This window comes from Megascapheus bottae, unplaced genomic scaffold (assembly GCF_031878675.1).
Source record: "Megascapheus bottae isolate mThoBot1 unplaced genomic scaffold, mThoBot2.hap1 HAP1_SCAFFOLD_41, whole genome shotgun sequence".
Classification (NCBI taxonomy): Eukaryota; Metazoa; Chordata; class Mammalia; order Rodentia; family Geomyidae; genus Megascapheus; species Megascapheus bottae.
This window is the reverse complement of record NW_028327585.1, coordinates 3,528,525-3,816,882: the sequence shown is the minus strand read 5'-3', so window position 1 is coordinate 3,816,882 and position 288,358 is coordinate 3,528,525.

Here is a 288,358-nt window from a genome sequence, read left to right as displayed (position 1 = left end):
CACTCAGTTGAAGATCCAGTGCCAACACAGAAAAGAAATTATGCACTTTATACATATTTTCTAATTTCTTAATGAATTTTTCAGTCTGTATAAATATAGGGTACAATCTTAGAGTTGTTTTGATTTGCATTTCTTTTATGACCAGAGATGTTGAGCATTTCTTCATGTGTCTATAGGCCATTTTTGTTTCTTCTTCAGAGAAGACTCTCTTTAAGTCTTTGCCCCATTTTTTAATGGGATGGTTGTTACTTTGGAGGTTAGTTTTGGAGTGATTCAATTGTGCGAGTTGTTGATATATTTTAGATAGCAGGCCTTTGTCCGTTGTTTGGCTGGTGAAGATCTTCTCCCACTCTGTAGGCTTCCTGATTAGTTTACTAGCTATATCCGTTGCCATACAAAAGCTCTGCAGTTTACTGCAGTCCCACTTATCCAGCCTTTCTCTGATTTGTTGTGATTCTTGGTCCTTATTAAGAAAGTTTCGACCTGTGCCAAGGAGGCCTATTGTATCTCCTATTCCTTCCTGTGGAGTTTTCAATGTGTCAGCTTTTACCTCCACGTCTTTGATTCATTTGGAGTTAATTCTAGTGCAAGGTGACAAAGAAGGATCCAGCTTTAGTTTTCTGCAGGTGCTTAACCAGTTCTGCCAGCAAAACTTGTTGAAGAGGCTGTCTTTCTTCCATTCTATTTTTTGGCTCCCTTGTCAAAGATTAAGTGGCCATAGGTCTGTGGTTTAACATCTGGGTCCTCAGTTCTATTCCATTGGTCTTCAGGCCTGTTCTTGTGCCAGTACCAAGCTGTTTTGAGAATTATAGCTCTGTAATAGAGTCTAAAGTTTGGAATTGAAATTCCTCCAGCGCTGTTCTTTCTGCTAAGAAGTGTTTTTGCTATACGGGGTCTTTTATTATTCCATATGAAATTTTGGATTGCTTCAGCTACAATGGCCAGGATCAGGAAAATGAATGACAACAGATGCTGGAGGGGATGTGGCCAGGAGGGATCACTACTACACTGTTGGTGGGAGTGCAAACTCGTTCAACCACTGTGGAAAGCAGTGTGGCAGTGCCTCAAAAGGCTAAACATAGAACTCCCCTATGACCCAGCAATTCCACTACTTGGCATTTGCCCAACACCCAGAAGCAAGTACATACAAAACCCACTAGCACAACCATATTCATTGCTGCACTATTCACCATAGCAAAGATATGGAACCAACCTAGATGTCCCTGAGTTGATGAGTGGATCAACAAATTGTGGTATTTGTACACAATGGAATTCTATGGTGCTGTCAGAAAGAATGACATCGCCCCATTTGTTAGGAAATGGAAAGACTTAGAAAAAATCATATTAAGTGAAGTAAGCCAGACTCAAAGGAACTTAGGCACAATGGTTTCCCTCATTCGTCATAATCAGTAGAAACCTTGGGCTCTACTAGCAGAGACTTGCATTGAGCAAAATCTAGCTACATAAGGACATATAATGTGAAACTACTTGAAAGGACCTCCAGGATAGTGAAACAAAAGCCATATAATGAATGATTGTTGTACTTAATGTACTATGTTGTCTCTCATCTCCTTTGCTGTCCCTTGGTTTTCTCATATTGGTATAGTATCTCACTTTGTTATCTGATATATTGAATTTATTTGTATTTGGATATTTGAAATTTGATAGGGAAGGGGGGAAAATCAAGACGGGTGGGGGGTGTGGGCGGGGGAGGGAAACGGGTACCAAGACATGTGAAAGGCTATCAATGTATGTGAATTAATGCACCTTCTGTTGGCAAATATCATGTAACGCTTGTGCTAATTACAATAAAAAAATGCAAAAAAAAAAGGAAAGCAGAAAATGGTTCTGTCACTCGTGGTATAGCACAAGCCTTGAGAAAGCCCAAGGACAGTGCTCAGGCTCTGATTGCCTAGAGCTGTATATATATGTATATATAATGCCTATGTAAATATTCACACATATGTATACCACAATTTTGTCAATGAAAAATGTATGAAAAGTAAACTAAAATGAATTTTTTGTTTTTAGGATTGAATGATTCATCTCATATAAATAAATTTTAGTGTTTAAACAAATAAATGAATAAATAAATAAATAAATAAATATGGGGTACATTCCTTGTTACTTAAGTAAGATTGCTCTTTTTTTCTTTTTGCCAGTCCTAGGGCTTGGACTCAGGGCCTAGACATTTTCATTGGACTCACTTGCCCAAGGTGAGTGCTCTGCCTCTTGAGGCACAGAGCCACATCTAGCTTTTTTCTGAGTATGCGGTACCGGTGAATAGAACCTAGGTCTTCATGCATTCTAGGTGAGCACTCTACCATTAGGCTACATTCCCAGGCAGTGAGATTCCTCTTACAGTCATTGTATGTTCACAGAGTTTGATCTCACACACTGTAGGGACCTGGTTGGCTTTGACCTGTGATCCTAAGCCCTGAGCCTCCTAAGTAGCTGAAATTAACTTGTGAGCCAGCATGATGGCTTCCATTCTTTTTTCTACAAAAATATATGTAGTTATCTAAAATACATCTGTAGCTGAAAAAAATGAATCTCTCCCAAACAAATCTTCAAAGAAACAACCATCCTATTAAAAGGTGGGCTAAAGACTTAAAAGAGTATTCTCTGAAGAAAAAATTAAAATGGGCTTTAGACACATGAAGAAATGCTCCATATCTCTAGCAATAAGGGAAATGAAAATCAAAACAACTTTGAGATTCCACCTGACTCTAGTCAGAATGGCCATTATCAAAAAATCTAATAAGAGATACTGGTGGGGAAATGACCAGGGGGGATCACACCTACACTGTGGGTGTGAGTGTAAACTCGTTCAACCACTAGGGAAAGCAGTGTGGTGGTTCCTCAAAAGACTGAACATAGAGCTCCCCTATGATCCAGCAAATCCACTACTTGGCATCTACCCAATTGTCCAGAAAAAAGGGCATACTAAAGCCACTAGCACAATGATGCTCATTGCAGCACTATTTACCATAGCAAAGATATGAAACCAACCCAGATGCCACTCAGTAGATGACTGAATCAAGAAGATGTGGTACTTATACACAATGGAATGCTATGCTGCCATCAGAAGGAATGACATCGCCCCATTTGTAAGGAAATGGAAAGACCTGGAAAAATTCATATTAAGTGAAGCAAGCCAGACCCAAAGAAACATAAGCTCAATGGTTTCCCTCATTTGTAATAGTTAGTTCACATCTAGGACTCTCCTAGCAGAGGATTACAATAACTGAAAAACCTAGGTATATAAGGTCATATAGGATGAGACTAAATGAAAGGATCTCTAGGATATGGGAACAAGAGCTATATCTTGTGTCATCGTTGCTCTTAATCTTGTGTGATTTTTGTCCTTAATCTACTATGTTATTTCTCATCTCTTATTTTGCCCTTTGGTTAATGTCAGATTGTTACTGTATCTGATTTTTTCCCTGGCATATTGTATATATGTTTATTTGTTTATGTCAAATAGGAAAGGGAAGCGGGGAAACAAGATGATTGGGAAGGGGAGGGGAGAGGGAACTGGGGACAAAAACATGTGGAGTGGAATAAATGTGTGAGAAGTAATGCAGTCCACTACCTGTAAATGTAATCGTAACCCCTCTATACATTACCCTGAAAATAAAAAAGAGACTATAAAAATATCTGTAGAAAATGAGGCTGGATGATGGAAACAACCAGATGCCCTAATTCAAAAAATGTGATACACACACACACACACACACACACACACACACACACACACACAATGGAATGATACATAGCCAACCGACAAGATAAAATAATGGCATTCTCGGGGAAGTGGAGGAAAAGGAAAAAAATCATATTAAGTGAAGTAAGCCAAACTGAAAGGAACATAGGCCCAAGAGTCTCCCTCATTTGTCAAATTCAGTAGAAACCTTGGGCTCTGCTACCAGAGATTTACAATAGAACAAAATCTAGAGACATCGTGACAAATAGTATGACACTAAATGTAAGGACCTCCAAGATGAAGAAACAAAACTCATATAATGAGTGATTGTTGTCCTTAATGAACTATGTGATCTCTTATCTCTTTTGCTATCCCTTGGTTATATCATATTGTTACAATATTTCACCTTGTTTTCTGATATATTTCATATGTGCCTAATTGGTTATTTGAAATTGGATAGGGAAGGGGGGAAATGAACATGAGTGGGGGTAGGGGTATCAAACTTAGAGAAGTATTGCACCTTCTATCTGGTGAATATAATGTAACCCTTCTATAAATTACAATAAAAATAAATACATAAAAAAGATCTGCACAGAAAAAAATAATAATGGCATTTTTGGGGTAGTGGATGAAATTAGAGTGAATCCTGTTGAGTGAGATAAGTCAAGACCAAGGAACAAAAGGTACATGGTATCCTTAATATATGGATATTAGTTTCAAACAGTAGTAGAGTGATGATTGAATAGTTGATACCCAAAGTTCTGGACATAATTTTGGAGATATAAACATAACTACATAGACATAAAAATCTAGGATAGACTATACACTCTATAGACATGTGTTTTATTATAGATTAATCTGTATCTATGACATACAAAGACTCAGCTTAATTTTTACTATATTCTAAAATTTATGTGCCAGTGATTGTATAGCGATTCCCTTCTTGAATACTTGTTGGTTAAACAAAAACATTTGAAATATGATGTAAAATTCAATGTTAATAAATTTTTTTAAAAAAAGAGGCCAGATGTAAATACCACTAATTTACTTGCTCTAAGTGGTACAGAAATTTTCTTAACGAATCAAGGAGTTTTATTACATCTTTATGGAATTATTTTAGTTCTGAGTGTTCTACACTCAATGATACTTCTGGAAAGATGATATAGCTGACTGTGTAGATGGTATGAAGACATACTGGCCTAAACGTAGAATAAAGCATTGGTAAGTGGCTGTTAGCTGTCCAGATTCTACTGGAATATGTGGAATGAATTTATTAAGCACAATGCAGGTTCTTAGTCAGATCAGAATCAAGATTATGTGGTTCCATGAGATGAATGAGGAAAGATCAGAAAAATCTACTAAGATATCCAGATATACTTTTGAAACTAAGGTATCTGGACTCCTTTTTTTTTCTTTCTTGGTGGGGAGCTTGAACTTTGGACCTGGGCAAGGTCCTTAGTACTTTTTCCTCAAGGCTAATGCTGTACCAGTTTTAGCCACAACTCCACTTAGTTTTTGGGTGGATAAGTGGAGAGAAGAATCTTACAGTTTTTTTTTGTTTTCGTTTTTTTGCTTGCAAAGGCTTTGAATCACCTTCTCCCTGGCTAGTAGAATGACAATTATGACCCTTCAGCGCCTGGCTAGTGATTTTTTGAAAACTGGACTTTCTTCCAAATCACGTAACTGGTTCCTAGCAAAGTTTTGTAGCCTGACTTAAATGTGACAGATTTTTGTCTCTTGGAGACACTCTGTGCTGAACGTTAGAAATCTACCAGCTGAGTCACAGTGGCACTTCCAGTTTTTGTTTATGTGGTGCTGAGGAATGGAATCCAGGGTTTCATACATGCTAGGCAAGCTACATTTTCAGCCCAAGGTTTATGTTTTGTTTTTTCAGTGTTGTTGCTTCTAAGGTACTGTATGATGTTCTTTCATTTTCTTTGCTTTGTACCTCTTTTCTTCTTTTTCCCTTTTTTTTTATTCTCTGTAGTCACTGTGTTGAATTCGGGTACCCTGTGTCTTGTACATAGGTTTATGTGATTTGGGGAATGGGGAGGGTATAATAAAATGGTAAAAAAAATACAAAGGAAAAAGGGTGAACCAATTGAACAGTGATACTTGGAAGACACTAAACGGAAATGAACTGAACAATCTGGGTGGAGAGGGGGCTGAGGGTAGGAAACAGAGAAAAATGAGGGAGGGGATAACAATTTTCTTAAGAAATGTGTTCATTACTTATGTAACCGTATGCCAACTACATATTGACTTAAAAAAATTAACTTAAAAAATAATTTAGCCGGGTATGGTTTCTCACACTTGTAAATGTAGCTACTCAAGAGGCTGGGATCCAAGGATAGCAGTTCAAAGTCAGCCTGGGCAATGAAGTCCATGTGACTCTAATCTCCAATTAACCACCAGAAACCCAGAAGTGGCCCTATGGCTCAAGGGATAGGGCAGTAGTCTTGAGCTGAAAAGCTCAGTGACAAGACCCAGGTGCAGAATTGCAGTCCCATGACTTGAATGATGAATGATACTAGCCAGGCTCTGTGTGCTCACACTTGGAATCCTATCTACACAGAATCAGGTTTGAATCCAGCCCAAACAAATTGCATGATATTCTGATTTACAGTTCATTACCAAAAATCTGGAAGTGGAGCTGTGGATCAAGTGGTAGAACACTAGCCTGAAGCAAAAAAAAAAAAAAACATTTAAGGACAGTTCCCAGGCCCTGGGTTCAAGTCCCAGGACTTGCATAAAACAAACAAAATGTGACGCTGAGTCCTCCATCATTTGGTGTTATAGTTCAATATTCTTGATATGCGTCTTAGAAATTAAGTCCCTAGCAAATACTCTCCCCTGAAATTCTGCTTCATAGCTGATTCATAGAATTTCAGCATCATTACTATCACCTTCCATTTAGCATAGCAGTCTACTACTGAAAATTTGAAGAAAAATTTGAGTAATCCTAATAAATCTGTGTATCATCTGCACACACATCAAATCAGCAGCAGCTATGTTCTACTATTATCTAAATGTATTTAATCCCTTCTTGAGTTAATGAGCCTTAAAGAGTAAAACATATGTAGTAGTTATGAAACTAACAGTCACCATTCTTCTACCAAATATTGTAATATAAGTTTATAAATGCAAGGACTATTCTGAAGTGTGCAGAAGATAGCTTCTAATTATAATATTCTCATGAAGTATAGTATTTAAGAAACATGTTGCTTGCTTTGGGAAAGCAAAGGCAAGGAAAAATGATATAAGTAAGTTCCCTATTTATCAGAAGGAAAATACTATTGGGTTTAGACCAACTTCATTCATTCCGAGCTGATGAAACAAATATTTGCAATTCCTGAGGCCAATCACTTCATTGTGATGCACAATCAACCAGCTTAGCTCAATCTTCCAAAAAAGGAAAGGAACAAATGAGAAGCAATTAAGGTTTCCAAAATGAACCAGGTGGTGGTGGAAGCTCACACTTGTAATTCTATCTACTCAAGGCCTGAAATCCAAGGATGTGGATTAAGTCTGTCTGGGATGAAAATATTCCTGTCTGAAACATCATCTCTGTTATCACAGCCCAGCTGATATACTCTGCCCAACAGGTTCCAAACACCAAAGTCCATTTCCTATCTGAAATACTAGCAAACAGAAACATTTCCCTGGCTTCAGAGTGGAAGAGGAAATATATACTCACTACTAGCCCATCTAGTAAATTACAGTCAATCGACTTTCCTCACATCTTGTTAGTTAAATTGAACAATGAGTGTTTGGATCAGAAGCGATGTGTATGAGCATACAGGTTGTAAAAGTACTGTAATCCTAGCTACTCAAGATAAGCTGAGACCTGAGGATTCCAGTTCAAAATCAGCCATACAATAAATTCCATAAGATTTTTACCTCTAATTAACCAGCAAAAAACGGAGCGTTGTTTTGTGCTTAAAATGCCACAGGCCTAAGCTTTGCATAAAAGTGCTAAGGGGTAGCATTCAGGATGCCACTCGCTCCACTTCTTTTTAACATAATACTAGAATTCCTAGGCAGTGCAATAAGGCAAGATGCCTACATTTCTCAACGTAATGAAGGCTGTGTATGAGAAACCCACTGCTAGTATTATATTTAATAGTGAAAATCTAAAGCCATTCCCTCTAAAATCAGGAACGAGACAAGGATGCCCACTCTCTCCACTCCTTTCTAACATAGTACTAAATTTCCTAGGCAGTGCAATAAGGCAAGAAGCAAGCATAAAGAGGATCCAAGTAGGGAAAGAGGAAATAAATCTATCCCTCTTTGCAGATGACATGATTCTGTATTTAAAGAAAACTATAGACTCTACTCCCAAGCTTCTTGAGCTGATTCAAAGCTTTGGAAGGGTAGCAGGCCATAAAATCAACCCTCACAAATCAACTGCCTTCCTTTACGCCAACCGTAAAGGAACGAGGCAACAATCACGAAAGAAACTGCTTTCACAATAGCCTCAAAGAAAATAAAGTACCTAGGAATTAGCTTAACTAAGAATGTAAAGGACTGTTTAGATGAAAACTTTAAAACCCTAAAAAAGGAAATTAAAGCAGAACTAAGGAAATGGAAAAAACTCCCATGCTCCTGGATTGGAAGAATCAACATTTTGAAAATGGCAATCTTGCCAAGGGCTATCTACAAATTCAATGCAATACCCATCAACATCCCTATGTCATTCTTTAAAAAAATAGAAGAGGCAATTCAAAATTTCGTATGGAATAATAAAAGACCCCGTATAGCAAAAACACTTCTTAGCAGAAAGAACAGCGCTGGAGGAATTTCAATTCCAAACTTTAGACTCTATTACAGAGCTATAATTCTCAAAAAAGCTTGGTACTGGCACAAGAACAGGCCTGAAGTTCAATGGAATAGAACTGCGGACCCAGATATTAAACCACAGACCTATGGCCACCTAATCTTTGACAAGGGAGCCAAAAAATAGAATGGAAGAAAGATAGCCTCTTCAACAAGTTGTGCTGGCAGAACTGGTTAAGCCTCAGCTGAAAACTAAAGTTGGATCCTTCTTTGTCACCTTGCACTAGAATTAACTCCAAATGGATCAAAGACCTGGAGGTAAAACTGACACAGTGAAAAGTTTACAAGAAGGAATAGGAGATACACTAGGCCTCCTTGGCACAGGTCGAAACTTTCTTAATAAGGACCAAGAATCACAACAAATCAGAGAAAGGCTGGATAAGTGGGACTGCTTTAAACTGCAGAGCTTTTGTATGGCAACGGATATAGCTAGTAAACTAATCAGGAAGCCTACAGAGTGGGAGAAGATCTTCACCAACCAAACAACGGACAAAGGCCTCGTATCTAAAATATATCAAGAACTCAAAAAATTGAATCACTCCAAAAATAACCTCCAAAGGAACACCCATCCCATTAAAAAATGGGCCAAAGACTTAAAGAGAGTCTTCTCTGAAGAAGAAACAAAAATGGCCTATAGACACACGAAGAAATGCTCCACATCTCTGGTCATAAAAGAATTGCATATCAAAAGAACTCTAAGATTCCACCTCACTCCACTTAGAATGGCCAGGATCAGGAAAACGAATGACAACAGATGCTGGAGGGGATGTGGCCAGGAGGGATCACTACTACACTGTCAGTGGGATGCAAACTCGTTCAACCATTATGGAAAGCAGTGTAGCAGTGCCTGAAAAGGCTAAACATAGAACTCCCCTATGACCCAGCAATTCCACTACTTGGCATTTACCCAACAATCCAGAAACAAGGGCATACTAAACCCACTAGCACAACCATGTTCATTGCAGCACTATTCACCATAGCAAAGATATGGAACCATCCTAGATGTCCCTCAGTTGATGAGTGGATCAACAAGTTGTGGTATTTGTACACAATGGAATTCTATGCTGCTGTCAGAAAGAATGACAACACCCCATTTGTTAGGATATGGAAAGACTTAGAACAAATCAAATTAAGTGAAGTAAGCCAGACTCAAAGGAACTTAGGCTCAGTGGTTTCCCTCATTCTTCATAATTAGTAGAAACCTTGGGCTCTACTAGCAGAGATTTGCAATAGAGCAAAAGGCCATATATAAGGCCATATAATGTGAAGCTAATTGAAAGGACCCCCAGAATATTGAAACAAAAGCCACATAATGAATGATTGCTGTCCTTAATGTACTATGTTGTCTCTCATCTCCTTTGCTGTCCCTTGGTTATCCCATATTGGTATAGTATCTCACTTTGTTATCTGATATATTGAATTTATTTGTATTTGGATATTTGAAATTTGATAGGGAAGGGGGAAAAACCAAGACGGGTGGGGGGGTGTGGGGTTGGAGGGAAATGGGTAATAACACATGTGAAAGGGTATCAATGTATGTAAATTAATGCACCTTCTCCCTGGCAAATATCATGTAACACTTTTACTAATTACAATAAAAAAAATTAAAAAAAAGAAAGTGGTAGTGTGTGGGGAGGATGATGGGGTCAAATACATTTCTTCTTAGAAATTTACCTCATCTGGTTGCCCTGGATTTTCCTGGCCTTCTTCTTAGAGAAAGGCCTGTTATACTGGATTTGTGGCTTGGCAAAGATCTAGCATGTACATCTTCGAGTAAGACATCCACAACTTCCATGCCTGAGACTCGACTATCCTGACCTTTGGCAACAGCACAGCAACATCTTTCTTCCTCCTGAGCCACAGGCCAAGTGAGCTGGCTTGAGCTGGTTGTTAGTTACAGTGGCTTGGTTACCAGCGTTCCATATTGTGTTCCATTGTGAGGGAGGCAGGGTCACCTTTCAGGGCCCAATGACCAAAGATCCTTGCTCACAGAAGACCTCACCAAAGACATACTGGAGGCTGAATCTCTCCTCCAATCTCACAATATACATGTGGATGTAGTAAACAGCACACCTTATTTGTCCATTCCCAATGTCTTCCACTAGGCCCAACTACCAGTCTGGTCTCAGGCTCAAGGAGCCTTTCTTAGGTAAGATCCAAACTTAAGGGTCAATATTGCCCTCATCCTTTACAAAACATTTGCTTCACAGTGCCTTCTCTGCCTGCATTTTGCCCCTTGTCGAATTTTTTTTTGTTTTTGCTAGTCTTGGGAATTGACCTCAGAGTGTGAACATTGTTCTTGGGATTTCTTTAGGCTTTAGCAGTCCCACAGACCCACAGCACCACTTGCAGCGTTTTCTATGTATGTGGTAATGAGGAATCAAACCTGAGTCTTTTTGCGTGGTAGCCAAGGACTCTACCACTAGGTCAAACACACAGGGCATCTTGCACATATTTTTGACGTCAATCTACTAGGATATTATTAGGTTTCTGTATCCTAATCAATTTTTTCCTGATGATTAGCTTTGCTGTCATGTGTAAAAAATGCAAGAGGGAAAGACGCAGAAGAATTAGTGAAATTTAAAAAAAAGCATTACCCACATAGATAAGTGTTCATTCTTTGTAGGAGAAAGGATATTTTGATATGACGATGATGACTTTATAATTAGTATGTAAGGGTTGAGAGTGTGGCATAGTGGTAGAGTGCTTGCCTAGCATCCATGAAGATCTGGGTTTGATTGCTCAGTATCACATAGATAGAAAATCTAGATGTGGCACTGTGGCTCAAGTGGCAGAGGGCTAGACTTGAGAAAACCCGAGGACAGTGCTCAGGCCCTGAATCCCAGCCTAAGACTGGCAGAAGGATAAAAGAAAAAAAAAGGCTTTTTACGAGCTAATTCACTCACAGCATTTGCTTCTGAAATCTTTGCTTCTGCATCTTGTGAAAAACCCCTTTCCCTCAACGTAGACAAGAAAAACAGATCCATCCCATGGTCCACTGTGAGGCCACTGGTTGGGCTAAGAGCTAGTCGTGCAGCAACACATAAGTTTTATTCTAATACTTTCCAAACTTCGTACTCAATATGCTACCTACTTACCATCTTAGGTCAGTTATCCTTATGCTATACCTTTTCTTCATGACTACAATATTCTTACACTCCTACGTTAATCCTCTTGTACCTCCCCTGACCTCTCTCATTCTTTTTTTCTATCTCTGGAACTCTGCTCGTCTTTCAACCCTTATACTGCACGGATCTACACTTGATGGCTGTTGAGCAATATTGTATATGTAGGTGGTTATTTATTCTCTAGGCTCAGAGGGACTTAAAGACATTAGAGATTGGATTGAGAGGCTTATTGTTTTGGGTATAAATCGCTTATCAGTTGTTGTATTAGACTGGTCTGTAAGTGCACAAAAAGAAAGAGTGATAATGCCAATCAAAACTTGTGAGCATCTAGTGTCTGCCAGCTACAGAGGTCTAGGTTGTTTATATCTGAAAAACTATAATCGTATTTAGTAGTAATCTTGCTCCCATTTTCAAATGGGCAGAACAAGAAACTCAAGAAAAAGGTCAAATCAAGAAACAACATCCCCCACCCAATGTAAACAGACAATGGAACAGTCACTGGCAAACCTAGAGGAGAGTCTTCCAAGTGCTACACAAATGCAATTGATAAACATCATTAATGGAAAATGTGAAAATATAAAGAAAGAGATAATGGAGGAAGTCATAGCTGAACAAGAGGGAATCATAAACAAGGTGATAAGGGAAAAGAAGAAGCCATAAAGGAGGCCATAATAAAGGATTTTCAAAGAAAGATGGATGAATTCATAGAATCCACAAATAAAAACGTGACCAAACTGCAGCAAATGTCCAAAGAAAGTAAAGCTACTGAGCTAACCACTGAAAAGAAAATCAAGGAGATAAAGAAATCCATACATGATCTAAAACAAGAGATGCAAGGCATCAAAAATGAGCAATTAGAAGCAAGGGAGATGAAAAATAAAGTAGATAGTTTGATAGCAGGTTAGACAATGCAGAGGAGAGAATTTCTGGGGCTGAAGATAATTTAGTTATTATAGAGAAAGAACAGAAAATGAGTCATACAAATCTAGGAAATATGAGAGAGCGCTTCAGGAGGTCCAAGATGCAATTAGGAAGCCTAATTTAAGGCTAGTTGGTATTGAGGAGGGCGTGGAGAAAGAGGTCAATGGTATTGGAAATATACTTCAGGGAATCATCTCAGAGAATTTAGCAAATATCCAGAAGGGCAGGCCCATCCAGATACGAGAAGCTTTTAGAACCCCAAACAGACCTGACCGGAAAAGAACATCCCACCGCCACATTGTGATCCGAACTGGATCAATAGAAACGAAAGAAAAGATCCTAAAGGCAGCCAGGGAAAAGGGATCAGTAACCTATAAAGGCAAACCAATCAGAATAACCCCATATTTCTCAGCAGAGACCATGCAAGCACGAAGTGACTGGAAGCATATATGTCATGCCCTTAAATCAAACCAAGAATACTGTAGCCAGCTAAGCTCTCATTCATAACTGAGGGAACAATAAAACCATTCCATTCCAGGAAAAAGCTGCAACAATATGTCGAAACAAAACCAACACTACAGAGAATTCTCAAAGATGCTCTATACATAGAAAACCAAAATAAATGCAATATAGGGAAAGAAATGGCACCTAAACAGCATACCATCTAAGGACCACAATAACTGTCAAGACACAGGCCCTACTAAAAGCTTTTAAAAATGGTAGGAAATAATAAATATCTCTCAATCCTAACTCTCAATATCAATGGACTTAATTCTCCAATTAAACGGCATAGGCTGTCTAGTTGGATCAAAATGCAAGAGCCATCGTTCTGCTGTCTTCAAGAGACACATCTTACCCAAAAACAATCATCTTTTGAAAGTGAGATGTTGGAATAAACTCTATCAAGCTAACTGCCCCCATAAACAGGCTGGAGTTGCCATCCTCATATCAGATACAATAGACTTCAAACTAAAATTAGTAAGAAAAGACAAAGAAGGTGACTACATACTACTAAAGGGATCTTTCCTCCAGGAAGACATAACGATCCTAAATATTTACACACCCCTTTGAAGATTCTCAAAAGATTAAAGATTCTGCCAGTGTAAGTTAGATTCCGGCATTGATATTAAATCATGCAACGAGTAGGGATTTATATTTGAAATATCACTGTTGACAAAATCTAACACACATTTGCTTAGTATTTGCTTTTGATTTCCCAACAAGTTCAGTACAAGCTAACATGTGTGGCATATATCGACTGGGAGAAATGATTCAGAATATGTGACTCATTGGAACAGGAGTCAGTGAAAAGATACAGAAGCAGGATACCCATATTGTGATAATTTGTATCTTTTTCATATTTTGTGTTTGTTATTAATTCCATTTGTAGTGTACATTTCTAGGTAAAAACTTTCAAAATGTTTCCAAACAATTTCTTATTTCAACAGCAAAAAAAGACATTTATATGCCTGATAAAATCCACAGAATCCAAATTTTTCCATATTATTATTTTTTTTTGTGGGTCATAGATCTTGAACTCAGCCTGGGCACTATCCCTGAGCTCTTCAGCTCCAGGCTACCACCTTACCCTGGAGCCAAGCCCCACTTCCCATTTTCTAAAGGTAAATTCGAGATAAGAGTCTCAGGTCTTTTTGTGCCAGGATGGCTTTAAACCTTGATCCTCAGATCTCAGCCTCCTGAGTAGCTAGGATTATAGAAGTGAGCCACCACCCCATCGTGCTCAGCTTTCTGGTTTTCTTTTAAACAAGCCCTTTGGCTGGAACTCGGTCTGAGCACTGTCCTTCAGTTTTCCTCTAGACTAGTGATCTTCTACTTGAGCCACAGCACTACTTCTGGTTTTTTCTGTGTATGTGGTACTGCGGAATTGAACCTTCGTACAAGTACTCTACAACTATGCCAAACTCCCAGCCCCTCCACATTAGCTTTTATGATAGATCTTTCCATGCATCTAGGATGGCTAGAAATCCTTCTTGAGTTTCCCAAGATCAGGGAGTATAGGTGTGTCCCATCCTGTGTGGCTACATAACCATTGTTTAGGGTACAGTTCTCCCTTCATTCTACCCATCTAGAGCAATTTTCATCTTCCATGTATAATCATTAAACATTCAGCTCCTGTTCCTCTCTACTCCATTCTCTGGAACCATCGTGCTTTTTGGCTCTAAGGGTTTGTTGATCCTTGGAAGCTCTGGAAGGGAAAACATACCCTAGCTCTTCCTTTATGACTGCTGTATTTTTAGTTTACTGTAATCAAGATTCATCTGTAAAATATAGTAAAATGTTCTTCCTTTTCAATGCATTGTTTTGCATATTTCTATTTTTGATTATTATTAATAATTGTGAATGGATTCTCCACATATTTGTTCTAGTCTCTGCTTTCTCTTCCGTTAGGTACAAATCTAGAAATAGAAGTGTTCGACCATATTTCTATGTAATTCTATATTTAGTACTTTTTTAGCACTCTCCACGCAATTTTTGATTGTTTTATATTCCTTGCACAACTATTCGAAAGTTCTAATTCTTCTCACTACCTTCCCAGTAATAGTGAGACTTTGAAAGTTGTTTTTTTGTATGCGCGTGTGTGTGTGTTTGTGTGTGTGTATGTGGATCTTTTTGTTTAAAACTGTATTTATATTAATATATTTAAAGTAATGATTGCATTGTAATTTTAATTTTTCTCATGACTGTAAATATTGAACTTCTTTCTACATTTTGAACTAATATTTCTATATATTCTTTTTAGAAAATCCTCTCCAGTCTCCAAATTTTTCCCTTTTTTTTGTGGGGTAGTGGGGAAAGTCATGGGGCTTGGACCTTGGGCCGTGAGCTCTTTAGTTTAAGGCTATTGTCCTACCCTGAGTATTGCCCCTCAGTTCTTCTGCTCACAGCTCCCTACCCCTCTTCCCATTATATACAGAACAAAGGTCATCCTCAGTCCTTTTGAAAAAGTAAGACATACAGTAAATTTGTAGTATAAAACATCAAGAAATAAATTTCTTGCCAGGTGCAGTGACTTCTACCTGTAATCCTAGCTACTCAGATATCAGGCTGATATCTAAAGATTGGGTTCAAAGCCAGCCTGGGCATTAGAAAGTCTATGAGACTCTCATCTACAGTTAACCACTAGAATATGGGAAATGGCACTGTGGCTTCATAGGTCGGGTGATAGCCTTGAGTTGAAGAGCTCAGGAACAGTGCCCAGGCCCAGAGTTCAAGCCTTACAAATCCCCCAGCCAAAAAAAGAAAAGAAACTTTCTTCCCCAAGTGACTATTATGCCAGACATAGAACATTAACATTCTGGGTGTACTTCACAGTATTTTTACTTGATACCCTAAGATTTTGCAATATTCTCACAGTACCAGCATATGTCCTCATATAACGTAGTTCCTTTTCAATGGAATAATTCCATTTATAACCTAAATCTACTCCCCCGACTTATTTTTGTCGATACCACAATTGCTCTACCATGATATGCCACAAGCCATTAAACATTTTATGGTGGGTAATTGGAAAGGAGTCTCATGGAATTTTGTGCCATTCTGGCTTTGAACCATGGTCCTCAGATTTCAGTCTCCTGAGTAGCTAGGATGACAGGCGTGAGCCACCAAAACCTGGCTTGCCTTTTTATTTTTTTGTGGGTCTTGGGACTTGAACTCTGGGCCTAGGCACCATCCCTAAGCTTTTCAGGTCAATATTTGATGTAAGTCTAAACATTTAAGTAAAGGAATAAAATTCCAACAAAAAAAAGAATAAAATTCCAGACATGGTGTGTTTATAACTCGGTGTTAATTACTTGATGAAAATGTGCCATTCCAGAAGCTGGTGTCATTTGATGATGTAGCTGTGGATTTCAGCTGGGAGGAGTGGCAGCATCTGGACAATGCTCAGAGGACCCTGTACAGAGATGTAATGCTGGAGACCTACAGCAACCTGGTGTCCTTAGGTGAGAAAAAGTCAAATTCACTTGCAAGGCCAAGTGCCTTGTTATTTTGCAGATACGTGAATGTTTATCAAACTTTCAATACTATTTAAATGAAAGATTCCAGGCCCTGAGAAGTATCATTACTTTCTAAAGAAAACCTAAGGTAATTTTGTACTCATTCTTCAGGATACCTTCAGGATACTTTGAAAAAAGTTCTAAATTATGTTTCCTCTAATGGAGACGACATTCCAAACTTACACAGTAATTGTAAGTGGATAAACAATCCAGAATAGAATATATATCATTATTGGAAATAGGATCTACAAATCACTAAACAGTGAGTTTATAATGGAAACCTGGCACTAGGTGCAATGTTTCATGCCTGTAATCTTAAAATATTCAGGAGGAAGAAATCTAAGAATTCTAATTTGAAGCCAGCAAGGGCATAAAAATTGCCATGAAACTCTATAACTCCAAGTAACCCCTCAAAAATGTTAGTGGAGTGTCAAGAGTTTGACTTTGTGGTTGAGTGCTTGCCTAGCATGCATGAAGACCTATGCATGTAAGTGGAGCTGGGACTCAAACTGGTATTTTTCTAGCCTTGAGCAAGACAGCTAAGTTTATGCCATACAAAATGAATCCAGAGCTGGGGAAAAGTCAACCATGGAGCCAGTGAGAAATGAGAAAAAAGATTTAATAGATAACTTGTGAGTAGGATGTCTGCGAACTTAAAGCAATGATGACACAGCATAAGCAATAATTCTCTACTGTTTCTAATTTACAGGGCCCTGTGTTCCCAAACCTGGATTAATTGACAAGCTAGAGCACTGTGCAGAACTCTGGATAGGAAATTCCTCTGACAAGAATATCACAGGTGAGTGAATGCATCTTCATATTGATGTTGGAGCCTGAGCCCCATTGGTAAGTTCATGTTGTGATGTACTGAGCAATAATATTCTTAGTTACCCTAAATCCTGTGTGGAACCTATGGAATTCTTTGTGAATGAATCAAGAATCATTTTCTTTTCCCAATCCTATGCTTGTTCTCAGGGCCTGAGCATGGTCCTTGGGTTTTCTCAAGGCTAGATTTCTATTTCTTGAGTCATAGCACCACTTCTGGCTTTTTCTTTGTATGTAGTACCAAGGAACTGAACCAGGTCTTTGTGCATGCTAGCCCAAACCCCCGGCACCAAGAATCATAGGGTGATATAATGAATTCTATGTGGCAGTAGAGTTAAAGTTAGATTTCTCTGTAGAAATCACTGTGAAACAAAATAAAATGAGAAAGCCATGAGCCCGTGGCTCATGCCTGTAGTCCTAGCTACTTAGGAGGCTGAGATCTGAGGATCAAGGTTCAAAGGCAGACCTATCACAAAACACCTTAGACTCTTCTCTCCAATGAACCAATAGAAAATGAGAAGTGGGGTTGAGGCTAAAGACATAGGGCAGTAGCCTTGAGCTGAAGAGCTCAGGAAGAACAGCCAGGTCTAGAATTCAAGTCCCATGACTGCAAAACAAGAAAGAAAGAAAGAAAGAAAGAAAGAAAGAAAGAAAGAAAGAAAGAAAGAAAGAAAGAAAGAAAGAAAGAACAAAGAGGGAAGAAAGAGGGAAGAAAGAGGGAAGGAAGGAAAGAAGGAAGGAAGGAAGGAAGGAAGAAAGAAAGAAAGAAAGAAAGAAAGAAATAATGATATTTCATTTCTTTAAAACTAAGACTATAAATGATTGAGCAAACAAGGAATAAGTCAGGGCATTATTCTCTGATAAGGATAATATCTTTTTGCTGGTAGGAAGAGACTGGTATTCAGAACCAGACCTTTCCACCAGAAATTGAGCCTAGTGATAGAGTGCTTGCCTAGCATGCACAAAGACACAGGTTTGATTCCTTATTACCACATACATAGAAAAAGCCAGAAGTAATGACTTCATTGGTAGGGTTCTAGTCTTGAGAAAACCCAAGGACTGTAGTTAGGTCCTAAGTTCAAACCCAGGAATGGAAGGAAAAAAACAACAACAAAGTTTCAATCAACATAAGAAAATTAACTAGACAATGAGCTGGAGATTTTCTGGTCTTCCATGGTTCTGAGGGACAAGAGTGTTAGAAAAGGAATTTTTATAAGACTTCAAATGGAAAGAAACAAGTTTCAAAATTCCCACAAATACCTAAATTGAGACTTTAGTGAGAAGTTGTAACTGAAGGGATATAGGTGTAAGTCCTTACTCTCAAGAATCGTTCTTGCTTGGATCAAAGGCAAACAGACATATAAACCAAACTTGTGGCCGCTGAATCTAGAAAAAATTCGTGTTCCTCACTTAATGGTTAATAAGCAAACAGCATTGAAACTGGGTAAGGTAATAATATCTGCTACTCAGGACCTGAGCCTCTTATCTGCAGTTAACTCTAGAAAACAGGAAGTGGGGCTATAGCTCAAGGTTAGGGGTTATAGTCTTCTGCTGAAATGTTCAGGGACAGGGCCGAGGCCTATGAACTACAAAAAAATAAAGAAAAGAAAAGAAAATAAAGTTTTAAAAAGATGCAAAACAGCACAATATTTAGATTATTTCTCAAAAATAAAAGAAAGGCAGCTATTCCACAATGTATAAACAAAACAGTATTTAAAAAAAAACAGCTGCAGGTATATTATAGGTAGTACTCAGCTTAAAACTGTAGCAATACATATTGGGTAATTTCAATAAATATTTCCTTTGATATAAAAAGAGAATAAAACACAGAAAAACATTATTAGTCATTATAAAATATCATTTTCTTAATATGTTAGGGAGAAAAGCATATATTTCTCATAAATCAATTTCCACTTTTATATTTTAAAATATCTAACACTTAGGATGGGAAAGTAAAGTCATTACCTTTACAGTAAGGAATATTTGTATCTCATGTATGTTTGTGTCTTTTATTCTATGACTCATTTTAGATGTCCAGGTAATGGAAAATGTGTTCAAGACCTGCCAGGAAAGTCCACATGAATGTCTTTGTGAAGTAGCAGTTGCAAGTAGTATCGAAGTGGAGGAAAACGTGAGATTAGCAACAACTTTAAATTTGAGCTCTATACATAATCCAGAGCCGATTAGTAATAACGGTAACAACTTAGGGGTGAGGACTGAGGAGTTCATTAAGTGTCAGAACATGCTTCTGTCTCCTAAGCCTGATGAGATGCATGCTGCTTATAGATCTCGTATGTCTCCTGTTCTTAAAAAATCCATCGGATATTCAGAGCATTTTATTCATGATTGTGACAGTCCAAAAGATCTGCAGTATCATAATTCTGTTCTCCCTGCCCAAGAAATTCTTCAGGGAGGGAGGAAAACTGCTAAATGTACTGTGTGATGAAAAATATTGTACTTAACACCGACCATCACTACACATCCGAAAATGTACACAGGAGAGACTCCTCATACATGTAGTGAATGTGAGAAATCTTCAGTAATGAAATACGCATTACAATACCTCAGAGCAAATATCCTGAGATATATGATGTGTACATCAAGTGTGAAAATTAATTTCTGAGAAGTCAGACCTGACGCTCCAACCTCGATCTCCAAGAGAAGACAAACCTTATGAATATGAGGAACGTACTAAAATTTCTGCCCAGAATTCAGCTCTCAGCACACATCAGAGATCTCACTCAGAAGAGAAACCTTATGAATGGGATAAATGTGGGAAGACTTTTAGACTGAAATCATACCTCACTTTGCACCAGAGAAGACACACAGAAGAGAAACCTTATGAATGTAACAAATGTGAAAAGTCTTTCACCCAGAAGATACACCTTCGAGTTCATCAAATAACACACACAGGAGAGAAATCTTATAAGTGTAATGAATGTGGAAAGTCTTTCCAAGGGAAGGGAAAACTTCGTGTTCATCAGAGAATACACACAGGAGTGAAACCTTATGAATGTAACTAATGTGTAAAGTCTTTCAGACAGAAATCTTCCCTCAAATTGCATCAAAGAACACACACAGGAGAGAAACCTTATGTGTGCAACAAATGTGGAAAGACCTTCAAGAGGAAGTCATATCTTGATGGGCATAATAGAACACACATAGGAGAGAAAACTTATGCATGTAGTGAAAGCGGAAAGTCTTTCAAATGGAAGGTAAAACTCCATGTTCATCAGAGAATATACTCAGGAGAAACACTTTATGAGTGTAACATATGTGGAAAGTCCTTCACACAGAAGCCAAACCTCAACATGCATAAGACAATTCAAACAGGAGAAAAACCTTATGAATGTAACCGATGTGGAATGTCTTTCAAATGGAAGTCTTCCCTCAAATTGCATCAGAGAACACACACAGGAGAGAAACTGTACGAGTGCATCAAATGTGGTAAGACCTTCAGATGGAAGTCACATTACAGGAGGCATAACAGAATTCACACATATTAGAAACCTTAGGAATGTAACCAAAGTTGAAAGTCTTTCGTGCAGTATTTACCCTTCAGGAAGTGTAAGAGAGTTCACACATATGAGAAGCCTTAGCAATGTAATAAATAGGAAAGACTTTTTAGTCTGTGGAAGAAAACTCAGCTTGTGTCACAGAACCAACACAAGATCAAACCCTTAATGAATGTAGCAAATGTTCAGTCTTTTCCCCAGAAGGCACAAGTCAAGATTTATCACTAAACACCCACAGGATAGAATCCTATGAATAAAATGAAAGGGAAATTTTTTTGAAGAACTCATAGTTGAGTTTGCATGATACCACACAGACACAGGATAAAAATCGTATGAATATAAGAATATGAAAAATCCATCATGAACGCATGACTAAGTATAAAATGCACATAGGAGAGAAAAACCTTATGAATACTACAAATGTGGAAAGTGTTTGACCTGGAAGGCATACTTCTGTGTTCATCACAAACCTGATTCCCATAGAAGAAAAGAAAACTAATCAATAGAACAAATGTGCAATGACTTTTAATCAGAAGTCAGTCTTCAGTACATTTCAGAACATACACAATAGAGAAATTCTGAGTAATGAAAAACATTTAGGTATATATAGAATCTCTGTATATGGGAGCATTAGGGTAAATCTTCTAAACAAAGTCAACCTTCAGCAAGCATTAAGAGCACTCACAGAAGAAATAATAGCATGTAGGAAAACCTTTGTCAGAAACCTCTAAAAGCTGCCTGTGTCGCTTAGTGGTAGAGTGCTAACCTATCAAGGATGAAGGCCTGGGTTAGATTCCCCAATACTACATGAAAAGAGCAAGCCAGAAGCAGCACTGTGGTTCAAATGGTAGAGGGCTAACCTTGAGCAAAAGTAGAGCAGGCCCTGAGTTCAAGCCTAGGGATTGGAGAGAGAGAGAGAGAGAGAGAGAGAGAGAGAGAGAGAGAGAGAGAGAGAGAGAGAGAGAGAGAGAGAGAGAGAGAGGAGAGAGAAAGAGAGAGAAAGAGAGGGAAACAGGAACTTCTAAATTTTCAGAGATAGAGAAGGAGAGAGAGAAGGAGACAGAAACTAACTTCTAAACTTTACCGTCTTTCTATTTCCTTAGAAATTCGTCTATGTCATTCTTTCTGACAGAAGCACAGAATTCCATTGTGTAAAAATACCATATTTGATCTACTCATCAACTGACGGGCATCTGGGTTGGTTCCATACCTTTGCTATAGTAAATAGTGCAGTGATAATGGTTATTGTTCTAGTGAATTCAGTATGTCCTTTCTGGACGATTGGCAAGTAGTGAAATTGCTGGATCACGTGGGAGCTCTATGTTTAGTCTTTTTGGGATACTGCCATAGTACTTTCCATAGTGGGTGAACGAGTTTGCAATCCCACCAGCAGTGTAGTAGTGATCCCTCCTGGCCACATCCCCTCCAGCATACGTTATTAGATTTCTGGATCTTGGCCATTCTAACTGGAGTGAGGAGGAAAAGGGAAAGAGGAACTGAAACTTTCTCTCCTTACAGATGACATGATTCTGTATTTAAAGAACCCTATAGACTCTACTCCGAAGCTGCTTCAGCTGATATAAAACTTTGGTAAGGTAGCAGGGTACAAAATTAAGCCTCAATGTCAACTGCCTTCCTATATGCCAACAAATGAGAGGAATGAGGCAAGAATCAGGATAGCAACTCATTTTGCTATCAAAGAAAATAAAATACCTAGGAATTAACTTAGAATGTAAAGCACGTTTTTGATGGAACAATAAACCCTGGAGAAGGAAATTAACGCAGAACTGAGGAAATGCAAAAACCTATGCTCCTGCTTTGGAAGAAGAAATATTGTAAAAATGGCAATCTTGATAAGGACTATCTTCAAATTCAGTGCAATATTCATCAATATCCCAATGTCATTCTTTAAAGAAACAGAAGAGGAAATCCAAAATTTCACTTGGAATAATAAAAGACCCCTTATAGTCTGTCTTCTTGCATGATACATAATGTTTAATCTCACCTTCTCCACCAAAATCTCACCTTTCTCATTGAGACATAGGTGGCCCTGTTTACTAGCAGCAAAGGCTCAAACGCGCAGTTTCAGGTGTCACCACTGCCTCTGTTACTGGGTAGATCCAACTCTGTCATCGATTCTGAGGTCTGCTCTGGGAGTCTTGGTCACAAGTTTTTCTGTGGCATCTGCTGCCAGCCTGTGCCTATTTGCTTCCTTTTCCTCCAGCAGCCTACAACCGGGAATGAAGTTCAGGCGCTGATGCTCTCCTTCATATGCAGGGCAGGATGAGCCCAACCCTCCCTCATCTTCCTCTTCCAATTTTTGGGAAAAAATGTGCTGGCAGAAGTCCTCAGGTGTGGGGCATGGCTGATCCACACTTTTAATCCAGGCTGGTCAGGAGGCTGAGATCTGAGTATGGAAGTTCCAAGTCACCTAGAACAGGAAAGTCTGATAGATTCTTACTACCAAAAATAAAAACAGCTGGGAATGGAGTTTGGGCTCAAGTGGTAAAGGGCTAGTCTTGAGTACAAATGCTTAGTGCCCAGGCCCTGAGTTCAGGCTCCAGCACTGCCAACAACCTCACTTTAGTGAGATTTTAGCTTTATCCATGTAGGCACATCTCACTGGAATCTTTGCTGGTAGAGATAGTCTTCATAATTTTGTCTCAAGGTAAAGGTCCTCCTGGGGTAGTACACAAAAGGTGTCATGGAGAGAGGAGCCCCACTTGCTCCAGGTTTGAAGATGGCATAGGTCAAGCCAGCATGGAGTTGGCACATCAGTCTTTTTCCTAGCACCACCTACAAGTGAATGTCAAATGACATTGATTGTTGTGGGATTGTGTGATTGAAGTGCCCCATTAAGGGCAGTGTTAGCACATCCAAACTTGGATACCAGGAATGCTGAAATCTCAAAACTAAGATTTTTGTTGGCTACAGAAATGCTGGTGTGTCTGTTATTCACTAAAAGTTCAGGTGCAAAGATTCTGAAGCTTGATGCCATGTGTTTATTCCATTTAGTAAAATTATTTTAATGCACTGTATAAGTTAAAACATTTGATAAGATTCAGGGGTAGTGAAAACATTGTTCTTGAATTCAGGTGTCTGGCAGGGTAATGGGGGGGTGTTGGTGGCTGGGACTATGAAGCTGGAGCTGCTATGAAACCATGGATCATGTTCCTCTTTGTCTGGGAGAAATGACTCCAAAGATGAAATTCGAATGGTGAGGAAAAGATGATGATGTACTCAGGAAATTTCTCCTAAACAAATGCTCATGTGGAAGTGGGATGGGGGCTGGGCATATCTGAGGCAGAGCTTAAGGGGGCTTCTCGTGGCGTTGAGAACGTTCCTTGCGACTTCAGGCATGCAGCAGGGTGTTTTAGATGGCCATTGTGAGATGGATGGAATAAGACTGGAGACAAGATGAATGCTGGGATCCAGCAATGCTCTTGCATGAGTGGCTGGTGGCTCACCTGAAAGAACTAATTATGTCTAAAAAAGAAATCAGGAATTTGTTTTGATTAGATAATACCTGTAATACGAGGCATATTCAGGATCCTGATCTTAGTATTGTGGTTTAAAACCAACCCAGCAAAGGGAAAAATGCATGAGACTCTTACTCCCAGTTTAGAGCAAGAACAAAGATTGAAGTAGAGCTGTGGCTCAAGAGCTAGAGTGCTACCTTGAGCAAAGAAAAGCTAAGAAAAACTCCAGGTCTTGAGTTCAAGGCCAGGAATGAAAGAAGGAAGGTAAAAAAAGGGAAGTATGTGAGGAAGGGAAATATATAAATGAAAGAGAGAACGAACTAGAAATTTAAAACTAGAGAATATTTAAAAGTCATCAGTCCTTCTAAGAAAAGTGTTGGAGTATGGGTTCTATATGTGGTGAACTGGAAGCCCAGCAGTGACTTGTTAACCAAAGAGTCACCATGATGAGCAAAGGATAGGAAACTGCATGAGCCTCTTAGCGGATGGAGTCACAGAAGAGAACCTCAGCTCCCATCCCATAGTTAGAAGTATATAGAGATGGGGAAGTTGGCATCACCTTGATGTCATTGTGTCCATGGAGACTGGAAGCCATGGCTCTGTGAAAGCACAATGTTCTGGTTACTGAGCTGAGAGGCTGAGGAGAGCCAAGTCCTGGCCATGAAGAGATCAGGGTGGCAGCAGAGCAACTCTGCTGCAGTGTGTGCCTCCTTGTCTGTTCTTATTCTGTGGTGGATCAGGCCGGAGCGGGTGATAGTAACAGTTTTGTGGTCACAAGCCCTTCACCAAGAGCTTCCTCTGGGATCCTCATAAGCTACAGGGTGGCTGGTGGTGGGATGTGTGTGGGGTGGAAGTGACAGAGGGATGGACGCATGGCAAGGTGGTTGAAGAGATAAGAGGAATGATGAGAGCTCAGTTCATTGGTTTCCAAGGTTAATGGGTGGGAGGTAGAGAGGCATGATGGAAGAAAGATGGAAGCAGGGGAAGGTGGTGACAGAGTGAGGCCATCTGTAGTGCCAGCCTGGCCATCATCTGAAGCCCATAGGCATCGTCCTGATCCCTCACTTTGTCCTGCTCCTTGTTGAGGGAATGTCACGTGCACCCAGAGCTAGGGGTGGGGCAATGTTAGTAGCACCTGCAGAACCATTGGCCTCTACCTGGGTGAGGGGTGGTTATGGCTCCCATGCTGGGTGGCCTGATAGCTATGGAACAGATCTCTCCTTAACTACCACAGTCACTGGCTGCTCTCCATCTAGGGTTAGGGCACCTGCTCAGCCATCAGGACACCCCATGCCAGGACAGAGGCCTACAATTCAGATGGCAGCACAGGGGTGAAGATGATCTCACCGTAGCCCTAGTTACATGGCTGTCCCTGCATGCAGGTCAGGATGAGCTGGGGGAAGATGTTCTCTGTGTTTTTGCACAGCCTATCCCGGCCTCTTCTTGTGTCTGATTAGACCCAGAGAGTACCAGGTTCCCTCTCATAGTCCTGGTTCTTTTTCTTTTATAGTCATGAGGCTTGAACTCAGGTCCTGGGTACTGTCCCTGAGCTCTTTTGCTCAAAGTTGATGCTCTACCATTTGAACCATAGTGCCATTTCCAGGTTTTCCTTTTCATGTGGATCTCTGATATCTCCAGTGCTGTGCCTGCAGGGAGGCACTCACCCCACAGACAGAGCCACCTCTGCCGTGACTGTGACTGCCCACAACCCTCACACCCACTCCTTGCACACCCCTCGACTCCAGTTTTAGCTCCTCTTGGACTGGGTGTCCAGCCTACCCCTTCCTACACTCACAAAGGGTCTACAATTGTCTTCCCAGGGTCCTTTCTTCTGCCAGCCAGAGTACAGACTGTGCACATCTTGACGATTACAGAGCTCAAAGCCAAAGGCTGAGATGCAGAAGGGGGTGACCCAGTAGCTGCACAGGGCCCATGGATCTTCCTGTGCATCCCCCAGCCTGTGACTTACCACACCCCCTGGCAGGAAACTCCATGCCCACATCCTGATCCCTGGTCCCCTCCAATTCCATTCTCCCTTGGATTTTGCAGACTGTCTACCATCAGGATCTAAAATTCTATTCATCACTTTATGTGCTTATAACTGATTTGCTACTTTGGCAGAATCTCCCAGTGCCTGGAGAGTGGGCATGTCATGTACTCTCTGTGGAGAAGTTGCCCCAGGAGAAGAAATATGCACTTCATGTGAGTGTTGGACAGGGCAGGAGGGCTCCCTAGGATCAGAAGCCACAGGAGGGGTGCAGATGGGGGAATGCTAGGGGCCCCAGGGGACAATGGGAGTTAGGGCACAGTTGATTCCTTCTGCAGGGTTGACACCGCTTCACAAACCCAACAGAATGAGGTTCACATTACAGACGTCAGAGACAGTGCAGATTGCCAATGGGCGCAGGGGTCACTGTCACCCCCAGATGCTGGCTGCATGCTGGGATGCACGCAGAGATGTTTTCAAGATCAGATAATGAGGATGTTGCATTGTGTAACCATTCTTTTCAGATGGCTCTCTACCTCTCTTGAGCTTCATCTCTATCTTTGGAATTTTCTTGGCAGTTAACTGGAAATGAGAGTTTCATGGACTTTCCTTTCTGGACTGGCTTCAAACAGAAGCTATGCACAGTTTTCAAACCATACCCTACTGAAGAAGGGAAGCTTGATCTGGTGCTTAACTGGGTTGCACTTTGGCTCCGTTTGCTATGCCTCACGGGAGGGGGCTCATCATTTGTAGACTAAGATCTCATGACCTTCAAAGCCAAATGCTACCTGAAAGTTCAGGGTCCCAGCCTATGTGTTGGGCCTGGGTGAATACATTCTCTGTTATGCTGGGTCATCAACCCATGTTTTAAGCTGGAAGTAGGCAGTGCCACATTTGATAAGAACATGTGCCAGAGATTGACACCTCATGAAAGCAGATTCTAAATTTGTATTCCATTTCCTGTGGTGGAGAAATCCCCTCCAAGTTAGACAGGCTCACATCCACCTGCAGGTCACACTCCTAATGCACTCTTGAGTGTCCTCATGGTATTGGGATCTAAGTTTGTAGGGAATGCTGGTTTAGTCCATGAATTAGCTGGACAAGTGATGACAAACGTGTTGTGGATTAATATGAGAACAATTTAAGAAGCTCTGGAGGAGTATCAACCTGACCCTCTGTGGTGCTATAAATCTGATAGGATGTTCCAGACTGAGAAACAATCACATGGCTTTGTGTTTGGCATCCAGACAAGTGAGTGCATGTCTTAGCTGTCAGCCAATACAGAGGAGGACATGAATAAGTGGGTGGAAAGCATCTGTCAGACCCCTGTCTGGGGGCAGGTGGAGAGAACATAGGAAGGTAGATACCATGGCTGTGGTGGGGCCAAAAGAAAGGGTAAAAGAGGCAAAGGAACCAGGTACTGGTAGCTCAAGACTGTCATCCCAGCTACTCAGGAGTTTGAGATCTGAGGATCACAATTCAAAGCCAGCCCAGGACAGAAACTCCATGAGACTCTTATCTGCAATAAACTACTGAATGCAAGAAGCTCAAGCTCAGTGACAGCATCCAGGCCTAGCGTTCAAAACCCAGGTCCGGCAGAAAAAAGTATCAAAGGACAAGATGCTGGCCAAAAGTGGGAGGGACTCTATCTTGACAAACAATACAATGGTAAGTTGCACTCAGAAGACTTGCACAAAATCTGGAAATGCCTGAGACCTATCTATGTATGTTTCCTGTTTGTCTAAATACATATGTTTATGCATTTATATATTAGCATAGAGAGACAGATCAATACATATGACTATACATATATACATAGCCAGACACTTATGGGTGGGTGGTATACTGTGTGAGAGTTTGTGTTTGTGTTTTGTGGATGGCTATCTCTGTTTAGGAAAGGTAGAAAATATGTAAATATCTTTAAAAAAACTTGATAAAATATAGAGAGACATAAGCTCTTGAGGGAATCTGAAATGACAAGATTATTCACAGGCACGTTTATCCTTATGGATTCCTCAGCAAGTTTTAATTTTTTTCATTATTTTCTTTCTTTTTTTGAACCAGTGCTAAGGATTTCTCTCAGGGACCAGGTGCTGCCAATTACTAATTTTCTCATGGCTGGTACAAGAGGAACTGAGCCACAGTTCCACTTTTGCCTTATTTATTCGTGCTTAACTGAAGATAAAGATTTCTATCAGTGACTTTCTTTCAGGGGCTGGATTCTAACGAGGATCCCCAGACCTCAGCCTTCTCTATAGCTACAATTAACAATATGAGAACCCAGCACTGGGTTCCAATGCACAGGGCAAGAAATTGAGTGAATCTCTCAACTCCAATTAGCTATAATAAGCTAGAAGTGAAAGACCAATACCTTTGAGGAAAAGATGCTGAGGGTTATCACACAGGCCCTATGAGTAAGCCCTAAACCCTGTACATATGTGTGCATGCACACATTGACAGATACACACACACATGCACACACACAATATGTCAGGCAATATTGTATTTTGAATTAATATCCAAAGATTGGACAACAGGATAGCAAGTAATAAAATCTGTTTTTCTTGTGTACATTGAGGGAAAGGGATAAGTCACAAGATGCAGAAGCGAAGAATTCAGAGGCAAATGCTGTGAGTGAATAACTTGTAAAAAGCACATTTCTTTTCTTTTCTTTTCTTTTGTTCTTTCTGCCATTCCTGGGGCTTGAACTCAGGGCCTGAGCACTGCTCTTGGCTTTTCCCAAGTCTAGCCCTCTGCCACTTGAGCCACATTGCCATATGGATTTTTATATCTGTGTGATATTAAGGACTCAAACCTAGATCTTCATGGATGCTAGGCAAGCACTCTACCACTGGGCCAAACTCTAAACCCTGATAAAGTATTTATAAATAGTCATCATCATATCAAAATATCCTTTCTCCTACAAAGAATGAACACTTCTCTATGTCTGTAAGACTTTTTTATGTCACCAATGCTTCTGTGATTTTCCCACTTGCATTTTTACAGATGACAGCACAGATATTCATCAGGAAGAAAAATAGATTAGGATACAGAAACCTAACAACGTCCTAGTAGATTCAAGTGAAAAATATGTGCAAGATGGCCTGGGTGTTTCATCTATTTGTAGAGTGCTTGGCTACCACACAAAAAGACTCCGGTTTGATTCTGCAGTACCGTATACATAGAAAATGCTGGAAGTGGTGCTGTGGCTTGGTGGGATAGCTATAGCCTAAAGAAAGCCTAAGAACAATGGTCTGGCTCTGAGGTCCAGTCCCAGGGCTAGGAAAAAAAATGTGCAAGAGGCAAAATGCTAGCTGAGAAGGCACTGTGAAGCAAAATGTCTTGTGAAGGGTAAGGGGAATAGTGACAGTTAAGTTTGGATCTTACCTAAGAAAGGCTCCTTGAGCCTGAGTCCAGGCTAGCACTTATGCCTAGTTAGTGACTTGGGATTTGAACAAAAAGGTGTGCTGTTTACTACATCCATATGTGAGGTGGGAAGGGAGATTCAGCCTCCAGTATGTCTTTGGGGAGGTCTTCTGTGAGCAAGGAGCTTTGGTCATTGGGCCTTGAAAGGTGACCCTACCTCCCCCACAATGGAACAGAATATGGAACCCTGGTAACCAAGCCACTGTATGTGACAACCAGCTCAAGCCAGCTCCCTTGGCCTGTGGCTCAGGAACCAGAAAGATGTTGCTGTGCTGTTGCCAAAGGTCAGGAGGCTCGCATCTCAGGCATGAGAGATATGGATGTCTCACTTGAAGAAGTAGATGCTGGATCAGTGCCAAGCCAAAATTCCAGTATATCAGGCATTTCTCTAGGAAGAAAGCCAGGAAACTCCAGGGCAACTCAGATGAGGTACATTGAGAAGAAACCTATTTGAACCCATCATCCTGCCCACACACTACAACCTTCTTGTGTGCTTTCAAGTGACTATACTGAGATTAGAGTGTGTCATTTCCAATCTACTCTATTCCAGTTCCTCAGTGTGAAGTGTGGTCCCATTCCTACGTTTGAAATATCCACTGTTTTGCCAACATAGTGTGATGGTAAGTCAGCTCAGACTCTGAATGAGCCTTGTAACCTATGGATCCTGGAGGAAGGCCTGTTGGAGATGCTGCTGACAAAGCTGATCCCTGCCTACCAGAAAGGTGATCTCTTTTATGTGGGAAACTTCCTGCACAATTTCAAATAGTGGAGGACAATGTAGTAGTTGCTGGAAATTCTCTTGAAAAAGTGAGTGTTCCCCCTACAAACCTAGGTTTGCTCAGCCCTCCTGGCCAAGTCTTGGAATACTTGGCTCCTCTCTGAGCCTGTTTGGTTCACTGGGGTGTTCACAGGGGAGCTAAGCATGATACAAGTGCACAAACTACTTTATTATGACTGGGACACCATGACATTTCATTTCCCTCACAAGCTACTGGAGTCTCAACAGTGTGCTAACTGAGAAGTTGGATTTCAGGCATGGGTAAGTGGCTCCCAACTGCAGCCCTCACCTAGGTGACATCCTAGGAAATCCCATTTACCAGTAAGAAATGAGGTGTCAGTACTAATGGCGGAGGCCTGTGAAATACTGGAGTCAGAGGAAAAGCTGGGGGCTGAATCACTTTTGAGCCATCAGGGAGGGATTGTGATAGCTTTGCCTGTTAGAACCTGAAAGCATTTACATTTTGGTGTGTGGTCCAGTGCTGCCACTGGAACCTGAACCCAGGTCTAAATGCCATCCATTTGGTGTTCAAAAATTAGCACTGTACCATTTGAGTCATAGGTCAAGTTCTGGCTTTTTGCTGCCTAATTGAAGACAAGTGCCTTTAGACTTTTACTGACTAGACTGGCTTTCCACTGTGATCTTCAGAGCTCAGCCTGCAGGGTGGCTAAGATTAGAGGAATGAGCATTTAGTTCTTTATTTAGAGCATTCACTTATTGATTTATTTAGAGCATTTACTTAGTTAATTTAAGGTGCGTTTACTTTGGACAGATGCATAGAGGCCTCTCTCAGAAGCTTCTGGAAGTGGGGTGTAAAAGTCATCCTGTTCTAGAGTGTCTCTTACACCCTCCGAGCACAGAAGTGCACATCTCTGCAGGACAGCCACAGCATTAGAGTCCTGCAAGAATGGGGCTTTGGTAGAAGGCTCAGGATGGAGAGAGAAGGCTCTCACTTTCCTTGTACCGAATGTGCCCACAGCATCATTTGTTTCTTCTATATGATGTGAATGGACTTCTACCCCAGTGATTTCTACGAGTTCAAGAACTGCCACACCCTGACACAACTCAAGCTCTATATGAGGCTCCAAACGCCGGCTTTGGACCTGCTCTTCTAAACACATACGTTTTGACCAGCTGGAGGAATGTGCGACCAGTAAGACCAAGAAAAAGTAGAAGTCCTGGTGTGGGTGCCTCAGAGCCTGTGAGTAGGAAGCCCATGTGGTCTAGATATTGGTTGGCCCTTACTTCTACAGAGCTTGGCAAAATGCCCTTTATGGGTGGTGTCAGCCAGGTAATGTCTGTCCTCTGAAAGGACTCGGGAATAAGCACTCATTAGAAAGACCCTACACCTCCTCAGAGTTCAGTCCAAACTCCAGTTCTACAGGTTCCTCCATTAGATCCTCATGGAAGTTGAGAGACACTTCAACTTGCATTGTCCACTCTGTCCACTCTGTACCTATTTCCATTTTTAGGTTTGGGTCATCGTGGAAGAGCTTATCCTGAACTCCGGATGAATAACCCACCAATGGAGCTGGTGACTGATGGAGACAGTGAATCATCACTGCACTCCAGAAAGCATGGGCCTTCTGTAGAAATTACCAAACAGGTTTAGAGTCCTGTGGATATACCTTTTGCTCTGAACCCCATGTGTGACACAGTTGAACCTGCAGATACTATGGAGGAAGAAAAAGAGCAGCCAGATTTCCTTCCGTTTCCTTTCACATTCCACCCAGAGTCAGTCCAACTGTGTCAGAGTAACACTCCACTTATTGTGCAAGCTGAAGGGGCACACGCTGGGCTCATGGAAAATGTTCCCATGGGAAGCAGCAAGTGTACTCTCAATACTGGATTCATTGGAGGAAAATGAATCCATCCTCACAGAATATCCAGACCCATCCATCTCACTAAAAGAGACTCAATCTCCATTCGACAAACCAGAATCCATCCCCCTCTTAACTCAGGAAGGACATTCTGTTTCTCATGAGGAAGGAGACCTTTCTGAGGACTCTGAAGTAGAATTACTGTCTGAAGGCAACTTGGAGGCCAGTCTGGATTTAGAGCTTCCCTGTCCCCTTCCTAAAAAGACATCTCTTTATCTTGCTCTCATGATTCTTGTCAAATATTCATTGTATTTACTTTGCTAACTATTAAACTCTCATTGTTAATATTATGGTGTGCAGTTCTTCAGTCATTATACTGTGTTTTATTTTCCACTTATAATGTGAGACCTCAGACACATAGGTCCTGGGTGGGCCAAAAACCAGACAGGTCTGGTCCCATACAAGACAACCTTACTGCATATACAGGGAACTATGGAATGCATGGAATCACCAGGAATCCAGGCCAGGCCTCCATGCACAGACAAGTCAGCTACCAAAGCTTAAGGACAGAGCAGATGCCTGGAAATGTGTTTTGTCAATCGGGAGAAGTGCCAGAGTAACTGTAATATTATGTGGGATTCTGTTCTGTGAGTTCAAGTCTCTTTATATATCCATTGTGCTTTGTACAAATATTTAAGAAAATTAAAACTCCACAATAGCATCAAAAATCTACTTTGGCTTTGAATGTGGCCTAGTTGTATAGTGCTCGCCTAGTATACAAAAAGACCTTGATTCAATTCCTCGGTATTGCATACAGAGAAAAAGTAGATGGGGCACTGTGGCTCAGGTGTCAGAGTGCCACCCTTGAACAAATGTGGCCAAGGACAGTTCCTGGTCCCTCAGTTCAAGCCCCAGGACTAGCCAAACAAGAAATCATACCATTTTCCACACATTTGGAAATAAATCTATTTTATCTAACCCTACTTCTTTTTTGACAGTCCAGGGTGTGTGCCACCAAGCCAAACTACTGGCCCCCAACCTTACTATTTTTAATCATTTAATTTTTTTACATAATCATATTTCATGCTGTCTGTATTAATACCATAAACAGTATGCTTAGTGTAATAATGTTAAAGGTAAAACATAAGAAATTAATAACTAAAATTCCTTTTTTATTAGTTTTATAGCATTACTACAATTTTAGGAGAAAAATTACCTAGAATGTTTATTTTAGAGTTCAAGTAATCCATTTTGATAAATATATCAACCTACATCATTTATTTGAACACATTTTAAACTATTTTTTTCAGGAATGAAAATACATATATATTTGTTGTAAATGAAATTTATGACATGGGGGGAAGGGAAAGAGAAAAGGGGGGAGGGGGTAACAGTGTTTACAAGAAATGTACTCATTACATATGTAACAGCAATCTCTTTGTATATCACCTTGACAACAAATTTTTTGAAAAGTACAATAAGTTTAAATGTCAACTTTGGGCAGAATTTTTTTTTGCCAGTACTGGCCTTAGACTCAGGACCTGAGCAGGGTCCTTGTTTTTGTTTTTGTTTATTCTTAAGGCGCAAGTTCTATCACATGTGCCACAGCACCACTTGTATCTTTTTTATCTATATTGTGCTGAGGAATTGAACTTGGGTCTTCATTCATGCTCAGCAAGAACTCTTCCACTAGGCTTAACTTATGGCCCCAGTGGGAAGGAAGTTTTCCATAAAATATGTAGGAAATATGTCCACTAAGGAAAAGACATCAAAAATAGAAGAAAAATTATATACTTAGATAACGACATGCCAGTATTATGGCAGATCTCTGTAATTCTAGCTTCAAGAGTGGCCTATTTGGACCGGGAGTTGGCTGGCTGAAGTAAAGTGCTATCCTTGAGCAAACCCTAGGACAGTGCTCTGGCCATGAGTTGAAGCCATAGGACATGCAAAAAATAATAATTTAATGCCCGTGACTGGTGGCTCACCCTGGTAACCCTAGCTACCCTGGAGGATCGAGGTTCAAGGCGGCCCAGGCATAAAAATCTGTGAGAATCTTATTTCCAAATAATCCAGAAAATTCAAAATGACAATGTGCCTCAAGTGGTAGAGCTCTTGCCTTGAGCTGAAGAGCTTAAGGTAAACATCCAGGCCCAGAGTTCAAGCCCCATGAGTGAAAAACAGAAAAAGAAAAAGAAAGCCCTTATCTAAGGCTGGAGTGCACACTAGTGGTAGTTTGCTTGCCTAGTATGCACAAAGCCCTGTGTTCAATTACTCTGTACCACTTACACCAAAAAAAAAAAGCTGGAAATGATCTCAGAAGGTTGGGTTCTGAGGATCACAGTTCAAAGCCAGGCCAGACACTAAAGTCCATGAAACTGTTACTTCCACTTAAGCACCAGAAAACCAGAAGTGACACTCTGGCTCAAGGTGTTTAAGGTTGTAGCCTTGAGCTGAAGAGCCCAGGGACACTGCCCAGGTGCACAATTAAAGTCTTACAACCAAAAGACAGAGAGAGAGAGAGAGAGAGAGAGAGAGAGAGAGAGAGAGAGAGAGAGAGAGAGAGAGACAGAGAGAGAGAGAGAGACAGAGAGACAGAGAGAGAGACAGAGAGAGAAAGAGAGAGACAGAGAGACAGAGACAGAGAGAGACAGAGAGACAGAGACAGAGAGAGAGAGACAGAGAGAGAGATACAGACAGACAGGCAGACAGATAGAGACAGAGAGACAGAGACAGAGACATCAAACAGTCAGGCACTGCTGGCTGAAGCGTGTAATTCTAGCTACTGTGGAGGCTGAGATAGGAGGATCTTGGTTCAAAGCCCAAAGCCAGCCTGGACATAAAAGTTTGTGAGACTTACATCACCAATTAACTACCAGAAACCAAAAATGGAGCTGTAGAGGAAGAGCGCTAGCCTTGAGCTGAAGAGCTCAGGGACAGTGTCCAGGCCCAAAGTCCAAGCACCATGACGAATCAATAATAAAAAAAAGAAGATAGCTAATAGTAATTGTCGGGAGCAAGAGTGGAATCAAACTGTATTTTGATTTGCATCAGATAATTGCTTGATTGTCTTATTGTTTTTTGGCCTTCTCCTGTTCAATTGATCTGAGATTTACCATATGAATGTAACCCCCAACAGTTCCCTGATTAACCATCTGGATGTAACATCTGGCAGTGTCCTGGTCTCAAGGAGGGATAAAAACTTTGATTTGAGAATAAACGGGCGCTGCAGTTTTTGCTTGGGCTGCAGACCTCCCGGACCCGATGTGTTTGTCTCTCTTCTAATTTTTCCAGTCCCTGCTCACTATTTCAGGAACCCCAATTTGTTGCCGGTAGGCCCCGGCAAGTAATGATGAATAATTTTGTGCTGGGAGTTTGGCCTAGTGGTAGAGTGCTTGCCTAGCATGCACGAAGACCTGGGTTCAATTCCTCAATACCACATACATAGAAAAATGCTGGAAGTGGTGCTGAGGCTGAAGTGGTAGAGCCCTAGCCTTGAGAAAATATAAGGACAGTGCTCAGTCCCTGAGTTCAAGCCCAGGACTGGCCAAATCAAAAGTAGTAGAGCACTGGCATTGAACTGAAGATCTGAGGAACAGCCCAGGCACAGAGTTCAAGCACCGCAAACAACAACAACAAAATCTATGAAATGGCAGTGGTGGTTTTAAGCTAAGCAAAAATAGAGGAGAAACTGGTAAAATACATATTTGTGTGTAAGCAAAATAGCCAGACTTATGCATTAGAACAGGATAGCAACTTGAAAAAAATTTTGTTTTCCATCTCACTAGGTCCTGTCTCTTAATTTATTCAAGTAAGTAAAATGCTGGGTTTTATAATCATTGCTCTGAATATTAGAAAATCATAATATCTCTCATTAACCAACAAAGACCAGGAACTGGGGCTTCGTTCAAATGGCCGAGTATCAGGCAACAGAAGAAATAATTGAAGTAAGAACTTGAAGTTCTTGATCCAGAACCTGCATAGTAACAGAGCAGCAGCCTTGTGATGGTACCTCACACCTATAATCTTAGCTACTCAGGAGGCTAAGATCTGAGAATCAAAGTTTAAAGCCAGCCAAAGTACCCAGTTAACTGCCAGAAGAACCAGAAGTGGCACTGTGGCTCACAGATTAAAGCACTAGCCTTGAGCTGAAGAGCTCAGGGACAATGCCCAGGCCCAGAGTTCAAGCCCCACAATTGACAACAACAAACAAGCAAACAAAACTCACAAAGAAGCCTGCAGACCACAGTGGTTCTGCTGAGTCTCTTCTCTATGGGGATCGGGAAACATTTCACTTTTTCTGTCTCTTCCCATCTCAACATTCATACTAAAATAAGACAGTGTTGAAAGTTTCAATTTATAAAAATGTTTTTCATGAAGCACCCTGAAATATTCATCGCTTATATCTCAATTGAAGATAGTTGATTTGGGGCGCATTGGTAGAGTGATAGCCTTGAGCAGAAAAGGTCAGGGATAGAGCTGAAGCACTCAGTTGAAGACCCAGTGCCAACACACAAAAGAAATTATGCACTTTATACATATTTTCTAATTTCTTAATGAATTTTTCAGTCTGTATAAATATAGGGTACATTCCTTGTTACTTAAGTTAGATTGTTCTTTTTTTTTTCTTTTTGCCAGTCCTAGGGCTTGGACTCAGGACCTAGACATTTTCTTTGGACTCGCTTGCCCAAGGTGAGTGCTCTGCCTCTTGAGACACAGCCCCACTTCTAGCTTTTTTCTGAGTATGCGGTACCGGTGAATATAACCTAGGTCTTCATGCATTCTAGGTGAGCACTCTACCATTAGGCTACATTCCCAGGCAGTGAGATTCCTCTTACAGTCATTGTATGTTCACAGAGTTTGATCTCACACACTGTAGGGCCCTGGTTGGCTTTGACCTGTGATCCTAAGCCCTGAGCCTCCTAAGCAGCTGAAATTAAGTTGTGAGCCAGCATGATGGCTTCCATTCTTTTTTCTACAAAAATATATGTAGTTATCTAAAATATATCTATAGCTGAAAAAAATGAATCTCTCCCAAACAAATCTTCAAAGAAACAACCATCCTATTAAAAGGTGGGCTAAAGACTTAAAAGAGTATTCTCTGAAGAAAAAATTAAAATGGGCTTTAGACACATGAAGAAATGCTCCATATCTCTAGCAATAAGGGAAATGAAAATCAAAACAACTTTGAGATTCCACGTGCCTCCAGTAAGAATGGCCATTATCAAAAAATCTAATAAGAGATACTGGTGGGGAAGTGACCAGGGGGGATCACACATACACTGTTGGTGTGACTGTAAACTCGTTCAACCACTAGGGAAAGCAGTGTGGTGGTTCCTCAAAAGACTGAACATAGAGCTCCCCTATGATCCAGCAAATCCACTACTTGGCATCTACCCAATTGTCCAGAAAAAAGGGCATACTAAAGCCACTAGCACAATGATGCTCATTGCAGCACTATTTACCTAGCAAAGATATGAAACCAACCCAGATGCCACTCAGTAGATGACTGAATCAAGAAGATGTGGTATTTATACACAATGGAATGCTATGCTGCCATCAGAAGGAATGACATCGCCCCATTTGTAAGGAAATGGAAAGACTTGGAAAAATTCATATTAAGTGAAGCAAGCCAGACCCAAAGAAACATAAGCTCAATGGTTTCCCTCCTTTGTAATAGTTAGTTCACATCTAGGACTCTCCTAGCAGAGGATTACAATAACTCAAAAACCTAGGTATATAAGGTCATATAGGATGAGACTAAATGAAAGGATCTCTAGGATATGGGAACAAGAGCTATATCTTGTGTCATCGTTGCTCTTAATCTTGTGTGATTTTTGTCCTTAATCTACTATGTTATTTCTCATCTCTTATTTTGCCCTTTGGTTAATGTCAGATTGTTACTGTATCTGATTTTTTCCTTGGCATATTGTATATATGTTTATTTGTTTATGTCAAATAGGAAAGGGAAGGGGGAAACAAGATGATTGGGAAGGGGAGGGGAGAGGGAACTGGGGACAAAAACATGTGGAATGGAATAAATGTGTGAGAAGTAATGCAGTCCACTACCTGTAAATGTAATCGTAACCCCTCTATACATTACCCTGAAAATAAAAAAGAGACTATAAAAATATCTGTAGAAAATGAGGCTGGATGATGGAAACAACCAGATGCCCTACTACAAAAAATGTGATACACGCGCACACACACACACACATACACACACACACACACACACACACACACACACACACACACACACACACACACAATGGAATGATACATAGCCACCGACAAGATAAAATGATGGCATTCTCGGGGAAGTGGATGAAAAGGAAAAAAAATCATATTAAGTGAAGTAAGCCAAACTCAAAGGAACATAGGCCCAAGAGTCTCCCTCATTTGTCAAATTAAGTAGAAACCTTGGGCTCTGCTACCAGAGATTTACAATAGAACAAAATCAAGAGATATCGTGACAAATAGTATGACACTAAATGTAAGGACCTCCAAGATAAAGAAACAAAACTCATATAATGAGTGATTGTTGTCCTTAATGAACTATGTGATCTCTTATCTCTTTTGCTATCCCTTGGTTATATCATATGGTTACAACATTTCACCTTGTTTTCTGATATATTTCATATGTGCCTAATTGGTTATTTGAAATTGGATAGGGAAGGGGGGAAATGAACATGAGTGGGGGTAGGGGAAGGGAAATGGGGACCATATCATTACATGGGGTATCAAAGTTTGAGAAGTAATGCACCTTCTATCTGGTGAATATAATGTAACCCTTCTATAAATTACAATAAAAATAAATACATAAAAAGAAGATCTGCACAGAAAAAAATGATAATGGCATTTTTGGGGTAGTGGATGAAATTAGAGTGAATCCTGTTGAGTGAGATAAGTCAAGACCAAGGAACAAAAGGTACATGGTATCCTTAATATATGGATATTAGTTTCAAACAGTAGTAGAGCGATGATTGAATAGTTGATACCCAAAGTTCTGGACATAATTTTGGAGATATAAACATAACTACATAGACATAAAAATCTGGGATAGACTATACACTCTATAGACATGTGTTTTATTATAGATTAATCTGTATCTATGACATACAAAGACTCAGCTTAATTTTTACTATATTCTAAAATTTATGTGCCAGTGATTGTATAGCGATTTCCTTCTTGAATACTTGTTGGTTAAACATGACATTTGAAATATGATGTAAAATTCAATGTTAGAAATTTTTTTAAAAAAAGAGGCTAGAGCTAAATACCACTAATGTACTTGCTCTAAGTGGTACAGAAATTTTCGTAATGAATCAAGGGGTTTTATTACATCTTTATGCAATTATTTTAGTTCTGAGTGTTCTACACTCAATGATACTTCTGGAAAGATGATATAGCTGACTGTGTAGATGGTATGAAGACATACTGGCCTAAACGTAGAATAAAGCATTGGTAAGTGGCTGTTAGCTGTCCGGATTCTACGGGAATATGTGGAATGAATTTATTAAGCACAATGCAGGCTCTTAGTCAGATCAGGATCAAGATTATGTGGTTCCATGAGATGAATGAGGAAAGATCAGAAAAATCTACTAAGATATCCAGATATACTTTTGAAACTAAGGTATCTGGACTCCTTTTTTTTTCTTTCTTGGTGGGGAGCTTGAACTTTGGACCTGGGCAAGGTCTCTTAGTTCATTTTCCTCAAGGCTAATGCTGTACCAGTTTTAGCCACAACTCCACTTAGATTTTGGGTGGATAAGTAGAGAGAAGAATCTTAGTTTTTTTTTGTTTTCGTTTTTTTGCTTGCAAAGGCTTTGAATCACCTTCTCCCTGGCTAGTAGAATGACAATTATGACCCTCCAGCACCTGGCTAGTGATTTTTTGAAAATTGGACTTTCTTCCAAATCACGTAACTGGTTCCTAGCAAAATTTTGAAGCCTGACTTAAATGTGACAGATTTTTGTCACTTGGAGATACTCTGTGCTGAACTTTAGAATTCTACCAGCTGAGTCACAGTGGCACTTCCATTTTTTGTTTATGTGGTGCTGAGGAATGGAATCCAGGGTTTCATACATGCTAGGCAAGCTACATTTTCAGCCCAAGGTTTTATGTTTTGTTTTTTCAGTGTTGTTGCTTCTAAGCTACTGTATGATATTCTTTCATTTTCTTTGCTTTATAGCGCTTTTCTTCTTTTTCCCTTTAGTTTTATTCTCTGTAGTCACTGTGTTGAATTCGGGTACCCTGTGTCTTGTACATAGGTTTATGTGATTTGGGAAAGGGAAAGGGTATATTAAAATGGTAAAAAAAAAATACAAAGGAAAAAGGGTGAACCAATTGAACAGTGATACTTGGAAGACACTAAAAGGAAATGAACTGAACAATCTGGGTGGAGAGGGGGCTGAGGGTAGGAAAACAGAGAAAAATGAGGGAGGGGATAACAATTTTCTTAAGAAATGTGTTCATTACTTATGTAACCGTATGCCAACTATATATTGACTTAACAAAAAAAATTAACTTAAAAAATAATTTAGCCGGGTATGGTGGCTCACACTTGTAAATGTTGCTACTCAAGAGGCTGGGATCCAAGGATAGCAGTTCAAAGTCAGCCTGGGCACTGAAGTCCATGTGACTCTTATCTCCAATTAACCACCACAAACCCAGAAGTGGCCCTATGGCTCAAGGGATAGGGCAGTAGTCTTGAGCTGAAAAGCTCAGTGACAAGACCCAGGTGCAGAATTGCAGTCCCATGACTTGAATGATGAATGATACTAGCCAGGATCTGTGTGCTCACACTTGGAATCCTATCTACACAGAATCAGGTTTGAATCCAGCCCAAACAAATTGCATGATATTCTGATTTACAGTTCATTACCAAAAATCTGGAAGTGGAGCTGTGGATCAAGTGGGAGAACACTAGCCTGAAGCAAGAAAGAAACATTTAAGGACAGTTCCCAGGCCCTGGGTTCAAGTCCCAGGACTTGCATAAGACAAACAAAATGTGACGCTGAGTCCTCCATCATTTGGTGTTATAGTTCAATATTCTTGATATGCGTCTTAGAAATTAAGTCCCTAGCAAATACTCTCCTCTGAAATTCTGCTTCATAGCTGATTCATAGAATTTCAGCATCATTACTACCACCTTCCAGTTAGCATAGCAGTCGACTACTGAAAATTTGAAGAAAACTTTTGAGTAATCCTAATAAATCTGTGTATCATCTGCACACACATCAAATCAGCAGCAGCTATGTTCTACTATTATCTAAATGTATTTAATCCCTTCTTGAGTTAATGAGCCTTAAATAGTAAAACATATGAAATAGTTATGAATCTAACAGTCACCATTCTTCTACCTAATATTGTAATATAAGTTTATAAATGCAAGGACTATTCTGAAGTGTGCAGAAAATAGCTTCTAATTGTAATATTCTCATGAAGTATAGTTTTTAAGAAACATGTTGCTTGCTTTGGGAAAGCAAAGGAAAGGAAAATGATATAGGTAAGTTCCCTATTTATCAGAAGGAAAATACTATTGGGTTTAGATCAACTTCATTCATTCCGTGCTGATGAGACAAATATTTGCAATTCCTGAGGCCAATCAGATCATTGTGATGCACAATCAGCCAGCTTAGATCAATCTTCCAAAAAAGGAAAGGAACAAATTAGAAGCAATTAACGTTTCCAAAATGAACCAGGTGGTGGTGGCAGCTCACACTTGTAATTCTATCTACTCAAGTCCTGAAATCCAAGGATCTGGATTAAGTTTGTCTCATAGGACAATATTCCTGCCTGAAACATCATCTCTTTTATCACAGCCCAGCTGATACACTCTGCCCAACAGGTTCCAAACACCAAAGTCCATCTCCTATCTGAAATACTAGCAAACGTACTCACACATTATTTCCTCTTTGGGAGATAGTTGAAACATGTACCAGAAACATTTCCCTGGCTTCAGAGTGGAAGTGGAAATATATACTCACTAGAAGCCCATCTAGTAAATTACCGTCAATGATCTTTCCTCACATCTTGTTAGTTAAATTGAACAATGAGTGTTTGGATCAGAAGCGATGTGTATGAGCATACAGGTTGTAAAATACTGTAATCCTAGCTACGCAAGATAAGCTGAGACCTGAGGATTCCAGTTCAAAATCAGCCATGCAATAAATTCCATAAGATTTTTACCTCTAATTAACCAGCAAAAAACAGAGCGTTGAATCGTGCTTAAAATGCCACAGTCCTAAGCTTTGCATAAAAGGGCTAAGGGGTAGCATTCTGGATCCCACTCTCTCCACTCCTTTTTAATATAGTACTAGAATTCCTAGGCAGTGCAATAAGGCAAGAAGAAAGCATAAAGGGGATCCAAGTAGGGAAAGAGGAAATAAAACTATCCCTCTTTGCAGATGACATCAATCTGTATTTAAAGAATCCTATAGACTCTACTCCCAAGCTCCTTGAGCTGATTCAAAGCTTTGGGAGAGTAGCAGGCCATAAAATCAACCCTCACAAATCAACTGCCTTCCTTACACCAACAGTGAGAGGAACGAGGCAAAAATCAGGAAAGAAACTCCTTTCACAATAGCCTCAAACAAAATAAAGTACCTAGGAATTAGCTCAACTAAGAATGAAAAGTACTGTTTAGATGAAAACTTTAAAACCCTAAAAAAGGAAATTAAAGCAGAACTAAGGAAATGGAAAAAGCTCCCATGCTCCTGGATTGGAAGAATCAACATTGTGAAAATGACAATCTTGCCAAGATCTATCTACAAATTCAATGCAATACCCATCAACATCCCAATGTCATTCTTTAAAGAAATAGAAGAGGCAATTCAAAATTTCATATGGAATAATAAAAGACTCCGTATAGCAAAAACACTTCTTAGCAGAAAGAACAGCGCTGGAGGAATTTCAATTCCAAACTTTAGACTCTATTACAGAGGTATAATTCTCAGAACAGCTTGGTATGGGCACAAGAACAGGCCAGAAGTACAATGGAATAGAACTGCGGACCCAGATATTAAACCACAGACCTATGGCCAACTAATCTTTGACAAGGGAGCCAAAAAAATAGAATGGAAGAAAGATAGCCTCTTCAACAAGTTGTGCTGGCATAACTGGTTAAGCACCTGCAGAAAACTAAAGTTGGATCCTTCATTTTCACCTTGCACTAGAATTAACTCCAAATGGATCAAAGACCTGGAGGTAAAAGCTGACACACTGAAAAGTTTACAGGAAGGAATAGGAGATACACTAGGCCTCCTTGGCACAGGTCGAAACTTTCTTAATAAGGACCAAGAATCACAACAAATCAGAGAAAGGCTGGATAAGTGGGACTGCTTTAAACTGCAGAGCTTTTGTATGGCAACGGATATAGCTAGTAAACTAATCAGGAAGCCTACAGAGTGGGAGAAGATCTTCACCAACCAAACAACGGACAAAGGCCTCATATCTAAAATATATCAACAACTCAAAAAATTGAATCACTCCAAAACTAACCTCCAAAGTAACACCCATCCCAATAAAAATGGGCCAAAGACTTAAAGAGAGTCTTCTCTGAAGAAGAAACAAAAATGGCCTATAGACACATGAAGAAATGCTCCACATTTCTGGTCATAAAAGAAATGCAAATCAAAACAACTCTAAGATTCCACCTCACTCCAGTTAGAATGGCCAGGATCAGGAAAACGAATGACAACAGATGCTGGAGGGGATGTGGCCAGGAGGGATCAATACTACACTGTTGGTGGGACTGCAAACTCGTTCAACCACTATGGAAAGCAGTGTGGCAGTGCCTCAAAAGGCTAAACATAGAACTCCCTATGACCCAGCAATTCCACCACTTGGCATTTACCGAACAATCCAGAAACAAGGGCATACTAAACCCACTAGCACAACAATGTTCACTGTAGCACTATTCACCATAGCAAAGATATGGAACCAACCCAGATGTCCCTCAGTTGATGAGTGGATCAACAAGTTGTGGTATTTGTACACAATGGACACCTTATTTGTCCAATCCCAATGTCTTCCACTAGGCCCAACTGCCAGTCTGGTCTTAGGCTCAAGGAGCCTTTCTTAGGTAAGATCCAAACTTAAGGGTCAATATTGCCCTCATCCTTTACAAAACATTTGCTTCACAGTGCCTTCTCTGCCTGCATTTTGCCCCTTGTCGAATTTTTTTGTTTTTGCTAGTCTTGGGACTTGACCTCAGAGTGTGAACATTGTTCTTGGGCTTTCTTTGGGCTTTAGCCCACCCACCGAGCCACAGCACCACTTGCAGCGTTTTCTATGTATGTGGTAATGAGGAATCAAACCTGAGTCTTTTTGCTTGGTAGCCAAGGACTCTACCACTAGGTCAAACACACAGGGCATCTTGCACATATTTTTGACGTCAATCTACTAGGATATTATTAGGTTTCTCTATCCTAATCAATTTTTTCCTGATGATTACCTTTGCTGTCATGTGTAAAAAATGAAAGAGGGAAAAACACAGAAAAATGAGTGAAATTTAAAAAAAAGCATTACACACATAGATAAGTGTTCATTCTTTGTAGGAGAAAGGATATTTTGATATGATGATGAGGACTTTATAATTACTATGTCAGGGTTGAGAGTTTGGCATAGTGGTAGAGTGCTTGCCTAGCATCCATGAAGATCTGGGATTGATTGCTCAGTATCACATAGATAGAAAATCTAGATGTGGCACTGTGGCTCAAGTGGCAGAGGGCTAGACTTGAGAAAACCCGAGGACAGTACTCAGGCCCTGAATTCAAGCCCCAAGACTGGCAGAAAGATAAAAGAAAATAAAAATGCTTTTTACGAGCCAATTCTCTCACAGCATTTGCTTCTGAAATCTTCGCTTCTGCATCTTGTGTAATACCCCATTCCCTCAACGTAGACAAGAAAAACAGATCCATCCCATGGTGCACTGTGAGGCCACTGGTTGGGCTAAGAGATAGTCGTGCAGCAACACATAGGTTTTATTCTAATACTTTCCAAACTTTGTACTCAAATATGCTACCTACTTACCAACTTAGGTCAGTTATCCTCATGCTATACCTTTTCTTCATTACTACAGTATTCTTACACTCCTACGTTAATCCTCTAGTACCTCCCCTGACGTCTCTCATTCTTTTTTTCTATCTCTGGAACTCTGCTCGTCTTTCAACCTTTATACTGCACGGATCTACACTTGATGGCTGTTGAGCAATACTGTATATGTAGGTGGTTAATTATTCTCTAGGCTCAGAGGGACTTAAAGACAATAGAGATTGGATTGAGAGGCTTATTGTTTTGGGTATAAATCCCTTATCAGTGGTTGTATTATACTGGTCTGTAAGTGCACAAAAAGAAAGAGTGATAATACCAATCAAAACTTATGCGCATCTAGTGTCTGCCAGCTACAGATGTCTAGGTTGGTTATATCTGAAAAACTATAATCGTATTTAGTAGTAATCTTGCTCCCATTTTCAAATGGGCAGAACCAGAAACTCAAGAAAAATGTCAAATCAAGAAACAATATCCCCCACCCAATGTAAACAGACAATGGAACAGTCAGTGGCAAACTTAGAGGAGACTCTTCCAAGTGCTACACAAATGCAATTGATAAACATCATTAATGGAAAATGTGAAAATATAAAGAAAGAGATAATGGAGGAAGCCGTAGCTGAACAAGAGGAAATCATAAACAAGGTGATAAGTGAAAAAGAAGAAGCCATAATGGAGGCCATAATAAAGGTTTTTCAAAGAAAGATGGATGAATTCATAGAATCCACAAATAAAAACGTGACCAAACTCCAGCAATTTCCAAAGAAAATAAAGCTACTGAGCTACCCACTCAAAAGGAAATCAAGGAGATAAAGAAATCCATACATGATCTAAAACAAGAGATACAAGGCATCAAAAATGAGCAATTAGAAGTAAGGGAGATGAAAAATAAAGTAGATAGCTTTGATAGCAGGGTAGGCAATGCAGATGAGAGAATTTCCGGGGCTGAAGATAATTTAGTTATTATAGAGAAAGAACAGAAAATGAGTCAATCCAAATCTAGGAAATATGACAGAGCGCTTCAGGAGGTCCAAGATACAATTAGGAAGCCTAATTAAGGCTAGTTGGTATTGAGGAGGGCGTGGAGAAAGAGGTCAATGGTATTGGAAATATACTTCAGGGAATCATCTCAGAGAATTTCCCAAATATCCAGAAGGGCAGGCCCATCCAGATACGAGAAGCTTTTAGAACCCCAAACAGACCTGACCAGAAAAGAACATCCCACCGCCACATTGTGATCCGAACTGGATCAATAGAAATGAAAGAAAAGATCCTAAAGGCAGCCAGGGAAAAGGGATCAGTAACCTATAAAGGCAAACCAATCAGAATAACCCCAGATTTCTCAGCAGAGACCATGCAAGCACGAAGTGACTGGAAGCATATATGTCATGCCCTTAAATCAAATAACTACCAACCAAGAATACTGTAGCCAGCTAAGCTCTCATTCATAAATGAGGGAACAATAAAAACATTCCATTCCAGGTAAAAGCTGCAACAATATGTCGAAACAAAACCAACACTACAGAGAATTCTCAAAGATGCTCCATACATAGAAAACCAAAATAAATGCAATATAGGGAAAGAAATGGCACCTAAACAGCATACCATCTAAGGACCACAAGAACTGTCAAGACACAGGCCCTACTAAAAGCTTTTAAAAAATGGTAGGAACTAATAAACATCTCTCAATCCTAACTCTCAATATCAATGGACTTAACTCTCCAATTAAACGACATAGGCTGTCTAGTTGGATCAAAAAGCAAGAGCCATCGTTCTGCTGTCTTCAAGAGACACATCTTACCCAAAAACAATCATCTTTTGAAAGTGAGAGGTTTGAATAAACTCTATCAAGCTAACTGCCCCCATAAACAGGCTGGAGTTGCCATCCTCATATCAGATACAATAGACTTCAAACTAAAATTAGTAAGAAAAGACAAAGAAGGTGACTACATACTACTAAAGGGATCTTTCCTCCAGGAAGACATAACGATCCTAAATATTTACACACCCAATCCCGGAGCTCCAAACTTCATCAAGCAAACTTTACTTACACTGAAACCATACATAGATCGAAATACAGTGTTTGTTGGTGAGTTTAACACACCTCTCTCACCAATGGACAGATCAACAAGGCAAAAACTCAACAGAGAAACCTTAAAACTGAACAACTATATAGATCAACTAGAACTAACAGACATCTGCAGAATATTCCACCCAGTAACAACACAATATACGTTTTTCTCAGCAGCACTTGGAACGTTTTCCAAAATACACCACATCTTAGGCCATAAAACAAACCCGGACAGATTCAGAAACACTGAAAGTATTCCATGCACACTCTCAGACCATAAAGGCATCAAATTGGAACTGAACATACATCTCCATCAACGAAGACCCTATAACTCCTGGAGACTGAACAACACATTGTTGAATCAAAAACAATGGGTAATCGAAGAGATCAGAACAGATATCCAACTGTTTATGAAATTTAACAATAAGGAGCACACAAATATCAACTCCTTAGGGACACAACAAAGGCAGTACTCAGAGGAAAATTTATAGCGCTGAGTGCCTACAACAGCTAGTTGGAAAATTGGCAAACCAACTAGTTAATGTCTCACCTTAACCTCCTGGAAAAAGAGCAACAAACCAACCCTAAACCCATTAGGAGAAAGCAAATTATTAAAATCAAAGCAGAATTAAATGATTTGGAATTAAAAAAACTATAGAAAGAATCACCCAGAAGAGCTAACCCAACTCAACAATCCTATTTCAAGCTCTGAAATAGAAATGGAAATTAGACAACTTCCACTTAAAAAGAGCCCAGGGCCAGATGGATTCACAGCTGAATTCTATAAGGTCTTCAAAGCAGAGCTCACACCGATAATCCCCAAGCTCTTCAACGCAATTGAAAATGAAGGTTGTTTACCAAACTCATTCTGTGAAACCAGTATATCCCTCATCCCAAAACCAGACAGAGACTCATCAAAGAAAGAGAACTATAGACCCATTTCTTCGATGAACATCGATGGAAAACTTCTCCAAAAAATCCTGGCCAACCGTCTATAACAACTCATCAAAAAATTTTACACTCTGATCAAACTGGATTCATCACATGGAGGCAAAGCTGGTTCAACATACACAAATCAATTCATATAATTCAACACATCAACAGGAGCAAGGACAAAAACCACATGATTGTCTCAATAGATGCGGAAAAGGCATTTGACAAGATCCAAAACCCCTTTATGTTAAAAGATGTGGAGAAACTAGGAATCCATGGAACATTTCTCACTGTAATAAAGGCTGTGTATGAGAAACCCACTGCCAGTATTATACTTAATGGTGAAAATCTAAAGCCATTCCGTCTAAAAACAGGAACGAGAGATGGATGCCCACTCTCTCCACTCTTTTTTAAGATAGTACCAGAATTCCTAGGCAGTGCAATAAGGCAAGAAGAAAGCATAAAGGGGATCCAAGTAGGGAAAGAGGAAATAAAATTATCCCTCTTTGCAGATGACATGATTCTGTATTTAAAGAATCCTATAGACTCTACTCCCAAGCTCCTTGAGCTGATTCAAAGCTTTGGAAGGGTAGCAGACCATAAAATCAACCCTCACAAATCAACTGCCTTCCTTTATGCCAACAGTGAGAGGAACGAGGCAATATTCAGGAAAGAAACTCCTTTCACAATAGCCTCAAAGAAAATAAAGTACCTAGGAATTAGCTTAACTAAGAATGTAAAGGACCGTTTAGATGAAAACTTTAAAACCCTAAAAAAGGAAATTAAAGCAGAACTAAGGAAATGGAAAAAGCTCCCATGCTCCTGGATTGGAAGAATCAACATTGTGAAAATGACAATCTTGCCAAGGGCTATCTACAAATTCAATGCAATACCCATCAACATCCCAATGTCATTCTTTAAAGAAATAGAAGAGGCAATTCAAAAATTACATATGGAATAATAAAAGACACCGTATAGCCAAAACACTTCTTAGCAGGAAGAACATAGATCTATAATTCTCAAAACAGCTTGGTACTGGCACAAGAACAGGCCTGAAGTCCAATGGAATAGAACTGCGGACCCAGATATTAAACCACACACCTATGGCCAACTAATCTTTGACAAGGGAGCCAAAAAATAGAATGGAGGAAAGATAGCCTCTTCAACAAGTTGTGCTGGCATAACTGGTTAAGCACCTGCAGAAAACTAAAGTTGGATCCTTCTTTGTCACCTTGCACTAGAATTAACTCCAAATGGATCAAAGACCTGGAGGTAAAACTGACACACTGAAAAGTTTACAGGAAGGAATTGGAGATACACTAGGCCTCTTTGGCACAGGTCGAAACTTTCTTAATAAGGACCAAGAATCACAACAAATCAGAGAAAGACTGGATAAGTGGGACTGCTTTAAACTGCAGAGCTTTTGTATGGCATCGGATATAGCTAGTAAACTAATCAGGAAGCCTACAGAGTGGGAGAAGATCTTCACCAACCAAACAACGGACAAAAGCCTCATATCTAAAATATATCAACAACTCAAAAAATTGAATCACTCCAAAACTAACTTCCAAAGTAACACCCATCCCATTAAAAAATGGGCCAAAGACTTAAAGAGAGTCTTCTCTGAAGAAGAAACAAAAATGGCCTATAGACACATGAAGAAATGCTCCACATCTCTGGTCATAAAATAATTGCATATCAAAAGAACTCTAAGATTCCACCTCACTCCAGTTAGAATGGCCAGGATCAGGAAAACGAATGACAACAGATGCTGGAGGGGATGTGGCCAGGAGGGATCACTACTACACTGTTGGTGGGAGTGCAAACTCGTTCAACCACTATGGAAAGCAGTGTGGCAGTGACTCAAAAGGCTAAACATATAACTCCCCTATGACCCAGCAATTCTACTACTTGGCATTTACCCAACAATCCAGAAACAAGGGCATACAAAACCCACTAGCACAACCATGTTCATTGCAGCACTATTCACCATAGCAAAGATATGGAACCAACCCAGATGTCCCTCAGTTGATGAGTGGATCAACAAGTTGTGGTATTTGTACACAATGGAATTCTATGCTGCTGTCAGAAAGAATGACATCGCCCCATTTGTTAGGAAATGGAAAGACTTAGAACAAATCATATTAAGCGAAGTAAGCTAGACTCAAAGGAACTTAGGCTCAGTGGTTTCCCTCATTCGTCATAATCAGTAGAAACCTTGGGCTCTACTAGCAGAGATTTGCAATAGAGCAAAAGGCCATATATAAGGCCATATAATGTGAAGCTAATTGAAAGGATCTCCAGGATATTGAAACAAAAGCCATATAATGAATGATTGTTGTCCTTAATGTACTATGTTGTCTCTCATCTCCTTTGCTGTCCCTTGGTTATCCCATATTGGTATAGTATCTCACTTTGTTATCTGATATATTGAATTTATTTGTATTTGGATATTTGAAATTTGATAGGGAAGGGGGGAAAACCAAGACAGGTGGGGGGTGTGGGGTTGGAGGGAAATGGGTATCAACACATGTGAAAGGGTATCAATGTATGTGAATTAATGCACCTTCTACCTGGCAAATATCATGTAACCCTTTTACTAATTACAATAAAAAAATGAAAAAAAAGAAAGTTGTAGTGTGTGGGGAGGATGATGGGGTCAAATACATTTCTTCTTAGAAATTTACCTCATCTGGTTGCCCTGGATTTTCCTCCCTTCTTCTTAGAGAAAGGCCTGTTATACTGGATTTGTGGCTTGGCAATGATCTAGCATGTACATCTTCGAGTAAGACATCCACAACTTCCATGCCTGAGACTCGAGTTTCCTGACCTTTGGCAACAGCACAGCAACATCTTTCTTCCTCCTGAGCCACAGGCCAAGTGAGCTGGCTTGAGCTGGTTGTTAGTTACAGTGGCTTGGTTACCATGGTTCCATATTCTGTTCCATTGTGAGGGAGGAAGGGTCACCTTTCAGGGCCCAATGACCAACGATCCTTGCTCACAGAAGACCTCACCAAAGACATACTGGAGGCTGAATCTCTCCTCCAATCTCACAATATACATGTGGATGTAGAAAACAGCACACCTTATTTGTCCATTCCCAATGTCTTCCACTAGGCCCAACTACCAGTCTGCTCTCAGGCTCAAGGAGCCTTTCTTAGGTAAGATCCAAACTTAAGGGTCCATATTGCCCTCATCCTTTACAAAACATTTGCTTCACAGTGCCTTCTCTGCCTGCATTTTGCCCCTTGTCGAATTTTTTTTGTTTTTGCTAGTCTTGGGACTTGACCTCAGAGTGTGAACATTGTTCTTGGGCTTTCTTTAGGCCTTAGCTGTCCCACTGAGCCACAGCACCAGTTTCAGGGTTTTCTATGTATGTGGTAATGAGGAATCAAACCTGAGTCTTTTTGCGTTGTAGCCAAGAACTCTACCACTAGGTCAAACACACAGGGCATCTTGCACATATTTTTGACGTCAATCTACTAGGATATTATTAGGTTTCTGTATCCTAATCAATTTTTTCCTGATGATTAGCTTTGCTGTCATGTGTAAAAAATGCAAAAGTGAAAAACACAGAAGAATTATTGAAATTTAAAAAAAAAGCATTACACACATAGATAAGTGTTCATTCTTTGTAGGAGAAAGGATATTTTGATATGATGATGAGGACTTTATAATTACTCTGTCAGGGTTGAGAGTTTGGCATAGTGGTAGAGTGCTTGCCTAGCATCCATGAAGATCTGGGTTTGATTGCTCAGTATCACATAGATAGAAAATCTAGATGTGGCACTGTGGCTCAAGTGGTAGAGGGCTAGATTTGAGCAAACCCGAGGACAGTGCTCAGGCCCTGAATTCAAGCCCCAAGACTGGCAGAAAGATAAAAGAAAATAAAAATGCTGTTTACGAGCTAATTCATTCACAGCATTTGCTTCTGAAATCTTCGCTTCTGCATCTTGTGAAATACCCCTTTCCCTCAACGTAGACAAGAAAAACAGATCCATCCCATGGTCTACTGTGAGGCCAATGGTTGGCCTAAGAGCTAGTCTTGCAGCAACACATAAGTTTTATTCTAATACTTTCCAAACTTTGTACTCAAATATGCTACCTACTTACCAACTTAGGTCAGTTATCCTTATGCTATACCTTTTCTTCATTACTACAATATTCTTACACTCCTACATTAATCCTCTTGTACCTCCACTGACCACTCTCATTCTTTTTTTCTATCTCTGGACCTCTGCTCGTCTTTCAACCCTTATACTGTATGCTCACCTTTCTGTTTTTTCTTTAAACAAGCCCTTTGGCTGGAACTCGGTCTGAGCACTGTCCTTCAGCTTTCCTCAAGCCTAGTGATCTTCTCCTTGAGCCACAACACTACTGGTTTTTTCTGTGTATGTGGTACTGCGGAATTGAACCTTCGTCTTCATACAAGCACTCTACAACTATGCCAATCTCCCAGCTTCTCCACATTAGTTTTTATGATAGATCTTTCCATGCATCTAGGATGGCTAGAAATCCTTCTTGAGTTTCCCAAGATCAGGGAATATAGGTGTGTCCCATCCTGTGTGGCTACATAACCATTGTTTAGGGTACAGTTCTCTCTTCATTCTACCCATCTAGAGCAATTTTCATCTTCCATGTATAATCATTAAACATTCAGCTCCTGTTCCTCTCTACTCCATTCTCTGGAACCATCGTGCTTTTTGGCTCTAAGGGTTTGTTGATCCTTGGAAGCTCTGGAAGGGAAAACATACCCTAGCTCTTCCTTTATGACTGCTGTATTTTTAGTTTACTTTAATCAAGATTCATCTGTAAAATGTTCTTCCCTTTCAATGCATTGTTTTGCATATTTCTATCTTTTGATTATTATTAATAGTTGTGAAAAAATTCTCCACATATTTGTTCTAGTCTGCTTTCTCTTCCGTTAGGTACAAATCTAGAAATAGAAGTGTTGGACCATATTTCTATGTAATTCTATATTTAGTACTTTTTTAGCACTCTCCACGCAATTTTTGATTGTTTTATATTCCTTGCAAAACTATTCCAAAGTTCTATTTCTTCTCACTACCTTGCCAGTAATAGTTAGACTTTGAAAGTTGTTTTTTTGTATGCGTGTGTGTGTGTGTGTGTGTTTGTGTGTGTGTATGTGGATCTTTTTGTTTAAAGCTATATTTATATTAACATATTTAAAGTAATGATTTCATTGTAATTATAATTTTTCTCATGACTGTTAATATTGAACTTCTTTCTACATTTTGAACTACTATTTCTATATATTCTTTTTAGAAAATCCTCTCCAATCTCCAATTTTTTCCCTTTTTTTGTGGGGTAGTGGGGAAAGTCATGGGGCTTGGACCTTGGGCCGTGAGCTCTTTAGTTTAAGGCTATTGTCCTACCCTGAGTATTGCCCCTCAGTTCTTCTGCTCACAGCTCCTACCCCTCTTCCCATTATATACAGAACAAAGGACATCCTCAGTCTTTTTGAAAAAGTAAAATATACAGTAAATTTGTAGTATAAAACAGCAAGAAATAAATTTCTTGCCAGGTGCAGTGACTTCTACCTGTAATCCTAGCTACTCAGATATAAGGCTGATATCTAAAGATTTGGTTCAAAGCCAGCCTGGGCATGAGAAAGTCTATGAGACTCTCATCTACAGTTAACCACTAGAATATGGGAAATGGCACTGTGGCTTCTTAGGTAGGGTGATAGCCTTGAGTTGAAGAGCTCAGGAACAGTGCCCAGGCCCAGGGTTCAAGCCTTACAAATCCCCCAGCCAAAAAAAAGAAAAAAAAGTTTCTTCCCCAAGTGATTATTATGCCAGACATAGAACATTAACATTCTGGGTGCACTTCACAGTATTATTACTTGATACCCTAAGATTTTGCAATATTCTCACAGTACCAGCATATGTCATCATATAATGTAGTTCCTTTTCAATGGAATAATTCCATTTATAACCTAAATCTACTCCCCCGACTTATTTTTGTCGATACCACAATTGCTCTACCATGATATGCCACAAGCCATTAAACATTTTATGGTGGGTAATTGGAAAGGAGTCTCATGGAATTTTGTGCCAGGCTGGCTTTGAACCATGGTCCTCAGATCTCAGTCTCCTGAGTAGCTAGGATGACAGGCTTGAGCCACCAACACCTGGCTTGCCTTTTTATTTTTTTTGTGGGTCTTGGTACTTGAACTCTGGGCCTAGGCACCATCCCTAAGCTTTTCAGGTCAATATTTCATGTAAGTCTAAACATTTAAGTAAAGGAATAAAATTCCAACAAAAAAAGAATACAACTCCAGACATGGTGTGTTTATAACTCGGTGCTAATTCTTGATGAAAATGTGCCATTCCAGAAGCTGGTGTCTTTTGATGATGTAGCTGTGAATTTCAGCTGGGAGGAGTGGCAGCAACTGGACAATGCTCAGAGGACCCTGTACAGAGATGTAATGCTGGAGACCTACAGCAACCTGGTGTCCTTAGGTGAGCAAAAGTCAAATTCACTTGCAAGACCAAGTGCCTTGTTATTTTGCAGATACGTGAATGTTTATCAAACTTTCAATACTATTTAAATGAAAGATTCCAGGCCCTGAGAAGTATCATTATTTTCTAAAGAAAACCTAAGGTAATTTTGTACTCATTCTTCAGGATACCTTCAGGATACTTTGACAACAGTTCTAAATTATGTTTCCTCTAATGGAGATGACATTCCAAACTTACACAGTAATTGTAAGTGGATAAACAATCCAGAATAGAATATATATCATTATTGGAAATAGGATCTACAAATCACTAAACAGTGAGTTTATAATGGAAACCTGGCACTAGTTGCAATGTTTCATGCCTGTAATCTTAAAATATTCAGGAGGAAGAAATCTAAGAATTCTAATTTGAAGCCAGCAATGGCATAAAAATTGCCATGAAACTCTATAACTCCAAGTAACCCCTCAAAAATGTTAGTGGAGTGTCAAGAGTTTGACTTTGTGGTTGAGTGCTTGCCTAGCATGCGTGCAGACCTATGCATGTAAGTGGAGCTGGGACTCAAACTGGTATTTTTCTAGCATTGAGCAAGACAGCTAAGTTTATGCCATACAAAATGAATCCAGAGCTGGGGAAAAGTCAACCATGGAGCCAGTGAGAAATGAGAAAAAGATTTAATAGATAACTTGTGAGTAGGATGTCTGCGAACTTAAAGCAATGATGACACAGCATAAGCAATAATTCTCTACTGTTTCTAATTTAAAGGGCCCTGTGTTCCCAAACCTGTATTAATTGACAAGCTAGAGCACTGTGCAGAACTCTGGATAGGAAATTCCTCTGACAAGAATATCACAGGTGAGTGAATGCATCTTCATATTGATGTTGGAGCCTGAGCCCCATTGGTAAGTTCATGTTGTGATATACTGAGCAATAATATTCTTAGTTACCCTAAATCCTGTGCGGAACCTATGGAATTCTTTGTGGATGAATCAAGAATCATTTTCTTTTCCCAATCCTATGCTTGGTCTCAGGGCCTGAGCATGGTCCTTGGGTTTTCTCAAGGCAAGCTCTCTACTTCTTGAGTCATAGCACCACTTCTGGCTTTTTCTTTGTATGTAGTACCAAGGAACTGAACCAGGTCTTTGTGCATGCTCGCCCAAACCCCCGGCACAAAGAATCATAGGGTGATATAATGAATTCTATGTGGCAGTAGAATTAAAGTTAGATTTCTCTGTAGAAATCACTGTGAAACAAAATAAAATGAGAAAGCCATGAGCCCGTGGCTCATGCCTGTAATCCTAGCTACTTAGGAGGCTGAGATCTGAGGATCAAGGTTCAAAGACTGACCTATCACAAAAACACCTTAGACTCTTCTCTCCAATGAACTAATAGAAAATGAGAAGTGGGGTTGAGGTTAAAGACATAGGGCAGTAGCCTTGAGCTGAAGAGCTCAGGAAGAACAGCCAGGTCTAGAATTCAAGTCCCATGACTGCAAAACAAGAAAGGAAGAAAGAAAGAAAGAAAGAAAGAAAGAAAGAAAGAAAGAAAGAAAGAAAGAAAGAAAGAAAGATAGAAAGAAAGATAGAAAGAAAGAAAGAAAGAAAGAAAGAAAGAAAGAAAGAAAGAAGAAAGAGGGAAGAAAGAGGGAAGGAAGGAAAGGAAGAAAGAAAGAAAGAAAGAAAGAAAGAAAGAAAAGAAAGAAAGAAAGAAACAATGATATTTCATTTCTTTAAAACTAAGACTGTAAATTATTGAGCAAACAAGGAATAAGTCAGGGCATTATTCTCTGATAAGGATAATATCTTTTTGCTGGTAGGAAGAGACTGGTATTCAGAACCAGACCTTTCCACCAGAAATTGAGCCTAGTGGTAGAGTGCTTGCCTAGCATGCACAAAGACACAGGTTTGATTCCTTATTACCACATACATAGAAAAAGCCAGAAGTAATGGCTTCATTCGTAGGGTTCTAGTCTTGAGAAAACCCAAGGACAGAGGTTAGGTCCTAAGTTCAAACCCAGGAATGGAAGGAAAAAAAAACAACAAAGTTTCAATCAACATAAGAAAATTAACTAGACAATGAGCTGGAGATTTTCTGGTCTTCCATGGTTCTGAGGGACAGGAGTGTTAGAAAAGGAATTTTTATAAGACTTCAAATGGAAAGAAACAAATTTCAAAATTCCCACAAATACCTATATTGAGACTTTAGTGAGAAGTTGTAACTGAAGGGATTTAGGTGTAAGTCCTTACTCTCAAGAATCGTTCTTGCTTGGATCAAAGGCAAACAGACATATAAACCAAACTTGTGGCCGCTGAATCTAGAAAAAATTCGTGTTCCTCACTTAATGGTTAAAAAGCAAACAGCATTGAAACTGGGTAAGGTAATCCTATCTGCTACTCAGGACCTGAGACTCTTATCTGTAGTTAACTCTAGAAAACAGGAAGTGGGACTGTAGCTCAAGGATAGGGGTTATAGTCTTCTGCTGAAGTGTTCAGGGACAGGGCCGAGGCCTATGAACTACAAAAAAAAAAAAAGAAAAGAAAAGAAAAGAAAGTTTTAAAAAGTTGCAAAACAGCACAATATTTAGATTATTTCTCAAAAATAAAAGAAAGGCAGCTATTCCTCAATGTATAAACAAAACGGTATTTGAAAAAAAACAGCTGCAGGTATACTATAGGTAGTACTCAGCTTAAAACTGTAGCAATACATAGATGGGTAATTTCAATAAATATTTCCTGTGATATAAAAAGAGAACTAAAACACAGAAAAACCTTATTGGACATTGTAAAATATCATTTTCTTAATATGTTAGGGAGAAAAGCATATATTTCTCACAAATCAATTTCCACTTTTATATATTTTTTAATCGAAAAGCATATTTTATTAATTATTAGCAATCAGGCTTTTATGCACTTATAGCAAATCACTAATAAAGCATGTCACATCAAACACACACATAGGTTATATGTGTATATATAATAAATATATATGTTATGTGAAATTTCAGTATTCACCATTGTGTAGAAAATGATTAAATGAGTAATGGCTTGCCTGACAAAAAATATTCTAGTAAGTAGGTGTATAACACAAATATTCAGCAAAATATTAAGCAAGGGCTGGGAGTTTGGCTTACTGGCAGAATGCTTGCCTAACACACACAAAGACCAGGGTTCGATTCATAGGTACCACATATATAGAAAAGGTGGAAGTGGTGCTGTGGCTCAAGTGGTAGAGCTAGCCTTGAGAAAACCCAAGGACAGTTCCCAGGCCCTGAGTTCTAGCCCCAGGACTGGCAAAAGCATTATTAAACAAAATTCAATAATATTTATACAGTCAAATTTATAAGGAATGTATTATTATGAATATTTTTTCACCTCCTGGTAAATTATTGGAAAATAGGGAAAGTGCTATTTATTCAGATATATAAGCTTATTTCACTTAGCACAGTGTTTTATTGAAGTTATACATATTAGTGGAGTCATAAATTCTTCTAGAAGTGAGTAAAGTTATCCAGGTGTATGAAATCTATCACCAGAAGGATGACAATTGTATATAATTTTATGGCATATTTGAGAGAGTTTGGTGTAAGTGTTGAGGCAATGGCCTCTTAAGTGGTAGTAAGAAACAAAGAAACAGCATCTGATCTACTACCTGACATTTAGTAGCATGGAAAAAGGGGTTAAGGATATACCTACAGATGTATGTTATACCGATATTGCCACAGTTTAACAAATTATAATGAATTTTGGCAAATAATACTAATATTACCACCCATTAATAAAGTAATAAAAATCAGTCTATGAATATTTCACCTATAGTCTGCCCTTGGTTTACTGAATGGCATTCTTCCAAAATAGGACTTAGTGTCTTCCTTTTTAAACGAATGTTTAATTGATTCCTATTCCCATTAGTGTATTGGTGGTGTTTAATGTTGATCATTAGACAAAATAGTGGTTTCTTTGCAACCCTCAAATATCTGACTGGTTTCCTGTGGTAAGGGTATCTCATTTTTTTTTCGGGTCCGGGAGGTCTGCAGCCTAGGTAAAAACTGCAGCCTCGTCTATTGTCAACTCCAGGCTTATATCCCTTCTTGAAACCGGGGAACTTCCAGGTGTTACATTCATATGGTAAATCTCAGGTCATTTAATAAGGCCAGAAAACACTAAGACAATAAAGCCATTGTCTGATGCAAATCAAGGTACAGTTTGATTCCACTCTGGCTCCTAACACCATGGTTTGACCCATTGATCACCCTTCCTGAGGGAATCTTCCTAAACTTCTTAACATAAATATGAAAGCCGATACCCCAGCCCTCTCAGATGATAGATGCCTGAAAGGGTTACTCGAACAATAGGCTTGGAGAGCCAGACTAGTACCATAAACTCAGAAAACGCTTTGAACCTTCCAGCTAGCTGAGGCCCTGGCCTCTACCCATTACTGCTACATAAGTCCCCCACTCCTGCCCTTATTAAACTAAGCTTTATGACTCGACTCATCTCAAGTCGCTATTGTATCCCTCTTCAACTCTCCGTGAAAGTTGATCCGATCTGTTGAGGTTATTTTATGCTCTCATGACTCAGTTTCTTTTTTTTTTCTTTTTCCAGTCTTTGGGCTTGAACTTAGAGTCTGGGCACTGTCCTTGGACACTTTTGTGCTCAAGGCTAGCGCCATGTCACTTGAACCGCAACACTACTTCTGTTTGTGGTACCAAGGAATAGAACTCAGGGCTTCGTGCATGCTAGGCCTGCACTCTACCACTGGGCTACACTGCTGGCTCCTCAACTTAGTTTCTTAATACACCATACCTCAATTTCTGACAGTTTTGGAGGTTAGTAGATGATATGAGTGTCATCATTTTTTTGTCTAGGCTGCCTTTGAGCCATGATCCTTAAATTTCAAACTCAGCCATCATAGGTGGGTACACAGTTTCTTGGCCATGTACATCTGGTTTCCCTTACCTTTTCCACTCATGACCAGCACACCTAACACTTGAGCCATACCTCCATCTCTGGCTTTTTTTTTGCATTTTTTTATTGTAATTAGCAAAAGGGTTACATGATATTTGCAGATAGAAGGTACATTAATTCACATACATTGAAAGCCTTTCACATGTCTTGGTACCCTTTTCCCTCCCCCCCACATCCCCCACCCGTCTTGATTTTCCCCCCTTCCCTATCAAATTTCAAATATCCAAATACAAATAAATTCAATATATCAGATAACAAGTGAGATACTATACCAATATGAGATAACCAAGGGACAGCAAAGGAGATGAGAGACAACATAGTACATTAAGGACAACAATCATTCATTATGTGGCTTTTGTTTCAATATCCTGGAGGTCCTTTCAATTAGTTTCACATTATATGTCCTTATGTATCAAGATTTTGCTCTATTGCAAGTCTCTGCTAGTAGATCCCAAGGTTTCTACTGATTATGACGAATGAGGGAAACCATTGAGCCTAAGTTCCTTAGAGTCTGGCTTACTTCACTTAATATGATTTTTTCTAAGTCTTTCCATTTCCTAACAAATGGGGCGATGTCATTCTTTCTGACAGCAGCATAGAATTCCATTGTGTACAAATACCACAACTTGTTGATCCACTCATCAACTGAGGGACATCTGGGTTGGTTCCATATCTTTGCTATGGTAAATAGTGCTGCAATGAACATGGTTGTGCTAGTGGGTTTAGTATGTCCTTGTTTCTGGGTGGTTGGGTAAATGCCAAGTAGTGGAATTGCTGGGTCATAGGGGAGTTCTATGTTTAGCCTTTTGAGTCACTGCCACACTGCTTTCCATAGTGTTTGAACGAGTTTGCACTCCCACCAACGGTGTAGTAGTGATCCCTCCTGGCCACATCCCCTCCAGCATCTGTTGTCATTCGTTTTCCTGATCCTGGCCATTCTAACTGGAGTGAGGTGGAATCTTAGAGTTGTTTTGTTTTGCATTTCTTTTATGACCAGAGATGTTGAGCATTTTTTCATGTGTCTATAGGCCATTTTTTTTTCTTCTTCAGAGAAGACTCTCTTTAAGTCTTTGGCCCATTTTTTAATGGGATGTTTGTTACTTTGGAGGTTAGTTTTGGAGTGATTCAATTTTTTGAGTTGTTGATATATTTTAGATATGAGGCTTTTGTCCGTTGTTTGGTTGGTGAAGATCTTCTCCCACTCTGTAGGCTTCCTGATTAGTTTACTAGCTATATCCGATGCCATACAAAAGCTCTGCAGTTTAAAGCAGTCCCACTTATCCAGTCTTTCTCTGATTTGTTGTGATTCTTGGTCCTTATTAAGAAAGTTTCGACCTGTGCCAAGGAGGCCTAGTGTATCTCCAATTCCTTCCTGTAAACTTTTCGTATGTCAGTTTTACCTCCAGGTCTTTGATCCATTTGGAGTTAATTGTAGTGCAAGGTGACAAAGAAGGATCCAGCTTTATTTTTCTGCAGGTGCTTAACCAGTTCTGCCAGCACAACTTGTTGAAGAGGCTGTCTTTCTTACATTCTATTTTTTTCGGCTCCCTTGTCAAAGATTAGGTGGCCATAGGTCTGTGGTTTAATATCTGGGTACTCAGTTCTATTCCATTGGTCTTCAGGCCTGTTCTTGTGCCAGTACCAAGATGTTTTGAGAATTATAGCTCTGTAATAGAGTCTAAAGTTTGGAATTGAATTTCCCCCAGTGCTGTTCTTTCTGCTAAGAAGTGTTTTTGCTATCCGGGGTCTTTTATTATTCCATATGAAATTTTGGAATGCCTCTTCTATTTCTTTAAAGAATGACATTGGGATATTGATGGGTATTGCATTAAATTTGTAGATAGCTCTTGGCAGGATTGTCATTTTCACAATGTTGATTCTTCCAGTCTAGTAGCATGGGAGGTTTTTCCATTTCCTTAGTTCTGCTTTAATTTCCTTTTTTAGGGTTTTAAAGTTTTCGTCAAAAACGTCCTTTACATTCTTAGTTAAGCTACTTCCTAGGTACTTTATTTTCTTTGAGGCTATTGTGAAAGAAGTTTCTTTCCTGATTATTGCCTCGTTCCTCTCACTGTTGGCATAAAGGAAGGCAGTTGATTTTTGAGGGTTGATGTCATAGCCTGCTACTCCTCCAAAGCTTTGAATCACCTCAAGGAGCTTGAGAGTAGAGTCTATAGGATACTTTAAATACAGAATCATGTCATCTGCAAAGAGGGATAGTTTTATTTCCTCTTTCCCTACTTGGATCCCCTTTATGCTTGCTTCTTGCCTTATTGCACTGGCTAGGAATTCTAGTACTATGTTAAAGAGTAGTGGAGAGAGTGGGCATCCTTGTCTCGTTCCTGATTTTAGAGGGAATGGCTTTAGATTTTCACCAGTAAGTGTAATACTAGCAGTAGGTTTCTCATACACAGCCTTTATTACATTGAGGAATGTTCCATGGATTCCTAGTTTCTCCAGAGCTTTTAACATAAAGGGGTGTTTGATCTTGTAAAATGCCTTTTCCGCATCTATTGAGACAATCATGTGATTTTTGTCCTTGCTCCTGTTGATGTGTTGAATTATATTAATTGATTTGCGTATGTTGAACCAGCTTTGCCTCCCTGTGATGAATCCTGTTTGATCATAGTGTATAATTTTTTTGATGAGTTGTTTAGACGGTTGGCCTTTATTTTGTTGAGCAGTTTTGCATCGATATTCATCAAAGATATAGGTCTATAGTTCTCTTTCTTTGATGAATCTCTGTCTGGTGTGGGGATGTGGGTTATACTGGCTTCATAGAATGAGTTTGGTAAGGAACCTTCATTTTCAATTTCGTTGAAGAGCTTGAGGAATATTGGTGTGAGCTCTGCTTTGAAGACCTTATAGAATTCAGCTGTGAATCCATCTGGCCCTGGGCTTTTCTTAGGTGGAAGTTCTCTAATTGCTATTTCTATTTCAGAGATTGAAATAGGCCTGTTGAGTTGGCTTAGTTCTTCTTGGTTCAGCGTGGGTATGTTAATATTGGCTAGGAATTCATCCATTTCTTCTAGATTCTCAAATTTTTTGGCATAAAAGTTTGAGAAGTATTCCCTCATGATATTCTGGATCTTGGTATTTTCTGTCGTGATATTACCAATTTCATCTGCGATTTTGTTTATTTCGATATGCTCTCTTCTTTTTTCGGTAAGATTTGCTAAGGGCCTGTCAATTTTGTTAATTCTTTCAAAGAACCAACTCCTTGTTTTGTTGATTCCTTCTATAGTTTTTTTGGATTCCAAATCATTTAATTCTGCTTTGATTTTAATAATTTGCTTTCTCCTAATGGGTTTAGGGTTGGTTTGTTGCTCTTTTTCCAGGAGCTTAAGGTGAGACATTAACTTGTTGGTTTGCAATTTTTCCAACTTGTTGTTGTAGGCACTCAGCGCTATAAATTTTCCTCTCAGTACTGCCTTTGCAGTGTCCCAAAGGAGTTGGTATTTTGTGTGCTCCTTACTGTTAAATTTCATAAACTGTTGGATATCTGTTCTAATCTCTTCGATGACCCATTGGTGATTCAAGAAAATGTTGTTCAGTCTCCATGAGTTACAGGGTTTTCGTTGGTGGAGATGTGTGTTCAGTTCCAGTTTGATGCCTTTGTGGTCTGAGAGTGTGCATGGAATAATTTCTGTGTTTCTGTATCTGTCCAGGTTTTTTTTATGGCCTAAGATGTGATCTATTTTGGAAAATGTTCCATGTGCTGCTGAGAAAAACGTATATTGTGTTGTTGCTGGGTGGAATATTCTGCAGATGTCTGTTAGATCTAGTTGGTCTATATAGTTGTTCAGTTCTAAGGTTTCTCTGTTGAGTTTTTGCCTTGTTGATCTGTCCATAGGTGAAAGTGGTGTGTTAACGTCCCCGACAATCACTGTATTTCGATCTATGAATGGTTTCAGTGTAAGTAAAGTTTGCTTGATGAAGTTTGGAGCTCCGGGATTGGGTGTGTAAATATTTAAGATCGTTATGTCTTCCTGGAGGAAAGATCCCTTTAGTAGTATGTAGTAACCTTCTTTGTCTTTTCTTACTAATTTTGGTTTGAAGTCTATTTTTTCTGATATGAGGATGGCAACTCCAGCCTTTTTATGGGGGCCGTTAGCTTGATAGAGTTTATTCCAACCTCTCACTTTCAAAAGATGCTTGTGTTTTTGGGTAAGATGTGTCTCTTGAAGACAGCAGAACGATGGCTCTTGCTTTTTGATCCAACTAGCCAGCCTATGCCGTTTAATTGGAGAGTTGAGACCATTGATATTCAGAGTTAGGATTGAGAGATATTTATTAGGTCCTACCATTTTTAAAAGCTTTTTTTTGGGCCTGTGTCTTGACAGTTCTTGTGGTCCTTACGTGGTATGCTGTGTAGGTGCCGTTTCTTTCCCTATATTGCATTTATTTTGGTTTTCTATGTATAGAACATCTTTCAGAATTCTGTGTAGTGTTGGTTTTGTTGCAACATATTGTTGCAGCTTTTCCCTGGAATGGAATGTTTTTATTGTTCCCTCAGTTATGAATGAGAGCTTAGCTGGGTACAGTATTCTTTGTTGGTAGTTATTTGACTTAAGGCATGACATATATGCTTCCAGTCACTTCTTGCTTGCATGGTCTCTGCTGAGTAATCTGGGGTGATTCTGATTGGTTTTCCTTTATAGGTTACTGAACTCTTTTCCCTGGCTGCCTTTAGGATCCTTTTTTTGGTTTCTACTGATCCAGTTCGGATAACGATGTGGCGGTGAGATGTTCTTTTCTGATCAGGTCTGTTTGGGGTTCTAAAAGCTTCTCGTATCTGGATGGGCCTGCCTTTCTGGATATTTGGGAAATTCTCTGAGATGATTCCCTGAAGTATATTTCCAATACCATTGACCTCTTTCTCCAGACCCTCCTCAATACCAATTAGCCTTAAATTTGGCTTCCTAATTGTATCTTGGACCTCCTGAAGCGCTCTCTCATTTTTCCTAGATTTGGGTTGACTCATTTTCTGTTCTTTCTCTATAATAACTAAATTATCTTCAGCCCCGGAAATTCTCTCCTCTGCATTGTCTAACCTGCTATCAAAGCTACCTACTTTATTTTTCATCTCCCTTGCTACTAATTGCTCATTTTTGATGCCTTGCACCTCTTCTTTTAGATAAAGTATGGATTTCTTTATCTCCTTGATTTCCATTTGAGCTGTTAGCTCAGTAGCTTTATTTTCTTTGGACACTTGCTGGAGTTCCGTCACCTTTTTATTTGTTGATTCTATGAATTCATCCATCTTTCTTTGAACAGCCTTTATTATGGCCTCCTTTATGGCTTCTTCTTTTTCACTTATCACCTTGTTTATGGTTTCCTCTTGTTCAGCTATGGCTTCCTCCCTTACCTCTTTCTTTATATTTTCACATTTTTCATTAATGATGTTTATCAATTGCATTTGTACAGCACTTGGAAGACTCTCCTCTAGGTTTGCCAGTGACTGTTCCAGTGGCTGTTTATGTTGGGTGGGGGAGGTGGGAGATGTTGTTTCTTGATTTGACATTTTTCTTGAGTTTCTTGTTCTGCCCATTTGAAAATGGGAGCAAGATTAATACTAGACACTATTATAGTTTTTCAGATGTAACCAACCTAGACCTCTGTAGCTGGCAGACTCTAGATGTTCATAAGTTTTGATTGGTGTTATCACTCTTTCTTTTTGTGCAGTTACCGAGTAGTCTAATTATTCATTGATAAGCGATTTATATCTAAAACAATAAGCCTCTCAATCCAATCTCTATTGTCTTTAAGTCCCTCTGAGCCTAGAGAATAATTAAACACATAGATATTCAATGTTGCTCATCAGCCATCAAGTGTAGATCCATGCAGTATAAGGGTTCAAAGAGGAGCAGAGGTCCAGAGATAGAAAAATAGAATGAGAGAGGTCAGGGGGTAAGTAGGTAGAGTATTTGAGTACAAAGTTTGGAAAGTATTAGAATAAAACTTATGTGTTGTTGTGCGACTAGCTCTTAGCCCAACCAGTGGCCTCACAGTGGACCAGGGAGGGATCTGCGAGCTTTCGTCTGAGCGCGGTTGGCGGACGTTTTCCTGTGCTGCTTCCAGGGGCGGCCCCAAGCCAAGGGTCTGGGGATTGAGAGTTTCAGGAGCTCTAGGCAGGACCAGCAGGAGGCCCCTCTGTTTCCAGGGGCGGGGCCCAGCTGGGGACTTGGGCTCCAAGTGCGGAGACTTTTTGTTTCTCAGAAAGGGAGCTTGGCTGCTGGTCGGCCCTTCAGATCCCTGCTGTGTTTCCGCTGCTTTGTCAGAGTCTATAACTGTGGTGTCTTGCTCAGGATTCCCAGCTGGAAGATGCCCCGCTTGAGAATTGAGGGGGGGCAGATGCTGGCTCCTATATACCCGCATCCCCTACCCACTGTTGTAGGGCAGGGTCTCAGAGCCCTCCACTCTCCAGAACCAGTGCCCTGGGTGAGGAGCCTGGTGGGCGAGTGGCAGCTGGGACATCTCCGCCTCCCCTGGTGGGGTGCTGAGTCTTAGGGTCCGCTCGCTTGTCAGTCTCCAGTCAGAGGGCTGGGGGTTGAGCCCGTTGGGCGGGTGGGAGTTGGGACAGCCCCGCCTCCCTTGGTGGGGTGCTGGGTCTTATGGGTAGCCTGCCTGTCAATCTCCAGTCAATGGCCTGAGGGAGGGGGCTGTTGAGGGAAGGGACAGGCTTCTAAATTCCTTGCCCCCCTGCTCCCACCAGTGTTTCTCGGGCGGGGTGTTGGGGTCTGAGTTAAGTTCTATTGCTTGGCACCCGCTCTGCTTTCCCAATGTGTTTGGGGATGCGCTGTATTACTCACGCCTCTGCGTCCGACTGGTGGTGCTCCACAGTGGTGGGGAGTCTTTCACTCCCCTTGGGTCTCCGCCGCCGCCGCCTGTGTTCTGTGTCTGGGCTCCGCTGCTTGCTGTTCTGGTTCCGCATCCGGGTTCCGCTGCTTCCGCCATTCGCTGGCGCGGTTCTGTGCTGGTTTCTGCAGCCGTTGGGCTCCCAGCCTGGCGCCCTCCAGTGCCACCGCTTTTTCGTGGATTAGAACCGGTGCCCGCCCCCCGATTTCCCCGCGTGGAGCCGGTGCCCGCTCAAGCCACTTTTCGTGGCTTGGTCGGGCACCAGCTGCCGCTTGTCGTGGCTTTCCACGGGTTTGGACGAGAGGTGGGGGAGGGGTCCTCGAGTTCCGAATTCTTTGAGAAAGTTGGATGTGAGCTTTATCTGGATTTCTTTTCCGGTTTGAGTCCTTCTCCGTTGCTTTTTGAGTTTCTTGTTGTGGATTTCTTTAGGTAGTTGGCTCGTGGGACTCCCTTGTTCTCTCTTTTTGTCAGAGAAAGGTAGGCAGCATCCCTATTGTCTCGGCGCCATCTTCCTTTGTTCCCACTTTTATATTTTAAAATATGTAACACTTAGGATGGGAAAGTAAAGTCATTACCTTTACAATAAGGAATATTTGTATCTCATGTATGTTTGTGTCTTTTTTTCTATGACTCAAACAGCATTGAAACTGGGTAAGGTAATCCTATCTGCTATTCAGGACCTGAGACTCTTATCTGTAGTTAACTCTAGAAAACAGGAAGTGGGGCTGTAGCTCAAGGATAGGGGTAATAGTCTTCTGCTGAAGTGTTCAGGGACAAGGCCGAGGCCTATGAACTACAAAAAAAAAGAAAAGAAAAGAAAAGAAAGTTTTAAAAAGATGCAAAACAGCACAATATTTAGATTATTTCTCAAAAATAAAAGAAAGGCAGCTATTCCTCAATGTATAAACAAAACAGTATTTGAAAAAAAACAGCTGCAGGTACATTACAGGTAGTACTCAGCTTAAAACTGTAGCAATACTTAGTTGGGTAATTTCAATAAATATTTCCTGTGATATAAAAAGAGAACTAAAACACAGAAAAACATTATTGGTCATTGTAAAATATCATTTTCTTAATATGTTAGGGAGAAAAGCATATATTTCTCATAAATCAATTTCCATTTTATATATTAAAATATCTAACACTTAGGATGGGAAAGTAAAGTCATTACCTTTACAGTAAGGAATATTTGTATCTCATGTATGTTTGTGTCTTTTTTTCTATGACTCATTTTAGATGTCCAGGTAATGGAAAATGTGTTCAAGACCTGCCAGGAAAGTCCACATGATTGTCTTTGTGAAGTAGCAGTTGCAAGTAGTATCGAAGTGGAGGAAAACGTGAGATTAGCAACAACTTTAAATTTGAGCTCTACACATAATCCAGAGCTGATTAGTAATAACGGTAACAACTTAGGGGTGAGGACTGAGGAGTTCATTAAGTGTCAGGACATGCTTCTGTCTCCTAAGCCTGATGAGATGCATGCTGCTTATAGATCTCGTATGTCTCCTGTTCTTAAAATATCCATCGGATATTCAGAGCATTTTATTCATGATTGTGACAGTCCAAAAGATCTGCAGTATCATAATTCTGTTCTCCCTGCCCAAGAAATTCTTCAGGGAGGGAGGAAAACTGCTAAATGTACTGTGTGATGAAAAATATTGTACTTAACACCGACCATCACTACAAATCCGAAAATGAACACAGGAGAGACTCCTCATACATGTAGTGAATGTGAGAAATCTTTCAGTAATGAAATACGCCTTACAATACCTCAGAGCAAATATCCTGAGATATGTGATGCGTACATCAAGTGTGAAAATTAATTTCTGAGAAGTCAGACCTGATGCTCCAACCTTGATCTCCAAGAGAAGACAAACCTTATGAATATGATGAACGTAATAAAATTTCTGCCCAGCTCTCAGCACACATCAGAGATCTCACACAGAAGAGAAATCTTATGAATGGGATAAATGTGGGAAGACTTTTAGACTGAAATCATACCTCACTTTGCACCAGAGAAGACACACAGAAGAGAAACCTTATGAATGTAACAAATGTGAAAAGTCTTTCACCCAGAAGATACACCTTTGAGTTCATCAAATAACACACACAGGAGAGAAATCTTATAAGTGTAATGAATGTGGAAAGTCTTTCCAAGGGAAGGGAAAACTTCGTGTTCATCAGAGAATACACACAGGAGTGAAACCTTATGAATGTAACCAATGTGTAAAGTCTTTCAGACAGAAATCTCCCTCAAATTGCATCAAAGAACACACACAGGAGAGAAACCTTATGTGTGCAACAAATGTGGAAAGACCTTCAAGTGGAAGTCATATCTTGATGGGCATAATAGAACACACACAGGAGAGAAAACTTATGCATGTAGTGAATGCGGAAAGTCTTTCAAATGGAAGGTAAAACTCCATGTTCATCAGAGCATATACTCAGGAGAAACACCATATGAGTGTAACATATGTGGAAAGTCCTTCACACAGAAGCCAAACCTCAACATGCATAAGACAATTCAAACAGGAGAAAAACCTTATGAATGTAACCGATGTGGAATGTCTTTCAAATGGAAGTCTTCCCTCAAATTGCATCAGAGAACACACACAGGAGAGAAACTGTACGAGTGCATCAAATGTGGTAAGACAACAGAATTCACACATATTAGAAACCTTAGGGATATAACCAAAGTTGAAAGTCTTTCATGCAGTATTCACCCTTCAGGAAGCGTAAGAGAGTTCACACATATGAGAAGCCTTAGCAATGTAATATATAGGAAAGACTTTTTAGTCTGTGGAAGAAAACTCAGCTTGTGTCACAGAACCAACACAAGATAAAACCCTTAATGAATGTAGCAAATGTTCAGTCTTTTCCCCAGAAGGCACAAGTCAATATTTATCACTAAACACCCACAGGATAGAATGCTATGAATAAAATGAAAGGGAAATTTTTTTGAAGAACTCATAGTTGAGTTTGCATGATACCACACAGACACAGGATAAATATCGTATGAATATAAGAATATGAAAAGTCCATCATGAACGCATGACTAAGTATAAAATGCACAAAGGAGAGAAAAACCTTATGAATATTACAAATGTGGAAAGTGTTTGACATGGAAGGCATACTTCTGTGTTCATCACAAACCTGATTCCCATAGAAGAAAGAAAACTAATGAATAGAACAAATGTGCAATGACTTTTAATCACAAGTCAGTCTTCAGTACATTTCAGAACATACACAATAGAGAAATAGAGAAATTCTGAGTAATGAAAAACATTTAGCTATATATAGAATCTCTGTATATGGGAGCATTAGGGTAAGTCTTCTAAACAAAGTCAACCTTCAGCAAGCATTAAGAGCACTCACAGAAGAAATAATAGCATGTAGGAAAACCTTTGTCAGAAACCTCTAAAAGCTGACTGTGTGGCTTAGTGGTAGAGTGCTAACCTATCAAGGATGAAGGCCTGGGTTAGATTCCTCAATACTACGTGAAAAGAGCAAGCCAGAAGCAGCACTGTGGTTCAAATGGTAGAGTGCTAACCTTGAGCAAACATAGCTGACGCCCTGAGTTCAAGCCAAAGATTGGAGGGAGAGAGAGAGAGAGACAAAGAGAGAGAGAGAGAGAGAGAGAGAGAGAGAGAGAGAGAGAGAGAGAGAGAGAGAGAGAGAGACAGAGAGAGAGAGAGAGACAGAGACAGAGAGAGACAGAGAGAGACAGAGAGAGAGAGGAAGAAAAAAGAGAGAGAAAAAGAGAGAAACAGGAACTTCTAAATTTTACAGAGATAGAGAAGGGGAGAGACAAGGAGACAGAAACTAATTTCTAAACTTTACAGTCTTTCTATTTCCTTAGAAATTCGTCTATGTCATTCTTTCTGACAGAAGCATAGAATTCCACTGTGTAAAAATACCATATTTGATCTACTCATCAACTGACGGGCATCTGGGTTGGTTCCATACCTTTCCTGTAGTAAATAGTGCTGTGATAAATGTTATTGTTCTAGTGAATTTAGTATGTCCTATCTGGACGATTGGCAAGTAGTGAAATTGCTGGATCACAGGGGAGTTCTACGTTTAGTCTTTTTGGGATACTGCCATAGTGCTTTCCATAGTGGTTGAACGAGTTTGCAATCCCACCAGCAGTGTGGTAGTGATCCCTCCTGGCCACATCCCCTCCAGCATACGTTATTAGATTTCTGGATCTTGGCCATTCAAACTGGAGTGAGGAGGAAAGGGATAGAGGAACTGAAACTTTCTCTCCTTACAGATGACATGATTCTGTATTTAAAGAACCCTATAGACTCTACTCCGAAGCTGCTTGAGCTGATATAAAACTTTGGTAAGGTAGCAGGGTATAAAATTAACCCTCAATGTCAACTGCCTTCCTATATGCCAACAAATGAGAGGAATGAGGCAAGAATCAGGATAGCAACTCATTTTCCTATCGAAGAAAATAAAATACTTAGGAATTAACTTGGAATGTAAAGCACCTTTTTGATGGAAGTATAAACACTGGAGAAGGAAATTAACACAGAACTGAGGAAATGCAAAAACCTATGCTCCTGGTTTGGAAGAAGTAATATTGTGAAAATGGCAATCTTGGTAAGGACTATCTACAAATTCAGTGCAATATTCATCAATATCCCAATGTCATTCTTTAAAGAAACAGAAGAGGAAATCCAAAATTTCACTTGGAATAATAAAAGACCCCTTATATTCTGTCTTCTTGCATGATACATAATGTTTAATCTCACCTTCTCCACCAAAATCTCACCTTTCTCATTGAGACATAGGTGGCCCTGTTTACTAGCAGCAAAGGCTCAAACGCGCAGTTTCAGGTGTCACCACTACCTCTGTTACTGGGTAGATCCAACTCTGTCATCGATTCTGAGGTCTGCTCTGGGAGTCTTGGTCACAAGTTGTTCTGTGGCATCTGCTGCCAGCCTGTGCCTATTTGCTTTCTTTCCTCCAGCAGCCTACAACAGGGAATGAAGTTCAGGCGCTGATGCTCTCCTTCATATGCAGGGCAGGATGAGCCCAATCCTCCCTCATCTTCCTCTTCCAATTTTTGGGAAAAAATGTGCTGGCAGAAGTCCTCAGGTGTGGGGCATGGCTGATCCACACTTTTAATCCAGGCTGGTCAGGAGGCTGAGATCTGAGTATGGAAGTTCCAAGTCACCTAGAACAGGAAAGTCTGATAGATTCTTACTACCAAAAATAAAAACAGCTGGGAATGGAGTTTGGGCTCAAGTGGTAAAGGGCTAGTCTTGAGTACAAATGCTTAGTGCCCAGGCCCTGAGTTCAGGCTCCAGCACTGCCAACAACCTCACTTTAGTGAGATTTTAGCTTTATCCATGTAGGCACATCTCACTGGAATATTTGCTGGTAGAGATAGTCTTCATAATTTTGTCTCAAGGTAAAGGTCCTCCTGGGGTAGTACACAAAAGGTGTCATGGAGAGAGGAGCCCCACTTGGTCCAGGTTTGAAGATGGCATAGGTCAAGCCAGCATGGAGTTGGCACATCAGTCTTTTTCCTAGCACCACCTACCAGTGAATGTCAAATGACATTGATTGTTGTGGGATTGTGTGATTGAAGTGCCCCATTAAGGGCAGTGTTAGCACATCCAAACTTGGATACCAGGAATGCTGAAATCTCAAAGCTAAGATTTCTGTTGGCTACAGAAATGCTGGTGTGTCTGTTATTCACTAAAAGTTCAGGTGCAAAGATTCTGAGGCTTGATGCCATGTGTTTATTCCATTTAGTAAAATTAGTTTAATGCACTGTATAAGTTAAAACATTTGATAAGAGTCAGGGGTAGTGAAAACATTGTTCTTGAATTCAGGTGTTTGGCAGGGTAATGGGGGGGTGTTGGTGGCTGGGACTATGAAGCTGGAGCTGCTATCAAACCATGGATCATGTTCGTCTTTGTCTGGGAGAAATGACTCCAAAGATGAAATTTGAATGGTGAGGAAAAGATGATGATGTACTCAGGAAATTTCTCCTAAACAAATGCTCATGTGGAAGTGGGATGGGGTCTGGGCATATCTGAGGGAGAGCTTAAGGGGGATTCTCATGGCGTTGAGAACGTTCCTTGCGACTTCAGGCATGCAGCAGGGTGTTTTAGATGGCCATTGTGAGATGGATGGAATAAGACTGGAGACAAGATGAATGCTGGGATCCTGCAATGCTCTTGCATGAGTGGCTGGTGGCTCAACTGAAAGAACTAATTATGTCTAAAAAAGAAATCAGGAATTTGTTTTGATTAGATAATACCTGTAATCCGAGGCATATTCAGGATCCTGATCTTAGTATTGTGGTTTAAAACCAACCCAGCAAAGGGAAAAATGCATGAGACTCTTACTCCCAGTTTAGAGCAAGAACAAAGATTGAAGTAGAGCTGTGGCTCAAGAGCTAGAGTGCTACCTTGAGCAAAGAAAAGCTAAGAAAAAGCTCCAGGTCTTGAGTTCAAGGCCAGGAATGAAAGAAGGAAGGTAAAGAAAGGGAAGTATGTGAGGAAGGGAAATATATAAATGAAAGAGAGAAGGAACTAGAAATTTAAAACTAGAGAATATTTAAAAGTCATCAGTCCTTCTAAGAAAAGTGTTGGAGTATGGGTTCTATATGTGGTGAACTGGAAGCCCAGCAGTGACTTGTTAACCAAAGAGTCACCATGATGAGCAAAGGATAGAAATCTGCATGAGCCTCTTAGACGATGGAGTCACCGAAGAGAACCTCAGCTCCCATCCCATAGTTAGAAGTATATAGAGATGGGGAAGTTGGCATCACCTTGATGTCATTGTGTCCATGGAGACTGGAAGCCATGGCTCTGTGAAGGCACAATGTTCTGGTTACTGAGTTGAGAGGCTGAGGAGAGCCAAGTCCTGGCCATGAAGAAATCAGGGTGGCAGCAGAGCAACTCTGCTGCAGTGTGTGCCTGCTTGGCTGTTCTTATTCTGTGGTGGATCAGGCCGGAACGGGTGATAGTAACTGTTTTGTGCTCACAAGCCCTTCACCAAGAGCTTCCTCTGGGATCCGCATAAGCTACAGGGTGGCTGGTGGTGGGATGTGTGTGTGGTGGAAGTGACAGAGGGATGGATGCATGGCAAGGTGGGTGAAGAGATGAGAGAAATGATGAGAGCCCAGTTCATTGGTTTCCAAGGTTAATGGGTGGGAGGTAGAGAGGCATGATGGAGGAAAGATGGAGGCAGGGGAAGGTGGTGACAGAGTGAGGCCATCTGTAGTGCCAGCCTGGCCATCATCTGAAGCCCATAGGCAGCTTCCTTATCCCTCACTTTGTCCTGCTCCTTGGGGAGGGAATGTCACGTGTACCCAGAACTAGGGGTGGGGCAATGTTAGTAGCACCTGGAGAACCATTGGCCTCTACCTGGGTGAAGGGTGGTTCTGGCTCCCATGCTGGGTGGCCTGAAAGCTATGGATCAGATCTCCCCTTAGCTACCACAGTCAGTGGCTGCTCTCCATCTAGGGTTAGGGCACCTGCTCAGCCATCAGGACACCCCATGCCAGGACAGAGGCCTACAATTCAGATGGCAGCACAGCGGTGAAGATGATCTCACCGTAGCCCTAGTTACATGGCTGTCCCTGCATGCAGGACAGGATGAGCTGGGGGAAGATGTTCTCTGTGTTTTTCCACAGCCTATCCCGGCCTCTTCTTGTGTCTGATTAGACCCAGAGAGTACCAGGTTTCCTCTCATAGTCCTGGATCTTTTTCTTTTAAAGTCATGAGGCTTGAACTCACGTCCTGGGTACTGTCCCTGAGCTCTTTTGCTCAAGGTTGATGCTCTACCATTTGAACCATAATGCCATTTCCAGCTTTTCCTTTTCATGTGGATCTCTGATATCTCCAGTGCTGTGCCTGCAGGGAGGCACTCACCCTACAGACAGAGCCACCTCTGCCGTGACTGTGACAGCCCACAACCCTCACACCCACTCCTTGCACACCCCTCAACTCCAGGTTTAGCTCCTCTTGGACTGGGTGTCCAGCCTACCCCTTCCTACACTCACAACAATTGTCTTCCCACGGTCCTTTCTTCTGCCAGCCAGAGTACAGACTGTGCACGTCTTGGCGATCACAGAGCTCAAAGCCAAAGGCTGAGATGCAGAAGGGGGTGACCCAGTAGCTGCACAGGGCCTATGGATCATCCTGTGCATCCCCCAGCCTGTGACTTCCCCTACCCCCTTGGCAGGGAAGCTCCATGCCCACATCCTGATCCCTGGTCCCCTCCAATTCCATTCTCCCTTGGATTTTGCAGACTGTCTACCATCAGGATCTAAAATTCTATTCATCACTTTATGTCCTTATCACTGATTTGCTACTTTGGCAGGATTTCCCCGTGCCTGGAGAATGGGCATGTCATGTACTCTCTGTGGAGAAGTTTCCCCAGGAGAAGATATATGCACTTCATGTGAGTGTTGGACAGGGCAGGAGGGCTCCCTAGGATCAGAAGCCACAGGAGGGGTGCAGATGGGGGAATGCTAGGGGCCCAGGGGACAGTGGGAGTTCGGGCACAGTTGGTTCCTTCTTCAGGGTTGACACCACTTCACAAACCCAACAGAATGAGGTTCACATTACAGATGTCAGAGACAGTGCTGATTGCCAATGGTCGCAGGGGTCACTGTCACCCCCAGATGCTGGCTGCATGCTGGGATGCACGCAGAGATATTTTCAAGATCAGATAATGAGGATGTTGCAGGGTATAACCATTCTTTTCAGATGGTTCTCTACCTCTCTTGAGCTTCATCTCTATCTTTGGCTTTTTCTTGGCAGTTAACTGGAAATTAGGGTTTCAGGGACTTCCCTTTCTGGACTGGCTTCAAACAGAAGCTATGCACAGTTTTCAAACCATACCCTACTGAAGAAGGGAAGCTTGATCTGGTGCTTAACTGGGTTGCATTTTGGCTCCGTTTGCTATGCCTCACGGGAGGGGGCTCATCATTTGTAGACTAAGATCTCATGACCTTCAAAGCCCAGCCTATGTGTTGGGCCTGGGGGAATACATTCTCTGTTATACTGGGTCATCAACCCATGTTTAAAGCTGGAAGTAGGCAGTGCCACATTTGATAAGAACATCTGCCAGAGATTGTCACCTCAAGAAAGCAGATTCTAAATTTGCATTCCATTTCCTGTGGTGGAGAAATCCCCTCCAAGTTAGACAGGCTCACATCCACCTGCAGGTCACACTCCTAATGCACCCTTGAGTGTCCTCATGGTATTGGAATCTAAGTTTGTAGGGAATGCTGGTTTAGTCCATGAATTAGCTGGACAAGTGATGACAAACGTGTTGTGGATTAATATGAGAACAATTTAAGAAGCCCTGGAGGAGCATCAACCTGACCCTCTGTGGTGCTATAAATCTGATAGGATGTTCCAGACGGAGAAAAAATCACATGGCTTTGTGTTTGGCATCCAGACAAGTGAGTGCACGTCTTAGCTGTCAGCCAATACAGAGGAGGACATGATTAAGTGGGTGGAAAGCAAAAGCATCTGTCAGACCCCTGTCTGGAGGCAGGTGAAGAGAACATAGGAAGGTAGATACCATGGCTGTGGTGGGGCCAAAAAAAGGGTAAAAGAGGCAAAGGAACAAGGTACTGGTAGCTCAAGACTGTCATCCTAGCTACTCAGGAGTTTGAGATCTGAGGATCACAATTCAAAGCCATCCCAGGACAGAAACTCCATGAGACTCTTATCTGCAATAAACTACTGAATGCAAGAAGCTCAAGCTCAGTGACAGCATCCAGGCCTAGCGTTCAAAACACAGGACTGGCAGAAAAAAGTATCAAAGGACAAGAAGCTGTCCAAAAGTTAGAGGGACTCTGTCTTGACAAACAATACAATGGTAAGTTGCACTCAGAAGACTTGCACAAAATCTAGAAATGCCTGAGACCTATCTATGTATGTTTCCTGTTTGTCTAATTACATATGTTTATGTATTTATATATTAGTATAGAGAGACAGATCAATACATATGACTATACATATATACATATCCAGACACTTATGGGTGGGTGGTATACTGTGTGAGAGTTTGTGTTTGTGTTTTGTGGATGGCTATCTCTGTTTAAGAAAGATAGAAAATATGTAAATATCTTTAAAAAAACTTGATAAAATATAGAGAGACATAAGCTCTTGAGGGAATCTGAAATGACAAGATTATTCACAGGCACGTTTATCCTTATGGATTCCTCAGCAAGTTTTAATTTTTTCATTATTTTCTTTCTTTTTTTGAACCAGTGCTAAGGATTTCTCTCAGGGACCAGGTGCTGTCAATTACTAATTTTCTCATGGCTGGTACAAGAGGAACTGAGCCACAGTTCCACTTTTGCCTTATTTATTCGTGCTTAACTGAAGATAAAGATTTCTATCAGTGACTTTCTCTCAGGGGCTGGATTCTAACGAGGATCCCCAGACCTCAGGCTTCTCTATAGCTACAATTAACAATATGAGAACCCAGCACTGGGTTCCAATGCACAGGGCAAGAAATTGTGTGGATCTCTCAACTCCAATTAGCTTTAATAAGCTAGAAGTGAAAGACCAATACCTTTGAGGAAAAGATGCTGAGGGTTATCACACAGGCCCTATGAGTAAGCCCTAAACCCTGTACACATGTGTGCATGCACACATTGGCAGATACACACACACATGCACACACACAATATCTCAGGCAATATTGTATTTTGAATTAATATCCAAAGATTGGACAACAGGATAGCAAGTAATAAAATCTATTTTTCTTGTCTACATTGAGGGAAAGGGATAAGTCACAAGATGCAGAAGCGAAGAATTCAGAGGCAAATGCTGTGAGTGAATAACTTGTAAAAAGCACATTTCTTTTCTTTTCTTTTCTTTTGTTTTTTCTGCCATTCCTGGGGCTTGAACTCAGGGCCTGAGCACTGCTCTTGGCTTTTCCCAAGTCTAGCCCTCTGCCACTTGAGCCACATTGCCATATGGATTTTTATATCTGTGTGATATTAAGGACTCAAACCTAGATCTTCATGGATGCTAGGCAAGCACTCTACCACTGGGCCAAACTCTAAACCCCGATAAAGTATTTATACATAGTCATCATCATATCAAAATATCCTTTCTCCTACAAAGAATGAACACTTATCTATGTCTGTAAGACTTTTTTTATGTCACCAATGCTTCTGTGATTTTCCCACTTGCATTTTTACAGATGACAGCACAGATATTCATCAGGAAGAAAAATAGATTAGGATACAGAAACCTAACAACGTCCTAGTAGATTGAAGTGAAAAATATGTGCAAGATGGCCTGGGTGTTTCATCTATTTGTAGAGTGCTTGGCTACCACAAAAAAAGGCTCCGGTTTGATTCTGCAGTACCATATACATATAAAACACTGGAAGTGGTGCTGTGGCTTGGTGGGACAGCTATAGCCTAAAGAAAGCCTAAGAACAATGGTCAGGCTCTGAGGTCAAGTCCCAGGACTAGCAAAAAAAATGTGCAAGAGGCAAAATGCAAGCTGAGAAGGCACTGTGAAGCAAAATGTCTTGTGAAGTTTAAGGGGAATAGTGACAGTTAAGTTTGGATCTTACCTAAGAAAGGCTCCTTGAGCCTGAGACCAGGCTAGCACTTATGCATACTTAATTACTTGGGATTTGAACAAAAAGGTGTGCTGTTTAATACATCCATATGTGAGGTGGGAAGGGTGATTCAGCCTCCAGTATGTCTTTGGGGAGGTCTTCTGTGAGCAAGGAGCTTTGGTCATTGGTCCTTGAAAGGTGACCCTACCTCCCTCACAATGGAACAGAATATGGAACCCTGGTAACCAAGCCACTGTATGTGACAACCAGCTCAAGCCAGCTCCCTTGGCCTGTGGCTCAGGAACCAGAAAGATGTTGCTGTGCTGTTGCCAAAGGTCAGGAGGCTCGCATCTCAGGCATGAGAGATATGGATGTCTCACTTGAAGAAGTAGATGCTGGATCAGTGCCAAGCCAAAATTCCAGTATAACAGGCATTTCTCTAGGAAGAAAGCCAGGAAACTCCAGGGCAACTCAGATGAGGTATATTGAGAGGAAACCTATTTGAACCCATCATCCTGCCCACACACTACAACCTTCTTGTGTGCTTTCAAGTGACTATACTGAGATTAGAGTGTGTCATTTCCAATCTACTCTATTCCAATTCCTCAGTGTGAAGTGTGGTCCCATTCCTACGTTTGAAATATCCACTGTTTTGCCAACATAGTGTGATGGTAAGTCAGCTCACACTCTGAATGAGCCTTGTAACCCATGGATCCTGGAGGAAGGCCTGTTGGAGATGCTGCTGACAAAGCTGATCCCTGACTACCAGAAATGTGATCTCTTTTATGTGGGAAACTTCCTGCACAATTTCAAATAGTGGAGGACAATGTAGTAGTTGCTGGAAATTCTCTTGAAAAAGTGAGTGTTCCCCTTCCAAACCCAGGTTGATCACCCCTCCTGGCCAAGTCTTGGAATACTTGGCTCCTCTCTGAGCCTGTTTGATTCACTGCGGTGTTCACAGGGGAGCTAAGCATGATACAAGTGCACAAACTACTGTATTATGACTGGGACACCATGCCATTTCATTTCCCTCACAAGCTACTGGAGTCTCAACAGTGTGCTAACTGAGAAGTTGGATTTCAGGCATGAGTAAGTGGCTCCCAACTGCAGCCCTCACCTAGGTGACATCCTAGCAAATCCCATTTCCCAGTAAGAAATGAGGTGTCAGTACTAATGGCGGAGGCCTGTGAAATACTGGAGTCAGAGGAAAAGCTGGGGGCTGAATCACTTTTGAGCCATCAGGGAGGGATTGTGATAGCTTTGCCTGTTAGAATCTGAAAGCATTTACATCTTGGTCTGTGGTCCAGTGCTGCCACTTGTACCTGAACAACGGTCTAAATGCCATCCCTTTTGTGTTCAAAAATTAGCACTGTACCATTTGAGTCATAGGTCAAGTTCTGGCTTTTTGCTGCCTAATTGAAGACAAGTGCCTTTAGACTTTTACTGACTAGACTGGCTTTCCACTGTGATCTTCAGAGCTCAGCCTGCTGGGTGGCTAAGATTAGAGGAATGAGCATTTAGTTCTTTATTTAGAGCATTCACTTATTGATTTATTTAGAGCATTTCCTTAGTTAATTTAAGGTGCGTTTACTTTGGACAGATGCATAGAGGCCTCTCTCAGAAGCTTCTGGAAGTGGGGTGTAAAAGTCATCCTGTTCTAGAGTGTCTCTTACCCCCCCTCACAGCACAGAAGTGCACATCTCTGCAGGACAGCCACAGCATTAGAGTCCAGCAAGAAAGGGGCTTTGGTAGAAGGCTCAGGATGGAGAGAGAAGGCTCTCACTTTCCTTGTACCGAATGTGCCCACAACATCATGTGTTCCATCTATACGATGTGAATGAACTTGTACCCCAGTGATTTCTACGAGTTCAAGAACTGCCACACCCTGACACAACTCAAGCTCTATATGAGGCTCCTCATGCCGGCTTTGGACCTGCTCTTCTAAACACATACGTTTTGACCAGCTGGAGGAATGTGCGACCAGTAAGACCAAGAAAAAGTAGAAGTCCTGGTGTGGGTGCCTCAGAGCCTGTGAGTAGGAAGCCCATGTGTTCTAGATATTGGTTGGCCCTTCCTTCTACAGAGCTTGGCAAAATGCCCTTTATGGGTGGTGTCAGCCAGGTAATGTCTGTCCTCTGAAAGGACTCGGGAATAAGCACTCATTAGAAAGACCCTACACCTCCTCAGTGTTCAGTCCAAACTCCAGTTCTACAGGTTCCTCCATTAGATCCTCATGGAAGTTGAGTGAAACTTCAACTTGCAGAGTCCACTCTGTACTATTTCCATTCTAAGTTTTGGTCATCGTGGAAGAGCTTATCCTGAACTCCGGATGAAAATCCCACCAATGGAGCTGGTGACTGATGGAGACAGAGAATCATCACTGCACTCCAGAAAGCATGGGCCTTCTGTAGAAATTACCAAACAGGTTTAGAGTCCTGTGGATATACCTTTTGCTCTGAACCCCATGTGTGACACAGTTGAACCTGCAGATACTATGGAGGAAGAAAAAGAGCAGCCAGATTTCCTTCCGTTTCCTTTCACACTCCACCCAGAGTCAGTCCATCTGAGTCAGAGTAACACTCCACTTATTGTGCAAGCTGAAGGGGCACACGCTGGGCTCATGGAAAATGTCCCCATGGGAAGCAGCAAGTGTACTCTCAATACTGGATTCATTGGAGGAAAATGAATCCATCCTCACAGAATATCCAGACCCATCCCTCTCACTAAAAGAGACTCAATCTCCATTCGACAAACCAGAATCCATCCCCCTCTTAACTCAGGAAGGACATTCTGTTTCTCATGAGGAAGGAGACCCTTCTGAGGACTCTGAAGTAGAATTACTGTCTGAAGGCAACTTGGAGGCCAGTCTGGATTTAGAGCTTCCCTGTCCCCTTCCTAAAAAGACATCTCTTTATCATGCTCTCATGATTCTTGTCAAATATTCATTGTATTTACTTTGCTAACTAATAAACTCTCATTGTTAATATTATGGTGTGCAGTTCTTCAGTCCTTATTATACTGTGTTTTATTTTCCACTTATAATGTGAGACCTCAGACACATAGGTCCTGGGTGGGCCAAAAACCAGACAGGTCTGGTCCCATAGAAGACAACCTTACTGGATATACAGGGAACTAAGGAATGCATGGAATCACCAGGAATCCAGGCCAGGCCTCCATGGAAAGACAAGTCAGCTACCAAAGCTTAAGGACAGAGCAGATGCCTGGAAATGTGTTTTGTCAATCGGGAGAAGTGCCAGAGTAACTGTAATATTATGTGGGACCCTGTTCTGTGAGTTCAAGTCTGTTTATACATCCATTGTGCTTTGTACAAATATTTAAGAAAATTAAAACTCCACAATAGCATCAAAAATCTACTTTGGCTTTGAATGTGGCCTAGTTGTAGAGTGCTCGCCTAGTATACAAGAAGACCTTGATTCAGTTCCTCGGCACTGCATACACAGAAAAAGCAGATGGGGCACTGTGGCTCAGGTGTCACAGTGCCACCCTTGAACAAATGTGGCCAAGGACAGTTCCTGGTCCCTCAGTTCAAGCCCCAGGACTAGCAAAACAAGAAATCATACCATTTTCCACACATTTGGAAATAAATCTGTTTTATCTAACCCTACTTCTTCTTTGCCAGTCCAGGGTGTGTGCCACCAAGCCAAACTACTGGCCCCCAACCATACTATTTTGAATCATTTAATTTTTTTACATAATCATATTTCATACTGTCTGTATTAATACCATAAACAGTATGCTTAGTGTAATAATGTTAAAGGTAAAACATAAGAAATTAATAACTAAAATACCTTTTTTATTAGTTTTATAGCATTACTACAATTTTAGGAGAAAAATTACGTAGAATGATTATTTTAGAGTTCAAGCAGTCCATTTTGATAAATATATCAACCTACATCATTTATTTGAACACATTTTAAACTATTTTTTTCAGGAATGAAAATACATATATATTTGTTGTAAATGAAATTTATGACTTGGGGGGAAGGGAAAGAGAAAAGGGGGGAGGGGGTAACAGTGTTTACAAGAAATGTACTCATTACATATGTAACAGCAATCTCTGTGTATATCACTTTGACAACAAATTTTTTGAAAAGTACAATAAGTTTTAATGTCTACTTTGGGCAGAATTTTTTTTTTGCCAGTACTGTGCTTAGACTCAGGACCTGAGCACGATCCTTGTTTTTGTTTTTGTTTATTCTTAAGGCACAAGTTCTATCACATGTGCCACAGCACGACTTTTACCTTTTTTTATCTATGATGTACTGAGGAATTGAACTTGGGTCTTCATTCATGCTCGGCAAGAACTCTTCCACTAGGCTTAACTTATGGCCCCAGTGGGAAGGAAGTTTTCCATAAAATATGTAGGAAATATGTCCACTAAGGAAAAGACATCAAAAATAGAAGAAAAATTATATACTTAGATAACGACATGCCAGTATTATGGCAGATCTCTGTAATTCTAGCTTCAAGAGTGGCCTATTTGGACCGGGAGTTGGGTGGCTGAAGTAAAGTGCTACCCTTGAGCAAGCCCAAGGACAGTGCTCTGGCCATGAGTTGAAGCCATAGGACATGCAAAAAATAATAATTTAATGCCCGTGACTGGTGGCTCATCCTGGTAATCCTAGCTACCCTGGAGGATCGAGGTTCAAAGACGGCCCAGGCATAAAAATCCGTGAGAATCTTATTTCCAAATAATCCAGAAAATTCAAAATGACAATGTGCCTCAATTGGTAGAGCTCTTGCCTTGAGCTGAAGAGCTTAAGGTAAACATCCAGGCCCAGAGTTCAAGCCCCATGAGTGAAAATGGAAAAAGAAAAAGAAAGCCCTTATCAAAAGCTGGAGTGCACACTAGTTGTAGTTTGCTTGCCTAGTATGCACAAAGCCCTGTGTTCAATTACTCTGTACCACTTACAACAAAAAAAAAGCTGGAAATGATCTCAGAAGGTTGGGTTCTGAGGATCACAGTTCAAAGCCAGGCCAGACACTAAAGTCCATGAAACTGTTACTTCCACTTAAGCACCAGAAAACCAGAAGTGACACTGTGGCTCAAGGTGTTTAAGGTTGTAGCCTTGAGCTGAAGAGCCCAGGGACACTGCCCAGGTGCACAATTAAAGTCTTACAACCAAAAGAGAGAGAGGGAGAGAGAGAGAGACAGAGAGAGAGAGAGAGAGAGAGAGAGAGAGAGAGAGAGAGAGAGAGACAGAGACAGAGACAGAGACAGAGACAGAGACAGAGACAGAGACACAGAGAGACAGAGAGAGACAGAGAGAGACAGACAGACTGGCAGACAGGCAGACAGACAGAGACAGACAGAGACAGAGAGACAGAGACAGAGACATCAAACAGTCAGGCACTGCTGGCTGAAGCGGGTAATTCTAGCTACTATGGAGGCTGAGATTGGAGGATCTTGGTTCAAAGCCCAAAGCCAGCCTGGACACATATGTTTGTGAGACTTACATCACCAATTAACTACCAGAAACCAAAAATGGAGCTGTAGAGGAAGAGTGCTAGCCTTGAGCTGAAGAGATCAGGGACATTGTCCAGGAGCAAAGTCCAAGCACCATGACGAATCAATAATAAAAAAAGAAGATAGCTAATAGTAATGATGAATAATTTTGGGCTGGGAGTTTGGCCTAGTGGTAGAGTGCTTGCCTAGCATGCACGAAGTCCTGGGTTCAATTCCTCAATACCACATACATAGAAAAATGCTGGAAGTGGTGCTGAGGCTGAAGTGGTAGAGCCCTAGCCTTGAGAAAATATAAGGACAGTGCTCAGTCCCTGAGTTCAAGCCCAGGACTGGCCAAATCAAAAGTAGTAGAGCACTGGCATTGAACTGAAGATCTGAGGAACAGCCCAGGCACAGAGTCCAAGCACCGCAAACAACAACAAAATCTATGAAATGGCAGTGTTGGTTTTAAGCTAAGCAAAAATAGAGTAGAAACTGGTAAAATACATATTTGTGTGTAAGCAAAATAGCCAGACTTATGCATTAGAACAGGATAGCAACTTGAAAAAAATTTTGTTTTCCATCTCACTAGGTCCTGTCTCTTAATTTATTCAAGTAAGTAAAATGCTGGGTTTTATAATCATTGCTCTGAATATTAGAAAATCATAATATCTCTCATTAACCAACAAAGACCAGGAACTGGGGCTTCGTTCAAATGGCCGAGTATCAGGCAACAGAAGAAATAATTGAAGTAAGAACTTGAAGTTCTTGATCCAGAACCTGCATAGTAACAGAGCAGCAGCCTTGTGATGGTACCTCACACCTATAATCTTAGCTACTCAGGAGGCTAAGATCTGAGAATCAAAGTTTAAAGCCAGCCAAAGTACCCAGTTAAATGCCAGAAAAACCAGAAGTGGCAGTGTGGCTCACAGATTAAAGCACTAGCCTTGAGCTGAAGAGCTCAGTGACAGTGCCCAGGCCCAGAGTTCAAGCTCCAAAATTGACAAAAATCAAAGATGCAAACAAAACTCACAAAGAAGCCTGCAGACCACAGTGGTTCTGCTGAGTCTCTTCTCTATGGGGATCAGGAAACATTTCACTTTTTCTGTCTCTTCCCATCTCAACATTCATACTAAAATAAGACTGTGTCTTACGTTTCAATTTATAAAAATGTTTTTCATGAAGCACCCTGAAATATTCATCGCTTATATCTCAATTGAAGATAGTTGATTTGGGGCTGCATTGGTAGAGTGGTAGCCTTGAGCAGAAAAGGTCAAGGATAGAGCTGAAGCACTCATTTGAAGACCCAGTGCCAACACACAAAAGAAATTATGCACTTTATACATATTTTCTAATTTCTTAATGAATTTTTCAGTCTGTATAAATATAGGGTACATTCTTTGTTACTGAAGTAAGATTGCTCTTTTTTTTTCTTTTTGCCAATCCTAGGGCTTGAACTCAGGGCCTAGACATTTTTGTTGGACTCGCTTGCCCAAGGTGAGTGCTCTGCCTCTTGAGACACAGCGCCACTTCTAGCTTTTTTCTGAGTATGCGGTACCGGTGAATAGAACCTAGGTCTTCATGCATTCTAGGTGAACACTCTACCATTAGGCTACATTCCCAGGCAGTGAGATTCCTCTTACAGTCATTGTATGTTCACAGAGTTTGATCTCACACACTGTAGGGACCTGGTTGGCTTTGACCTGTGATCCTAAGCCCTGAGCCTCCTAAGTAGCTGAAATTAAGTTGTGAGCCAGCATGATGGCTTCCATTCTTTTTTCTACAAAAATATATGTAGTTATCTAAAATATATCTATAGCTGAAAAAATGAATCTCTCCCAAACAAATCTTCAAAGAAACAACCATCCTATTAAAAGGTGGGCTAAAGACTTAAAAGAGTATTCTCTGAAGAAAAAATTAAAATGGGCTTTAGACACATGAAGAAATGCTCCATATCTCTAGCAATAAGGGAAATGAAAATCAAAACAACTTTGAGATTCCACCTGACTCCAGTCAGAATGGCCATTATCAAAAAATCTAATAAGAGATACTGGTGGGGAAGTGACCAGGGGGGATCACACCTACACTGTTGGTGTGAGTGTAAACTAGTTCAACCACTAGGGAAAGCAGTGTGGTGGTTCCTCAAAAGACTGAACATAGAGCTCCCCTATGATCCAGCAAATCCACTACTTGGCATCTACCCAATTGTCCAGAAAAAAGGGCATACTAAAGCCACTAGCACAATGATGCTCATTGCAGCACTATTTACCATAGCAAAGATATGAAACCAACCCAGATGCCACTCAGTAGATGACTGAATCAAGAAGATGTGGTACTTATACACAATGGAATGCTATGCTGCCATCAGAAGGAATGACATCGCCCCATTTGTAAGGAAATGGAAAGACTTGGAAAAATTCATATTAAGTGAGAGCAAGCCAGACCCAAAGAAACATAAGCTCAATGGTTTCCCTCATTTGTAATAATTAGTTCACATCTAGGACTCTCCTAGAAGAGGATTACAATAACTCAAAAACCTAGGTATATAAGGTCATATAGGATGAGACTAAATGAAAGGATCTCTAGGATATGGGAACAAGAGCTATATCTTGTGTCATCGTTGCTCTTAATCTTGTGTGACTTTTGTCCTTAATCTACTATGTTATTTCTCATCTCTTATTTTGCCCTTTGGTTAATGTCAGATTGTTACTGTATCTGATTTTTTCCCTGGCATATTGTATATATGTTTATTTGTTTATGTCAAATAGGAAAGGGAAGGGGGGAAACAAGATGATTGGGAAGGGGAGGGGAGAGGGAACTGGGGACAAAAACATGTGGAGTGGAATAAATGTGTGAGAAGTAATGCAGTCCACTACCTGTAAATGTAATCGTAACCCCTCTATACATTACCCTGAAAATAAAAAAGAGACTATAAAAATATCTGTAGAAAATGAGGCTGGATGATGGAAACAACCAGATGAACTACTACAAAAAATGTGATACACACACACACACACACACACACACACACACACACACACAATGGAATGATACATAGCCAATCGACAAGATAAAATAATGGCATTCTTGGGGAACTGGAGGAAAAGGAAAAAAATCATATTAAGTGAAGTAAGCCAAACTCAAAGGAACATAGGCCCAAGAGTCTCCCTCATTTGTCAAATTCAGTAGAAACCTTGGGCTCTGCTACCAGAGATTTACAATAGAACAAAATCTAGAGACATCGTGACAAATCGTATGACACTAAATGTAAGGACCTCCAAGATAAAGAAACAAAACTCATATAATGAGTGATTGTTGTCCGTAATGAACTATGTGATCTCTTATCTCTTTTGCTATCCCTTGGTTATATCATATTGTTACAATATTTTACCTTGTTTTCTGATATATTTCATATGTGCCTAATTGGTTATTTGAAATTGGATATTGAAGGGGGGAAATGAACATGAGTGGGGGTAGGGGAAGGGAAATGGGGACCATACCATTACATGGGGTATCAAAGTTTGAGAAGTAATGTACCTTCTATCTGGTGAATATAATGTAACCCTTGTATAAATTACAATAAAAATAAATACATAAAAAGAAGATCTGCACAGAAAAAAATAATAATGGCATTTTTGGGGTAGTGGATGAAATTAGAGTGAATCCTGCTGAGTGAGATAAGTCAAGACCAAGGAACAAAAGGTACATGGTATCCTTAATATATGGATACTAGTTTCAAACAGTAGTAGAGCGATGATTGAATAGTTGATACCCAAAGTTCTGGACATAATTTTGGAGATATAAACATAACTACATAGACATAAAAACCTATGATACACTATACACTCTATAGACATGTGTTTTATTATAGATTAATCTGTATCTATGACATACCAAGACTCAGCTTAATTTTTACTATATTCTAAAATTTAAGTGCCAGTGATTGTATAGCGATTCCCTTCTTGAATACTTGTTGGTTAAACATGACATTTGAAATATGATGTAAAATTCAATGTTAATAAATTTTTTAAAACAAAGCGGCTAGAGGTAAATACCACTAATGTACTTGCTCTAAGTGGTACAGAAATTTTCTTAATGAATCAAGGGGTTTTATTACATCTTTATGCAATTATTTTAGTTCTGAGTGTTCTACACTCAATGCTACTTCTGGAAAGATGATATAGCTGACTGTGTAGATGGTATGAAGACATACTGGCCTAAACGTAGAATAAAGCATTGGTAAGTGGCTGTTAGCTGTCCAGATTCTACTGGAATATGTGGAATGAATTTATTAAGCACAATGCAGGCTCTTAGATCAGGATCAAGATTATGTGGTTCCATGAGATTAATGAGGAAAGATCAGAAAAATCTACTAAGATATCCAGATATACTTTTGAAACTAAGGTATCTGGACACCTTTTTTTTTCTTTCTTGGTGGGGAGCTTGAACTTTGGACCTGGGCAAGGTCTCTTAGTTCTTTTTCCTCAAGGCTAATGCTGTACCAGTTTTAGCCACAACTCCACTTAGGTTTTGGGTGGATAAGTGGAGAGAAGAATCTTACAGTTTTTTTTGTTTTCGTTTTTTTGCTTGCAAAGGCTTTGAATCACCTTCTCCCTGGCTAGTAGAATGACAATTATGAACCTCCAGCGCCTGACTATTGATTTTTTGAAAATTGGACTTTCTTCCAAATCACGTAACTGGTTCCTAGCAAAGTTTTGAAGCCTGACTTAAATGTGACAGATTTTTGTCACTTGGAGACACTCTGTGCTGAACGTTAGAAATCTACCAGCTGAGTCACAGTGGCAATTCCAGTTTTTGTTTATGTGGTGCTGAGGAATGGAATCCAGGGTTTCATACATGCTACGCAAGCTTCATTTTCAGCCCAAGGTTTTATGTTTTGTTTTTTCAGTGTTGTTGCTTCTAAGCTACTGTATGATGTTCTTTCATTTTCTTTGCTTTTTACCTCTTTTCTTCTTTTTCCCTTTAGTTTTATTCTCTGTAGTCACTGTGTTGAATTCGGGTACCCTCTGTCTTGTACATAGGTTTATGTGATTTGGGGAATGGAGAGGGTATAATAAAATGGTAAAAAAAAAACAAGGAAAAAGGGTGAACCAATTGAACAGTGATACTTGGAAGACACTAAACGGAAATGAACTGAACAATCTGGGTGGAGAGGAGGCTGAGGGTAGGAAAACAGAGAAAAATGAGGGAGGGGATAACAATTTTCTTAAGAAATGTCTTCATTACTTATGTAACCGTATACCAACTATATATTGACTTAACAAAAAAATTAACTTAAAAAATAATTTAGCCGGGTATAGTTTCTCACACTTGTAAATGTAGCTACTCAAGAGGCTGGGATCCAAGGATAGCAGTTCAAAGTCAGCCTGGGCACTGAAGTCCATGTGACTCTTATCTCCAATTAACCACCAGAAACCCAGAAGTGGCCCTATGGCTCAAGGGATAGGGCAGTAGCCTTGAGCTGAAAAGCTCAGTGACAAGACCCAGGTGCAGAATTGCAGTCCCATGACTTGAATGATGAATGATACTAGCCAGGCTCTGTGTGCTCACACTTGGAATCCTATCTACACAGAATCAGGTTTGAATCCAGCCCAAACAAATTGCATGATATTCTGATTTACAGTTCATTACCAAAAATTTGGAAGTGGAGCTGTGGATCAAGTGGCAGAACACTAGCCTGAAGCAAAAAAAAAACATTTAAGGACAGTTCCCAGGCCCTGGGTTCAAGTCCCAGGACTTGCATAAAACAAACAAAATGTGACGCTGAGTCCTCCATCATTTGGTGTTATAGTTCAATATTCTTATTATGCGTCTTAGAAATTAAGTCAATAGCAAATACTCTCCCCTGAAATTCTGCTTCATAGCTGATTCATAGAATTTCAGCATCATTACTACCACCTTCCAGTTAGCATAGCAGTCGACTACTGAAAATTTGAAGAAAACTTTTGAGTAATCCTAATAAATCTGTGTATCACCTGCACACACATCAAATCAGCAGCAGCTATGTTCTACCATTATCCAAATGTATTTAATCCCTTCTTGAGTTAATGAGCCTTAAAGAGTAAAACATATGAAATAGTTATGAAACTAACAGTCACCATTCTTCTACCTTATATTGTAATATAAGTTTATAAATGCAAGGACTATTCTGAAGTATGCAGAAGATAGCTTTTAATTATAATATTCTCATGAAGTATAGTTTTTAAGAAACATGTTGCTTGATTTGGGAAAGCAAAGGCAAGGAAAAATGATATAGGTAAGTTCCCTATTTATCAGAAGGAAAATCCTATTGGGTTTAGATCAACTTCATTCATTCCGTGCTGATGAAACAAATATTTGCAATTTCTGAGGCCAATCACTTCATTGTGATGCACAATCAGCCAGCTTAGATCAATCTTCCAAAAAAGGAAAGGACCAAATGAGAAGCAATTAAGGTTTCCAAAATGAACCAGGTGGTGGTGGCAGCTCACACTTGTAATTCTATCTACTCAAGGCCTGAAATCCAAGGATCTGGATTAAGTCTGTCTGGGATGAAAATATTCCTGTCTGAAACATCATCTCTGTTATCACAGCCCAGCTGATTCACTCTGTCCAACAGGTTCCAAACACCAAAGTCCATCTCCTATCTGAAATACTAGCAAATGTACTCACACATAATTTCCTCTTTGGGAGATAGTTGAAACATGTACCAGAAACATTTCCCTGGCTTCAGAGTGGAAGTGGAAATATATACTCACTAGAAGCCCATCTAGTAAATTACAGTCAATCGTCTTTCCTAACATCTTGTTAGTTAAATTGAACAATGAGTGTTTGCATCAGAAGCGATGAGTATGAGCATACAGGTTGTAAAAGTACTGTAATCCTTGCTACTCAAGATAAGCTGAGACCTGAGGATTCCAGTTCAAAATCAGCCATACAATAAATTCTATAAGATTTTTACCTCTAATTAACCAGCAAAAAACATAGCGTTGAATTGTGCTTAAAATGCCACAGGCCTAAGCTTTGCATAAAAGTGCTAAGGGGTAGCATTCAGGATGCCCACCCTCTCCACTCCTTTTTAACATACTACTAGAATTCCTAGGCAGTGCAATAAGGCAAGAAGCAAGCATAAAGGGGATCCAAGTAGGGAAAGAGGAAATAAAACTATCCCTCTTTGCAGATGACATGATTCTGTATTTAAAGAATCCTATAGACTCTACTCGCAAGCTCCTTGAGCTGATTCAAAGCTTTGGAAGGGTAGCAGGCCATAAAATCAACCCTCACAAATCAACTGCCTTCCTTTACGCCAACAGTGAGAGGAACGAGGCAATAATCAGGAAAGAAACTCCTTTCACAATAGCCTCAAACAAAATAAAGTACCTAGGAATTAGCTTAACTAAGAATGTAAAGGACCGTTTAGATGAAAATTTTAAAACCCCAAAAAAGGAAATTAAAGCAGAGCTAAGGAAATGGAAAAAGCTCCCATGCTCCTAGACTGGAAGAATCAACATTGTGAAAATGACAATTTTGCCAAGGGCTATCTACAAATTCAATGCAATACCCATCAACATCCCAATGTCATTCTTTAAAGAAATAGAAGAGGCAATTCAAAATTTCATATGGAATAATAAAAGACCCCGTGAGCAAAAACACTTCTTAGCAGAAAGAACAGCGCTGGAGGAATTTCAATTCCAAACTTTAGACTGTATTACAGAGCTTTAATTCTCAGAACAGCTTGGTACTGACACAAGAACAGGCCTGACGTCCAATGGAATAGAACTGCGGACCCAGATATTAAACCACAGACCTATGGCCAACTAATCTTTGACAAGGGAGCCAAAAAAATAGAATGGAAGAAAGATAGCCTCTTCAACAAGTTGTGCTGGCAGAACTGGTTAAGCACCTGCAGAAAACTAAAGTTGGATCCTTCTTTGTCACCTTGCACTAGAATTAACTCCAAATGGATCAAAGACCTGGAGGTAAAAGCTGACACACTGAAAAGTTTACAGGAAGGAATAGGAGATACACTAGGCCTCCTTGGCATAGGTCGAAACTTTCTTAATAAGGACCAAGAATCACAACAAATCAGAGAAAGGATGGATAAGTGGGACTGCATTAAACTGCAGAGGTTTTGTATGGCAACGGATATAGCTAGTAAACTAATCAGGAAGCCAACAGAGTGGGAGAAGATCTTCATCAACCAAACAACGGAAAAGGCCTCATATCTAAAATATATCAACAACTCAAAAAATTGAATCACTCCAAAACTAACCTTCAAAGTAACACCCATCACATTGAAAAAAGGGCCAAAGACTTAAAGAGAGTATTCTCTGAAGAAGAAACTAAAATGGCCTATAGACACATGAAAAAATGCTCAACATCTCTGGTCATAAAAGAATTGCATAACAAAAGAACTCTAAGATTCCACATCACTCCAGTTAGAATGGCCAGGATCAGGAAAACGAATGACAACAGATGCTGGAGGGGATGTGGCCAGGAGGGATCACTACTACACTGTTGGTGGGAGTGCAAACTCGTTCAACCACTATGGAAAGCAGTGTGGCAGTGCCTCAAAAGGCTAAACATAGAACTCCCCTATGACCCAGCAATTCCACTACTTGGCATTTACCCAACAATCCAGAAACAAGGGCATACTAAACCTACTAGCACAATAATGTTCATTGCAGCGCTATTCACCATAGCAAAGATATGGAACCAACCCAGATGTCCCTCAGTTGATGAGTGGATCAACAAGTTGTGGTATTTGTACACAATGGAATTCTATGCTGCTGTCAGAAATAATTACATCGCCCCATTTGTTAGGAAATGGAAAGACTTAGAACAAATCATATTAAGTGAAGTAAGCCAGACTCAAAGGAACTTAGGCTCAGTGGTTTCCCTCATTCGTCATAATCAGTAGAAACCTTGGGCTCTACTAGCAGAGATTTGCAATAGAGCAAAAGGCCATATATAAGGCCATATAATGTGAAGCTAATTGAAAGGACCTCCAGGATATTGAAACAAAAGCCATATAATGAATGATTGTTGTCCTTAATGTACTATGTTGTCTCTCATCTTCATTGCTATCCCTTGGTTATCCCATATTGGTATTCTATCTCACTTTGTTATCTGATATATTGAATTTATTTGTATTTGGATATTTGAAATTTGATAGGGAAGGGGGGAAAACCAAGATGGGTGGAGGGTGTGGGTTTGGAGGGAAATGGGTACCAAGACATGTGAAAGGGTATCAATGTATGTGAATTAATGCACCTTCTATCTGGCAAATATCATGTAACCCTTTTACTAATTACAATAAAAAAATGAAAGAAAAAAGTTGTAGTGTGTTTGGAGGATGATGGGGTCAAATACATTTCTTCTTAGAAATTTACCTCATCTGGTTGCCCTAGATTTTCCTGGCCTTCTTCTTAGAGAAAGGCCTGTTATACTGGATTTGTGGCTTGGCAAAGATCTAGCATGTACATCTTCGAGTAAGACATCCACAATTTCCTTGCCTGAGACTCGAGTTTCCAGACCTTTGGCAACAGCACAGCAACATTTTTCTTCCTCCTGAGCCACAGGCCAAGTGAGCTGGCTTGAGCTGGTTGTTAGTTACAGTGGCTTGGTTACCAGGGTTCCATATTCTGTTCCATTGTGAGGGAGGCAGGGTCACCTTTCAGGGCCCAATGACCAAAGATCCTTGCTCACAGAAGACCTCACCAAAGACATACTGGAGGCTGAGTCTCTCCTCTAATCTCACAATATACATATGGATGTAGTAAACAGCACACCTTATTTGTCCATTCCCAATGTCTTCCACTAGGCCCAACTACCAGTCTGGTCTCAGGCTCAAGGAGTCTTTCTTAGGTAAGATCCAAACTTAAGGGTCCATATTGCCCTCATCCTTTACAAAACATTTGCTTCACAGTGCCTTCTCTGCCTGCATTTTGCCCCTTGTCGAATTTTTTTTGCTACTCTTGGGACTTGACCTCAGAGTGTGAACATTGTTCTTGGGCTTTCTTTAGGCTTTAGCTGTCCCACTGAGCCACAGCACCACTTGCAGCGTTTTCTATGTATGTGGTAATGAGGAATCAAACCTGAGTCTTTATGCGTGGTAGCCAAGGACTCTACCACTAGGTCAAACACACAGGGCATCTTGCACATATTTTTGACGTCAATGTACTAGGATATTATTAGGTTTCTCTATCCTAATCAATTTTTTCCTGATGATTAGCTTTGCTGTCATCTGTAAAAAATGCAAGAGGGAAAAACACAGAAGAATTAGTGAAATTTAAAAAAAAGCATTACACACATACATAAGTGTTCATTCTTTGTAGGAGAAAGGATATTTTGATATGATGATGTTTACTTTATAATTACTATGTCAGGGTTGAGAGTTTGGCATAGTGGTAGAGTGCTTGCCTAGCATCCATGAAGATCTGGGTTTGATTGCTCAGTATCACATAGATAGAAAATCTAGATGTGGCACTGTGGCTCAAGTGGCAGAGGGCTAGACTTGAGAAAACCCGAGGACAGTGCTCAGGCCCTGAATCCCAGCCCCAAGACTGGCAGAAAGATAAAAGAAAATGAAAATGCTTTTTACGAGCTAATTCTCTCACAGCATTTGCTTCTGAAATCTTCGCTTCTGCATCTTGTGAAATACCCCTTTCCCTCAATGTAGACAAGAAAAACAGGTCCATCCCATGGTCCACTGTGAGGCCACTGGTTGGGCTAAGAGCTAGTCGTGCAGCAACACATAAGTTTTATTCTAATACTTTCCAAACATTGTACTCAAATATGCTACCTACTTACCAACTTAGGTCAGTTATCCTTATGCTATACCTTTTCTTCAGGATTACAATATTCTTACACTCCTACGTTAATCCTCTTGTACCTCCCCTGACGTCTCTCATTCTTTTTTTCTATCTTTGGCCCTCTGCTCGTCTTTCAACCCTTATACTGCACGGATCTACACTTGATGGCTGTTGAGCAATATTGTATATGTAGGTGGTTACTTATTCTCTAGGCTCAGAGGGACTTAAAGACAATAGAGATTGAATTGAGAGGCTTATTGTTTTGGGTATAAATCGCTTAGCAGTGGTTGTATTAGACTGGTCTGTAAGTGTACAAAAAGAAAGAGTGATAATACCAATCAAAACTTGTAAACATCTAGTGTCTGCCAACTACAGAGGTTTAGGTTGGTTATATCTGAAAAACTATAATCGTATTTAGTAGTAATCTTGCTCCCATTTTCAAATGGGCAGAACAAGAAACTCAAGAAAAATGTCACATCAAGAAACAACATCCCCCACCCAATGTAAACAGACAATGGAACAGTCACTGGCAAACCTAGAGGAGAGTCTTCCAAGTGCTACACAAATGCAATTGATAAACATCATTAATGAAAAATGTGAAAATATAAAGAAAGAGATAATGGAGGAAGCCATAGCTGAACAAGAGGAAAGCATAAACAAGGTGATAAGTGAAAAAGAAGAAGCCATAAGGAGGCCATAATAAAGGTTTTTCAAAGAAAGATGGATGAATTCATAGAATCCACAAATAAAAACGTGACCAAACTCCAGCAAATGTCCAAAGAAAATAAAGCTACTGAGCTAACCACTCAAAAGGAAATCAAGGAGATAAAGAAATCCATGCATGATCTAAAACAAGAGATGCAAGGCATCAAAAGTGAGCAATTAGAAGCAAGGGCGATGAAAAATAAAGTAGATAACTTTGATAGCAGGATAGACAATGCAGAGGAGAGAATTTCCGGGGCTGAAGATAATTTAGTTATTATAGAGAAAGAACAGAAAACGAGTCAATCTAAATCTAGGAAAATTGAGAGAGCGCTTCAGGAGGTCCAAGATACAATTACGAAGCCTAATTAAAGGCTAGTTGGTATTGAGGAGGGCGTGGAGAAAGAGGTCAATGGTATTGGAAATATACTTCAGGGAATCATCTCAGAGAATTTAGCAAATATCCAGAAGGGCAGGCCCATCCAGATACGAGAAGCTTTTAGAACCCCAAACAGACCTGACCAGAAAAGAACATCCCACCGCCACATTGTGATCCGAACTGGATCAATAGAAACGAAAGGAAAGATCCTAAAGGCAGCCTGGGAAAAGGGATCAGTAACCTATAAAGGCAAACCAATCAGAATAACCCCAGATTTCTCAGCAGAGACCATGCAAGCACGAAGTGACTGGAAGCATATATGTCATGCCCTTAAATCAAATAACTACCAACCAAGAATATTGTAGCCAGCTAAGCTCTCATTCATAACTGAGGGAACAATAAAAACATTCCATTCCAGGGAAAAGCTGCAACAATATGTCGAAACAAAACCAACACTACAGAGAATTCTCAAAGATGCTCTATACATAGAAAACCAAAATAAATGCAATATAGGGAAAGAAATGGCACCTAAACAGCATACCATCTAAGGACCACAAGAACTGTCAAGACACAGGCCCTACTAAAAGCTTTTAAAAATGGTAGGAACTAATAAATATCTCTCAATCCTAACTCTCAATATCAATGGACGTAACTCTCCAATTAAACAGCATAGGCTGTCTAGTTGGATCAAAAAGCAAGAGCCATCGTTCTGCTGACTTCAAGAGACACATCTTCCCCAAAAACAATCATCTTTTGAAAGTGAGAGGTTGGAATAAACTCTATCAAGCTAACTGCCCCCATAAACAGGCTGGAGTTGCCATCCTCATATCAGATACAATAGACTTCAAACTAAAATTAGTAAGAAAAGACAAAGAAGGTGACTACATACTACTAAAGGGATCTTTCCTCCAGGAAGACATAACGATCCTAAATATTTACACACCCAATCCCGGAGCTCCAAACTTCATCAAGCAAACTTTACTTACACTGAAACCATACATAGATCGAAATACACTGATTGTTGGTGAGTTTAACACACCACTCTCACCTATGGACAGATCAACAAGGCAAAACTCAACAGAGAAACCTGGGAACTGAACAACTATATAGACCAACTAGATCTAACAGACATCTGCAGAATATTCCACCCAGTAACAACACAATATACGTTTTTCTCAGCAGCACATGGAACATTTTCCATAATAGACCACATCGTAGGCCATAAAACAAACCTGGACAGATTCAGAAACACTGAAATTATTCCATGCACACTCTCAGACCATAAAGGCATCAAATTGGAGCTGAACACATATCTCCACCAACGAAAACCCTGTAACTCATGGAGACTGAACAACACATTGTTGAATCAAAAACAATGGGTAATCGAAGAGATCAGAACAGATATCCAACTGTTTATGAAATTTAACAATATGGAGCACACAAATATCAACTCCTTAGGGACACAACAAAGGCAGTACTCAGAGGAAAATTTATAGTGCTGAGTGCCTACAACAGCAAGTTGGAAAATTGGCAAACCAACTAGTTAATATCTCACTTAAACCTCCTGGAAAAAGAGCAACAAACTAACCCTAAACCCATTAGGAGAAAGCAAATTATTAAAATCAAAGCAGAATTAAATGATTTGGAATAAAATAACCTATAGAAAGAATCAACAAAACAAGGAGCTGGTTCTTTGAAAGAATTAACAAAATTGACAAGCCCTTAGCAAATCTTACCAAAAAAACAAGAGAGCATGTCGAAATAAACAAAATCGCAGATGAAAATGGTAATATCACGACAGAAATTACCAAGATCCAGAATATCATGAGGGAATACTTCTCAAACCTTTACGCCAACAAATTTGAGAATCTAGAAGAAATGGATGAATTCCTAGACAATATTAACATACACACACTGAACCAAGAAGAACTAACCCAAATCAACAGGCCTATTTCAAGCTCTGAAATAGAAATGGAAATTAGACAACTTCCACTTAAAAAGAGCCCAGGGCCAGATGGATTCACAGCTGAATTCTATAAGGTCTTCAAAGCAGAGCTCACACCAATACTCCTCAAGCTCTTCAACGAAATTGAAAATGAAGGTTGTTTACCAAACTCATTCTGTGAAGCCAGTATATCCCTCATCCCCAAACCAGACAGAGATTCATCAAAGAAAGAGAACTATAGACCCATTTCTTTGATGAACATCGATGCAAAACTTCTCAACAAAATACTGGCCAACCGTCTACAACAACTCATCAAAAAATTATACACTCTGATCAAACTGGATTCATCACAGGGAGGCAAAGCTGGTTCAACATACACAAATCAATTAATATAATTCAACACATCAACAGGAGCAAGGACAAAAATCACATGATTGTCTCAATAGATGCGGAAAAGGCATTTGACAAGATCCAAAACCCCTTTATGTTAAAAGATGTGGAGAAACTAGGACTCCATGGAACATTTCTCAATGTAATAAAGGCTGTGTATGAGAAACCCACTGCTAGTATTATACTTAATGGTGAAAATCTAAAGCCATTCCCTCTAAAATCAGGAAGGAGACAAGGATGCCCACTCTCTCCACTCCTTTCTAACATAGTACTAAATTTCCTAGGCAGTGCAATAAGGCAAGAAGCAAGCATAAAGGGGGTCCAATAAGGAAAGAGGAAATAAAAGTATCCCTCTTTGCAGATGACATGATTCTGTATTTAAAGAATCCTATAGACTCTAGTCCCAAGCTCCTTGAGCTGATTCAAAGCTTTGGAAGGGTAGCAGGCCATAAAATCAACCCTCACAAATCAACTGACTTCCTTTACGCCAACAGTGAGAGGAACGAGGCAATAATCAGTAAAGAAACTCCTTTCACAATAGCCTCAAAGAAAATAATGTACCTAGGAATTAGCTTAACTAAGAATGTAAAGGACCGTTTAGATGAAAACTTTAAAACCCTAAAAAAGGAAAGTAAAGCAGAACTAAGGAAATGGAAAAACCTCCCATGCTCCTGGATTGGAAGAATCAACATTGTGAAAATGACAACCTTGCCAAGGGCTATCTACAAATTCAATGCAATACCCATCAACATCCCAATGTCATTCTTTAAAGAAATAGAAGAGGCAATTCACAATTTCATATGGAATAATAAAAGACCCCGTAAGCAAAAACACTTCTTAGCAGAAAGAACAGCGCTGGAGGAATTTCATTTCCAAACTTTAGACTCTATTACAGAGCTATAATTCTCAAAACAGCTTGGTACTGGCACAAGAACAGGCCTGAAGTCCAATGGAATAGAACTGCGGACCCAGATATTAAACCACAGACCTATGGCCACCTAATCTTTGACAAGGGAGCCAAAAAAAATAGAATGGAAGAAAGATAGCCTCTTCAACAAGTTGTGCTGGCAGAACTGGTTAAGCACCAGCAGAAAATTAAGTTGGATCCTTCTTTGTCACCTTGCACTAGAATTAACTTCAAATGGATCAAAGACCTGGAGGTAAAAGCTGACACACTGAAAAGTTTACAGGAAGGAATAGGAGATACACTAGGCCTCCATGGCACAGGTCGAAACTTTCTTAATAAGGACCAAGAATCACAACAAATCAGAGAAAGGCTGGATAAGTGGGACTGCATTAAACTGCAGAGCTTTTGTATGGCAACGGATTTAGCTAGTAAACTAATCAGGAAGCCTACAGAGTGGGAGAAGATCTTCACCAACCAAACAACGGAAAAGGCCTCATATCTAAAATATATCAACAACTCAAAAAATTGAATCACTCCAAAACTAACCTCCAAAGTAACACCCATCCCATTAAAAAATGGGCCAAAGACTTAAAGAGAGTCTTCTCTGAAGAAGAAACAAAAATGGCCTATTGACACATGAAAAAATGCTCAACATCTCTGGTCATAAAAGAGTTGCATATCAAAAGAACTCTAAGATTTCACCTCACTCCAGTTAGAATGGCCAGGATCAGGAAAACGAATGACAACAGATTCTGGAGGGGATGTGGCCAGGAGGGATCATTACTACACTGTTGGTGGGAGTGCAAACTCGTTCAACCACTATGGAAAGCAGTGTGGCAGTGCCTCAAAATGCTAAACATAGAACTCCCCTATGACTCAGGAATTCCACTACTTGGCATTTACCCAACAATCCAGAAACAAGGGCATACTAAACCCACTAGCACAATAATGTTCATTGCAGCGCTATTCACCATAGCAAAGATATGGAACCAACCCAGATGTCCATCAGTTGATGAGTGGATCAACAAGTTGTGGTATTTGTACACAATGGAATTCTATGCTGCAGTCAGAAAGAATGACATCACCCCATTTGTTAGGATATGGAAAGACTTAAAACAAATCATATTAAGTGAAGTAAGCCAGACTCAAAGGAACTTAGGCTCAGTGGTTTCCCTCATTCGTCATAATCAGTAGAAACCTTGGGCTCAACTAGCATAGATTTGCAATAGAGCAAAAGGCAATATATAAGGCCATATAATGTGAAGCTAATTGAAAGGACCTCCAGGATATTGAAACAAAAGCCATATAATGAATGATTGTTGTCCTTAATGTACTATGTTGTCTCTCATCTCCTTTGCTGTCTCTTGGTTATCCCATATTGGTATTGTATCTCACTTTGTTTTCCGATATATTGAATTTATTTGTATTTGGATATTTGAAATTTGATAGGGAATGGGGGAAAACCAAGATGGGTGGAGGGTGTGGGGTTGGAGGGAAATGGGTACTAAGACATTTGAAAGGGTATCAATGTATGTGAATTAATGCACCTTCTATCTGGCAAATATCATGTAACCCTTTTACTAATAACAATAAAAGAATGAAAAAAAAAGTTGTAGTGTGTGAGGAGGATGATGGGGTCAAATACATTTCTTCTTAGAAATTTACTTCATCTGGTTGCCCTGGATTTTCCTGGCCTTCTTCTTAGAGAAAGGCCTCCTTTACTGGATTTGTGGCTTGGCAAAGATCTAGCATGTACATCTTCGAGTAAGACATCCACAACTTCCATGCCTGAGACTCGAGTTTCCAGACCGTTGGCAACAGCACAGCAACATTTTTCTTCCTCCTGAGCCACAGGCCAAGTGAGCTGGCTTGAGCTGATTGTTAGTTACAGTGGCTTGGTTACCAGGGTTCCATATTCTGTTCCAGTGTGAGGGAGGCAGGGTCACCTTTCAGGGCCCAATGACCAAAGATCCTTGCTCACAGAAGACCTCACCAAAGACATACTGGAGGCTGAATCTCTCCTCCAATCTCACAATATACATGTGGATGTAGTAAACAGTATACCTTATTTGTCCATTCCCAATATCTTTCACTAGGCCCAACTACCAGTCTGGTCTCAGGCTCAAGGAGTCTTTCTTAGGTAAGATCAAAACTTAAGGGTCAATATTGCCCTCATCCTTTACAAAACATTTGCTTCACAGTGCCTTCTCTGCCTGCATTTTGCCCCTTGTCGAATTGTTTTTCTGCTAGTCTTGGGAGTTGAACTCAGAGTGTGAATATTGTTCTTGGGCTTTCTTTAGGCTTTAGCTGTCCCACCGAGCCACAGCACCACTTGCAGCGTTTTCTATGTATGTGGTAATGAGGAATCAAACCTGAGTCTTTTTGCGTGGTAGCCAAGGACTCTACCACTAGGTCAAACACACAGGGCATCTTGCACATATTTTTGACGTCAATGCACTAGGATATTATTAGGTTTCTGTATCCTAATCAATTTTTTCCTGATGATTAGCTTTGCTGTCATGTGTAAAAAATGCAAGAGGGAAAAACACAGAAGAATTAGTGAAATTTAAAAAAAAGCATTACACACATAGACAAGTGTTCATTCTTTGTAGGAGAAAGGATATTTTGATATGATGATGATGACTTTATAATTACTATGTCAGGGTTGAGAGTTTGGCATAGTGGTAGAGTGCTTGCCTAGCATCCATGAAGATCTGGGTTTGATTGCTCAGTATCACATAGATAGAAAATCTAGATGTGGCACTGTGGCTCAAGTGGCAGAGGGCTAGACTTGAGAAAACCCGAGGACAGTGCTCAGGCCCTGAATCCCAGCCCCAAGACTGGCAGAAAGATAAAAGAAAATGAAAATGCTTTTTACGAGCTAATTCTCTCACAGCATTTGCTTCTGAAATCTTCGCTTCTGCATCTTGTGAAATACCCCTTTCCCTCAACGTAGACAAGAAAAACAGATCCATCCCATGGTCCACTGTGAGGCCACTGGTTGGGCTAAGAGCTAGTCGTGCAGCAACACATAAGTTTTATTCTAATATTTTCCAAACTTTGTACTCAAATATGCTACCTACTTACCAACTTAGGTCAGTTATCCTTATGCTATACCTTTTCTTCATTACTACAATATTCTTACACTCCTACGTTAATCCTCTTGTACCTCCCCTGACCTCTCTCATTCTTTTTTTCTATCTCTGGACCTCTGCTCGTCTTTCAACCCTTATACTGCACGGATCTACACTTGATGGCTGTTGAGCAATATTGTATATGTAGGTGGTTAATTATTCTCTAGGCTCAGAGGGACTTAAAGACATTAGAGATTGGATTGAGAGGCTTATTGTTTTGGGTATAAATCGCTTAGCAGTGGTTGTATTAGACTGGTCTGTAAGTGCACAAAAAGAAAGAGTGATAATACCAATCAAAACTTGTGAACATCTAGTGTATGCCAACTACAGAGTTCTAGGTTGGTTATATCTGAAAAACTATAATCGTATTTAGTAGTAATGTTGCTCCCATTTTCAAATGGGCAGAACAAGAAACTCAAGAAAAATGTCAAATCAAGGAACAATATCCCCCACCCAATGTAAACAGACAATGGAACAGTCACTGGCAAACTTAGAGGAGAGTCTTCCAAGTGCTACACAAATGCAATTGATAAACATCATTAATGAAAAATGTGAAAATATAAAGAAAGAGATAATGGAGGAAGCCATAGCTGAACAAGAGGAAAGCATAAACAAGGTGATAAGTGAAAAAGAAGAAGCCATAAGGAGGCCATAATAAAGGTTTTTCAAAGAAACATGGATGAATTCATAGAATCCACAAATAAAATCGTGACCAAACTCCAGCAAATGTCCAAAGAAAATAAAGCTACTGAGCTAACCACTCAAAAGGAAATCAAGGAGATAAAGAAATCCATACATGATCTAAAACAAGAGATGCAAGGCATCAAAAGTGAGCAATTAGAAGCAAGGGCGATGAAAAATGAAGTAGATAGCTTTGATAGCAGGTTAGGCAATGCAGAGGAGAGAATTTCCGGGGCTGAAGATAATTTAGTTATTATAGAGAAAGAACAGAAAATGAGTCAATCCAAATCTAGGAAAATTGAGAGAGCGCTTCAGGAGGTCCAAGATACAATTACGAAGCCTAATTTAAGGCTAGTTGGTATTGAGGAGGGCGTGGAGAAAGAGGTCAATGGTATTGGAAATATACTTCAGTGAATCATCTCAGAGAATTTCCCAAATATACAGAAGGGCAGGCCCATCCAGATACGAGAAGCTTTTAGAACCCCAAACAGACCTGACCAGAAAAGAACATCCCACCGCCACATTGTGATCCGAACTGGATCAATAGAAACGAAAGAAAAGATCCTAAAGGCAGCCAGGGAAAAGGGATCAGTAACCTATAAAGGCAAACCAATCAGAATAACCCCAGATTTCTCAGCAGAGACCATGCAAGCACGAAGTGACTGGAAGCATATATGCCATGCCCTTAAATCAAATAACTACCAACCAAGAATATTGTAGCCAGCTAAGCTCTCATTCTTAACTGAGGGAACAATAAAAACATTCCATTCCAGGGAAAAGCTGCAACAATATGTCGAAACAAAACCAAAACTACAGAGAATTCTCAAAGATGCTCTATACATAGAAAACCAAAATAAATGCAATATAGGGAAAGAAATGGCACCTAAACAGCATACCATCTAAGGACCACAAGAACTGTCAAGACACAGGCCCTACTAAAAGCTTTTAAAAATGGTAGGAACTAATAAATATCTCTCAATCCTAAGTCTCAATATCAATGGACTTAACTCTCCAATTAAACGGCATAGGCTGTCTAGTTGGATCAAAAAGCAAGAGTCATCGTTCTGCTGTCTTCAAGAGACACATCTTACCCAAAAACAATCATCTTTTGAAAGTGAGAGGTTGGAATAAACTCTATCAAGCTAACTGCCCCCATAAACAGGCTGGAGTTGCCATCCATCCTCATATCAGATACAATAGACTTCAAACTAAAATTAGTAAGAAAAGACAAAGAAGGTGACTACATACTACTAAAGGGATCTTCCCTCCAGGAAGACATAACGATCCTAAATATTTACACACCCAATCCCGGAGCTCCAAACTTCGTCAAGCAAACTTTACTTACACTGAAACCATACATAGATCGAAATACAGTGATTGTTGGTGAGTTTAACACACCACTCTCACCTATGGACAGATCAACAAGGCAAAACTCAACAGAGAAACCTTAGAACTGAACAACTATATAGACCAACTAGATCTAACAGATATCTGCAGAATATTCCACCCAGTAACAACCCAATATACGGTATTCTCAGCAGCACATGGAACATTTTCCATAATAGACCACATCTTAGGCCATAAAACAAACCTGGACAGATTCAGAAACACTGAAATTATTCCATGCACACTCTCAGACCATAAAGGCATCAAATTGGAGCAGAACACGTATCTCCACCAACGAACTCCCTGTAACTCATGGGGACTGAACAACACATTGTTGAATCAAAAACAATGGGTAATCGAAGAGATCAGAACAGATATCCAACTGTTTATGAAATTTAACCATAAGGAACACACAAATATCAACTCCTTAGAGATACAACAAAGGCAGTACTCAGAGGAAAATTTATAGTGCTGAGTGCCTACAACAGCAAGTTGGAAAAATGGCAAATCAACTAGTTAATGTCTCACTTTAACCTCCTGGAAAAAGAGCAACAAACCAACAATAAACCCATTAGGAGAAAGCAAATTATTAAAATCAAAGCAGAATTTAATGATTTGGAATAAAAAAAAAACCTATAAAATCAACAAAACAAGGAGCTGGTTCTTTGAAAGAATTAACAAAATTGACAAGCCCTTAGCAAATCTTACCAAAAAAACAAGAGAGCATATCGAAATAAACAAAATCACAGATGAAAATGGTAATATCACGACAGAAATTACCAAGATCCAGAATACCATGGGGGAATACTTCTGAAAACTTTACGCCAAGAAATTTGAGAACCTAGAAGAAATGGATGAATTCTTAGACAATATTAACATACCCATACTGAACCAAGAAGAGCTAAGCCACTCAACATGCCTATTTCAAGCTCTGAAATAGAAATGGAAATTAGACAACTTCCACTTAAAAAGAGCCCCGGGCCAGATGGATTCACAGCTGAATTCTATAAGGTCTTCAAAGCAGAGCTCACACCAATACTCCTCAAGTTCTTCAACGAAATTGAAAATGAAGGTTGTTTACCAAACTGATTCTGTGAAGCCAGTATATCCCTCATCCCCAAACCAGATAGAGATTCATCAAAGAAAGAGAACTATAGACCCATTTCTTTGATGAACATCGATGCAAAACTTCTCAACAAAATACTGGCCAACCGTCTACAACAACTCATCAAAAAATTATACACTATGATCAAACTGGATTCATCACAGGGAGGCAAAGCTGGTTCAACATACACAAATCAATTCATATAATTCAACACATCAACAGGAGCAAGGACAAAAATCCCATGATTGTCTCAATAGATGCGGAAAAGGCATTTGACAAGATCCAAAACCCCTTTATGTTAAAAGATGTGGAGAAACTAGGACTCCATGGAACATTTCTCAATGTAATAAAGGCTGTGTATGAGAAACCCACTGCTAGTATTATACTTAATGGTGAAAATCTAAAGCCATTCCCTCTAAAATCAGGAACGAGACAAGGATGCCCACTCTCTCCACTCCTTTCTAACATAGTACTAAATTTCCTAGGCAGTGCAATAAGGCAAGAAGCAAGCATAAAGGGGATCCAAGTAGGGAAAGAGGAAATAAAACTATCCCTCTTTGCAGATGACATGATTCTGTATTTAAAGGATCCTATAGACTCTACTCGCAAGCTCCTTGAGCTGATTCAAAGCTTTGGAAGGGTAGCAGGCCATAAAATCAACCCTCACAAATCAACTGCTTTCCTTTACGCCAATAGTGAGAGGAATGAGGCAATAATTAGGAAAGAAACTCCTTTCACAATAGCCTCAAAGAAAATAAAGTACCTAGGAATTAGCTTAACTAAGAATGTAAAGGACCGTTTAGATGAAAACTTTAAAACCCTAAAAAAGGAAATTAAAGCAGAACTAAGGAAATGGAAAAACCTCCCATGCTCCTGGATTGGAAGAATCAACATTGTAAAAATGACAATCTTGCCAAGGGCTATCTACAAATTCAATGCAATACCCATCAACATCCCAATGTCATTCTTTAAAGAAATACAAGAGGCAATTCAAAATTTCATATAGAATAATAAAAGACCCCGCAAGCAAAAACACTCCGTAGTAGAAAGAACAGCGCTGGAGGAATTTCAATTCCAAACTTTAGACTCTATTACAGAGCTATAATTCTCAAAACATCTTGGTAATGGCACAAGAACAGGCCTGAAGTCCAATGGAATAGAACTGCGGACCCAGATATTAAACCACAGACCTATGGCCACCTAATCTTTGACAAGGGAGCCAAAAAATAGAATGGAAGAAAGATAGCCTCTTCAACAAGTTGTGCTGGCAGAACTGGTTAAGCACCAGCAGAAAACTAAAGTTGGATCCTTCTTTGTCACCTTGCACTAGAATTAACTCCAAATGGATCAAAGACCTGGAGGTAAAAGCTGACAACACTGAAAAGTTTACAGGAAGGAATTGGAGATACACTAGGCCTCATTGGCACAGGTCGAAACTTTCTTAATAAGGACGAAGAATCACAACAAATCAGAGAAAGGCTGGATAAGTGGGACTGCATTAAACTGCAGAGCTTTTGTATGGCAACGGATATAGCTACTAAACTAATCAGGAAGCTTACAGAGTGGGAGAAGATCTTCACCAACCAAACAACAGAAAAGTCCTCATATCTAAAATATATCAACAACTCAAAAAATTGAATCACTCCAAAACTAACCTCCAAAGTAACACCCATCCCATTAAAAAATGGGCCAAAGACTTAAAGAGAGTCTTCTCTGAAGAAGAAACAAAAATGGCCTATAGACACATGAAAAAATGCTCAACATCTCTGGTCATAAAAGAATTGCATATCAAAAGAACTCTAAGATTCCACCTCACTCCAGTTAGAATGGCCAGGATCAGGAAAACGAATGACAACAGATGCTGGAGGGGATGTGGCCAGGAGGGATCACTACTACACTGTTGGTGGGAGTGCAAACTCGTTCAACCACTATGGAAAGCAGTGTGGCAGTGCCTCAAAAGGCTAAACATAGAACTCCCCTATGACCCAGCAATTCCACTACTTGGCATTTACCCAACAATCCAGAAACAAGGGCATACTAAACCCACTAGCACAACAATGTTCATTGCAGCGCTATTCACCATAGCAAAGATATGGAACCAACCCAGATGTCCCTCAGTTGATGAGTGGATCAACAAGTTGTGGTATTTGTACACAATGGAATTCTATGCTACTGTAGAAAGAATGACATCACCCCTTTGTTAGGATATGGAAAGACTTAGAAAAAATCATATTAAGTGAAGTAAGCCAGACTCAAAGGAACTTAGGCTCAGTGGTTTCCCTCATTCGTCATAATCAGTAGAAACCTTGGGCTCTACTAGCAGAGATATGCAATAGAGCAAAAGGCCATATATAAGGCCATGTAATGTGAAGCTAATTGAAAGGACCTCCAGGATATTGAAACAAAAGCCATATAATGAATGATTGTTGTCCTTAATGTATTATGTTGTCTCTCATCTCCTTTGCTGTCCTTTGGTTATCCCATATTGGTATAGTATCTCACTTTGTTATCTGATATATTGAATTTATTTGTATTTCGATATTTGAAATTTGATAGGGAAGGGGGGAAAACCAAGACGGGTGGGGGGTGTGGGGTTGGAGGGAAATGGGTACCAAGACATGTGAAAGGGTATCAATGTATGTGAATTAATGCACCTTCTACCTGGAAAAAATAATGTAACCCTTTTACTAATTAGAATAAAAAAAGAAAAAAAAAGAAAGTTGTAGTGTATGGGGAGGATGATGGGATCAAATACATTTCTTCTTAGAAATTTACCTCATCTGGTTGCCCTGGATTTTCCTGGCCTTCTTCTTAGAGAAAGGCCTGTTATACTGGATTTGTGGCTTGGCAAAGATGTAGCATGTACATCTTCGAGGAAGACATCCACAACTTCCATGCCTGAGACTTGAGTTTCCTGACCTTTGGCAACAGCACAGCAACATCTTTCTTCCTCCTGAGCCACATGCCAAGTGAGCTGGCTTGAGCTGGTTGTTAGTTACAGGGGCTTGGTTACCAGGGTTCCATATTCTGTTCCATTGTGAGGGAGGCAGGGTCACCTTTCTGGGCCCAATGACCAAGGATCCTTGCTCACAGAAGACCTCACCAAAGACATACTGGAGGCTGAATCTCTCCTCCAATCTCACAATATACATGTGGATGTAGTAAACAGCACACCTTATTTGTCCATTCCCAATGTCTTCCACTAGGCCCAACAACCAGTCTGGTCTCAGGCTCAAGGAGCCTTTCTTATGTAAGATCCAAACTTAAGGGTCAATATTGCCCTCATCCTTTACAAAACATTTGCTTCACAGTGCCTTCTCTGCCTGCATTATGCCCCTTGTTGAATTTTTTTTTCCTAGTCTTGGGACTTGACCTCAGAGCGTGAACATTGTTCTTGGGCTTTCTTTAGGCTTTATCTGTCCCACCGAGCCACAGCACCACTTGCAGCTTTTTATATGGATGTGGTAATGAGGAATCAAACCTGAGTCTTTTTGCTTGGTAGCCAAGGACTCTACCACCAGGTCAAACACACAGGGCATCTTGCACATATTTTTGACGTCAATCTACTAGAATATTATAAGGTTTCTGTATCCTAATCAATTTTTTCCTGATGATTAGCTTTGCTGTCATGTGTAAAAAATGCAAGAGGGAAAAACACAGAAGAATTAGTGAAATTTAAAAAAAGCATTACACACATAGAAAAGTGTTCATTCTTTGTAGGAGAAAGGATATTTTGATATGATGATGATGACTTTATAATTACTATGTCAGGGTTGAGAGTTTGGCATAGTGGTAGAGTGCTTGCCTAGCATCCATGAAGATCTGGGTTTGATTGCTCAGTATCATATAGATAGAAAATCTAGATGTGGCACTGTGGCTCAAGTGGCAGAGGGCTAGACTTGAGAAAACCCGAGGACAGTGCTCAGGCCCTGAATTCCAGCCCCAAGACTGGCAGAAAGATAAAAGAAAATGAAAATGCTTTTTACGAGCTAATTCACTCACAGCATTGGCTTCTGAAATCTCTGCTTCTGCATCTTGTGAAATACCCCTTTCCCTCAACGTAGACAAGAAAAACAGATCCATCCCATGGTCCACTCTGCAGCCCCTGGTTGGGCTAAGAGCTAGTCGTGCAGCAACACGTAAGTTTTATTCTAATACTTTCCAAACTTTGTACTCAAATATGCTACCTACTTACCAACTTAGGTCAGTTATCCTTATGCTATACCTTTTCTTCATGACTACAATATTCTTACACTCCTACGTTAATCCTCTTGTACCTCACCTGACCTCTCTCATTCTTTTTTTCTATCTCTGGACTTCTGCTCGTCTTTCAACCCTTATACTGCACGGATCTACACTTGATGGCTGTTGAGCAATATTGTATATGTACGTGGTTAATTATTCTCTAGGCTCAGAGGGACTTAAAGACATTAGAGATTGGATTGAGAGGCTTATTGTTTTCGGTATAAATCGCTTATCAGTGGTTGTATTAGACTGGTCTGTAAGTGCACAAAAAGAAAGAGTGATAATACCAATCAAAACTTGTGAACATCTAGTGTCTGCCAGCTACAGAGGTCTAGGTTGGTTATATCTGAAAAACTATAATCGTATTTAGTAGTAATCTTGCTCCCATTTTCAAATGGGCAGAACAAGAAACTCAAGAAAAATGTCAAATCAAGAAACAACATCCCCCACCCAATGTAAACAGACAATGGAACAGTCACTGGCACACCTAGAGGAGAGTCTTCCAAGTGCTACACAAATGCAATTGATAAACATCATTAATGAAAAATGTGAAAATATAAAGAAAGAGATAATGGAGGAAGCCATAGCTGAACAAGAGGAAAGCAAAAAGAAGGTGATAATGAAAGAGAAGAAGCCATAAAGGAGGCAATAACAAAGGTTTTTCAAAGAAAGATGGATGAACTCATAGAATTCACAAGTAAAAACGTGACCAAACTCCAGCAAATGTCCAAAGAAAATAAAGCTACTGAGCTAACCACTCAAAAGGAAATCAAGGAGATAAAGAAATCCATACATGATCTAAAACAAGAGATGCAAGGCATCAAAAGTGAGCAATTAGAAGCAAGGGAGATGAAAAATAAAGTAGATAGCTTTGATAGCAGGTTAGACAATGCAGTGGAGAGGATTTCCGGGGCTGAAGATAATTTAGTTATTATACAGAAAGAAGAGAAAATGAGTCAATCCAAATCTAGGAAATATGACAGATCTCTTCAGGAGGTCCAAGATACAATTAGGAAGCCTAAATTAAGGCTAGTTGGTATTGAGGAGGGCGTGGAGAAAGAGGTCAATGGTATTGGAAATATACTTCAGGGAATCATCTCAGAGAATTTCCCAAATATCCAGAAGGGCAGGCCCATCCAGATACAAAAAGCTTTTAGAACCCCAAACAGACCTGACCAGAAAAGAACATCCCACCACCACATTGTGATCCGAACTATATCAATAGAAACGAAAGGAAAGATCCTAAAGGCAGCCAGGGAAAAGGGATCAGTAACCTATAAAGGCAAACCAATCAGAATAACCCCAGATTTCTCAGCAGAGACCATGGAAGCACGAAGTGACTGGAAGCATATATGTCATGCCCTTAAATCAAATAACTACCAACCAAGAATATTCTAGCCAGCTAAGCTCTCATTCATAACTGAGGGAACAATAAAAACATTCCATTCCAGGGAAAAGCTGCAACAATATGTCGAAATAAAACCAACACTACAGAGAATTCTCAAAGATGCTCTATACACAGAAAACCAAAATAAATGCAATATAGGGAAAGAAATGGCACCTAAACAGCATACCATCTAAGGACCACAAGAACTGTCAAGACACAGGCCCTACTAAAAGCTTTTAAAAATGGTAGGAACTAATAAATATCTCTCAATCCTAACTCTCAATATCAATGGACTTAACTCTCCAATTAAACGGCATAGGCTGTCTAGTTGGATCAAAAAGCAAGAGCCATCGTTCTGCTGTCTTCAAGAGACACATCTTACCCAAAAACAATCATCTTTTGAAAGTGAGAGGTTGGAATAAACTCTATCAAGCTAACTGCCCCCATAAACCGGCTGGAGTTGCCATCCTCATATCAGATAAAATAGACTTCAAACTAAAATTAGTAAGAAAAGACAAAGAAGGTGACTACATACTACTAAAGGGATCTTTCCTCCAGGAAGACATAACGATCCTAAATATTTACACACCCAATCCCGGAGCTCCAAACTTCATCAAGCAAACTTTACTTACACTGAAACCATACATAGATCGAAATACAGTGATTGTTGGTGAGTTTAACACACCACTCTCACCTATGGACAGATCAACAAGGCAAAACTCAACAGAGAAACCTTAGAACTAAACAACTATATAGACCAACTAGATCTAACAGACATCTGCAGAATATTCCACCCAGTAACAACACAATATACGTTTTTCTCAGCAGCACATGGAATATTTTCCATAATAGACCACATCTTAGGCCATAAAACAAACCTGGACAGATTCAGAAACACTGAAATTATTCCATGCAGACTCTCAGACAACACAGGCATCAAATTGGAGCAGAAAACGTATCTCCACCAACGAAATCCCTGTAACTCATGGAGACTGAACAACACATTGTTGAATCAAAAACAATGGGTAATCGAAGAGATCAGAACAGATATCCAACTGTTTATGAAATTTAACAATAAGGAGCACACAAATATCAACTCCTTAGAGACACAACAAAGGCAGTACTCAGAGGAAAATTTATAGTGCTGAGTGCCTACAACAGCAAGTTGGAAAAATGGCAAATCAACTAGTTAATGTCTCACTTTAACCTCCTGGAAAAAGAGCAACAAACCAACAATAAACCCATTAGGAGAAAGCAAATTATTAAAATCAAAGCAGAATTAAATGATTTGGAATAAAAAAAACCTATAGAATCAACAAAACAAGGAGATGGTTCTTTGAAAGAATTAACAAAATTGACAAGCCCTTAGCAAATCTTACCAAAAAAAACAAGAGAGCATATCGAAATAAACAAAATCGCAGATGAAAATGGTAATATCACGACAGCAATTTCCAAGATCCAGAATACCATGGGGGAATACTTCTGAAAACTTTACGCCAAGAAATTTGAGAACCTAGAAGAAATGGATGAATTCCTAGACAATATTAACATACCCACACTGAACCAAGAAGAGCTAAGCCACTCAACAGGCCTATTTCAAGCTCTGAAATAGAAATGGAAATTAGACAACTTCCACTTAAAAAGAGCCCAGGGCCAGATGGATTCACAGCTGAATTCTATAAGGTCTTCAAAGCAGAGCTCACACCAATACTCCTCAAGCTCTTCAACGAAATTGAAAATGAAGGTTGTTTACAAAACTCATTCTTTGAAGCCAGTATATCCCTCATCCCCAAACCAGATAGAGATTCATCAAACAAGCAAACAAAACTCACAAAGAAGCCTGCAGACCACAGTGGTTCTGCTGAATCTCTCCTCTATGGGGATCAGGAAACATTTCACTTTTTCTGTCTCCTCCCATCTCAACATTCATACTAAAATAAGACTGTGTTGAAAGTTTCAATTTATAAAAATGTTTTTCATGAAGCACCCTGAAATATTCATCGCTTATATCTCAAATGAAGATAGTTGATTTGGGGCTGCATTGGTAGAGTGCTAGCCTTGAGCAGAAAAGGTCAGGGATAGAGCTGAAGCACTCAGTTGAAGACCCAGTGCAAACACACAAAAGAAATTATGCACTTTATACATATTTTCTAATTTCTTAATGAATTTTTCAGTCTGTATAAATATAGGGTACATTCCTTGTTACTTAAGTAAGATTGCTCTTTTTTTTCTTTTTGCCAGTCTTAGGGCTTGGACTCAGGGCCTAGACATTTTCATTGGACTGGCTTGCCGAAGGTGAGTGCTCTGCCTCTTGAGACACAGCGCCACTTCTAGCTTTTTTCTGAGTATGCGGTACCGGTGAATAGAACCTAGGTCTTCATGCATTCTAGGTGAGCACTCTACCATTAGGCTACATTCCCAGGCAGTGAGATTCCTCTTACAGTCATTGTATGTTCACAGAGTTTGATCTCACACACTGTAGGGCCCTGGTTGGCTTTGACCTGTGATCCTAAGCCCTGAGCCTCCTAGGTAGCTGAAATTAAGTTGTGAGCCAGCATGATGGCTTCCATTCTTTTTTCTACAAAAATATATGTAGTTATCTAAAATATATCTATAGCTGAAAAAAATGAATCTCTCCCAAACAAATCTTCAAAGAAACAACCATCCTATTAAAAGGGGGCTAAAGACTTAAAAGAGTATTCTCTGAAGAAAAAATTAAAATGGGCTTTAGACACATGAAGAAATGCTCCATATCTCTAGCAATAAGGGAAATGAAAATCAAAACAACTTTGAGATTCCACCTGACTCCAGTCAGAATGGCCATTATCAAAAAAATCTAATAAGAGATACTGGTGGGGAAGTGACCAGGGGGGATCACACCTACACTGTTGGTGTGAGTGTAAACTCATTCAACCACTAGGGAAAGCAGTGTGGTGGTTCCTCAAAAGACTGAACATAGAGCTCCCCTATGATCCAGCAAATCCACTACTTGGCATCTACCCAATTGTCCAGAAAAAAGGGCATACTAAAGCCACTAGCACAATGATGCTCATTGCAGCACTATTTACCATAGCAAAGATATGAAACCAACCCAGATGCCACTCAGTAGATGACTGAATCAAGAAGATGTGGTACTTATACACAATGGAATGCTATGCTGCCATCAGAAGGAATGACATCGCCCCATTTGTAAGGAAATGGAAAGACTTGGAAAAATTCATATTAAGTGAAGCAAGCCAGACCCAAAGTAACATAAGCTCAATGGTTTCCCTCATTTGTAATAATTAGTTCACATCTAGGACTCTCCTAGCTGAGGATTACAATAACTCAAAAACCTAGGTATATAAGGTCATATAGGATGAGACTAAATGAAAGGATCTCTAGGATATGGGAACAAGAGCTATATCTTGTGTCATCGTTGCTCTTAATCTTGTGTGATTTTTGTCCTTAATCTACTATGTTATTTCTCATCTCTTATTTTGCCCTTTGGTTAATGTCAGATCGTTACTGTATCTGATTTTTTCCTTGGCATATTGTATATATGTTTATTTGTTTATGTCAAATAGGAAAGGGAAAGGGGGAAACAAGATGATTGGGAAGGGGAAGGGAGAGGGAACTGGGGACAAAAACATGTGGAGTGGAATAAATGTGTGAGAAGTAATGCAGTCCACTACCTGTAAATGTAATCGTAACCCCTCTATACATTACCCTGAAAATAAAAAAGAGACTATAAAAATATCTGTAGAAAATGAGGCTGGATGACGGAAACACCAGATGCCCTACTACAAAAAATGTGATACACGCGCACACACACACACACACACACACACACACACACACACACACACACAATGGAATGATACATAGCCAACCGACAAGATAAAATAATGGCATTCTCGGGGAACTGGAGGAAAAGGAAAAAAATCATATTAAGTGAAGTAAGCCAAACTCAAAGGAACATAGGCCCAAGAGTCTCCCTCATTTGTCAAATTCAGTAGAAACCTTGGGCTCTGCTACCAGAGATTTACAATAGAACAGAATCTAGAGACATCGTGACAAATAGTATGACACTAAATGTAAGGACCTTCAAGAGAAAGAAACAAAACTCATATAATGAGTGATTGTTGTCCTTAATGAACTATGTGATCTCTTATCTCTTTTGCTATCCCTTGGATATATCATATTGTTACAATATTTCACCTTGTTTTCTGATATATTTCATATGTGCCTAATTGGTTATTTGAAATTGGATAGGGAAGGGGGGAAATGAACATGAGTGGGGGTAGGGGAAGGGAAATGGGGACCATATCATTACATGGGGTATCAAAGTTTGAGATGTAATGCACCTTCTGTCTGGTGAATATAATGTAACCCTTCTATAAATTACAATAAAAATAAATACATAAAAAGAAGATCTGCACAGAAATAAATAATAATGGCATTTTTGGGGTAGTGGATGAAATTAGAGTGAATCCTGTTGAGTGAGATAAGTCAAGACCAAGGAACAAAAGGTACATGGTATCCTTAATATATGGATATTAGTTTCAAACAGTAGTAGAGCGATGATTGAATAGTTGATACCCAAATTTCTGGACATAATTTTGGAGATATAAACATAACTACATAGACATAAAAACCTATGATACACTATACACTCTATAGACATGTGTTTTATTATAGATTAATCTGTATCTATGACATACAAACACTCAGCTTAACTTTTACTATATTCTAAAATTTATGTGCCAGTGATTGTATAGCGATTCCCTTCTTGAATACTTGTTGGTTAAACATGACATTTGAAATATGATGTAAAATTTAATGTTAATAAATTTTTTTAAAAAAGTGGCTAGAGGTAAATACCACTAATGTACTTGCTCTAAGTGGTACAGAAATTTTCTTAATGAATCAAGGGGTTTTATTACATCTTTATGGAATTATTTTAGTTCTGAGTGTTCTACACTCAATGCTACTTCTGGAAAGATGATATAGCTGACTGTGTAGATGGTATGAAGACATACTGGCCTAAACGTAGAATAAAGCATTGGTAAGTGGCTGTTAGCTGTCCAGATTCTACTGGAATATGTGGAATGAATTTATTAAGCACAATGCAGGCTCTTAGATCAGGATCAAGATTATGTGGTTCCATGAGATTAATGAGGAAAGATCAGAAAAATCTACTAAGATATCCAGATATACTTTTGAAACTAAGGTATCTGGACTCCTTTTTTTTTCTTTCTTGGTGGGGAGCTTGAACTTTGGACCTGTGCAAGGTGTCTTAGTTCTTTTCCCTCAAGGCCAATGCTGTACCAGTTTTAGCCACAACTCCACTTAGTTTTTGGGTGGATAAGTGGAGAGAAGAATCTTACAGTTTTTTTTGTTTTCGTTTTTTTGCTTGCAAAGGCTTTGAATCACCTTCTCCCTGGCTAGTAGAATGATAATTATGACCCTCCAGCGCCTGGCTAGTAATTTTTTGAAAATTGGACTTTCTTCCAAATCATGTAACTGGTTCCTAGCAAAGTTCTGACGCCTGACTTAAATGTGACAGATTTTTGTCACTTGCAGACACTCTGTGCTGAACGTTAGAAATCTACCAGCTGAGTCACAGTGGCACTTCCAGTTTTTGTTTATGTGGTGCTGAGGAATGGAATCCAGGGTTTCATACATGCTAGGCAAGCTACATTTTCAGCCCAAAGTTTTATGTTTTGTTTTTTCAGTGTTGTTGCTTCTAAGGTACTGTATGATGTCCTTTCATTTTCTTTGCTTTGTACCTCTTTTCTTCTTTTTCCCTTTAGTTTTATTCTCTGTAGTCACTGTGTTGAATTCGGGTACCCTGTGTCTTGTACATAGGTTTATGTGATTTGGGGAATGGAGAGGGTATAATAAAATGGTAAAAAAAAAAAACAAGGAAAAAGGGTGAACCAATTGAACAGTGATACTTGGAAGACACTAAACGGAAATGAACTGAACAATCTGGGTGGAGAGGAGGCTGAGGGTAGGAAAACAGAGAAAAATGAGGGAGGGGATAACAATTTTCTTAAGAAATGTGTTCATTACTTATGTAACCATATGCCAACTATATATTGACTTAACAAAAAATTAACTTAAAAAATAATTTAGCCGGGTATAGTTTCTCACACTTGTAAATGTAGCTACTCAAGATGCTGGGATCCAAGGATAGCAGTTCAAAGTCAGCCTGGGCACTGAAGTCCATGTGACTCTTATCTCCAATTAACCACCAGAAACCCAGAAGTGGCCCTATGGCTCAAGGGAAAGGGCAGTAGTCTTGAGCTGAAAAGCTCAGTGACAAGACCCAGGTGCAGCATTACAGTCCCATGACTTGAATGATGAATGATACTAGCCAGGCTCTGTGCGCTCACACTTGGAATGCTATCTGCACAGAATCAGGTTTGAATCCAGCCCAAACAAATTGCATGATATTCTGATTTACAGTTCATTACCAAAAATCTGGAAGTGGAGCTGTGGATCAAGTGGTAGAACACTAGCCTGAAGTAAAAAAAAAACATTTAAGGACAGTTCCCAGGCCCTGGGTTCAAGTCCCAGGACTTGCATAAAACAAACAAAATGTGACGCTGAGTCCTCCATCATTTGGTGTTATAGTTCAATATTCTTGATATGCGTCTTAGAAATTAAGTCCCTAGCAAATATTCTCCCCTGAAATTCTGCTTCATAGCTGATTCATAGAATTTCAGCATCATTACTATCACCTTCCAGTTAGCATAGCAGTCTACTATTGAAAATTTGAAGAAAACTTTTGAGTAATCCTAATAAATCTGTGTATCATCTGCACACACATCAAATCAGCAGCAGCTATGTTCTACTATTATCTAAATGTATTTAATCCCTTCTTGAGTTAATGAGCCTTAAAGAGTAAAACATATGAAATAGTTATGAAACTAACAATCACCATTCTTCTACCTAATATTGTAATATAAGTTTATAAATGCAAGGACTATTCTGAAGTGTGCAGAAGATAGCTTCTAATTATAATATTCTCATGAAGTATTGTTTTTAGGAAACATGCTGCTTGCTTTGGGAAAGCAAAGGCAAGGAAAAATGATAAAGGTAAGTTCCCTATTTATCAGAAGGAAAATACTATTGGGTTTAGATCAACTTCATTCATTCCGTGCTGATGAAACAAATATTTGCAATTCCTGAGGCCAAGTACTTCATTGTGATGCACAATCAGCCAGCTTAGCTCAATCTTCCAAAAAAGGAAAGGAACAAATGAGAAGCAATTAAGGTTTCCAAAATGAACCAGGTGGTGGTGGCAGCTCACACTTGTAATTCTATCTACTCAAGGCCTGAAATCCAAGGATCTGGATTAAGTCTGTCTGGGATGAAAATATTCCTGTCTGAAACATCATCTCTCTTATCACAGCCCAGCTGATATACTCTGCCCAACAGGTTCCAAACACCAAAGTCCATTTCCTATCTGAAATACTAGCAAACGTACTCACACATTATTTCCTCTTTAGGAGATAGTTGAAACATGTACCAAAAACATTTCCCTGGCTTCAGAGTGGAAGTGGAAATATATACTCACTAGAAGCCCATCTAGTAAATTACAGTCAATCATCTTTCCTCACATCTTGTTAGTTAAATTGAACAATGAGTGTTTGGATCAGAAGCGATGTGTATGAGCATACAGGTTGTAAAAGTACTGTAATCCTAGCTACTCAAGATAAGCTGAGACCTGAGGATTCCAGTTCAAAATCAGCCATGCAATAAGTTCCATAAGATTTTTACCTCTAATTAACCAGCAAAAAACAGAGCGTTGAATTGTGCTTAAAATGCCACAGGCCTAAGCTTTGCATAAAAGTGCTAAGGGGTAGCATTCAGGATGCCCACTCTCTCCACTCCTTTTTAACATAGTTCTAGAATTCCTAGGCAGTGCAATAAGGCAAGAAGCAAGCATAAAGGGGATCCAAGTAGGGAAAGAGGAAATAAAACTATCCCTCTTTGCAGATGACATGATTCTGTATTTAAAGGATCCTATAGACTCTACTCGCAAGCTCCTTGAGCTGATTCAAAGCTTTGGAAGGGTAGCAGGCCATAAAATCAACCCTCACAAATCAACTGCCTTCCTTTACGCCCACAGTGAGAGGAACGAGGCAATAATCAGGAAAGAAACTCCTTTCACAATAGCCTCAAAGAAAATAAAGTACCTAGGAATTAGCTTAACTAAGAATGTAAAGGACCGTTTACATGAAAACTTTAAAACCCTTAAAAAGGAAATTAAAGCAGAACTAAGGAAATGGAAAAAGCTCCCATGCTCCTGGATTGGAAGAATCAACATTGTGAAAATGACAATCTTGCCAAGGGCTATCTACAAATTCAATGCAATACCCATCAACATCCCAATGTCATTCTTTAAAGAAATAGAAGAGGCAATTCAAAATTTCATATGGAATAATAAAAGACTCCGTATAGCAAAAACACTTCTTAGCAGAAAGAACAGCGCTGGAGGAATTTCAATTCCAAACTTTAGACTCTATTACAGAGCTATAATTCTCAAAACAGCTTGGTACTGGCACAAGAACAGGTCTGAGGTCCAATGGAATAGAACTGCGGACCCAGATATTAAACCACAGACCTATGGCCACCTAATCTTTGACAAGGGAGCCAAAAAAATAGAATGGAAGAAAGATAGCCTCTTCAACAAGTTGTGCTGGCAGAACTGGTTAAGCACCTGAAGAAAACTAAATTTGTATCCTTCTTTGTCACCTTGCACTAGTATTAACTCGAAATGGATCAAAGACCTGGAGGTAAAACCTGACACACTGAAAAGTTTACAGGAAGGAATAGGAGATACACTAGGCCTCCTTGGCACAGGTCGAAACTTTCTTAATAAGGACCAAGAATCACAACAATTCAGAGGAAGGCTGGATAAGTGGGACTGCATTAAACTGCAGAGCTTTTGTATGGCAACGGATATAGCTAGTAAATTAATCAGGAAGCCTACCGAGTGGGAGAAGATCTTCACCAACCAAACAACGGACAAAGGCCTCATATCTAAAATATATCAACAACTCAAAAAATTGAATCACTCCAAAACTAACCTCCAAAGTAACACCCATCCCATTAAAAAATGGGTCAAAGACTTAAAGAGAGTCTTCTCTGAAGAAGAAACAAAAATGGCCTATAGACACATGAAGAAATGCTCCACATCTCTGGTCATAAAAGAAATGCAAATCAAAACAACTCTAAGATTCCACCTCAATCCAGTTAGAATGGCCAGGATCAGAAAAACGAATGACAACAGATGCTGGAGGGGATGTGGCCAGGAGGGATCACTACTACACTGTTGGTGGGAGTGCAAACTCGTTCAACCACTATGGAAAGCAGTGTGGCAGTGCCTCAAAAGGCTAAACATAGAACTCCCCTATGACCCAGCAATTCCACCACTTGGCATTTACCCAACAATCCAGAAACAAGGGCATACTAAACCCACTAGCACAACAATGTTCACTGCAGCACTATTCACCATAGCAAAGATATGGAACCAACCCAGATGTCCCTCAGTTGATGAGTGGATCAACAAGTTGTGGTATTTGTACACAATGGAATTCTATGCTGCTGTCAGAAAGAATGACATCGCCCCATTTGTTAGGAAATGGCAAGAATAGAACAAATCATATTAAGTGAAGTAAGCCAGACTCAAAGGAACTTAGGCTCAGTGGTTTCCCTCATTCTTCATAATCAGTAGAAACCTTGGGCTCTACTAGCAGAGATTTGCCATAGAGTAAAAGGCCATGTATAAGGCCATATAATGTGAAGCTAATTGAAAGGACCTCCAGGGTATTGCAACAAAAGCCACATAATGAATGATTGTTGTCCTTAATGTACTATGTTGTCTCTCATCTCCTTTGCTGTCCCTTGGTTATTCCATATTGGTAGAGTATCTCACTTCGTTATCTGATATATTGGCTTTATTTGTATTTGGAAATTTGAAATTTGATACGGAAGGGGGGAAAACCAAGATGGGTTGGGGGTGTGGGGTTGGAGGGAAATGGGTACCAAGACATGTGAAAGGGTATCAATGTATGTGAATTAATGCACCTTCTATCTGGCAAATATTATGTAACCCTTTTACTAATTACAATAAAAAATGAAAAAAAAGAAAGTTGTAGTGTGTGGGGAGGATGATGGGGTCAAATACATTTCTTCTTAGAAATATACCTCATCTGGTTGCCCTGGATTTTCCTGGCCTTCTTAGAGAAAGGCCTGTTATACTGGATTTATGGCTTGGCAATGATATAGCATGTACATCTTCCAGTAAGACATCCACAACGAAAGAAAAGATCCTAAAGGCAGCCAGGGAAAAGGGATCAGTAACCTATAAAGGCAAACCAATCAGAATAACCCCAGATTTCTCATCAGAGACCATGCAAGCACGAAGTGACTGAAAGCATATATGTCATGCCCTTAAATCAAACCAAGAATACTGTAGCCAGGTAAGCTCTCATTCATAACTGAGGGAACAATAAAAACATTCCATTCCAGGGAAAAGCTGCAACAATATGTCGAAACAAAACCAACACTACAGAGAATTCTCAAAGATGCTCTATACATAGAAAACCAAAATAAATGCAATATAGGGAAAGAAATGCCACCTAAATAGCATACCATCTAAGGACCACAAGAACTGTCAAGACACAGGCCCTACTAAAAGCTTTTAAAAATAGTAGGAACTAATAAATATCTCTCAATCCTAACTCTCAATATCAATGGACTTAACTCTCCAATTAAACGGCACAGGCTGTCTAGTTGGATCAAAAAGCAAGAGCCATTGTTCTGCTGTCTTCAAGAGACACATCTTACCCAAAACAATCATCTTTTGAAAGTGAGAGGTTGGAATAAACTCTATCAAGCTAACTGCCCCCATAAACAGGCTCGAGTTGCCATCCTCACATCAGATACAATAGACTTCAAACTAAAATTAGTAAGAAAAGACAAAGAAGGTGACTACATACTACTAAAGGGATCTTTCCTCCAGGAAGACATAACGATCCTAAATATTTACACACCCCTTTGAAGATTCTCAAAAGATTGAAGATTCTGCCAGTGTAAGTTAGATTCCGGCATTGATATTAAATAATGCAACGAGTAGGGATTTATATTTGAAATATCACTCTTGACAAAATCTAACACACATTTGCTTAGTATTTGCTTTTGATTTCCCAAGAAGTTCAGTACAAGCTAACATGTGTGGCATATATCGACTGGGAAAAATGATTCAGAATTGTGACTCATTTGAACAGGAGTCAGTGAAAAGATACAGAAGCAGGATACCCATATTGTGATAATTTGTATCTTTTGCATATTTTGTGTTTGTTATTAATTCCATTTGTAGTGTACATTTCTAGGTAAAAACTTTTAAAATGTTTCCAAACAATTTGTTATTTCAACAGCAAAAAAAGACATTTATATGCCTGATAAAATTCACAGAATCCAAATTTTTCCATATTATTTTTTGTTTTTTGTTTTTTTTTTTTGGTGGGTCATAGATCTTGAACTCAGCCTGGGCACTATCCCTGAGCTCTTCAGCTCCAGGCTACCACCTTACCCTGGAGCCAAGCCCCACTTCCCATTTTCTAAAGGTAAATTGGAGATAAGAGTCTCACGTCTTTTTGTGCCAGGATGGCTTTAAACCTTGATCCTCAGATCTCAGCCTCCTGAGTAGCTAGGATTATAGAAGTGAGACACCACCCCATCGTGCTCAGCTTTCTGTTTTTTTTTAAACAAGCCCTTTGGCTGGAACTCGGTCTGAGCACTGTCCTTCAGCTTTCCTCAAGCCTAGTGATCTACTTGAGCCACAGCACTACTTCTGGTTTTTTCTGTGTATGTGGTACTGCGGAATTGAACCTTCATCTTCATACAAGCACTCTACAACTATGCCAAACTCCCAGCCCCTCCACATTAGTTTTTATGATAGATCTTTCCATGCATCTAGGATGGCTAGAAATCCTTCTTGAGTTTCCCAAGATCAGGGAGTATAGGTGTGTCCCATCCTGTGTGGCTACATAACCATTGTTTAGGGTACAGTTCTCTCTTCATTCTACCCATCTAGAGCAATTTTCATCTTCCATGTATAATCATTAAACATTCAGCTCCTGTTGCTCTCTACTCCATTCTCTGGAACCATCGTGCTTTTTGGCTCTAAGGGTTTGTTGATCCTTGGAAGCTCTGGAAGGGAAAACATACCCTAGCTCTTCCTTTATGACTGCTGTATTTTTAGTTTACTGTAATCAAGATTCATCTGTAAAATATAGTAAAATGTTCTTCCTTTTCAATGCATTGTTTTGCATATTTCTATCTTTTGATTATTATTAATAGTTGTGAATGTATTCTCCACATATTTGTTCTAGTCTCTGCTTTCTCTTCCGTTAGGTACAAATCTAGAAATAGAAGTGTTGGACCATATTTCTATGTAATTCTATATTTAGTACTTTTTTAGCACTCTCCACGCAATTTTTGATTGTTTTATATTCCTTGCAGAACTATTCCAAAGTTCTACTTCTTCTCACTACCTTCCCAGTAATAGTTAGACTTTGAAAGTTGTTTTTTCGTATGCGTGTGTGTGTGGGTGTGTGTTTGTGTGTGTGTATGTGGATCTTTTTGTTTAAAACTATATTTATATTAACATTTTTAAAGTAATGATTTCATTGTAATTTTAATTTTTCTCATGACTGTTAATATTGAACTTCTTTCTACATTTTGAACTACTATTTCTATATATTCTTTTTACAAAATCCTCTCCAATCTCCAATATTTTTCCCTTTTTTTGTGGGGTAGTGGGGAAAGTCATGGGGCTTGGACCTTGGGCCGTGAGCTCTTTAGTTTAAGGCTATTGTCCTACCCTGAGTATTGCCCCTCAGTTCTGCTCACAGCTCCCTACCCCTCTTCCCATTATATACAGAACAAAGGTCATCCTCAGTCCTTTTGAAAAAGTAAGACATACAGTAAATTTGTAGTATAAAACAGCAAGAAATAAATTTCTTGCCAGGTGCAGTGACTTCTACCTGTAATCCTAGCTACTCAGATATCAGGCTGATATCTAAAATTGGGTTCAAAGCCAGCCTGGGCATTAGAAAGTCTATGAGACTCTCATCTACAGTTAAGCACTAGAATATGGGAAATGGCACTGTGGCTTCATAGGTAGGGTGATAGCCTTGAGTTGAAGAGCTCAGGAACAGTGCCCAGGCCCAGAGTTCAAGCCTTACAAATCCCCCAGCCAAAAAAAGAAAAAAAACTTTCTTCCCCAAGTGACTATTATGCCAGACATAGAACATTAACATTCTGGGTGTACTTCACAGTATTATTACTTGATACCCTAAGATTTTGCAATATTCTCACAGTACCAGCATATGTCATCATATAATGTAGTTCTTTTTCAATGGAATAATTCCATTTATAACCTAAATCTACTCCCCCGACTTATTTTTTCGATACCACAATTGCTCTACCATGATATGCCGCAAGCCATTAAACATTTTATGGTGGGTAATTGGAAAGGAGTCTCATGGAATTTTGTCCCAGGCTGGCTTTGAACCATGGTCCTCAGATCTCAGTCTCCTGAGTAGCTAGGATGACAGGCGTGAGCCACCAACACCTGGCTTGCCTTTTTATTTTTTTGTGGGTCTTGGGACTTGAACTCTGGGCCTAGGCACCATCCCTAAGCTTTTCAGGTCAATATTTCATTTAAGTCTAAACATTTAAGTAAAGGAATATAATTCCAACAAAAAAAGAATACATTCCAGACATGGTGTGTTTATAACTCAGTGCTAATTACTTGATGAAAATGTGCCATTCCAGAAGCTGGTGTCATTTGATGATGTAGCTGTGGATTTCAGCTGGGAGGAGTGGCAGCATCTGGACAATGCTCAGAGGACCCTGTACAGAGATGTAATGCTGGAGACCTACAGCAACCTGGTGTCCTTAGGTGAGAAAAAGTCAAATTCACTTGCAAGGCCAAGTGCCTTGTTATTTTGCAGATACATGAATGTTTATCAAACTTTCAATACTATTTAAATGAAAGATTCCAGACCCTGAGAAGTATCATTATTTTCTAAAGAAAACCTAAGGTAATTTTTAACTCATTCTTCAGGATACCTTCAGGATACTTTGACAACAGTTCTAAATTAGGTTTCCTCTAATGGAGACGACATTCCAAACTTACACAGTAATTGTAAGTGGATAAACAATCCAGAATAGAATATATATCATTATTGGAAATAGGATCTACAAATCACTAAACAGTGAGTTTATAATGGAAACCTGGCACTAGGTGCAATGTTTCATGCCTGTAATCTTAAAATATTCATGAGGAATAAATCTAAGAATTCTAATTTGAAGCCAGCAAGGGCATAAAAATTGCCATGAAACTCTATAACTCCAAGTAACCCCTCAAAAATGTTAGTGGAGTGTCAAGAGTTTGACTTTGTGGTTGAGTTCTTGCCTAGCATGCATGAAGACCTATGCATGTAAGTGGAGCTGGGACTCAAACTGGTATTTTTCTAGCCTTGAGCAAGACAGCTAAGTTTTTGCCATACAAAATGAATCCAGAGCTGGGTAAAAGTCAACCATGGAGCCAGTGAGAAATGAGAAAATAGGTTTAATAGATAACTTGTGAGTAGGATGTCTGCGAACTTAAAGCAATGATGACACAGCATAAGCAATAATTCTCTACTGTTTCTAATTTACAGGGCCCTGTGTTCCCAAACCTGTATTAATTGACAAGCTAGAGCACTGTGCAGAACTCTGGATAGGAAATTCCTCTGACAAGAATATCACAGGTGAGTGAATGCATCTTCATATTGATGTTGGAGCCTGAGCCCCATTGGTAAGTTCATGTTGTGATGTCCTGAGCAATAATATTCTTAGTTACCCTAAATCCTGTGTGGAACCTATGGAATTCTTTGTGAATGAATCAAGAATCATTTTCTTTTCCCAATCCTATGCTTGTTCTCAGGGCCTGAGCATGGTCCTTGGGTTTTCTCAAGTCTAGATCTCTATTTCTTGAGTCATAGCACCACTTCTGGCTTTTTCTTTGTATGTAGTACCAAGGAACTGAACCAGGTCTTTGTGCATGCTAGCCCAAACCCCCGGCACCAAGAATCATAGGGTGATATAATGAATTCTATGTGGCAGTAGAGTTAAAGTTAGATTTCTCTGTAGAAATCACTGAGAAACAAAATAAAATGAGAAAGCCATGAGCCCATGGCTCATGCCTGTAATCCTAGCTACTTAGGAGGCTGAGATCTGAGGATCAAGGTTCAAAGACTGACCTATCACAAAACACCTTAGACTCTTCTCTCCAATGAACCAATAGAAAATGAGAAGTGGGGTTGAGGCTAAAGACATAGGGCAGTAGCCTTGAGCTGAAGAGCTCAGGAAGAACAGCCAGGTCTAGAATTCAAGTCCCATGACTGCAAAACAAGAAAGAAAGAAAGAAAGAAAGAAAGAAAGAAAGAAAGAAAGAAAGAAAGAAGAAAGAGGGAAGAAAGAGGGAAGGAAGGAAAGTAAGAAAGAAAGAAAGAAAGAAAGAAAGAAAGAAAGAAAGAAAGAAAGATATAAAACTAAGACTATAAATGATTGATCAAACAAGGAATAAGTCAGGGCATTATTCTCTGATAAGGATAATATCTTTTTGCTGGTAGGAAGAGACTGGTATTCAGAACCAGACCTTTCCACCAGAAATCGAGCCTAGTGATAGAGTGCTTGCCTAGCATGCACAAAGACACAGGTTTGATTCCTTATTACCACATACATAGAAAAAGCCAGAAGTAATGACTTCATTGGTAGGGTTCTAGTCTTGAGAAAACCCAAGGACAGTAGTTAGGTCCTAAGTTCAAACCCAGGAATGGAAGGAAAAAAACAACAACAAAGTTTCAATCAACATAAGAAAATTAACTAGACAATGAGCTGGAGATTTTCTGGTCTTCCATGGTTCTGAGGGACAGGAGTGTTAGAAAAGGAATTTTTATAAGACTTCAAATGGAAAGAAACAAATTTCAAAATTCCCACAAATACCTAAATTGAGACTTTAGTGAGAAGTTGTAACTGAAGGGATGTAGGTGTAAGTCCTTACTCTCAAGAATCGTTCTTGCTTGGATCAAAGGCAAAGAGATATATAAACCAAACTTGTGGCCGCTGAATCTAGAAAAAATTCGTGTTCCTCACTTAATGGTTAAAAAGCAAACAGCATTGAAACTGAGTAAGGTAATCCTATCTGCTACTCAGGACCTGAGCCCCTTATCTGTAGTTAACTCTAGAAAACAGGAAGTGAGGCTGTAGCTCAAGGTTAGGGGTTATAGTCTTCTGCTGAAGTGTTCAGGGACAGAGCCGAGGCCTATGAACTACAAAAAAAAGAAAAGAAAAGAAAAGAAAGTTTTGAAAAGATGCAAAACAGCACAATATTTAGATTATTTCACAAAAATAAAAGAAAGGCAGCTATTCCTCAATGTATAAACAAAACAGTATTTGAAAAAAAAACAGCTGCAGGTATATTATAGGTAGTACTCAGCTTAAAACTGTAGCAATACATAGTTGGGTAATTTCAATAAATATTTCCTGTGATATAAAAAGAGAATAAAACACAGAAAAACATTATTGGTCATTATAAAATATCATTGTCTTAATATGTTAGGGAGAAAAGCATATATTTCTCATAAATCAATTTCCACTTTTATATTTTAAAATATCTAACACTTAGGATGGGAAAGTAAAGTCATTACCTTTACAGTAAGGAATATTTGTATCTCATGTATGTTTGTGTCTTTTTTTCTATGACTCATTTTAGATGTCCAGGTAATGGAAAATGTGTTCAAGACCTGCCAGGAAAGTCCACATGAATGTCTTTGTGAAGTAGCAGTTGCAAGTAGTATCGAAGTGGAGGAAAACGTGAGATTAGCAACAACTTTAAATTTGAGCTCTACACATAATCCAGAGCTCATTAGTAATTACGGTAACAACTTAGGGGTGAGGACTGAGGAGTTCATTAAGTGTCAGAACATGCTTCTGTCTCCTAAGCCTGATGAGATGCATGCTGCTTATAGATCTCGTATGTCTCCTGTTCTTAAAAAATCCATCGGATATTCAGAGCATTTTATTCATGATTGTGACAGTCCAAAAGATCTGCAGTATCATAATTCTGTTCTCCCTGCCCAAGAAATTCTTCAGGGAGGGAGGAAAACTGCTAAATGTACTGTGTGATGAAAAATATTGTACTTAACACCGACCATCACTACACATCCGAAAATGTACACAGGAGAGACTCCTCATACATGTAGTGAATGTGAGAAATCTTCAGTAATGAAATACGCCTTAAAATACCTCAGAGCAAATATCCTGAGATATGTGATGCGTACATCAAGTGTGAAAATTAATTTCTGAGAAGTCAGACCTGACGCTCCAACCTCGATCTCCAAGAGAAGACAAACCTTATGAATATGAGGAACGTAATAAAATTTCTGCAAAGAATTCAGCTCTCAGCATCCATCAGAGATCTCACACAGAAGAGAAACCTTATGAATGGGATAAATGTGGGAAGACTTTTAGACTGAAATCATACCTCACTTTGCACCAGAGAAGACACACAGAAGAGAAACCTTATGAATGTAACAAATGTGAAAAGTCTTTCACCCAGAAGATACACCTTCGAGTTCATCAAATAACAGACACAGGAGAAAAATCTTATAAGTGTAATGAATGTGGAAAGTCTTTCCAAGGGAAGGGAAAACTTCGTGTTCATCAGAGAATACACACAGGAGTGAAACCTTATGAATGTAACCAATGTGTAAAGTCTTTCAGACAGAAATCTTCCCTCAAATTGCATCAAAGAACACACACAGGAGAGAAACCTTATGTGTGCAACAAATGTGGAAAGACCTTCAAGTGGAAGTCATATCTTGATGGGCATAATAGAACACACATAGGAGAGAAAACTTATGCATGTAGTGAATGCGGAAAGTCTTTCAAATGGAAGGTAAAACTCCATGTTCATCAGAGAATATACTCAGGAGAAACACTTTATGAGTGTAACATATGTGGAAAGTCCTTCACACAGAAGCCAAACCTCAACATGCATAAGACAATTCAAACAGGAGAAAAACCTTATGAATGTAACCGATGTGGAATGTCTTTCAAATGGAAGTCTTCCCTCAAATTGCATCAGAGAACACACACAGGAGAGAAACTGTACGAGTGCATCAAATGTGGTAAGACCTTCAGATGGAAGTCACATTACAGGAGGCATAACAGAATTCACACATATTAGAAACCTTAGGAATGTAACCAAAGTTGAAAGTCTTTCGTGCAGAATTCACCCTTCAGGAAGTGTAAGAGAGTTTACACATATGAGAAGCCTTAGCAATGTAATAAATAGGAAAGACTTTTTAGTCTGTGGAAGAAAACTCAGCTTGTGTCACAGAACCAACACAAGATAAAACCCTTAATGAATGTAGCAAATGTTCAGTCTTTTCCCCAGAAGGCACAAGTCAAGATTTATCACTAAACACCCACAGGATACAATCCGATGAATAAAATGAAAGGGAAATTTTTTTGAAGAACTCAAAGTTGAGTTCTTCCATGCCTGAGACTCGAGTTTCCTGAACTTTGGAAACAGCACAGCAACACCTTTCTTCCTCCTGAGCCACAGGCGAAGTGAGCTGGCTTGAGTTGGTTGTTAGTTACAGTTGCTTGGGTACCAGGGTTCCATATTCTGTTCCATTGTGAGGGAGGCAGGGTCACCTTTCTGGGCCCAATGACCAAAGATCCTTGCTCACAGAAGACCTCACCAAAGACATACAAGAGGCTGAATCTCTCCTCCAATCTCACAATATACAGGTGGATGTAGTAAACAGCACATCTTATTTGTCCAATCCCAATGTCTTCCACTAGGCCCAACTACCAGTCTGGTCTCAGGCTCAAGGAGCCTTTCTTAGGGCCAATATTGCCCTCATCCTATACAAAACATTTGCTTCACAGTGCCTTCTCTGCCTGCATTTTGCCCCTTGTCGAATTTTTTTTGTTTTTGCTAGTCTTGGGATTTGACCTCAGAGTGTGAACATTGTTCTTGGGCTTTCTTTAAGCTTTAGCTGTCCCACCGAGCCACAGCACCACTTGCAGCGTTTTCTATGTATGTGGTAATGAGGAATCAAACCTGAGTCTTTTTGCGTGGTAGCCAAGGACTCTACCACTAGGTCAAACACACAGGGCATCTTGCACATATTTTTGACGTCAATCTACTAGGATATTATTAGGTTTCTGTATCATAATCAATTTTTTCCTGATGATTAGCTTTGCTGTCATGCGTAAAAAATGCAGGAGGGAAAAACACAGAAGAATTAGTGAAATTTAAAAAAAAGCATTACACACATAGATAAGTGTTCATTCTTTGTAGGAGAAAGGATATTTTGATATGATGATGACTTTATAATTACTATGTCAGGGTTGAGAGTTTGGCATAGTGGTAGAGTGCTTGCCTATCATCCATGAAGTTCTGGGTTTGATTGCTCAGTATCATATAGATAGAAAATCTAGATGTGGCACTGTGGCTCAAGTGGCAGAGGGCTAGACTTGAGAAAACCCGAGGACAGTGCTCAGGCCCTGAATTCAAGCCCCAAGACTGGCAGAAAGATAAAAGAAAATAAAAATGCTTTTTAAGAGCTAATTCACTCACAGCATTTGCTTCTGAAATCTTCGCTTCTGCATCTTGTGAAATACCCCTTCCTCTCAACGTAGACAAGACAAACAGATCCATCCCATAGTCCACTGTGAGGTCACTGGTTGGGGTAAGAGCTAGTCGTGCAGCAACACATAAGTTTTATTCTAATACTTTCCAAACTTTGTACTCAAATATGCTACCTACTTACCAACTTAGGTCAGTTATCCTTATGCTATACCTTTTCTTCATGACTACAATATTCTTACACTCTTCGTTAATCCCCTTGTACCTCTCCTGACCTCTCTCATTATTTTTTTTCTATCTCTGGATTTCTGCTCTTCTTTCAACCCTTATACTGCACGGATCTACACTTGATGGCTGTTGAGCAATATTGTATATGTAGGTGGTTAATTATTCTCTAGGCTCAGAGGGACTTAAAGACAATAGAGATTGGATTGAGAGTCGTATTGTTTTGGGTATAAATCGTTTATCAGTGGTTGTATTAGACTGGTCTGTAAGTGCAAAAAAAGAAAGAGTGATAATTCCAATCAAAACTTGTGAACATCTAGTGTCTGCCAGCTACAGAGGTCTAGGTTGGTTATATCTGAAAAACTATAATCGTATTTAGTAGTAATCTTACTCCCATTTTCAAATGGGCAGAACAAGAAACTCAAGAAAAATGTCAAATCAAGAAACAACATCCCCCACCCAATGTAAAAGACAATGGAACAGTCACTGGCAAACCTAGAGGAGAGTCTTCCAAGTGCTACACAAATGCAATTGATACACATCATTAATGGAAAATGTGAAAATATAAAGAAAGAGATAATGGAGGAAGCCATAGCTGAACAAGAGGAAAGCATAAACAAGGTGATAAGTGAAAAAGAAGAAGCCATAAAGGAGGCCATAATAAAGGTTTTTCAAAGAAAGATGGATGAATTCATAGAATCCACAAATAAAAACCTGACCAAACTCCAGCAAATGTACAAAGAAAATAAAGCTACTGAGCTAAACACTCAAAAGGAAATCAAGGAGATAAAGAAATCCATACATGTTCTAAAACAAGATATGCAAGGCATCAAAAATGAGCAATTAGAAGCAAGGGAGATGAAAAGTAAAGTAGATAGTTTTGATAGCATGTTAGACAATGCAGAGGAGAGAATTTCCGGGGCTGAAGATAATTTAGTTATTATAGAGAAAGAACAGAAAATGAGTCAATCCAAATGTAGGAAATATGAGAGAGCGATTCAGGAGGTCCAAAATGCAATTAGGAAGCCTAATTTAAGGCTAGTTGATATTGAGGAGGGCGTGGAGAAAGAGGTCAATGGTATTGGAAATATACTTCACGGAATCATCTCAGAGAATTTCCCAAATATCCAGAAGGGCAGGCCCATGCAGATACGAGAAGCTTTTAGAACCCCAAACAGACCTGACCAGAAAAGAACATCCCACCGCCACACTGTGATCCGAAGTGGATCAATAGAAACGAAAGGAAAGATCCTAAAGGCAGCCAGGGCAAAGGGATCAGTAACCTATAAAGGCAAACCAATCAGAATAACCCCAGATTTCTCAGCAGAGACCATGCAAGCACGAAGTGCCTGGAAGCATATATGTCATGCCCTTAAATCAAATAACTACCAACCAAGAATATTGTAGCCAGCTAAGCTCTCATTCATAACTGAGGGAACAATAAAAACATTCCATTCCAGGGAAAAGCTGCAACAATATGTCGAAACAAAACCAACACTACAGAGAATTCTCAAAGATGCTGTATACATAGAACTGTCAAGATACAGGCCCTACTAAAAGCTTTTAAAAATGGTAAGAACTAATAAATATCTCTCAATCCTAACTCTCAATATCAATGGACTTAACTCTCCAATAAAATGGCATAGGCTGTCTAGTTAGATCAAACAGCAAGAGCCATCGTTCTGCTGTCTTCAAGAGACACATCTTACCCAAAAACAATCATCTTTTGAAAGTGAGAGGTTGGAATAAACTCTATCAAGCTAACTGCCCCCATAAACCGGCTGGAGTTGCCATCCTCATATCAGAGACAATAGACTTCAAACTAAAATTAGTAAGAAAAGACAAAGAAGGTTACTACATACTACTAAAGGGATCTTTCCTCCAGGAAGACATAACGATCCTAAATATTTACACACCCAATCCCGGAGCTCCAAACTTCATCAAGCAAACTTTACTTACACTGAAACCATATATAGATCGAAATACAGTGATTGTTGGTGAGTTTAACACACCACTCTCTCCCATGGACAGATCAACAAGGCAAAACTCAACAGAGAAACCTTAGAACTGAACAACTATATAGACCAACTAGATCTAACAGACATCTGCAGAATATTCCAACCAGTAACAACAAAATATACGTTTTTCTCAGCAGCACATGGAACATTTTCCATAATAGACCACATCTTAGGCAATAAAACAAACCTGGACAGATTCAGAAACACTGAAATTATTCCATGAACACTCTCAGACCATAAAGGCATCAAATTGGAGCTGAACACATATCTGCACCAACGAAAACCCTGTAACTCATGGAGACTGAACAACACATTGTTGAATCAAAAACAATGGGTAATCGAAGAGATCAGAACAGATATCCAACTGTTTATGAAATTTAACAATAAGGAGCACACAAATATCAAATCCTTAGGGACACAACAAAGGCAGTACTCAGAGGAAAATTTATAGTGCTGAGTGCCTACAACAGCAAGTTGGAAAAATGGCAAATCAACTAGTTAATGTCTCACTTTAACCTCCTGGAAAAAGAGCAACAAACCAACCCTAAACCCATTAGGAGAAAGCAAATTATTAAAATCATAGCAGAATTAAATGATTTGGAATAAAAAAACTATAGAAAGAATCAACAAAACAAGGAGTTGGTTCTTTGAAAGAATTAACAAAATTGACAAGCCCTTAGCAAATCTTACCAAAAAAAACAAGAGAGCATATCGAAATAAACAAAATCGCAGATGAAAATGGTAATATCACGACAGAAATTACCAAGATCCAGGATACCATGGGGGAATACCTCTGAAAACTTTACGCCAAGAAATTTGAGAACCTAGAAGAAATGGATGAATTCCTAGACAATATTAACATACCCACACTGAACCAAGAACAGCTAACCCAACTCAACAGGCCTATTTCAAGCTCTGAAATAGAAATGGAAAATAGACAACTTCCACTTAAAAAGAGCCCAGGGCCAGATGGATTCACAGCTGAATTCTATAAGGTCTTCAAAGCAGAGCTCACACCAATACTCCTCAAGCTCTTCAACGAAATTGAAAATGAAGGTTGTTTACCAAACTCATTCTGTGAAGCCAGTATATCCCTCATCCCCAAACCAGACAGAGATTCATCAAAGGAAGAGAACTATAGACCCATTTCTTTGATGAACATCGATGCAAAACTTCTCAACAAAATACTGGCCAACCGTCTACAACAACTCATCAAAAAATTATACACTATGATCAAACTGGATTCATCACAGGGAGGCAAAGCTGGTTCAACATACACAAATCAATTAATATAATTCAACACATCAACAGGAGCAAGGACAAAAATCCCATGATTGTCTCAATAGATGCGGAAAAGGCATTTGACAAGATCCAAAACCCCTTTATGTTAAAAGATGTGGAGAAACTAGGACTCCATGGAACATTTCTCAATGTAATAAAGGCTGTGTATGAGAAACCCACTGCTAGTATTATACTTAATGGTGAAAATCTAAAGCCATTCCCTCTAAAATCAGGAATGAGACAAGGATGCCCATTCTCTCCACTCCTTTCTAACACAGTACTAAATTTCCTAGACAGTGCAATAAGGCAAGAAGCAAGCATAAAGGGGATCCAAGTAGGGAAAGAGGAAATAAAACTACCCCTCTTTGCAGATGACATGATTCTGTATTTAAAGAATCCTATAGACTCTACTCTCAAGCTCCTTGAGCTGATTCAAAGCTTTGGAAGGGTAGCAGGCCATAAAATCAACCCTCCCAAATCAACTGCCTTCCTTTACGCCAATAGTGAGAGGAACGAGGCAATAATCAGGAAAGAAACTCCTTTCACAATAGCCTCAAAGAAAATAAAGTACCTAGGAATTAGCTTAACTAAGAATGTAAAGGACCATTTAGATGAAAACTTTAAAACCCTAAAACAGGAAATTAAAGCAGAACTAAGGAAATGGAAAAACCTCCCATGCTCCTGGATTGGAAGAATCAACATTGTGAAAATGACAATCTTGCCAGGGGCTATCTACAAATTCAGTGCAATACCCATCAACATCCCAATGTCATTCTTTAAAGAAATAGAAGAGGCAATTCAAAATTTCATATGGAATAATAAAAGACCCCGTAAGCAAAAACACTTCTTAGCAGAAAGAACAGCGCTGGAGGAATTTCAATTCCAAACTTTAGACTCTATTACAGAGCTATAATTCTCAAAACAGCTTGGTACGGGCACAAGAACAGGCCTGAAGTCCAATGGAATAGAACTGCGGACCCAGATATTAAACCACAGACCTATGGCCACCTAATCTTTGACAAGGGAGCCAAAAAATAGAATGGAAGAAAGATAGCCTCTTCAACAAGTTGTGCTGGCAGAAGTGGTTGAGCACCAGCAGAAAACTAAAGTTGGATCCTTCTTTGTCACCTTGCACTAGAATTAACTCCAAATGGATGAAAGACCTGGAGGTAAAACTGACACACTGAAAAGTTTACAGGAAGGAACAGGAGATACACTAGGCCTCCTTGGCACAGTTCGAAACTTTCTTAATAAGGACCAAGAATCACAACAAATCAGAGAAAGGCTGGATAAGTGGAACTGCATTAAACTGCAGAGCTTTTGCATGGCAGCGGATATAGCTAGTAACCTAATCAGGAAGCCTACAGAGTGGAAGAAGATCTTCACCAACCAAACAACGGACAAAGGCCTCATATCTAAAATATATCAACAACTCAAAAAATTGAATCACTCCAAAACTAACCTCCAAAGTAACACCCATCCCATGAAAAAATGGTCCAAAGACTTAAAGAGAGTCTTCTCTGAAGAAGAAACAAAAATGGCCTATAGACACATGAAGAAATGCTCAACATCTCTGGTCATAAAAGAATTGCATATCAAAAGAACTCTAAGATTCCACCTCACTCCAGTTAGAATGGCCAGGATCAGGAAAACGAATGACAACAGATGCTGGAGGGGATGTGGCCAGGAGGGATCACTACTACACTGTTGGTGGGAGTGCAAACTCGTTCAACCACAATGGAAAGCAGTGTGGCAGTGCCTCAAAAGGCTAAACATAGAATTCCCCTATGACCCAGCAATACCACTACTTGGCGTTTACCCAACAATCCAGAAACAAGGGCATACTAAACCCACTAGTACAACAATGTTCATTGCAGAGCTATTCACCATAGCAAAGATATGGAACCAACCCAGATGTCCCTCAGTTGATGAGTGGATCAACAAGTTGTGGTATGTGTACACAATGGAATTCTATGCTGCTGTCAGAAAGAATGACATCGCCCCATTTGTTAGGATATGGCAAGACTTAGAAAAAATCATATTAAGTGAAATAAGCCAGACTCAAAGGAACTTAGGCTCAGTGGTTTCCCTCATTCGTCATAATCAGTAGAAACCTTGGGCTCTACTAGCAGAAATTTGCAATAGAGCAAAAGGCCATATATAAGGCCATATAATGTGAAGCTAATTGAAAGGACCTCCAGGATATTGAAACAAAAGCCATATAATGAATGATTGTTGTCCTTAATGTACTATGTTGTCTCTCATCTCCTTTGCTGTCCCTTGGTTATCCCATATTGGTATAGTATCTCACTTTGTTATCTGATATATTGAATTTATTTGTATTTGGATATTTGAAATTTGATAGGGAAGGTGGGAAAACCGAGACGGGTGGGGGGTGTGGGGTTGAAGGGAATGGGTACCAAGACATGTGAAAGGGTATCAATGTATGTGAATTAATGCACCTTCTATCTGGCAAATATCATGTAACCCTTTTACTAATTACAATAAAAAAATGAAAAAAAAAGAAAGTTGTAGTGTGTGGGGAGGATGATGGGGTCAAATGCATTTCTTCTTAGAAATTTACCTCATCTGGTTGCCCTGGATTTCCTGGCGTTCTTCTTAGAGAAAGGCCTGTTATACTGGATTTGTGGCTTGGCAAAGATCTAGCATGTACATCTTCGAGTAAGACATCCACAACTTCCATGTCAGAGACTCTAGTTTCCTGAACTTTGGCAACAGCACAGCAACAGCTTTCTTCCTCCTGAGCCACAGGCCAAGTGAGCTGGCTTGAGCTGGTTGTTAGTTACAGTGGCTTGGTTACCAGGGTTCCATATTCTGTTCCATTGTGAGGGAGGCAGCGTCACCTTTCAGGGCCCAATGACCAAAGATCCTTGCTCACAGAAGACTTCACCAAAGACATACTGGAGGCTGAATCTCTCCTCCAATCTCACAATATACATGTGGATGTAGTAAACAGCACACCTTATTTGTCCATTCCCAATGTCTTCCACTATGCCCAACTACCAGTCTGGTCTCAGGCTGAAGGAGCCTTTCTTAGGTAAGATCCAGTCTTAAGGGTCAATATTGCGCTCATCCTTTACAAAATATTTGCTTCACAGTGCCTTCTCTGCCTGCATTTTGCCTCTTGTCGAATTTTTTTTTTGCTAGTCTGGGGACTTGACCTCAGAGTGTGAACATTGTTCTTGGGCTTTCTTTAGGCTTTAGCTGTCCCACCGAGCCACAGCACCACTTGCAGCATTTTCTATGTATGTGGTAATGAGGAATCAAACCTGAGTCTTTTTGCGTGGTAAGCAAGGACTCTACCACTAGGTCAAACACACAGGGCATCTTGCACATATTTTTGACGTCAATCTACGAGGATATTATTAGGTTTCTGTATCCTAATCAATTTTTTCCTGATGATTAGCTTTGCTGTCATGTGTAAAAAATGCAAGAGGGAAAAACACAGAAGAATTAGTGAAATTTAAAAAAAAGCATTACACACATACATAAGTGTTCATTCTTTGTAGGAGAAAGGATATTTTGATATGATGATGATGACTTTATAATGACTGTGCCAGGGTTGAGAGTTTGGCATAGTGGTAGAGTGCTTGCCTAGCATCCATGAAGATCTGGGTTTGATTGCTCAGTATCATATAGATAGAAAATCTAGATGTGGCACTGTGGCTCAAGTGGCAGAGGGCTAGACTTGAGAAAACCCGAGGACAGTGCTCAGGCCCTGAATTCCAGCCCCAAGACTGGCAGAAAGATAAAAGAAAATAAAAATGGTTTTTATGAGCTAATTCACTCACAGCATTTGCTTCTGAAATCTTCATTTCTGCATCTTGTGAAATACCCCTTTCCCTCTATGTAGACAAGAAAAACAGATCCATCCCATGGTCCACTGTGAGGCCACTGGTTGGGCTAAGAGCTAGTCGTGCAGCAACACATTAAGTTTTATTCTAATACTTTCCAAACTTTGTACTCAAATATGCTACCTACTTACCAACTTAGGTAAGTTATCCTTATGCTATACTTTTTCTTCATGACTACAATATTCTTACACTCCTACGTTAATCCTCTTCTGCATCCCCTGACCTCTCTCATTCTTTTTTTCTATCTGTGGACCTCTGCTCATCTTACAACCCTTATACTACATGATGGCTCTACACATGGATCTACACATGATGGCTGTTGAGCAATATTGTATATGTAGGTGGTTAATTATTCTCTAGGCTCAGAGGGACTTAAAGACAATAGAGATTGGATTGAGAGGCTTATTGTTTTGGGTATAAATCGCTTATCAGTGGTTGTATTAGACTGGTCTGTAAGTGCACAAAAAGAAAGAGTGATAATACCAATCAAAACTTGTGAACATCTAGTGTCTGCCAGCTACAGAGGTCTAGGTTGGTTATATCTGAAAAACTATAATCGTATTTAGTAGTAATCTTGCTCCCATTTTCAAATGGGCAGAACCAGAAACTCAAGAAAAATGTCAAATCAAGAAACAACATCCCCCACCCAATGTAAATAGACAATGGAACAGTCACTGGCAAACCTAGAGGAGAGTTTTCCAAGTGCTACACAAATGCAATTGATAAACATCATTAATGGAAAATGTGAAAATATAAAGAAAGAGATAATGGAGGAAGCCATAGCTGAACAAGAGGAAAGCATAAATAAGGTGATAAGTGAAAAAGAAGAAGCCATAATAAAGGTTTTTCAAACAAAGATGGATGAATTCATAGAATCCACAAATAAAAACGTGACCAAACTCCAGCAAATGTCCAAAGAAAATAAAGCTACTGAGCTAACCACTCAAAAGGAAATCAAGGAGATTACGAAATACATACATAATCTAAAACAAGACATGAAAGGCATCAAAAGTGAGCAATTAGAAGCAAGGGAGATGAAAAATAAAGTAGATAGTTTTGATAGCAGGTTAGACAATGCAGAGGAGAGAATTTCCGGGGCTGAAGATAATTTAGGTATTATAGAGAAAGAACAGAAAATGAGTCAATCCAAATCTAGGAAATATGAGAGAGCGCTTTAGGAAGTCCAAAATGCAATTAGGAAGCCTAATTTAAGGCTAGTTGGTATTGAGGAGGGCGTGGAGAAAGAGGTCAATGGTATTGGAAATATACTTCAGGGAATCATCTCAGAGAATTTCCCAAATACCCAGAAGGGCAGGCCCATTCAGATACGAGAAGCTTTTAGAACCCCAAACAGACCTGACCAGAAAAGAACATCCCACCGCCACATTGTAATCCGAACTGGATCAATAGAAACGAAAGGAAAGATCCTAAAGGCAGCCAGGGAAAAGGGATCAGTAACCTATAAAGGTAAACCAATCAGAATAACCCCAGATTTCTCAGCAGAGACCATGCAAGCACGAAGTGACTGGAAGCATATATGTCATGCCCTTAAATCAAATAACTACCAACCAAGAATACTATAGCCAGCTAAGCTCTCATTCATAACTGAGGGAACAATAAAAACATTCCATTCCAGGGAAAAGCTGCAACAATATGTCGAAACAAAACCAACACTACAGAGAATTCTCAAAGATGCTCTATACATAAAAAACCAAAATAAATGCAATATAGGGAAAGAAATGGCACCTAAACAGCATACCATCTAAGGACCACAAGAACTGTCAAGACACAGGCCCTACTAAAAGCTTTTAAACATGGTAGGAACTAATAAATATCTCTCAATTCTAACTCTCAATATCAATGGACTTAACTCTCCAATTAAACGGCATAGGCTGTCTAGTTGGATCAAAAAGCAAGAGCCATCGTTCTGCTGTCTTCAAGAGACACATCTTACCCAAAAACAATCATCTTTTGAAAGGGAGAGGTTGGAATAAACTCTATCAAGCTAACTGCCCCCATAAACAGGCTGGAGTTGCCATCCTCATATCAGAGACAATAGACTTCAAACTACAATTAGTAAGAAAAGACAAAGATTACTACATACTACTGAAGGGATCTTTCCTCCAGGAAGACATAACGATCCTAAATATTTACACACCCAATCCCGGAGCTCCAAACTTCATCAAGCAAACTTTACTTACATTGAAACCATACATAGATTGAAATACAGTGATTGTTGGTGAGTTTAACACACCTCTTTCACCTATGGACAGATCAACAAGGCAAAAACTCAACAGAGAAACCTTAGAACTGAACAACTATATAGACCAACTAGATCTAACAGACATCTGTAGAATATTCCACCCAGTAACAACAGAATATACGATTTTCTCAGCAGCACATGGAACATTTTCCAAAATAGACCACATCTTAGGTCATAAACCAAACCTGCACAGATTCAGAAACACTGAAATTATTCCATGCATACTCTCAGACCATAAAGGCATCAAATTGGAACTGAACACACATCCCCACCAACGAAAACCCTGTAACTCATGGAGACTGAACAACACATTTTTGAATCAAAAACAATGGGTAATCGAAGACATCAGAACAGATATCCAACTGTTTATGAAATTTAACAATAAGGAGTGTGGGGAGCCGGAGCAGCCAAGACGGCGCCTGTCCCCTGCCTCGCTCATTGTATACAAATTTCTTAGTTCCCATTATCTGGTGTGTGGGTGCAGAGCCTTTGCTCGCTCCGCTGCGTCTGCGCGTATGACGTCAGAGGCCTGACCAATCCCGAGTTTTAAAAAGACCTTAGCAGCACAGCAGCCAATGGAAAAAGTCCCGCGTTCCTTGATTGTTTATAAGCAGCTGCATTTCCCTGCCCCGCGCCCCTCCGCTTCAGCCTTCCCTTCAAATAAGTTGCTCTTCCATAAAGCGTGATCGAGAAGGATCCTCGTGTGGTGTCCGTTCTTCCCTCCTGGTCAGGGGTGCCGGGCGCCGCAACTGGTGCCGAAAACCCGGGACCTGCGGAGGGGCCGAAGAGGATCCAGAACTTGACACGTGAAGAGGACTCCTTCTAGGTATGTTGTTCTGAGAAGTTCCTGTCTGGGTGCTTGTTATCGTTCTTCCTCTGTGGTTTGCGTTAACTCGGTCTTTCAACATCAGTATGGGTAACTCTTCAGGAAGTGTGTGCCGTATAAGGGACTTCTGTGCCCCTTTACAGGCCCTTCTTAAACAGCGTGGGCTGAGAATTTCCCGCGGCACAATACATAGAGTGTTAACAGATATTGAGATACACGCCCCATGGTTTGCGGAGTCTGGAGATCTCTCACTGGCCTGTTGGGATATATTAGGCGAGGACCTGAATAGAGCTCTAGAAAAGGGAGGGGTCTCCCACACCACGTTGCCCATATGGAGAATGGTGCGCGCTTGTTTGGAGGAGGGCAGAAATACTGAGATTATTAAAGAAGGGAGGAAGGTATTAATTAAGCACCAGGATAGTCTCTCGGAGTCATCCTACAAGGAAGGAGGGACCACCAAGAGTGGGGTAAAATGTAAGAGAAAACAAAAGAATGGAATTGAGGGACTGCAGCCCTCACAAAGTACAGTGCAGGAGGAGGAGAGAAGAGAAAAGAAAAAACAGGAGGGACCAAGGAGCTCCCTCTATCAGGATGCAGGAGAGTCAGATCAAAGCACAGAAAATGAGGGGGATGGGCTCCCGGAGGAGCTAAGTTCAAAGGAAGAGGAGGAGTTAGAGGAACAGGCTGCCGTGTACAGCCCCAGGGGAGGATTTGGTGCAGACAATGGCCAGGCCCGACCTGCCCCCTCTGCCCCACCCCCCTATGTCCCAAAGGGAAGTTCCTTTATCAAAGCTCGTACCTGGTCTCGGCTGAAAACTTTAAAAGATCTTATGGCCTCCGCTCAACAGTATGGCCCTTCAGCCAATTATACCACTGCACTAGTGCGTAGGCTTAAAGCCATGGCCATGACTCCCACAGTTGTTACACCTCAAAAGGCGGTATTAAAGACAGAGCATTTGCATACCCTTCATGATTTTCAAAAATTAATGGGGGACGTAAATTGGGTCCGAAATTTTCTTAATGTCCCTCGCTCTGAATTGTTGCCCCTCTTTTCCTTATTGGAGGGAGATCCGGATGTTACTTCACCTAGAAAATTGACTGTTCAGGCTAAGAGTTCCATTCAGCGTCTTGAACAGGCCATAGAAAATGCACAACTCTTGCGTGTAAATCCATCAGCGCCAATCTTACTGTGCATATTTAAAACAAAAAATTATCCTACAGGAGTATTATGGCAAGAAGGCCCATTGTTATGGTTGCACGGAAATTCTTATGGCTTAAAAACTATTCAGTATTTTCCAGAATTAGTTGCTTTGCTAGCTCTTACAGGTTGCAAGGCGTGTTTGACTCACTTTGCAAAATTTCCTGACAAATTAATTATTCCTTATACCCGGCAACAAGTACAAATATTGGCTGCCTCTGTTGACTGGTGGGCAGTTTTGGTGTGCTCCTTTCCAAATATAATTGACAATCATTATCCCAAACATCCACTGCTGAATTTTGTGCGTGAAGATTGGGTGTATTTCCCCAAAGTTACGAAAAAACTGCCTCTGAGTAATGCCCTAATTATATTTACAGATGGGTCAAAAACAGGCCGAGGTGCCTATGTAGTTCAAGGAAAAGAGCCAGTAACTTTAAATTTTCAACCAGAAACTCCACAAGTAGTTGAATGTCTAACAGTTTTAGAAGTATTCAGGAAATTTCCTGAGCCTTTTAACCTATATTCTGATTCACAATATGTAGTTAATGCAGTGGCATCCCTGGAAGTCGCAGCCTCCATAAAAGGTAGCAGTACAGTTTCAAATATATTATCCCAACTTCAGAGTTTAATTTTACAAAGGAAAAATCCTTTTTTCATTGGTCATATTCGGGCACATACTGGCTTGCCTGGTCCCATGTCAGAGGCCAATGCCTTAGTGGATTTGACTGCCAGAGCCCTGGTGGGCCTTTCCCATAATTCTGTTCAATTAGCACGAGATTTTCATCAACTTTATCATGTTTCTGCAAAAACCCTTCGTTATAAGTTTTCCATTTCACGCCAACAGGCTAGAGAAATTGTTAAAGCTTGTCAATCCTGTGTAGTATATCATCCCTCTTTCATAATTGGAGTTAATCCTAGAGGCCTTTGCTCTAATGCCTTATGGCAAATGGATGTTACTCATGTGCCTGAGTTTGGCAGGACAAAATATGTTCATGTTTCTGTGGATACTTTCTCTGGCATAATGCATGCCACGGCCCTTACAGGGGAAAGGGTGTCCAATGTTAAAGTTCATTGCTTGGAAGCCTGGGGAGCATGGGGAAAACCATTAAAATTAAAAACAGACAATGGCCCTGCTTATGCCTCTGCCGGATTTCACTCTTTTTGCACTCAAATGCAGGTAGTTCATTCTACTGGCCTCCCTTACAATCCCCAGGGTCAGGGAATTGTGGAACGCGCCAATAGAACACTTAAACAACTTTTATTTAAACAAAAGGAGGGAATAGGCCGAGATGCCTCCCCCAGAGAAAGGCTGGCCATTGCACTGTTTACCTTAAATTATGTAACAGTGGATGACAATGGACAATCAGCTGCTGATCGGCATGCTGGAAAAATGGCAATACCACCCACACAAAAAGTAATGTGGAAAAATGTTATCGATAACAAATGGTATGGACCGGATCCTGTAATTCAGAGATCCAGGGGAGCTGTTTGTGTTTTTCCACAGGGACAGGAATCCCCCCATTGGGTGCCGCAGCGCCTCGTAAGGATATTGGAGGAAAATCAAACGCCTAAAGAGGATGATGCGAAACAAAATCCTGGGAATAATCCTGTTAATAATTCTTCGGCTGCCACGACTTTGGATGAAGAGACAGAAGGGAAAAAGCAACAAAGAAAGGATGATGTGGGCAGTGATGAAGACCTTTCCATTACCAATGCCTGTGACTAATGCTTCTTCCATTTTCCCCTTTGTGCCACCAATTCTTCCTTGCAACTTCCCTAGGACTGCAAGGTTCCCTATGCCTTACCCTGTCAAAAAATCTGTCCTTCTGTGGTAGGCTGGTTTCTCAAAAATTGGGTCGCTCTGATTATTTTAAATTGTTCTGCCATAGAGTGTAAATTGAGTCAATGCTGGAGCCGTTGCCTACATTTGTTCCAGTTCCTGTGAATGTTTGTTGCAGTTTGTTTTGGGTTTTGTGTCTTTAGCCTTTGGTTGCTCTGCTGAATGAGGTCTCGCAATAAGAGAGAGAGAGCAATGCTTGTTCATGCACTCACTGCCTTGGAGCAGGGACACTCCCCCAAAATTTGGCTTGCAGCTTTAAAGGCCAACTAAAACTGCCCTGTACTGCCTTTGCACCCTCAAGACCTTAGTCTATTGCACGAGGAATAGGAGTATAGGCAGCCAAGAGTTGTGAAATGATGGACAAAGTACCACTCCTGACCTTAACAGGTCAGGGCGAGCATGTGCGTCAGCATATGGGTCTGCGCCCCTAGCCCATCTCCACAAAGGGAAAGAGGACCTGGAGGGGAGGGATCCAGGGTTGGCCGCCTGGGTCACTCCTCTAGAGTAGGACCTCAAGTTTTACTTTGGAGACAGCACCTCTACTCTCTTCACAACAGGTATGTTGGCCTGCTGCGTTAAAACAGAAAGGGGGAGATGTGGGGAGCCGGAGCAGCCAAGACGGCGCCTGTCCCCTGCCTCGCTCATTGTATACAAATTTCTTAGTTCCCATTATCTGGTGTGTGGGTGCAGAGCCTTTGCTCGCTCCGCTGCGTCTGCGCGTATGACGTCAGAGGCCTGACCAATCCCGAGTTTTAAAAAGACCTTAGCAGCACAGCAGCCAATGGAAAAAGTCCCGCGTTCCTTGATTGTTTATAAGCAGCTGCATTTCCCTGCCCCGCGCCCCTCCGCTTCAGCCTTCCCTTCAAATAAGTTGCTCTTCCATAAAGCGTGATCGAGAAGGATCCTCGTGTGGTGTCCATTCTTCCCTGCTGGTCAGGGGTGCCGGGCACCGCAAAGGAGCACACAAATATCAACTCCTTAGAGACACAACAAAGGCAGTACTCAGAGGAAAATTTATAGCGCTGAGTGAATACAACAGCAAGTTGGAAAAATGTCAAACCAACTAGTTAATGCCTCACCTTAACCTCTTGGAAAAAGAGCAACAAACCAACCTTAAACCCATTAGGAGAAAGCAAATTATTAAAATAAAAGCAGAATTAAATGATTTGGAATAAAAAATAACTATAGAAAGAATCAACAAAACAAGGAGTTGGTTCTTTGAAAGAATTTATAAAATTGACAAGCTCTTAGCAAATCTTACCAAAAAAAGAAGAGAGCATATCGAAATAAACAAAATCGCAGATGAAAATGGTAATAACACGACAGAAATTACCAAGATCCAGAATATCATGAGGGAATACTTCTCAAAACTTTACGCCAACAAATTTGAGAATCTAGAAGAAATGGATGAATTCCTAGACAATATTAACATACCCACACTGAACCAAGAAGAGCTAACCCAACTCAACAGGCCTATTTCAAGCTCTGAAATAGAAATGGAAATTAGACAACTTCCACTTAAAAAGAGCCCAGGGCCAGATGGATTCACAGCTGAATTCTATAAGGTCTTCAAAGCAGAGCTCACACCAATACTCCTCAAGCTCTTCAACGAAATTGAAAATGAAGGTTGTTTACCAAACTCATTCTGTGAAGCCAGTATATCCCTCATCCCCAAACCAGACAGAGATTCATCAAAGAAAGAGAACTACAGACCCATTTCTTGGATGAACATCGATGCAAAACTTCTCAACAAAATAATGGCCAACCGTCTACAACAACTCATCAAAAAAATTATACACTATGATCAAACTGGATTCATCACAGGGAGGCAAAGCTGGTTCAACATACACAAAACAATTAATATAATTCGACACATCAACAGGAGCAAGGACAAAAATCACATGATTGTCTCAATAGATGCGGAAAAGACATTTCACAAGATCCAAAATCCCTTTATGTTAAAAGATGTGGAGAAACTAGGACTCCATGGAACATTTCTCAATGTAATAAAGGCTGTGTATGAGAAACCCACTGCTAGTATTATACTTAATGGTAAAAATCTAAAGCCATTCCTCTAAAATCAGGACCGAGACAAGGATGCCCACTCTCTAAACTCCTTTTTAACATAGTACTAGAATTCCTAGGCAGTGCAATAAGGCAAGAAGCAAGCATAAAGGGGATCCAAGTAGGGAAAGAGGAAATAAAACTATCCCTCTTTGCAGATGACATGATTCTGTATTTAAAGGATCCTATAGACTCTACTCGCAAGCTCCTTGAGCTGATTCAAAGCTTTGGAAGGGTAGCAGGCCATAAAATCAACCCTCACAAATCAACTGCCTTCCTTTACGCCCACAGTGAGAGGAACGAGGCAATAATCAGGAAAGAAACTCCTTTCACAATAAAGTACCTAGGAATTAGCTTAACTATGAACGTAAAGGACCGTTTAGATGAAAACTTTAAAACCCTAAAAAAGGAAATTAAAGCAGAACTAAGGAAATGGAAAAACCTCCCATGCTCCTGGATTGGAAGAATCAACATTGTGAAAATGACAATCTTGCCAAGGGCTATCTACAAATTCAATGCAATACCCATCAACATCCCAAAGCCATTCTTTAAAGAAATAGAAGAGGCAATTCAAAATGTCATATGGAATAATAAAAGACCCCGTATAGCAAAAACACTTCTTAGCAGAAAGAACAGCGCTGGAGGAATTTCAATTCCAAACTTTAGACTCTATTACAGAGCTATAATTCTCAAAACAGCTTGGTACGGGCACAAGAACAGGCCTGAAGACCAATGGAATAGAACTGCGGTCCCAGATATTAAACCACAGACCTATGGCCACCTAATCTTTGACAAGGGACCCAAAAAAATAGAATGGAAGAAAGATAGCCTCTTCAACAAGTTGTGCTGGCAGAACTGGTTAAGCACCTGCAGAAAACTAAAGTTGGATCCTTCTTTGTCACCTTGCACTAGAATTAACTCCAAATGGATCAAAGACTTGGAGGTAAAAGGTGACACACTGAAAAGTTTACAGGAAGGAATAGGAGATACACTAGGCCTCCTTGGCACAGGTCGAAACTTTCTTAATAAGGACCAAGAATCACAACAAATCAGAGGAAGGCTGGATAAGTGGGACTGCATTAAACTGCAGAGCTTTTGTATGGCAACGGATTTAGCTAGTAAACTAATCAGGAAGCCTACATAGTTAGAGAAGATCTTCACCAACCAAACAACGGACAAAGGCCTCATATCTAAAATATATCAACAACTCAAAAAATTGAATCACTCCAAAACTAACCTCCAAAGTAACACCCATCCCATGAAAAAATGGGCCAAAGACTTAAAGAGAGTCTTCTCTGAAGAAGAAACAAAAATGGCCTATAGACACATGAAGAAATGCTCAACATCTCTGGTCATAAAAGAAATGCAAATCAAAACAACTCTAAGATTCCACCTCACTCCAGTTAGAATGGCCAGGATCAGGAAAACGAATGACACCAGATGCTGGAGGGGATGTGGCCAGGAGGGATCACTACTACACTGTTGGTGGGAGTGCAAACTCGTTCAACCACTATGGAAAGCAGTGTGGCAGTGCCTCAAAAGGCTAAACATAGAACTCCTCTATGAACCAGCAATTCCACTACTTGGCATTTACCCAACAATCCAGAAACAAGGGCATACTAAACCCACTAGCACAACAATGTTCATTGCAGAGCTATTCACCATAGCAAAGATATGGAATCAACCCAGATGTCCCTCAGTTGATGAGTGGATCAACAAGTTGTGGTATTTGTACACAATGGAATTCTATGCTGCTGTCAGAAAGAATGACATCGCCCCATTTGTTAGGAAATGGAAAGACTTAGAACAAATCATATTAAGTGAAGTAAGCCAGACTCAAAGGAACTTGGCTCAGTGGTTTCCCTTATTCATCACAATCAGTAGAAACCTTGGGCTCCACTGGCAGAGATTTGCAATAGAGCAAAAGGCCATATATACGGCCATATAATGTGAAGCTAACTGAAAGGACCTCCAGGATATTGAAACAAAAGCCACATAATGAATGATTGTTGTCCTTAATGTACTATGTTGTCTCTCATCTCCTTTGCTGTCCCTTGGTTATCCCATATTGGTATAGTATCTCACTTTGTTATCTGATATATTGAATTTGTTTGTATTTGGATATTTGAAATTTGATAGGGAAGGGGGGAAAACCAAGGCGGGTGGGGGGTGTGGGGTTGGAGGGAAATGGGTACCAAGATATGTGAAAGGGTATCAATGTATGTGAATTAATGCACCTTGTATCTGGCCAATATCATGTAACCCTTTTACTAATTACAATAAATAATGAAAAAAAAGAAAGTTGTAGTGTGTGGGGAGGATGATGGGGTCAAATACATTTCTTCTTAGAAATTTACCTCATCTGGTTGCCCTGGATTTTCCTGGCCTTCTTCTTAGAGAAAGGCCTGTTATACTGGATTTGTGGCTTGGCAAAGATCTAGCATGTACATCTTCGAGTAAGACATCCACAACTTCCATGCCTGAGACTCGAGTTTCCTGACCTTAGGCAACAGCACAGCAACATCTTTCTTCCTCCTGAGCCCAGGCCAAGTGAGCTGGCTTGAGCTGGTGTTAGTTACAGTGTCTTGGTTACCAGGGTTCCATATTCTGTTCTGTTGTGAGGGAGGCAGGGTCACCTTTCAGGGCCCAATGACCAAAGATCCTTGCTCACAGAAGACCTCACCAAAGACATACTGGAGGCTGAATCTCTCCTCCAATCTCACAATATACATGTGGATGTAGTAAACAGCAAACCTTATTTGTTCATTCCCAATGTCTTCCCCTAGGCCCAACTACCAGTCTGGTCTCAGGCTCAAGGAGCCTTTCTTAGGTAAGATCCAAACTTAAGGGTCAATATTGCCCTCATCCTTTACAAAACATTTGCTTCACAGTGCCTTCTCTGCCTGCATTTTGCCCCTTGTCTAATTTTTTTTTTGTTTTTGCTAGTCTGGGGACTTGACGTCAGAGTGTGAACATTGTTCTTGGGCTATCTTTAGGCTTTAGCTGTCCCACCGAGCCACAGCACCACTTGCAGAGTTTTCTATGGATGTGGTAATGAGGAATCAAACCTGAGTCTTTTTGCGTGGTAAGCAAGGACTCTACCACTAGGTCAAACACACAGGGCATCTTGCACAACTTTTTGACCTCAATCTACTAGGATATTATTAGGTTTCTGTATCCTAATCAATTTTTTCCTGATGATTAGCTTTGCTGTCATGTGTAAAAAATGAAACAGGGAAAAACACAGAAGAATTAGTGAAATTGAAAAAAAGCATTACACATATAGATAAGTGTTCATTCTTTATAGGAGAAAGGATATTTTGATATGACGATGATGACTTTATAATTACTATGTCAGGGTTGAGAGTTTGGCATAGTGGTAGAGTGCTTGCCTAGCATCCATGAAGATCTGGGTTTGATTGCTCAGTATCACATAGATAGAAAATCTAGATGTGGCACTGTGCCTCAAGTGGCAGAAGGCTAGACTTGAGAAAACCCCAGGACAGTGCTCAGGCCCTGAATCCCAGCCTAAGACTGGCAGGAAGATAAAAGAAAATAAAAAGGCTTTTTACGAGCTAATTCACTCACAGCATTTGCTTCTGAAATCTTTGCTTCTGCATCTTGTGAAAAATCCCTTTCCCTCAACGTAGACAAGAAAAACAGATCCATCCCATGGTCCACTGTGAGGCCACTGGTTGGGCTAAGAGCTAGTCGTGCAGCAACACATAAGTTTTATTCTAATACTTTCCAAACTTTGTACTCAATATGCTACCTACTTACCATCTTAGGTCAGTTATCCTTATGCTATACCTTTTCTTCAGGACTACAATATTCTTACACTCCTACGTTAATCCTCTTCTACCTCCCCTGACCTCTCTCATTCTTTTTTTCTATCTCTGGACCTCTGCTCGTCTTTCAACCCTTATACTGCACGGATCTACACTTGATGGCTGTTGAGCAATATTGTATATGTAGGTGGTTAATTATTCTCTAGGCTCAGAGGGACTTAAAGACAATAGAGATTGGATTGAGAGGCTTATTGTTTTGGGTATTAATCGTTTATCAGTGGTTGTATTAGACTGGTCTGTAAGTGCACAAAAAGATAGAGTGATAATGCCAATCAATACTTGTGAGCATCTAGTGTCTGCCAGCTACAGAGGTCTAGGTTGGTTATATCTGAAAAACTATAATCGTATTTAGTAGTAATCTTGCTCAGATTTTCAAATGGGCAGAACCAGAAACTGAAGAAAAATGTCAAATCAAGAAACAACATCCCCCACCAAATGTAAACAGACAATGGAACAGTCACTCGCAAACCTAGAGGAGAGTCTTCCAAGTGCTACACAAATGCAATTGATAAACATCATTAATGGAAAATGTGAAAATATAAAGAAAGAGATAATGGAGGAAGTCATAGCTGAACAAGAGGGAATCATAAACAAGGTGATAAGGGAAAAGAAGAAGCCATAAAGGAGGCCATAATAATGGATTTTCAAGAAAAATGGATGAATTCATAGAATCCACAAATAAAAACGTGACCAAACTCCAGGAAATGTCCAAAGAAAATAAAGCTACTGAGCTAACCACTCAAAAGAAAATCAAGGAGATAAAGAAATCCATACATGATCTAAAACAAGAGATGTAAGGCATCAAAAATGAGCAATTAGAAGCAAGGAAGATGAAAAATAAAGTAGATAGTTTGATAGCAGGTTAGACAATGCAGAGGCAAGAATTTCTGGGGCTGAAGATAATTTAGTTATTATAGAGAAAGAATAGAAAATGAGTCATACACATCTAGGAAATATGAGAGAGCGCTTCAGGAGGTCCAAGATGCAATTAGGAAGCCTAAGTTAAGGCTAGTTGGTATTGAGGAGGGCGTGGAGAAAGAGGTCAATGGTATTGGAAATATACTTCAGGGAATCATCTCAGAGAATTTCCCAAATATCCAGAAGGGCAGGCCCATCCAGATACGAGAAGCTTTTAGAACCCCAAACAGACCAGACCAGAAAAGAACATCCCACCGCCACATTGTGATCCGAACTGGATCAATAGAAACGAAAGGAAAGATCCTAAAGGAAGCCAGGGAAAAGGGATCAGTAACCTATAAAGGCAAACCAATCAGAATAACCCCAGATTTCTCAGCAGAGACCATGCAAGCACGAAGTGACTGGAAGCATATATGTCATGCACTTAAATCAAATAACTACCAACCAAGAATATTGTAGCCAGGTAAGCTCTCATTCATAACTGAGGGAACAATAAAAACATTCCATTCCAGGGAAAAGCTGCAACAATATGTCACAACAAAACCAACACTGCAGAGAATTCTCAAAGATGTTCTATACATAGAAAACCAAAATAAATGCAATATAGGGAAAGAAATGGCACCTAAACAGCATACCATCTAAGGACCACAAGAACTGTCAAGACACAGGCCCAAATAAAAGCTTTTAAAAATGGTAGGACCTAATAAATATCTCTCAATCCTAACTCTCAATATCAATGGACGTAACTCTCCAATTAAACGGCATAGGCTGTCTAGTTGGATCAAAAAGCAAGAGCCATCGTTCTGCTGTCTTCAAGAGACACATCTTACCCCAAAACAATCATCTTTTGAAAGTGAGAGGTTGGAATAAACTCTATCAAGCTAACTGCCCCCATACACAGGCTGGAGTTGCCATCCTCATATCTGATACAATAGACTTCAAACTAAAATTAGTAAGAAAAGACAAAGAAGGTGACTACATACTACTAAAGGGATCTTTCCTCCAGGAAGACATAACAATCCTAAATATTTACACACCCCTTTGAAGATTCTCAAAAGTTTGAAGATTCTGCCAGTGTAAGTTAGAGTCCGGCATTGATATTAAATAATGCAACGAGTAGGAATTTATATTTGAAATATTACTGTTGACAAAATCTAACACACATTTGCTTAGTATTTGCTTTTGATTTCCCAAGAAGTTCAGTACAAGCTAACATGTGTGGCATATATCGACTGGGAGAAATGATTCAGAATATGTGACTCATTTGAACAGGAGTCAGTGAAAAGATACAGAAGCAGGATACCCATATTGTGATAATTTGTATCTTTTGCATATTTTGTGTTTGTTATTAATTCCATTTGTAGTGTACATTTCTAGGTAAAAACTTTTAAAATGTTTCCAAACAATTTGTTATTTCAACAGCAAAAAAAGACATTTATATGCCTGATAAAATTCACAGAATCCAAATTTTTCCATATTATTTTTTGTTTTTTGTTTTTTTTTTTGGTGGGTCATAGATCTTGAACTCAGCCTGGGCACTATCCCTGAGCTCTTCAGCTCCAGGCTACCACCTTACCCTGGAGCCAAGCCCCACTTCCCATTTTCTAAAGGTAAATTGGAGATAAGAGTCTCATGTCTTTTTGTGCCAGGATGTCTTTAAACCTTGATCCTCAGATCTCAGCCTCCTGAGTAGCAAGGATTATAGAAGTGCGCACCACCCCATCGTGCTCAGCTTTCTGTTTTTTTTTAAACAAGCCCTTTGGCTGGAACTCGGTCTGAGCACTGTCCTTCAGCTTTCCTCAAGCCTAGTGATCTTCTACTTGAGCCACAGCACTACTTCTGGTTTTTTCTGTGTATGTGGTACTGCGGAATTGAACCTTCGTCTTCATACAAGCACTCTACAACTATGCCAAACTCCCGGCCCCTCCACATTAGTTTTTATGATAGATCTTTCCATGCATCTAGGATGGCTAGAAATCCTTCTTGAGTTTCCCAAGATCAGGGAGTATAGGTGTGTCCCATCCTGTGTGGCTACATAACCATTGTTTAGGGTACAGTTCTCTCTTCATTCTACCCATCTAGAGCAATTTTCATCTTCCATTAAACATTCAGCTCCTGTTCCTCTCTACTCCATTCTCTGGAACCATCGTGCTATTTGGCTCTTAGGGTTTGTTGATCCTTGGAAGCTCTGGAAGGGAAAACATACCCTAGCTCTTCCTTTATGACTGCTGTATTTTTAGTTTACTGTAATCAAGATTCATCTGTAAAATATAGTAAAATGTTCTTCCTTTTCAATGCATTGTTTTACATATTTCTATCTTTTGATTATTATTAATAGTTGTGAATGGATTCTCCACATATTTGTTCTAGTCTCTGCTTTCTCTTCCGTTAGGTACAAATCTAGAAATAGAAGTGTTGGAGCATATTTCTCTGTAATTCTATATTTAGTACTTTTTTAGCACTCTCCACGCAATTTTTGATTGTTTTATATTCCTTGCAGATCTATTCCAAAGTTCTACTTCTTCTCACTACCTTCCCAGTAATAGTTAGACTTTGAAAATTGTTTTTTTGTATGCGTGTGTGTGTGTGTGTTTGTGTGTGTGTATGTGGATCTTTTTGTTTAAAACTATATTTATATTAACATTTTTAAAGTAATGATTTCATTGTAATTTTAATTTTTCTCATGACTGTTAATATTGAACTTCTTTCTACATTTTGAAACACTGTTTCTATATATTCTTTTTAGAAAATCCTCTCCAATCTCCAATTTTCTTCCCTTTTTTTTGTGGGGTAGTGGGGAAAGTTATGGGGCTTGGACCTTGGGCCGTGAGCTTTTAGTTTAAGGCTATTGTCCTACCCTGAGTATTGCCCCTCAGTTCTTCTGCTCACAGCTCCCTACCCCTCTTCCCATTATATACAGAACAAAGGTCATCCTCAGTCTAAACATTTAATAAACGAATAAAATTCCAACAAAAAAAGAATAAAATTCCAGACATGGTGTGTTTATAACTCGGTGTTAATTACTTGATGAAAATGTGCCATTCCAGAAGCTGGTGTCATGTGATGATGTAGCTGTGGATTTCAGCTGGGAGGAGTGGCAGCATCTGGACAATGCTCAGAGGACCCTGTACAGAGATGTAATGCTGGAGACCTACAGCAACCTGGTGTCCTTAGGTGAGCAAAAGTCAAATTCACTTGCAAGGCCAAGTGCCTTGTTATTTTGCAGATATGTGAATGTTTATCAAACTTTCAATACTATTTAAATGAAAGATTCCAGGCCCTGAGAAGTATCATTACTTTCTAAAGAAAACCTAAGTTAATTTTGTACTCATTCTTCAGGATACCTTCAGGATACTTTGACAACAGTTCTAAATTATGTTTCCTCTAACGGAGACGACATTCCAAACTTACACAGTAATTGTAAGTGGATAAACAATCCAGAATAGAATATATATCATTATTGGAAATAGGATCTACAAATCACTAAACAGTGAGTTCATAATGGAAACCTGGCACTAGGTGCAATGTTTCATGCGTGTAATCTTAAAATATTCAGGAGGAAGAAATCTAAGAATTATAATTTGAAGCCAGCAATGGCATAAAAATTGCCATGAAACTCTATAACTCCAAGAAACCCCTCAAAAATGTTAGTGGAGTGTCAAGAGTTTGACTTTGTGGTTGAGTGCTTGCCTAGCATGCATGAAGACCTATGCATGTAAGTGGAGCTGGGACTCAAACTGGTATTTTTCTAGCCTTGAGCAAGACAGCTAAGTTTATGCCATACAAAATGAATCCAGAGCTGGGGAAAAGTCAACCATGGAGCCAGTGAGAAATGAGAAAAAAGATTTAATAGATAACTTGTGAGTAGGATGTCTGCGAACTTAAAGCAATGATGACACAGCATAAGCAATAATTCTCTACTGTTTCTAATTTACAGGGCCCTGTGTTCCCAAACCTGTATTAATTGACAAGCTAGAGCACTGTGCAGAACTCTGGATAGGAAATTCCTCTGACAAGAATATCACAGGTGAGTGAATGCATCTTCATATTGATGTTGGAGCCTGAGCCCCATTGGTAAGTTCATGTTGTGATGTACTGAGCAATAATATTCTTAGTTACCCTAAATCCTGTGTGGAACCTATGGAATTCTTTGTGAATGAATCAAGAATCATTTTCTTTTCCCAATCCTATGCTTGTTCTCAGGGCCTGAGCATGGTCCTTGGGTTTTCTCAAGTCTAGATCTCTATTTCTTGAGTCATAGCACCACTTCTGGCTTTTTCTTTGTATGTAGTACCAAGGAACTGAACCAGGTCTTTGTGCATGCTAGCCCAAACCCCCGGCACCAAGAATCATAGGGTGATATAATGAGTTCTATGTGGCAGTAGAGTTAAAGTTAGATTTCTCTGTAGAAATCACTGTGAAACAAAATAAAATGAGAAAGCCATGAGCCCGTGGCTCATGCCTGTAATCCTAGCTACTTAGGAGGCTGAGATCTGAGGATCAAGGTTCAAAGACTGACCTATCACAAAACACCTTAGACTCTTCTCTCCAATGAACCAATAGAAAATGAGAAGTGGGGTTGAGGCTAAAGACATAGGGCAGTAGCCTTGAGCTGAAGAGCTCAGGAAGAATAGCCAGGTCTAGAATTCAAGTCCCATGACTGCAAAACAAGAAAGAAAGAAAGAAAGAAAGAAAGAAAGAAAGAAAGAAAGAAAGAAAGAAAGAAAGAAAGAAAGAAAGAGGGAAGAAAGAGGGAAGAAAGAGGGAAGGAAGGAAAGGAAGAAAGAAAGAAAGAAAGAAAGAAAGAAAGTAAAAAAGAAAGAAAGAAAGAAAGATATTTAATTTTTTTAAAACTAAGTCTATAAATGATTGAGCAAAGAAGGAATAAGTCAGGGCATTATTCTCTGACAAGCATAATATCTTTTTGCTGGTAAGAAGAGACTGGTATTCAGAACCAGACCTTTCCACCAGAAATTGAGCCTAGTGATAGAGTACTTGCCTAGCATGTACAAAGACACAGGTTTGATTCCTTATTACCACATACATAGAAAAAGCCAGAAGTAATGACTTCATTGGTAGGGTTCTAGTCTTGAGAAAACCCAAGGACAGTAGTTAGGTCCTAAGTTCAAACCCAGGAATGGAAGGAAAAAAACAACAACAAAGTTTCAATCAACATAACAAAATTAACTAGACAATGAGCTGGAGATTTTCTGGTCTTCCATGGTTCTGAGGGACAGGAGTGTTAGAAAAGGAATTGAAATGGAAAGAAACAAATTTCAAAATTCCCACAAATACCTAAATTGAGACTTTAGTGAGAAGTTGTAACTGAAGGGATGTAGGTGTAAGTCCTTACTCTCAAGAATCTTTCTTGCTTGGATCAAAGGCAAACAGACATATAAACCAAACTTGTGGCCGCTGAATCTAGAAAAAATTCGTGTTCCTCACTTAATGGTTAAAAAGCAAACAGCATTGAAACTGGGTAAGGTAATCCTATCTGCTACTCAGGACCTGAGCCTCTTATCTGTAGTTAACTCTAGAAAACAGGAAGTGGGGCTGTAGCTCAAGGTTAGGGGTTATAGTCTTCTGCTGAAGTGTTCAGGGACAGAGCCGAGGCCTATGAACTACAAAAAAAAAAGAAAAGAAAAGAAAATAAAGTTTTAAAAAGATGCAAAACAGCACAATATTTAGATTATTTCTCAAAAATAAAAGAAAGGCAGCTATTCCTCAATGTATACACAAAACAGTATTTAAAAAAAAACAGCTGCAGGTATATTATAGGTAGTACTCAGCTTAAAACTGTAGCAATACATAGTTGGGTAATTTCAATAAATATTTCCTGTGATATAAAAAGAGAATAAAACACAGAAAAACATTATTGGTCATTATAAAATATCATTTTCTTAATATGTTAGGGAGAAAAGCATATATTTCTCACTAATCAATTTCCACTTTTATATTTTAAAATATCTAACACTTAGGATGGAAAAGTAAAGTCATTACCTTTACAGTAAGGAATATTTGTATCTCATGTATGTTTGTGTCTTTTATTCTATGACTCATTTTAGATGTCCAGGTAATGGAAAATGTGTTCAAGACCTGCCAGGAAATTCCACATGAATGTCTTTGTGAAGTAGCAGTTGCAAGTAGTATCGAAGTGGAGGAAAACGTGAGATTAGCAACAACTTTAAATTTGAGCTCTATACATAATCCAGAGCTGATTAGTAATAACCGTAACAACTTAGGGGTGAGGACTGAGGAGTTCATTAAGTGTCAGAACATGCTTCTGTCTCCTAAGCCTGATGAGATGCATGCTGCTTATAGATCTCGTATGTCTCCTGTTCTTAAAAAATCCATCGGATATTCAGAGCATTTTATTCATGATTGTGACAGTCCAAAAGATCTGCAGTATCATAATTCTGTTCTCCCTGCCCAAGAAATTCTTCAGGGAGGGAGGAAAACTGCTAAATGTACTGTGTGATGAAAAATATTGTACTTAACACCGACCATCATTACACATCCGAAAATGTACACAGGAGAGACTCCTCATACATGTAGTGAATGTGAGAAATCTTCAGTAATGAAATACGCCTTACAATACCTCAGAGCAAATATCCTTAGATATGTGATGCGTACATCAAGTGTGAAAATTAATTTCTGAGAAGCCAGACCTGACGCTCCAACCTCGATCTCCAAGAGAAGACAAACCTTATGAATATGAGGAACGTAATAAAATTTCTGCCCAGAATTCAGCTCTCAGCACACATCAGAGATCTCACTCAGAAGAGAAACCTTATGAATGTAACAAATGTGAAAAGTCTTTCACCCAGAAGATACACCTTCTTCATCAAATCACACACACAGGAGAGAAATCTTATAAGTGTAATGAATGTGGAAAGTCTTTCCAAGTGAAGGGAAAACTTCGTGTTCATCAGAGAATACACACAGGAGTGAAACCTTATGAATGTAACCAATGTGTAAAGTCTTTCAGACAGAAATCTTCCCTCAAATTGCATCAAAGAACACACACAGGAGAGAAAACTTTTGTGTGCAACAAATGTGGAAAGACCTTCAAGTGGAAGTCATATCTTGATGGGCATAATAGAACACACATAGGAGAGAAAACTTATGCATGTAGTGAATGCGGAAAGTCTTTCAAATGGAAGGTAAAACTCCATGTTTATCAGAGAATATACTCAGGAGAAACACTTTATGAGTGTAACATATGTGGAAAGTCCTTCACACAGAAGCCAAACCTCAACATGCATAAGACAATTCAAACAGGAGAAAAACCTTATGAATGTAACCGATGTGGAATGTCTTTCAAATGGAAGTCTTCCCTCAAATTGCATCAGAGAACACACACAGGAGAGAAACTGTACGAGTACATCAAATGTGGTAAGACCTTCAGATGGAAGTCACATTACAGGAGGCATAACAGAATTCACACATATTAGAAACCTTAGGAATGTAACCAAAGTTGAAAGTCTTTCGTGCAGTATTCACCCTTCAGGAAGTGTAAGAGAGTTCACACATATGAGAAGCCTTAGCAATGTAATAAATAGGAAAGACTTTTTAGTCTGTGGAAGAAAACTCAGCTGGTGTCACAGAACCAACACAAGATAAAACCCTTAATGAATGTAGCAAATGTTCAGTCTATTCCCCAGAAGGCACAAGACAAGATTTATCACTAAACACCCACAGGATAGAATCCTATGAATAAAATGAAAGGGAAATTTTTTGAAGAACTCATAGTTGAGTTTGCATGATACCACACAGACACAGGATAAAAATCGTATCAATATAAGAATATGAAAAATCCATCACGAACGCATGACTAATTATAAAATGCACATAGGAGAGAAAAACCTTATGAATATTACAAATGTGGAAAGTGTTTGACCTGGAAGGCATACTTCTGTGTTCATCACAAACCTGATTCCCATAGAAGAAAAGAAAACTAATCAATAGAACAAATGTGCAATGACTTTTAATCAGAAGTCAGTCTTCAGTACATTTCAGAACATACACAATAGAGAAATTCTGAGTAATGAAAAACATTTAGCTATATATAGAATCTCTGTATATGGGAGCATTAGGGTATGTCTTCTAAACAAAGTCAACCTTCAGCAAGCATTAAGAGCACTCACAGAAGAAATAATAGCATGTAGGAAAACCTTTGTCAGAAACCTCTAAAAGCTGCCTGTGTGGCTTAGTGGTAGAGTGCTAACCTATCAAGGATGAAGGCCTGGGGTAGATTCCCCAATACTACGTGAAAAGAGCAAGCCAGAAGCAGCACTGTGGTTCAAATGGTAGAGTGCTAACCTTGAGCAAAAGTAGCTCAGGCCCTGAGGTCAAGCCTAAGGATTGGAGAGAGAGAGAGAGAGAGAGAGAGAGAGAGAGAGAGAGAGAGAGAGAGAGAGAGAGAGAGAGAGAGAGAGAGAGAGAGAGAGAGAGAAAAAGAGAGAGAAAGAGAGGGAAACAGGAACTTCTAAATTTTACAGAGATAGAGAAGGAGAGAGAGAAGGAGACAGAAACTAATTTCTAAACTTTACAGTCTTTTATGTCCTTAGAAATTCGTCTATGTCATTCTTTCTGACAGAAGCACAGAATTCCATTGTTTAAAAATACCATATTTGATCTACTCATCAACTGACGGGCATCTGGGTTGGTTCCATACCTTTGCTATAGTAAATAGTGCTGTGATAAAGGTTATTGTTCTAGTGAATTCAGTATGTCCTATCTGGACGATTGGCAAGTAGTGAAATTGCTGGATCACAGGGGAGCTCTATGTTTAGTCTTTTTGGGATACTGCCATAGTGCTTTCCATAGTGGTTGAACGAGTTTGCAATCCCACCAGCAGTGTAGTAGTGATCCCTCCTGGCCACATCCCCTCCAGCATACGTTATTAGATTTCTGGATCTTGGCCATTCTAACTGGAGTGAGGAGGAAAAGGGAAAGAGGAACTGAAACTTTCTCTCCTTACAGATGACATGATTCTGTATTTAAAGAACCCTATAGACTCTACTCTGAAGATGCTTCAGGTGATATAAAACTTTGGTAAGGTAGCAGGGTACAAAATTAAGCCTCAATGTCAACTGCCTTCCTATACGTCAACAATTGAGAGGAATGAGGCAAGAATCAGGATAGCAACTCATTTTTCTATCAAAGAAAATAAAATACCTAGGAATTAACTTAGAATGTAAAGCACCTTTTTGATGGAACTATAAACCCTGGAGAAGGAAATTAACACAGAACTGAGGAAATGCAAAAACCTATGCTCCTGCTTTGGAAGAAGTAATATTGTAAAAATGGCAATCTTGATAAGGACTATTTACAAATTCAGTGCAATATTCATCAATATCCCAATGTCATTCTTTAAAGAAACAGAAGAGGAAATCCAAAATTTCACTTGGAATAATAAAAGACCCCTTATATTCTGTCTTCTTGCATGATACATAATGTTTAATCTCACCTTCTCCACCAAAATCTCACCTTTCTCATTGAGACATAGGTGGCCCTGTTTACTAGCAGCAAAGGCTCAAACGCACAGTTTCAGGTGTCACCACTGCCTCTGTTACTGGGTAGATCCAACTCTGTCATCGATTCTGAGGTCTGCTCTGGGAGTCTTGGTCACAAGTTGTTCTGTGGCATCTGCTGCCAGCCTGTGCCTATTTGCTTCCTTTCCTCCAGCAGCCTACAACAGGGAATGAAGTTCTGGCGCTGATGCTCTCCTTCATATGCAGGGCAGGATGAGCCCAACCCTCCCTCATCTTCCTCTTCCAATTTTTGGGAAAAAATGTGCTGGCAGAAGTCCTCAGGTGTGGGGCATGGCTGATCCACACTTTTAATCCAGGCTGGTCAGGAGGCTGAGATCTGAGTATGGAAGTTCCAAGTCACCTAGAACAGGAAAGTCTGATAGATTCTTACTACCAAAAATAAAAACAGCTGGGAATGGAGTTTGGGCTCAAGTGGTAAAGGGCTAGTCTTGAGTACAAATGCTTAGTGCCCAGGCCCTGAGTTCAGGCTCCAGCACTGCCAACAACCTCACCTTAGTGAGATTTTAGCTTTATCCATGTAGGCACATCTCACTGGAATCTTGCTGGTAGAGATAGTCTTCATAATTTTGTCTCAAGGTAAAGGTCCTCCTGGGGTAGTACACAAAAGGTGTCATGGAGAGAGGAGCCCCACTTGCTCCAGGTTTGAATATGGCATATGTCAAGCTAGCATGGAGTTGGCACATCAGTCTTTTTCCTAGCACCACCTACCAGTGAATGTCAAATGACATTGATTGTTGTGGGATTGTGTGATTGAAGTGCCCCATTAAGGGCAGTGTTAGCACATCCCAACTTGGATACCAGGAATGCTGAAATCTCAAAGCTAAGATTTCTGTTGGCTACAGAAATGCTGGTGTGTCTGTTATTCACTAAAAGTTCAGGTGCAAAGATTCTGAAGCTTGATGCCATGTGTTTATTCCATTTAGTAAAATTATTTTAATGCACTGTATAAGTTAAAACATTTGATAAGAGTCAGGGGTAGTGAAAACATTGTTCTTGAATTCAGGTGTCTGGCAGGGTAATGGGGGGTGTTGGTGGCTGGGACTATGAAGCTGGAGCTGCTATCAAACCATGGATCATGTTCCTCTTTGTCTGGGAGAAATGACTCTAAAGATGAAATTCGAATGGTGAGGAAAAGATGATGATGTACTCAGGAAATTTCTCCTAAACAAATGCTCATGTGGAAGTGGGATGGGGGCTGGGCATATCTGAGGCAGAGCTTAAGGGGGCTTCTCGTGGCGTTGAGAACGTTCCTTGCGACTTCAGGCATGCAGCAGGGTGTTTTAGATGGCCATTGTGAGATGGATGGAATAAGACTGGAGACAAGATGAATGCTGGGATCCTGCAATGCTCTTGCATGAGTGGCTGGTGGCTCACCTGAAAGAACTAATTATGTCTAAAAAAGAAATCAGGAATTTGTTTCGATTAGATAATACCTGTAATCCGAGGCATATTCAGGATCCTGATCTTAGTATTGTGGTTTAAAACCAATCCAGCAAAGGGAAAAATGCATGAGACTCTTACTCCCAGTTTAGAGCAAGAACAAAGATTGAAGTAGAGCTGTGGCTCAAGAGCTAGAGTGCTACCTTGAGCAAAGAAAAGCTAAGAAAAAGCTCCAGGTCTTGAGTTCAAGGCCAGGAATGAAAGAAGGAAGGTAAAAAAAGGGAAGTATGTGAGGAAGGGAAATATATAAATGAAAGAGAGAAGGAACTAGAAATTTAAAACTAGAGAATATTTAAAAGTCATCAGTCCTTCTAAGAAAAGTGTTGGAGTATGGGTTCTATATGTGGTGAACTGGAAGCCCAGCAGTGACTTGTTAACCAAAGAGTCACCATGATGAGCAAAGGATAGAAATCTGCATGAGCCTCTTAGCGGATGGAGTCACAGAAGAGAACATCAGCTCCCATCCCATAGTTAGAAGTATATAGAGATGGGGAAGTTGGCATCACCTTGATGTCATTGTGTCCATGGAGACTGGAAGCCATGGCTCTGTGAAAGCACAATGTTCTGGTTACTGAGCTGAGAGGCTGAGGAGAGCCAAGTCCTGGCCATGAAGAAATCAGGGTGGCAGCAGAGCAACTCTGCTGCAGTGTGTGCCTGCTTGGCTGTTCTTATTCTGTGGTGGATCAGGCCGGAGCGGGTGATAGTAACTGTTTTGTGGTCACAAGCCCTTCACCAAGAGCTTCCTCTGGGATCCTCATAAGCTACAGGGTGGCTGGTGGTGGGATGTGTGTGGGGTGGAAGTGACAGAGGGATGGACGCATGGCAAGGTGGGTGAAGAGATGAGAGGAATGATGAGAGCCCAGTTCATTGATTACCAAGGTTAATGGGTGGGAGGTAGAGAGGCATGATGGAGGAAAGATGGAGGCAGGGGAAGGTGGTGACAGAGTGAGGCCATCTGTAGTGCCAGCCTGGCCATCATCTGAAGCCCATAGGCAGCTTCCTGATCCCTCACTTTTTCCTGCTCCTTGTGGAGGGAATGTCATGTGTCCCCAGAGTTAGGGGTGGGGCAATGTTAGTAGCACCTGGAGAACCATTGGCCTCTACCTGGGTGAGGGGTGGTTCTGGCTCCCATGCTGGGTGGCCTGATAGCTATGGAACAGATCTCTCCTTAGCTACCACAGTCAGAGGATGCTCTCCATCTAGGGTTAGGGCACCTGCTCAGCCATCAGGACACCCCATGCCAGGACAGAGGCCTACAATTCAGATGGCAGCACAGGGGTGAAGAAGATCTCACCGTAGCCCTAGTTACATGGCTGTCCCTGCATGCAGGTCAGGATGAGCTGGGGGAAGATATTCTCTGTGTTTTTCCACAGCCTATCCCGGCCTCTTCTTGTGTCTGATTAGACCCAGAGAGTACCAGGTTCCCTCTCATAGTCCTGGTTCTTTTTCTTTTACAGGCATGAGGCTTGAAATCAGGTCCTGGGTACTGTCCCTGAGCTCTTTTGCTCAAGGTTGATGCTCTAACATTTGAACCATAGTGCCATTTCCAGGTTTTCCTTTTCATGTGGATCTCTGATATCTCCAGTGCTGTGCCTGCAGGGAGGCACTCACCCCACAGACAGAGCCACCTCTGCCGTGACTGTGACTGCCCACAACCCTCACACCCACTCCTTGCACACCCCTCGACTCCAGTTTTAGCTCCTCTTGGACTGGGTGTCCAGCCTACCCCTTCCTACACTCACAAAGGGTCTACAATTGTCTTCCCATGGTCCTTTCTTCTGCCAGCCAGAGTACAGAAGACTGTGCACATCTTGACGATCACAGAGCTCAAAGCCAAAGGCTGAGATGCAGAAGGGGGTGACCCAGTAGCTGCACAGGGCCCATGGATCATCCTGTGCACCCCCAGAATGTGACTTCCCCCACCCCCTTTTCAGGGAAGCTACATGCCCACATCCTGATCCCTGGTCCCCTCCAATTCCATTCTCCCTTGGATTTTGCAGACTGTCTACCATCAGGATCTAAAATTCTATTCATCACTTTATGTCCTTATCACTGATTTGCTACTTTGGCAGGATCTCCCCGTGCCTGGAGAGTGGGCATGTCATGTACTCTCTGTGGAGAAGTTGCCCCAGGAGAAGAAATATGCACTTCATGTGAGTGTTGGACAGGGCAGGAGGGCTCCCTAGGATCAGAAGCCACAGGAGGGGTGCAGATGGGGGAATGCTAGGGGCCCCAGGGGACAGTGGGAGTTAGGGCACAGTTGATTCCTTCTGCAGGGTTGACACCGCTTCACAAACCCAACAGAATGAGGTTCACATTACAGATGTCAGAGACACTGCAGATTGCCAATGGGCGCAGGGGTCACTGTCACCCCCAGATGCTGGCTGCATGCTGGGATGCACGCAGAGATGTTTTCAAGATCAGATAATGAGGATGTTGCAGGGTGTAACCATTCTTTTCAGATGGCTCTCTACCTCTCTTGAGCTTCATCTCTATCTTTGGCTTTTTCTTGGCAGTTAACTGGAAATGAGAGTTTCATGGACTTTCCTTTCTGGACTGGCTTCAAACAGAAGTTATGCAGTTTTCAAACCATACCCTACTGAAGAAGGGAAGCTTGATCTGGTGCTTAACTGGGTTGCACTTTGGCTCCGTTTGCTATGCCTCACGGGAGGGGGCTCATCATTTGTAGACTAAGATCTCATGACCTTCAAAGCCAAATGCTACCTGAAAGTTCAGGGTCCCAGCCTATGTGTTGTGCCTGGGTGAATACATTCTCTGTTATGCTGGGTCATCAACCCATGTTTTAAGCTGGAAGTAGGCAGTGCCACATTTGATAAGAACATCTGCCAGAGATTGTCACCTCATGAAAGCAGATTCTAAATTTGTATTCCATTTCCTGTGGTGGAGAAATCCCCTCCAAGTTAGACAGGCTCACATCCCCCTGCAGGTCACACTCCTAATGCACCCTTGAGTGTCCTCATGGTATTGGGATCTAAGTTTGTAGGGAATGCTGGTTTAGTCCATGAATTAGCTGGACAAGTGATGACAAACGTGTTGTGGATTAATATGAGAACAATTTAAGAAGCCCTGGAGGAGCATCAACCTGACCCTCTGTGGTGCTATAAATCTGATAGGATGTTCCAGACTGAGAAACAATCACATGGCTTTGTGTTTGGTCTTCCAGACAAGTGAGTGCATGTCTTAGCTGTCAGCCAATACAGAGGAGGACATGAATAAGTGGGTGGAAAGCATCTGTCAGACCCCGTCTGGGGGCAGTTGGAGAGAACATAGGAAGGTAGATACCATGGCTGTGGTGGGGCCAAAAAAATGGTAAAAGAGGCAAAGGAACCAGGTACTGGTAGCTCAAGACTGTCATCCTAGCTACTCAGGAGTTTGAGATCTGAGGATCACAATTCAAAGCCAGCCCAGGACAGAAACTCCATGAGACTCTTATCTGCAATAAACTACTGAATGCAAGAAGCTCAAGCTCAGTGACAGCATCCAGGCCTAGCGTTCAAAACCCAGGACCGGCAGAAAAAAGTATCAAAGGAAAAGAAGCTGGCCAAAAGTAGGAGGGACTCTATCTTGACAAACAATACAATGGTAAGTTGCATTCAGAAGACTTCCACAAAATCTGGAAATGCCTGAGACTTATCTATGTATGTTTCCTGTTTGTCTAAATACATATGTTTATGCATTTATATATTAGCATAGAGAGATAGATCAATACATATGCCTATACATATATACATAGCCAGACACTTATGGGTGGGTGGTATACTGTGTGAGAGTTTGTGTTTGTGTTTTGTGGATGGCTATCTCTGTTTAGGAAAGGTAGAAAATATGTAAATATCTTTAAAAAAACTTGATAAAATATAGAGAGACATAAGCTCTTGAGGGAATCTGAAATGACAAGATTATTCACAGGCACGTTTATCCTTACGGATTCCTCAGCAAGTTTTAATTTTTTTCATTATTTTCTTTCTTTTTTTGAACCAGTGCTAAGGATTTCTCTCAGGGACCAGGTGCTGCCAATTACTAATTTTCTCATGGCTGGTACAAGAGGAACTGAGCCACAGTTCCACTTTTGCCTTATTTATTCGTGCTTAACTGAAGATAAAGATTTCTATCAGTGACTTTCTTTCAGGGGCTAGATTCTAACGAGGATCCCCAGACCTCAGCCTTCTCTATAGCTACAATTAACAATATGAGAACCCAGCACTGGGTTCCAATGCACAGGGCAAGAAATTGAGTGAATCTCTCAACTCCAATTAGCTATAATAAGCTAGAAGTGAAAGACCAATACCTTTGAGGAAAAGATGCTGAGGGTTATCACACAGGCCCTATGAGTAAGCCCTAAACCCTGTACACATGTGTGCATGCACACATTGGCATATACACACTCACATGCACACACAGAATATCTCAGGCAATATTGTATTTTGAATTAATATCCAAAGATTGGACAACAGGATAGCAAGTAATAAAATATGTTTTTCTTGTCTACATTGAGGGAAAGGGATAAGTCACAAGATGCAGAAGCGAAGAATTCAGAGGCAAATGCTGTGAGTGAATAACTTGTAAAAAGCACATTTCTTTTCTTTTCTTTTCTTTTGTTTTCTCTGCCATTCCTGGGGCTTGAACTCAGGGCCTGAGCACTGCTCTTGGCTTTTCCCAAGTCTAGCCCTCTGCCACTTGAGCCACATTGCCATATGGATTTTTATATCTGTGTGATATTAAGGACTCAAACCTAGATCTTCATGGATGCTAGGCAAGCACTCTACCACTGGGCCAAACTCTAAACCCCGATAAAGTATTTATGAATAGTCATCATCATCATATGAAAATATCCTTTCTCCTACAAAAAATGAACACTTATCTATGTCTGTAAGACTTTTTTTATGTCACCAATGCTTCTGTGATTTTCCCACTTGCATTTTTACAGATGACAGCACAGATATTCATCAGGAAGAAAAATAGATTAGGATACAGAAACCTAACAACGTCCTAGTAGATTGAAGTGAAAAATATGTGCAAGATGGCCTGGGTGTTTCATCTATTTGTAGAGTTCTTGGCTACCACACAAAAAGACTCCGGTTTGATTCTGCAGTACCATATACATAGAAAACGCTGGAAGTGGTGCTGTGGCTTGGTGGGACAGCTATAGCCTAAAGAAAGCCTAAGAACAATGGTCAGGCTCTGAGGTCAAGTCCCAGGTCTAGCAAAATAAAATGTGCAAGAGGCAAAATGCAAGCTGAGAAGGCACTGTGAAGCAAAATGTCTTGTGAAGGGTAAGGGGAGTAGTGACAGTTAAGATTGGATCTTACCTAAGAAAGGCTCCTTGAGCCTGAGACCAGGCTAGCACTTATGCCTAGGGATTATGACTTGGGATTTGAAAAAAAAGGTGTGCTGTTTACTACATCCATATGTGAGGTGGGAAGGGAGATTCAGCCTCCAGTATGTCTTTGGGGAGGTCTTCTGTGAGCAAGGAGCTTTGGTCATTGGGCCTTGAAAGGTGACCCTACCTCCCTCACAATGGAACAGAATATGGAACCCTGGTAACCAAGCCACTGTATGTGACAACCAGCTCAAGCCAGCTCCCTTGGCCTGTGGCTCAGGAACCAGAAAGATGTTGCTGTGCTGTTGCCAAAGGTCAGGAGGCTCGCATCTCAGGCATGAGAGATATGGATGTCTCACTTGAAGAAGTAGATGCTGGATCAGTGCCAAGCCAAAATTCCAGTATAACAGGCATTTCTCTAGGAAGAAAGCCAGGAAACTCCAGGGCAACTCAGATGAGGTATATTGAGAGGAAACCTATTTGAACCCATCATCCTGCCCACACACTACAACCTTCTTGTGTGCTTTCAAGTGACTATACTGAGATTAGAGTGTGTCATTTCCAATCTACTCTATTCCAATTCCTCAGTGTGAAGTGTGGTCCCATTCCTACGTTTGAAATATCCACTGTTTTGCCAACATAGTGTGATGGTAAGTCAGCTCAGACTCTGAATGAGCCTTGTAACCTATGGATCCTGGAGGAAGGCCTGTTGGAGATGCTGCTGACAAAGCTGATCCCTGCCTACCAGAAAGGTGATCTCTTTTATGTGGGAAACTTCCTGCACAATTTCAAATAGTGGAGGACAATGTAGTAGTTGCTGGAAATTCTCTTGAAAAAGTGAGTGTTCCCCCTCCAAACCCAGGTTTGATCACCCCTCCTGGCCAAGTCTTGGAATACTTGGCTCCTCTCGGAGCCTGTTTGGTTCACTGCGGTGTTCACAGTGGAGCTAAGCATGATACAAGTGCACAAACTACTTTATTATGACTGGGACACCATGCCATTTCATTTCTCTCACAAGCTACTGGAGTCTCAACAGTGTGCTTACTGAGAAGTTGGATTTCAGGCATGAGTAAGTGGCTCTCAACTGCAGCCCTCACCTAGGTGACATCCTAGGAAATCCCATTTCCCAGTAAGAAATGAGGTGTCAGAACTAATGGCGGAGGCCTGTGAAATACTGGAGTCAGAGGAAAAGCTGGGGGCTGAATCACTTTTGAGCCATCAGGGAGGGATTGTGATAGCTTTGCCTGTTAGAACCTGAAAGCATTTACATCTTGGTCTCTGGTCCAGTGCTGCCACTTGAACCTGAACCCAGGTCTAAATGCCATCCCTTTGGTGTTCAAAAATTAGCACTGTACCATTTGAGTCATAGGTCAAGTTCTGGCTTTTTGCTGCCTAATTGAAGACAAGTGCCTTTAGACTTTTACTGACTAGACTGGCTTTCCACTGTGATCTTCAGAGCTCAGCCTGCTGTGTGGCTAAGATTAGAGGAATGAGCATTTAGTTCTTTTTTTGGAGCATTCACTTATTGATTTATTTAGAGCATTTACTTAGTTAATTTAAGGTGCGTTTACTTTGGACAGATGTATAGAGGCCTCCCTCAGAAGCTTCTGGAAGTGGGGTGTAAAAGTCATCCTGTTCTCGAGTGTCTCTTACCCCCCTCCCAGCACATAAGTGCACATCTCTACAGGCCAGCCACAGCATTAGAGTCCTGCAAGAAAGGGGCTTTGGTAGAAGGCTCAGGATGGAGAGAGAAGGCTCTCACTTTCTTTGAACCGAATGTGCCCACAGCATCATGTGTTCCATCTATACGATGTGAATGGACTTCTACTCAAGTGATTTCAACGAGTTCAAGAACTGCCACACCCTGACACAACTCAAGCTCTATATGAGGCTCCACATGCCGGCTTTGGACCTGCTCTTCTAAACACATACTTTTTGACCAGCTGGAGGAATGTGCGACCAGTAAGACCAAGAAAAAGTAGAAGTCCTGGTGTGGGTGCCTCAGAGCCTGTGAGTAGGAAGCCCATGTGGTCTAGATATTGGTTGGCCCTTACTTCTACAGAGCTTGGCAAAATGCCCTTTATGGGTGGTGTCAGCCACGTAATGTCTGTCCTCTGAAAGGACTCGGGAATAAGCACTCATTAGAAAGACCCTACACCTTTTCAGATTTAAGTCCAAACTCCAGTTCTACAGGTTCCTCCATTAGATCCTCATGGAAGTTGAGTGACACTTCAACTTGCAGAGTCCACTCTGTCCACTCTGTACCTATTTCCATTCTTAGGTTTGGGTCATCGTGGAAGAGCTTATCCTGAACTCCGGATGAAAAACCCACCAATGGAGCTGGTGACTGATGGAGACTGAGAATCATCACTGCACTCCAGAAAGCATGGGCCTTCTGTAGAAATTACCAAACAGGTTTAGAGTCCTGTGGATATACCTTTTGCTCTGAACCCCATGTGTGACACAGTTGAACCTGCAGATACTGGAGGAAGAAAAAGAGCAGCCAGATTTCCTTCCGTTTCCTTTCACACTCCACCCAGAGTCAGTCCATCTGAGTCAGAGTAACACTCCACTTATTGTGCAAGCTGAAGGGGCACACGCTGGGTACATGGAAAATGTCCCAATGGGAAGCAGCAAGTGTACTCTCAATACTGGATTCATTGGAGGAAAATGAATCCATCCTCACAGAATATCCAGACCCATCCATCTCACTAAAAGAGACTCAATCTCCATTCGACAAACCAGAATCCATCCCCCTCTTAACTCAGGAAGGACATTCTGTTTCTCACGAGGAAGGAGACCCTTCTGAGGACTCTGAAGTAGAATTACTGTCTGAAGGCAACTTGGAGGCCAGTCTGGATTTAGAGCTTCCCTGTCCTCTTCCCAAAAAGACATCTCTTTATCTTGCTCTCATGATTCTTGTCAAGTATTCATTGTATTTACTTTGGTAACTATTAAACTCTCATTGTTAATATTATGGTGTGCAGTTCTTCAGTCCTTATTATACTGTGTTTTATTTTCCACTTAGAAAGTGAGACCTCAGATACATAGGTCCTGGGTGGGCCAAAAACCAGACAGGTCTGGTCCCATAGAAGACAATCTTACTGGATATACAGGGAACTATGAAATGCATGGAATCACCAGGAATCCAGGCCAGGCCTCCATGGAAAGACAAGTCAGCTACCAAAGCTTAAGGACAGAGCAGATGCCTATAAATGTGTTTTGTCAATCGGGAGAAGTGCCAAAGTAACTGTAATATTGTGTGGGACTCTGTACTGTGAGTTCAAGTCTGTTTATATATCCATTGTGCTTTGTACAAATATTTAAGAAAATTAAAACTCCACAATAGCATCAAAAATCTACTTTGGCTTTGAATGTGGCCTAGTTGTAGAGTGCTCGCCTTGTATACAAGAAGACCTTGATTCAATTCCTCGGCACTGCATACACAGAAAAAGCAGATGGGGCACTGTGGCTCAGGTGTCAGAGTGCCACCCTTGAACCAATGTGGCCAAGGACAGTTCCTGGTCCCTCAGTTCAAGCCCCAGGACTAGCCAAACAAGAAATCATACCATTTTCCACACATTTGGAAATAAATCTGTTTTATCTAACCCTACTTCTTCTTTGCCAGTCCAGGGTGTGTGCCACCAAGCCAAACTACTGGCCCCCAACCTTACTATTTTGAATCATTTAATTTTTTTACATAATCATATTTCATGATGTTTGTATTAATACCATAAACAGTATGCTTAGTGTAATAATGTTAAAGGTAAAACATAAGAAATTAATAACTAAAATTTCTTTTTCATTAGTTTTATAGCATTACTACAATTTCATGAGAAAAATTACCTAGAATGTTTATTTTAGAGTTCAAGTAATCCATTTTGATAAATATATCAACCTACATCATTTATTTGAACACATTTTAAACTATTTTTTTCAGGAATGAAAATACATATATATTTGTTGTAAATGAAATTTATGACTTGGGGGGAAGGAAAAGAGAAAAGGGGGGAGGGGGTAACAGTGTTTACAAGAAATGTACTCATTACATATGTAACAGCAATCTGTTTGTATATCACCTTGACAACAAATTTTTTGAAAAGTACAATAAGTTTTAATGTCTACTTTGGGCAGAATATTTTTTTGCCAGTACTGTGCTTAGACTCAGGACCTGAGCACGATCCTTGTTTTTGTTTTTGTTTATTTTAAGGCTCAAGTTCTATCACATGTGCTACAGCACCAACTGTATCTTTTTTTATCTATGTTGTGCTGAGGAATTGAACTTGGGTCTTCATGCATGCTCAGCAAGAACTCTTCCACTAGGCTTAACTTATGGCCCCAGTGGGAAGGAAGTTTTCCATAAACTATGTAGGAAATATGTACACTAAGGAAAAGCCATCAAAAATAGAAGAAAAATTATATACTTAGATAACGACATGCCAGTATTTTGGCAGATTTCTGTAATTCTAGCTTCAAGAGTGGCCTATTTGGACCGGGAGTTGGCTGGCTGAAGTAAAGTGCTATCCTTGAGCAAGCCCTAGGACAGTGCTCTGGCCATGAGTTGAAGCCATACGACATGCAAAAAATAATAATTTAATGCCCGTGACTGGTGGCTCACCCTGGTAACCCTAGCTACCCTGGAGGATCGAGGTACAAAGACGGCCCAAGCATAAAAATCTGTGAGAATCTTATTTCCAAATAATCCAGAAAATTCAAAATGACAATGTGCCTCAAGTGGTAGAGCTCTTGCCTTGAGCTGAAGAGCTTAAGGTAAACATCCAGGCCCAGAGTTCAAGGCCCATGAGTGAAAAAAAGAAAATGAAAAAGAAAGCCCTTATCTAAGGCTGGAGTGCACACTAGTGGTAGTTTGCTTGCCTAGTATGCACAAAGCCCTGTGTTCAATTACTCTGTACCACTTACACCAAAAAAAAAGCTGGAAATGATCTCAGAAGGTTGGGTTCTGAGGATCACAGTTCAAAGCCAGGCCAGACACTAAAGTCCATGAAACTGTTACTTCCACTTAAGCACCAGAAAACCAGAAGTGACATTGTGGCTCAAGGTGTTTAAGGTTGTAGCCTTGAGCTGAAGGGCCCAGGGACACTGCCCAGGTGCACAATTAAAGTCTCACAACCAAAAGAGACAGAGAGAGAGAGCGAGAGACAGAGAGAGAGAGACAGAGAGAGAGAGAGAGACGGACAGACAGGCAGACAGACAGAGAGAGACAGAGACAGAGAGACAGAGACAGAGACATCAAACAGTCAGGCACTGCTGGCTGAAGCATGTAATACTAGCTACTATGGAGGCTGAGATTGGAGGATCTTGGTTCAAAGCCCAAAGCCAGCCTGAACACGTATGTTTGTGAGACTTACATCACCAATTAACTACCAGAAACCAAAAATGGAGCTGTAGAGGAAGAGCGCTAGCGTTCAGCTGAAGAGCTCAGGGACAGTGTCCAGGCCCAAAGTGCAAGCACCATGACAAATCAATAATAAAAAAAGAAGATAGCTAACAGTAATGATGAATAATTTTGGCTGGGAGTTTAGCCTAGTGGTAGAGTGCTTGCCTAGCATGCACGAAGACCGGGGTTCAATTCCTCAATGCCACATACATAGAAAAATGCTGGAAGTGGTGCTGAGGCTGAAGTGGTAGAGCCCTAGCCTTGAGAAAATATAAGGACAGTGCTCAGGCCCTGAGTTCAAGCCCAGGACTAGCCAAATCAAAAGTAGTAGAGCACTGGCATTGAACTGAAGATCTGAGGAACAGCCCAGGCACAGAGTTCAAGCACCGCAAACAACAACAACAAAATCTATGAAATGGCAGTGGTGGTTTTAAGCTAAGCAAAAATAGAGTAGAAACTGGTAAAATACATATTTGTGTGTAAGCAAAATAGCCAGACTTATGCATTAGAACAGGATAGCAACTTGAAAAAAAATTTTGTTTTCCATCTCACTAGGTCCTGTCTCTTAATTTATTCAAGTAAGTAAAATGCTGGGTTTTATAATCATTGCTCTGAATATTAGAAAATCAGAATATCTCTCATTAACCAACAAAGACCAGGAACTGGGGCTTCGTTCAAATGGCCGAGTATCAGGCAAGAGAAGAAAAAATTGAAGTAAGACCTTGAAGTTCTTGATCCAGAACCTGCATAGTAACAGAGCAGCAGCCTGGTGATGGTACCTCACACCTATAATCTTAGCTACTCAGGAGGCTAAGATCTGAGAATCAAAGTTTACAGCCAGCCAAAGTACCCAGTTAACTGCCAGAAAAACCAGAAGTGGCACTGTGGCTCACAGATTAAAGCACTAGCCTTGAGCTGAAGAGCTCAGGGACAGTGCCCAGGCCCAGAGTTCAAGCCGCACAATTGACAAAAATCAAACAAGCAAACAAAACTCACAAAGAAGCCTGCAGACTACAGTGGTTCTGCTGAGTCTCTTCTCTATGGGGATCAGGAAACATTTCACTTTTTCTCTCTCTGTGGATTTGGGGCTGCATTGGTAGAGTGCTAGCCTTGAGCAGAAAAGGTCAGGGATAGAGCTGAAGCACTCAGTTGAAGACCCAGTGCCAACACAAAAAAGAAATAATGCACGTTATAAATATTTTCTAATTTCTTAATGAATTTTTCAGTCTGTATAAATATAGGGTACAATCTTAGAGTTGTTTTGATTTGCATTTCTTTTATGACCAGAGATGTTGAGCATTTCTTCATGTGTCTATAGGCCATTTTTGTTTCTTCTTCAGAGAAGACTCTCTTTAAGTCTTTGGCCCATTTTTTAATGGGATGGTTGTTACTTTGGAGGTTAGTTTTGGAGTGATTCAATTTTTTGAGTTGTTGATATATTTTAGATATGAGGCCTTTGTCCGTTGTTTGGTTGGTGAAGATCTTCTCCCATTCTGTAGGCTTCCTGCTTAGTTTACTAGCTATGTCCTTTGCCATACAAAAGCTCTGCAGTTTACTGCAGTCCCACTTATCCAACCTTTCTCTGATTTGTTGTGATTCTTGGTCGTTATTAAGAAAGTTTCGACCTGTGCCAAGGAGGCCTAGTGTATCTCCTATTCCTTCCTGTAAACTTTTCAGTGTGTCAGTTTTACCTCCAGATCTTTGATCCATTTGGAGTTAATTCTAGTGCAAGGTGACAAAAAAGGATCCAACTTTAGTTTTCTGCAGGTGCTTAACCAGTTCTGCCAGCACAACGTGTTGAAGAGGCTGTCTTTCTTCCATTCTATTTTTTTGGCTCCCTTGTCAAAGATTAGGAGGCCATAGGTTTAACATCTGGGTCCGCAGTTCTATTCCATTGGTCTTCAGGCCTGTTCTTGTGCCAGTACCAAGCTGTTTTGAGAATTATAGCTCTGTAATAGAGTCTAAAGTTTGGAATTGAAATTCCTCCAGCGCTGTTCTTTCTGCTAAGAAGTGTTTTTGCTATACGGGGTCTTTTATTACTCCATAAGAAATTTTGGATTGCCTCAGCTAGAATGGCCAGGATCAGATAAACGAATGACAACAGATGCTGGAGGGGATGAGGCCAGGAGGGATCACTACTACACTGTTGGTGGGAGTGCAAACTCTTTCAACCCTTGTGGAAAGCAGTGTGGCAGTGCCTCAAAAGGCTAAACATAGAACTCCCCCATGACCCACCAATTCCACTGCTTGGCATTTACCCAACCACCCCAAAACAAGGACATACTAAACCCACTAGCGCAACCATGTTCATTGCAGCACTATTCACCATAGCAAAGATATGGAACCAACCCATATGTCCCTCAGTTGATGAGTGGATCAACAAGTTGTGGTATTTGTACACAATGGAATTCTATGCTGCTGTCAGAAAGAATGACATCGCCCCATTTGTTAGGAAATGGAAAGACTTACAACAAATCATATTAAGTGAAGTAAGATAGACTCAAAGGAACTTAGGCTCAATGGTTTCCTTCATTCGTCATAATCAGTAGAAACCTTGGGCTGTACTAGCAGAGACTTGCAATAGAGCAAAATCTTGATACATAAGGACATATAATGTGAAACTAATTGAAAGGACCTCCAGGATAGTGAAACAAAAGCCATATAATGAATGATTGTTGTCCTTAATGTACTATGTTGTCTCTCATCTCCTTTGCTGTCCCTTGGTTATCTCATATTGGTATAGTATCTCACTTTGTTATCTGATATATTGAATTTATTTGTATTTGGATATTTGAAATTTGATAGGGAAGGGGGGAAAATCAAGACGGGTGGGGGGTGTGGGGGGGGATTGAAACGGGTACCAAGACATGTGAAAGGCTATCAATGTATGTGAGTTAATGCACCTTCTATCTGGCAAATATCATGTAACCATTTTGCTAATTACAATAAAAAAATTGCAAAAAAAAGAAAAACAGAAAATGGTTCTGTCACTCTAGTGGTATAGCACAAGCCTTGAGAAAGCCCAAGGACAGTGCTCAGGCTCTGTGCTCAGGCTCTGAGTTCAAACCCTAGGACTGGCACACAATAAAAAGGGATGAGTAAATGGAGTAAGTCTAGTGTAAATTTGTTATGTATAATTTTCTCTTAAAATTTCTAAAAGATTTTTATTATTGTCACTGAAAAAGTACCCAGATATTTTGATTGCCTAGAGCTGTATATATATGTATATATAATGTACATATATGCACATGTAAATATTCACTCACATGTATACCACAATTTTGTCAATGAAAAATGTATGAAAAGTAAACTAAAATGAAGATTTTGTTTTTAGGTGGAATGATTCATCTCATATAAATACATTTTCGTGTTTAAACAAAAAAAATAAAAATAGGGTACATTCCTTGTTACTTAAGTAAGATTGCTCGTTTTTTTTCTTTTTGCCAGTCCTAGGGCTTGGACTCAGGGCCTAGACATTTTCATTGGACTCGCTTGCCCAAGGTGAGTGCTCTGCCTCTTGAGACACAGTGCCACTTCTAGCTTTTTTCTGAGTATGCGGTACCGGTGAATAGAACCTATATCTTCATGCATTCTAGGTGAGCACTCTACCATTAGGCTACATTCCCAGGCAGTGAGATTCCTCTTACAGTCATTGTATGTTCACAGAGTTTGATCTCACACACTGTAGGGCCCTGGTTGGCTTTGACCTGTGATCCTAAGCCCTGAGCCTCCTAAGTAGCTGAAATTATGTTGTGAGCCAGCATGATGGCTTCCATTCTTTTTTCTACAAAAATATATGTAGTTATCTAACATATATCTATAGCTGAAAAAAATGAATCTCTCCCAAACAAATCTTCAAAGAAACAACCATCCTATTAAAAGGTGGGCTAAAGACTTAAAAGAGTATTCTCTGAAGAAAAAATTAAAATGGGCTTTAGACACATGAAGAAATGCTCCATATCTCTAGCAATAAGGGAAATGAAAATCAAAACAACTTTGAGATTCCACGTGCCTCCAGTCAGAATGGCCATTATCAAAAAATCTAATAAGAGATACTGGTGGGGAAGTGACCAGGGGGGATCACACCTACACTGTTGGTGTGAGTGTAAACTCGTTCAACCACTAGGGAAAGCAGTGTGGTGGTTCCTCAAAAGACTGAACATAGAGCTCCCCTATGATCCAGCAAATCCACTACTTGGCATCTACCCAATTGTCCAGAAAAAAGGACATACTAAAGCCACTAGCACAATGATGCTCATTGCAGCACTATTTACCATAGCAAAGATATGAAACCAACCCAGATGCCACTCAGTAGATGACTGAATCAAGAAGATGTCGTACTTATACACAATGGAATGCTATGCTGCCATCAGAAGGAATGACATCGCCCCATTTGTAAGGAAATGGAAAGACTTGGAAAAATTCATATTAAGTGAAGCAAGCCAGACCCAAAGAAACATAAGCTCAATGGTTTCCCTCATTTGTAATAATTAGTTCACATCTAGGATTCTCCTAGAAGAGGATTACAGTAACTCAAAAACTTAGGTATATAAGGTCATATAGGATGAGACTAAATGAAAGGATCTCTAGGATATGGGAACAAGAGCTATATCTTGTGTCATCGTTGCTCTTAATCTTGTGTGATTTTTGTCCTTAATCTACTATGTTATTTCTCATCTCTTATTTTGCCCTTTGGTTAATGTCAGATTGTTACTGTATCTGATTTTTTCCCTGGCATATTGTATATATGTTTATTTGTTTATGTCAAAAGGAAAGGGAAGGGGGGAAACAAGATGATTGGGAAGGGGAGGGGAGAGGGAACTAGGGACAAAAACATGTGGAGTGGAATAAATGTGTGAGAAGTAATGCAGTCCACTACCTGTAAATGTAATCCTAACCCCTCTATACATTACCCTGAAAATAAAAAAGAGACTATAAAAATATCTGTAGAAAATGAGGCTGGATGATGGAAACAACCAGATGCCCTACTACAAAAAATGTGATACACGCACGCACGCACACACACACACACACATACACACACACACACACACACACACACACACACACACAATGGAATGATACATAGCCAACCGACAAGATAAAATAATGGCATTCTCAGGGAAGTGGATGAAAAGGGAAAAAATCATATTAAGTGAAGTAAGCCAAACTCAAAGGAACATAGGCCCAAGAGTCTCCCTCATTTGTCAAATTCAGTAGAAACCTAGGGGTCTGCTACCAGAGATTTACAATACAACAAAATCTAGAGACATCGTCACAAACAGTATGACACTAAATGTAAGGACCTCCAAGGTAAAGAAACAAAACTCATATAATGAGTGATTGTTGTCCTTAATGAACTATGTGATCTCTTATCTCTTTCGCTATCCTTTGGTTATATCATATTGTTACAATATTATACCTTGTTTTCTGATATATTTCATATGTGCCTAATTGGTTATTTGAAATTGGAGAGGCAAGGGGGGAAATGAACATGAGTGGGGGTAGGGGAAGGGAAATGGGGACCATATCATTACATGTGGTATCAAAGTTTGAGAAGTATTGCACCTTCTATCTGGTGAATATAATGTAATCTTTCTATAAATTACAATAAAAATAAATACATAAAAAAAGATCTGCACAGAAAAAACTAATAATGGCATTTTTGGGGTGGTGGATGAAATTAAAGTGAATCCTGTTGAGTGAGATAAGTCAAGACCAAGGAATAAAAGGTACATGGTATCCTTAATATATGGATATTAGTTTCAAACATTAGTAGAGCAATGATTGAATAGTTGATACCCAAAGTTCTGGACATAATTTTGGAGATATAAACATAACTACATAGACATAAAAATCTGGGATAGACTATACACTCTCTAGACATGTGTTTTATTATAGATTAATCTGTATCTATGACATACAAAGACTCAGCTTAATTTTTACTATATTCTAAAATTTATGTGCCAGTGATTGTATAGCGATGGCCTTCTTGAATACTTGTTGGTTAAACATGACATTTGAAATACGATGTAAAATTCAATGTTAATAAATTTTTTTAAAAAAAGAGGCTAGAGGTTAATACCACTAATGTACTTGCTCTAAGAGGTACAGAAATTTTCTTAATGAATCAAGGGGTTTTATTACATCTTTATGCAATTATGTTAGCACTGAGTGTTCTACACTCAATGATACTTCTGGAAAGATGATATAGCTGACTGTGTAGATGGTATGAAGACATACTTGCCTAAACGTAGAATAAAGCATTGGTAAGTGGCTGGTAGCTGTCCAGATTCTACTGGAATATGTGGAATGAATTTATTAAGCGCAATGCAGGCTCTTAGTCAGATCAGGATAAAGATTATGTGGTTCCATGAGATGAATGAGGAAAGATCAGAAAAATCTACTAAGATATCCAGATATACTTTTGAAACTAAGGTATCTGGACTCCTTTTTTTTTCTTTCTTGGTGGGGATCTTGACCTTTGGACCTGGGAAAGGTCTCTTAGTTCTTTTTCCTCAAGGCTAATGCTGTACCAGTTTTAGCCACAACTCCACTTAGTTTTTGGGTGGATAAGTGGAGAGAAGAATCTTACAGTTTTTTTTTGTTTTCGTTTTTTTGCTTGCAAAGGCTTTGAATCACCTTCTCCCTGGCTAGTAGAATGACAATTATGACCCCCCAACCCCTGGCTAGTGATTTTTTGAAAATTGGACTTTCTTCCAAATCACGTAACTGGTTCCTAGCAAAGTTTTGAAGCCTGACTTAAATGTGACTGATTTTTGTCACTTGGAGACACTCTGTGCTGAACGTTAGAAATCTACCAGCTGGGTCAGAGTGGCACTTCCAGTTTTTGTTTATGTGGTGCTGAGGAATGGAATCCAGGGTTTCATACATGCTAGGCAAGCTACATTTTCAGCCCAAGGTTTTATGTTTTGTTTTTTCAGTGTTGTTGCTTCTAAGGTACTGTATGATGTTCTTTCATTTTCTTTGCTTTTTACCTCTTTTCTTCTTTTCCCTCTAGTTTTATTCTCCGTAGTCACTGTGTTGAATTCGGGTACCCTGTGTCTTGTACATAGGTTTATGTGATTTGGGGAATGGAGAGTGTATAATTAAATGGTAAAAAAAACAAAGGAAAAAGGGTGAACCAATTGAACAGTGATATTTGGAAGACACTAAACGGAAATGAACTGAACAATCTGGGTGGAGAGGGGGCTGAGGGTAGGAAAACAGAGAAAAATGAGGGAGGGGATAACAATTTTCTTAATAAATGTGTTCATTACTTATGTAACCATATGCCAACTATATATTGACTTAACAAAAAAAATTAACTTAAAAATAATTTAGCCCGGTATGGTGACTCACACTTGTAAATGTAGCTACTCAAGAGGCTGGTATCCAAGGATAGCAGTTCAAAGTCAGCCTGGGCACTGAAGTCCATGTGACTCTTATCTCCAATTAACCACCAGAAACCCAGAAGTGGCCCTATGGCTCAAGGGATAGGGCAGTAGTCTTGAGCTGAAAAGCTCAGTGACAAGACCCAGGTGCAGAATTGCAGTCCCATGACTTGAATGATGAATGATACTAGCCAGGCTCTGTGCGCTCACACTTGGAATCCTATCTACACAGAATCAGGTTTGAATCCAGCACAAACAAATTGCATGATATTTTGATTTACAGTTCATTACCAAAAATCTGGAAGTGGAGCTGTGGATCAAGTGGTACAACACTAGCCTGAAGTAAAAAAAAAAACATTTAAGGACAGTTCCCAGGCCCTGGGTTCAAGTCCCAGGACTTGCATAAAACAAACAAAATGTGACGCTGAGTCCTCCATCATTTGGTGTTATAGTTCAATATTCTTGATATGCATCTTAGAAATTAAGTCCCTAGCAAATACTCTCTCCTGAATTTCTGCTTCATAGCTGATTCATAGAATTTCAGCATCATTACTATCACCTTCCAGTTAGCATACCAGTCGACTACTGAAAATTTGAAGAAAACTTTTGAGTAATCCTAATAAATCTGTGTATCATCTGCACACACATCAAATCAGCAGCAGCTATGTTCTACTATTATCTAAATGTATTTAATCCCTTCTTGAGTTAATGAGCCTTAAAGAGTAAAACATATGAAATAGTTATGAAACTAACAGTCACCATTCTTCTACCTAATATTGTAATATAAGTTTATAAATGCAAGGACTATTCTGAAGTGTGTAGAAGATAGCTTTTAATTATAATATTCTCATGAAGTATAGTTTTTAAGAAACATGTTGCTTGCTTTGGGAAAGCAAAGGCAAGGAAAAATGATATAGGTAAGTTCCCTATTTATCACAAGGAAAATTCTGTTGGGTTTAGATCAACTTCATTCATTCCGTGCTGTTGAAACAAACATTTGCAATTCCTGAGGCCAATCACTTCATTGTGATGCACAATCAGCCAGCTTAGATCAATCTTCCAAAAAAGGAAAGGAACAAATGAGAAGCAATTAATGTTTCCAAAATGAACCAGGTGGTGGTGGAAGCTCACACTTGTAATTCTATCTACTCAAGGCCTGAAATCCAAGGATCTGGATTAAGTCTGTCTCGGATGAAAATATTCCTGTCTGAGACATCATCTCTGTTATCACAGCCCAGCTGATACACTCTGCCCAAAAGGTTCCAAACACCAAAGTCCATCTCCTATCTGAAATACTAGCAAACGTACTCACACATTATTTCCTCTTTGGGAGATAGTTGAAACATGTACCAGAAACATTTCCCTGGCTTCAGAGTAGAAGTGGAATTATATACTGACTAGAAGCCCATCTAGTAAATTAGAGTCAATCATCTTTCCTCACATCTTGTTAGTTAAATTGAACAATGAGTGTTTGGATCAGAAGCGATGTGTATGAGCATGCAGGTTGTAAAAGTACTGTAATCCTAGCTAGTCAAGATAAGGTGAGACCTGAGGATTCCAGTTCAAAATCAGTCATGCAATAAATTCCATAAGATTTTTACCTCTAATTAACCAGCAAAAAACAGAGCGTTGAATTGTGCTTAAAATGCCACTGGCCTAAGCTTTGCATAAAAGTGCTAAGGGGTAGTATTCAGGATGCCCACTCTCTCCACTCCTTTTTAACACAGTACTAGAATTCCTAGGCAGTGCAATAAGGCAAGAAGCAAGCATAAAGGGGATCCAAGTAGGGAAAGAGGAAATAAAACTATCCCTCTTTGCAGATGACATGATTCTGTATTTAAAGAAACCTATAGAGTCTACTCCCAAGGTCCTTGAGCTGATTCAAAGCTTTGGAAGGGCAGCAGGCCATAAAATCAACCCTCACAAATCAACTGCCTTCCTTTACGCCCACAGTGAGAGGAACGAGGCAATAATCAGGAAAGAAACTCCTTTCACAATAGCCTCAAAGAAAATAAAGTACCTAGGAATTAGCTTAAATAAGAATGTAAAGGACCATTTAGATGAAAACTTTAAAACCCTAAAAAAGGAAATTAAAGCAGAACTAAGGAAATGGAAAAACCTCCCATGCTCCTGGATTGGAAGAATCAACATTGTGAAAATGACAATCTTGCCAAGGGCTATCTACCAATTCAATGCAATACCCATCAACATCCCAATGGCATTCTTTAAAGAAATAGAAGAGGCAAATCAAAATTTCATATGGAATAATAAAAGACCCCGTATACCAAAAAAACTTCTTATCAGAAAGAACAGCGCTGGAGGAATTTCAATTCCAAACTTTAGACTCTATTACAGAGCTATAATTCTCAAAACAGCTTGGTACTGGCACAAGAACAGGCCTGAAGTCCAATGGAATAGAACTGCGGACCCAGATATTAAACCACAGACATATGGCCACCTATTCTTTGACAAGGGGGCCAAAAAAATAGAATGGAAGAAAGATAGCCTCTTCAACAAGTTGTGCTGGCAGAACTGGTTAAGCACCTGCAGAAAACTAAAGTTGGATCCTTCTTTGTCACCTTGCACTAGAATTAACTCCAAATGGATCAAAGACTTAGAGGTAAAAGCTGACACACTGAAAAGTTTACAGGAAGGAATAGGAGATACACTAGGCCTCCTTGGCACAGGTCGAAACTTTCTTAATAAGGACCAAGAATCACAACAAATCAGAGAAAGGCTGGATAAGTGGGACTGCAGTAAACTGCAGAGCTTTTGTATGGCAACGGATATAGCTAGTAAACTAATCAGGAAGCCTACAGAGTGGGAGAAGATCTTCACCAACCAAACAACGGACAAAGGCCTCATATCTAAAATATATCAACAACTCAAAAAATTGAATCACTCCAAAACTAACCTCCAAAGTAACACCCATCCCATTAAAGAATGGGCCAAAGGCTTAAAGAGAGTCTTCTCTGAAGAAGAAACAAAAATGGCCTATAGTCACATGAAGAAATGATCCACATCCCTGGTCATGAAAGAAATGCAAATCAAAACAACTCTAAGATTCCACCTCACTCCAGTTAGAATGGCCAGGATCAGGAAAACGATTGACAACAGATGCTGGAGGGGATGTGGCCAGGAGGGATCACTACTACACTGTTGGTGGGAGTGCAAACTCGTTCAACCACTATGGAAAGCAGTGTGGCAGTGCCTCAAAAGGCTAAACATGGAACTCCCCTATGACCCAGCAATTCCACTACTTGGCATTTACCCAACAATCCAGATACAAGGGCATACTAAACCCACTAGCACAACAATGTTCATTGCAGCACTATTCACCATAGCAAAGATATGGAACCAACCCAGATGTCCCTCAGTTGATGAGTGGATCAACAAGTTGTGGTATTTGTACACAATGGAATTCTATGCTGCTGTCAGAAAGAATGACATCACCCCATTTGTTAGGAAATGGAAAGACTTAGAACAAATCATATTAAGTGAAGTAAGCCAGACTCAAAGGAACTTAGGCTCAGTGGTTTCCCTCATACTCATAATCAGTAGAAACCTTGGGATCCACTAGCAGAGATTTGCAATAGAGCAAAAGGCCATATATAAGGCCATATAATGTGAAGCTAACTGAAAGGACCTCCAGGATATTGAAACAAAAGCCACATAATGAATGATTGTTGTCCTTAATGTACTATGTTGTCTCTCATCTCCTTTGCTGTCCCTTGGTTATACCATATTGGTATAGTATCTCACTTCGTTATCTGATATATTGAATTTATTTGTATTTGGATATTTGAAATTTGATAGGGAAGGGGGGAAAACCAAGATGGGTGGGGGGTGTGGGGTTGGAGGGAAATGGGTACCAAGACTTGTGAAAGGGTATCAATATATGTGAATTAATGCACCTTCTATCTGGCAAATATCATGGAACCCTTTTACTAATTACAACAAATACAATTTTAAAAAAAAGAAAGTTGTAGTGTGTGGGGAGGATGATGGGGTCAAATACATTTCTTCTTAGAAATATACCTCATCTGGTTGCCCTGGATTTTCCTGTCCTTCTTCTTAGAGAAAGGCCTGTTATACTGGATTTGTGGCTTGGCAATGATCTAGCATGTACATCTTCGAGTAAGGCATCCACAACTTCCATGCCTGAGACTCGAGTTTCCAGACCTTTGGCAACAGCACAGCAACATCTTTCTTCCTCCTGAGCCACAGGCCAAGTGAGCTGGCTTGAGCTGGTTGTTAGTTACAGTGGCTTGGTTACCAGGGTTCCATATTCTGTTCCATTGTGAGGGAGGCAGGGTCACCTTTCAGGGCCCAATGACCAAAGATCCTTGCTCACAGAAGACCTCACCAAAGACATACTGGAGGCTGAATCTCTCCTCCAATCTCACAATATACATGTGGATGTAGTAAACAGCACACCTTATTTGTCCAATCCCAATGTCTTCCACTAGGCCCAACTACCAGTCTGGTCTCAGGCTCAAGGAGCCTTCCTTAGGTAAGATCCAAACTTAGGGGTCAATATTGCCCTCATCCTTACAAAACATTTGCTTCACAGTGCCTTCTCTGCCTGCATTTTGCCCCTTGTCGAATTTTTTTTGTTTTTTCTAGTCTTGGGACTTGATCTCAGAGTGTGAACATTGTTCTTGGGCTTTCTTTAGGCTTTAGCTGTCCCTCTGAGCCACAGCAGCACTTGCAGCGTTTTCTATGTATGTGGTAATGAGGAATCAAACCTGAGTCTTTTTGCGTGGTAGCCAAGGACTCTACCACTAGGTCAAAAACACAGGGCGTCTTGCATATATTTTTTACTTCAATCTACTAGGATATTATTAGGTTTGTATTCTAATCAATTTTTTCCTGAAGATTAGCTTTGCTGTCATGTGTAAAAAATGCAAGAGGGAAAAACACAGAAGAATTAGTGAAATTTAAAAAAAAGCATTACACACATAGATAAGTGTTCATTCTTGGTAGGAGAAAGGATATTTTGATATGATGATGATGACTTCATAATTACTATGTCAGGGTTGAGAGTTTGGCATAGTGGTAGTGTGCTTGCCTAGCATCCATGAAGATCTGGGTTTGATTGCACAGTATCACATAGATAGAAAATCTAGATGTGGCACTGTGGCTCAAGTGGCAGAGGGCTAGACTTGAGAAAACCCGAGGAGAGTGCTCAGGCCCTGAATTCCAGCCCCAAGACTGGCAGAAAGATAAAAGAAAATAAAAATGCTTTTTACGAGCTAATTCACTCACAGCATTTGCTTCTGAAATCTTCGCTTCTGCATCTTGTGAAATACCCTTTCCCTCAACGTAGACAAGACAAACAGATCCATCCCATGGTCCACTGTGAGGCCACTGATTGGGCTAAGAGCTAGTCGCGCATCAACACATAAGTTTTATTCTAATACTTTCCAAACTTTGTACTCAAATATGCTACCTACTTACCAACTTAGGTCAGCTATCCTTATGCTATACCTTATCTTCATTACTACAATATTCTTACACTCCTACGTTAATCCTCTTGTACCTCCCCTGACCTCTCTCATTCTATTTTCTATCTCAGGACTCTGCTCATCCTTCAACTCTTATACTGCAAGGATCTACACTTGATGGCTGTTGAGCAATATTGTATATATAGGTGGTTAATTATTCTCTAGGCTCAGAGGGACTTAAAGACAATAGAGATTGGATTGAGACGCTTATTGTTTTGGGTATAAATCGCTTATCAGTGGTTGTATTAGACTGGTCTGTAAGTGCACAAAAACAAAGAGTGATAATACCAATCAAAACTTGTGAACATCTAGTGTCTGCCAGCTACAGAGGTCTAGGTTGGTTATATCTGAAAAACTATAATCGTATTTAGTAGTAATCTTGCTCCCATTTTCAAATGGGCAGAACAAGAAACTCAAGAAAAATGTCAAATCAAGAAACAACATCCCCCACCCAATGTAAACAGACAATGGAACAGTCACTGGCAAACCAAGAGGAGAGTCTTCCAAGTGCTACACAAATGCAATTGATAAACATCATTAATGAAAAATGTGAAAATATAAAGAAAGAGATAATGGAGGAAGCCATAGCTGAACAAGACCAAAGGACAAACAAGGTGATAAGTGAAAAAGAAGAAGCCATAAAGGAGGCCATAATAAAGGTTTTTCAAAGAAAGATGAATGAATTCATAGAATCCACAAATAAAAACGTGACCAAACTCCAGCAAATGTCCAAAGAAAATAAAGCTACTGAGCTAACCACTCAAAAGGAAATCAAGGAGATAAAGAAATCCATACATGATCTAAAACAAGAGATGCAAGGCATCAAAAATGAGCAATTAGAAGCAAGGGAGATGAAAAATAAAGTAGATAGCTTTGATAGCAGTTTAGACAATGCAGAGGAGAGAATTTCCGGGGCTGAAGATAATTTAGTTATTATAGAGAAAGAACAGAAAATGAGTCAATCCAAATCTAGGAAATATGAGAGAGCGCTTCAGGAGGTCCAAGATACAATTAGGAAGCCTAATTTAAGGCTAGTTAGTATTGAGGAGGGCGTGGAGAAAGAGGTCAATTGTATTGGAAATGTACTTCAGGGAATCATCTCAGACAATTTCCCAAATATCCAGAAGGGCAGGCCCATTCAGATACGAGAAGGTTTTAGAACCCCAACCAGACCTGACCAGAAAAGAACATCCCACCGCCACATTGTGATCCGAACTGGATCAATAGAAACGAAAGAAAAGATCCTAAAGGCAGCCAGGGAAAAGGGATCAGTAACTTATAAAGGCAAACTAATCAGAATATCCCCAGATTTCTCAGCAGAGACCATGCAAGCACGAAGTGACTGGAAGCATATATGTCATGCCCTTAAATCAAATAACTACCAACCAAGAATACTGTAGCCAGCTAAGCTCTCATTCATAAATGAGGGAACAATAAAAACATTCCATTCCAGGGAAAAGCTGCAACAATATGTCGAAACAAAACCAACACTACAGAGAATTCTCAAAGATGCTGTATACATAGAAAACCAAAATAAATGCAATATAGGGAAAGAAATGGCACCTAAACAGCATACCATCTAAGGACCACAAGAACTGTCAAGACACAGGCCCTACTAAAAGCTTTTAAAAATGGTAGGAACTAATAAATATCTCTCAATCCTAACTCTCAATATCAATGGACTTAACTCTCCAATTAAACGGCATAGGCTGTCTAGTTGGATCAAAAAGCAAGAGCCATCGTTCTGCTGTCTTCAAGAGACACATCTTACCCAAAAACAATCATCTTTTGAAAGTGAGAGGTTGGAATAAACTCTATCAAGCTAACTGCCCCCATAAACAGGCTGGAGTTGCCATCCTCATATCAGATACAATAGACTTCGAACTAAAATTAGTAAGAAAAGACAAAGAAGGTTACTACATACTACTAAAGGGATCTTTCCTCCAGGAAGACATAACGTTCCTAAATATTTACACACCCAATCCCGGAGCTCCAAACTTCATCAAGCAAACTTTACTTACACTGACACCATACATAGATCGAAATACAGTGATTGTTGGTGAGTTTACCACACCACTCTCACCTATGGACAGATCAACAAGGCAAAAACTAAACAGAGAAACCTTAGAACTGAACAAATATATAGACCAACTAGATCTAACAGACATCTGCAGAATATTCCACCCAGTAACAACACAATATATGTTTTTCTCAGCAGCACATGGAACATTTTCCAAAATAGACCACATCTTAGGCCATAAAACAAACCTGGACAGATTCAGAAACACTGAAATTATTCCATGCACACTCTCATACCATAAAGGCATCAAATTGGAACTGAACACACGTCTGCACCAACGAAAACCATGTAACTCATGGAGACTGAACAACACATTGTTGAATAAAAAAATGGGTAATCGAAGAGATCAGAACAGATATCCAAGTGTTTATGAAATTGAAGAATAAAGCACACAAATATCAACTCCTTAGGGACACAACAAAGGCAGTACTCAGAGGAAAATCTATACCGCTGAGTGCCTACAACAGCAAGTTGGAAAAATGGCAAACCAACTAGTTAATGTCTCACCTTAACCTCCTGGAAAAAGAGCAACAAACCAACCCTAAACCCATTAGGAGAAAGCAAATTATTAAAATCAAAGCAGAATTAAATGATTTGAAATAAAAAAAACTATAAAAAAAATCAACAAAACAAGGAGCTGGTTCTTTGAAAGAATTAACAAAATTGATAAGCCCTTAGCAAATCTTACCAAAAAAAGAAGAGAGCATATCGAAATAAACAAAATCACAGATGAAAATGGTAATATCACGACAGAAATTACCAAGATCCAGAATATCATGAGGGAATACTTCTCAAACCTTTACACCAACAAATTTGAGAATCTACAAGAAATGGATGAATTCCTAGACAAGATTAACATACCCACACTGAACCAAGAAGAGCTAACCCAACTCAACAGGCCTATTTCAAGCTCTGAAATAGAAATGGAAATTAGACAACTTCCACTTAAAAAGAGCCCAGGGCCAGATGGATTCACAGCTGAATTCTATAAGGTCTTCAAAGCAGAGCTCACACCAATACTCCTCAAGCTCTTCAACGAAATTGAAAATGAAGGTTGTTTACCAAACTCATTCTGTGAAGCCAGTATATCCCTCATCGCCAAACCAGACAGAGATTCATCAAAGAAAGAGAACTATAAACCCATTTCTTTGATGAACATCGATGCAAAACTTCTCAACAAAATACTGGCCAACCGTCTACAACAACTCATCAAAAAAAATTATACACTATGATCAAACTGGATTCATCACAGGGAGGCAAAGCTGGTTCAATATACACAAATCAATTAATATAATTCGGCTCATCAACAGGAGCAAGAACAAAAATCACATGATTGTCTCAATAGATGCGGAAAAGGCATCTGACAAGATCCAAAACCCCTTTATGTTAAAAGATGTGGAGAAACTAGGAATTCATGGAACATTTCTCAATGTAATAAAGGCTGTGTATGAAAAACCCACTGCCAGTATTATAATTAATGGTGAAAATCTAAAGCCATTCCCTCTAAAATCAGGAACGAGACAAGGATGCCCACTCTCTCCACTCCTTTTTAACATAGTACTAGAATTCCTAGGCAGTGCAATAAGGCAAGAAGCAAGCATAAAGGGGATCCAAGTAGGGAAAGAGGAAATAAAACTATCCCTCTTTGCAGATGACATGATTCTGTATTTAAAAGAATCCTATAGACTTTACTCCCAAGCTCCTTGAGCTGATTCAAAGCTTTGGAAAGGTAGCAGGCCATAAATTCAACCTCACAAATAAACTGCCTTCCTTTACGCCAACAGTGAGAGGAACGAGGCAATAATCAGGAAAGAAACTCCTTTCACTATAGCCTCAAAGAAAATAAAGTACCTAGGAATTAGCTTAACTAAGAATGTAAAGGACCGTTTAGATGAAAACTTGAAAACCCTAAAAAAGGAAATTAAAGCAGAACTAAGGAAATGGAAAAACCTCCCATGCTCCTGGATTGGAAGAATCAACATTGTGAAAATGACAATCTTGCCAAGGGCTATCTACAAATTCAATGCAATACCCATCAACATCCCAATGTCATTCTTCAAAGAAATAGAAGAGGCAATTCAAAATTTCATATAGAATAATAAAAGACCCCGCATAGCAAAAACACTTCTTAGGAGAAAGAACAGCGCTGGAGAAATTTCAATTCCAAACTTTAGACTCTTATTACAGAGCTATAATTCTCAAAACAGCTTGGTACTGGCACAAGAACAGGCCTGAAGTCCAATGGAATAGAACTGCGGACCCAGATATTAAACCACAGACCTATGGCCACCTAATCTTTGACAAGGGAGCCAAAAAAATAGAATGGAAGAAGGATAGCCTCTTTAACATGTTGTGGTGGCAGAACTGGTTAAGCACCAGCAGAAAACTAAAGTTGGATCCTTCTTTGTCACCTTGCACTAGAATTAACTCCAAATGGATCAAAGACCTAGAGGTAAAAGCTGACACACTGAAAAGTTTACAGGAAGGAATAGGAGATACACTAGGCCTCCTTGGCACAGGTCGAAACTTTCTTAATAATGACCAAGAATCACAACAAATCAGAGGAAGTCTGGATAAGTGGGACTGCAGTAAACTGCAGAGCTTTTGTATGGCAACGGATATAGCTAGTAAACTAATCAGGAAGCCTACAGAGTGGGAGAAGATCTTCACCAACCAAACAACGGAAAAGGCCTCATATCTAAAATATACCAACAACTCAAAAAATTGAATCACTCCAAAACTAACCTCCAAAGTAACACCCATCCCATTAAAAAATGGGCCAAAGACTTAAAGAGAGTCTTCTCTGAAGAAGAAACAAAAATGGCCTATAGACACATGAAGAAATGCTCCACATGTCTGGTCATAAAAGAAATGCAAATCAAAAGAACTCTAAGATTCCACCTCACTCCAGTTAGAATGGCCAGAATCAGGAAAACGAATGACAACAGATGCTGGAGGGGATGTGGCCAAGAGGGATCACTACTACACTGTTGGTGGGAGTGCAAACTCGTTTAACCACTATGGAAAGCAGTGTGGCAGTGCCTCAAAAGGCTAAACAGAGAACTCCCCTATAACCCAGCAATTCCACTACTTGGCATTTACCCAACATTGCAAAAACAAGGGCATACTAAACCCACTAGCACAACAATGTTCATTGCAGCACGATTCACCATAGCAAAGATATGGAACCAACCCAGATGTCCCTAGTTGATGAGTGGATCAACAAGTTGTGGTATTTGTACACAATGGAATTCTATGCTGCTGTCAGAAAGAATGACATCGCCCCATTTGTTAGGAAATGGAAAGACTTAGAACAAATCATATTAAGTGAAGTAAGCCAGACTCAAAGGAACTTAGGCTCAGTGGTTTCCCTCATTCGTCATAATCAGTAGAAACCTTGGGCTCTACTAGTAGAAATTTTTAATAGAGCAAAAGGCCATATATAAGGCCATATAATGTGAAGCTAATTGAAAGGACCTCCAGGATATTGAAACAAAAGCCATATAATGAATGATTGTTGTCCTTAATGTACTATGTTGTCTCTCATCTCCTTTGCTGTCCGTTGGTTATCCCATATTGGAATAGTATCTCAATTTGTTATCTGATATATTGAATTTATTTGTATTTGGATATTTGAAATTTGTTAGGGAAGGGGGGAAAACCAAGACGGGTGGGGGGTGTGGGGTTGGAGGGAAATGGGTACCAAGACATGTGAAAGGGTATCAATATATGTGAATTAATGCACCTTCTACCTGGCAAATATCATGTAACCCTTTTATTAATTACAATAAAAAATGAAAAAAAAAGAAAGTTGTAGTGTGTGGGGAGGATGATGGGGTCAAATACATTTCTTCTTAGAAATTTACCTCATCTGGTTGCCCTGGATTTTCCTGGCCTTCTTCTTAGAGAAAGGCCTGTTATACTGGATTCGTGGCTTGGCAAAGATCTAGCATGTACATCTTCGAGTAAGACATCCACAACTTCCATGCCTGAGACTCGAGTTTCCAGACCTTTGGCAACAGCACAGCAACATCTTTCTTCCTCCTGAGCCACAGGCCAAGTGAGCTGTCTTGAGCTGGTTGTTAGTTACAGTGGCTTGGTTACCAGGGTTCCATATTCTGTTCCATTGTGAGGGAGGCAGGGTCACCTTTCAGGGCCCAATGACCAAAGATCCTTGCTCACAGAAGACCTCACCAAAGACATACTGGAGGCTGAATCTCTCCTCCAATCTCACAATATACATGTGGATGTAGTAAACAGCACACCTTATTTGTCCATTCCCAATGTCTTCCACTAGGCCCAACTACCAGTCTGGTCTCAGGTTCAAGGTGCCTTTCTTAGGTAAGATCCAAACTTAAGGGTCAATATTGCCCTCATCCTTTACAAAACATTTGCTTCACAGTGCCTTCTCTGCCTGCATTTTGCCCCTGGTCGAATTTTTTTTTGTTTTTGCTAGTCTTGGGACTTGACCTAAGAGTGTGGACATTGTTCTTGGGCTTTCTTTAGGCTTTAGCTGTCCCACCGAGCCACAGCACCACTTGCAGCGTTTTCTATGTATGTGGTAATGAGGAATCAAACCTGAGTCTTTTTGCGTGGTAGCCAAGGACTCTACCACTAGGTCAAACCCACAGGGCATCTTGCACATATTTTTGACTTCAATCTACTAGGATATTATTAGGTTTCTGTATCCTAATCAATTTTTTCCTGATGATTAGCTTTGCTGTCATGTGTAAAAAATGCAAGAGGGAAAAACACAGAAGAATTAGTGAAATTTAAAAGAAAGCATTACACACATAGATAAGTGTTCATTCTTTGTAGGAGAAAGGATATTTTGATATGATGATGATGACTTTATAATTACTATGTCAGGGTTGAGAGTTTGGCATAGTGGTAGAGTGCTTGCCTAGCATCCATGAAGATCTGGGTTTGATTGCTCAGTATCACATAGATAGAAAATCTAGATGTGGCACTGTGGCTCAAGTGGCAGAGGGCTAGACTTGAGAAAACCCCAGGACAGTGCTCAGGCCCTGAATCCCAGCCCCAAGACTGGCAGAAAGATAAAAGAAAATAAAAATGTTTTTTACGAGCTAATTCACTCACAGCATTTGCTTCTGAAATCTTCGCTTCTGCATCTTGTGAAATACCCTTTCCCTCACCGTAGACAAGACAAAGAGATCCATCCCATGGTCCACTCTGCAGCCCCTGGTTGGGCTAAGAGCTAGTCGTGCAGCAACACATAAGTTTTATTCTAATACTTTCCAAACTTTGTACTCAAATATGCTACCTACTTACCAACTTAGGTCAGTTATCCTTATGCTATACCTTTTCTTCATGACTACAATATCCTTACACTCCAACGTTAATCCTCTTGTACCTCCCCTGACCTCTCTCATTCTTTTTTTCTATCTCTGGACCTCTGCTCGTCTTTCAACCCTTATACTGCACGGATCTACACTTGATGGCTGTTGAGCAATATTGTATATGTAGGTGGTTAATGATTCTCTAGGCTCAGAGGGACTTAAAGACAATAGAGATTGGATTGAGAGGCTTATGGTTTTGGGTATAAATCGCTTATCAGTGGTTGTATTAGACTGGTCTGTAAGTGCACAAAAAGAAAGAGTGATAATACCAATCAAAATTTGTGAACATCTAGTGTCTGCCAGCTACAGAGGTCTAGGTTGGTTATATCTGAAAAACTATAATCGTATTTAGTAGTAATCTTGCTCCCATTTTCAAATGGGCAGAACAAGAAACTCAAGAAAAATGTCAAATCAAGAAACAACATCCCCCACCCAATGTAAACAGACAATGGAACAGTCACTGGCACACCTAGAGGAGAATCTTCCAAGTGCTACACAAATGCAATTGATAAACATCATTAATGGAAAATGTGAAAATATAAAGAAAGAGATAATGGAGGAAGCCATAGCTAAACAAGAGGAAACCATAAAGAAGGTGATAAGTGAAAAAGAAGAAGCCATAAAGGAGGCCATAATAAAGGTTTTTCAAAGAAAGATGGATGAATTCATAGAATCCACAAATAAAAACGTGACCAAACTCCAGCATATGTCCAAAGAAAATAAAGCTACTGAGCTAACCACTCAAAAGGAAATCAAGGAGATAAAGAAATCCATACATGATCTAAAACAAGAGATGCAAGGCATCAAAAGGGAGCAAGTAGAAGCAAGGGAGATGAAAAATTAAGTAGATAGCTTTGATAGTAGGTTAGACAATGCAGAGGGGAGAATTTCCGGGGCTGAAGATAATTTAGTTATTATAGAGAAAGAACAGAAAATGAGTCTATCCAAATCTAGGTAAATTGAGAGAGCGCTTCAGGAGGTCCAAGATACAATTAGGAAGCCTAATATAATGCTAGTTGGTATTGAGGAGGGCGTGGAGAAAGAGGTCAATGGTATTGGAAATATACTTCAGGGAATCATCTCAGAGAATTTCCCAAATATCCAGAAGGGCAGGCCCATCCAGATACGAGAAGCTTTCAGAACCCCAACCAGACCTGACCAGAAAAGAACATCCCACCGCCACATTGTGATCCGAACTGGATCAAAAGAAACAAAAGAAAAGATCCTAAAGGCAGCCAGGGAAAAGGGATCAGTAACCTATAAAGGCAAACCAATCAGAATAACCCCAGATTTCTCAGCAGAGACATGCAAGCACGAAGTGACTGGAAGCATATATGTCATGCCCTTAAATCAAATAACTACCAACCAAGAATACTGTAGCCAGCTAAGCTCTCATTCATAACTGAGGGAACAATAAAAACATTCCATTCCAGGGAAAAGCTGCAACAATATGTCGAAACAAAACCAACACTACAGAGAATTCTCAAAGATGCTCTATACATAGAAAACCAAAATAAATGCAATATAGGGAAAGAAATGGCACCTAAACAGCCTACCATCTAAGGACCACAAGAATTGTCAAGACACAGGCCCTACTAAAAGCTTTTAAACATGGTAGGAACTAATAAATATCTCTCAATCCTAACTCTCAATATCAATGGACTTAACTCTCCAATTAAACGGCATAGGCTGTCTAGTTGGATCAAAAAGCAAGAGCCATCGTTCTGCTGTCTTCAAGAGACACATCTTACCCCAAAACAATCATCTTTTGAAAGTGAGAGGTTGGAATAAACTCTATCAAGCTAACTGCCCCCATAAACAGGCTGGAGTTGCCATCCTCATATCAGATACAATAGACTTCAAACTAAAATTAGTAAGAAAAGACAAAGAAGCTGACTACATACTACTAAAGGGATCTTTCCTCCAGGAAGACATAACGATCCTAAATATTTACACACCCTTTTGAAGATTCTCAAAAGATTGAAGATTCTGCCAGTGTAAGTTAGATTCCGGCATTGATATTAAATAATGCAGTGAGTAAGGATTTATATTTGAAATATCACTGTTGACAAAATCTAACACATATTTGCTTAGTATTTGCTTTTGATTTCCCAAGAAGTTCAGTACAAGCTAACATGTGTGGCATATATCAACTGGGAGAAATGATTCAGAATATGTGACTCATTTGAACAGGGGTCAGTGAAAAGATACAGAAGCAGGATACCCATATTGTGATAATTTGTATCTTTTGCATATTTTGTGTTTGTTATTAATTCCATTTGTAGTGTACATTTCTAGGTAAAAAATTTTAAAATGTTTCCAAACAATTTGTTATTTCAACAGCCATAAAAGACATTTATATGCCTGATAAAATTCACAGAATCCAAATTTTTCCACATTATTTTTTGTTTTTTGTTTTTTTTTGGTGGGTCATAGATCTTGAACTCAGCCTGGCCACTATCCCTGAGCTCTTCAGCTCCAGGCTACCACCTTACCCTGGAGCCAAGCCCCACTTCCCATTTTCTAAAGGTAAATTCGAGATAAGAGTCTCATGTCTTTTTGTGCCAGGATGGCTTTAAACCTTGATCCTCAGATCTCAGCCTCCTGAGTAGCTAGGATTATAGAAGTGAGCCACCACCCCATCATGCTCAGCTTTCGGTTTTTTTTTAAACAAGCCCTTTGGCTGGAACTTGGTCTGAGCACTGTCCTTCAGCTTTCCTCAAGCCTAGCGATCTTCTACTTGACCCACAGCACTACTTCTGGTTTTTTCTGTGTATGTGGTACTGCGGAATTGAACCTTCGTCTTCATACAAGCACTCTACAACTATGGCAAACTCCCAGCCCCTCCACATTAGTTTTTATGATAGATCTTTCCATGCATCTAGGATGGCTAGAAATCCTTCTTGAGTTTCCCAAGATCAGGGAGTATAGGTGTGTCCCATCCTGTGTGGCTACATAACCATTGTTTAGGGTACAGTTCTCTCTTCATTCTACCCATCTAGAGCAATTTTCATCTTCCATGTATAATCATTAAACATTCAGCTCCTGTTCCTCTCTACTCCATTCTCTGGCACCATCGTGCTTTTTGGCTCTAAGGGTTTGTTGATCCTTGGAAGCTCTGGAAGGGAAAACATACCCTAGCTCTTCCTTTATGACTGCTGTATTTTTAGTTTACTGTAATCAAGATTCATCTGTAAAATATAGTAAAATGTTCTTCCTTTTCAATGCATTGTTTTGCGTATTTCTATCTTTTGATTATTATTAATAGTTGTGAATGGATTCTCCACATATTTGTTCTAGTCTCTCCTTTCTCTTCTGTTAGGTACAAATCTGGAAATAGAAGTGTTGGAGCATATTTCTCTGTAATTCTATATTTAGTACTTTTTTAGCACTCTCCACGCAATTTTTGATTGTTTTATATTCCTTGCAGAACTATTCCAAAGTTCTACTTCTTCTCACTACCTTCCCAGTGAGAGTTAGACTTTGAAAGTTGTCTTTTTGTATGCGTGTGTGTGTGTGTGTTTGTGTGTGTGTATGTGGATCTTTTTGTTTAAAACTATATTTATATTAACATTTTTAAAGTAATGATTTCATTGTAATTTTAATTTTTCTCATGACTGTTAATATTGAACTTCTTTATACATTTTGAACTACTATTTCTATATATTCTTTTTAGAAAATCCTCTCCAATCTCCAATTTTTTCCCCTTTTTTTGTGGGGTAGTTGGGAAAGTCATGGGGCTTGGACCTTGGGCCGTGAGCTCTTTAGTTTAAGGCTATTGTCCTACCCTGAGTATTGCCCCTCAGTTCTTCTGCTCACAGCTCCCTACCCCTCTTCCCATTATATACAGAACAAAGGTCATCCTCAGTCTTTTTGAAAAAGTAAAACATACAGTAAATTTGTAGTATAAAACAGCAAGAAATAAATTTCTTGCCAGGTGCAGTGACTTCTACCTGTAATCCTAGCTACTCAGATATCAGGCTGATATCTAAAGATTTGGTTCAAAGCCAGCCTGGGCATTAGAAAGTCTATGAGACTCTCGTCTACAGTTAACCACTAGAATATGGGAAATGGCACTGTGGCTTCATAGGTAGGGTGATAGCCTTGAGTTGAAGAGCTCAGGAACAGCGCCCAGGCCCAGAGTTCAAGCCTTACAAATCCCCCAGCCAAAAAAAAGAAAAAAAAGTTTCTTCCCCAAGTGATTATTATGCCAGACATAGAACATTAACATTCTGGGTGTACTTCACAGTATTATTACTTGATACCCTAAGATTTTGCAATATTCTCACAGTACCAGCATATGTCATCATATAATGTAGTTCTTTTCAATGGAATAATTCCATTTATAACCTAAATCTACTCCCCCGACTTATTTTTATCGATACCACAATTGCTCTACCATGATATGCCACAAGCCATTAAACATTTTATGGTGGGTAATTGGAAAGGAATATCATGGAATTTTGTGCCAGGCTGGCTTTGAACCATTTTCCTCAGATCTCAGTCTCCTGAGTAGCTAGGATGACAGGCGTGAGCCACCAACACCTGGCTTGCCTTTTTATTTTTTTGTGGGTCTTGGGACTTGAACTCTGGGCCTAGGCACCATCCCTAAGCTTTTCAGGTCAATATTTCATGTAAGTCTAAACATTTAAGTAAAGGAATAAAATTCCAACAAAAAAAGAATACATTCCAGACATGGTGTGTTTATAACTCAGTGCTAATTACTTGATGAAAATGTGCCATTCCAGAAGCTGGTGTCATTTGATGATGTAGTTGTGGATTTCAGCTGGGAGGAGTGGCAGCATCTGGACAATGCTCAGAGGACCCTGTACAGAGATGTAATGCTGGAGACCTACAGCAACCTGGTGTCCTTAGGTGAGCAAAAGTCAAATTCACTTGCAAGGCCAAGTGCCTTGTTATTTTGCAGATACGTGAATGTTTATCAAACTTTCAATACTATTTAAATGAAAGATTCCAGGCCCTGAGAAGTATCATTACTTTCTAAAGAAAACCTAAGGTAATTTTGTACTCATTCTTCAGGATACCTTCAGGATACTTTGACAACAGTTCTAAATTATGTTTCCTCTAATGGAGACGACATTCCAAACTTACACAGTAATTGTAAGTGGATAAACAATCCAGAATAGAATATATATCATTATTGGAAATAGGATCTACAAATCACTAAACAGTGAGTTTATAATGGAAACCTGGCACTAGGTGCAATGTTTCATGCCTGTAATCTTAAAATATTCAGGAGGAAGAAATCTAAGAATTCTAATTTGAAGCCAGCAATGGCATAAAAATTGCCATGAAACTCTATCACTCCAAATAACCCCTCAAAACTGTTAGTGGAGTGTCAAGAGTTTGATTTTGTGGTTGAGTGCTTGCCTAGCATGCATGAAGACCTATGCATGTAAGTGGAGCTGGGGCTCAAACTGGTATTTTTCTAGGCTTGAGGAAGACAGCTAAGTTTATGCCATACAAAATGAATCCAGAGCTGGGGAAAAGTCAACCATGGAGCCAGTGAGAAATGAGAAAAAGATTTAATAGATAACTTGTGAGTAGGATGTCTGCGAACTTAAAGCAATGATGACACAGCATAAGCAATAATTCTCTACTGTTTCTAATTTACAGGGCCCTGTGTTCCAAAACCTGTATTAATTGACAAGCTAGAGCACTGTGCAGAACTCTGGATAGGAAATTCCTCTGACAAGAATATCACAGGTGAGTGAATGCATCTTCATATTGATGTTGGAGCCTGAGCCCCATTAGTAAGTTCATGCTGTGATGTACTGAGCAATAATATTCTTAGTTACCCTAAATCCTGTGTGGAACCTAAGGAATTCTTTGTGAATGAATCAAGAATCATTTTCTTTTCCCAATCCTATGCTTGGTCTCAGGGCCTAAGCATTGTCCTTGGGTTTTCTCAAGGATGGATCTCTATTTCTTGAGTCATAGCACCACTTCTGGCTTTTTCTTTGTATGTAGTACCAAGGAACTGAACCAGGTCTTTGTGCATGCTAGCCCAAACCCCCGGCACCAAGAATCATAGGGTGATATAATGAATTCTATGTGGCAGTAGAGTTAAAGTTAGATTTCTCTGTAGAAATCACTGTGAAACAAAATAAAATGAGAAAGCCATGTGCCCGTGGCTCATGCCTGTAATCCTAGCTACTTAGGAGGCTGAGATCTGAGGATCAAGGTTCAAAGACTGACCTATCACAAAAACACCTTTGACTCTTCTCTCCAATGAACCAATAGAAAATGAGAAGTGGGGTTGAGGTTAAAGACATAGGGCAGTAGCCTTGAGCTGAAGAGCTCAGGAAGAACAGCCAGGTCTAGAATTCAAGTCCCATGACTACAAAACAAGAAAGAAAGAAAGAAAGAACGTAAGAAGAAAATAAAGAAAGAAAGAAAGAAAGAAAGAAAGAAAGAAAGAAAGAGGGAAGAAAGAGGGAAGAAAGGAAAGGAAGAAAGAAAGAAAGAAAGAAAGAAAGAAAGAAAGAAAGAAAGAAAGTAAGAAAGATATAATGATATCTCATTTGTTTAAAACTAATACTATAAATGATTGACCAAACAAGGAATAAGTCAGGGCATTATTCTCTGATAAGGATAATATCTTTTTGCTGGTAGGAAGAGACTGGTATTCAGAACCAGACCTTTCCACCAGAAATTGAGCCTAGTGATAGAGTGCTTGCCTAGCATGCACAAAGAAACAGGTTTGCTTCGTTATTACCACATACATAGAAAAAGCCACAAGTAATGACTTCATTGGTAGGGTTCTAGTCTTGAGAAAACCCAAGGACAGTAGTTAGGTCCTAATTTCAAACTCAGGAATGGAAGGAAAAAAACAACTACAAAGTTTCAATCAACATAAGCAAATTAACTAGACAATGAGCTGGAGATTTTCTGGTCTTCCATGGTTCTGAGGGACAGGAGTGTTAGAAAAGGAATTTTTATGAGACTTCAAATGGAAAGAAACAAATTTCAAAATTCCCACAAATACCTAAATTGAGACTTTAGTGAGAAGTTGTAATTGAAGGGATATAGGTGTAAGTCCTTACTCTCAGGAATCGTTCTTGCTTGGATCAAAGGCAAACAGACATATAAACCAAACTTGTGGCCGCTGAATCTAGAAAAAATTCGTGTTCCTCACTTAATGGTTAAAAAGCAAACAGCATTGAAACTGGGTAAGGTAATCGTATCTGCTACTCAGGACCTGAGACTCTTATCTGTAGTTAACTCTAGAAAACAGGAAGTGGGGCTGTAGCTCAAGGATAGGGGTTATAGTCTTCTGCTGAAGTGTTCAGGGACAGGGCCGAGGCCTATGAACTACAAAAAAAAAAAGAAAAGAAAAGAAAAGAAAGTTTTAAAAAGATGCAAAACAGCACAATATTTAGAATATTTCTCAAAAATAAAAGAAAGGCAGCTATTCCTCAATGTATAAACAAAACAGTATTTGAAAAAAAAACAGCTGCAGGTATATTATAGGTAGTACTCAGCTTAAAACTGTAGCAATACATAGTTGGGTAATTTCAATAAATATTTCCTGTGATATAAAAAGAGAATAAAACACAGAAAAACACTATTGGTCATTGTAAAATATCATTTTCTTAATATATTAGGGAGAAAAGCATATATTTCTCATAAATCAATTTCCACTTTTATATTTTAAAATATCTAACCCTTAGGATGGGAAAGTAAAGTCATTACCTTTACAGTAAGGAATATTTGTATCTCATGTATGTTTGTGTCTTTTTTTCTATGACTCATTTTAGATGTCCAGGTAATGGAAAATGTGTTCAAGACCTGCCAGGAAAGTCCACATGAATGTCTTTGTGAAGTAGCATTTGCAAGTACTATCGAAGTGGAGGAAAACGTGAGATTAGCAACAACTTTAAATTTGAGCTCTACACATAATCCAGAGCTGATTAGTAATAACGGTAACAACTTAGGGGTGAGGACTGAGGAGTTCATTAAGTGTCAGAACATGCTTCTGTCTCCTAAGCCTGATGAGATGCATGCTGCATATAGATCTCGTATGTCTCCTGTTCTTAAAAAATCCATCGGATATTCAGAGCATTTTATTCATGATTGTGACAGTCCAAAAGATCTGCAGTATCATAATTCTGTTCTCCCTGCCCAAGAAATTCTTCAGGGAGGGAGGAAAAGTGCTAAATGTACTGTGTGATGAAAAATATTGTACTTAACACCGACCATCACTACACATCTGAAAATGTACACAGGAGAGACTCCTCATACATATAGTGAATGTGAGAAATCTTTCAGTAATGAAATATGCGTTACAATACCTCAGAGCAAATATCCTGTGATATGATGCGTACATCAAGTGTGAAAATTAATTTCTGAGAAGTCAGACCTGACGCTCCAACCTCTATCTCCAAGAGAAGACAAACATTATGAATATGAGGAACGTAATAAAATTTCTGCCCAGAATTCAGCTCTCAGCACACATCAGAGATCTCACACAGAAGAGAAATCTTATGAATGGGATAAATGTGGGAAGACTTTTAGACTGAAATCATACCTCACTTTGCACCAGAGAAGACACACAGAAGAGAAACCTTATGAATGTAACAAATGTGAAAAGTCTTTCACCCAGAAGATATACCTTCGAGTTCATCAAATAACACACACAGGAGAGAAATCTTATAAGTGTAATGAATGTGGAAAGTCTTTCCAAGTAAGGGAAAACTTCGTGTTCATCAGAGAATACACACAGGAGTGAAACCTTATGAATGTAACCAATGTGTAAAGTCTTTCAGACAGAAATCTTCCCTCAAATTGCATCAAAGAACACACACAGGAGAGAAACCTTATGTGTGCAACAAATGTGGAAAGACTTTCAAGTGGAAGTCATATCTTGATGGGCATAATAGAACACACACAGGAGAGAAAATTATGCATGTAGTGAATGCGGAAAGTCTTTCAAATGGAAGGTAAAACTCCATGTTCATCAGAGAATATACTCAGGAGAAACACCTTATGAGTGTAACATATGTGGAAAGTCCTTCACACAGAAGCCAAACCTCAACATGCATAAGACAATTCAAACAGGAGAAAAACCTTATGAATGTAACCGATGTGGAATGTCTTTCAAATGGAAGTCTTCCCTCAAATTGCATCAGAGAACACACACAGGAGAGAAACTGTACGAGTGCATCAAATGTGGTAAGATCTTCAGATGGAAGTCACATTACAGGAGGCATAATAGAATTCACACATATTAGAAACCTTAGGAATATAACCAAAGTTGAAAGTCTTTCGTGCAGTATTCACCCTTCAGGAAGCATAAGAGTTCACACATATGAGAAGCCTTAGCAATGTAATAAATAGGAAAGACTTTTTAGTCTGTGGAAGAAAACTCAGCTTGTGTCACAGAACCAACACAAGATAAAACCCTTAATGAATGTAGCAAATGTTCAGTCTTTTCCCCAGAAGGCACAAGTCAAGATTATCACTAAACACCCACAGGATAGAATCCTATGAATAAAATGAAATGGAAATTTTTTTGAAGAACTCATAGTTGAGTTTGCATGATACCACACAGACACAGGATAAAAATCGTATGAATATAAGCATATGAAAAATCCATCATGAACGCATGACTAAGTATAAAATGCACATAGGAGAGAAAAACCTTATGAATATTACAAATGTGGAAAGTGTTTGACCTGGAAGGCATACTTCTGTGTTCATCACAAACCTGATTCCCATAGAAGAAAAGAAAACTAATCAATAGAACAAATGTGCAATGACTTTTAATCAGAAGTCAGTCTTCAGTACATTTCAGAACATACACAATAGAGAAATTCTGAGTAATGAAAAACATTTAGCTATATATAGAATCTCTGTATATGGGAGCATTAGGGTAAGTCTTCTAAACAACGTCAACCTTCAGCAAGCATTAAGAGCACTCACAGAAGAAATAATAGCATGTAGGAAAACCTTTGTCAGAAACCTCTAAAAGCTGCCTGTGTGGCTTAGTGGTAGAGTGCTAACCTATCAAGGATGAAGGCCTGGGTTAGATTCCTCAATACTACGTGAAAAGAGCAAGCCAGAAGCAGCACTGTGGTTCAAATGGTAGAGTGCTAACCTTGAGCTAAAGTAGCTCAGGCCCTGAGGTCAAGCCTAAGGATTGGAGAGAGAGAGAGAGAGAGAGAGAGAGAGAGAGAGAGAGAGAGAGAGAGAGTGAAGAGAGAAAGAGAGAGAAACAGGAACTTCTAAATTTTACAGAGAGAGAGAAGGAGAGAGAGAAGGAGACAGAAACTAATTTCTAAACTTTACAATCTTTCTATTTCCTTACAAATTCGTCTATGTCATTCTTTCTGACAGAAGCACAGAATTCCATTGTGTAAAAATACCATATTTGATCTACTCATCAACTGACGGGCATCTGGGTTGGTTCCATACCTTTGCTATAGTAAATAGTGCTGTGATAAATGTTATTGTTCTAGTGAATTTAGTATGTCCTATCTGGACGATTGGCAAGTAGTGAAATTGCTGGATCACAGGGGAGCTCTATGTTTAGTCTATTTGGGATACTGCCATAGTGCTTTCCATAGTGGTTGAACGAGTTTGCAATCCCACCAGCAGTGTAGTAGTGATCCCTCCTGGCCACATCCCCTCCAGCATACGTTATTAGATTTCTGGATCTTGGCCATTCTAACTGGAGTGAGGAGGAAAAGGGAAAGAGGAACTGAAAATTTCTCTCCTTACAGATGACATGATTCTGTATTTAAAGAACCCTATAGACTCTACTCCGAAGCTGCTTCAGCTGATATAAAACTTTGGTAAGATAGCAGGGTATAAAATTAACCCTCAATGTCAACTGCCTTCCTATATGCCAACAAATGAGAGGAATGAGGCAAGAATCAGGATAGCAACTCATTTTGCTATCAAAGACAATAAAATACCTAGGAATTAACTTAGAATATAAAGCACGTTTTTGATGGAACTGTAAACCCTGGAGAAGGAAATTAACGCAGAACTGAGGAAATGCAAAAACCTATGCTCCTGCTTTGGAAGAAGTAATATTGTAAAAATGGTAATCTTGATAAGGACTATCTACAAATTCAGTGCAATATTCATCAATATCCCAATGTCATTCTTTAAAGAAACAGAAGAGGAAATCCAAAATTTCACTTGGAATAATAAAAGACCCCTTATAGTCTGTCTTCTTGCATGATACATAATGTTTAATCTCACCTTCTCCACCAAAATCTCACCTTTCTCATTGAGACATAGGTGGCCCTGTTTACTAGTAGCAAAGGCTCAAATGCGCAGTTTCAGGTGTCACCACTGCCTCTGTTACTGGGTAGATCCAACTCTGTAATCGATTCTGAGGACTGCTCTGGGAGTCTTGGTCACAAGTTGTTCTGTGGCATCTGCTGCCAGCCTGTGCCTATTTGCTTCCTTTTCCTCCAGCAGCCTACAACAGGGAATGAAGTTCAGGCGCTGATGCTCTCCTTCATATGCAGGGCAGGATGAGCCCAACCCTCCCTCATCTTCCTCTTCCAATTTTTTAAAAAAATGTGCTGGCAGAAGTCCTCAGGTGTGGGGCATGGCTGATCCACACTTTTAATCCAGGCTGGTCAGGAGGCTGAGATCTGAGTATGGAAGTTCCAAGTCACCTAGAACAGGAAAGTCTGATAGATTCTTATTACCAAAAATAAAAACAGCTGGGAATGGAGTTTGGGCTCAAGTGGTAAAGGGCTAGTCTTGAGTACAAATGCTTAGTGCCCAGGCCCTGAGTTCAGTCTCCAGCACTGCCAACAACCTCATTTAGTGAGATTTTAGCTTTATCCATGTAGGCACATCTCACTGGAGTCTTTGCTGATAGAGATAGTCTTCATAATTTTGTCTCAACGTAAAAGTCCTCCTGGGGTAGTACACAAAAGGTGTCATGGAGAGAGGAGCCCCACTTGCTCCAGGTTTGAAGATGGCATAGGTCAAGCCAGCATGGAGTTGGCACATCAGTCTTTTCCCTAGCACCACCTACCAGTGAATGTCAAATGACATTGATGGTTGTGGGATTGTGTGATTGAAGTGCCCCATTAAGGGCAGTGTTAGCACATCCAAACTTGGATACCAGGAATGCTGAAATCTCAAAGCTAAGATTTCTGTTGGCTACAGAAATGCTGGTGTGTCTGTTATTCACTAAAAGTTCAGGTGCAAGGATTCTGAAGCTTGATGCCATGTGTTTATTCCATTTAGTAAAATTATTTTAATGCACTGTATAAGTTAAAACATTTGATAAGAGTCAGGGGTAGTGAAAACATTGTTCTTGAATTCAGGTGTCTGGCAGGGTAATGGGGGGGTGTTGGTGGCTGGGAGTATGAAGCTGGAGCTGCTATCAAACCATGGATCATGTTCCTCTTTGTCTGGGAGAAATGACTCCAAAGATGAAATTTGAATGGTGAGGAAAAGATGATGATGTACTCAGGAAATTTCTCCTAAACAAATGCTCATGTGAAAGTGGAATGGGGGTTGGGCATATCTGAGGCAGAGCTTAAGGGGGCTTCTCATGGCGTTGAGAACGTTCCTTGCGACTTCAGGCATGCAGCAGGGTGTTTTAGATGGCCATTGTGAGATGGATGGAATAAGACTGGAGACAAGATGAATGCTGGGATCCTGCAATGCTCTTGCATGAGTGGCTGGTGGCTCACCTGAAAGAACTAATTATGTCTAAAAAAGAAATCAGGAATTTGTTTCGATTAGATAATACCTGTAATCCGAGGCATATTCAGGATCCTGATCTTAGTATTGTGGTTTAAAACCAACCCAGCAATGGGAAAAATGCATGAGACTCTTACTCCCAGTTTAGAGCAAGAACAAAGATTGAAGTAGAGCTGTGGCTCAAGAGCTAGAGTGCTACCTTGAGCAAAGAAAAGCTAAGAAAAAGCTCCAGGTCTTGAGTTCAAGGCCAGGAATGAAAGAAGGAAGGTAAAAAAGGGAAGTATGTGAGGAAGGGAAATATATAAATGAAAGCGAGAAGGAACTAGAAATTTTAAACTAGAGAATATTTAAAAGTCATCAGTCCTTCTAAGAAAAGTGTTGGAGTATGGGTTCTATATGTGGTGAACTGGAAGCCCAGCAGTGACTTGTTAACCAAAGAGTCACCATGATGAGCAAAGGATAGAAATCTGCATGAGCCTCTTAGCGGATGGAGTCACAGAAGAGAACATCAGCTCCCATCCCATAGTTAGAAGAATATAGAGATGGGGAAGTTGGCATCACCTTGATGTCATTGTGTCCATGGAGACTGGAAGCCATGGCTCTGTGAAAGCACAATGTTTTGGTTACTGAGCTGAGAGGCTGAGGAGAGCCAAGTCCTGGCCATGAAGAAATCAGGGTGGCAGCAGAGCAACTCTGCTGCAGTGTGTGCCTGCTTGGCTGTTCTTATTCTGTGGTGGATCAGGCCGGAGCGGGTGATAGTAACTGTTTTGTGGTCACAAGCCCTTCACCAAGAGCTTCCTGTGGGATCCTCATAAGCTACAGGGTGGCTGGTGTTGGGATGTGTGTGGGGTGGAAGTGACAGAGGGATGGACTCATGGCAAGGTGGGTGAAGAGATGAGAGGAATGATGAGAGCACAGTTCATTGGTTTCCAAGGTTAATGGGTGGGAGGTAGAGAGGCATGATGGAGGAAAGATGGAGGCAGGGGAAGGTGGTGACAGAGTGAGGCCATCTGTAGTGCCAGCCTGGCCATCATCTGAAGCCCATAGGCAGCTTCCTGATCCCTCACTTTGTCCTGCTCCTTGTGGAGGGAATGTCACATGTACCCAGAGCTAGGGGTGGGGCAATGTTAGTAGCACCTGGAGAACCATTGGCCTCTACCTGGATGAGGGGTGGTTATGGCTCCCATGCTGGGTGGCCTGATAGCTATGGAACAGATCTCTCCTTAGCTACCACAGTCAGTGGCTGCTCTCCATCTAGGGTTAGGGCACCTGCTCAGCCATCAGGACACCCCATGCCAGGACAGAGGCCTACAATTCAGATGGCAGCACAGGGGTGAAGATGATCTCACTGTAGCCCTAGTTACATGGCTGTCCCTGCATGCAGGACAGGATGAGCTGGGGGAAGATGTTCTCTGTGTTTTTCCACAGCCTATTCCGGCCTCTTCTTGTGTCTGATTAGACCAAGAGTGTACCAGGTTCCCTGTCATAGTCCTGGTTCTTTTTCTTTTACAGTCATGAGGCTTGAACTCAGGTCCTGGGTACTGTCCCTGAGCTCTTTTGCTCAAGGTTGATGCTCTAACATTTGAACCGTAGTGCCATTTCCAGGTTTTCCTTTTCATGTGGATCTCTGATATCTCCAGTGCTGTGTCTGCACGGAGGCACTCACCCCACAGACAGAGCCACCTCTGCCGTGACTGTGACTGGCCACAACCCTCACACCCACTCCTTGCACACCCCTCGACTCCAGTTTTAGCTCCTCTTGGACTGGGTGTCCAGCCTACCCCTTCCTACACTCACAAAGGGTCTACAATTGTCTTCCCAGGGTCCTTTCTTCTGCCAGCCAGAGTACAGACTGTGCACATCTTGACGATCACAGAGCTCAAAGCCAAAGGCTGAGATGCAGAAGGGGGTGACCCAGTAGCTGCACAGGGCCCATGGATCATCCTGTGCATCCCCCAGCCTGTGACTTCCCCCACCCCCTTGGCAGGGAAGCTCCATGCCCACATCCTGATCCCTGGTCCCCTCCAATTCCATTCTCCCTTGGATTTTGCAGACTGTCTACCATCAGGATCTAAAATTCTATTCATCACTTTATGTCCTTATCACTGATTTGCTACTTTGGCAGGATCTCCCCGTGCCTGGAGAGTGGGCATGTCATGTACTCTCTGTGGAGAAGTTGCCCCAGGAGAAGAAATATGCACTTCATGTGAGTGTTGGACAGGGCAGGAGGGCTCCCTAGGATCAGAAGCCACAGGAGGGGTGCAGATGGGGGAATGCTAGGGGCCCCAGGGGACAGTGGGACTTAGGGCACAGTTGGTTCCTTCTGTAGGGTTGACACCGCTTCACAAACCCAACAGAATGAGGTTCACATTACAGATGTCAGAGACAGTGCAGATTGCCAATGGGCGCAGGGGTCACTGTCACCCCCAGATGCTGGCTGCATGCTGGGATGCACGCAGAGATGTTTTCAAGATCAGATAATGAGGATGTTGCAGGGTGTAACCATTCTTTTCAGATGGCTCTCTACCTCTCTTGAGCTTCATCTCTATCTTTGGCTTTTTCTTGGCAGTTAACTGGAAATGAGAGTTTCATGGACTTTCCTTTCTGGACTAGCTTCAAACAGAAGCTATGCACAGTTTTCAAACCATACCCTACTGAAGAAGGGAAGCTTGATCTGGTGCTTAACTGGGTTGCACTTTGGCTCCGTTTGCTATGCCTCACGGGAGGGGGCTCATCATTTGTAGACTAAGATCTCATGACCTTCAAAGCCAAATGCTACCTGAAAGTTCAGGGTCCCAGCCTATGTGCTGGGCCTGGGTGAATACATTCTCTGTTATGCTGGGTCATCAACCCATGTTTTAAGCTGGAAGTAGGCAGTGCCACATTTGATAAGAACATCTGCCAGAGATTGTCACCTCATGAAAGCAGATTCTAAATTTGTATTCCATTTCCTGTGGTGGAGAAATCCCCTGCAAGTTAGACAGGCTCATATCCACCTGCAGATCACACGCCTAATGCACCCTTGAGTGTCCTCATGGTATTGGGATCTAAGTTTGTAGTCCATGAATTAGCTGGACAAGTGATGACAAACGTGTTGTGGATTAATATGAGAACAATTTAAGAAGCCCTGGAGGAGCATCAACCTGACCCTCTGTGGTGCTATAAATCTGATAGGATGTTCCAGACTGAGAAACAATCACATGGCTTTGTGTTTGGCATCCAGACAAGTGAGTGCATGTCTTAGCTGTCAGCCAATACAGAGGAGGACATGAATAAGTGGGTGGAAAACATCTGTCAGACCCCTGTCTGGGGGCAGGTGGAGAGAACATAGGAAGGTAGATACCATGGCTGTGGTGGGGCCAAAAAAAAAGGGTAAAAGAGGCAAAGGAACCAGGTACTGGTAGCTCAAGACTGTCCTCCTAGCTACTCAGGAGTTTGAGATCTGAGGATCACAATTCAAAGCCAGCCCAGGACAGAAACTCCATGAGACTCTTATCTGCAATAAACTACTGAATGCAAGAAGCTCAAGCTCAGTGACACCATCCAGGCCTAGCGTTCAAAACCCAGGACCGGCAGAAAAAAGTATCAAAGGACAAGAAGCTGGCCAAAAGTTAGAGGGACTCTACCTTGACAAACAATACAATGGTAAGTTGCACTCAGAAGACTTGCACAAAATCTGGAAATGCCTCAGACCTATCTATGTATGTTTCCTGTTTGTCTAAATACATATGTTTATGCATTTATATATCAGTATAGAGAGACAGATCAATACATATGACTATACATATATACATAGCCAGACACTTATGGGTGGGTAGTATACTGTGTGAGAGTTTGTGTTTGTGTTTTGTGGATGGCTATCTCTGTTTAAGAAAGATAGAAAATATGTAAATATCTTTAAAAACACTTGATAAAATATAGAGAGACATAAGCTCTTGAGGGAATCTGAAATGACAAGATTATTAACAGGCACGTTTATCCTTATGGATTCCTCAGCAAGTTTTAATTTTTTTCATTATTTTCTTTCTTTTTTTAACCAGTGCTAAGGATTTCTCTCAGGGACCAGGTGCTGCCAATTACTAATTTTCTCATGCCTGGTTCAAGAGGAACTGAGCCACAGTTCCACTTTTGCCTTATTTATTCGTGCTTAACTGAAGATAAAGATTTCTATCAGTGACTTTCTCTCAGGGGCTGGATTCTAACGAGGATCCCCAGACCTCAGCCTTCTCTATAGCTACAATTAACAATATGAGAACCCAGCACAGGGTTCCAATGCACAGGGCAAGAAATTGAGTGTATCTCTCAACTCCAATTAGCTATAATAAGCTAGAAGTGAAAGACCAATACCTTTGAGGAAAATATGCTAAGGGTTATCACACAGGCCCTATGGTAAGCCCTAAACCCTGTACACATGTGTGCATGCACATATTGACAGATACACACACAAATGCACACACACAATATCTCAGGCAATATTGTATTTTGAATTAATATCCAAAGATTGGACAACAGGATAGCAAGTAATGAAATCTGTTTTTCTTGTCTACATTCAGGGAAAGGGATAAATCAGAAGATGCAGAAGTGAAGAATTCAGAGGCAAATGCTGTGAGTAAATAACTTGTAAAAAGCACATTTCTCTTCTTTTCTTTTCTTTTGTTTTTTCTGCCATTCCTGGGGCTTGAACTCAGGACCTGAGCATTGCTCTTGGCTTTTCCCAAGTCTAGCCCTCTGCCACTTGAGCCACATTGCCATATGGATTTTTATATCTGTGTGATATTAAGGACTCAAACCTAGATCTTCATGGATGCTAGGCAAGCACTCTACCACTGGGCCAAACTCTAATCCCTGATAAAGTATTTATCAATAGTCATCATCATCATATCCAAATATCCTTTCTCCTACAAAGAATGAACACTTATCTGTCTGTAAGCCTTTTTTTATGTCACCAATGCTTCTGTGATTTTCCCACTTGCATTTTTACAGATGACAGCACAGATATTCATCAGGAAGAAAAATAGATTAGGATACAGAAACCTAACAACGTCCTAGTAGATTGAAGTGAAAAATATGTGCAAGATGGCCTGGGTGTTTCATCTATTTCTAGAGTGCTTGGCTACCACACAAAAAGACTCCGGTTTGATTCTGCAGTACCATATACATAGAAAACGCTGGAAGTGGTGCTGTGGCTTGGTGGGACAGCTATAGCCTAAAGAAAGCCTAAGAACAATGGTCAGGTTCTGAAGTCAAGTCCCAGGACTAGCAAAAAAATGTGCAAGACGCAAAATGCAAGCTGAGAAGGCACTGTGAAGCAAAATGTCTTGTGAAGGGTAAGGGGAATAGTGACAGTAAAGTTTGGATCTTACCTAAGAAAGGCTCCTTGAGCCTAAGACTAGGCTAGCACTTACGCCTACTTAATGACTTGGGATTTGAACAAAAAGGTGTGCTGTTTACTACATCCATATGTGAGGTGGGAAGGGAGATTCAGCCTCCAGTATGTCTTTGGGGAGGTCTTCTGTGAGCAAGGAGCTTTGGTCATTGGGCCTTGAAAGGTGACCCTACCTCCCTCACAATGGAACAGAATATGGAACCCTGGTAACCAAGCCACTGTATGTGACAACCAGCTGAAGCCAGCTCCCTTGGCCTGTGGCTCAGGAACCAGAAAGATGTTGCTGTGCTGTTGCCAAAGATCAGGAGGCTCACATCTCAGGCATGAGAGATATGGATGTCTCACTTGAAGAAGTAGATGCTGGATCAGTGCCTAGCCAAAATTCCAGTATATCAGGCATTTCTCTAGGAAGAAAGCCAGGAAACTCCAGGGCAACTCAGATGAGGTATATTGAGAGGAAACCTATTGGAACCCATCATCCTGCCCACACACTACAACCTTCTTGTGTGCTTTCAAGTGACTATACTGAGATTAGAGTGTGTCATTTCCAATCTACTCTATTCCAATTCCTCAGTGTGAAGTGTGGTCCCATTCCTACGTTTGAAATATCCACTGTTTTGCCAACATAGTGTGATGGTAAGTCAGCTCAGACTCTGAATGAGCCTTGTAAAATATGGATCCTGGAGGAAGGCCTGTTGGAGATGCTGCTGACAAAGCTGATCCCTGCCTACCAGAAAGGTGATCTCTTTTATATGGGAAACTTCCTGCACAATTTCAAATAGTGGAGGACAATGTAGTAGTTGCTGGAAATTCTCTTGAAAAAGTGAGTGTTCCCCCTCCAAACCCAGGTTTGCTCACCCTTCCTGGCCAAGTCTTGGAATACTTGGCTCCTCTCTGAGCATGTTTGGTTCACTGGGGTGTTCACAGGGGAGCTAAGCATGATACAAGTGCACAAACTACTTTATTATGACTGGGACACCATGCCATTTCATTTCCCTCACAAGCTACTGGAGTCTGAACAGTGTGCTTACTGAGAAGTTGGATTTCAGGCATGAGTAAGTGGCTCCCAACTGCAGCCCTCACCTAGGTGACACCCTAGGAAATCCCATTTCCCAGTAAGAAATGAGGTGTCAGTACTAATGGCGGAGGCCTGTGAAATACTGGAGTCAGAGGAAAAGCTGGGGGCTGAATCACTTTTGAGCCATCAGGGAGGGATTGTGATAGCTTTGCCTGTTAGAGCCTGAAAGCATTTACATTTTGGTGTGTGGTCCAGTGCTGCCACTTGAACCTGAACCCAGGTCTAAATGCCATCCCTTTGGTGTTCAAAAATTAGCACTGTACCATTTGAATCATAGGTCAAGTTCTGGCTTTTTGCTGCCTAATTGAAGACAAGTGCCTTTAGACTTTTACTGACTAGACTGGCTTTCCACTGTGATCTTCAGAGCTCAACCTGCTGGGTGGCTAAGATTAGAGGAATGAGCATTTAGTTCTTTATTTAGAGCATTCACTTATTGATTTATTTAGAGCATTTACTTAGTTAATTTAAGGTGCGTTTACTTTGGACAGATGCATAGAGGTCTCTCTCAGAAGCTTCTGGAAGTGGGGTGTAAAAGCCATCCTGTTCTCGAGTGTCTCTTACCCCCCCTCCCAGCACATAAGTGCACATCTCTGCAGGACAGCCACAGCATTAGAGTCCTGCAAGTAAGGGGCTTTGGTAGAAGGCTCAGGATGGAGAGAGAAGGCTCTCACTTTCCTTGTACCGAATGTGCCCACAGCATCATGTGTTCCATCTATATGATGTGAATGGACTTCTACCCCACTGATTTCTACAAGTTCAAGAACTGCCACACCCTGACACAACTCAAGCTCTATATGAGGCTCCACATGCCGGATTTGGACCTACTCTTCTAGACACATACTTTTTTACCAGCTGGAGGAATGTGCGACTAGTAAGACCAAGAAAAAGTAGAAGTCCTGGTGTGGGTGCCTCAGAGCCTGTGAGTAGGAAGCCCATGTGGTCTAGATATTGGTTGGCCTTTACTTCTACAGAGCTTGGCAAAATGCCCTTTATGGGTGGTGTCAGCCAGGTAATGTCTGTCCTCTGAAAGGACTCAGGAATAAGCACTCATTAGAAAGACCCTAAACCTCCTCAGTGTTCAGTCCAAACTTCTGTTCTACAGGTTCCTCCATTAGATCCTCATGGAAGTTGAGTGACACTTCAACTTGCAGTGTCCACTCTGTTCACTCTGTACCTATTTCCATTCTTAGGTTTGGGTCATCGTGGAAGAGCTTATCCTGAACTCCGGATGAAAAACCCACCAATGGAGCTGGTGACTGATGGAGACAGAGAATCATCACTGCACTCCAGAAAGCATGGGCCTTCTGTAGAAATTACCAAACAGGTTTAGAGTCCTGTGGATATACCTTTTGCTCTGAACCCCATGTGTGACACAGTTGAACCTGCAGATACTATGGAGGAAGAAAAATAGCATCCAGATTTCCTTACGTTTCCTTTCACACTCCACCCAGAGTCAGTCTATATGAGTCAGAGTAACACTCCACTTATTGTGCAAGCTGAAGGGGCACACGCTGGGCTCATGGAAAATGTCCCCATGGGAAGTAGCAAGTGTACTCTCAATGCTGGATTCATTGGAGGAAAATGAACCCATCCTCACAGAATATCCAGACCCATCCATCTCACTAAAAGAGACTCAATCTCCATTCGACAAACCAGAATCCATCCCCCTCTTAACTCAGGAAGGACATTCTGTTTCTCATGAGGAAGGAGACCCTTCTGAGGACTCTGAAGTAGAATTACTGTCTGAAGGCAACTTGGAGGCCAGTCTGGATTTAGAGCTTCCCTGTCCCCTTCCTAAAAAGACATCTCTTTATCTTGCTCTCATGATTCTTGTCAAGTATTCATTGTATTTACTTTGCTAACAATTAAACTCTCATTGTTAATATTATGGTGTGCAGTTCTTCAGTCCTTATTATACTGTGTTTTATTTTCCACTTATAATGTGAGACCTCAGACACCTAGGTCCTGCGTGGGCCAAAAACCAGACAGGTCTAGTCCCATAGAAGACAACCTTACTGGAAAAACAGGGAACTATGAAATGCATGGAATCACCAGGAATCCAGGCCAGGCCTCCATGAAAAGACAAGTCAGCTACCAAAGCTTAAGGACCGAGCAGATGCCTGGAAATGTGTTTTGTCAATCGGGAGAAGTGCCAGAGTAACTGTAATATTATGTGGGACTCTGTTCTGTGAGTTCAAGTCTGTTTATATATCCATTGTGCTTTGCACAAATATTTAAGAAAATTAAAACTCCACAATAGCATCAAAAATCTACTTTGGCTTTGAATGTGGCCTAGTTGTAGAGTGCTCGCCTAGTATACAAGAAGACCTTGATTCAATTCCTCGGCACTGCATACACAGAAAAAGCAGATGGGGCACTGTGGCTCAGGTGTCACAGTGCCACCCTTGAACAAATGTGGCCAAGGACAGTTCCTGGTCCCTCAGTTCAAGCCCCAGGACTAGCCAAACAAGAAATCATACCATTTTCCACACATTTGGAAATAAATCTGTTTTATCTAACCCTACTTCTTTTTTGCCAGTCCAGGGTGTGTGCCACCAAGCCAAACTACTGGCCCCCAACCTTACTATTTTGAATCATTTAATTTTGTTACATAATCATATTTCATGCTGTCTGTATTAATACCATAAACAGTATGCTTAGTGTAATAATGTTAAAGGTAAAACATAAGAAATTAATAACTAAAATTCCTTTTTTATTAGTTTTATAGCATTACTACAATTTTATGAGAAAAATTACCTAGAATGTTTATTTTAGAGTTCAAGTAATCCATTTTGATAAATATATCAACCTACATCATTTATTTGAACACATTTTAAACTATTTTTTTCAGGAATGAAAATACATATATATTTGTTGTAAATGAAATTTTTGACTTTTGGGGAAGGGAAAGAGAAAAGGGGGGAGGAGGTAACAGTGTTTACAAGAAATGTACTCATTACATATGTAACAGCAATCTCTTCGTATATCACCTTGACAACAAATTTTTTGAAAAGTACAATAAGTTTAAATGTCTACTTTGGGCAGAATTTTTTTTTTGCCAGTACTGGGCTTAGACTCAGGACCTGAGCACGATCCTTGTTTTTGTTTTTGTTTATTCTTAAGGCGCAAGTTCTATCACATGTGCCACAGCACCACTTTTACCTTTTTTTATCTATGTTGTGCTGAGGAATTGAACTTGGGTCCTCATTCATGCTCAGCAAGAACTCTTCCACTATGCTTAACTTATGGCCCCAGTGGGAAGGAAGTTTTCCATAAAATATGTAGGAAATATGTCCACTAAGGAAAAGCCATCAAAAATAGAAGAAAAATTATATACTTAGATAACGACATGCCAGTGTTATGGCAGATCTCTGTAATTCTAGCTTCAAGAGTGGCCTATTTGGACCGGGAGTTGGCTGGCTGAAGTAAAGTGCTATCCTTGAGCAAGCCCTAGGACAGTGCTCTGGCCATGAGTTGAAGCCACAGGACATGCAAAAAATAATAATTTAATGCCCGTGACTGGTGGCTCACCCTGATAATCCTAGCTACCCTGGAGGATCGAGGTTCAAAGACAGACCAGGCATAAAAATCTGTGAGAATCTTATTTCCAAATAATCCAGAAAATTCAAAATGACAATGTGCCTCAAGTGTTAGAGCTCTTGCCTTGAGCTGAAGAGCTTAAGGTAAACATGCAGGCCCAGAGTTCAAGCCCCATGAGTGAAAAAATGAAAAAGAAAAAGAAAGCCCTTCTCTAAGGCTGGAGTGCACACTAGTGGTAGTTTGCTTGCCTAGTATGCACAAAGCCCTGTGTTCAATTACTCTGTACCACTTAAACCAAAAAAAAAGATGGAAATGATCTCAGAAGGTTGGGTTCTGAGGATCACAGTTCAAAGCCAGGCCAGACACCAAAAACCAGAAACCAAAAATGGAGCTGTAGAGGAAGAGCGCTAGCCTTGAGCTGAAGAGCTCAGGGACAGTGTCCAGGCCCAAAGTCCAAGCACCATGACAAATCAATAATAAAAAAAGAAGATAGCTAATAGTAATGATGAATAATTTTGTGCTGGGAGTTTGGCCTAGTGGTAGAGTGCTTGCCTAGCATGCACGAAGTCCTGGGTTCAATTCCTCAATACCACATACATACAAAAATGCTGGAAGTGGTGCTGAGGCTGAAGTGGTAGAGCCCTAGCCTTGAGAAAATATAAGGACAGTGCTCAGTCCCTGAGTTCAAGCCCAGGACTGGCCAAATCAAGAGTAGTAGAGCACTGGCATTGTACTGAAGATCTGAGGAACAGCCCAGGCACAGAGTTCAAGCACCGCAAACAACAACAACAAAATCTATGAAATGGCAGTGGTGGTTTTAAGCTAAGCAAAAATAGAGTAGAAACTGGTAAAATACATATTTGTGTGTAAGCAAAATAGCCAGACTTATGCATTAGAACAGGATAGCAACTTGAAAAAAAATTTTGTTTTCCATCTCACTAGGTCCTGTCTCTTAATTTATTCAAGTAAGTAAAATGCTGGGTTTTATAATCATTGCTCTGAATATTAGAAAATCATAATATCTCTCATTAACCAACAAAGACCAGGAACTGGGGCTTCGTTCAAATGGCAGAGTATCAGGCAAGAGAAGAAAAAATTGAAGTAAGAACTTGAAGTTCTTGATCCAGAACCTGAATAGTAACAGAGCAGCAGCCTGGTGATGGTACCTCACACCTATAATCTTAGCTACTCAGGAGGATAAGATCTGAGAATCAAAGTTTAATGCCAGCCAAAGTACCCAGTTAACTGCCAGAAAAACCAGAAGTGGCACTGTGGCTCACAGATTAAAGCACTAGCCTTGAGCTGAAGAGCTCAGGGACAGTGCCCAGGCCCAGAGTTCAAGCCCCACAATTGACAACAATCAAACAAGCAAACAACACTCACAAAGAAGCCTGCAGACCACAGTGGTTCTGCTGAGTCTCTTCTCTATGGGGATCAGGAAACATTTCACTTTTTCTGTCTGTAACCATCTCAACATTCATACTAAAATAAGACTGTGTTGAAAGTTTCAATTTATAAAAATGTTTTTCATGAAGCACCCTGAAATATTCATCGCTTATATCTCAATTGAAGATAGTTGATTTGGGGCTGCATTGGTAGAGTGCTAGCCTTGAGCAGAAAAGGTCAGGGATAGAGCTGAAGCACTCAGTTGAAGACCCAGTGCCAACACACAAAAGAAAATATGCACTTTATACATATTTTCTAATTTCTTAATGAATTTTTCAGTCTGTATAAATATAGGGTATATTCCTTGTTACTTAAGAAAGATTGCTCTTTTTTTTCTTTTTGCCAGTCCTTGGTCTTGGACTCAGGGCCTAGACATTTTCATTGGACTCGCTTGCCCAAGGTGAGTGCTCTGCCTCTTGAGACACAGCGCCACTTCTAGCTTTTTTCTGAGTATGCGGTACCGGTGAATAGAACCTAGGTCTTCATGCATTCTAGGTGAGCACTCTACCATTAGGCTACATTCCCAGGCAGTGAGATTCCTCTTACAGTCATTGTATGTTCACAGAGTTTGATCTCACACACTGTAGGGCCCTGGTTGGCTTTGACCTGTGATCCTAAGCCCTGAGCCTCCTAAGTAGCTGAAATTAAGTTGTGAGCCAGCATGATGGCTTCCATTCTTTTTTCTACAAAAATATATGTAGTTATCTAAAATATATCTATAGCTGAAAAAAATGAATCTCTCCCAAACAAATCTTCAAAGAAACAACCATCCTATTAAAAGGTGGGCTAAAGACTTAAAAGAGTATTCTCTGAAGAAAAAATTAAAATGGGCTTTAGACACATGAAGAAATGCTCCATATCTCTAGCAATAAGGGAAATGAAAATCAAAACAACTTTGAGATTCCACGTGCCTCCAGTCAGAATGGCCATTATCAAAAAATCTAATAAGAGATACTGGTGGGGAAGTGACCAGGGGGGATCACACCTACACTGTTGGTGTGAGTGTAAACTCGTTCAACCACAAGGGAAAGCAGTGTGGTGGTTCCTCAAAAGACTGAACATAGAGCTCCCCTATGATCCAGCAAATCCACTACTTGGCACCTACCCAATTGTCCAGAAAATGGACATACTAAAGCCACTAGCACAATGATGCTCATTGCAGCACTATTTACCATAGCAAAGATATGAAACCAACCCAGATGCCACTCAGTAGATGACTGAATCAAGAAGATGTGGTACTTATACACAATGGAATGCTATGCTGCCATCAGAAGGAATGACATCACCCCATTTGTAAGGAAATGGAAAGACTTGGAAAAATTCATATTAAGTGAAGCAAGCCAGACCCAAAGAAACATAAGCTCAATGATTTCCCTCATTTGTAATAATTAGTTCACATCTAGGACTCTCCTAGAAGAGGATTACAATAACTCAAAAACCTAGGTATATAAGGTCATATAGGATGAGACTAAATGTTAGGATCTCTAGGATATGGGAACAAGAGCTATATCTTGTGTCATCGTTGCTCTTAATCTTGTGTGACTTTTGTCCTTAATCTACTATGTTATTTCTCATCTCTTATTTTGCCCTTTGGTTAATGTCAGATTGTTACTGTATCTGATTTTTCCCTGGCATATTGTATATATGTTTATTTGTTTATGTCAAATAGGAAAGGGAAGGGGGGAAACAAGATGATTGGGAAGGGGAGGGGAGAGGGATCTGGGGACAAAAACATGTGGAGTGGAATAAATGTGTGAGAAGTAATGCAGTCCACTACCTGTAAATGTAATCGTAACCCCTCTATACATTACCCTGAAAATAAAAAAGAGACTATAAAAATATCCGTAGAAAATGAGGCTGGATGATGGAAACATCTAGATGCCCTACTACAAAAAATGTGATACACACACACACACACACACAAACACACACACAATGGAATGATACATAGCCCACCGACAAGATAAAATAATGGCATTCTCGGGGAAGTGGATGAAAAGGAAAAAAATCATATTAAGTGAAGTAAGCCAAACTCAAAGGAACATAGTCCCAAGAGTTTCCCTCATTTGTCAAATTCAGTAGAAACCTTGGGCTCTGCTACCAGAGATTTACAATAGAACAAAATCTAGAGACATCGTGACAAATAGTATGACACTAAATGTAAGGACCTCCAAGATGAAGAAACAAAACTCATATAATGAGTGATTGTTGTTCTTAATGAACTATGTGATCTCTTATCTCTTTTGCTATCCCTTGGTTATATCATATTGTTACAATATTTCACCTTGTTTTCTGATATATTTCATATGTGCCTAATTGGTTATTTGAAATTGGATAGGGAAGGGGGGAAATGAACATGAGTGGGGGCAGGGGAAGGGAAATGGGGACCATATCATTACATGGGGTATCAAAGTTTGAGAAGTAATGCACCTTCTATCTGGTGAATATAATGTAACCCTTCTATAAATTACAATAAAAATAAATACATAAAAAGAAGATCTGCACAGAAAAAAATAATAATGGCATTTTTGGGATAGTGGATGAAATTAGAGTGAATCCTGTTGAGTGAGATAAGTCAAGACCAAGGAAAAAAAGGTACATGGTATCCTTAATATATGGATATTAGTTTCAAACAGTAGTAGAGCGATGATTGAATAGTTGATACCCAAAGTTCTGGACATAATTTTGGAGATATAAACATAACTACATAGACATAAAAATCTAGGATAGACTATACACTCTATAGACATGTGTTTTATTATAGATTAATCTGTATCTATGACATACAAAGACTCAGCTTAATTTTTACTATATTCTAAAATTTATGTGCCAGTGATTATATAGCGATTCCCTTCTTGAATACTTGTTGGTTAAACATGATATAGGTATCTGGACTCCTTTTTTTTCTGTCTTGGTGGGGAGCTGGAACTTTGGACCTGGGCAAGATGTCTTAGTTCTTTTTCCTGAAGGCTAATGCTGTACCAGTTTTAGCCACTACTCCACTTAGTTTTTGGGTGGATAAATGGAGAGAAGAATCTTACAGTTTTTTTTGTTTTCGTTTTTTTTGCTTGCAAAGGCTTTGAATCACCTTCTCCCTGGCTAGTAGAATGACAATTATGACCCTCCAGCGCCTGGCTAGTGATTTTTTGAAAATTGCACTTTCTTCGAAATCACGTAACAGGTTCCTAGCAAAGTTTTGAAGCCTGACTTAAGTGTGACAGATTTTTGTCACTTGGAGACACTCTGTGCTGAACTTTAGATATCTACCAGCTGAGTCACAGTGGCACTTCCAGTTTTTGTTTATGTGGTGCTGAGGAATGGAATCCAGGGTTTCATACATGCTAGGCAAGCTACATTTTCAGCCCAAGGTTTTATGTTTTGTTTTTTCAGTGTTGTTGCTTCTAAGGTACTGTATGATGTTCTTGCATTTTCTTTGCTTTTCACCTCTTTTCTTCTTTTTCCCTTTAGTTTTATTCTCTGTAGTCACTGTGTTGAATTCGGGTACCCTGTGTCTTGTACATAGGTTTATGTGATTTGGGGACTGGAGAGGGTATAATAAAACGGTAAAAAAAAAAACAAAGGAAAAAGGGTGAACCCATTGAACAGTGATACTTGGAAGACACTAAACGGAAATGAACTGTACAATCTGGGTGGAAAGGGGGCTGAGGTTAGGAAAACAGAGAAAAATGAGGCAGAGGATAAATATTTTCTTAAGAAATGTGTCCATTACTTATGTAACCATATGCCAACTATATATTGACTTAACAAAAAAAATTAACTTAAAAAATAATTTAGCCTGGTATGGTGGCTCACACTTGTAAATGTAGCTACTCAAGAGGCTGGGATCCAAGGATAGCAGTTCAAATTCAGCCTGGGCACTGAAGTCCATGTGACTCTTATCTCCAATTAACCACCAGAAACCCAGAAGTGGCCCTATGGCTCAAGGGATAGGGCAGTAGTCTTGAGCTGAAAAGCTCAGTGACAAGACCCAGGTGCAGAATTGCAGTCCCATGACTTGAATGATGAATGATACTAGCCAGGCTCTGTGCGCTCACACTTGGAATCCTATCTACACAGAATCAGGTTTGAATCCAGCCCAAACAAATTGCATGATATTCTGATTTACAGTTCATTACCAAAAATCTGGAAGTGGAGCTGTGGATCAAGTGGTAGAACACTAGCCTGAAGCAAAAAAAAACATTTAAGGACAGTTCCCAGGCCCTGGGTTCAAGTCCCAGAACTTGCATAAAATAAACAAAATGTGACGTTGAGTCCTCCATCATTTGGTGTTATAGTTCAATATTCTTGATATGCGTCTTAGAAATAAAGTCCCTAGCAAATACTCTCCCCTGAAATTCTGCTTCATACCTGATTCATAGAATTTCAGCATCATTACTATCACCTTCCAGTTAGCATAGCAATATACTACTGAAAATTTGAAGAAAACTTTTGAGTAATCCTAATAAATCTGTGTATCATCTGCACACACATCAAATCAGCAGCAGCTATGTTCTACTATTATCTAAATGTATTTAATCCCTTCTTGAGTAAATGAGCCTTAAAGAGCAAAACATATGAAATAGTTATGAAACTAACAGTCACCATTCTTCTACCTAATATTGTAATATAAGTTTATAAATGCAAGGACTATTCTGAAGTGTGCAGAAGATAGCTTCTAATTATAATATTCTCATGAAGTATAGTTTTTAAGAAACATGTTGCTTGCTTTGGGAAAGCAAAGGCAAGGAAAAATGATATAGGTAAGTTCCCTATTTATCAGAAGTAAAATACTATTGGGTTTACATCAACTTCATTCATTCCGTGCTGATGAAACAAATATTTGCAATTCCTGAGGCCAATCACTTCATTGTGATGCACAATCAGCCAGCTTAGATCAATCTTCCAAAAAAGGAAAGGAACAAATGAGAAGCAATTAAGGTTTCCAAAATGAACCAGGTGGTGGTGGAAGCTCACACTTGTAATTCTATCTACTCAAGGCCTGAAATCCAAGCATCTGGACTAAGTTTGTCTGTGATGAAAATATTCCTGTCTGAAACATCATCTATGTTATCACAGCCCAGCTGATACACTCTGCCCAACAGGTTCCAAACACTAAAGTCCATCTCCTATATGAAATACTTGCAAACGTACTCACACATAATTTCATCTTTGGGAGATAGTTGAAACATGTACCAGAAACATTTCCCTGGCTTCAGAGTGGAAGTGGAAATATATACTCACTAGAAGCCCATCTAGTAAATTACAGTCAATCATCTTTCCTCACATCTTGTTAGTTAAATTTAACAATGAGTGTTTGGATTAGAAGCGATGTGTATGAGCATACAGGTTGTAAAAGTACTGTAATCCTAGCTACTCAAGACAAGCTGAGACCTGAGGATTCCAGTTCAAAATCAGTCATGCAATAAATTCCATAAGATTTTTACCTCTAATTAACCAGCAAAAAACAGAGCGATGAATTGTGCTTAAAATGCCACAGGCCTAAGATTTGCATAAAAGTGCTAAGGAGTAGCATTCAGGATGCCGACTCTCTCCACTCCTTTTTAACATAGTACTAGAATTCCTAGGCAGTGCAATAAGGCAAGAAGCAAGCATAAAGGGGATCCAAGTAGGGAAAGAAGAAATAAAACTATCCCTCTTTGCAGATGACATGATTCTGTATTTAAAGAATCCTATAGACTCTACTCCCAAGATCCTTGAGCTGATTCAAAGCTTTGGAAGGGCAGCAGGCCATAAAATCAACCCTCACAAATCAACTGCCTTCCTTTACGCCAACAGTGAGAGAAACGAGGCAATAATCAGGAAAGAAACTCCTTTCACAATAGCCTCAAAGAAAATAAAGTACCTAGGAATTAGCTTAACTAAGAATGTAAAGGACCGTTTAGATGAAAACTTTAAAACCCTAAAAAAGGAAATTAAAACAAAACTAAGGAAATGGAAAAACCTCCCATGCTCATGTATTGGAAGAATCAACATTGTGAAAATGACAATCTTGCCAAGGGCTATCTACAAATTCAATGCAATACCCATCAACATCCCAATGTCATTCTTTAAAGAAATACAAGAGGCAATTCAAAATTTCATATGGAATAATAAAAGACCCTGTATAACAAAAACACTTCTTAGCAGAAAGAACAGCGCTGGAGGAATTTCAATTCCAAACTTTAGACTCTATTACAGAGCTATAATTCTCAAAACAGCTTGGTACTGGCACAAGAACAAGCCTGAAGTCCAATGGAATAGAACTGTGGTCCCAGATTTTAAACCATAGAACTATGGCCACCTAATCTTTGACAAGGGAGCCAAAAAAATAGAATGGAAGAAAGATAGCCTCTTCAACATGTTGTGGTGGCAGAACTGGTTAAGCACCAGCAGAAAACTAAAGTTGGATCCTTCTTTGTCACCTTGCACTAGAATTAACTCCAAATGGATCAAAGACCTGGAGGTAAAATTGACACACTGAAAAGTTTACAGGAAGGAATAGGAGATACACTAGGCCTCCTTGGCACAGGTTGAAACTTGCTTAATAAAGACCAAGAATCACAACAAATCAGAGAAGGCTGGATAAGTGGGACTGCATTAACCTGCAGAGCTTTGTATGGCAACGGATATAGCAAGTAAACTAATCAGGAAGCCTACAGAGCGGGGGGAAGTTCTTCACCAACCAAACAACGGACAAAGGCCTCATATCTAAAATATGTCAACAATTCAAAAAATTGAATAACTCCAAAACTAACCTCCAAAGTAACACCCATCCCATTAAAAATGGGCCAAAGACTTAAAGAGAGTCTTCTCTGAAGAAGAAACAAAAATGGCCTATAGACACATGAAGAAATGCTCAACATCTCTGGTCATAAAAGAATTGCATATCAAAAGAACTCTAAGATTCCACCTCACTCCAGTTAGAATGGCCAGGATCAGGAAAACGAATGACAACAGATGCTGGAGGGGATGTGGCCAGGAGGGATCACTACTACACTGTTCGTGGGAGTGCAAACTCGTTCAACCACTATGGAGAGCTGTGTGGCAGTGCCTCAAAAGGCTAAACATAGAATTCCCCTATAACCCAGCAATTCCACTACTTGGCATTTACCCAACAATCCAGAAACAAGGGCATACTAAACCCACTAGCACAACAATGTTCATTGCAGCGCTATTCACCATAGCAAAGATATGGAACCAACCCAGATGTCCCTCAGTTGATGAGTGGATCAAAAAGTTGTGGTATTTGTACACAATGGAATTCTATGCTGCTGTCAGAAAGAATGACATCACCCCATTTGTTAGGATATGGAAAGACTTAGAACAAATCATATTAAGTGAAGTAAGTCAGACTCAAAGGAACTTTGGCTCAGTGGTTTCCCTCATTCATCATAATCAGTAGAAACCTTGGGCTCTACTAGCAGAGATTTGCAATAGAGCAAAAGGCCATATATAAGGCCATATAATGTGAAGCTAATTGAAAGGACCTCCAGGATATTGAAACAAAAGCCATATAATGAATGATTGTTGTCCTTAATGTACTATGTTGTCTCCCATCTCCTTTGCTGTCCCTTGGTTTTCCCATATTGGTATAGTATCTCACTTTGTTATATGATATATTGAATTTATTTGTATTTGGATATTTGAAATTTGATAGGGAAGGGGGAAAACCAAGAAGGGTGGGGGGTGTGGGGTTGGAGGGAAATGGGTACCAAGACATGTGAAAGAGTATCAATGTATGTGAATTAATGCACCTTCTACCCGGCAAATATAATGTAACCCTTTTACTAATTACAATAAAAAAATGAAAAAAAAAGATAGTTGTAGTGTGTGGGGAGGATGATGGGGTCAAATACATTTCTTCTTAGAAATTTACCTCATCTGGTTGCCCTGGATTTTCCTGGCCTTCTTCTTAGAGAAAGGCCTGTTATACTGGATTTGTGGCTTGGCAAAGATCTAGCATGTACATCTTCGAGTAAGACATCCACAACTTCCATGCCTGAGACTCGAGTTTCGTGACATTTGGCAACAGCACAGCAACATCTTTCTTCCTCCTGAGCCACAGGCCAAGTGAGCTGGCTTGAGCTGGTTGTTAGTTACAGTGGCTTGGTTACCAGGGTTCCATATTCTGTTCCATTGTGAGGGAGGCAGGGTCACCTTTCAGGGCCCAATGACCAAAGATCCTTGCTCACAGAAGACCTCACCAAAGACATACTGGAGGCTGAATCTCTCCTCCAATCTCACAATATACATGTGGATGTAGTAAACAGCACACCTTATTTGTCCATTCCCAATGTCTTCCACTAGGCCCAACTACCAGTCTGGTCTCAGGCTCAAGGAGCCTTTCTCAGGTAAGATCAAAACTTAAGGGTCAATATTGCCCTCATGCTTTACAAAACATTTGCTTCACAGTGCCTACTCTGCCTGCATTTTGCCCCTTGTCGAATTGTTTTTTTTGTTTTTGCTAGTCTTGGGAATTGACCTCAGAGTGTGAACATTGTTCTTGGGCTTTCTTTAGGCTTTAGCTCTCCCACCGAGCTACAGCACCACTTGCAGCGTTTTCTATGTATGTGGTAATGAGGAATCAAACCTGAGTCTTTTTGCGTGGTAGCCAAGGACTCTACCACTAGGTCAAACACACAGGGCATCTTGCACATATTTTTGACGTCAAGCTACTAGGATATTATTAGGTTTCTCTATCCTAATCAATTTTTTCCTGATGATTAGCTTTGCTGTCCTGTGTAAAAAATGCAAGAGGGAAAAACACAGAAGAATTAGTGAAATTAAAAAAAAAGCATTACACACATAGATAAGTGTTCATTCTTTGTAGGAGAAAGGATATTTTGATATGACGATGATGACTTTATAATTACTATGTCAGGGTTGAGAGTTTGGCATAGTTGTTGAGTGCTTGCCTAGAATCCATGAAGATCTGGGTTTGATTGCTCAGTATCACATAGATAGAAAATCTAGATGTGGCACTGTGGCTCAAGTGGCAGAGGGCTAGACTTGAGAAAACCCGAGGACAGTGCTCAGGCCCTGAATTCCAGCCCCAAGACTGGCAAAAAGATAATAGAAAATAAAAATGCTTTTTAAGAGCTAATTCACTCACAGCATTGGCTTCTGAAATCTTCGCTTCTGCATCTTGTGGGCAAATAGCCCAACTTTATGTCAAAGTTTTGTAGCTAGAGCCATTTCTTCCACTCGTGAAAAATTTTCTTCTGTTTATATTGTTCATTATATGGATGACATCTTGTTGGCTTGTTCTGACCCTATCGTCGTACGACAAGCCTTTGGACAACTAAAGCAAGATCTGAGCCTCTTTGGCCTTATAATAGCAGCTGAAAAGTTTTAGGAACACCCCCCTTTTACATATCTAGGCCATATATTAGGCCCACACTATTTTAAAAGCCAAAAAATACAATTAAAAACTTCACACTTAAGAACTCTTCATGATTTTCAGCAATTCTTAGGAGATATAAATTGGCTTCGGCCTTATCTAAAGCTCTCCACAGGAGAGTTAAAACCCCTCTTTGATCTCTTAAAAGGAGATACCAACCCTACATCCTTGCGCGAATTAAATCCTGACGCCAGGAGGGCCATCCAAATTGTAGAAAAGGCAATTTCCCAGCAACAAATGACCTATTCTGACTATTCTAAACCCTGGGGAGTTTACATTTTAGCTACTTCTCACTCCCCAACTGCTGTATTGTGGCAGGATGGCCCACTTTTATGGCTTTATCTACCATCAACACCCGGCAAAGTGCTGACCCCCTACTACGAATTGGTAGCTAATCTGATACACATGTGCCGAGTGGATTCCTGTAAATATTTAGGTCAGGAACCTCATTTTATCTGTGTCCCATATAATTTACAACAACAAGATTGGCTATTCGCCCATTGCGATTCTTGGGCCATTGCTTGGGCCAATTATACGGGGAAAATTTTGCATCACTACCCGTCTAACAAACTTCTCCAATTTGCTGCGTGTCATACGTTTCTATTTCCTTCCATAGTACAGGCCTCGCCTTTATCTTCTGCCGCTTTGGTATTTACAGATGGATTCTCAAATGGAATGGCTGCTTTGACCATTAATGGGAAAACTCAATCTTGGGTTACAGGTTTTTCCTCCGCCCAAGAGGTGGAATTAGAGGCTGTTTTACAAGCACTCGTCCTGTTACAAGACGAGCCCTTTAACTTATACTCAGACAGTCAATATGTAATTCGTGCTCTTCAAGTCATAGAAACTGTTCCCTTTATTGGAACTACTAACTCCAATATTCAGACCCAATTTCGCCAAATACAAACTTTGCTTTGTTCTCGCAACCACCCCTGTTTTTTTGGCTTTGTTCGAGCTCACACTAATCTTCCTGGCCCTTTAAGTGAGGGCAATGCGGTCACTGACTCTGCCACCAGAGTTTACTTAACTCAGGTTGAACTTGCTAAGCAGTCACATGCCATCCACCATCAAAACAGTCAAGCCTTGCGCCGACAGTTCAAATTATCTAGAGAAGCAGCGCGGCAAATAGTTAAGACTTGCTCCAACTGTGTCCCTTTTTCACCAGCCCCCCATTTAGGTATAAATCCACGAGGACTGCTTTCTAATCACATTTGGCAGATGGGTGTCACGCATGTTCCATCATTTGGCCGATTAAAATATGTTCATGTTACTGTAGATACTTATTCTAACTTTATCTTGGCCACCCCCCTTGCTGGGGAAGCCACTAAACATTGTATTTCTCACTGCATTCGATGCTTTGCTGTGATGGGGATTCCCTCGCAAATAAAAACAGATAATGGCCCTGGCTATGCAAGCCGTTCCTATAATATCACTCATATTACAGGCATTCCTTACAATCCTCAAGGTCAAGGCATCATGGAGAGAGCTAATGGATTATTAAAACATCAAATTGCTAAAATACAGAAAGGAGAGTCGTATCCCGCTACCCCTGTGAATATACTTAATCATGCTTTATTTGTTTTAAATTTTTTGAATTTGGATTCAAATAATTTATCTGCTGCTCAGCGATTCTGGAAAAAAAGAGAGCAGCATGCTTTTGCCTTAGTAAAGTGGAAGGATCCCCTAACTGGTACTTGGCATGGACCCGATCCTGTTCTAACCTGGGGTCGAGGGCATGTATGTGTTTTTTCACAAGGAGAAAATGATGCCCGCTGGCTGCCTGAACGCTGCGTTCGGATCGTGGAGAGTGACAGTGGCCATCCAAGCAGTGACTCACTGGGCCTACACCCCCAACCCTCCATGGTGCATCCTGCGACGTGGAAAGGACCTGAGTTATTTGTGCATGTCAATTGGGACTGCTAGTGATCCACTTGTTCCACACATTCATATGAGCTGTGTTTCTCCTCCTTTTACTATTATGTAGGGACCTTTTAACATATTCATTGACTCTACACAATTTACTATGTGACATTATTTTGTCTTTACCACCCCTCTTCTTAATAACCTTTTTTGTAAAAGATGCCCAGGTGAAAAGCAAAGGCCTCCAGAGGTAAGTAGAAGTCGGCCGACCCCCTGTATGTCTGTGTTTTGTTTTATTTTTTTATTTTATTTTATTTTATTTTATTTTATTTTATTTTTTAGAAAAAAAAAAGGGATGCACTGTGGGCCTAAAATAGAGGCCTGGGTGGTCAAGGGACGCCTTGACCCCCCTTCCCCTTCTGAGTTTCTTGTCAATATCAAGGCATACCTGAGAGTCCCACCAGCAAGACATGTCTAAATTTAAAAATAGCTGTTAAGTGTATCTGATTGAGTCCAATTTTCTTGTTATATGTCAATGTCTGATTATTTAAAAGTCTCCGCTTCTCTGTCTTGTTCGTGTTACATATTTTTCTTTGTCCAGTTTTTGTCTTTAAAATTGGTACCATTTCCAAGTATGGATCCTTATGGTTTTTCTGTGCGTACTCAAGCACACATCCTTGTTATTTATTTGAACATTTCTGGGCCTAGCATGGCCGCTCCCCCATGTCTGCAGTTGTAACAAGCCCTGGAAAAATAAATTCCAGCTAAGTTGCCTTGCAAAAAGTTTTGTTTCGAACCTGGTTCTCACCTGTAAGAGTAAAATTGGCAAAACTCTCTTGACACAAACTTCCGGAAATTGAACGGCCGATATTAATTTTGCGCGCTTTATGATCTTTGAGTATGAATGTTTGTGAATGAGTGAGTGAACATGTTCAAGGTTAAATTGTCAGCATGCTGTATAAAACAATGGATAAATTTATACTTAAACACAAAGACAATTGGGTAAATCTAAGCTTAAAACTTCAAGAAAAATATTAGGTTTGAATGTTTTACAATGTCTCATAGAATTATTGTGTTGTCTTAAAGAAAAACTGCTAAATATTTTTCTACATCCTGAAATCTGAATTTTATTGCAGGGCATACAGCTGTTTACATTGTAAACATTGTATCCTGTTCAGCACAGAGGTGTTAGGGAATTTGGGATTTATTACTTTAAGTGAAAGTTTGGAAACATGTATTAGAGATTTAAATGTAAAATTGTTCATTAACGTCAGAAACTTTGCCTGTCCTTTCTTGCAAACTGACACTAGAAATCTGATGGTAAAATGTGGACAATGTGATTAGTATTTTAAAGGAATGTTTAAAAAAAGGGAAGGAAACTAAGTCCAGACTTAGACTTTTGGTGCACTGATGTCTATAGTTCTTGCATTAGGGAAAAACTGTTATTTGAGTTTAAACTGTTGTTGGAGTTTTAGACAGTAATCTAAACTGCATAAGAGCCCCTTTTTTCTAAAAGGCAAGAGGAGTGCCTTGGGCCCTAGGGGGCCTGAGGGCAGGAGTTCTTTGTGCCCTTAAAGGTTTTTCAATTGCAAATAAAGGCTAAGGTGTTAGTTGTTTAAGCCTGTATCAGTAAAAGTTATTAAGAACATTGGAAATGGGTTTCTAAACAATATTTGAAAGTGAAGTTGTCTTAAATGTTTAAAGAAAGAGAGAAAAGGAAAATCAGGACTACCAAAGTAATTGCTTAATTACTATTTCAGCTTGCTCTTGCAACTTCCAGCTAGCCCATTGGAGAAGAACAGCAATCCTTATTCAGATGTAACTTTGGCCTTTTCCAGGTTCTAGGTAATCTCATGCTTAGAGACTATTTCTGTGTCGACCACCTTGTTGCTCTAATTGGAGAAACGTGGCCTTTTGTAGGACTCACTGATCTGAAAACTGCAGTTTTGAGCCAACCCCGGGCAAAGAAAAGTCCCTGTGAGATTGTGGTGTCTAATCTGGCAGCAGAGTGCTATTAAGGCAGAGTTGCTTTGGAGCTCGAAGCCGCAGAGTGCAAGCCTTGAGCTGCAGAGCTGAGGTGCGGCACTCAGGCCCTGAGTTTGGGACTCAAAAGTGGCAGGGTGCTAGCCTTGAGCTGGAGAGCTGAGGGACAGTGCCCAGGCCCTGAGTTCAAGTCCAGCAACTAAGCAAGTGAATTGCCAATGGGACATTTATCCCTGTGTGGAGAAACTCTACTGGGACACGATGCAGAAAGCCTCTGCTTGGATGGCAGAGATGGTGTCAGATCTTAGTCACTTGTGCTTGGCCGATCAAATTAATCAGAGCAGGGAGGTCATAGAATAGTTTGTAAGCATGCCTTACTAATGCCCGTGCCTTTCATAACTGGGCAGGAACTTGTCAATCTTCTGTGATAGTGGGTAGTTTAAAGCCCTAATTGAGCGAAATTTTTATTTATTTATTTATTTATTTATTTATTTATTTATTTATTTATTTATTTATTTTTGACACCAGCCACAAATTCAGGAAAAGTTTGTGGATCTGAGACTTGTGTCTCTATTAATCTGTTTAGATCTGACAACTGAAGCATTGTTAAGGTTGCAGAAATTTAGTTCCCCAGACAATCAAGAAAAGGCCTTTGCAAATGGGTGCTATGTAACTACACTATTGTAGCCAAAAATGGTTCGTGCAGTTGTTAAATGTTAAATATGATCTCCAGTTTGCAGCAAATTATCATTCCTGATATCTACTCCTTGCAATCCCTAATAAAACAGGCTAGACTTCTTAAGGTCCCTGGTCAAGCACAGAGACAACGCCCCTGAGTCAGCTTGAAGAAGTCACAGAAGCTGAATCTCCGCCCATCTATCCCCTTTAGATGAAGGGACCAGTCATTTTTGGAAAGTGAGACAGGATAATGAGATAATTAGAGATAGTGGAAAGAATAGAAATTGCACTTGTGTTTCTTTTAAAATAAAGATGGGGGATATGTCGGGAGCAAGAGTGGAATCAAACTGTACTTTGATTTGCATCAGATAATTGCTTGATTGTCTTATTGCTTTTTGGCCTTCTCCTGTTCAATTGATCTGAGATTTACCATATGAATGTAACCCCCAACAGTTCCCTGATTAACCATCTGGATGTAACACCTGGCAGTGCCCTGGTCTCGAGAAGGGATATAAACTTTGAGTTAAGAATAAACGAGGGGGCAGTTTTTTGCTTGGGCTGCAGACCTCCTGGAGCCGATGTGTTTGTCTCTCTTCTAATTTTTCCAGTCCCTGCCCCTTATTTCAGGAACCCCAATTTGCTGCCTGGAGGCCCCGGCAGAAAACTAAAGTTGGATCCTTCTTTGTCACCTTGCACTAGAATTAACTCCAAATGGATCAAAGACCTGGAGGTAAAACTGACACCCTGAAAAGTTTACAGGAAGGAATAGGAGATACACTAGGCCTCCTTGGCACAGGTTGAAACTTGCTTAATAAAGACCAAGAATCACAACAAATCAGAGAAGGCTGAATAAGTGGGACTGCATTAAACTGCAGAGCTTTTGTATGGCAATGGATATAGCTAGTAAACTAATCAGGAAGCCTACAGAGTGGGAGAAGATCTTCACCAACCAAACAACGGACAAAGGCCTCATATCTAAAATATGTCAACAACTCAAAAAATTGAATTACTCCAAAACGAACCTCCAAAGTAACACCCATCCCATTAAAAAATGGGCCAAAGACTTAAAGAGAGTCTTCTCTGAAGAAGAAACAAAAATGGCCTATAGACACATGAAGAAATGCTCAACATCTCTGGTCATAAAAGAATTGCATATCAAAAGAACTTTAAGATTCCACCTCACTCCAGTTAGAATGGCCAGGATCAGGAAAACGAATGACAACAGATGCTGGAGGGGATGTGGCCAGGAGGGATCACTACTACACTGTTGGTGGGAGTGCAAACTCGTTCAACCACTATGGAAAGCAGTGTGGCAGTGCCTCAAAAGGCTAGACATAGAACTCCCCTATGACTCAGCAATTCCACTACTTGGCATTTCCCAACAATCCAGAAACAAGGGCATACTAAACCCACTAGCACAACAATGTTCATTGCAGCGCTATTCACCATAGCAAAGATATGGAACCAACCCAGATGTCCCTCAGTTGATGAGTGGATCAAAAAGTTGTGGTATTTGTACACAATGGAATTCTATGCTGCTGTCAGAAAGAATGACATCACCCCATTTGTTAGGATATGGAAAGACTTAGAAAAAATCATATTAAGTGAAGTAAGCCAGACTCAAAGGAACTTAGGCTCAGAGGTTTCCCTCATTCGTCATAATCAGTAGAAACCTTGGGCTCTACTAGCAGAGATTTGCAATAGAGCAAAAGGCCATATATAAGGCCATATAATGTGAAGCTAATTGAAAGGACCTCCAGGATATTGAAACAAAAGCCATATAATGAATGATTGTTGTCCTTAATGTACTATGTTGTCTCTCATCTCCTTTGCTGTCCCTTGGTTATCCCATATTGGTATAGTATCTCACTTTGTTATATGATATATTGAATTTATTTGTATTTGGATATTTGAAATTGGATAGGGAAGGGGGGAAAACCAAGAAGGGTGGGGGGTGTGGGGTTGGAGGGAAATGGGTACCAAGACATGTGAAAGAGTATCAATGTATGTGAATTAATGCACCATCTACCTGGCAAATATCATGTAACCCTTTTAATAATTACAATAAAAAAATGAAAAAAAAAGAAAGTTGTAGTGTGTGGGGAGGATGATGGGGTCAAATACATTTCTTCTTAGAAATTTACCTCATTTGGTTGCCCTGGATTTTCCTGGCCTTCTTCTTAGAGAAAGGCCTGTTATACTGGATTTGTGGCTTGGCAAAGATCTAGCATGTACATCTTCGAGTAAGACATCCACAACTTCCATGCCTGAGACTCGAGTTTTGTGACCATTGGCAACAGCACAGAAACATCTTTCTTCCTCCTGAGCCACAGGCCAAGTGAGCTGGCTTGAGCTGGTTGTTAGTTACAGTGGCTTGGTTACCAGGGTTCCATATTCTGTTCCATTGTGAGGGAGGCAGGGTCACCTTTCAGGGCCCAATGACCAAAGATCCTTGCTCACAGAAGACCTCACCAAAGACATACTGGAGGCTGAATCTCTCCTCCAATCTCACAATATACATGTGGATGTAGTAAACAGCACACCTTATTTGTCCAATCCCAATGTCTTCCACTAGGCCCAACTACCAGTCTGGTCTCAGGCTCAAGGAGCCTTTCTCAGGTAAGATCAAAACTTAAGGGTCAATATTGCCCTCATGCCTCTCAATATCAATGGACTTAACTCTCCAATTCAACGGCATAGGCTGTCTAGTTGGATCAAAAAGCAAGAGCCATCGTTCTGCTGTCTTCAAGAGGCACATCTTACCCAAAAACAATCATCGTTTGAAAGTGAGAGGTTGGAATAAACTCTATCAAGCTAACTGCACCCATAAACAGGCTGGAGTTGCCATCCTCATATCAGATACAATAGACTTCAAACTAAAATTAGTAAGAAAAGGCAAAGAAGGTTACTACATACTACTAAAGGGATCTTTCCTCCAGGAAGACATAACGATCCTAAATATTTACACACCCAATCCCGGAGCTCCAAACTTCATCAAGCAAACTTTACTTACACTGAAACCATACATAGATCGAAATACAGTGATTGTTGGTGAGTTTAACACACCACTCTCACCTATGGACAGATCAACAAGGCAAAAACTCAACAGAGAAACCTTAGAACTGAACAACTATATAGACCAACTAGATCTAACAGACATCTGCAGAATATTCCACACAGTAACAACACAATATACGTTTTTCTCAGCAGCACATGGAACATTTTCCAAAATAGACCACATCTTAGGCCATAAAACAAACCTGGACAGATTGAGAAACACTGAAATTATTCCATGCACACTCTCAGACCATAAAGGCATCAAATTGGAGCTGAACACACATCTGCACCAACGAAAACCCTGTATCTCATGGAGACTGAACAACACATTGTTGAATCAAAAACAATGGGTAATCGAAGAGATCAGAACAGATATCCAACTGTTTATGAAATTTAACAATAAGGATCACACAAATATCAACTCCTTAGGGACACAACAAAGGCAGTACTCAGAGGAAAATTTATAGCGCTGAGTGCCTAGAACAGCAAGTTGGAAAAATGGCAAACCAACTAGTTAATGTCTCACTTTACCCTCCTGGAAAAAGAGCAACAAACCAACCCTAAACCCATTAGGAGAAAGCAAATTATTAAAATCAAAGCAGAATTAAATGATTTGGAATTAAAAAAACCTATAGAAAGAATCAACAAAACAAGGAGTTGGTTCTTTGAAAGAATTAACAAAATTGACAAGCCCTTAGCAAATCTTACCAAAAAAACAAGAGAGCATATCGAAATAAACGAAATCGCAGATGAAAATGGTAATATCATGACAGAAATTACCAAGATCCAGAATATCATGAGGGAATACTTCTCAAACCTTTACGCCAACAAATTTGAGAATCTACAAGAAATGGATGAATTCCTAGACAAGATTAACATACCCACACTGAACCAAGAAGAGCTAACCCAACTCAACAGGCCTATTTCAAGCTCTGAAATAGAAATGGAAATTAGACAACTTCCACTTAAAAAGAGCCCAGGGCCAGATGGATTCACAGCTGAATTCTATAAGGTCTTCAAAGCAGAGCTCACACCAATACTCCTCAAGCTCTTCAACGAAATTGAAAATGAAAGTTCTTTACCAAACTCATTCTGTGAAGCCAGTATACCCCTCACCCCCAAACCAGACAGAGATTCATCAAAGAAAGAGAACTATAGACCCATTTCTTTGATGAACATCGATGCAAAACTTCTCAACAAAATACTGGCCAACCGTCTACCACAACTCATCAAAAAATTATACACTATGATCAAACTGGATTCATCACAGGGAGGCAAAGCTGGTTCAACATACACAAATCAATTCATATAATTCAACACATCAACAGGAGCAAGGACAAAAATCACATGATTGTCTCAATAGATGCGGAAAAGGCATTTGACAAGATCCAAAACCCCTTTATGTTAAAAGATGTGGAGAAACTAGGACTCCATGGAACATTTCTCAATGTAATAAAGGCTGTGTATGAGAAACCCACTGCTAGTATTATACTTAATGGTGAAAATCTAAAGCCATTCCCTCTAAAATCAGGAACGAGACAAGGATGCCCACTCTCTCCACTCCTTTCTAACATAGTACTAAATTTCCTAGGCAGTGCAATAAGGCAAGAAGCAAGCATAAAGGGGATCCAAGTAGGGAAAGAGGAAATAAAATTATCCCTCTTTGCAGATGACATGATTCTGTATTTAAAGAATCCTAGAGACTCTACTCCCAAGCTCCTTGAGCTGATTCAAAGCTTTGGAAGGGTAGCAGGCCATAAAATCAACCCTCACAAAACAACTGCCTTCCTTTACGCCAATAGTGAGAGGAACGAGACCATGCAAGCACGAAGTGACTGGAAGCATATATGTCATGCCCTTAAATCAAATAACTACCAACCAAGAATATTGTAGCCAGCTAAGCTCTCATTCATAACTGAGGGAACAATAAAAATATTCCATTCCAGGGAAAAGCTGCAACAATATGTCGAAACAAAACCAACACTACAGAGAATTCTCAAAGATACTCTATACATAGAAAACCAAAATAAATGCAATATAGGGAAAAAAATGGCACCTAAACAGCATACCATCTAAGGACCACAAGAACTGTCAAGACACAGGCCCTACTAAAAGCTTTTAAAAATGGTAGGAACTAATGAATATCTCTCAATCCTAACTCTCAATATCAATGGACTTAAGTCTCCAATTAAGCGGCTTAGGCTGTCTAGTTGGATCAAAAAGCAAGAGCCATCGTTCTGCTGTCTTAAAGAGACACATCTTACCCAAAAACAATCATCTTTTGAAAGTGAGAGGTTGGAATAAACTCTATCAAGCTAACTGCCCCCATAAACAGGCTGGAGTTGCCATCCTCATATCAGATACAATAGACTTCAAACTAAAATTAGTAAGAAAAGACAAAGAAGGTGACTACATACTACTAAAGGGATCTTTCCTCCACGAAGACATAACGATCCTAAATATTTGCACACCCTTTTGAAGATTCTCGAAAAATTGAAGATTCTGCCAGTGTAAGTTAGATTCCGGTATTGATATTAAATAATGCAATGAGTAGGGATTTATATTTGAAATATCACTGTTGACAAAATCTAACACACATTTGCTTAGTATTTGCTTTTGATTTCCCAAGAAGTTCAGTACAAGCTAACATGTGTGGCATATATCGACTGGGAGAAATGATTCAGAATATGTGACTCATTTGAACAGGAGTCAGTGAAAAGATACAGAAGCAGGATACCCATATTTGATAATTTGTATCTTTTGCATATTTTGTGTTTGTTATTAATTCCATTTGCAGTGTACATTTCTAGGTAAAAACTTTTAAAATGTTTCCAAACAATTTGTTATTTCAACAGCAAAAAAAGACATTTATATGCCTGATAAAATTCACAGAATCCAAATTTTTCCATATTATTTTTTGTTTTTTGTTTTTTTCTTTGGTGGGTCATAGATACTCAGCCTGGGCACTATCCCTGAGCTCTTCAGCTCCAGGCTACCACCTTACCCTGGAGCCAAGCCCCATTTCCCATTTTCTAAAGGTAAATTGGAGATAAGAGTCTCAGGTCTTTTTGTGCCAGGATGGCTTTAAACCTTGATCCTCAGATCTCAGCCTCCTGAGTAGCTAGGATTATAGAAGTGAGCCACCACCCCATCGTGCTCAGCTTTCTGTTTTTTTTAAACAAGCCCTTTGGGTGGAACTCGGTCTGAGCACTGTCCTTCAGGTTTTCTCAAGCCTAGTGATCTTCTACTTGAGCCACAGCACTACTTCTGGTTTTTTCTGTGTATGTGGTACTGTGGAATTGAACCTTCGTCTTCATACAAGCACTGTACAACTATGCCAAACTCCCAGCCCCTCCACATTAGTTTTTATGATAGATCTTTCCATGCATCTAGGATGGCTAGAAATCCTTCTTGAGTTTCCCAAGATCAGGGAGTATAGGTGTGTCCCATCCTGTGTGGCTACATAACCATTGTTTAGGGTACAGTTCTCTCTTCATTCTACCCATCTAGAGCAATTTTCATCTTCCATGTATAATCATTAAACATTCAGCTCCTGTTGCTCTCTACTCCATTCTCTGGAACCATCGTGCTTTTTGGCTCTAAGGGTTTGTTGATCCTTGGAAGCTCTGGAAGGGAAAACATACCCTAGCTCTTCCTTTATGACTGCTGTATTTTTAGTTTACTGTAATCGAGATTCATCTGTAAAATATAGTAAAATATTCTTCCTTTTCAATGCATTGTTTTGCATACTTCTATCTTTTGATTATTATTAATAGTTGTGAATGGATTCTCCACATATTTGTTCTAGTCTCTGCTTTCTCTTCCGTTAGGTACAAATCTAGAAATAGAAGTGTTGGACCATATTTCTATGTAATTCTATATTTAGTACTTTTTTAGCACTCTCCACGCAATTTTTGATTGTTTTATATTCCTTGCAGAACTATTCCAAAGTTCTACTTCTTCTCACTACCTTCCCAGTAATAGTTAGACTTTGAAAGTTGTTTTTTTGTATGCGTGTGTGTGTGTGTGTGTGTGTTTGTTGTGTGTATGTGGATCTTTTTGTTTAAAACTATATTTATATTAACATATTTAAAGTAATGATTTTATTGTAATTTTAATTTTTCTCATGACTGTTAATATTGAAATTCTTTCTACATTTTGAACTACTATTTCTATATATTCTTTTTAGAAAATCCTCTCCCATCTCCAATTTTTTTCCCTTTTTTTGTGGGGTAGTGGGGAAAGTCATGGGGCTTGGACCTTGGGCCGTGAGCTCTTTAGTTTAAGGCTATTGTCCTACCCTGAGTATTGCCCCTCAGTTCTTCTGCTCACAGCTCCCTACCCCTCTTCCCATTATATACAGAACAAAGGTAATCCTCAGTCTTTTGAAAAAGTAAAACATACAGTAAATTTGTAGTATAAAACAGCAAGAAATAAATTTCTTGCCAGGTGCAGTGACTTCTACCTGTAATCCTAGCTACTCAGATATCAGGCTGATATCTAAAGATTTGGTTCAAAGCCAGCCTGGGCATTAGAAAGTCTATGAGACTCTCATCTACAGTTAACCACTAGAATATGGGAAATGGCACTGTGGCTTCATAGGTAGGGTGATAGGCTTGAGTTGAAGAGCTCAGGAACAGTGCCCAGGCCCAGAGTTCAAGCCTTACATATCCCCTCGCCAAAAAAAAGAAAAAAAAGTTTCTTCCCCAAGTGACTATTATACCAGACATAGAACATTAACATTCTGGGTGTGCTTCACATTATTATTGCTTGATACCCTAAGATTTTGCAATATTCTCACAGTACCAGCATATGTCATCATATAATGTAGTTCCTTTTCAATGGAATAATTCCATTTATAACCTAAATCTACTCCCCCGACTTATTTTTGTCGATACCACAATTGCTCTACCATGATATGCCACAAGCCATTAAACATTTTATGGTGGGTAATTGGAACGGAGTCTCATGGAATTTTGTGCCAGGCTGGCTTTGAACCATGGTCCTCAGATCTCAGTCTCCTGAGTAGCTAGGATGACAGTCGTGAGCCACCAAAACCTGGCTTGCCTTTTTATTTTTTTGTGGGTCTTGGGACTTGAACTCTGGGCCTAGGCACCATCCCTAAGCTTTTCAGGACAATATTTCATGTAAGTCTAAACATTTAAGTAAAGGAATAAAATTCCAACAAAAAAAGAATAAAATTCCAGACATGGTGTGTTTATAACTCAGTGCTAATTACTTGATGAAAATGTGCCATTCCAGAAGCTGGTGTCATGTGATGATATTGCTGTGGATTTCAGCTGGGAGGAGTGGCAGCATCTGGACAATGCTCAGAGGACCCTGTACAGAGATGTAATGCTGGAGACCTACAGCAACCTGGTGTCCTTAGGTGAGCAAAAGTCAAATTCACTTGCAAGGCCAAGTGCCTTGTTATTTTGTAGATACGTGAATATTTATCAAACTTTCAATACTATTTAAATGAAAGATTCCAGGCCCTGAGAAGTATCATTACTTTCTAAAGAAAACCTAAGGTAATTTTGTACTCATTCTTCAGGATACCTTCAGGACACTTTGATAACTGTTCTAAATTATGTTTCCTCTAATGGAGACGACATTCCAAACTTACACAGTAATTGTAAGTGGATAAACAATCCAGAATAGAATATATATCACTATTGGAAATAGGATCTACAAATCACTAAACAGTGAGTTTATAATGGAAACCTGGCACTAGGTGCAATGTTTCATGCCTGTAATCTTAAAATATTCAGGAGGAAGAAATCTAAGAATTCTAATTTGAAGCCAGCAATGGCATAAAAATTGCCATGAAACTCTATAACTCCAAGTAACCCCTCAAAACTTTTAGTGGTGTGTCAAGAGTTTGACTTTGTGGTTGAGTGCTTGCCTAGCATGCATGAAGACCTATGCATGTAAGTGGAGCTGGGACTCAAACTGGTATTTTTCTAACCTTGAGCAAGACACCTAAGTTTATGCCATACAAAATGAATCCAGAGCTGGGGAAAAGTCAACCATGGAGCCAGTGAGAAATGAGAAAAAAGATTTAATAGAAAACGTGTGAGTAGGATGTCTGCGAACTTAAAGCAATGATGACACAGCATAAGCAATAATTCTCTACTGTTTCTAATTTACAGGGCCCTGTGTTCCCAAACCGGTATTAATTGACAAGCTAGAGCACTGTGCAGAACTCTGGATAGGGAATTCCTCTGACAAGAATATCACAAGTGAGTGAATGCATCTTCATATTGATGTTGGAGCCTGAGCCCCATTGGTAAGTTCATGTTGTGATGTACTGAGCAATAATATTCTTAGTTACCCTAAATCCTGTGTGGAACCTATGGAATTCTTTGTGAATGAATCAAGAATCATTTTCTTTTCCCAATCCTATGCTTGGTCTCAGGGCCTGAGCATGGTCCTTGGGTTTTCTCAAGGCTAGCTCTCTACTTCTTGAGTCATAGCACCACTTCTGGCTTTTTCTTTGTATGTAGTACCAAGGAACTGAACCAGGTCTTTGTGCATGCTCGCCCAAACCCCCGGCACCAAGAATCATAGGGTGATATAATGAATTCTATGTGGCAGTAGAGTTAAAGTTAGATTTCTCTGTAGAAATCACTATGAAACAAAATAAAATGAGAAAGCCATGAGCCCGTGGCTCATGCCTGTAATCCTAGCTACTTAGGAGTCTGAGATCTGAGGATCAAGGTTCAAAGACTGACCTTTCACAAAAACACCTTAGACTCTTCTCTCCAATGAACCAACAGAAAATGAGAAGTGGGTTTGAGGCCAAAGACATAGGCCAGTAGCCTTTAGCTGAAGAGCTCAGGAAGAACAGCCAGGTCTAGAATTCAAGTCCCATGACTGCAAAACAAGAAAGAAAGAAAGGAAAGGAAGAAAGAAAGAAAGAAAGAAAGAAAGAAAGAAAGAAAGAAAGAAAGAAGAAAGAGGGAAGAAAGAGGGAAGGAAGGAAAGGAAGAAAGAAAGAAAGAAAGAAAGAAAGAAAGAAAGAAAGAAAGAAAGAAAGAAAGAATGATATTTCCTTTCTTCAAAACTAAGATTATAAATGATTGAGCAAACAAGGAATAAGTCAGGGCATTATTCTCTGATAAGAATAGTATCTTTTTGCTGGTAGGAAGAGACTGGTATTCAGAACCAGACCTTTCCACCAGAAATTGAGCCTAGTGGTAGAGTGCTTGCCTAGCATGCACAAAGACACAGGTTTGATTCCTTATTACCACATACATAGAAAAAGCCAGAAGTAATGACTTCATTGGTAGGGTTCTAGTCTGGAGAAAACCCAAGGACAGTGGTTAGGTCCTAAGTTCAAACCCAGGAATGGAAGGAAAAAAAACAACAAAGTTTCAATCAACATAAGAAAATTAACTAGACAATGAGCTGGAGATTTTCTGGTCTTGTACGGTTCTGAGGGACAGGAGTGTTAGAAAAGTAAATTTTTTAAGACTTTAAATGGAAAGATACAAATTTCAAAATTCCCACTAATACCTAAATTGAGACTTTAGTGAGAAGTTTTAACTGAAGGGATATATGTGTAAGTCCTTACTCTCAAGAATCGTTCTTGCTTGGATCAAAGGCAAACAGACATATAAACCAAAGTTGTGGCCGCTGAATCTAGAAAAAGTTCGTGTTCCTCACTTAATGGTTAATAAGCAAACAGCATTAAAACTGGGTAAGGTAATCGTATCTGCTACTCAGGACCTGAGACTCTTATCTGTAGTTAACTCTAGAAAACAGGAAGTGGGGCTGTAGCTCAAGGATAGGGGTTATAGTCTTCTGCTGAAGTGTTCAGGGACAGGGCCGAGGACTATGAACTACAAAAAAGAAAAGAAAAGAAAAGAAAAGAAAGTTTTAAAAAGATGCAAACAGCACAATATTTAGATTATTTCTCAAAAATAAAAGAAAGGCAGCTATTCCTCAATGTATACACAAAACAGTATTTAAAAAAAAACAGCTGCAGGTATATTATAGGTAGTACTCAGCTTAAAACTGTAGCAATACATAGTTGGGTAATTTCAATAAATATTTCCTGTGATATAAAAAGAGAACTAAAACACAGAAAAACATTATTGGTCATTGTAAAATATCATTTTCTTAATATGTCAGGGAGAAAAGCATATATTTCTCACAAATCAATTTCCACTTTTATATTTTAAAACATCTAACACTTAGCATGGGAAAGTAAAGTCATTACCTTTACAGTAAGGAATATTTGTATCTCATGTATATTTGTGTCTTTTTTTCTATGACTCATTTTAGATGTCCAGGTAATGGAAAATGTGTTCAAGACCTGCCAGGAAAGTCCACATGAATGTCTTTGTGAAGTAGCAGTTGCAAGTAGTATCGAAGTTTAGGAAAACGTGAGATTAGCAACAACTTTAAATTTGAGCTCTACACATAATCCAGAGCTGATTAGTAATAACGGTAACAACTTAGGGGTGAGGACTGAGGAGTTCATTAAGTGTCAGAACATGCTTCTGTCTCCTAAGCCTGATGAGATGCATGCTGCATATAGATCTCGTATGTCTCCTGTTCTTAAAAAATCCATCGGATATTCAGAGCATTTTATTCATGATTGTGACAGTCCAAAAGATCTGCAGTATCATAATTCTGTTCTCCCTGCCCAAGAAATTCTTCAGGGAGGGAGGAAAACTGCTAACTGTACTGTGTGATGAAAAATATTGTACTTAACACCGACCATCACTACACATCCGAAAATGTACACAGGAGAGACTCCTCATACATGTAGTGAATGTGAGAAATCTTTCAGTAATGAAATACGCCTTACAATACCTCAGAGCAAATATCCTGAGATATGTGATGCGTACATCAATTGTGAAAATTAATTTCTGAGAAGTTAGACCTGACGCTCCAACCTCGATCTCCAAGAGAAGACAAACCTTATGAATATGAGGAACGTAATAAAATTTCTGCCCAGAATTCAGCTCTCAGCACACATCAGAGATCTCACACAGAAGAGAAATCTTATGAATGGGATAAATATGGGAAGACTTTTAGACTGAAATCATACCTCACTTTGCACCAGAGAAGACACACAGAAGAGAAACCTTATGAATGTAACAAATGTGAAAAGTCTTTCACCCAGAAGATACACCTTCGAGTTCATCAAATAACACACACAGGAGAGAAATCTTATAAGTGTAATGAATGTGGAAAGTCTTTCCAAGAGAAGGGAAAACTTCGTGTTCATCAGAGAATACACACAGGAGTGAAACCTTATGAATGTAATCAATGTGTAAAGTCTTTCAGACAGAAATCTTCCCTCAAATTGCATCAAAGAACACACACAGGAGCGAAACCTTATGTGTGCAACAAATGTGGAAAGACCTTCAAGTGGAAGTCATATCTTGATGGGCATAATAGAACACACATAGGAGAGAAAACTTATGCATGTAGTGAATGCAGAAAGCCTTTCAAACGGAAGGTAAAACTCCATGTTCATCAGAGAATATAATCAGGAGAAACACCTTATGAGTGTAACATATGTGGAAAGTCCTTCACACAGAAGCCAAACCTCAACATGCATAAGACAATTAAAACAGGAGAAAAACCTTATGAATGTAACCGATGTGGAATGTCTTTCAAATGGTAGTCTTCCCTCAAATTGCATCAGAGAACACACACAGGAGAGAAACTGTACGAGTGCATCAAATGTGGTAAGACCTTCAGATGGAAGTCACATTACAGGAGGCATAACAGAATTCACACATATTAGAAACCTTAGGAATATAACCAAAGTTGAAGGTCTTTCGTGCAGTATTCACCCTTCAGGAAGCGTAAGAGAGTTCACACATATGAGAAGCCTTAGCAGTGTAATAAATAGGAAAGACTTTTTAGTCTGTGGAAGGAAACTCAGCTTGTGTCACAGAACCAACACAAGATAAAACCCTTAATGAATGTAGCAAATGTTCAGTCTTTTCCCCAGAAGGCACAAGTCAAGATTTATCACTAAACACCCACAGGATAGAAACCTATGAATAAAATGAAAGGGAATTTTTTTGAAGAACTCATAGTTGAGTTTGCATGATACCACACAGACACAGGATAAAAATCGTATGAATATAAGAATATGAAAAATCCATCATGAACGCATGACTAAGTATAAAATGCATATAGGAGAAAAAAACCTTATGAATATTACAAATGTGGAAAGTGTTTGACCTGGAAGGCATACTTCTGTGTTCATCACAAACCTGATTCCCATAGAAGAAAAGAAAACTAATGAATAGAACAAATGTGCAATGACTTTTAATCAGAAGTCAGTCTTCAGTACATTTCAGAACATACACAATAGAGAAATTCTGAGTAATGAAAAGCATTTAGCTATATATAGAATCTCTGTATATGGGAGCATTAGGGTAAGTCTTCTAAACAAAGTCAACCTTCAGCAAGCATTAAGAGCACTCACAGAAGAAATAATAGCATGTAGGAAAACCTTTGTCAGAAACCTCTAAAAGCTGACTGTGTGGCTTAATGGTAGAGTGCTAACCTATCAAGGATGAAGGCCTGGGTTAGATTCCTCAATACTACGTGAAAAGAGCAAGCCAGAAGCAGCACTGTGGTTCAAATGGTAGAGTGCTAACCTTGAGCTAAAGTAGCTCAGGCCCTGAGGTCAAGCCTAAGGATTGGAGAGAGAGAGAGAGAGAGAGAGAGAGAGAGAGAGAGAGAGAGAGAGAGAGAGAGAGAGAGAGAGAGAGAGAGAGAGAAAAGAGAGAGAAAGAGAGAGAAACAGGTACTTCTAAATTTTACAGAGATAGAGAAGGAGAGAGAGAAAGAGACAGAAACTAATTTCTAAACTTTACAGTCTTTCTATTTCCTTACAAATTCGTCTATGTCATTCTTTCTGACAGAAGCACAGAATTCCATTGTGTAAAAATACCATATTTGATCTACTCATCAACTGACGGGCATCTGGGTTGGTTCCATACCTTTGCTATAGTAAATAATGCTGTGATAAATGTTGTTGTTCTAGTGAATTTAGTATGTCCTATCTGGACGATTGGCAAGTAGTGAAATTGCTGGATCACAGGGGAGCTCTATGTTTAGTCTTTTTGGGATACTGCCATAGTGCTTTCCATAGTGGTTGAACGAGTTTGCAATCCCACCAGCAGTGTAGTAGTGATCCCTCCAGGCCACATCCCCTCCAGCATACGTTATTAGATTTCTGGATCTTGGCCATTCTAACTGGAGTGAGGAGGAAAAGGGAAAGAGGAACTGAAACTTTCTCTCCTTACAGATGACATGATTCTGTATTTAAAGAACCCTATAGACTCTACCCCGATGGTGCTTGAGCTGATATAAAACTTTGGTAAGGTAGCAGGGTATAAAATTAACCCTCAATGTCAACTGCCTTCCTATATGCCAACAAATGAGAGGAATGAGGCAAGAATCAGGATAGCAACTCATTTTGCTATCAAAGAAAATAAAATACCTAGGAATTAACTTAGAATGTAAAGCACGTTTTTGATGGAACTATAAACCCTGGAGAAGGAAATTAACGCAGAACTGAGGAAATGCAAAAACCTATGCTCCTACTTTAGAAGAAGTAATATTGTAAAAATGGCAATCTTGATAAGGACTATCTACAAATTCAGTGCAATATTCATCAATATCCCAATGTCATTGTTTAAAGAAACAGAAGAGGAAATCCAAAATTTCACTTGGAATAATAAAAGACCCCTTATAGTCTGTCTTCTTGCATGATACATAATGTTTAATCTCACCTTCTCCACCAAAATCTCACCTTTCTCATTGAGACATAGGTGGCCCTGTTTACTAGCAGGAAAGGCTCAAACGCGCAGTTTCAGGTGTCACCACTGCCTCTGTTACTGGGTAGATCCAATTCTGTCATCGATTCTGAGGTCTGCTCTGGGAGTCTTGGTCACAAGTTGTTCTGTGGCATCTGCTGCCAGCCTGTGCCTATTTGCTTCCTTTTCCTCCAGCAGCCTACAACAGGGAATGAAGTTCAGGCACTGATGCTCTACTTCATATGCAGGGCAGGATGAGCCCAACCCTCCCTCATGTTCCTCTTCCAATTTTTGGGAAAAAATGTGCTGGCAGAAGTCCTCAGTTGTGGGGCATGGCTGATCCACACTTTTAATCCAGGCTGGTCAGGAGGCTGAGATCTGAGTATGGAAGTTCCAAGTTACCTAGAACAGGAAAGTCTGATAAATTCTTACTACCAAAAATAAAAACAGCTGGGAATGGAGTTTGGGCTCAAGTGGTAAAGGGCTAGTCTTGAGTACAAATGCTTAGTGCCCAGGCCCTGAGTTCAGGCTCCAGTACTGCCAACAACCTCACTTTAGTGAGATTTTAGCTTTATCCATGTAGGAACATCTCACTGGAATCTTTGCTGGTAGAGATAGTCTTCATAATTTTGTCTCAAGGTAAAGGTCCTCCTGGGGTAGTACACAAAAGGTGTCATGGAGAGAGGAGCCCCACTTGCTCCAGGTTTGAAGATGGCATAGGTCAAGCCAGCATGGAGTTGGCACATCAGTCTTTTTCCTAGCACCACCTACCAGTGAATGTCAAATGACATTGATTGTTGTGGGATTGTGTGATTGAAGTGCCCCATTAAGGGCAGTGTTAGCACATCCAAACTTGGATACCAGGAATGCTGAAATCTCAAAGCTAAGATTTCTGTTGGCTACAGAAATGCCGGTGTGTCTGTTATTCACTAAAAGTTCAGGTGCAAAGATTCTGAAGGTTGATGCCATGTGTTTATTCCATTTAGTAAAATTATTTTAATGCACTGTATAAGTTAAAACATTTGATAAGAGTCAGGGGTAGTGAAAACATTGTTCTTGAATTCAGGTATCTGGCAGGGTAATGGGGGGGGGTGTTGGTGGATGGGAGTATGAAGCTGGAGCTGCTATCAAACCATGGATCATGTTCCTCTTTGTCTGGGAGAAATGACTCCAAAGATGAAATTTGAATGGTGAGGAAAAGATGATGATGTACTCAGGAAATTTCTCCTAAACAAATGCTCATGTGGAAGTGGGATGGGGGTTGGGCATATCTGAGGCAGAGCTTAAGGGGGCTTCTCATGGCGTTGAGAACGTTCCTTGCGACTTCAGGCATGCAGCAGGGTGTTTTAGATGGCCATTGTGAGATGGATGGAATAAGACTGGAGACAAGATGAATGCTGGGATCCTTCAATGCTCTTGCATGAGTGGCTGGTGGCTCACCTGAAAGAACTAATTATGTCTAAAAAAGAAATCAGGAAGTTGTTTTGATTAGATAATATCTGTAATCCGAGGCATAGTCAGGATCCTGATCTTAGTATTGTGGTTTAAAACCAACCCAGCAAAGGGAAGAATGCATGAGACTCTTACTCCCAGTTTAGAGCAAGAACAAAGATTGAAGTAGAACTGTGGCTCAAGAGCTAGAGTGATACCTTCAGCAAAGAAATGCTAAGAAAAAGCTCCAGGTCTTGAGTTCAAGGCCAGGAATGAAAGAAGGAAGGTAAAAAAAGGGAAGTATGTGAGGAAGGGAAATATATAAATGAAAGAGAGAAGGAACTAGAAATTTAAAACTAGAGAATATTTAAAAGTCATCAGTCCTTCTAAGAAAAGTGTTGGAGTATGGGTTCTATATGTGGTGAACTGGAAGCCCAGCAGTGACTTGTTAACCAAAGAGTCACCATGATGAGCAAAGGATAGAAATCTGCATGAGCCTCTTAGCGGATGGAGTCACAGAAGAGAACATCAGCTCCCATCCCATAGTTAGAAGTATATAGAGATGGGGAAGTTGGCATCACCTTGATGTCATTGTGTCCATGGAGACTGGAAGCCATGGCTCTGTGAAAGCACCATGTTCTGGTTACTGAGCTGAGAGGCTGAGGAGAGCCAAGTCCTGGCCATGAAGAAATCAGGGTGGTAGCAGAGCAACTCTGCCGCAGTGTGTGCCTGCTTGGCTGTTCTTATTCTGTGGTGGATCAGGCCGGAGCGGGTGATAGTAACTGTTTTGTGGTCACAAGCCCTTCACCAAGAGCTTCCTCTGGGATCCTCATAAGCTACGGGGTGGCTGGTGGTGGGATGTGTGTGGGGTGGAAGTGACAGAGGGATGGACTCATGGCAAGGTGGGTGAAAAGATGAGATTAATGATGAGAGCCCAGTTCATTGATTACCAAGGTTAATGGGTGGGAGATAGAGAGGCATGTTGGAGGAAAGATGGAGGCAGGGGAAGGTGGTGACAGAGTGAGGCCATCTGTAGTGCCAGCCTGGCCATCATCTGAAGCCCATAGGCAGCTTCCTGATCCCTCACTTTGTACTGCTCCTTGTGGAGGGAATGTCACATGTACCCAGAGCTAGGGGTGGGGCAATGTTAGTAGCACCTGGAGAACCATTGGCCTCTACCTGGGTGAGGGGTGGTTATGGCTCCCATGCTGGGTGGCCTGATAGCTATAGAACAGATCTCTCCTTAGCAACCACAGTCAGTGGCTGCTCTCCATCTAGGGTTAGGGCACCTGCTCAGCCATCAGGATACCCCATGCCAGGACAGAGGCCTACAATTCAGATGGCAGCACAGGGGTGAAGATGATCTCACCGTAGCCCTAGTTACATGGCTGTCCCTGCATGCAGGAGAGGATGAGCTGGGGGAAGATGTTCTCTGTGTTTTTCCACAGCCTATCCCGGCCTCTTCTTGTGTCTGATTAGACCAAGAGAGTACCAGGTTCCCTCTCATAGTCCTGGTTCTTTTTCTTTTACAGTCATGGGGCTTGAACTCAGGTCCTGGGTACTGTCCCTGAGATCTTTTGCTCAAGGTTGATGCTCTACCATTTGAACCTCAGTGCCATTTCCAGCTTTTCCTTTTCATGTGGATCTCTGATATCTCCAGTGCTGTGCCTGCAGGGAGCCACTCACCCCACAGACAGAGCCACCTCTTCCGTGGCTTTGACTGCCCACAACCCTCACACCCACTCCTTGCACACCCCTCGACTCCAGTTTTAGCTCCTCTTGGACTGGGTGTCCTGCCTACCCCTTCCTACACTCACTAAGGGTCTACAATTGTCTTCCCAGGGTCCTTTCTTCTGCCAGCCAGAGTACAGACTGTGCACATCTTGACGATCACAGAGCTCAAAGCCAAAGGCTGAGATGCAGAAGGGGGTGACCCAGTAGCTGCACAGGGCCCATGGATCATCCTGTGCATCCCCCAGCCTGTGACTTCCCCCACCCCCTTGGCAAGGAAGCTTCATGCCCACATCCTGATCCCTGGTCCCCTCCAATTCCATTCTCCCTTGGATTTTGCAGACTGTCTACCATCAGGATCTAAAATTCTATTCATCACTTTATGTCCTTATCACTGATTTGCTACTTTGGCAGGATCTCCCCGTGCCTGGAGAGTGGGCATGTCATGTACTCTCTGTGGAGAAGTTGCCCAAGGAGAAGAAATATGCACTTAATGTGAAGGTTGGACAGGGCAACAGGGCTCCCTAGGATCAGAAGCCACAGGAGGGGTGCAGATGGGGGAATGCTAGGGGCCCCAGGGGACAGTGGGAGTTAGGGCACAGATGGTTCCTTCTGCAGGGTTGACACCGCTTCACAAACCCAAGAGAATGAGGTTCACATTACAGATGTCAGAGACAGTGCAGATTGCCAATGGGCGCAGGGGTCACTGTCACCCCCAGATGCTGGCTGCATGCTGGGATGCACGCAGAGATGTTTTCAAGATCAGATAATGAGGATGTTGCAGGGTGTAACCATTCTTTTCAGATGGCTCTCTACCTCTCTTGAGCTTCATCTCTATCTTTCGCTTTTTCTTGGCAGTTAACTGGAAATGAGAGTTTCATGGACTTTCCTTTCTGGACTGGCTTCAAACAGAAGCTATGCACAGTTTTCAAACCATACCCTACTGAAGAAGGGAAGCTTGATCTGGTGCTTAATTGGGTTGCACTTTGGCTCCGTTTGCTATGCCTCACGGGAGGGGGCTCATCATTTGTAGACTAAGGTCTCATGACCTTCAAAGCCAAATGCTACCTGAAAGTTCAGGGTCCCAGCCTATGTGTTGGGCCTGGGTGAATACATTCTCTGTTATGCTGGGTCATCAACCCATGTTTTAAGCTGGAAGTAGGCAGTGCCACATTTGATAAGAACATCTGCCAGAGATTGTCACCTCATGAAAGCAGATTCTAAATTTGTATTCCATTGCCTGTGGTGGAGAAATCCCCTCCAAGTTAGACAGGCTCACATCCACCTGCAGGTCACACTCCTAATGCACCCTTGAGTGTCCTCATGGTATTGGGATCTAAGTGTGTAGGGAATGCTAGTTTAGACCATGAATTAGCTGGACAAGTGATGACAAACGTGTTGTGGATTAATATGAGAACAATTTAAGAAGCCCTGGAGGAGCATCAACCTGACCCTCTGTGGTGCTATAAATCTGATAGGATGTTCCAGACTGAGAAACAATCACATGGCTTTGTGTTTGGCATCCAGACAAGTGAGTGCATGTCTTAGCTGTCAGCCAATATAGAGGAGGACATGAATAAGTGGGTGGAAAGCATCTGTCAGACCCCTGTCTGGGGGCAGGTGGAGAGAACATAGGAAGGTAGATACCATGGCTGTGGTGGGGCCAAAAAAAAAGGGTAAAAGAGGCAAAGGAACCAGGTACTGGTAGCTCAAGACTGTCCTCCTAGCTACTCAGGAGTTTGAGATCTGAGGATCACAATTAAAAGCCAGCCCAGGACAGAAACTCCATGAGACTCTTATCTACAATAAACTACTGAATGCAAGAAGCTCAAGCTCAGTGACAGCATCCAGGCCTAGCGTTCAAAACCCAGGACCGGCAGAAAAAAGTATCAAAGGAAAAGAAGCTGGCCAAAAGTTAGAGGAACTCTATCTTGACAAACAATACAATGGTAAGTTGCATTCAGAAGACTTGCACAAAATCTGGAAATGCCTGAGACTTATCTATGTATGTTTCCTGTTTGTCTAAATACATATGTTTATGCATTTATATATTAGTATAGAGAGACAGATCAATACATATGACTATACATATATACATAGCCAGACACTTATGGGTGGGTGGTATACTGTGTGAGAGTTTGTGTTTGTGTTTTGTGGATGCCAACTCTATTTAAGAAAGATAGAAAACATGTAAATATCTTTAAAAAAACTTGATAAAATATAGAGAGTGTTAAGCCCTTGAGGGAATCTGAAATGACGAGATTATTCACAGGCACTTTTATCCTTATGGATTCCTCAGCAAGTTTTAATTTTGTTCATTATTTTCTTTCTTTTTTTGAACCAGTGCTAAGGATTTCTCTCAGGGAGCAGGTGCTGCCAATTACTAATTTTCTCATGGCTGGTACAAGAGGAACTGAGTCACAGTTCCACTTTTGCCTTATTTATTCGTGCTTAAATGAAGATAAAGATTTCTATCAGTGACTTTCTCTCAGGGGCTGGATTCTAACGAGGATCCCCAGACCTCAGCCTTCTCTATAGCTACAATTAACAATATGAGAACCCAGCACTGGGTTCCAATGCACAGGGCAAGAAATTGAGTGAATCTCTCAACTCCAATTACCTATAATAAGCTAGAAGTGAAAGACCAATACCTTTGAGGAAAAGATGGTGAGGGTTATCACACAGGCCCTATGAGTAAGCCCTAAACCCTGTACACATGTGTGCATGCACACATTGGCAGATACACACACACATGCACACACACAATATCTCAGGCAATATTGTATTTTGAATTAATATCCAAAGATTGGACAACAGGATAGCAAGTAATAAAATCTGTTTTTCTTGTCTACATTGAGGGAAAGGGATAAGTCACAAGATGCAGAAGCGAAGAATTCAGAGGCAAATGCTGTGAGTGAATAACTTGTAAAAAACACATTTCTTTTCTTTTCTTTTCTTTTGTTTTCTCTGCCATTCCTGGGGCTTGAACTCAGGGCCTGAGCACTGCTCTTGGCTTTTCCCAAGTCTAGCCCTCTGCCACTTGAGCCACATTGCCATATGGATTTTTATATCTGTGTGATATTAAGGACTCAAACCTAGATCTTCATGGATGCTAGGCAAGCACTCTACCACTGGGCCAAACTCTAAACCCCGATAAAGTATTAATCAATAGTCATCATCATCATATCAAAATATCCTTTCTCCTACAAAGAATGAACACTTATCTATGTCTGTAAGACTTTTTTTATGTCACCAATGCTTCTGTGATTTTCCCACTTGCATTTTTACAGATGACAGCACAGATATTCATCAGGAAGAAAAATAGATTAGGATACAGAAACCTAACAACGTCCTAGTAGATTGAAGTGAAAAATATGTGCAAGATGGCCTGGGTGTTTCATCTATTTGTAGAGTGCTTGGCTACCACACAAAAAGACTCCGGTTTGATTCTGCAGTACCATATACATAGAAAACGCTGGAAGTGGTGCTGTGGCTTGGTGGGACAGCTATAGCCTAAAAAAGCCTAAGAACAATGGTCAGGCTCTGAGGTCAAGTCCCAGGACTAACAAACTAAAATGTGCAAGAGGCAAAATGCAAGCTGAGAAGGCACTGTGAAGCAAAATGTCTTGTGAAGGGTAAGGGGAATAGTGACAGTTAAGTTTGGATCTTACCTAAGAAAGGCTCCTTGAGCCTGAGACCAGGCTAGCACTTATGCCTAGTTAATGACTTGGGATTTGAACAAAAAGGTGTGCTGTTTACTACATCCATATGTGAGGTGGGAAGGGAGATTCAGCCTCCAGTATGTCTTTCGGGAGGTCTTCTGTGAGCAAGGAGCTTTGGTCATTGGGCCTTGAAAGGTGACCCTACCTCCCTCAAAATGGAACAGAATATGGTACCCTGGTAACTAAGCCACTGTATGTGACAACCAGCTCAAGCCAGCTCCCTTGGCCTGTGGGTCAGGAACCAGAAAGATGTTGCTGTGCTGTTGACAAAGTTCAGGAGGCTCGGATCTCAGGCATGAGAGATATGGATGTCTCACTTGAAGAAGTAGATGCTGGATCAGTGCCAAGCCAAAATTCCAGTATATCAGGCATTTCTCTAGGAAGAAAGCCAGGAAACTCCAGGGCAACTCAGATGAGGTATATTGAGAGGAAACCTATTTGAACCCATCATCCTGTCCACAGACTACAACCTTCTTGTGTGCTTTCAAGTGACTATACTGAGATTAGAGTGTGTCATTTCCAATCTACTCTATTCCAATTCCTCAGTGTGAAGTGTGGTCCCATTCCTACGTTTGAAATATCCACTATTTTGCCAACATAGTGTGATGGTAAGTAAGCTCAGACTCTGAATGAGCCTTGTAACCTATGGATCCTGGAGGAAGGCCTGTTGGAGATGCTGCTGACAAAGCTGATCCCTGCCTACCAGAAAGGTGATCTCTTTTATGTGGGAAACTTCCTGCACAATTTCAAATAGTGGAGGACAATGTAGTAGTTGCTGGAAATTCTCTTGAAAAAGTGAGTGTTCCCCCTCCAAACCCAGGTTTGCTCACCCTCCTGGCCAAGTCTTGGAATACTTGGCTCCTCTCTGAGCCTGTTTGGTTCACTGCGGTGTTCACAGGGGAGCTAAGCATGATACAAGTGCACAAACTACTTTATTATGACTGGGACACCATGCCATTTCATTTCCCTCACAAGCTACTGGAGTCTCAACAGTGTGCTTACTGAGAAGTTGGATTTCAGGCATGAGTAAGTGGCTCCCAACTGCAGCCTTCACCTAGGTGACATCCTAGGAAATCCCATTTCCCAGTAAGAAATGAGGTGTCAGTACTAATGGCGGAAGCCTGTGAAATACTGGATTCAGAGGAAAAGCTGGGGGCTGAATCACTCTTGAGCCATCAGGGAGGGATTGTGATAGCTTTGCCTGTTAGAACCTGAAAGCATTTACATTTTGGTGTGTGGTCCAGTGCTGCCACTTGAACCCGAACCCAGGTCTAAATGCCATCCCTTTGGTGTTCAAAAATTAGCACTGTACCATTTGAGTCATAGGTCAAGTTCTGGCTTTTTGCTGCCTAATTGAAGACAAGTGCCTTTAGACTTTTACTGACTAGACTGGCTTTCCACTGTGATCTTCAGAGCTCAGCCTGCTGGGTGGCTAAGATTAGAGGAATGAGCATTTAGTTCTTTATTTGGAGCATTCACTTATTGATTTATTTAGAGCATTTACTTAGTTAATTTAAAGTGCGTTTATTTGGACAGATGCATAGAGGCCTCTCTCAGAAGCTTCTGGAAGTGGGGTGTAAAAGTCATCCTGTTCTCGAGTGTCTCTTACCCCCCTCCCAGCACATAAGTGCACAACTCTGCAGGACAGCCACAGCATTAGAGTCCTGCAAGAAAGGGGCTTTGGTAGAAGGCTCAGGATGGAGAGAGAAGGCTCTCACTTTCCTTGTACCGAATATGCCCACAGCATCATGTGTTCCATCTATACGATGTGAATGGACTTCTACCCAGTGATTTCTACGAGTTCAAGAACTGCCACACCCTGACACAACTCAAGCTCTATACGAGGCTCCACATGCCGGCTTTGGACCTGCTCTTCTAAACACATACTTTTTGACCAGCTGGAGGAATGTGCGACCAGTAAGACCAAGAAAAAGTAGAAGTCCTGGTGTGGGTGCCTCAGAGCCTGTGAGTAGGAAGCCCATGTGGTCTAGATATTGGTTGGCCCTTACTTCTACAGAGCTTGGCAAAATGCCCTTTATGGGTGGTGTCAGCCAGGTAATGTCTGTCCTCTGAAAGGACTCGGGAATAAGCACTCATTAGAAAGACCCTACACCTCCTCAGTGTTCAGTCCAAACTCCAGTTCTACAGGTTCCTCCATTAGATCCTCATGGAAGTTGAGTGACACTTCAACTTGCAGAGTCCACTGTGTCCACTCTGTACCTATTTCCATTCTTAGGTTTGGATCATCGTGGAAGAGCTTATCCTGAACTCCGGATGAAAAACCCACCAATGGAGCTGGTGACTGATGGAGACTGAGAATCATCACTGCACTCCAGAAAGCATGGGCCTTCTGTAGAAATTACCAAACAGGTTTAGAGTCCTGTGGATATACCTTTTGCTCTGAACCCCATGTGTGACACAGTTGAACCTGCAGATACTATGGAGGAAGAAAAAGAGCAGCCAGATTTCCTTCCATTTCCTTTCACACTCCACCCAGAGTCAGTCCATCTGAGTCAGAGTAACACTCCACTTATTGTACAAGCTGAAGGGGCACACGCTGGGCTCATGGAAAATGTCCCTATGGGAAGCAGCAAGTGTACTCTCAATACTGGATTCATTGGAGGAAAATGAATCCATACTCACAGAATATCCAGACCCATCCATCTCACTAAAAGAGACTCAATCTCCATTCGACAAACCAGAATCCATCCCCCTCTTAACTCAGGAAGGACATTCTGTTTCTCATGAGGAAGGAGACCCTTCTGAGGACTCTGAAGTAGAATTACTGTCTGAAGGCAACTTGGAGGCCAGTCTGGATTTAGAGCTTCCCTGTCCCCTTCCTAAAAAGACATCTCTTTATCTTGCTCTCATGATTCTTGTCAAGTATTCATTGTATTTCCTTTGCTAACTATTAAATTCTCATTGTTAATATTACGGTGTGCAGTTCTTCAGTCCTTATTATACTGTGTTTTATTGTCCACTTAGAATGTGAGACCTCAGACACCTAGGTCCTGGGTGGGCCAAAAACCAGACAGGTCTGGTCCCATAGAAGACAACCTTACTGGATATACAGGGAACTATGAAATGCATGGAATCACCAGGAATCCAGGCCAGGCCTCCATGGAAAGACAAGTCAGCTACCAAAGCTTAAGGACAGAGCAGATGCCTGGAAATGTGTTTTGTCAATCGGGAGAATTGCCAGAGTAACTGTAATATTATGTGGGACTCTGTTCTGTGAGTTCAAGTCTGTTTATATATCCATTGTGCTTTGTACAAATATTTAAGAAAATTAAAACTCCACAACAGCATCAAAAATCTACTTTGGCTTTGAATGTGGCCTAGTTGTAGAGTGCTTGCCTAGTATACAAGAAGACCTTGATTCAATTCCTCGGCACTGCATACACAGAAAAAGCAGATGGGGCACTGTGGCTCAGGTGTCACAGTGCCACCCTTGAACAAATGTGCCCAAGGACAGTTCCTGGTCCCTCAGTTCAAGCCCCAGGACTAGCCAAACAAGAAATCATACCATTTTCCACACATTTGGAAATAAATCTGTTTTATCTAACCCTACTTCTTTTTTGCCAGTCCAGGGTGTGTGCCACCAAGCCAAACTACTGGCCCCCAACCTTACTATTTTGAATCATTTAATTTTGTTACATAATCATATTTCATGCTGTCTGTATTAATACCATAAACAGTATGCTTAGTGTAATAATGTTAAAGGTAAAACATAAGAAATTAATAACTAAAAATCCTTTTTTATTAGTTTTATAGCATTACTACAATTTTATGAGAAAAATTACCTAGAATGTTTATTTTAGAGTTCAAGTAATCCATTTTGATAAATATATCAACCTACATCATTTATTTGAACACATTTTAAACTATTTTTTTCAGGAATGAAAATACATATATATTTGTTGTAAATGAAATTTATGACTTGGGGGGAAGGGAAAGAGAAAAGGGGGAGGGGGTAACAGTGTTTACAAGAAATGTACTCATTACATATGTAACAGCAATCTCTTCGTATATCACCTTGACAACAAATTTTTTGAAAAGTACAATAAGTTTAAATGTCAACTTTGGGCAGAATTTTTTTTTGCCAGTACTGTGCTTAGACTCAGGACCTGAGCACGATCCTTGTTTTTGTTTTCGTTTATTCTTAAGGCTCAAGTTCTATCACATGTGCCACAGCACCACTTTTATCTTTTTTATCTATATTGTGCTGAGGAACATTCATGCTCGGCAAGAACTCTTCCACTATGCTTAACTTATGGCCCCAGTGGGAAGGAAGTTTTCCATAAAATATGTAGGAAATATGTCCACTAAGGAAAAGCCATCAAAAATAGAAGAAAAATTATATACTTAGATAACGACATGCCAGTATTATGGCAGATCTCTGTAATTCTAGCTTCAAGAGTGGCCTATTTGGACCGGGAGTTGGCTGGCTGAAGTAAAGTGCTATCCTTGAGCAAGCCCTAGGACAGTGCTCTGGCCATGAGTTGAAGCCATAGAACATGCAAAAAATAATAACTTAATGCCCGTGACTGGTGGCTCACCCTGGTAATCCTAGCTACCCTGGAGGATCGAGGTTCAAAGACGGACCAGGCATAAAAATCTGTGAGAATCTTATTTCCAAATAATCCAGAAAATTCAAAATGACAATGTGCCTCAAGTGGTAGAGCTCTTGCCTTGAGCTGAAGAGCTTAAGGTAAACATCCAGGCCCAGAGTTCAAGCCCCATGAGTGAAAAAAAGAAAAAGAAAAAGAAAGCCCTTATCTAAGGCTGGAGTGCACACTAGTGGTAGTTTGCTTGCCTAGTATGCACAAAGCCCTGTGTTCAATTACTCTTTACCACTTACACCAAAAAAAAAGCTGGAAATGATCTCAGAAGTTTGGGTTTTGAGGATCACAGTTCAAAGCCAGGCCAGACACTAAAGTCCATGAAACTGTTACTTCCACTTAAGCACCAGAAAACCAGAAGTGACACTGTGGCTCAAGGTGTTTAAGGTTTTAGCCTTGAGCTGAAGAGCCCAGGGACACTGCCCAGGTGCACAATTAAAGTCTTACAACCAAAAGACAGAGAGAGACAGAGAGAGAAAGAGAGGGAGAGAGAGAGAGAGAGAGAGAGAGAGACAGAGAGAGAGAGAGACAGAGAGACAGAGAGACAGAGAGAGAGAAAGAGAGACAGAGACAGAGAGAGAGAGAGAGACAGACAGACAGGCAGACAGACAGAGACAGACAGAGACAGAGAGACAGAGACAGAGACATCAAACAGTCAGGCACTGCTGGCTGAAGCGTGTATTTCTAGCTACTATGGCGGCTGAGATTGGAGGATCTTGGTTCAAAGCCCAAAGCCAGCCTGGACACATATGTTTGTGAGACTTACATCATCAATTAACTACCAGAAACCGAAAATGGATCTGTAGAGGAAGAGCGCTAGCCTTGAGCTGAAGAGCTGAGGGACAGTGTCCAGGCCCAAAGTCCAAGCACCATGACGAATCAATAATAAAAAAAAGAAGATAGCTAATTGTAATGATGAATAATTTTGGTCTGGCAGTTTTGCCTAGTGGTAGAGTGCTTGCCTAGCATGCACGAAGAACTGGGTTCAATTCCTCAATACCACATACATAGAAAAATGCTGGAAGTGGTGCTGAGGCTGAAGTGGTAGAGCCCTAGCCTTGAGAAAATATAAGCACTGTGCTCAGTCCCTGAGTTCAAGCCCAGGACTGGCCAAATCAAAAGTAGTAGAGCACTGGCATTGAACTGAAGATCTGAGGAACAGCCCAGGCACAGAGTTCAAGCACCGCAAACAGCAACAACAAAATCTATGAAATGGCAGTGGTGGTTTTAAGCTAAGCAAAAATAGAGTAGAAACTGGTAAAATACATATTTGTGTGTAAGCAAAATAGCCAGACTTATGCATTAGAACAGGATAGCAACTTGAAAAAAAATTTTGTTTTCCATTTCACTAGGTCCTGTCTCTTAATTTATTCAAGTAAGTAAAATGCTGGGTTTTATAAACATTGCTCTGAATATTAGAAAATCATAATATCTCTCATTAACCAACAAAGACCAGGAACTGGGGCTTAGTTCAAATGGCAGAGTATCAGACAAGAGAAGAAAAAATTGAAGTAAGAACTTGAAGTTCTTGATCCAGAACCTGCATAGTAACAGAGCAGCAGCCTTGTGATGGTACCTCACACCTATAATCTTAGCTACTCAGGAGTCTAAGATCTGAGAATCAAAGTTTACAGCCAGCCAAAGTACCCAGTTAACTGCCAGAAAAACCAGAAGTGGCACTGTGGCTCACAGATTAAAGCAATAGCCTTGAGCTGAAGAGCTCAGGGACAGTGCCCAGGCCCAGAGTTCAAGCCCCACAATTGACAAAATCAAACAAGCAAACAAAACTCACAAAGAAGCCTGCAGACCACAGTGGTTCTGCTGACTCTCTTCTCTATGGGGATCAGGAAACATTTCACTTTTTCTGTCTCTTCCCATCTCAACATTCATACTAAAATAAGACTGTGTTGAAAGTTTCAATTTATAAAAATGTTTTTCATGAAGCACCCTGAAATATTCATCGCTTATATCTCAATTGAAGATAGTTGATTTGGGGCTGCATTGGTAGAGTGCTAGCCTTGAGCAGAAAAGGTCAGGGATAGAGCTGAAGCACTCAGTAGAAGACCCAGTGCCAATACACAAAAGAAATTATGCACTTTATACATATTTTCTAATTTCTTAATGAATTTTCAGTCTGTAAAAATATAGGGTAAATTCCTTGTTACTTAAGTAAGATTGCTCTTTTTTTTCTTTTTGCCAGTCCTAGGGCTTGGACTCAGGGCCTAGAGATTTTCGTTGGACTCGCTTGCCCAAGGTGAGTGCTCTGCCTCTTGAGACACAGCGCCACTTCTAGCCTTTTTCTGAGTATGCAGTACCGGTGAATAGAACCTAGGTCTTCATGCATTGTAGGTGAGCACTCTACCATTAGGCTACATTCCCAGGCAGTGAGATTCCTCTTACAGTCATTGTATGTTCACAGAGTTTGATCTCACACACTGTAGGGCCCTGGTTGGCTTTGACCTGTGATCCTAAGCCCCAAGCCTCCTAAGCAGCTGAAATTAAGTTGTGAGCCAGCATGATGGCTTCCATTCTTTTTTCTACAAAAATATATGTAGTTATCTAAAATATATCTATAGCTGAAAAAAATGAATCTCTCCCAAACACATCTTCAAATAAACAACCATCCTATTAAAAGGTGGCTAAAGACTTAAAAGAGTATTCTCTGAAGAAAAAATTAAAATGGGCTTTAGACACATGAAGAAATGCTCCATATCTCTAGCAATAAGGGAAATGAAAATCAAAACAACTTTGAGATTCCACCTGACTCCAGTCAGAATGGCCATTATCAAAAAATCTAATAAGAGATACTGGTGGGGAAGTGAACAGGGGGGATCACACCTACACTGTTGGTGTGAGTGTAAACTCGTTCAACCACTAGGGAAAGCAGTGTGGTGGTTCCTCAAAAGACTGAACATAGAGCTCCCCTATGATCCAGCAAATCCACTACTTGGCATCTACCCAATTGTCCAGAAAAAAGGGCATACTAAAGCCACTAGCACAATGATGCTCATTGCAGCACTATTTACCATAGCAAAGATATGAAACCAACCCAGATGCCACTCAGTAGATGACTGAATCAAGAAGATGTGGTACTTATACACAATGGAATGCTATGCTGCCATCATAAGGAAAGACATCGCCCCATTTGTAAGGAAATGGAAAGACTTGGAAAAATTCATATTAAGTGAAGCAAGCCAGACCCAAAGAAACATAAGCTCAATGGTTTCCCTCATTTGTAATAATTAGTTCACATCTAGGACTCTCCTAGCAGAGGATTACAATAACTCAAAAACCTAGGTATATAAGGTCATATAGGATGAGACTAAATGAAAGGATCTCTAGGATATGGGAACAAGAGCTATATCTTGTGTCATCGTTGCTCTTAATCTTGTGTGACTTTTGTCCTTAATCTACTATGTTATTTCTCATCTCTTATTTTGCCCTTTGGTTAATGTCAGATTGTTACTGTATCTGATTTTTTCCCTGGCATATTGTATATATGTTTATTTGTTTATGTCAAATAGGAAAGGGAAGGGGGGAAACAAGATGATTGGGAAGGGGAGGGGAGAGGGAACTGGGGACAAAAACATGTGGACTGGAATAAATGTGTGAGAAGTAATGCAGTCCACTACCTGTAAATGTAATCGTAACCCCTCTATACATTACCCTGAAAATAAAAAAGAGACTATAAAAATATCTGTAGAAAATGAGGCTGGATGATGGAAACAACCAGATGCCCTACTACAAAAAATGTGATACACACACACACACACACACACACACACACACACACACACAATGGAATGATACATAGCCAACCGACAAGATAAAATAATGGCATTCTCGGGGAAGTGGATGAAAAGGAAAAAAATCATATTAAGTGAAGTAAGCCAAACTCAAAGGAACATAGGCCCAAGAGTCTCCCTCATTTGTCAAATTCAGTAGAAACCTTGGGCTCTGCTACCAGAGATTTACAATAGAACAAAATCTAGAGACATCGTGACAAATAGTATGACACTAAATATAAGGACCTCCAAGATGAAAAAACAAAACTCATATAATGAGTGATTGTTGTCCTTAATGAACTATGTGATCTCTTATCTCTTTTGCTATCCCTTGGTTATATCATATTGTTACAATATTTCACCTTGTTTTCTGATATTTTTCATATGTTCCTACTTGGTTATTTGAAATTGGATAGGGAAGGGGGGAAATGAACATGGGTGGGGGTAGGGGAAGGGAAACGGGGACCATATCATTACATGGGGTATCAAAGTTTGAGAAGTAATGCACCTTCTATGTGGTGAATATAATGTAACCCTTCTATAAATTACAATAAAAATAAATACATAAAAAGAAGATCTGCACAGAAAAAAATAATAATGGCATTTTTGGGGTAGTGGATGAAATTAGAGTGAATCCTGTTGAGTGACATAAGTCAAGACCAAGGAACAAAAGGTACATGGTATCCTTAATTTATGGATATTAGTTTCAAACAGTAGTAGAGCGATGATTGAATAGTTGATACCCAAAGTTCTGGACATAATTTTGGAGATATAAACATAACTACATAGACATAAAATCTAGGATAGACTATACACTCTATAGACGTGTGTTTTATTATAGATTAATCTGTATCTATGACATACAAAGACTCAGCTTAATTTTTACTATATTCTGAAATTTATGTGCCAGTGATTGTATAGCAATTCCCTTCTTGAATACTTGTTGGTTAAACATGACATTTGAAATATGATGTAAAATTCAATGTTAATAAATTTTTTTAAAAAAAGAGGCTAGAGGTAAATACCACTAATGTACTTGCTCTAAGTAGTACAGAAATTTTCTTAATGAATCAAGGAGTTTTATTACATCTTTATGCAATTATATTAGTTCTGAGTGTTCTACACTCAATGCTACTTCTGGAAAGATGATATAGCTGACTGTGTAGATGGTATGAAGACATACTGGACTAAACGTAGAATAAAGCATTGTAAGTGGCTGTTAGCTGATCAGATTCTACTGGAATATGTGGAATGAATTTATTAAGCAAAATGCAGGCTCTTAGTCAGATCAGGATCAAGATTATGTGGTTCCATGAGATGAATGAGGAAAGATCAGAAAAATCTACTAAGATATCCAGATATACTTTTGAAACTAAGGTATCTGGACTCCTTTTTTTTTCTTTCTTGGTGGGGAGCTTGAACTTTGGACCTGGGCAAGGTCTCTTAGTTCTTTTTCCTCAAGGCTAATGCTGTACCATTTTTAGCCACAACTCCACTTAGTTTTTGGGAGGATAAGCGGAGAGAAGACTCTTACAGGTTTTTCTTTGTTTACGTTTTTTTGCTTGCAAAGGCTTTGAATCACCTTCTCCCTGGCTAGTAGAATGACAATTATGACTCTCCAACGCCTGGCTTGTGATTTTTTGAAAATTGGACTTTCTTCCAAATCACGTAACTGGTTCCTAGCAAAGTTTTGAAGCCTGACTTAAATGTGACAAATTTTGTCACTTGGAGACACTCTGTGCTGAACGTTAGAAATCTACCAGCTGAGTCACAGTGGCACTTCCAGTTTTTGTTTATGTGGTGCTGAGGAATGGAATCAGGGTTTCATACATGCTGGGCAAGCTACATTTTCAGGCCAACAATCCAGAAACAAGGGCTTACTAAACCAAATAGCACAACAATGATCATTGCAGCACTATTCCCCATAGCAAAGATATGGAACCAACCCAGATGTCCCTCAGTTGATGAGTGGATCAACAAGGTGTGGTATTTGTACACAATGGAATTCTATGTTGCTGTCAGAAAGAATGACATCGCCCCATTTGTTAGGAAATGGAAAGACTTAGAACAAATCATATTAAGTGAAGTAAGCCAGACTCAAAGGAACTTAGGCTCAGTGGTTTCCCTCATTCGTCATAATCAGTAGAAACCTTGGGCTCTACTAGCAGAGATTTGCAATAGAGCAAAAGGCCATATAAAAGACCATATAATGTGAAGCTAATTGAAAGGACCTCCAGGATATTGAAACAAAAGCCACATAATGAATGATTGTTGTCCTTAATGTACTATGTTGTCTCTCATGTCCTTTGCTGTCCCTTGGTTATCCCATATTGGTATACTATCTCACTTTGTTATCTGATATATTGAATTTATTTGTATTTGGATATTTGAAATTTGATAGGGAAGGGGGGAAATGCAAGAAGGGTGGGGCGTGTGGGGTTGGAGGGAAATGGGTACCAACACATGTGAAAGGGTATCAATGTATGTGAATTAATGCACCTTCTATATGGCAAGTATCATGTAAACCTTTTACTAATTACAATAAAAAAATTTACAAAAAAAGAAAGTTGTAGTGTGTGGGGAGGATGATGGGGTCAAATACATATCTTCTTAGAAATATACCTCATCTGGTTGCCCTGGATTTTCCTGGCCTTCTTCTTAGAGAAAGACCTGTTATACTGGATTTGTGGCTTGGCAATGATCTATCATGTACATCTTCGCGTAAGACAGCCACAACTTCCATGCTTGAGACTCGAGTTTCCTGACCTTTGGCAACAGCACAGCAACATCTTTCTTCCTTCTGAGCCACAGGCCAAGTGAGCTGGATTGAGCTGGTTGTTAGTTACAGTGGCTTGGTTACCAGGGTTCCATATTCTGTTCCATTGTGAGGGAGGCAGGGTCACCTTTCAGGGCCCAATGACCAAAGATCCTTGCTCACAGAAGACCTCACCAAAGACATACTGGAGGCTGAATCTCTCCTCCAATCTCACAATATACATGTGGATGTAGTAAACAGCACACCTTATTTGTCCATTCCCAATATCTTTCACTAGGCCCAACTACCAGTCTGGTCTCAGGCTCAAGGAGTCTTTCTTAGGTAAGATCAAAACTTAAGGGTCAATATTGCCCTCATCCTTTACAAAACATTTGCTTCACAGTGCCTACTCTGCCTGCATTTTGCCCCTTGTCGAATTGTTTTTTTGCTAGTCTTGGGAGTTGAACTCAGAGTGTGAATATTGTTCTTGGGCTTTCTTTAGGCTTTAGCTGTCCCACCGAGCCACAGCACCACTTGCAGCGTTTTCTATGCATGTGGTAATGAGGAATCAAACCTGAGACTTTTTGCGTGGTAGCCAAGGACTCTACCACTAGGTCAAACACACAGGGCATCTTGCACATATTTTTGACGACAATCTACTAGGATATTATTAGGTTTCTGTATCCTAATCAATTTTTTCCTGATGATTAGCTTTGCTGTCATGTGTAAAAAATGCAAGAGGGAAAAACACAGAAGAATTAGTGAAATTAAAAAAAAGCATTACACACATAGATAAGTGTTCATTCTTTGTAGGAGAAAGGATATTTTGATATGATGATGACTTTATAATTACTATGTCAGGGTTGAGAGTTTGGCATAGTGGTAGAGTGCTTGCCTAGCATCCATGAAGATCTGGGTTTGATTGCTCAGTATCACATAGATAGAAAATCTAGATGGGGCACTGTGGCTCAAGTGGCAGAGGGCTAGACTTGAGAAAACCCGAGGACAGTGCTCAGGCCCTGAATTCAAGCCCCAAGACTGGCAGAAAGATAAAAGAAAATAAAAATGCTTTTACGAGCTAATTCACTCACAGCATTTGCTTCTGAAATCTTCGCTTCTGCATCTTGTGAAATACCCCTTTCCCTGAACGTAGACAAGAAAAACAGATCCATCCCATGGTCCACTGTGAGGCCACTGGTTGGGCTAAGGGCTAGTCGTCCAGCAACACATAAGTTTTATTCTAATACGTTCCAAACTTTGTACTGACATATGCTACCTACTTACCAACTTAGCTCACTTATCCTTATGCTATACCTTTTCTTCATTACTACAATATTCTTACACTCCTATGTTAATCCTCTTGTACCTCCCCTGACCTCTATCACTCTTTTTTTCTATCTTGGACCTCTGCTCGTCTTTCAACCCTTATACTGCACAGATCTACACTTGATGGCTGTTGGACAATATTGAATATGTAGGTGGTTAATTATTCTCTAGGCTCAGAGGGACTTAAAGACAATAGAGATTGGATTGAGAGGCTTATTGTTTTGCGTATAAATCGCTTATCAGTGGTTTTATTAGACAGGTCTGTAAGTTCACAAAAAGAACGAGTGATAATACCAATCAAAACTTGTGAACATCTAGTGTCTGCCAGCTACAGAGGTCTAGGTTGGTTATATCTGAAAAACTATAATCGTATTTAGTAGTAATCTTGCTCCCATTTTCAAATGGACAGAACAAGAAACTCAAGAAAAATGTCAAACCAAGTAACAACATCCCCCACCCAATGTAAACAGACAATGGAACAGTCACTGGCAAACCTAGAGGAGAGTCTTCCCATGCTACACAAATGCAATTGATAAACATCATTAATGAAAAATGTGAAAATATAAAGAAAGAGTTAATGGAGGAAGCCATAGCTGAACAAGAGGAAACCATAAACAAGGTGATAAGTGAAAAAGAAGAAGCCATAAAGGAGGCCATAAGAAAGGTTTTTCAAAGAAAGATGGATGAATTCATAGAATCCACAAATAAAAACGTGACCAAACTCCAGCAAATGTCCAAAGAAAATAAAGCTACTGAGCTAACCACTCAAAAGGAAATCAAGGAGATAAAGAAATCCATACATGATCTAAAACAAGAGATGCAAGGCATCAAAAGTGAGCAATTAGAAGCAAGGGATATGAAAAATAAAGTAGATAGCTTTGATAGCAGGTTAGACAATGCAGAGGAGAGAATTTCCGAGGCTGAAGATAATTTAGGTATTATAGAGAAAGAACAGAAAATGAGTCAATCCAAATCTAGGAAATATGAGAGAGCGCTTCAGGAGGTCCAAGATACAATTAGGAAGCCTAATTTAAGGCTAGTTGGTACTAAGGAGGGCGTGGAGAAAGAGGTCAATGGTATGGGAAATATACTTCAGGGAATCATCTCAGAGAATTTCCCAAATATCCAGATGGGCCTGCCCTTCCAGATACGAGAAGCTTTTACAACCCCAAACAGACCTGACCAGAAAAGAACATCCCACCGCCACATTGTGATCCGAACTGGATGAATAGAAACGAAAGGAAAGATCCTAAAGGCAGCCAGGGAAAAGGGATCAGTAACCTATAAAGGCAAACCAATCAGAATAACCCCAGATTTGTCAGCAGAGACCATGCAAGCACGAAGTGACTGGAAGCATATATGTCATGCCCTTAAATCAAATAACTACTAACCAAGAATACTGTAGCCAGCTAAGCTCTCATTCATAACCGAGGGAACAATAAAAACATTCCATTCAAAGGAAAAGCTGCAACAATATGTCGAAACAAAACCAACACTACAGAGAATTCTCAAAGATGGTCTATACATAGAAAACCAAAATAAATGCAATATAGGGAAAGAAATGGCACCTAAACAGCATACCATCTAAGGACCACAAGAACTGTCAAGACACAGGCCCTACTAAAAGCTTTTAAAAATGGTAGGAACTAATAAATATCTCTCAATCCTACCTCTCAATATCAATAGACTTAACTCTCCAATTAAATGGCATAGGCTGTCTAGTTGGATCAAAAGGCAAGAGCCATCGTTCTGCTGTCTTCAAGAGACACATCTTACCCAAAAACAATCATCTTTTGAAAGTGAGAGGTTGGAATAAACTCTATCAAGCTAACTGCCCCCATAAACAGGCTGGAGTTGCCATCCTCATATCAGATACAATAGACTTCAAACTAAAATTAGTAAGAAAAGACAAAGAAGGTTACTACATACTACTAAAGGGATCTTTCCTCCAGGAAGACATAACTATCCTAAATATTTACACACCCAATCCCGGAGCTCCAAACTTCATCAAGCAAACTTTACTTACACTGAAACCATACATAGATCGAAATACAGTGATTGTTGGTGAGTTTAACACACCACTCTCACCTATGGACAGATCAACAAGGCAAAAAATCAACAGAAAATCCTTAGAACTGAACCACGATATAGACCAACTAGATATAACAGACATCTGCAGAATATTCCACCCATTAACAGCACAATATTCGTTTTTCTCAGCAGCACATGGAACATTTTCCAAAATAGACCACATCTTAGGCCATAAAACAAACCTGGACAGATTGAGAAACACTGAAATTATTCCATGCACACTCTCAGACCATAAAGGCATCAAATTGGAACTGAACACTCATCTCCACCAACGAAAACCCTGTAACTCATGGAAACTGAACAACACATTGTTGAATCAAAAACAATGGGTAATCGAAGAGATCAGAACAGATATCCAACTGTTTGTGAAATTTAACAATAAGGAGCACTCAAATATCAACTCCTTAAGGACACAACAAAGGCAGCACTTAGAGGAAAATTTATAGTGCTGAGTGCCTACAACAGCAAGTTGGAAAAATGGCAAACCAACTAGTTAATGTCTCACTTTAACCGCCTGGAAAAAGAGCAACAAACCAACCCTAAACCCATTAGGAGAAAGCAAATTATTAAAATCAAAGCAGAATTAAATGATTTGGAATAAAAAAAACTATAGAAAGAATCCACAAAACAAGGAGTTGGTTCTTTGAAAGAATTAACAAAATTGACAAGCCCTTAGCAAATCTTACCAAAAAAACAAGAGAGCATATCGAAATAAACAAAATCGCAGATGAAAATGGTAATATCATGACAGAAATTACCAAGATCCAGAATATCATGAGGGAATACTTCTCAAACCTTTATGCCAATAAATTTAAGAATCTAGAAGAAATGGATGAATTCCTAGAAAATATTAAGGTACCACACTGAACCCAGAAGAGCTAACCCAACTCAACAGGCCTATTTCAAGCTCTGAAATAGAAATGGAAATTAGACAACTTCCACTTAAAAAGAGCCCAGGGCCAGATGGATTCACAGCTGATTTCTATAAGGTCTTCAAAGCAGAGCTCACACCAATACTCCTCAAGCTCTTCAACGAAATTGAAAATGAAGGTTTTTTACCAAACGCATTCTGTGAAGCCAGTATATCCCTCATCCCCAAACCAGACAGAGATTCATCAAAGAAAGAGAACTATAGACCCATTTCTTTGATGAACATCGATGCAAAACTTCTCAACAAAATACTGGCCAACCATCTACAACAACTCATCAAAAAAATTATACACTATGATCAAACTGGATTCATCACAGGGAGGCAAAGCTGGTTCAACATACACAAATCAATTAATATAATTCAACACATCAACAGGAGCAAGGAAAAAATCACATGATTGTCTCAATAGATCCGGAAAAGGCATTTGACAAGATCCAAAACCCCTTTATGTTAAAAGATGTGGAGAAACTATGAATCCATGGAACATTTCTCAATGTAATAAAGGCTGTGTATGAGAAACCCACTGCCAGTATTATACTTAATGGTGAAAATCTAAAGCCATTCCCTCTAAAATCAGGAACGAGACAAGGATGCCCACTCTCTCCACTCCTTTTTAACATAGTACTAGAATTCCTAGGCAGTGCAATAAGGCAAGAAGCAAGCATGAAGGGGATCCAAGTAGGGAAAGAGGAAATAAAACTATCCCTCTTTGCAGATGACATGATTCTGTATTTAAAGAATCATAGAGACTATACTCCCAAGCCCCTTGAGCTGATTCAAAGCTTTGGAAGGGTAGCAGGCCATAAAATCAACCCTCGCAAATCAACTGCCTTCCTTTACGCCAACAGTGAGAGGAATGAGGCAATAATCAGGAAAGAAACTCCTTTCACAATAGCCACAAAGAAAATAAAGTACCTAGGAATTAGCTTAACTAAGAATGTAAAGGACCGTTTAGATGAAAACTTTAAAACGCTAAAAAAGGAAATTAAAGGAGAACTAAGGAAATGGAAAAACCTCCCATGCTCCTAGATTGGAAGAATCAACATTGTGAAAATGACAATCTTGCCAAGGGCTATCTACAAATTCAATGCAATACCCATCAACATCCCAATGTCATTCTTTAAAGAAATAGAAGAGGCAATTCAAAATTTCATATGGAATAATAAAAGATCCCGTATAGCAAAAACACTTCTTAGCAGAAAGAACAGCGCTGGAGGAATTTCAAGTCCAAACTTTAGACTCTATTACAGAGCTATAATTCTCAAAACAGCTTGGTACGGGCACAAGAACAAGCCTGAAGTCCAATAAAATAGAACTGCGGACCCAGATATTAAACCACAGACCTATGGCCACCTAATCTTTGACAAGGGAGCCAAAAAAATAGAATGGAAGAAAGATAGCCTCTTCAACATGTTGTGCTGGCAGAACTGGTTAAGCACCTGCAGAAAACTAAAGTTGGATTCTTCTTTTTCACCTTGCACTAGAATTAACTCCAAATGGATCAAAGACCTGGAGGTAAAAGCTGACACACTGAAAAGTTTACAGGAAGGAATAGGAGATACACTAGGCCTCCTTGGCACAGGTCGAAACTTTCTTAATAAGGACCAAGAATCACAACAAATCAGAGAAAGGCTGGATAAGTGGGACTGCATTAAACTGCAGAGCTTTTGTATGGCAACGGATATAGCTAATAAACTAATCAGGAAGCCTACAGAGTGGGAGAAGATCTTCACCAACCAAACAACGGACAAAGGCCTCATATCTAAAATATATCAACAACTCAAAAATAGAATCACTCCAAAACTAACCTCCAAAGTAACACCCATCCCATTAAAAAATGGGCCAAAGACTTAAAGAGACTTCTCTGAAGAAGAAACAAAAATGGCCTATAGACACATGAAGAAATGCTCAACATCTGGTCATAAAATAAATGCAAACTAAACAACTCTAAGATTCCACCTCACTGCAGTTAGAATGGCCAGGATCAGGAAAACGAATGACAACAGATGCTGGAGGGGATGTGGCCAAGAGGGATCACTACTACACTGTTGGTGGGAGTGAAAACTCGTTCAACCACTATGGAAAGCAGTGTGGCAGTGCCTCAAAAGACTAAACATAGAACTCCCCTATGACCCAGCAATTCCACTACTTGGCATTTACCCAACAATCCAGAAACAAGGGCATACTAAACCCACTAGCACAACAATGTTCATTGCAGCACTATTCACCATAGCAAAGATATGGAACCAACCCAGATGTCCCTCAGTTGATGAGTGGATCAGCAAGTTGTGGTATTTATACACAATGGAATTCTATGCTGCTGTCAGAAAGAATGACATCGCCCCATTTGTTAGGAAATGGAAAGACTTAGAACAAATCATATTAAGTGAAGTAAGCCAGACTCAAAGGAACTTAGGCTCAGTGGTTTGCCTCATTCATCATAATCAGTAGAAACCTTGGGCTCTACTAGCAGAGATTTGCAATAGAGCAAAAGGCCATATATAAGGCCATATAGTGTGAAGCTAATTGAAAGGACCTCCAGGATACTGAAACAATGAATAATGAATGATTGTTGTCCTTAATGTACTATGTTGTCTCTCATCTCCTTTGCTGTCCCTTGGTTACCCCATATTGGTATAGTATCTCACTTTGTTATCTGATATATTGAATTTATTTGTATTGGCATATTTGAAATTTGATAGGGAAGGGGGGAAAACCAAGACGGGTAGGGCGTGTGGGGTTGGAGGGAAATGGGTACCAACACATGTGAAAGGGTATCAATGTATATGAATTAATGCACCTTCTGTCTGGCAAATATCATGTAATCCTTTTACTAATTACAATAAAAAGAATTAAAAAAAAAGAAAGCTGTAGGGTGTGAGGATGATGATGGGGTCAAATACATTTCTTCTTAGAAATATACCTCATCTGGTTGCCCTGGATTTTCCTGGCCTTCTTCTTAGAGAAAGACCTGTTATACTGGATTTGTGGCTTGGCAATGATCTAGCATGTACATCTTCGAGTAAGACATCCACAACTTCCATGCCTGAGACTCGAGTTTCCTGACCTTTGGCAACAGCACAGCAACATCTTTCTTCCTCCTGAGCCACAGGCCAATTGAGCTGCCTTGAGTTGGCTGTTAGTTACAGTGGCTTGGTTACCAGGGTTCCATATTCTGTTCCATTGTGAGGGAGGCAGGGTCACCTTTCAGGGCCCAATGACCAAAGATCCTTGCTCACAGAAGACCTCACCAAAGACATACTGGAGGCTGAATCTCTCCTCCAATCTCACAATATACATGTGGATGTAGTAAACAGCACACCTTATTTGTCCAATCCCAATGTCTTCCACTAGGCCCAACTACCAGTCTGGTCTCAAGCTCAAGGAGCCTTTCTTAGGTAAGATCCAAACTTAAGGGTCAATATTGCCCTCATCCTTTACAAAACATTAGCTTCACAGTGCCTTCTCTGCCTGCATTTTGCCCCTTGTCGAATTTCTTTTTGTTTTTGCTAGTCTTGGGACTTGACCTCAGAGTGTGAACATTGTTCTTGGGCTTTCTTTAGGCTTTAGCTGTCCCACCGAGCCACAGCACCATTTGCAGCGTTTTCTATGTATGTGGTAATGAGGAATCAAACCTGAGACTTTTTGCGTGGTAGCCAAGGACTCTACCACTAGGTCAAACACACAGGGCATCTTGCACATATTTCTGATGTCAATTTACTAGGATATTATTAGGTTTCTGTATCCTAATCAATTTTTTCCTTATGATTAGCTTTGCTGTCATGTGTAAAAATGCAAGAGGGAAAAACACAGAAAAATTAGTGAAATTAAAAAAAGGATTACATACATAGATAAGTGTTCATTCTTTGTAGGAGAAAGGATATTTTGATATGATGATGATGACTTTATAATTACTATGTCAGGGTTGAGAGTTTGGCATAGTGGTAGAGTGCTTGCCTAGCATCCATGAAGATCTGGGTTTGATTGCTCAGTATCACATAGATAGAAAATCTAGATGTGGCACTGTGGCTCAAGGGGCAGAGGGCTAGACTTGAGAAAACCCGAGGACAGTGCTCAGGCCCTGAATTCAAGCCCCAAGACTGGCAGAAAGATAAAAGAAAATAAAAATGCTTTTTACGAGCTAATTCACTCACAGCATTTGCTTCTGAAATCTATCCCCTGAGCTCTTCAGCTCCAGGCAACCACCTTTCCCTGGAGCCAAGCCCCACTTCCCATTTTCTAAAGGTAAATTGGGATAAGAGTCTCATGTCTTTTTGTGCCAGGATGGCTTTAAACCTTGATCCTCAGATCTCAGCCCCCTGTGTACCTGGGATTATAGAAGTGAGCCACCACCCCATCATGCTCAGCTTTCTGGTTGTTTTTAAACAAGCCCTTTGTCTGGAACTCGGTCTGAGCACTGTCTTTCCGCTTTCCTCAAGCCTGGTGATCTTCTACTTGAGCCACAGCACTACTTCTGGTTTTTTCTGTGTATGTGGTACTGCGGAATTGAACATTCGTCTTCATACAAGCACTCTACAACTATGCCAAACTCCCAGCCCCACCATATTAGTTTTTATGATAGATCTTTCCATGCATCTAGGATGGCTAGAAATCCTTCTTGAGTTTCCCAAGATCAGGGAGTATAGGTGTGTCCCATCCTGTGTGGCTACATTACCATTGTTTAGAGGCAGTTCTCTCTTCATTCTACCCATCTAGAGCAATTTTCATCTTCCATGTATAATCATTAAACATTCAGCTCCTGTTCCTCTCTACTCCATTCTCTGGAACCATCGTGCTTTTTGGCTCTAAGGGTTTGTTGATCCTTGGAAGCTCTGGAAGGGAAAACATATCCTAGCTCTTCCTTTATGACTGCTGTATTTTTAGTTTACGGTAATCAAGATTCATCTGTAATATACAGTAAAATGTTATTCCTTTTCAATGCATTGTTTTACATATTTCTATCTTTTGATTATTATTAATAGTTGTGAATGGATTCTCCACATATTTGTTCTAGTCTCCGCTTTCTCTTCCGTTAGGTACAAATCTAGAAATAGAAGTGTTGGACCATATTTCTATGTAATTCCATATTTAGTACTTTTTTAGCACTCTCCAAGCAATTTTTGATTGTTTTATATTCCTTGCAGAACTATTCCAAAGTTCTACTTCTTCTCACTACCTTCCCAGTAATAGTTAGACTTTGAAAGTTGTTTTTTTGTATGTGTGTGTGTGTGTGTGTTTGTGTGTGTGTATGTGGATCTTTTTGTTTAAAACTATATTTATATTAACATATTTAAAGTAATGATTTCATTGTAGTTTTAATTTTTCCCATGACTGTTAATATTGAAATCTTTCTACATTTTGAACTACTATTTCTATATATTCTTTTTAGAAAATCCTCTCCAATCTTCAATTTTTTTTGTGGGGTAGTGGGGAAAGTCATGGGGCTTGGACCTTGGGCCGTGAGCTCTTTAGTTTAAGGCTATTGTCCTACCCTGAGTATTGCCCCTCACTTCTTCTGCTCACAGCTCCCTACCCCACTTCCCATTATATACAGAACAAAGGTCATCCTCAGTCTTTTTGAAAAAGTAAAACATACAGTAAATTTGTAGTATAAAACAGCAAGAAATAAATTTCTTGCCAGGTGCAGTGACTTCTACCTGTAATCTTAGCTACTCAGATATCAGGCTGATATCTAAAGATTTGGTTCAAAGCCAGCCTGGGTATTAGAAAGTCTATGAGACTCTCATCTACAGTTAACCACTAGAATATGGTAAATGGCACTGTGGCTTCATAGGTAGGGTGATAGCCTTGAGTTGAAGAGCTCAGGAACAGTGCCCAGGCCCAGAGTTCAAGCCTTACAAATCCCCCAGCAATAAAAAAGAAAAAAAGGTTCTTCCCCAAGTGATTATTATGCCAGACATAGAACATTAACATTCTGGGTGTACTTCACAGTATTATTACTTGATACCCTAAGATTTTGCAATATTCTCACAGTACCAGCATATGTCATCATATAATGTAGTTCCTTTTCAATGGAATAATTCCATTTATAACCTAAATCTACTCCCCCGACTTATTTTTGTCGATACCACAATTGCTCTACCATGATATGCCACAAGCCATTAAACATTTTATGGTGGGTAATTGGAAAGGAGTCTCATGGAATTTTGTGCCAGGCTGGCTTTGAACCATGGTCCTCAGATCTCAGTCTCCTGAGTAGCTAGGATGACAGGCGTGAGCCACCAACACCTGGCTTGACTTTTCATTTTTTTGTGGGTCTTGGGACTTGAACTCTGGGCCTAGGCACCATCCCTAAGCTTTTCAGGTCAATATTTCATGTAAGTCTAAACATTTAAGTAAAGGAATAAAATTCCAACAAAAAAAAAGAATGAAATTCCAGACATGGTGTGTTTATAACTCGGTGCTAATTACTTGATGAAAATGTGCCATTCCAGAAGCTGGTGTCATTTGATGATGTAGCTGTGGATTTCAGCTGGGAGGAGTGGCAGCATCTGGACAATGCTCAGAGGACCCTGTACAGAGATGTAATGCTGGAGACCTACAGCAACCTGGTGTCCTTAGGTGAGCAAAAGTCAAATTCACTTGCAAGGCCAAATGACTTGTTATTTTGCAGATACGTGAATGTTTATCAAACATTCAATACTATTTAAATGAAAGATTCCAGGCCCTGAGAAGTATCATTACTTTCTAAAGAAAACCTAAGGTGATTTTGTACTCATTCTTCAAGATACCTTCAGGATACTTTGACAACAGTTCTAAATTATGTTTCCTCTAATGGAGACGACATTCCAAACTTACACCGTAATTGTAAGTGGATAAACAATCCAGAATAGAATATATATCATTATTGGAAATAGGATCTACAAATCACTAAACAGTGAGTTTATAATGGAAACCTGGCACTAGGTGCAATGTTTCATGCCTGTAATCTTAAAATATTCAGGAGGAAGAAATCTAAGAATTCTAATTTGAAGCCAGCAATGGCATAAAAATTGCTATTAAACTCTATAACTCCAAGTAACCCCTCAAAAATGTTAGTGGAGTGTCAAGAGTTTGACTTTGTGGTTGAGTGCTTGCCTAGCATGCATGAAGACCTATGCATGTAAGTGGAGCTGGGACTCAAACTGGTATTTTTCTAGCCTTGAGCAAGACAGCTAAGTTTATGCCATACAAAATGAATCCAGAGCTGGGGAAAAATCAACCATGGAGCCAGTGAGAAATGAGAAAAAAGATTTAATAGATACCTTGTGAGTAGGATGTCTGTGAACTTAAAGCAATGATGACACAGCATAAGCAATAATTCTCTACTGTTTTTAATTTACAGGGCCCTGTGTTCCCAAACCTGTATTAATTGACAAGCTAGAGCACTGTGCAGAACTCTGGATAGGAAATTCCTCTGACAAGAATATCACAGGTGAGTGAATGCATCTTCATATTGATGTTGGAGCCTGAGCCCCATTGGTAAGTTCATGTTGTGATGTACTGAGCAATAATATTCTTAGTTACCCTAAATCCTGTGTGGAACCTATGGAATTCTTTGTGAATGAATCAAGAATCATTTTCTTTTCCCAAACCTATGCTTGGTCTCAGATCCTGAGCATGGTCCTTGGGTTTTCTCAAGGCTAGCTCTCTACTTCTTGAGTTATAGCACCACTTCTGGCTTTTTCTTTGTATGTAGTACCAAGGAACTGAACCAGGTCTTTGTGAATGCTAGCCCAAACCCCCGGCACCAAGAATCATAGGGTGATATAATGAATTCTATGTGGCAGTAGAGTTAAAGTTAGATTTCTCTGTAGAAAACACTGTGAAACAAAATAAAATGAGAAAGCCATGAGCCCGTGGCTCATGCCTGTAATCCTAGCTGCTTACAAGGCTGAGATCTGAGGATCAAGGTTCAAAGACTGACCTATCACAAAAACACCTCAGACTCTTCTCTCCAATGTACCAATAGAAAATGAGAAGTGGGGTTGAGGCTAAAGACATAGGACAGTAGCCTTGAGCTGAAGAACTCAGGAAGAACAGCCAGGTCTAGAATTCAAGTCCCATGACTGCAAAACAAGAAAGAAAGGAAGAAAGAAGAAAGAAAGAAAGAAACAAAGAAAGAAAGAAAGAAAGAAAGAAAGAAAGAAAGAAAGAAAGAAAGAAAGGAAGGAAGGAAGAAAGAAGAAAGAGGGAAGAAAGAAGGAAGGAAGGAAAGGAAGAAAGAAAGAAAGAAAGAAAGAAAGAAAGAAAGAAAGAAAGAAAGAATAATATTTCATTTCTTTAAAACTAAGACTATAAATGATTGTGCAAACAAGAATAAGTCAGGGCATTATTCTGTGATAAGGATAATATCTTTTTGCTGGTAGGAAGAGACTGGTATTCAGAACCAGACCTTTCCACCAGAAATTGAGCCTAGTGGTAGAGTGCTTGCCTAGGATGCACAAAGACACAGGTTTGATTCATTATTACCACATACATAGAAAAAGCCAGAAGTAATGACTTCATTGGTAGGGTTCTAGTCTTGAGAAAACCCAAGGACAGTGGTTAGGTCCTAAGTTCAAACCCAGGAATGGAAGGGAAAAAAAACAACAAAGTTTCAATCAACATAAGAAAATTAACTAGACAATGAGCTGGAGATTTTCTGGTCTTCCATGGTTCTGAGGGACAGGAGTGTTAGAAAAGGAATTTTTATAAGACTTCAAATGGAAAGAAACAAGTTTCAAAATTCCCACAAATACCTAAATTGAGACTTTAGTGAGAAGTTGTAACTGAAGGGATATAGGTGTAAGTCCTTACTCTCAAGAATCGTTCTTGCTTGGATCAAAGGCAAACAGACATATAAACCAAACTTGTGGCCGCTGAATCTAGAGAAAATTCGTGTTCCTCACTTAATGGTTAATAAGCAAACAGCATTCAAACTGGGTAAGGTAATCCTATCTGCTACTCAGGACCTGAGACTCTTATCGTAGTTAACTCTAGAAAACAGAAGTGGGGCAGTAGCTCTAGGATAGGGGTTATAGTCTCCTGCTGAAGTGTTCAGGGACAGGGCCGATGCCTATGAACTACAAAAAAAAAAAACAGCTGCAGGTATACTATAGGTAGTACTCAGCTTAAAACTGTAGCAATACATAGTTGGGTAATTTCAATAAATATTTCCTGTGATATAAAAAGAGAACTAATACACAGAAAAACATTATTGGTCATTGTAAAATATCATTTTCTTAATATGTTAGGGAGAAAAGCATATATTTCTCACAAATCAATTTCCACTTTTATATTTTAAAATATCTAACACTTAGGATGGGAAAGTAAAGTCATTACCTTTACAGTAAGGAATATTTGTATCTCATGTATATTTGTGTCTTTTTTTCTATGACTCATTTTAGATGTCCAGGTAATGGAAAATGTGTTCAAGACCTGCCAGGAAAGTCCACATGAATGTCTTTGTGAAGTAGCAGTTGCAAGTAGTATCGAAGTTTAGGAAAACGTGAGATTAGCAACAACTTTAAATTTGAGCTCTACACATAATCCAGAGCTGATTAGTAATAACGGTAACAACTTAGGGGTGAGGACTGAGGAGTTCATTAAGTGTCAGAACATGCTTCTGTCTCCTAAGCCTGATGAGATGCATGCTGCATATAGATCTCGTATGTCTCCTGTTCTTAAAAAATCCATCGGATATTCAGAGCATTTTATTCATGATTGTGACAATCCAAAAGATCTGCAGTATCATAATTCTGTTCTCCCTGCCCAAGAAATTCTTCAGGGAGGGAGGAAAACTGCTAAATGTACTGTGTGATGAAAAATATTGTACTTAACACCGACCATCACTACACATCCGAAAATGTACACAGGAGAGACTCCTCATACATGTAGTGAATGTGAGAAATCTTTCAGTAATGAAATACGCCTTACAATACCTCAGAGCAAATATCCTGAGTTATGTGATGCGTACATCAAGTGTGAAAATTAATTTCTGAGAAGTCAGACCTGACGCTCCAACCTCGATCTCCAAGAGAAGACAAACCTTATGAATATGAGGAACGTAATACAATTTCTGCCCAGAATTCAGCTCTCAGCACACATCAGAGATCTCACACAGAAGAGAAATCTTATGAATGGGATAAATGTGGGAAGACTTTTAGACCGAAATCATACCTCACTTTGCACCAGAGAAGACACACAGAAGAGAAACCTTATGAATGTAACAAATGTGAAAAGTCTTTCACCCAGAAGATACACCTTCGAGTTCATCAAATAACACACACAGGAGAGAAATCTTATAAGTGTAATGAATGTGGAAAGTCTTTCCAAGGGAAGGGAAAACTTCGTGTTCATCAGAGAATACACACAGGAGTGAAACCTTATGAATGTAACCAATGTGTAAAGTCTTTCAGACAGAAATCTTCCCTCAAATTGCATCAAAGAACACACACAGGAGAGAAACCTTATGTGTGCAACAAATGTGGAAAGACCTTCAAGTGGAAGTCATATCTTGATGGGCATAATAGAACACACACAGGAGAGAAAACTTATGCATGTAGTGAATGCGGAAAGCCTTTCAAATGGAAGGTAAATCTCCGTGTTCATCAGAGAATATACTCAGGAGAAACACCTTATGAGTGTAACATATGTGGAAAGTCCTTCAAACAGAAGCCAAACCTCAACATGCATAAGACAATTCAAACAGAAGAAAAACCTTATGAATGTAACCGATGTGGAATGTCTTTCAAATGGAAGTCTTCCCTCAAATTGCATCAGAGAACACACACAGGAGAGAAACTGTACGAGTGCATCAAATGTGGTAAGACCTTCAAATGGAAGTCACATTACAGGAGGCATAACAGAATTCACACATATTAGAAACCTTAGGAATATAACCAAAGTTGAAAGTCTTTCGTGCAGTATTCACCCTTCAGGAAGCGTAAGAGAGTTCACACATATGAGAAGCCTTAGCAATGTAATAAATAGGAAAGACTTTTTAGTCTGTGGAAGAAAACTCAGCTTGTGTCACAGAACCAACACAAGATCAAACCCTTAATGAATGTAGCAAATGTTCAGTCTTTTCCCCAGAAGGCACAAGTCAAGATTTATCACTAAACACCCACAGGATAGAATCCTATGAATAAAATGAAAGGGAAATTTTTTTGAAGAACTCAGAGTTGAGTTTGCATGATACCACACAGATACAGGATAAAAATCGTATGAATATAAGAATATGAAAAATCCATCATGAACGCATGACTAAGTATAAAATGCACATAGGAGAGAAAAACCTTATGAATATTACAAATGTGGAAAGTGTTTGACCTGGAAGGCATACTTCTGTGTTCATCACAAACCTGATTCCCATAGAAGAAAAGAAAACTAATGAATAGAACAAATGTGCAATGACTTTTAATCAGAAGTCAGTCTTCAGTACATTTCAGAACATACACAATAGAGAAATTCTGAGTAATGAAAAGCATTTAGCTATATATAGAATCTCTGTATATGGGAGCATTAGAGTAAGTCTTCTAAACAAAGTCAACCTTCGGCAAGCATTAAGAGCACTCACAGAAGAAATAATAGCATGTAGGAAAACCTTTGTCAGAAACCTATAAAAGCTGACTGTGTGGCTTAGTGGTAGAGTGCTAACCTATCAAGGATGAAGGCCTGGGTTAGATTCCTCAATACTACGTGAAAAGAGCAAGCCGGAAGCAGCACTGTGGTTCAAATGGTAGAGTGCTAACCTTGAGCAAAAGTAGCTCAGGCCCTGAGTTCAAGCCTAAGGATTGGAGAGAGAGAGACAAAGAGAGAGAGAGAGAGAGAGAGAGAGAGAGAGAGAGAGAGAGAGAGAGAGAGAGAGAGAGAGAGAGAGAGAGAGAAAAGAGAGAGAGAAACAGGAACTTCTAAATTTTACAGAGATAGAGAAGGAGAGAGAGAAGGAGACAGAAACTAATTTCTAAACTTCACAGTCTTTCTATTTCCTTACAAATTCGTCTATGTCATTCTTTCTGACAGAAGCACAGAATTCCATTGTGTAAAATACCATTTGATCTACTCATCAACTGACGGGCATCTGGGTTGTTTCCATACCTTTGCTATAGTAAATAGTGCTGTGATAAATGTTATTGTTCTAGTGAATTTAGTATGTCCTATCTGGACGATTGGCAAGTAGTGAAATTGCTGGATCACAGGGGAGCTCTATGTTCAGTCTTTTTGGGATACTGCCATAGTGCTTTCCATAGTGGTTGAACGAGTTTGCAATCCCACCAGCAGTGTAGTAGTGATCCCTCCTGGCCACATCCCCTCCAGCATACGTTATTAGATTTCTGGATCTTGGCCACTCTAACTGGAGTGAGGAGGAAAAGGGAAAGAGGAACTGAAACTTTCTCTCCTTACAGATGACATGATTCTGTATTTAAAGAACCCTATAGACTCTACTCCGAAGCTGCTTGAGCTGATATAAAACTTTGGTAAGGTAGCAGGGTATAAAATTAACCCTCAATGTCAACTGCCTTCCTATATGCCAACAAATGAGAGGAATGAGGCAAGAATCAGGATAGCAACTCATTTTGCTATCAAAGAAAATAAAATACCTAGGAATTAACTTAGAATGTAAAGCACCTTTTTGATGGAACTATAAACCCTGGAGAAGGAAATTAACGCAGAACTGAGGAAATGCAAAAACCTATGCTCCTGGTTTGGAAGAAGTAATATTATAAAAAGGGCAATCTTGATAAGGACTATGTACAAATTCAGTGCAATATTCATCAATATCCCAATGTCATTCTTTAAAGAAACAGAAGAGGAAATCCAAAATTTCACTTGGAATAATAAAAGACCCCTTATAGTCTGTCTTCTTGCATGATACATAATGTTTAATCTCACCTTCTCCACCAAAAATCTCACCTTTCTCATTGAGACATAGGTGGCCCTGTTTACTAGCAGCAAAGGCTCAAAGGCGCAGTTTCAGGTGTCACCACTGCCTCTGTTACTGGGTAGATCCAATTCTGTCATCGATTCTGAGGTCAGCTCTGGGAGTCTTGGTCACAAGTTGTTCTGTGGCATCTGCTGCCAGCCTGTGCCTATTTGCTTCCTTTTCCTCCAGCAGCCTACAACAGGGAATGAAGTTCAGGCGCTGATGCTCTCCTTCATATGCAGGGGAGGATGAGCCCAACCCTCCCTCATCTTCCTCTTCCATTTTTTGGGAAAAAATGTGCTGGCAGAAGTCCTCAGGTGTGGCTGATCCACAATTTTAATCCAGGCTGGTCAGGAGGCTGAGATCTGAGTATGGAAATTCCAAGTCACCTAGAACAGGAAAGTCTGATAGATTCTTACTACCAAAAATAAAAACAGCTGGGAATGGAGTTTGGGCTCAAGTGGTAAAGGGCTAGTCTTGAGTACAAATGCTTAGTGCCCAGGCCCTGAGTTCAGGCTCCAGCACTGCCAACAACCTCACTTTAGTGAGATTTTAGCTTTATCCATGTAGGCACATCTCACTGGAATCTTTGCTGGTAGAGATAGTCTTCATAATTTTGTCTCAAGGTAAAGGTCATCCTGGGGTAGTAGACAAAAGGTGTCATGGAGAGAGGAGCCCCACTTGCTCCAGGTTTGAAGATGGCATAGGTCAAGCCAGCATGGAGTTGGCACATCAGTCTTTTTCCTAGCACCACCTACCAGTGAATGTCAAATGACATTGATTGTTGTGGGATTGTGTGATTGAAGTGCCCCATTAAGTGCAGTGTTAGCACATCCAAACTTGGATACCAGGAATGCTGAAATCTCAAAGCTAAGATTTCTGTTGGCTACAGAAATGCTGGCGTGTCTGTTATTCACTAAAAGTTCAGGTGCAAAGATTCTGAAGCTTGATGCCATGTGTTTATTCCATTTAGTAAAATCATTTTAATGCACTGTATAAGTTAAAACATGTGATAAGTGTCAGGGGTAGTGAAAACATTGTTCTTGAATTCAGGTGTCTGGCAGGGTAATGGGGGGGTGTTGGTGGCTGGGACTATGAAGCTGGAGCTGCTATCAAACCATGGATCATGTTCCTCTTTGTCTGGGAGAAATGACTCCAAAGATGAAACTTGAATGGTGAGGAAAAGATGATGATGTACTCAGGAAATTTCTCCTAAACAAATGCTCATGTGGAAGTGGGATGGGGGCTGGGCATATCTGAGGCAGAGCTTAAGGGGGCTTCTCATGGCGTTGAGAACGTTCCTTGCGACTTCAGGCATGCAGCAGGGTGTTTTAGATGGCCATTGTGAGATGGATGGAATAAGACTGGAGACAAGATGAATGCTGGATCCTGCAATGCTCTTGCATGAGTGGCTGGTGGCTCACCTGAAAGAACTAATTATGTCTAAAAAAGAAATCAGGAATTTGTTTTGATTAGATAATACCTGTAATCCGAGGCATATTCAGGATCCTGATCTTAGTGTTGTGGTTTAAAGCCAACCCAGCAAAGGGAAAAATGCATGACACTCTTACTCCCAGTTTAGAGCAAGAACAAAGATTGAAGTAGAGCTGTGGCTCAAGAGCTAGAGTGCTACTTTGAGCAAAGAAAAGCTAAGAAAAAGCTCCAGGTCTTGAGTTCAAGGCCAGGAATGAAAGAAGGAAGGTAAAAAAAGGGAAGTATGTGAGGAAGGGAAATATATAAATGAAAGAGAGAAGGAACTAGAAATTTAAAACTAGAGAATATTTAAAAGTCATCAGTCCTTTTAAGAAAAGTGTTGGAGTATGGGTTCTATATGTGGTGAACTGGAAGCCCAGCAGTGACTTGTTAACCAATGAGTCACCATGATGAGCAAAGGATAGAAATCTGCATGAGCCTCTTAGCGGATGGAGTCACAGAAGAGAACATCAGCTCCCATCCCATAGTTAGAAGTATATAGAGATGGGAAAGTTGGCATCACCTTGATGTCATTGTGTCCATGGAGACTGGAAGCCATGGCTCTGTGAAAGCACCATGTTCTGGTTACTGAGCTGAGAGGCTGAGGAGAGCCAAGTCCTGGCCATGAAGAAATCATGGTGCAGCAGAGTAACTCTGCTGCAGTGTGTGCCTGCTTGGCTGTTCTTATTCTGTGGTGGATCAGGCCGGAGCGGGTGATAGTAACTGTTTTGTGGTCACAAGGCCTTCACCAAGAGCTTCCTCTGGGATCCTCATAAGCTACAGGGTGGCTGGTGGTGGGATGTGTGTGGGGTGGAAGTGACAGAGGGATGGACGCATGGCAAGGTGGGTGAAGAGATGAGAGGAATGATGAGAGCCCAGTTCATTGGTTACCAAGGTTAATGGGTGGGAGATAGAGTGGCATGGTGGAGGAAAGATGGAGACAGGGGAAGGTGGTGACAGAGTGAGGCCATCTGTAGTGCCAGCCTGGCCATCATCTGAAGGCCATAGGCAGCTTCCTGATCCCTCACTTTGTCCTGCTCCTTGTGGAGGGAATGTCACATGTACCCAGAGCAAGGGGTGGGGCAATATTAGTAGCACCTGGAGAACCATTGGCCTCTACCTGGGTGAGGGGTGGTTATGGCTCCCATGCTGGGTGGCCTGATAGCTATAGAACAGATCTCTCCTTAGCTACCACAGTCAGTGGCTGCTCTCCATCTAGGGTTAGGGCACCTGCTCAGCCATCAGGATACCCCATGCCAGGACAGAGGCCTACAATTCAGATGGCAGCACAGGGGTGAAGATGATCTCACCGTAGCCCTAGTTACATGGCTGTCCCTGCATGCAGAACAGGATGAGCTGGGGGAAGATGTTCTCTGTGTTTTCCACAGCCTATCCCGGCCTCTTCTTTTGTCTGATTAGACCCAGAGAGTACCAGGTTCCCTCTCATAATCCTGGTTCTTTTTCTTTTACAGTCATGAGACTTGAACTCAGGTCCTGGGTACTGTCCCTGAGCTCTTTTGCTCAAGGTTGATGCTCTACCATGTGCACCATAGTGCCATTTCCAGCTTTCCTTTTCATATGGATCTCTGATATCTCCAGTTCTGTGCCTGCAGGGAGGCACTCACCCCACAGACAGAGCCACCTCTGCCGTGACTGTGACTGCCCACAACCCTCACACCCACTCCTTGCACACCCCTCGACTCCAGTTTTAGCTCCTCTTGGACTGGGTGTCCAGCCTACCCCTTCCTACACTCACAAAGGGTCTACAATTGTCTTCCCAGGGTCCTTTCTTCTGCCAGCCAGAGTACAGACTGAGCACATCTTGACGATCACAGAGCTCAAAGCCAAAGGCCTAGATGCAGAAGGGGGTGCCCCGGAAGCTGCACAGGGCCCATGGATCATCCTGTGCATCCCCCAGCCTGTGACTTCCCCCACCCCCTTGGCAGGGAAGCTCCATGCCCACATCCTGATCCCTGGTCCCCTCCAATTCCATTCTCCCTTGGATTTTGCAGACTGTCTACCATCAGGATCTAAAATTCTATTCATCACTTTATGTCCTTATCACTGATTTGCTACTTTGGCAGGATCTCCCCGTGCCTGGAGAGTGGGCATGTCATGTACTCTCTGTGGAGAAGTTGCCCCAGAAGAAGAAATATGCACTTCATGTGAGTGTTGGACAGGGCAGGAGTGCTCCCTAGGATCAGACGCCACAGGAGGGGTGCAGATGGGGGAATGCTAGGGGCCCCAGGGGACAGTGGGAGTTAGGGCACAGTTGGTTCCTTCGGCAGGGTTGACACCACTTCACAAACCCAACAGAATGAGGTTCATATTACAGATGTCAGAGACAGTGCAGATTGCCAATGGGCGCAGGGGTCACTGTCACCCCCAGATGCTGGCTGCATGCTGGGATGCACGCAAAGATGGTTTCAAGATCAGATAATGAGGATGTAGCAGGGTGTAACCATTCTTTTCAGATGGCTCTCTACCTCTCTTGAGCTTCATCTCTATCTTTGGCTTTTTCTTGGTAGTTAAGTGGAAATGAGAGTTTCATGGAATTTCCTTTCTGGACTGGCTTCAAACAGAAGCTATGCACAGTTTTCAAACCATACCCTACTGAAGAAGGGAAGCTTGATCTGGTGCTTAACTGGGTTGCACTTTGGCTCCGTTAGCTATGCCTCTCGGGAGGGGGCTCATCATTTGTAGACTAAGATCTCATGACCTTCAAAGCCAAATGCTACCTGAAAGTTCAGGGTCCCAGCCTATGTGTTGGGCCTGGGTGAATACATTCTCTGTTATGCTGGGTCATCAACCCATGTTTTAAGCTGGAAGTAGGCAGTGCCACATTTGATAAGAACATCTGCCAGAGATTGTCACCTCATGAAAGCAGATTCTAAATTTGTATTCCATTGCCTGTGGTGGAGAAATCCCCTCCAAGTTAGACAGGCTCACATCCACCTGCAGGTCACACTCCTAATGAACCCTTGAGTGTCCTCATGGTATTGGGATCTAAGTTCATAGGGAATGCTGGTTTAGTTCATGAATTAGCTGGACAAGTGATGACAAACGTGTTGTGGATTAATATGAGAACAATTTGAAAGCCCTGGAGGAGCATCAACCTGACCCTCTGTGGTGCTATAAATCTGATAGGATGTTCCAGACTGAGAAACAATTACATGGCTTTGTGTTTGGCATCCAGACAAGTGAGTGCATGTCTTAGCTCTCAGCCAATACAGAGGAGGACATGAATAAGTGGGTGGAAAGCATCTGTCAGACCCCTGTCTGGGGGCAGGTGGAGAGAACATAGGAAGGTAGATACCATGGCTGTGGTGGGGCCAAAAAAAGGGTAAAAGAGGCAAAGGAACCAGGTACTGGTAGCTCAAGACTGTCCTCCTAGCTACTCAGGAGTTTGAGTTCTGAGGATCACAATTCAAAGCCAGCCCAGGACAGAAACTCCATGAGACTCTTATCTGCAATAAACTACTGAATGCAAGAAGCTCAAGCTCAGTGACAGCATCCAGGCCTAGCGTTCAAAACCCAGGACCGGCAGAAAAAAGTATCAAAGGACAAGAAGCTGGCCAAAAGTTAGAGGGACACTATATTGACAAAAAATACAATGGTAAGTTGCACTCGGAAGACTTGCACAAAATCTGGAAATGCCTGAGACCTATCTATGTATGTTTCCTGTTTGTCTAAATACATAAGGTTATGCATTTATATATTAGTATAGAGAGACAGATCAATACATATGACTATACATATATACATAACCAGACACTTATGGGTGGGTGATATACTGTGTGAGAGTTTGTGTTTGTGTTTTGTGGATGGCTATCTCTGTTTAAGAAAGATAGAAAATATGTAAATATCTTTAAAAAATCTTGATAAAATATAGAGAGACATAAGCTCTTGAGGGAATCTGAAATGACAAGATTATTCACAGGCACGTTTATTCTTATGGATTCCTCAGCAAGTTTTAATTTTGTTCATTATTTTCTTTCTTTTTTTGAACCAGTGCTAAGGATTTCTCTCAGGGACCAGGTGCTGTCAATTACTAATTTTATCATGGCTGGTACAAGAGGAACTGAGCCACAGTTCCACTTTTGCCTTATTTATTCGTGCTTAACTGAAGATAAAGATTTCTATCAGTGACTTTCTCTCAGGGGCTGGATTCTAACGAGGATCCCCAGACCTCAGCCTTCTCTAGAGCTACAATTAACAATATGAGAACCCAGCACTGGGTTCCAATGCACAGGGCAAGAAATTGAGTGAATCTCTCAACTCCAATTAGCTATAATAAGCTAGAAGTGAAAGACCAATACCTTTGAGGAAAAGATGCTGAGGGTTATCACACAGGCCCTATGAGTAAGCCCTAAACCCTGTACTCAAGTGTGCATGCACACATTGGCAGATACACACACACATGCACACACACAATATCTCAGGCAATATTGTATTTTGAATTAATATCCAAAGATTGGACAACAGGATAGCAAGTAATAAAATCTGTTTTTCTTGTCTACATTGAGGGAAAGGGATAAGTCACAAGATGCAGAAGTGAAGAATTCAGAGGCAAATGCTGTGAGTGAATAACTTGTAAAAAGCACATTTCTTTTCTTTTCTTTTCTTTTGTGTTTTCTGCCATTCCTGGGGCTTGAACTCAGGGCCTGAGCACTGCTCTTGGCTTTTCCCAAGTCTAGCCCTCTGCCACTTGAGCCACATTGCCATATGGATTTTTATATCTGTGTGATATTAAGGACTCAAACCTAGATCTTCATGGATGCTAGGCAAGCACTCTACCACTGGGCCAAACTCTAAACCCTGATAAAGTATTTACAAATAGTCATCATCATATCAAAATATCCTTTCTCTTACAAAGATTGAACACTTATCTATGTCTGTAAGACTTTTTTTTATGTCACCAACGCTTCTGTGATTTTCCCACTTGCATTTTTACAGATGACAGCACAGATATTCTTCAGGAAGAAAAATAGATTAGGATACAGAAACCTAACAACGTCCTAGTAGATTGAAGTGAAAAATATGTGCAAGATGGCCTGGGTGTTTCATCTATTTGTAGAGTGCTTGGCTACCACACAAAAAGACTCCGGTTTGATTCTGCAGTACCATATACATAGAAAACTCTGAAGTGGTGCTGTGGCTTGGTGGGACAGTTATAGCCTAAAGAAAGCCTAAGAACAATGGTCAGGCTCTGAGGTCAAGTCCCAGGACTAGCAAAAAAAATGTGCAAGAGGCAAAATGCAAGCTGAGAAGGCACTGTGAAGCAAAATGTCTTGTGAAGAGTAAGGGGAATAGTGACAGTTAAGTTTGGATCTTACCTAAGAAAGGCTCCTTGAGCCTGAGACCAGGCTAGCACTTATGCCTAGTTAATGACTTGGGATTTGAACAAAAAGGTGTGCTGTTTACTACATCCATATGTGAGGTGGGAAGGGAGATTCAGTCTCCAGTATGTCTTTGGGGAGGTCTTCTGTGAGCAAGGAGCTTTGGTCATTGGGCCTTGAAAGGTGACCCTACCTCCCTCACAATGGAACAGAATATGGAACCCTGGTAACCAAGCCACTGTATGTGACAACCAGCTCAAGCCAG